General features: G+C 43.2%; 3 protein-coding genes across 9 annotated transcripts; 1 reads left to right on the plus strand and 2 right to left on the minus strand.

Moving 5' to 3' along the window:
* Window positions 1-24,028: 24,028 nt before the first annotated feature.
* Window positions 24,029-44,069, plus strand: DNASE1L3 (deoxyribonuclease 1 like 3). The gene is made up of 8 exons (XM_054034981.1): window positions 24,029-24,232; window positions 30,089-30,177; window positions 31,589-31,672; window positions 32,638-32,750; window positions 34,167-34,279; window positions 42,230-42,387; window positions 42,679-42,775; window positions 43,701-44,069. The coding sequence occupies exons 1-8, from the start codon at window positions 24,101-24,103 to the stop codon at window positions 43,827-43,829; spliced, it is 915 nt and encodes a 304-aa protein (XP_053890956.1). The 5' UTR covers window positions 24,029-24,100; the 3' UTR covers window positions 43,830-44,069.
* Window positions 44,070-53,130: 9,061 nt separating this feature from the next.
* Window positions 53,131-60,135, minus strand: LOC128840498 (protein ATP6V1FNB). 3 transcript variants are annotated; one of them, XR_008445658.1, is made up of 4 exons: window positions 59,380-60,135; window positions 55,367-58,155; window positions 54,600-54,689; window positions 53,131-53,386 (listed from the first exon to the last, which is right to left on the minus strand). XR_008445658.1 is itself a non-coding variant. In XM_054034559.1 (2 exons), exons 1-2 carry the CDS (start codon window positions 59,834-59,836, stop codon window positions 58,037-58,039), a joined length of 576 nt encoding a protein of 191 aa, XP_053890534.1. In that variant the 5' UTR covers window positions 59,837-60,135; the 3' UTR covers window positions 54,941-58,036. The 3 variants fall into 3 exon arrangements, 1 of the variants encoding a protein (XP_053890534.1); XR_008445657.1 differs by having other exon boundaries at window positions 53,131-54,689; XM_054034559.1 differs by lacking the exons at window positions 53,131-53,386; window positions 54,600-54,689 and having other exon boundaries at window positions 54,941-58,155.
* Window positions 60,136-72,723: 12,588 nt separating this feature from the next.
* Window positions 72,724-208,936, minus strand: FLNB (filamin B). Of its 5 annotated transcripts, none has more exons than XM_054034966.1 (48): window positions 208,802-208,936; window positions 179,160-179,721; window positions 143,379-143,627; window positions 142,068-142,165; window positions 140,430-140,577; window positions 136,457-136,575; window positions 135,037-135,114; window positions 132,481-132,643; window positions 130,400-130,597; window positions 128,095-128,232; window positions 126,521-126,647; window positions 125,849-125,985; window positions 125,245-125,438; window positions 124,664-124,777; window positions 123,945-124,088; window positions 123,452-123,575; window positions 122,976-123,136; window positions 122,264-122,354; window positions 121,812-121,981; window positions 117,979-118,096; window positions 115,749-116,011; window positions 114,480-115,077; window positions 114,035-114,208; window positions 113,489-113,651; window positions 112,861-113,021; window positions 109,663-109,830; window positions 107,998-108,090; window positions 106,980-107,103; window positions 106,272-106,428; window positions 103,083-103,272; window positions 100,821-101,068; window positions 98,554-98,628; window positions 97,693-97,795; window positions 96,571-96,711; window positions 95,847-95,975; window positions 94,988-95,161; window positions 94,001-94,159; window positions 93,345-93,548; window positions 92,165-92,317; window positions 91,039-91,161; window positions 88,426-88,692; window positions 87,426-87,563; window positions 87,214-87,329; window positions 84,990-85,122; window positions 83,359-83,535; window positions 78,755-78,973; window positions 76,806-77,009; window positions 72,724-74,526 (listed from the first exon to the last, which is right to left on the minus strand). In XM_054034966.1, the coding sequence occupies exons 2-48, from the start codon at window positions 179,608-179,610 to the stop codon at window positions 74,339-74,341; spliced, it is 8,064 nt and encodes a 2,687-aa protein (XP_053890941.1). In that variant the 5' UTR covers window positions 179,611-179,721; window positions 208,802-208,936; the 3' UTR covers window positions 72,724-74,338. The 5 variants fall into 5 exon arrangements, with proteins under 5 accessions (XP_053890941.1, XP_053890940.1, XP_053890942.1 ...); XM_054034965.1 differs by lacking the exon at window positions 208,802-208,936 and adding an exon at window positions 179,993-180,568; XM_054034967.1 differs by lacking the exons at window positions 98,554-98,628; window positions 208,802-208,936 and having other exon boundaries at window positions 179,160-180,568.
* Between the last annotated feature and the right edge of the window lie 31,326 nt (window positions 208,937-240,262).

Here is a 240,262-nt window from a genome sequence, read left to right on the forward strand (position 1 = left end):
ACATACCTAAATCTTTGTAGAAGTGGGGCCCAAGAGAATGAAAATTGGCTATTTGAGAGGGGAAGGGATTTTTAGCTTAACACTCTTTGGTTTTGGTAAGTGTAATTATTAACTTCCATAACTAATTAACATTTTGAAGGAAGTTTTTGTTAAAAAGATTCAACTCCTCCAGCCCTTCAGGTGCAGTGTGAGAGCTCGCAATGAATATCTCCTAGATCTTCCAGTGACCCTCCAATAAAACCAGGGAAGTCTCAATGTTAAATTCCTAATATTTCTAAAATAAACGACAAGCAGCAAAAAGAGGCATAAACCCAATGTTAAAAAAATCCTTTGTTAGCCACCTTTCCCCAGACCACTGTTTGAAGTTTGAAATGTAATTTGCCTTAAACTTGTTACTTAGAATAGGAAAAACTTTCCCCCCTTTATCTTATATTTGTTGTAAAAATGTTACTATTCCATCTGTGTTTAAAAAAAAACCCAAAACCTCTTTTTAAAAAATTGTCATTAAATAAATTGTTCCCTTTTATGACTTGGAAGAAACCAAATGAACTCTATTCCCAGTGTCACTGTAACATTAACTGATAGCATTTTGCATAAGATGTAATTTATGATGGTGTGAAACAGAAACAACCATATCAATTTCAGAGCCATGTGAAACACAAACAAATCAGCTTGCCACTTGGAGAAGCTCGAAACTGGCAAATAGAAAATGGCATTTTCAAGCTTAATGGGGTTTTCCATTTCAAAAAAGAATTCCCTCTTTGCTTTATTTACTTATTTATTCAGATTGAATGCACAGAGCTCATATGGGCTTTTTAGCACATCTCCAGCATTGGGGCTGTGCAATCACCCAACCTAGCAGAAGTATTGGGAGTCATGATGCTTTCAAGAGTATCCCAGCCCACATGCTGCAGCACCCATAAAGGAGATACAGCATATGTTCCTCAGGGCTGTCAGCAGGGCCGGCTCCAGGCACTAGCCGAGCAAGCTAATTCCCTAACTGTGGTGGGGCAATAGACGGAACCCATACCCCTATCTTGTCACCGGAGCACCAAGCCACCGAGTACATAAACTGAAAAGGGTACTTTTCAATGCTGCTGCAAGCCCTGGTGGATCATAAGGTGCTTGGGATGGCAGCTTGTAGGAGGCGGCATTCTGCCCAATCCTAGGGCGGCACGGCCGCTTTTTTGTTGTTGTTGTTCCACTCCGGCCGCCCTGTAGGGGGCAGCGGTGTGGAGAACAGGAGCGCCCTGCAGCAAGCCCGGCAGGGCAGCCCGCGTCCTTCCCTCCCAGCCGACCAGAGCGGTGCAGAGCCCTCCCGGCAGGGGGCACAGCGGGAGGAGCCGTGTGGCAGCGCCCCGCTGAAGCCCTGGCTGCCCCCCTTCTCTCTCTCCCCCCGCTCCCTCCTTCTCCCCGCACTAGCCAGGGCACATCTGCAGGGCAGGGAGTCCCCCTGCACCCGTGCTCCGGCCGCGCCGCAGTTTTTTTTTTTTTTGCTTTGCTTTGCTGTTCTGGCCACCGCGGGTTTTTTGTTTTGTTTTGTTTTGTTTTTTGCTTGGGGCAGCCAGAAAGCCAGAGCCGGCCCTGGCTGTCAGACAGCTCTTATTACATAAAGCAGAAGGAAACTTTTACATGCTAGTCTTGCGATTCCATTTCCACTTCACAACTACAAAATCTCCTTTGCTTCAGGCTTCGTAATTAATTCCCTTTAACATGCCTTCTCTTCCCTCTCAGGGGGTTTTAAATAATTTCTGGAAGTAAGTTACCTTAAAAACAAGAATTATTCCTCCTGATTGGAAAGTTGCTAATGTGCAGGGGTGAAAGTAACTTACAGGATTTACCAGTACTGCCAGAGTCCTGAGGGGGCGTGGCCTCAACCGGGGGAGGCGGGGCCTCTCAAGATTTAAAGGCCCTGGGGCACCGGCTGTGGCTGGGAGCCCCAGGGCCTTTAAATCAACCCGGGGCTCCCAGCTGCAGAGGTGGCTGAGAACCCCCGGGACTCAGGGGCAAATTAAAGGGCCCGGGGCTCCGGCTGCCGCGGAGCTCTGGACCCAGCCCGGCTGCCGGAGCTGCGGGGGGGGAATTTAAAGGGATTGGGGCTCCCTGCAGCCGCGGGAGCTCCAGGCCTTTTGAATCCCCGCCTGAGCTGGGCTGCCGGGTGGGGGCTGGGATTTAAAGGGCTCAGGGCTCCCACGGCTGTGGGGAGCCCAGAACCTTGCCAGGCTGGGGCCAGGATTTAAAGGGCCTGGAGCTCCTGCCGTTGCGGGGAGTCCCAAGCCCTTTAAATCCTGGCCCCAGCCCAGCCGCCGGAGCTGCGGGCGGGATTTAAAGGGCTCTGGGCTCCCCACAGTGGCAGGGAGCTCTGAGCCCTTTAAATTCCCGCCGCGGAAGCCGGTGTGGTCCGGCACGGCATACTGGCTCTTGCCAGTACGCCGGACCGGCTTACTTTCACCTCTGCTAATGTGGTACCTATTCTTTTAAAAAGGAGCTAATAGAGATCTTGGAAAGTGCAGACCAGGGAACCTGACCCCACTCTCCATGACTTCCATGACATTTTCTGCCCCAGGGCTGGAGCTCCGAGCCCTTGCCCTGGTGTGAGGACCCTGCAGCTGTCCAGATGCCGTGGGGAGCGATGGACCCCGCAGCTGTCCAGCCACAGTGAGCAGCTGGGGGATCCTGCAGCTCCCAGCTGCCCCAGGGGCAAGGAGACCCCACAGCAGCTCAGTCCTGCAGGTAAGGGGACCCCAGAGCTCCCACACACCGCAGTGGTAGAGAACCTGGGAGCCCCAGCCATATTTTAAAAATATAGTGCTATAGTTAAACCAGTGCACACCCCAGTGTGGACACTTATTTTCATTTTTGAGTGGTTCATTTTGGTTTGTCTTAAACAGATTCCTAATCAATGTAAGCTAAAATACACTGGGGGAGTGAGGCAGGGGGCTGAGAGGAGCGTGACATTGAAGGCAGCTGGCAGAGTGCTATTTGAGATGCACTAGGTGCTGGAGCCTTTAGGGCTTTATAGCTGCAGCACTTGATGGAGCATGGTGCACCTGGCACCACCAAAGACTCTTTCAGGACAAAGCCTAGTTCCACAGCACTCCAGAGACCACATGCAGAGGCAACACTTATATGAGGTGGAGGGAGGCTGAGGACCAGATGGGACATTACTATGGAAACTGAAATGGCTGTGATGCTAGGAAGAGCCAGAGTTGAGGTCAGAAGGGAATATGAATAGTGAAGGGGGAAGCCAGTTGAGCAACAGATGACAGTGATATGTATGGGGGAGATGAGATGGAGTATTGCTCAAAGGAAGAGGAAAAGGGGGATGAGGAAGGTCTCTGGGAGAGCCAGGCAGTGGAGAGAGTGGGAGATGAAGAAGAGTTCTGAGCATTCCAAAGTAAACAGGAGGAGGGGGAGGGTGGGGACAGGTATGAGGAGGAAGGACCCAGGGGTACCCTGGAGGAAGGACCCAGAGGTACCCTGGTGATGATGAGGAAAGGTGTGGGAGAAAAGGGTGAGGACTAAGGCAGGGCCAGGGTTGGGGCAGCCATCACCAGAAAGAAAGAGAAAGAGGAAGCAAAGGTGGGGCTTGGATTTGAGAGAGGGAAGAGCAACAGGAGAAGATAGAGCTGGTGGGAATACTAAAAGGGGGAAGAAAGAGAAGGTGTTGATAGTGGGAGAAGGAGAAAGAGGAGAAAAGGCAGAGAAGGGTAGTGGTTGGAGTCAAGAAGGAGCTATAGAAATGTCATTTATCTTCCCTTGCAGCTCAGTCCATGGGTGGAGAGGAAGTTTGGTTAACGCCACCCGCAGTTCTCCATCCCGGTGGGCTGTCCCTGGAGCCAACTCTTTGTATCAGAGGAGGGATAGCAAGATGGTGGCACATCTGCTGAGAGCAGCTACCTGGCAATCTCTGCATGTGACAGGGTAGATACAGCATATTCACCAGACACTGCCTTTGATCACCAGATCTTTCAGTCTGTCATTCTTCCTTGATCTGTCTCAATTCATTTTGCTCTTTCCCCATCTGCCCCCATATCCCCCAACCTCTTTATAACTCACCGCAAGTGACTTCTCATAACAGAGGAATGCTCTCATCTGGATTTTTTCCCACCCTCATACCTAGCTTGTTTGTGTTTTGTAGGATTTAAAGCTTTGGAAGTATCTTGATTGGGAGGCAGTTCCCGACCATATATCTATCTGAGGTACTGGATTGCCCCCCTTTACTATCCTATCTAAGCATCTCACAATCTTCACAATATTTCTCTTCACAACACCTCTCGGAGATAGGGCTGTGCTATTTACCCCCATTGTACCAGTGGGGAACCCAGGCACAGAGAAGCTAAGTGACTTGCTCAAGGTCTCCCCAGAAGCTGCAGCAGTGCAAGAAGCTGAACCAAGGTCTCCAGAATTGCAGGCTAGCATGCTATCACCTGGACCATCCTTTGCCTATAGATGGGGGGAGCAGTTTGGGCACTGAGAGTTTTAGTTGTTTCTATGGCCTTTGTGGACAGGGTTAACCCATCCACCAGTCTAAAGAAAAGAATATTCCTCTGTTATGTGAAGATATATTTCTGGTAAATTCAAATTGTCTGTTTGTATCCTAGCAACAATGAATCAGATCCAGTCCTGTATTAACTGTCTCATAGCTTCAGTTCAATTCCTGGCTGTGCCCTAAGATCAATTCAGAATATTTAAACAGAAGGAGAATCTTTCATCACAACCAGCCCAGGAAAACTTCTTGGACTGAGAGTAATTTTTAACCATATTTGCTAAGGAACATCAGGGATAAGCTGTCCTTATACTTAGGAGAGATCTACGAAGCCTGTTTATAACAGTAAAATGATGGCTACCATCTACAGTCCATACAATCTGGCAAACTAAAATTAAAGATCAGTCTGCAGTAGTCATCTGCTGGCGGGGATGAAAGTAAGTCCAGTGACTTACCGGTATGCTGGGACCAGCTCTGGCCCCCGGGAGAGGCGGGGCCTAGGGCGGAAGGGGCGTGGCAGAGGGAGTCAGAGCCAGTCCCAGCCCACCCGGTAAGGTAAGTGCCCCCTTCACTGGGGTAGCAGCAGCAGCCCGGGGCTCCAGGGGCTATTTAAAGGGCCCGTGGCTCCCCTGTTTCTACCGCCCCGGCCCTGTAAATAGCAGTGGGAGCCCTGGGGAAGTGTCAGGGCTCCAGTGGCTATTTAAAGGACCAGGGTGGCAGAGGCAGCTGGAGCCCCAGACTTTTTAAATAGCCCCCAAAGCCCTGCAGCCCTACCCCAGGGCTCCGGCAGCAGGGCTCTGGTGGCAATTTAAAGGGCCCAGTGCTCCAGCCCCTGCTGGGACTCCCAGACCCTTTAAAATTGCCCCCTGAGGAAGCTGGGCTGCTCTGGTACGGCAAACTGGCTCTTGCCGGTACGCTGTACCGGGGCATACCAGCTTACTTTCACCTCTGTCTGCTGGTGATTCTCTTGTAAATAGATGGATAAACAACTCCATTTGCCCCTTCATTGTATATATTACACCATTGTTCTTCACTATTACTCAGTATATGGAGCATCCACCTCTGTTGAAGACCAAGACTCTGACATCTTGTATTGTAAATTAATTTGTTCTGTAGGCAAACTGCCAACTAAAAGCTTCCTAAGCCACAATACTTTAGTGTCCGAATTTGTGCTGAATGTTAACTGCAACATAATACCCCCAACTCAGTGAACATGGAAGTCAATGATTTATTTATGATCCAATTTATTTACAATTCAACATGTTTTTTAATCAGAGTAACTACACAATTTAAGTATACAAAGTCAGAAATGGCTGTCCAGTATTTCCAGGAAATGAGCCAGTGAGCTTAATTCATATAAAACCTTCCTTGCAATATGAAAATGCTTTCTGAATATATTCAATGCTGCTTAGGTATGAAAGATTAAAGTTGTGCTTTCTCTCTGTTTAAGGACATTAGATCTTCACTAAATAAAAGCTTCTAGAGTATTTTGCAGTTATGGGACAGAAACCCTCTGAATGTGTAAGTTTCCATTTAAGATGAGACGAGAGATCACTGCCACGGCAGTAAGCGAATATGTTCCAATTTGGTAGACTGAATAAACTTCCTGGATGCTTTGTCTCCACCTATTGACCTCCCCGTTAGCTGAACTAACTTTGTTAGTGATGTTTAAGACTCGTCTTGAGTGCTTTTATTGTAGAGCAAGCTGTCATGTATGGTATGTAGATGTGTTGTAGCCAATTATACATAGAGCAATTCACTCAATCAGATTCTACCCTTTGCTTTGTAAATTGTTTAGCCATTAAAAAAAAAAAGAATTGAACTGCATTGGCTTTGCCATGGAAGGGGGTCTCTGTGGCATAGGGCACAAATCTGTCTTGTTTAGATTGCCACGTTTAGTATGGAATGGAAAATATCTCTGCTAGTTATATAGACCAATTTCAAATGTAATGATTCCATCATTTGTCAGCCCATTAGAGTTAATGCTTTATCTTCTCCCTCCATCAGGCAGCTAAAAAGCAGAGAGGAAAAACTTTCTGTAAGAGGGTGTGGAGAAAGCTCCACAATCCCAGTGTACGTTACTCCATATTCTCATTAAGATAGTGTGTAAGCACAATGTGGTTAAGCATTGTCGTCAGAATTCAGGCATGGTTTCCTCATCTAATGTAGATGCTGTAGCATGTTATAAGACTACTGCAGATGTCCAATATGATCAGGGAAGCGATTAGCAACCACCATGTTTGACCATTTGGGCTAGAATCCTACTAGTAACTTGTCAAATTTAGTGTTCACAGGGCTTTACCAATGACCCAGTGGACTGCTTTAGGGACCCTGACAAGTGACAGTAAGGCGTAAAAACAAAGGTTTGGCATTGAGAGTGTGGTTGCAATATAGCTCCACTAACAAAATGAATCTTCCTCACTGTTAGAATTGCTTATACCATAGAACCTCAGAGCTATGAACACCTTGCTCAGGATTGGAAGTTATTCCTAACTGTGAAAAGTTCATAACTCTAAACAAAACATTATGGTTCTTTCACAAGTTTACAATTGAACATTGACTGAACACAGCTTTGAAACTTTATTATGCAGAAGAAAAATGCTGCTTTTAACCATCTTAATTTAAATGAAACAAGCACAGAAAGTCTTCTTACCGTCAATTTTTTTTAAAACTTTCCCTTTTTTTTTTAGTAGTTTATGTTTAACACAGTACAGTACTTGCTTTTCTTTTGTCTCTGTTGCTGCCTGATTGAGTACTTCCGGTTCCAGGGGTGTGTGTGGTTGACTGATCACTTCGTAACTCTGGTGTTCATAACTCTGAGGTTCTACTGTAAATTCAAATCCAGCCTGCGATCTGCTCTCTGAGCATTGACTTTCTGGAGCAGACGTGAGAGCTACCCGCAAAGCTATACTCACAATCCAAGAACAGTTGTTCTTTTGCTCACATTTGCTTACGCTTTATAAGGGGCGAAGGTCTACTCTCTAGTATTTCTCCTGCTAACTTTCCACAGCAAGCAAAGGCGGAGATGGTATCAGTCTGTTTCTCCAGAATCAACTGTGTGACCTTTGTTAGCAGTGCAATCCCTTCACAAAGCCCGGCATAGCAGCATATCACTGCAGCTGAAAGGAAGTGATTCTGCCTGCTGAGAGGGAGGCAGCTCTGGAACGCCTGTCTCCCTAAACAATCAGCCAGTCTTCCACTTTCCCTATGGTTAGGGATTGGCCCAGGCAAAGTGTGGGCAGCCCTGAGAGTGAGGAGAGGGAGTGACTGTACAGGAGCCCCCTGGGATTAGCTGAGTCTTTTCACCAGGAAAGACTAACACCCTACCACCAGAACAAGCTCCAGCATCAGCTTGTGTTTGCTAGAGTCCCCTACCGCCAACTGGTGGAGGTTAGAGCCCCAGCGAGGCAGCCGTAGGGTATATCAACACTGCAAAGAAAAACCCACAGCAACAAGTCTCAGAGCCTGGGTCCATTACCTCATGCATGGGCTGCTGGGCTAAAAATAGCAGTGTAGACATTCCTGCTCGGGCTGGAGCCCAAGCTCCGAGACCCTCCCACATTGCCGGGTTTCAGAGCTCAGGCTTCAGTCCAAGCCCAAATGTCTACACTATTGTATTTATTTCTGCAGCCCGAGCCCCAAGAGCCCAAGTCAATTGACTCAGTCTCTGAGACCGGCGCCACAGGTTTTTCTTTGCAGCAGTGACGTACCTAAGTGTCCCCCTGTAGTGAGCTCTCGGAAAGCAGCTTGGGTGCCCAGCAGCCGCCACGCCCAAACCAATAAGCACTTTCTCAGGAGCAGGCTCTTCTCCACAATCTATTCACCTGCCTGGGACAGGTTCCCCAGCCCTGCTTAGGGACAGTCTTTCCCCAGCCTTCTCTGATTCAGCATCATCATTTCTGTTGCTTTCACCAGTGTTTGAAAGTCTATATTTGTGCCAAAGAAATATATTCCAGACCAAATTCATTGCCATATACAAGCTACGTCACAGTGAGAGGCTTGGGAAAACCAGAAATCCCTAATAAATAAGGCACTGCAATGTGGCACTAGTGAGTCCTAAAATCAGGTCAGGACATCATGTGTGGTATCAACAACATATGCTCTGAGCCCATGCATCTGTACTGTAAAAAAAGGGGCCAACAAACCAAAAAACAAAACCAAATAAAAAATGATGTGGTTGTTACGTCTTTGAGTTTTCCTCCCCTCTGGTAAGATTTATAGTCACCAATTACACTTGTAAGTTGTTGGTAAAAGATTATTGTCTACAGCAGTTTAATAGCAGTATTACACTTCCAACTTTACCTAGTTCAGAAGGTAACAGAGAAACTGAGAAGTTTACCCATAGTTTAAATAGTTAGAAATTGGTGGTACAGAGTGAGGAGGTGTGACAAAATTATCATTTACCATAAGACGCATGGAGGGGAAGGGGATGCAGGGTCATGTGGCCCCTCAGATTTCTGCCAGGGTTTATATGCCCTGCCCTGAACCCCACTACACACTACCAGATCCTTTTAATCAGAGGTTCTCAAACAGTGGTCCACAAGCTCCATCAGGTGGTCCACAGATAGTTCCCTTTAAGGTGCACGCCTGGGCTGCTGCACACAAGAGAATGAAGGGCCACCCACCTAATAAGTGGAGCTGCCCCGGCATGGCTTCACGAATTAGGTGCCTGGACCCTGGAGAAGATGCACATGTAAGGTGAGGTGCTGGCCTTGGGGGGGAATAGGGGGTAGGTGGGAGGGGGCAGTGAGGTGAGAAGAGGGGTGGGGGAAATTTGGGATGTGCAGGGCTGTGGTGGCCAGAAAAAAGAGGCGACTTTCCCCAGCTCCAGGGTTGCGGCTGCCGGGGAGAGACAGCCCTCCTTCCCAGCCTGAGCTCTGTGGCTGCTGTGGCGGGGGAGAGACACCCCCCCCTTCCCAGCCCCAGGTCGGGGGCTGCCACGGCAGGGGAGAGAGGGCACATCCATCACATTAGAAAGGTAAAACTACAGATATTAAAATATGAGTTGTGTGCTTTTATTTGTAGAACAAAATAACCTTAATTATTAAGTTTTTTTAATATAGCGCTTTATCCAAAGCACTTTACAATAGTTAGCTAATGGTACAAACAACATTTGGAAAGATCATTTAGTGGTCCGCCGAGACTCTGCAATTTTCAAGTGGTCCACGGGAAAAAAAGTTTGAGCACCACTGCTTTAAATTATGACCCCCATTATCAACAGTTATGTGTCATCTCTGCCTAAAGGAGGCCTGAAAAATGCAAACTGAAGAAAAATAATGAATTCTCAAAAAGTGGCAAAAGCAACCTCTTACAAAAGCAAGAGAAGACATTACAGAATTAAAGGTTTCTGTTTCTTTAAAGGTCAGCAACACATTACAGTTGCTGTTGTTCCTTGTTAGGACCAGCCATGTGTAAAGCCTCAATAAAGGATCCTCAGTAAGAACCATTACGTAAAGTTTGGATGGTGGATAATTCTCTCTCATTTACTGTGAACTTTTATCCAGATTTTTTTTTTTTTAAACAAGGGGCTCATTCTATTCTTTTACTTCTCAATGCCAGCTCAGCCATGTGAGGATGTGCTCTATGAACCTGAGAGAGAACTTGGCTCTGATGAATGGTCATGTTTCAGAACATTTCTTAAGGGGCTGTCTCAGGTGGACAAAGAAGGAAGCAGACATTTTCACCTGTCAGGTATTCTTGAGGCAGACACAATATTCACTCATCTAGCATCTTCTACTGTGCCTGTAGATGCAGCAAAACTGGGCCAAAGTGATTTGAAAAAAATTCAGATATCTCTACAGGCTGGGAGCCAAAACATGTCCTGCAGCAAAAACATGAGGACAGGGCCCAGAGGGCCTAGGAACTCCACAAGATTCACACTGTGCCATCCCCACTCCCGGAGTCCAATGCGGGGGCTGTGGCCAGACGCCCTGTGGTCTCTGGATATTCCCAGTTTCTATGAATGGCTCTTAGGGGCCATAGGCATCCAAGTATATGTTGAAGCAGCCCTGAGGCTACTCTAAGTTACCTCAGGGGTCAAACCATCCCCCAGATGACCTCAGAATCAAAGAGCTACAAACATGACTAAAGCCAACTTTGTTCTCTGCCCCTCAGGACCTGTGCTGAACACAGTTTGGTTGGACCAGATCATCAAGGGCATACATATAGTTGCCACCTATCCAGTATTTTCCAGGATCACCACTTTTATGAGTAGCTGTCCTAGGAAATGTGTAAGCATATTCAGTATACACTGCCAGCTGTCCAGTTTTGTGGGCTCAGGATCATCCAGGATGTTCGTTTTGTTCTGTTTTGTTTTACACTTCAGATGTGTTAACCTTAGGCCATAAGCCAGGGGAGTTTTTCCAATCTGTGGTTAGACGCTGTTTTTCACTTGCAGGTATATTCACCTGCTGGCACATCCACCTTTTTTTCAGCTCTCTGTTTCAGGGAGGGTATTTCCAGGAATAACAGTGGGTGATGTTTATGTGCCCTAGTGGGTTGGAGGCTTGGCATGTGGATTATTAATGCTGCTACCACTTGGAACAACTCATGAAGATTATCCCTCACCTTGAACTAAAGATTCAGAGCTGGAACAAATTCTTCAAAACTGATGCGCAAGTAATGTGGATTGTCTTATATGAACAGGATTGTTCCTTTGCTGCCTGGAATATTCTGAGAATCAAGTCTGATAAAGCAGTGATTCTAAACCAGGCTTGAGTAAAACATTTCACATACTACCTTGGCAACTCTCCCCTTGCTAATTCTCTACTCTCACACTTTTAAATTAATTTTTAATACATTTTGCTGCTAAAATACTAGGACATTTTCCTTGCACAGAAAGAGCACTAGAACGATGGCTAAAAACAGTGTATAGAGAAATATTGCATCACAATAATCTCCCTTTGCAGTCTGGCTTTTAATGAGCTAAATTTACCGAGTAACTAGAGCTGTGCTTTTGATTGTGCCCCCTTGCACCTGCCCCCACCAGGATAAAGTGAAAGCATTCGATATATCCAAACCTTTAAGTAACAAGCAAGTAGTCCATAGAAAGCCAACCAATATCAATGTGACAACAAATCACATTTGTTCTGTGTTATTGCTCTCAGAAAAAAATAACATCAAATTTTTGGGTGCCTCACTTTTTGGATACCCAAAGTGGGCCTGATTTTTCAGGGTGCTGAGTACCTGCACCTTCCATTGCCTTCAACAACTCTAAAAATCAAACCCAAGGTGTCTTAAGATGGACACTCAAGGACTGATGCTCTTCCAATATAAGTTACCACTGGTGAAAATGTTTGGTCTTAACCTCTACCTACATCTCTCAATTCCTAGTTACACTGTCTGTAAAGGGAGGTAATGCCATCACCACAAAGCTGTAAGAAGATTTAACTCATTGTAACCATGCTGTGACAATGCGGTTCTGGTGGAACCCAACTGAGAGTGCCAACTCAGGACAAATTGCTCAAACAGGGCAGTTACAGCCCAAGGCTGGGGTTTTTTCCACCTCTAAGGCAAACCAAACCAGCCAGACTAGGAGGACTTCGGTCTCACCCCCTGGCTAACCGCAAGTCTCACAAGCAATCTCCTTAGACACCCCAGTTTCCCAGTATTACCACCAGTGCCACTCGTTATGGGGACAAATGGTTATGAATACCAATACCCCAGTAAAAGAAAAAGGTTCTCCCGATCCCAAAGGACCAAGCCCCAGACCCAGGTCAATATACAAATCAGATCTTATCCACAAATCACGCTGTTGCCAATCCTTTAGAATCTAAAATCTAAAGGTTTATTCATAAAAGGAAAAGGATAGAGATGAGAGTTAGAATTGGTTAAATGGAATCAATTACATACAGTAATGGCAAAGTTCTTGGTTCAGGCTTGCAGCAGCGATGGAATAAACTGCAGGTTCAAATCAAGTCTCTGGAACATCCCCCGCTGGGATGGGTCCTCAGTCCTTTGTTCAAAGCTTCAGCTTGTAGCAAAGTCCCTCCAGAGGTAAGAAGCAGGATTGAAGACAAGATGGAGATGAGGCATCAGCCTTATATAGTCTTTTCCAGGTGTAAGAACACCTTTGTTCTTACTGTGGAAAATTACAGCAAGATGGAGTCTGGAGTCACATGGGCCAGTCCCTGCATACTTTGCTGAGGTACAAGGCGTATCTGCCTTCTCTCAATGGGTCCATTGTATAGCTGATGGTCCTTTAATGGGCCATCAAGCAGGCTAGGCAGAGCTAACACCATGTTGTCTGGGATGTCACCCAGCAGCATAGCCTAAGTTTGCCATACAGACAGTATAGAGCCAATATTCCTAACTTCAACTACAAAACTGATACATACATATAGACAGCATAATTATAACCAGTAAACCATAACCGTGTCTTAGACACCCCATTTGACCCCCTTTATACAAGATCTGGGTGCCACTACCAGACCTTGGTTGCAACAATGATCTATACGGTCCCAGATTATATCAATAACGTCACACCCCCAACGCAAAATTGATGCAGGAAGGGATGTCACAAACATCACTGACTGCATCCTAAGAGCTCTCCACTCTGGACAATGCATCAGCTACAATATTTTCTTTTCCCCTTATGTGGACTATATCCATTTCATACTCCTGAAGGGCTAAACTCCAACGCAGCAACCTGGAGTTGTTGCCCTTGGCCCTGTGCAGCCAGACCAGAGGGGCATGATCACTCAACACAGTGAATTTTTTATTGTACAAATAGGGCTTAAGTTGCTTGACAGCCCAGACAATGGCATAACATTCCTTTTCAATGGTAGCGTAATTTTGCTCAGTGGGGGACAATTTCTTACTTAGATATGCCACGGGATGTCTCTTCCCTCCTTCCCCCTCTTGCATCAGCACTGCCCCCAGCCCAATATTGGAAGCGTCTGTACATAATAAAAAGGGCTTTTCAAAATCTGGGCTGGCCAAAACAGGCTCCTTGGCCAAAGCGCTCTTTATGCTTTGAAAACCCTGCTCACAGGCCTCTGTCCACAGCACCCGGTCTGGTTTTTCCTTTTTCGTCAGGTCTGTGATGGGAGCAACAATGTCGCTGAATCCCTGCACAAATCTCCTGTAATAGTTGGCCAGACCAATGAAGGATTGGACCTGCTTTTTAGTTCTAGGGGTTGGCCAGTTTTTAATGGCCTCTACCTTTACAGGCTCTGGGCGCAGTTGCCCATTGCCCACCCTGTGCCCCAGGTAGGTCACCTCAGCAGCTCCCATTCTGCATTTAGAAACCTTAACCGTTAGATTGGCCTCCCTGAGCCGGTGCAGCACAATCCCTATGTGGTTCAGGTGATCTTGCCACGAACTGCTGAATACGGCCAGGTCGTCTATATAGGCCCTCGCAAAAGATTCTAATCCCCGTAGGACCTCATTTATAAGTCTCATGAACGTAGCCCCTGAATTTCGCATCCCAAAGGGCAGCACTTTGAACTCATATAGGCCCGATTCCACTATGAAAGCGGATTTTCCTTGTGCCTCGGCATCTAGGGGTATTTGCCAGTACCCCTTAGTCAGGTCCAGGGTGCTTATAAACCTTGCCCCTCCCAGCGTATCCAGTAGATCCTCTATTCTGGGTGTGGGGTAAGGGTCAGGCTGGGTGATAGCATTTAGCTTCCTGTAATCCACACAAAACCTCATGGTCTTATCCTTTTTTGGCACCATCACAATGGGAGAGACCCAGGGGCTCTGGGATCTGGTGATTATTCCCATTGTCAACATGCTCTCCACCTCTTCCTGGATCTGTCTTTGCATCTCTCCCTTGGCCCTGTAAGCTCTGCTAGGGGCTGGGCGGGGACCCACCGTCTGAATGGAGTGTGTCATCCTATCTGTGAGCCCTGGCCTATTGGAGAATGTTTGCTTGTGGTGTTTTAACAGCCTCAGCAGTTCCTTTCTTTGAGGGGGGGTTAAATCCTCCCCCATCTCAATGCTCTCAAGAGGCGTCTCCTCCTGGCTTTCAGCAACCATGTCAATTAAAGGGGCAGATCCTGCCTCTTCCTCAGCATAACAGATTGTGTTCACATTTACCTCCCTTGAATGGTAGGCCTTCATTCTGTTCACATGCACTGTCTGCACACTTCCCTGGACCTGGGGCTTCCTCACATCATAGGTAACCTCATTAATCCTTTCCACTACCTCCATGGGTCCAGACCAAACATCTTTCATTTTGTTCTTCCTGACAGGATCTAGCACCAACACCATGTCCCCTATTTCAAACGCTCTCTCTTTAGCATCTCTGTCATACCAGGCTTTCTGCGTATCCTGGCTCTCTTTCAGATTCTGCTCAACCAACTTCATCATCTCCTGCAAACTCTCCTTGAATTGAGCCACATACTCGGCCACCGGCTGCTCTGCCTCCTCCACATTACCTTCCCACGAGTCACGAACCAAATCTAGGGGCCCCCGGACCTGCCTCCCATAGAGCAGTTCAAAGGGAGCAAACCCTGTAGACTCTTGGGGCACACTCCTGTATGCATACAATAGATACGGCAGCATAACATCCCAGTCATTCTGGCGTCTATCCACATACATTTTCAACATAGACTTCAGGGTTCCATTGAACCTCTCCACTAGACCATTAGTCTGGGGGTGGTAGGGAGCGGCTTTCAGGTGCTTCACCCCACATAACTCCCACAACTGTTTGAAAACCACAGACATAAAGTTAGACCCACGGTCAGACAATATTTCCTTGGGAAAACCCACTCTGCTGAAAATAGAGAACAAGGCCACTGCCACTGTCTCTGCCTCGATATTAGCCAAGGATACAGCCTCCGGATATCTGGTAGCAAAATCTACCAACACCAGGATGTATTTCTTCCCATTTCTGGAAGGTTTAGGGAGTGGCCCCACAATATCCACAGCTACTCTGGCAAAAGCTTCCCCAATAATGGGCAGAGGCTGGAGGGGCACCTTGCTAGGCCCCCTTAACCCCTTACGCTTCTGGCACAGCTCACAGCTCCTGCAGTAATCTCTCACTGACCCCGAAAGGTGAGGCCAGTAGAAATTCTGCTCTAGCCTGTCACACGTTTTGCCTATACCCAGATGTCCTGCAAAGGGACTATCATGAGCCAACTTCAACAAATCATTGCGGTAACTCTCAGGTACCACAAGCTGTTTGCGAGCTGTTGCTTGGGAATTCTTCCTTCCCCTAGGTGGTTCCCTATACAACAGCCCATCCTGCATAAAAAACCTGCCTCTCTTTTCACAGGCTGGGACCTGACTCTGAGCATCATTCCTGGCCCTCTCTAGAGATACATCACTCTGCTGAGCCACAATGAATTTATTCTGGGTTTTGTTTGGATTCAGAATCATCTCTGATATTTCAGATAAACCCTCACTTGATCCATCTTGAGAGGCTCTCTCTGTCTGGTTGCTGCCCCCCTCACTGCCATTAGTCAGGGTATCTGCCCCAGCCCCAAATTCTTTCTGTGACCTGGTCACTACATTAACTTGGCCAGGCACCCCCAATATGTTATTTCCTACCAAGACATCAGCCGGAATCAAATCCCGGACGGCAGCCTTCACATCCCCTTTAAAGCCATCCCACTCCAGGTGGATTCTGGCCATCGGCAGGTTCACAGAATACTCGGATAACGCCACTACCGTCACATACTCCCCCGGCAGCATGTCCTCCGGCTTCACCAGATGTCCCTTGACTATAGTTACATCCGAGCCAGTGTCTCGCCATCCCGTGCATTCAACATCATTGACCTTTGCCTCCATGATAAACCTCTCACTCCCCTGCCATGCCTCAGTCCTGACATAACTGGTGAGCTTATCACCTCCTCCCATGCCACTGGAGACGATGGGGTTAACATTAGCTACTGCTGTGCTTGCACCTGAACTTAAGGTGGAGCTGTTGTGGCTTGGTTCAGCCTGACTGCTCAGGGTAATGGAGTTGGCATTTATCGTGGCATTTGGGGTTGCTGGCTTTGGGCTGCCCTTCAGGGTCGGGCAATCTGGTCTCATGTGGCCCAGCATACCACAGTGATAGCATGTAATCTGTTCCGTCCTGGGATGAGAGTTCCTACCCTCCGGGCCCCCTTGAACTCCTCTAGAAGAGTCAGGGACAGATTTACTTTTAAATCCCTCCCTCCTCTTGAACTGGGGAGAATGGTGATTAGTTTTCCCCGGGGTTTTACACCCTTCTCGAGCCCTGTTCTGGGTGTGGGCATCCGCAATCTCTGCTGCCCGTAGGACTGACTCAGGGTCCCTGTCACACACAGCTGCTCTCACATGGTCAGGCACAATGTCTAAGAACTGTTCCAAAGTTATCAAATCCAGCAGTTTTTCAAAACTCCCATGTGCCTTGGCCCCCACAACCCACTTTTTAACAAAACCCATCAGCTTATGAGCACATTCTACAAAAGTACAATCCTTAGACATTTTAAACTCTCTAAACTTAACTCTGTAAGATTCAGGAGTAACCTTGAATCGCCTTAACACAGAATCTTTAAACTGCCCATAATCCAAGGCTTCTTGTTCCCCCAAGTCATTAAATACCTCCCTGGCTTTTCCAGTCAGTCTGGTCAGCAGGACAGGCATTCGCTGACCCTCGGGGATCTGGTACAGATTGCAGAGGCGTTCAAAGGTAGACAAAAACTCCTCTATATCCTCAGTATCATTGTAAATGGGACACATCCTTTCCCAGTTTTTCTCATGGCGGGGGGGAGGTGGAGTACCAGGTGGGGATGACTTTCTCCGCTCTTCCAGTACTTGGAGCTGAAGTCTGGCCGTCTCCTGTTCAGCAGCGAGCAGCTCTAGACGTCCCTTACGAGCTCTCTCTTCTCTCTCATCAGCCTCCTTCTTTCTTTGATCGGCTTCTTTCTCTCTCTCAGCAGCCTCCTTCTCTCTCTCAGCAGCCTCCTTCTCTCTCTCTCTTTCTAATTCTGCTATTTTTTGCTTCTCCAGCAATCGAAGATCTGCTAGCTTCTGTTCATGCTCAAATTGCAGTTTACTTGTCACCCTTTGCATTCTAATTTTTTCTGCCTCTTCTGCAGCCTCAGGTAAGGGCTGTGCTCTTGCCCCCTGATCACTGGCTATTAACAGGTTTCTCAGTTCTTGATTTGTAGCTTTCTTTCTAAAGCTTATCCTCTTTTCTGAACACAAATTTTCCAGGGCTTTTTTGCCAAGTCCCTCATATGCTCTTTGCTCAGCCATTGCAGCAGTTCTTTAACCAACAAAACTCTCAATCCCAAAACTCAAATTTGGACAGCGTGGGGTTCTGACCCAAAGCTTAATTGACCTGGTTCTGTGGATCCAAGCACGACTACGCCACTGTGACAATGCGGTTCTGGTGGAACCCAACTGAGAGTGCCAACTCAGGACAAATTGCTCAAACAGGGCAGTTACAGCCCAAGGCTGGGGTTTTTTCCACCTCTAAGGCAAACCAAACCAGCCAGACTAGGAGGACTTCGGTCTCATCCCCTGGCTAACCGCAAGTCTCACAAGCAATCTCCTTAGACACCCCAGTTTCCCAGTATTACCACCAGTGCCACTCGTTATGGGGACAAATGGTTATGAATACCAATACCCCAGTAAAAGAAAAAGGTTCTCCCGATCCCAAAGGACCAAGCCCCAGACCCAGGTCAATATACAAATCAGATCTTATCCACAAATCACGCTGTTGCCAATCCTTTAGAATCTAAAATCTAAAGGTTTATTCATAAAAGGAAAAGGATAGAGATGAGAGTTAGAATTGGTTAAATGGAATCAATTACATACAGTAATGGCAAAGTTCTTGGTTCAGGCTTGCAGCAGCGATGGAATAAACTGCAGGTTCAAATCAAGTCTCTGGAACATCCCCCGCTGGGATGGGTCCTCAGTCCTTTGTTCAAAGCTTCAGCTTGTAGCAAAGTCCCTCCAGAGGTAAGAAGCAGGATTGAAGACAAGATGGAGATGAGGCATCAGCCTTATATAGTCTTTTCCAGGTGTAAGAACACCTTTGTTCTTACTGTGGAAAATTACAGCAAGATGGAGTCTGGAGTCACATGGGCCAGTCCCTGCATACTTTGCTGAGGTACAAGGCGTATCTGCCTTCTCTCAATGGGTCCATTGTATAGCTGATGGTCCTTTAATGGGCCATCAAGCAGGCTAGGCAGAGCTAACACCATGTTGTCTGGGATGTCACCCAGCAGCATAGCCTAAGTTTGCCATACAGACAGTATAGAGCCAATATTCCTAACTTCAACTACAAAACTGATACATACATATAGACAGCATAATTATAACCAGTAAACCATAACCGTGTCTTAGACACCCCATTTGACCCCCTTTATACAAGATCTGGGTGCCACTACCAGACCTTGGTTGCAACAATGATCTATACGGTCCCAGATTATATCAATAACGTCACACATGCTGAGATCTTCGGATGGTAGGCACAAGTGAAATGCAGAAGTGCCAGATTTAAAGTCCAATATCTCAACACTTTGGGGCTAGAAATGCAAGCTTTGTACCATCAGAAAGGGCAGATTTCTAGCTAAATGGGTATGCACACCTCTAGAAGTTCCCGAGATATCCAATTTTAATGGCATGACATTTTTATGTATAGAAAAGCTATTTGAGGTAATTTTTTTAGACTATTTAAAATTGTCCTTCAGAGGTCTGTTCATTCCCAGGATCAAGGATTTAAGACTGAATGCAAGGAATAAGCAAGGCTCAAGCCTAGATAAGGATACTTGCATATTCCATTTATGATGCATGTAGGATCATTGCACTTTTGCTGCATGGCAGAGGTTTTGCCACTTGTAAGCAATATCACAATCCCAAACTCATGCTGATTAAACATTATACCTCAGGATACTAGCAGGCATTCATTCATATTCTCTCTCTCTCTCTCTCCCTCTCTTTTTTATATTCTGGCATGAAAATGGCCACGCCATAGTCAAGATTGAAATTAGCTTCCTTCTGTAAAGCCAATTTTTAATCCCCACCCCTAATTTTCCACTAAGGAAAGCAATTCTTGACATTTCACATGCCACATCTCAGCCAAAGGTAGACATTTTTCTGAAAAAGTTGGAAAAACGAGTAGGGGTTTTAAACTTTTGGTATTTAAATGTTTTCCTTGACATTGACTTTTTAAAAAAAATGTCCTAACTGTTTTTGGCCCCTCATGTCTCCAAAACAGCCTCGCATGCTAACATGACATTTTTGTTGTGGACTGCTGAGAAGTGTCTTATTGTATTATTTTCTGAGGGAGAGGCTGCTGGGAGAAATCACAAAGGTATATAACGTTATGCTGGAAGATGCTAATGACTGCTAGTGGGGGAGTCTTGAATCCAAAGATAGCCACAGATTTCATTACAATCTGTGGGTTTGCCACACACTTTCAGGCTCTAAAGAAGGAGCAATCCTGCTCCTTTATGTAGTAAAAACAGCTTTGGGCTGTGAGACTACTGCCCAAGGCACTAGGCCTCAGGACAGGTCAGAGCTAATTCTCCTGACTGAGGGGCTTTCCTGGTTGCACACACAGGGGGTAGGATTAGGGTGACCAGATAGCAAGTGTGAAAAATCAGGACAGGGGGTGGGAGGTAATAGGTGCCTATATAAGAAAAAGCCCCAAATATCGGGACCGTTCCTAAAAAATCGGGACATCTGGTCACCCTAAGTAGGATATTGTTGCAGGCTGTGCGTGCTGGAGGCAGACAAGGCTAGGAAAAGTAGTAATGAGTGTTATCCTGAGAGGAAGCAGAAAGACAGAGCTTCTTTGGGCACAGAACACAATGGGAGTGGCCTAATTGGGGATGTCTGAACAAGGAAACTGCCCGCTGTTTGTTTTTATAGTGTCAGGACAACCGACCTTCGTGTACTTTTTTGTTTTAAAATATGTAAGATTACACCAAGAACATAGCTGACTCTTATCACCCATTTCTTATCCTAATAGGAACAACCTTGCCAGGCCCCATTTTTGGTTAACCACTTAGGCCAAAGGTCAACAATAATATCAGCACTTGTTGCAGGGTGTATAGAACACAGAGAATGACAAAAGGAAAGCAGAAGGAGCCAAGTAGCTCAGAGCCAGATCGCTTCACACTTCCGCACTGTTCTTTTGTAGATAATGTTGACCTAGTGCTTCCTCATTCCTCCTTCCCCTGACCATTCCTGTTAGCCCCTGGCCAATTCAGCTCTAACCCTCACCAGCTTCACTGAGAGAAGAGCTGGGAGCCCAAGAGTTGTAGCAAGGGGGTTTCCTCCCTCACACTAGTCAGCCAGCAGGCCTGTTCTGAAGACCACCACCCCAGAATGCAGTGCAGGGGAGGGGGTTTGCTGGCTGGCTGCAGTGCAGAATGTACCACATACACACTAGAGTTGAGACCTCTGTTCTCTTCTAGGGCAGCTGCCATGGTCATGGCAATTGTATGGGTGTACTCAGAGAGGGCTGAACAGTCTAAAAAGCACCTCCAGCCTTAGCCTTTTTGGGTGGGGTATGAAGCAATATTTTGCTCCCTTGTCCCCAGACTTTTGCTCGCAGTAACCAACTTCTGACCACAGTTATCTCCCTGCTATGCACAGGCCAAGCCTAAGGATTTTGGAAGGGGTTAGAGAGGTGATTTTTTGAGATACTTAGCAAACTAAACTGCCTTTTTTTCATGTATGTGTGTGGCAGGGAGCAACAGGGTGGATCTTGTACAGCTCTGTGACCAGGAGTGGTTAGTGATTTGAGTGCTCATCTGATTTTCAGAGAATGCTGAGTACCCAGCCTCTGAAAATCAGGCCCCTCTAAAGGTATTTCAAGTTTTACACCAGAAATAAAATCACTTTTGGAAATCATTACCTTTTGCCTTACAGGGCTGCACATCAACAAAAAACAACCCAACTACATAAGTTAAAAAATGCTTTTGCTTCTATTAATAAAAGGCAGGGTTACCTCAAGAACAGAATTTTCAGACAATAGTGGTTTCTTTCTTCCTATTAAAAATACTTTTGTTAATTAATACAACACTAGCAGGTAGCCTCTGCAGGGAGAGCATTGCTGCATATCTATTAGCAATCATTGTTGTAAATTAATTTATAGTGAAAGTTAATTTACAGAGAATGTTTCCTCTTCAACAGTATGTTGCACTTGGCATGGTGGGCAAAATCTGGATTCCCAGCTAATCCTTCAGCTCTTTCTTTCCTTCAGACATGTAACTTTTTTTGATCTAGTCAGGAGCACTCAACCACAAATGCTGCATTTTATGCTAGTTCCATCTGTACCTATTTAAAAAGATTTGAATCACCCACATAGACATTTTAGCTTAACATATTGTCCTCTCCTGAGACATTTGGTAATTTGTTTGTGAGAAGCTGAGAGTTGTCTTCATTCTTGGGCTAATTTTAGTTTGTTATTTATGTTTACAGTACTGACATTTTTGTTTGTGCAAGTCTTTCCAGTAGTTGACTTCGATTGTTAGTATTTTTGCTGGTTTCTTTGGCTGTTTTTGCCTGTAAAGGCCATTCTCTTGCCAAGATCATAGTGCATCCATCAGATAAGCACTAAGACATTTGCAGCCTTCATTCTGCAATTTGGCTGCTTACCTCCCTTTCCTCCTTCTGCTTTAAAATCAGGCAGATGGCATCCAGTCACATGAAGAGAACTGTTCACACCTGTTATATCAACTCCTACCCTTCCTGAAGCCACTGACCAGTTTGCTTCCTCTTTATTATCAGCAATGCACACGACAGCAGAATGGATTCTACGGCTTCAAAATGTTTTGGGCTGAGGTTTGTTGTTTTTTGAAAGAAGATGAAGAGGTGATTTGATCGTGGCCAAGTACTAAAGAGTTCTTTAACCCAATGGAGAAAGGCAGAACAAGAAACAAGAAAAATGCAAATTGGCAACAAAACACAAAGGTTTAACAGTGAGGGTGATTAACCATTGGAACAAATTATCAAGGGAAGTGGTGGATTCCCCATCTCCTGATGTTTTCACATAAAGACTGGATCAGGATGCCTTTCTGGAAGATATGTATAAGCCAAATACAAGTTATTGGGCTAAGTATAGTGTAACTAGGTGAAATCCTGTGGCCTGTGTTATACAGGAGGTCAGACTAAATGGTCTAATGATCCCTTCTGCCCTTAAAAATCTATTAATCAAAATTTCTCTGCTGTATATAATTCCAGCTGAATACAGCAGGAGTTAGTAATACACTGCATATCCGAGCACCAGAGGGAGCATATGGGAGATGAAAAGAAGTGCCGTTGTTATACCTGTAGCCCAATCCTTCTCCCAAACTAAGCAGTTCTTCTCCCTTCATGTTTACTCTTCAAAATCTCACTCTCATACCACTAATTCCAGTTAGTGATTGGGCCTGAGTCCTTAGAGGGTCTGCCAATGGTCATTTCTTAATGATCCTCAGGAGGTGCTCAGTGCTTAATAACTTTGGCAAAATGCTGACCCTGTGGAACAACCCTCCAAACAAGTTAGTCTTGTCTCCAAGCTTGCACTGTAGGCTGACGAATTTGAGCGCACAGAAAAAACACGTTTAATTCTCCCTGCAATTTACTCCAACTGTGCATCTTTCTTTCTCGAAGTGTAATCCTTGATTCTGTTTTTATTTAGGTGCAGGTGAAATATTTCTATTACTCTACTGCCATAATTATGATACTCAAGAATGAGATGGAGAGAGAAAAATACACTAATGGAATGGCATTTGGTCTTGCACAGAACCTCTCACAGTCAGAGTCATCCACTATTTCATCTAATTTATAATTCTTATCACCACCTTCAATGCCCTACAGAAATCTGCCCCTCTCTACTTGTTCTCCCTTGTAAGGCTGCACAGAATGTTGCCCCCCTCCACTGCACTTTGCCAATGCTCCCAGCCTTGCCCACCCATTTGCCAGCTTCTATCACAACCACCTCCATGCCCTTTTCCATGCAGACCCCTTTGCATGGTGTGACGCTGTGAGCTCATCAACAAGGCCCTACCTTTCCCACACAAAAGTCCCTCTTAAAGATCCATTTCTCCCATGCTGCCTACAAGCTGACGTCTATTGTTATTCCTGTTCCCTTTCCCTTGACTTCGATCTACTTTTCTGTCCTCAACTTGTGAACCCCCTGGGGCAGTGATTTTCCTTCTTCTGGGTTTGGAAAACACCTAACACACAGTGGATGCTACTTCAAATAAATTAATACACCTCTACCTCGATATAATGTACCTGATATAATACGAATTCGGATATAACGCGGTAAAGCAGTGCTCTGGGGGGGCGGGGCTGCGCACTCCGGTGGATCAAAGCAAGGTCGATATAACGCAGTTTCACCTATAACACAATAAGATTTTTTGGCTCCTGAGGACAGCGTTATATCGAGGTAGAGGTGTAATAATATTGGCAGTATTTAGTACACAGAAAAAGGATGCTGGGGCTCAAAAGTGAAAGACAAGGACCTTCACACTGTGAAAGTTGTTTCTAAACTACTGGAGATCCCCCTGAGGCAAAAGTTCAATTTATCAGTAGTTCCCTGTCACAATATAAAGAAGCAAAGGAAAAAGAAGGAAGCCAGTAGTTCCTGTTAAGTGGTTAGTGACTGCTACAGTTAACTTCATTTAAATTACGGTCTGAGCAATACACAGCACACTCCTCACCAGCGCTCTTTATCCAAGGACTTCAAAGATGTTCTGCATCTCTTTATTTTTGCTTTTCTTTTTCAATGCAACTCTGAGCATAAAAATCTGCTCCTTCAATGTGAGGTCTTTCGGAGAAGCAAAAAGGGCCAGACCTGAAGTCTTAGATGTCATTGTAAAGGTACGTTCATTCGGATTAAACAAACATTGAATTCTTTTGGACTTTTCAGCTAAATCATCCTGCAGGTTATTTTATCTTTACACACAAACATTTCAAGTTAATTAATGATTGAGCATTAGAAACCATTTTGTACTGCTAATGGTAAAAATTAATCTGTAGCCCAAAGTCACATGTTCAGCAAGTTTTATTTGTAGGGTAATGTAACAATAGAAACTGCAGATGCAATTTCCTTCATAAAGTTAGAGTTAGAGACATGCTGGGAGTCTTTGATGCACAAGAAAAATATCTTGTCTTTTGAATCTATGGAGCCTTATTATAGTTTGAAGTGTTATTTACCTTATTTATTTAATCATTACTCTGAAAGGCTCTCGTCTCACTAAGAAATGATCATCACAAGACATTCCCCTTAGCAGGACAATATAGAGTCATAGATCAGAAGGGACCGTTATGATCATTTAGTCTGCCCTCCCATATAAGCACAGGCCATAGAACTTCCCCAAAATAATCCCAAGTGTGTAGCTTCTAGAAAAACATCCAATCTTGCTTTAAAAATTGCCAGTGATAGAGAATCCACCATGACCCTTGGTAAATTGTTCCTATGTTTAATTACTCATGGTTAAAAATGTATGCCTTATTTCCAGTCTGAATTTGTCTAACTTCAACTTCCAGCCATTGGATTATGTTACACCTTTCTCTGCTAGATTGAAAATATTAAATATTTGTTCTCCAAGTAGAGACTTATAGATGGTAATCAAGTCACTCACTCAATCTATTGATCTTACCAAAGAGAAGGTTATCACTATAAAGCATGTTTTCTAATCCTTTAATCATATACACTGTGTTGTTTAAACTGCTTCATAAGCGGGTACTATTAGAGCAGTGTTTTAGCTCTAATAGTAGAACCTGACTTCTTTAATGTATTGCAAGAAAAACATCATCACATTTTCAGTGTGTTTCATGAATGAGGCCACTTAATGTTTTTAGAAGCGTACAGGTTCATTTGAAATGAAGCCATAAATACTGAAACCTTCAGATCCATGAAAATTATGGATTGTAACTTCAAAGCCTTGTTTAAAGATGTCATAATGATTGAATGTGTCATTCTAGCAGTGTGAGAGTATACACTTATTCCTAGCACTTAAAGGTGTAATTAAAATATATTAGAACTTTGATAAATAGAATTAGTCAGTTATTGCCTACAATTATTAATATGTCAAAGTGTATCCTGGGACCAACATGGCTACCACAGAAGTCAGTCCAATAAACGATATTACCTCACCCCCTTGTCTCACTAACGTGTCTTGGGTGATTAGTTCTCCTGTTCTAAAGTAAAATGCTCTTACTCCCCTGTTCTCAGATACTATATTGGATTCATTTTACCTGCTAAATGGTTACAGTAAGGATTGTTTAGCATTATGACTAGAGGCTTTACTCATGCAGGTATTCCTTACTCATAAGGGTAGTCCCATTGGAGTCAGTAGTGTAGCTGGGAGGGAGCGGGGGGGAGCGGCCACTCCCCCACTGAGTACAAGTGGCGCCTTTTTAATTTTACTCACCCAGGAGCCTGGGTTTCAACTCACACCTGTAAAAAAAAAAAAAAAAAAAAGGCACCACGCCCCATTGGTCTATCCAAACGCTCCCCTTCCCCACCCCCTGGGTAACCCTTTAAAGAACTTTACCGATGCCTCCCTCCTTGCATTGGGTTGTAACATGAAGCTGATTGGTCAGAAGACCCCCAAGTTATGATTTGATTGGCTGATACAGCACCGCCCTAGGACGGAATGGACTGCACCATGTGCTGGAGAGGGGGAAAGGAGTTAGCTGCACAGTATAGGATCCCTGGGGAATGGGCGCAGGGGACAGGGTTGGGACATCCCTACCCGGCGGTTGCTTGGGGGTGCTCTGCTGGATGCATTAGCCTACGTGGGGGCAGCTGGGTCCCCTCCCGGGAGCTGCAGCCCATCTCCCCCCCCAAAAAATGGTACAGCCCGGCTCAGGGGTCCCGTGCTCAGCATGCGCTGCACTGAGTCTGGCCCGTCGACTCCAAGTCCGCACTGCCCCCGCTGCGGAGAGCGCTGCTGGGCTGCCCCCTGCTGGGAGCCCTCCGCTGCTGGGATCCGGGGTCTGTCCAGCAGCACCCTCCCTCCACATGTTCCCCCCCCCAGGAGCCCCCCAGCATGCAGGGTCCCAGTGCCCTGGGAGCTCTAGCCCCCTTCCTTCCACGTGTGGCCCAGCCAGGCTTGATGTTCCGCTCCTTGACGCGGCGTGGGTTCTGAACTGGGTGCCACCTGCTGCGGTGCTTTTACTGACAGGGCAGAGCTCTGGGTCTTCGGTGGCAGGACCTTCACTCACTTCTGGTGTCTTCGGTGGCACTGAAGTTTCATCGCCGAAATGCCACCGAAGACCTGTGGAGCGAGCAAAGGTCGTGCCGCCAAAGACCCCGGAGCGCTGCCCTGTCAGTAAAAGCGCTGCCATGGGTGGCGCCTTTTTTTTTTCCGCTCCCCCTCTTCCCTCCACCTGGCTACGCCACTGATTGGAGTTGCTTATGTGAGTAAAGGTTTACAGGATTGGGCCTTTCATTTGTGTTTTTATCTCCTAAATTTCAACTAAGCTAGAGAAGATTCTGCTTCCACTGAAAAACATTTCCTCATTTGTCCCTTTCACATGATTACAAAACTAAACCAGAAGGGATTTGCACTAAATTTACTTTCTTTGTAGCAGTGCTTAGTCTCTCCTGAAATTAGATCATTTCCAATTATCCTGCCAAAACAATACTTTATACCTCATTCGAGTTTCCTATTTAGGGCAACAAATGCCTTTTATAAATAAAAAATATTAATATAGAATAGCCACTGAATATCTGGGCTGGATCCTGGCCTCTGGTATTCTGCAGCACAAAGTAGTATTTAATGCTGCTTTAACTGAACAGCTGGGGGTTTTCCAGTGTAGGGGAAATCCCTATCAGAGTTTGTTCTGTGCTACCCTTTTCCAGCTGCAGGGGGCATGCTGGCATGGAGAGGGGATGTAGTCATATATTCCAGTGATCCTGTCAGTGTAATGGCTTCTTAAGAGTCATTACAAGCTAGCATAGGTTAGAGCTGCCCTGTGCCTGTTCTAATTGTTTGGGGTCCTTATGTGTCAGCCACTGTGTAAAAAATAAAAAACTATTTAAATGATCTGTTCAAGTCCCTTGGGCGCATAGTTGTGCTGGGTTGTTCACAGATATTTGTGACTTGGTTCTTGGGTTCACCTTTTGTCCTACAATATTTACATTTAATCTTTCTGATAGTCACTGTGATGCTCTGTACCTCGTGGGAACACCCTACACTCCCATGTTCATCCTTATAAAATGATTGTGTGGTATCCCATGCAAAGTTTGTCATGTCAGGTGTCTTCAGAAGGCTCATGATGTACTGAACATTGTTGTTATAGTAATGTTATAGGTTGTAATTTCATCTATATAGTTATGAGGCTGAAAATATGTCCTCATGGCTTAAAGCAAGCCCAGGCAAAAACTCTTCAAGAGCAGAGGGGCAGTTCACACCTCATCAGGGAATGTATGGGACAAACCCAGCCCAGCCTCACAGGACCAAAGGACACTGGACTAGTCAGCAACAAAGGATCTGTTGGACTCTTGAGTGAGTCACCCCCCCTTCCTTTGGTCAGCTTGGGACTGCGATGAGGTAATGCTCACTTGAGGCTGAAGCGGGGAGACAAAGCCAAGAGGGGAAAAAAAGAACATGATAAAAGGGAGAAACATTTGCCAGGCTCTTCCTCTCCCTTCCACCTCCATCTACAGACATCACCACCAAGCGACTGAAGCACTGATCAAAGGGGAGAGCCTGGCTGAAGGGAAGCTAGACAGCCTGTGGTGAGAAGTATCTAAGTTTGTAAAGGCATTGAAAGTGTTATGGTCAGCTTAGAATGCGTTTTGCTTTTATTTAATTTGACCAAATCTGACTTCTTATGCTTTGACTTATAATCACTTAAAATCTATCTTCGTAGTTAATAAGTTTGTTTGTTATTCTACCTGAAGCAGTGCGTTTGGTTTAAAGCATGTCAGAAACTCCCCTTGGGATAACAAGCCTGTGTGCATATCAATTTCTTTGTTAAATTGATGAACTCATATAAGCTTGCAGCGGCCAGCGGGCATAACTGGTGTAAGAGAAAATCCAATGTTACCCAAAACCTTGCAGGCCCAGAACTTATGTCAAGCTGCCAAGGTCAGCCCAACAGGGAGGAAAGGGGAGCAGGGGAGGGGGGTTGAAGGGCATGAAGGAGATAGTGGAAAGTATCTAACAGTCCCTCAGCAGAAAACAAATTTGTAATATCCCCTACTGTCAACATCTAACCACAAAAGACAGACAGACAATAACAGAAAAGGCCTAATATGGAAAGAATTTGCTTTTGCTCCAATCAGCATTAACCTTGCAGAATTTTAGTAAGAAATAATAAGGAAATGATGTATGTAATGATATATGTAACTTACGTACTAAGTTTGTTGTTTTAAGCTTTATAAGCCAGTTTGTAATCAGCTTCGGGGAGGCCGTTTCAGTAACGGTTCTCCCCTGCGCGCATGTAATCAATAAATGGGCCTCAGGCTGATCTGATTGAAAACACAATGCATGGATCGATTTTTTCCACATCACTGGACACAGCAAGACGGAGGTTCCTAGGGTTGTGTCTGGGACGAGAGATATTGCCTAGTGACATTCGGTTGCACAAACCAAGGAGCAGCTTACATGCCAGAGGCTGTGCGTGAACGGCCCAGGAGTGGGGGTTCTCACAGCAGAGCAGGGTAAGGCTGGCTCCCAGAGTCAAGGATTGGAGTGACCTAGAAGGTCACCAGTCCAGATAACACCAGGAGAAAGTCAGTCAGTCACAGTCACATGTAAGGAAAGAACAAATTCTAGATTCCAAGTCATTAGAAAACCCCAGTGTTACATTCATGTCCCCTGCTGTAACTATATCTCCCTGATACACTGATATTAGTTCATCATTGTGTTATAGTAGCACCCATAATGTCCTATGTCCAAACATAGTTAGTTACAGTACCTGTCCCACAAAGCTGACATTCTACGAGTCTAATCCTACAAACACACGCATGAGTAAATTTTCTCACACAAATAGTCCCAGTTACTCAGGGAACCAATGCAACTGTCACTGAAGTCAATGGAAAGACTCCTATTGGTTTCAATGGAAATTGGGTCAGGCACCAAGTGAGTAAAGTTACTTGTGTACATAAGTGCTTGCAGGATTGGGCCGAAAGAGGAGACAAGCTACAAAAGATGGGGAAGAAAGATCAAATGTAACAGAGGTTGATGGGCAGACCCACCAGCTGGGGAAGATGAGCAAAGCTCTCTAAGGTTGCCAATGCTCCAGGATTATCATGGAGTCTCCAGGAATTACAGATTGTGTCCTCCGATGAAACCTCCAGGGAGACAGCCAACCAAAATTGGCAACCCTAGCTCTTGCCAGCAGCAGTTTGTCCATTTCCTCAGGGATTTTTTTTAATGGGTTCATAATCAAAGAATTTTTAACACAAACAAGCCACTCAGAGCAGTGGGTTCCAAACTACCAGCCACCTTGACAGCTTCCCAGCCAGCTGGGAGGAAAGGACACACCCTTCACCCATGGTAGCTGCCACCACAGTTACTTCCCATCTACCTTCTAAACCTACCCCCAATTACCCATGTGACAGGCAGGGCTCTGGGTTACCCCCATGCACTAGGGCTTGTGGAGGGGTAATTGTCCTTGTCACAATAATCAACAATTTTTCTCTTTGTTCTTTTTTAAAATTTTCTAACCCTTGAAAATATACTGAGCACAAACAGCCTTTGCTCTTTTCTGCTGCAGGTTATTTCTCGCTGTGACATCATGCTACTGATGGAAATAAAGGACAACAGCAACAAGATATGCCCCCTTTTAATAGAAAAACTCAATGGGTAAGGCAGACTACAAATGTGCATTCACTAACACAAGTACATGCAGAAAGGCAGAAGAGCTGGTAGAAAAACATAGGAATTGCCATATTGGACCATGGTCCATCTAGTCCAGTCTCCTGTCTCCAACAGAGGCCAACATGAGATGCTACAAATTAAGGTTCAAAAAACCCTGCAGTGGGCAGATAGGGGGTAATCTGGCCCTCACAGGTCTAAACCTAATTCCTAATAGTTAGAGATGGGTTCATATGCTTTTTGTTAGCATAGACTATTATAACTATGGATATTTCTGGTATCCATATAAAAATTCAAGCTTTCTTTGATTTTTGCTAAGTTCTGGCCCCCAAGAACACCCTGTGGTAATGAGTTCCACAGTCTAATTACGGAACATGTGACAACGTATTTCCTTTTATCTGTTTTGAATTTTTCCGTCTTTCAATTTAATTGAATGTCCCCCTTTTCTTGCATTGTGAGACAGGGAGAACAGACACTCCTGATCTACCTTCTCTAAAGCATGCATTATTTTATATATTTCTGTTGTGGACCTTCTTTTTTGTCTCCTTCCTAAGGTAAACAATATCGATCGTTTCAATCTATCTTCATATGACAGCTTTTCAAAGCCCCTAATCATTCACATCACCCTTGTCCAAACCCCTCTAGTTCTGCAATGTCCTTTTTTAAATGGGCTGACTGGTACTGCACACGATACTCTGAAATGGGGAGGAAAGGACAGATACAAAAGTCCACGTGATCTGCTAAGCACCACAGCACTCCCTTGAAGGATCAGGTCCTTAGATTGAAAGATCTCAGATTGAACTTCATGCATAAAAAAATACAGTAGAAGAGAACTAGGCTCTTTGATTGGCTTACTGAAGAAGACTAGCAACAAAGTCATTTACAGGCTAATTTTTAAAAAATGTGTCTGATTAGGGTAGAGTTCAGTAGGTCTAAAACTAATGCATCATGGGAAATAAGATGAAGAAAAAGAAAGAAAGACAGAAAGAAAGACTTGGCTGACAGCATACAAAGAAGGGGGGATTCACTTTTAGCTAGAAATAGAAATTGTCTTTGTTGGATAAAAATAATATGGAGATGAAAACTAGATCCCTGTAAGTTTCTGCTCTTGAAAATATAATACATATATGGATGGAAGTGAGGCATAGGAAAATAATAGGAAGTACAGTACAGAGCATAAAGCCTGAAGTTAAAAAACGCAGCATGAGAGGTGTAGGGGGGAAAAAGTGAATAATTATACAAGATAATACCAAAAGATAGTTTTAGATGACTTCTCTCTGTAACCCAGCACAAGAAGTCAGTGTTTCAGACCCTCTTACATGTGTTTACTAATACAAGATTAAATAGAAATCCAAACCCTTATAGAGAAAGAAATCTATTTAAAATATTCTCTTTCTAGTCAGTACCAAGAAGAATATGACTACGTGATCAGTACAAGGTTAGGAAGAAAGTCCTATAAGGAACAATATGCTTTTATCTATAGGTAAGTGAATTCCATACTTTATGTTTCTGTCTCTGTTTGCAAACTATTCTTATATAGTAAAAAGATTACAAACTAATGCAAAATGCAGCTGCCTGATGGCTTAGCAGTGTCAGTGCCAGAAAGCCTATCACTCTAGTTCTCACACAACTATACTAAATTCACATTCACTTCCAATTACAAGTCAAGATGTTGACTTAGCCCTATACGAGCAGGGTTCTGGCCCCACTAAAATCAGTGGCAAAACGCCCATAAACTTCAATGGGGCTAGGGTTTCCTCCTACATCTCTCCCTATGTCCTGCCATGGGAGCAATGATCCATACCTGCCAACATCTTTAGGCAAAAAGAATTGTCGATTTTTAATGTGCATAAATTGAGTTGGGCCTTGCCTAGCTTGTACCCTAGTTACAGCTATCAATGTAGCTGTACCAGTTCAACCTCAATGTAGACAAGCAAAGGTGCTATTCTGGCCAACCTTCAGTCTCTGGAAGCGAAGGAGGTGGAATGCAAAAAGAACAGGAGTACTTGTGGCACCTTAGAGACTAACAAATTTATTAGAGCTTAAGCTTTCGTGGACTACAGCCCACTTCTTTGGATGCATATAGAGTGAAACATATATTGAGGAGATATATATACACACATACAGAGAGCATGAACAGGTGGGAGTTGTCTTACCAACTCTGAGAGGCCAATTAAGTAAGAGAAAAAAACTTTTTAAGTGATAATCAAGATAGCCCAGTACAGACAGTTGAGGTGGAATGGTAACTCTGAGCTAGAAATCACGGTTGATGTTGAAATGTACGGTTATTCTACTGACATATTGAATAGGAATTTTATTAAGTCTTCACAACTGCAATGTAATGTAGCTTTTGCTACTAGCCAAGAAATTACTAAGTGAAGTGATATGACCAAACTATTAGTACATGTGATATCTAATATTCTATTGATGGGTTAAATTACTTTTCAGATCAAATGTGGTGTCAGTGAAGGGAACCTATCAGTATCCAGATATTCAGCCTGGAGATGTAGATGCTTTTTCTAGAGAACCCTTTGTTGTCTGGTTCAAGTCTCCAAAAACTGGTGAGAAGTTGCCAAGATCTTATTGTCCTCTCTCAAAGTTTTTATAAAATGAGAAAATAATGAATGAAGCCAAGTTTCACTGCACATACGGTATCTCGGGATTTGGGTAGCTTGCTGTAGGAGTCTGAGATAGCTAGGCTTATCCTCATATGAAGCTTGGATATTGGTATTTAGAACTTACTTTAATTGTAAGATTGTTGACAAGTTTGCAGACTTGGAAGGGAACTTCACTACACTACACTGAGCCATGTCATCCCTTCCACTGGGTGACATGAAGTGGGTAAAAAAAGCCCAATCTGAAGGCCTGATTATCTCTTAGTAGGATAGAGTTCACATTGCAGGGCATAATTCCATAAGATATGGAGCACGCTCCTGTCTCATGGACATCATCAGAGGCTTAACATATCTGAAGATCAGGCTCTAATTCCCCTAGCCATCAGAGGCAGAGAAGAAAAAGGTCATCAATGATTGACTTCCTCAGAAATACAAACTAGAGCTAGGTCTCCCACATATTTAGGTTTCTGTTGATATGTGATTTGTGCTGCTGATGCAACAATCAAAGTTAGTATTGTTGCTGACTGTCCATAGGGTTCTCATTTTCTTATAGGTCCAGTAACACAAAGTACATTGACATTGTATTCTAACGAGCAGAATAGATAGAAGTAGGGAATTAAGTGCAATTGTTCTATTAAAATTTGGCTAAAACCAGAAATAAGTACTTGGAGAAGAATATTGCAACCTTACGCTGTATCCTTTTCAACTGAAAGAAAAACACAGAAAAAATGGGTTTTCCATTATGTAAAACCCTAAAACATGCAATATATGTCAGGTTAGTGATCATGGTCATTTTGAACGAAAATCTAGCAGCTGGACTGTTAAGGTTCAGTTATACAAGGTGCCGAGCACTTGTCCTGATCCAGTAGAACACTTAAGCAAACACTTAATTTTATCCATGTGAGTGACTCTGTTGGAGTCAGTGGGATTATTCGGTGTGCATAAGAGTTCTGTTGGATCAGAGCCTGAGTGCTCAGCACCTTGCAGGAACCAGACTTAATAGCTCGCCTGCTAGAATTCCTATCACCGTGATCACGAACGCTGCACATAGCGCACATTTAAGAGACTTTTCCATAATGGAAAAACATTTCTGTACACTTTTGTTTCAGTTGAAAGGTCGGATACATTAGTTTGATAAGCACATTAGCACCTGGTGTCTAAGATAAGATGCTTAATTATACAGGCTATCATTCGTCCTCAGACTAACTACATTCCTCAGTATAAAAAGTTGTATGAATGAAGTATTTTTATTAAATAACACACATTTTCATTTCAAACTACTTTTTCTTATCTTGATGATTATTTTTATAAAGGTTAAAAGTCATTTAACCATTTTTCCTGGGAATTTGCTTTGTTTAAAAGTTGTTAAAGAATTCGTGATAATCCCTCAGCACACCACACCTGAAACAGCTGTGCGGGAAATTGATGAGCTCTATGATGTGTATTTAGATGTCAAACAGCGCTGGAAATCTAAGGTGAGTCATCATTAAGTTCACATATTTATACTGCTAAACATAGATTTGAGACGGAAAGGATTTAGTGACACTGAATCAGCCAACATTATGAGGCTCGTGATTTCAAAACTGTTGATGCAGTTGTTAAGAAACTCTGACACATTTTCATGTAGTTCTGTAAGTTCTGATCAGTAAACTGGATGTCTCTGTAGAAAGCATGCGTCTTAAAAGTGTCTTCTTCCTCACCCTTGTGTTTTGCTCCTGAGAAGGCACAACTGCAATCGGGTTCAAAGTCAGTCGAACCAGGCCAGCCTTACCACAGGTATGTAAATAGATGGAGTTTCAAAAGTGACAATTACCTGAAAATGGTGTTGCCATACCAGGAGTTTATTGACCAATATCTTACTTCAGAGACACAGAATATCCTCCAGGAAAAGCAAACATATCAATCTCGGCTCTATGTCTGTTCTTCTATCTCACCCACCCCTCTGGTACTGACATAGCAGAGAGTGATTTCCTGGCATCGCTAGAGATCCTGATTTGAATCTCTTTTTAAACTGGTGTAAATCAGGAATTACTTCATTGAAGTCCATAGATCTATACACCATTGTAAAACCAAAGAATGTGAGATCAGAATCAGTTTCACTATACTTGACACAGAAGTTTAGCTCATTGCCCAGTCTACTGTAGTATTCTGTCTCCAACAATGAGCAATATATGACGTTTCAGAGAAAGAAACAAATGCATAATGTACCTAAACCAATAGTCCAATGATATACACTGGGGGGGGAAATTCCTCCCTGATCCCTGGAGACAATGAATTGGAGTCCTCATTAGTCCTTATATAGCCACAAATGTTATTAATGGGCATTAAAAAAATCTGATCCTATTTTTAATATTCATCTTCATTACCTGATTATCCCCTGTGGCAGTGAATACTACAGCGTGAATAAAGTATGCTGTGGGATGGTGGCATTTGCTCTAAATTCACTGCCCTTTCATTGATGGCGCCCTTGTTCTGCTATTATGAGACAGGGTAAAGAGAAAAAACATTTTCCATTATATCCTTCATCATTCAGAACATCAATTAAGTCTCCTCTAATACTTTCTTTACCAACAGTAGCTTTGGCAATATCTCATACCTTTTTAGCCATTGTTGCATCTCTCTCTGATCTCCACTATGTTCTCTTTATGTGGGTGGACAGAGTACTCCATCATCCCAACTGTTTGTTTTTTACTGCACATTGAGCAAACATCTTTAATGAGCTCTCTGCACCAGCTCTCATGTCCCTCCCTGCCCTGCACCCTATCCATTCACTCGCCCAAGAATCCAGCAAGTTTAGAGCCCATCAAAAGCATATGAGAAGTCTGGAATGAGTCTCCCTCCATTCCCCATAAGGCGCATTACTGTATCTTACATTGTAACTATGGGTATGTCTACACTACGAAATCACGTTGAATTATAGAAGCCAGTTTTATAGAAATTGTTTTTATACAGTCGATTGTGTGTGTCCCCACATAAAATGCTCTAAGTGCATTAAGTCGGCGGACCGCGTCCACAGTAACGAGGCTAGCATTGACTTCCAGAGCATTGCACTGTGGGTAGCTATTCCAGAGTTCCCGCAGTCTCTGCCGCCCATTGGAATTCTGAGTTGAGATCCCAATGCCTGATGAGGCAAAAAACAGTGTCGCGGGGGGTTCTGGGTACATGTCGTCAGGCCCCCCCCCCTTCCGTGAGAGCAATAGCAGACAATTGTTTTGCGCCTTTTTTCCTGGGTTACCTGTGCAGACAACATACCACGGCAAGCATGGAGCCTGCTCAGCTCAGCTCACAGTCACCATATGTCATCTGGGTGCCGGCAGACGTGGTACTGCATTGCTACACAGCAGCAGCTAATTGCCTTTTGGCAGTAGACGGTGCAATATGACTGGTATCCATCATCGTCATACTCCTCAGTGAGTTCGGTCAGAGGCACCTGGGCAGACATGTTTTGTCTCCTGGAGACTCAGTCCTGCCGGCAGTCCTATTGCACCGTCTTGACGATGATGGCTGGCAGTCGTAATGCACCATTTTTTGCCAAGCACCCAGAAGATGCCGATGGCTATCAGTCATGCTGCACCATCTGCTGCCAGCCTAAGATGTAAAAGATAGATGGACCAGATTTGTTCTGTATTAATTTGCTTCCCCCTCCCTCCGTGAAATCAACGGCCTGATAAACCCAGGGTTTTGAGTTCAATCTTTGGGGGGGCCATTCTGTGTGACAGTTGTTTGTGTTTCTCCCTGATGCACAGCCACCTTTGTTGATTTTAATTCCCTGTAAGCCATGTCGTCACTCGCCCCTCCCTCCCTCCGTCAGACAATAGTTTCGCGCCTTTTTTCAGCCCAGACGCCATAGCACTGGGATCATGGAGCCCGCTCAGATCACCGTGACAATTATGAGCACTATGAACACCATGCGCATTGTCCTGGAGTATATGCAAAGCCAGAACATGCCAAAGCAAAAACAGGCGAGGAGGCGATTGCAGCTCAGCGATGAGAGTGATGATGAAATTGATATGGACATAGACCTCTCCCAAAGTACGGGCCCCAGCAATGTGCAAATCATGGTGTTACTGGGGCAGGTTCGTGCCATGGAATGCTGATTCTGGGCCCGGGAAACAAGCACAGACTGGTGGGACCACATCGTGTTGCAGGTGTGGGACGATTCCCAGTGACTGCGAAACTTTCGCATGCGTAAGGGCATTTCCATGGAACTTTGTGATTTGCTTTCCCCTGCCCTGAAGCGCCAGAATACCAGGATGAGAGCAGCCCTCACAGTTGAGAAGTGAGTGGCGATAGCCCTGTAGAAGCTTGCAATGCCAGACAGCTACCGGTCAGTGGGGAATCAATTTGGAGTGGGCAAATCTACTGTGGGGGCTGCTGTGATCCAAGTAGCCAACGCAATCAAAGACCTGCTGATATCAAGGGTAGTGACTCTGGGAAATGTGCAGGCTATAGTGGATGGTTTTGCTGCAATGGGATTCCCTAACTGTGGTGGGGCAATAGACGGAACCCATACCCCTATCTTGTCACCGGAGCACCAAGCCACCGAGTACATAAACTGAAAAGGGTACTTTTCAATGCTGCTGCAAGCCCTGGTGGATCATAAGGGATGTTTCACTAACATCAACATGGGATGGCCGGGAAAGGTACATGATGCTCGCGTCTTCAGGAACTCTGGTCTGTTTCAAAATCTGGAGGAAGGGACTTTCTTCCTGGATCAGAAAATAACCGTTTGGGATGTTGAAATGCCTATAGTTATCCTTGGGGACCCAGCCTATCCCTTACTGCCATGGCACATGACGCCATACACAGGCAGCCTGGACAGTAGTCAGGACCTGTTCAACTATAGGCTGAGCAAGTGCAGAATGGTGATAGAATGTGCATTTGGATATTTAAAAGCGCGCTGGCGCAGTTTACTGACTCGGATAGACCTCAGCGAAACCAATATCCCCATTGTTATTGCTGCTTGCTGTGCGCTCCACAATATCTGAGAGAGTAAGGGGGAGACATTTATGGCGGGGTGGGAGGTTGAGGCAAATCGCCTGGCCGCTGATTACGCGCAGCTAGAGACCAGGGCGGTTAGAAGAGTACAGCAGGGCACGGTGCGCATCAGAGAAGCTTTGAAAACCAGTTTTGTGACTGGCCAGGCTACAGTGCGAAACTTCTGTTTGTTTCTCCTTGATAACCCCTCCTCCCGGTTCATTCTATTTCCCTGTAAGCTAACCACCCTCCCCTCCCCCCTTCGAGCACCACTTGCAGAGGCAATAAAGTCATTGTTACTTCACATTCATGCATTCTTTATTAATTCATCACACAACTAGGGGGATAACTGCCAAGGTAGCTCAGGAGGGGTGGGGGAGGAGTGAAGGACAAGGACACACTGCAGTTTAAAACTTTAACTCTTATTGAAGGCCAGCCTTCTAATGCTTGGGCAATCATCTGGGGTGGAGTGGCTGGGTGGCCGGAGGCCCCCCCACCGCGTTCTTGGGCGTCTGGGTGAGGAGGCTATGGAACTTGGGGAGGAGGGCTGTTGGTTACACAGGGGCTGTAGCGGCGATCTCTGCTCCTGCTGCCTTTCCTGCAGCTCAACCATACGCTGGAGCATATCAGTTTGATGCTCCAGCAGCCGGAGCATCGACTCTCGCCTTCTGTCAGCAAGCTGACGCCACCTATCGTCTTCAGCCTGCCACTTGCTCTGTTCAGTCCGCGATTCAGCCCGCCACCTCTCCTCTCATTCATATTGTGCTTTTCTGCACTCTGACACTGACTACCTCCACGCATTCTACTGTGCTCGGTCAGCATGGGAGGACATCTGGAGCTCTGAGAACATATCATCCTGAGTCAGCCGTTTTCTCCTTCTAATCTTCACTAGCCTCTGCGAAGGAGAAACATTTGCAGCTGGTGGAGGAGAAGGGAGAGGTGGTTAAAAAAAAGACATTTTAGAGAACAATGGGTACACTCTTTCACGTTAAATTTTGCTGTTCACATTACACAGCACATGTGCTTTCATTACAAGGTCGCATTTTTCCTCTTATATTGAGGGCCTGCCGGTTTGGTGTGAGAGATCACTCACGCAGTGCCAGACAACAGAATTCGGCTTGCAGGCAGCCATGGTAAGCCACAGTCTTTTGGCTTTTTTAACCTTCATAACATGTGGGAATGGTTTCAAATAGCAGCACCCTCATTTCCCATACCAAGCACCCATTGGGTTGGCCATTTAAAATGGGTTTGCAATGTAAAAGGAGGGGCTGCAGTTTCCGGGTTAACATGCAGCACAAACCCAACTAACCCTCCTCCCTCCCCCCAACTGCGTGGCTAACAGCGGGGAATATTTCTGTTCAGCCAAGCAGGAACGGGCACCTCTGAATGTCCCCTTAATAAAATCACCCCATTTCAACCAGGTGACCGTGAATGATATCACTCTCCTGAGGATAACAAAGAGAGATAAGGAATGGATGTTGTCTGCATGCCAGCAAACACCAGGACCATATGCTGCCATGCTTTGTTATGCAATGATTCCAGACTACGTGCTACTGGCCTGGCGTGGTAAAGTGTTCTACCATGGCGGACGGGATAAGGCAGCCCTCCCCAGAAACCTTTTGCAAAGGCTTTTGGAGTACATCAAGGAGAGCTTTCTGGAGATGTCCCTGGAGGATTTCTGCTCCATCCCGATACACGTTAACAGACTTTTCCAGTACCTGTACTGGCCGCGATTGCCAGGGAAAATTAATCATTAAACACGCTTGCTTTTAAATCATGTGTAATATTTACAAAGCTACACTCACTAGAGGTCCCTTGTGCACCCTCAGTGTCTGGGAGCATGCCTTGGGTGAGTTCGGGGGTTACTGGTTCCAGGTCCAGGGTGATAAACATATCCTGGCTGTTGGGGAAACCGGTTTCTCTGCTTCCTTGCTGTGAGCTATCTTCCTCGTACCCCGAACCCACATCCCTGTTGCGTGATTCTCCATTGATGGAGTCAAAGCACAGGGTTGGGGTAGTGGTGGCTGCACCCCCTAGCATGGCATGCAAATCCGCGTAGAAGCGGCATGTCTGTGGCTCTGCCCCGGACCTTCTGTTTGCCTCTCTGGCTTTGTGGTAGGCTTGCATCAGCTCCTTAATTTTCACGCGGCACTGCTGTGCGTCCCTGTTATGGCCTCTGTCCTTCATGGCCTTTGAGACTTTCTAATATTTTGCCATTTCGTTTACTGCTACGGAGTTCAGCTAGCATTGATTTGTCTCCCCATATGGTGAGCAGATCCCGTACCTCCCGTTTGGTCCATGCTGGAGCTCTTTTGCGATCCTGGGACTCCATCATGGTTACCTGTGCTGATGAGCTCTGCGTGGTCACCTGTGCTCTCCACGCTGGGCAAACAGGAAATGAAATTTAAAAGTTCATGGGGCTTTTCCTGTCTACCTGGTAAGTGCATCTGAGTTGAGAGTGCTGTACAGAGCGGTCACAATGAAGCACTCTGGGATAGCTCCCGGAGGCTAATATTGTCGAATTCCACCCACACTACCCCAAATCCGACCCGGAAAGGCCGATTTCAGCGCTAATCCCCTTGTCGGAGGTGGAGTAAAGAAACCGGTTTAAAGGGCCCTTTAAGTCGAAAAAAAGGGCTTTGTCGTGTGGACGTGTCCAGGCTTAATTCAATTTAATGCTGCTAAATTCGACCTAAACTCGTAGTGTAAACCAGGCCTATGTCTAACAATCAAGTGAAACCCAGTTGCTGAAAGTGTCCTCCTAAGTTGTATACAAGTTCTGCATCTGCGCTGATACACATGCACAGGCAAACACTTACATATGTGCTTATCTTACATTTGTAAAGCTACGCACATGCATAAACATTTGCAGGACACAGGCCACTTTTCTTTATTGCTCTTTGAAATGTCAATTTTTGGGACACAATTTAAGTGGCATCTCACGAACTGAGCTCATCATGTGTACAATGCAAAAGATGAGGGTTCTTAAATATTATTTAATTATATTAAATATTATTTATTATTTGGGGTCAATTAAACAAAATATAGTTTGGCTCCAACACCAAATCTAAAGAAAATAAGCATTCTGAAAACCTTTCCCAGCTTGCTGTGCTCCTTTCATTTCCAGTCCTCTGCTCACCACTTTACTTACTTCTGGTCTGAGAGCTGGAATAGCTGCAAACAAAACTCCCAGAATAAAAATTACAACTGCTGTTCAGCAAGAAAAGTATATGTATATTTCAATCTCTGTATATCTTTGTACAGTGAAATATGGGCTCTGCAAATAGGATGGTGGATTTTTCTTTTTCTTTTAAACTATATACCAACATTGGCAAAAAAATCCCATTCCTCTCTCTCTCTCTCTCTCTCCCCCCCCCCCCCCCACACACACACTCTCTCACTCTTCGCACGTAATTACAAGCAGGTATTTAAAGATTATTTATATCTAATGAGATGTCAGGCCAAATCACACCTACAGATCTGAACCTCGTACCCATACAAATATTGGTTTGGAGCAGAGTTTGCAATTTCAGTCTTTCCATAATGGACCAGATCTGAGCAAGGAGTTTGGAAAAAGGTCTAGGTTGGACATTAGGAAAAAGTTCCTAACTGTCAGCGTGGTTAAACACTGGAATAAATTGCCTAGGGAGGTTGTGGAATCTCCATCTCTGGAGATATTTAAGAGTAGGTTAGATAAATGTCTATCAGGGATGGTCTAGACAGTATTTGGTCCTGCCATGCGGGCAGGGGACTGGACTCGATGACCTCTCGAGGTCCCTTCCAGTCCTAGAATCTATGAATTTGAATCTAGTGTCATCAGACACTACTGTAATAAATAAATAATAAAAATAGTAAATCAATGTTAAGATTACTACTAAGCCAAATACATCCTTTATGCAATCTGTGGACATCACTGGAGTTATAGCTGCGATGGCTATAGCTGGTCTGATTACTTCAGTGGAAGCAGGATCAGACCCTCTATCTTAATCGTATCTATTTCAGTGATACTCAGACTGAGGCTTACGAGCCGCAAGTGGCTCTTTAATGTGCCTCCTGTGGTTCTCTGCAGCACATGATATTAAAACAGTGTGATTTAAATTATTAACCAATTTAAGTTATTAACCAATCAGGCTGCTTTTACTATGTTATTAACCAATTGTAGCTGATAAAATAATAATACTTGGTCAGTCATTTTGCTGTGAGAATAGTTATATATTTCCCATCATACTGTTTAAATACGAATAGTACTATAGTAAATGAAACAATGAATTCACACGACTGTGGCTCTTTTGGGTAATCTTGATTGCTAGTTTAGCTCCCGAGGTCTGAGTATCGCTGATCTATATATTTTAAGCATCCATCCCTGTTTTTACTGCCATTTTTTAAATGGTGTCTTTGAGGATTTATTGCTGATAAGTTAACTTATCTCTTACAATCCTGCCTTTCAGAACTTCATCTTCATGGGGGACTTCAACGCTGGCTGTAGTTATGTTCCAAAGAAGCACTGGAAGAACATCAGGTTGAAAACTCACTCTGAGTTTGTGTGGCTAATTGGCGACAAAAATGACACAACAGTTAGGAACAGCACAAACTGTGCATACGACAGGTAACAATTCACTTGAGAAACATTCAGTGGGGATCCTCAAGGTAGAAAGCACTATGCCTGGTAAGGTATTTGCAGGATACTAGGTCACGTGAGATGGAGGGAGTACCACAGAGACATTGGGAATGGCCAGCATTGCACTAAAGAAGCCCTGGTGTTGGTTACTCCATTATCATGTCATTATTTTGCTAAATCACTCACCACACAACATAGTTACTTTTTTTTTTAATCTTCAAAATCAGATGCATGTCTAGGAGCATTAGACACCTCTGAATGACGCTTTGCTTCTTTTAGAATTGTGATCCATGGTGAAAAGCTCATCAACGCTGTTGTCCCAAACTCAGCTGATATCATTGATTTTCAAAGGGCCTTTGGAATGACTGAAGAGCAGGTATGGCTTCCTTTTTGGTTTTTCATTACAGGATCATATGCAGTGCTTAAATAATGAGTTTGCCAAATAAAGAATATTCTGATTTTGGATGGTGCATGCAGGGGCGGCTCCAGGGACCAGCGCACCAAGAGCGTGCCTGGGGCGGCAAGCCGTGGTGGTGGTGGGGGGGAATCCTGCCGGCCGCTGTGGGGGCGGCATTCAGGGAGCCTTCAGTGGCATGCCTGCAGGAGGTCCGCCGGTCCCACGGCTTCGGTGGCAGGTACGCCGAAGCCGCGGGACCGGCAGACCTCCCGCAGGCATGCCGCCGAATCTGTGTTACCTGCCGTGCTTGGGGCGGCAAAATACACAGAGCCGCCCCTGGGTGCATGTTGAATGAATTGCCTTCTAATCCACAGACGCAATGTGCTACATATCTGTAAACCAATCTAGCAGCTGGCTCCAAGAGAGGACTCTCAGCTTCTGTAGCTGTATCGTTAAATGAACCTGCTAAAAGCACAGTGGGTTAGCATATCACAGTAGAGTGCGAAAAGTCTTTTTGGAATGATGAGGCATAACGCCAGAGCTCCTGTAAGACAACATCCTGCCTAGTGGCACTCTGTCTTGAAGAGAAACAGTAATGTTTCAGTGTTCAGCAAACAGACACAATAAAGCAACCAACAATAAAAATATTGAATAATGGACCTCTTTATAAAACCAGTCTTAGCTTCATTTCCATGTATAAAGCTTTTACTTTCACAGGAATCACTTCACCTACCACTGAAATGCAGCCACCCCTAGAAATAGAATATGGCAGATAGCTAACAATGCATAGCAGGACTGCATAACAACACAGGGACAGGACAAGAAGGGAAGAATACTTGTATCCAACTAAAGCGGTGTTTTGTGCTACATTCTGTGAATATATATATATTTTTTAACTTCACAGGCTCTGGAAGTTAGTGATCACTTTCCAGTAGTGTTTGAGCTTAAAACTACCCGGGGTTTCCTCAATGGACCAAGATCACGCGCTGCAAAGGAAAGAAAAACAAGAACTCTGCACCATTTGTCATCCTAGGCACCTTGGATTCTCTTGCTATCATCCTTTGTGTGTACATTAAAATAGTAAACACACCCCCCAAACATTCACTTTAAAACAACAGATAATGTTTAGAACTTAGCCTAGTTGTACTCTCTCCTAATGCAATATTTAGTAGAAAAAAACAATACTTTGTTTAAATGTGAAATATTATCTAGGAAGATGAATGAAGTCTGTAGATCATTATAAGCTAACTAAAAATAAATCAGCTAAAATTAACATTGCTGAATTCTTGTCATGCTGAATACAAATGTAGGGAGATATTTTAATGTGAAATGCTTTCACACACTCTACTTCTAGGCCTGTTGGACTGAGAAGTTTGTTTATTCATAATTGTTCTAGAATTCTGGCATTCCTGTTTTGTGGCATACAGGTAAAAACTTTTAGTGTCAGGGGCTCAGAATAGCACTGCAAGGGTAGCACTACTTGCACTATACTCTTATTCTACTCTTCGGGACAGATCAATTAACTTTAACTGAACTATGGCAGTTTACACCAGCTAAGGATCTGGCCCGTTAACCCACCATGTTTCAGAATACAGTCACTCCTCACTTAAAGTCGTCCCGGTTAACGTTGTTTCGTTGCTGATCAATTAGGGAACATGCTTGTTTAAAGTTGCGCAATGCTCCCTTATAACGTCGTTTGGCAGCCACTTGCTTTGTCCACTGCTTGCAGGAGAGCAGCCCGTTGGAGCTAGCTGGTGGGGGCTTGGAACCAGGGTGGACCGGCAGCTCCCCATCAGCTCCCCATTCCCCTAAGTTCTCTGTGCTGCAGCTTCCCAGCAGACTATCGATTTCCAGCAGTTCAGCTGTCCCTCCTCCCACTGCCATATGTTGCTCCTGCCCTCTGCCTTGGAGCTGCTCCCCGGAGTCTCCCGCTTGCTGTGCTGGTGGGAAGAGGGCAGCTAATGTCAGGGTGTCCCCCTCCCCCCTGCTTCTGCACCCCGCTTACCCCATCTCCATAGAGTAGGGGACACACACTACAAGGCTCAGGACGGAGGGAGCTTGCCAGCAGCAGCTACTGTCTCAACTTGCTGATCTACTTTAAAAAGCCGTGTACTTAGAGTGCGGTCAGCATACTTAAAGGGGCAATGCACATCTCTCTCTCTCACACACACACACACACACACTGTGTGTCTGTCTGCCATGCTGTCTCCCCTCCATCCATTCATGTTGCCTTGTAGAGAGTGAGGCTACATTAACAACAATTGGTTAACCCTTGAGGGCTCAGTCGATTGCTAGTTCATCATTTAGCAGTAAGGCATTCCCTGGGAAAATATCCCACCCTCTGACTTCATCACCTCAACCAAGCTTCACAATCATCATCGCTGCTTACCAGTATTAAATTGTTTGTTTAAAACTTATACTGTGTGTGTGTATAAACAAATATAGTCTTTTGTCTGGTGAAAAAAATTTCCCTGGAACCTACCCCCCCCCCCGCCACTCCCCCCCATTTACATTAATTCTTATGGGGAAATGGGATTCGCTTAACATCGTTTCACTTAAAGTCACATTTTTCAGGAACATAACTACAATGTTAAGTGAGGAGTTACTGTATAGGTAAAAAAGGGCAGAATGAATCAAAGCAGTGAGCATATCATAGAAGATTAGGTTGAAAGGGACCTCAGAAGGTCATCTAGTCCAACCCCCTCCTCAAAGTAGGATCAACACCAACTAAATCATCCCAGTCAGGGCTTTGTCAAGCCAAGCCTTAAAAACCCCTAAGGATGGAGATTCCACCACCTCTCTAGGTAACCCATTCCAGTGCTTCACTACCCTCCTAGTGAAATAGTGTTTTCAACTATTGTTTCCAACCTAGGCCTCACCCACTTCAACCTGAGACCATTACTCCTTGTTCTGTCATCAGCTACCACTGAGAACAGCCAAGCTCCATCCTCTTTGGAACCCCCTTTCAGGTATTTGAAGGCTGCTGTCAAATCCCCCCTCACTCTTCTCTTCTGCAGACTAAACAAGCACAGTTCCCTCAGCCTCTCCTTGTAAGTCATGTGCCTCAGCCCCCTGATCATTTTCGTTTCCCTCCACTGGACTCTCCCCAATTTGTCCACATCCCTTCTGTAATGGGAGCCCCAAACCAGACGCAATACTCCAGATGTGGCCTCACCAGTGCCGAATAAAGGGGAATAATCACTTCCCTCGATCTCCTGGCAAGGCTCCTACTAATGCAGCCCAATATGCCATTAGCCTTCTTGGCAACAAGGGCACACTGCTGACTCATATCCAGCTTCTCATCCACAGTAATCCCCAGGTCCTTTTCTGCAGAACTGCTGCTTAGCCAGTCAGTCTCCAGCCTGTAGTGGTGCATGGGATTGTTCCGTCCTAAGTGTAGGACTCTGCACTTATCCTTGTTGAACCTCATCAGATTTCTTTTGGCCCAATCCTCCAATTTGTCTAGGTCGCTCTGGACCCTATCCCTACCCTCCAGCATATCTACCTCTCCCCTCAGTTTAGTGTCATCTGCGAACTTGCTGAGGGTGAAATCCCTCCCAATCATCCAGATCATAATAAAAATGTTGAACAAAACCGGCCCAAGACGACCTGTGGGGTACTCCGCTTGATACCGGCTGCCAACTAGACATCAAGCCATTGATCACTAACCATTGAGCCCGACAATCTAGCCAGCTTTCTGTCCACCTTAGAGTCCATTCATCCAATCCATACTTTTTTAACTTGCTGGCAAGAATACTGTGGGAGACCGTATCAAAAGCTTTGCTAAAGTCAAGATATATCATGTCCACTGCTTTCCCCATATCCACAGAGCCAGTTATCTCATCCTAGAGGGCAATCAGGTTGGTCAGGCATGACTTTCCCTTGGTGAATCCATGTTGACTGTTTCTGATCACCTTCCTTTCCTCCAAGTGCTTCAAAATGGTTTCCTTGAGGACCTGCTCCATGATTTTTCCAGGGACTGAGGTGAGGCTGACTGGTCTGTAGTTCCCCAGGTTCTCTTCCTTCCCTTTTTTAAAGATGGGCACTATATTTGCCTTTTTCCAATCGTCTGGGACCTCCCTTGATCGCCACTAGTTTTCAAAGATAATGGCCAATGGCTTTGCAATCCCATCAGCCAATTCCCTCAGCACACTCGGATGCATTAGATCTGGACCCATGGACTTGTGCATGTCCAGCTTTTCTAAATATCCTTAACCTGTTCTTTCACCACTGAGGGCTGCTCACCTCCTCCCCATACTGTGTTGCCCTGGACAGCAGTGTGGGAGCTGGCCTTGTCTGTGAAGACCAAGACAAAAAAAAGTATTGAGTACTTCAGCTTTTTCTACATCACCTGTCAATAGGTTGCCTCCCCGATTCATTAAGGGTCCCACACTTTCCCTGACCTTTTTCCTGTTGCTAACATATCTTAACATATCCTTCATTTTCCTTCCCCCAGCCCAACTTATTTTATTTAGACTGAGACTTATTTAGATTTAGACTTATTTGTTCTCCCATCCATGCATGTTGGACATATATATGGAACTCCAACTAGTGATGGTGCAAGTTATTCATATGAATCAAAGTGATCCTAGACCCCCACATTTTTAGGCAAGGGCAATTCTTTATAGGAAAGTTGCTTAGCTCCCTGAAAGATGGGCTCATTCTGGATACGCTAACAGAACCGTGCCAGAGGAACTATCATTAGTGCTGATTTATTAACAGAAATAATGAACATTATATTTTAGAGCCAGCAGTAAGACTAGGGTTAAAGTGAAATAAACCTGCTCATGACAATACAGTGATACGAACAATACAATTTTGCTAAGTCAATACACACAGTTTTACCAATTGTTCTCTTCATTCATGGCGTACTGTGCTAGAGACACAGAATCCATTTTCTCCTGCAGAATGATTGTTTTGATTCCAGAAATGACATCTTCTTAAAAAAAAATCCATTTCCCTTTCCTGCATGAAAGCAGCCAAGAAGTAACAATGCCCTGTTTGTTCTCACTCCATAGCCAGCCAGTCACTCCTCCTGCCGTTAACATTCATCCATTCTCACATACACCCCACAGGTGTAACTGCCACAGGAGAGGTTTCCTGTGGACTCCCTCAATAGAGCGAGGTTGTGATTTCAAGAACAATCTGATTATTTCAACACTGATTTCTTCTAGACTTACACAGAAATTAATTGCATTTCCCCCCAAAGCTTTCACAGCAGCAAACACTGCAGTATCATAGATTTAAAAACTGCAACGGATAATATTATTCAATGCTACAATGATCTTTTTCCTCAAACAAGCCCATATAGCTTTATGTAGATACCTCACCCTGTTGGGTGAAAGACTTGTGAAAGCTGTCAATTTAACTGGGCAGTTTGGGGAATTAATTAACACCCTTACTTCCCAAGTATTTTGTAGATTGGCAGAATGGTGGGGCAGGTAGGAAGGAAGGCAAACAAGATACTGTTTTTAAAAGGAAAAAAAGGATTGACCTATGTGGAAGCTTATTCCATGTGGAGAATGGATTTGAAGACAGAAGCTAAGAGTAGAATAGATCAAGTCAGTGTGAAAAAAACTAAACTTGCTGCAGGAATTAGTCCTAAGGGGAGGCAGTTCCATAATCTCCCTGATTATACTTAGGGCCCTACCAAATCCACAGCCCATTTTGGTCAATTTCATGGTCATAGGAATTTAAAAATCATAAATTTCATGATTTCAGCTATTTAAATCTGAAATTTCAGGGTGTTGTAATTGTAGGGGTCCTGACGCAAAAAGGAGTTGGGAGGGAGGGAGGGTGTGTTGTGGTACTGCTACCCTTACTTCTGCGCTGCCGCTGGAAGGGGCACTACCTTCAGAGCTGGGCAGCTGGAGAACGGTGGCTGCTGGCCAGGAGCCCATCTCTGAAGGCAGAGCCATTGCCAGCAGCAGTGAAGAATTAAGGATGGCATGGTATGGTATTGCCACCCTTACTTCTGTGCTGCTAATGGCAGGGAGCTGCCTTCAGAGCTCGGCGCCTGGCCAACAGCTGCCGCTCTCCAGCTGCCCAGCTCTGAAGGCAGCACAGACGTAAGGGCGGCAATACTATGACCTCCTAAAATAATCTTGCAACCCTTTTGGGTCAGGACCTCCTATTTGAGAAATGCTGGTCTCCCCCATGAAATCTGTATAGTATAAGGTAAAAGCACACAAAGGACCAGATTTCATGAGGGGAGAACAGATTTCATGGTCTGTGATGCATTTTTCATGGCCATGAATTTGGTAGTTATACTGCACTAAAGACAAAATAAAGCCAGATTTAGAACAATTATTTACATTTTAAGTTTTATTAAATGCCACTATCTGGTATGTTTTATTTAAAGGTTACTCTACAAAAACAATCATAACGTCCGGACCTCACGACTTATTGTGCATTATCTATTTCCTTTGTGGCTTTCAGAAAGAAGTAATGTACACAGAAATAAGTATCACTCAGAGATAACAAAAATGGCCATCTGCAATGACAAATGTACTCTCAAAAATATCATTGTATTTTACTGAGGTGTTTTATATGCTTTGTCTTCAGCTGTAAACATGAATATAATCCTTGATGCAAATATGGAGGGGGGGGGGAGGAGAAAGACAATACGAATTGCCATAAATATTCAGGTGTTAAACAGGGGCGGCTCCAGGCACAAGCGCGTGCCTGGGGCGACAAGCCGCGGGGGGCGGCATTCAAGCAGCCTTCGGCGGCATGCCTGCGGGAGGTCCGCAAGTCCCGCAGCTTCGGCAGCAATTCGGTGGCGGGCAAATCACCCGCAGAAACGTCGCTGAAGGCCGCCTGACTGCCATGCTTGGGGTGGCAAAAAAACATAGTGCCACCCCGGCATCAAACATGAAGACACGCGACTTCGCTTTTTAGATACAATTGTCTAGAGGAGCTTCTAGCAATTGTAGAGAAATGTTCATGTTCAAACAGTGCTCATGCAGATGGTTCATGATGGGCTGGGATGTAGTTTTGTTGCAGAGCTCCGAGAAGATATATTACCCAGATTCATAATAATCAGCTGGGGTTGGGGAGACAGCAAAGTAGGCATTCAAAGTTTGAGTGGTTTGTAATATTATGAGACCTTTCAATAGGTCTATAGAATAGAACATCAATCTTCCTGTGTTGTACTCTTTAAATTTAACAGAAAATGTATCTTAATATGCTTAACTTTTTGTGTACTACATCACTTTCCTCACCAGGGGGAGAAATAGCTATTTTTTCTCCCCGAAAAGCAGCTTTTAAAAATGTAAAAGCTTGCAGCATTCTTGATTTATTCTGTAGACAAAATACATTTCTCTTGGGCTTCATCAGCTTTTTAGCTGCATGAGGCCGCTTGCGCTTTGTTTATGAGCGAACACGATTTTTGCACTAGAAAATGAAACTTTCATAGCTTCAAAAACGGCCCCCCGAGGCTTGCTCCTCGGCAGGCCAGGACCAATATTATGCCTGAGCGAAAAACAAAGAGGCATTTCTGAAGCTAAAAATCTATGTTTTCACTGCAACAATCCTAACAGAGCAAGAACAAAGTGCAAATAAAATTTTATTAGAAAAAATTAAAAGCCCAGTGCTGCAATTGTGACTCCGGAAAAACTCCCATGGTCTGCAATGAGGTTATTTCCTAGTGTCTCCAATGAGACTACTGCCTGAGTTTGGATAGCATACATTATATTAACAGAGGAGTGATTCCTGCAGAGCTGCCTCATTCCAGGTGTGAGACTGGAGTGGTACAATATCCAGTCCCATCAAAACTATCTGCTTTCAGACTCGGGAAAGTATATCTTGACGCTTAAAATGAGCAAGCGTTTTCCCTCCATTCACCTTCCAGGGCCCCATCCCTTTCCCAGGAGCATGGTCTGTCCTCATTCCAGCATGGGCACTCAACACTTTATCTAGCTACGTGTCTGTTACCTTTTGTAAGGGCCCAGGCACATGAGAGGGTAAGGGCTCTCAACTCCTATTGGCTTGAATACAGTAAGAATACAGGGCTATATTGCCCCCTCCTGAGGGAATGCCCAGAGGATTTGGGGAGGAGGAAAGCTTTTCAAGGATTCCCTTGTGAACTTTCCCCCACATGATCCCATCAGTGAGAGGGACCTGCTTTTCACCTGGCCGAATGGATTGCAAGCCTGCCCCCAAGCTATGTAGATCCCAAAGTATGCTTAGGCATGGAAGCCTTGTCTCTCTGTACCAGCTCTAAAGCCTCCTCCTGCTCCCTGGAAATGCAGTTCCAATGAAACCACACCATCAGGACCTCCACTGTCCCCAGTTGCCTCTAGGAGACCCCTTGGGGGAAGCACGGAGAAGCCCCTCCAGAAAAGGTAACATCAGACTTGGGTGTTTTTCTAGAAGATATGTTCTAGCTCATATAGGAATTATTTCAGAGAAGTCCTATGGCCTGTGTTATGCAGAAGGTCAAACTAGCAGATCACAAAGGTGCCTTCTGGCCTCAGAATCTATGAAGACAAGGCAATATAACCCCAGGCTAATCTCTGCAGGGCCATTTGGGGGCAGAGCAGGTTTTCACAGCACCAACCAATGTGGGCAGCTTACTACCAGCCCCATGCCTTTCCACTCCCATCCACTGCCCCAAGCAGATCCTGGAAGAGATGCTGTTGCAGCAGCACCTGCCCTGACCTCTCCATGGGGGGAGGGGGGGAAAATCAGGTCCATATACAGAGTCTCCTTGGTGCACAGATCAGGAGGCAACAACCTGGATGTCAATTTATACAGTTTCCTGTTCTATATAAAGACTCTAGCATAGGAAAACAGAAGTTGGTCCAATAAAAGGTCTTAACTCAACCATCTTGTCTCTTTAATATCCAGGGACCAACACGGCTACAACAACACTGTATAAAATGGAGTACATCCTACCATATCAACACTTTCATCTCCTGATTGGGAGAGAGATTGTAAGAACCTCACCAGAAACAGGCCTTAGAGGTCTAATCCAAAGCCTATTGATGCCAATAAGAGTCTCTGCTGAATTTGAATGGCTTTTGGCTGATGCCTGCCGTCACTACCAGCAGGGCCGGCTTTATGCCAATTCCACCAATTCCCCCGAATCGGGCCCCGCGCTTAAGAGGGCCCCGCGCCCAGTGGCAGAGTCGCCCAGGGTGGGGGGCAAGTGGCAGAGAATCCCTTCCCTGGCTAGAGGCACCTTTTTAATTTTTGCTCACCCGGCGGCACTCCAGGTCTTTGGCAGCGGGTCCTTCACTCGCTCCGGGTCTTCGGCGGCACTGAAGGACCCGCCACCAAAGTGCCGCCAAAGACCCGGAGCGAGTGAAGGGCCCACCACCAAAGACTAGGAGCGCGGCCCGGGGAGTACAAGCCCCACATTTTTTTTTAACGTGTTTTTTTTTTTTTTAAGTCATCCCTGTCGGGGCCCCGTCGAAACTGTTCGAATCAGGCCCCGCACTTCCTAAAGCCGGCCCTGACTACCAGTTCAGTAAACAGCAGAACAAAGGTGCTCTTGTGATATTGCACAGCAGAGCCAATGACAATGAGAAAAATGTAGAAGCAGAAAATCACTGACAGTGTCTGCCCTGGTCTCCGTGTCTGTTTTAAAGAGGGGGCAGTTGATCTAGCCATGTCTACATTTCACCATTCCCTCTTCTCTATGAAGGTAATTGCAGAATGGTTTTACTGGTTTAGAATGTAACTAACAACAATTAAATCTGAATTTGATTGATCGCATTTATCAGCCTTGTAGAGCTCAGTCAACTCATAACGAGACTCGTATTTATGATATGCCTGGAGGCTCAATAGCACTACGGAACATGGCTCATGAGTTTGAGCTGGGCCACAGCTAAGGTACGTGCAAACTGCTTTTTCTGTGTTCCCAAATCGGCAAGACACTCAACCTTGTGCTGAGCTTTAAGTACACAAGCAAATTCATCCCTGTTCAACAAGGCACGCAAGCACTTACATTAACTTCATATGCTTGAAGTTAATAAACACATGCTTTGCTAAACAAATGAATGAGATTACTCACATGCTTAAAGTGAAGCACACGGATAACTGCTTTACAGAATCAGGGCTTCAGTGAGTAGGTCTGAAAATAGGAATTGATCTACCGCCCTTGATGGTCCATATTGCAGATTTCTCCTGTACAATGCTGATACCGTATTGAAACAGTAAAGTACATGCTGATGTGCAGAAGTTTATTTTGGTTTTCTCGTCATGCAGCATTTATTAGTACCTTCTACTCTTTCTCCATTCACCAAACTAATAAAAAATAAGAAGACAAAAGAGGAAGTCGCTAGTTATTTCCCTGGCTTTATTTACAAAGAATAATTTATATTTTTTTCCTCTACATAATCTGTATGCAGTTAGTGTTTTCATAATCTCTCTGTAAATAAACCACCTGTCCAGGATTTGCAAGTTTCTTCCTCAGGCATGTTTGTTTTACACACAACACACATATTTAGATTTGTGTAATATATATTACTAGGGCACCCCCTGGTGGCACTGTTGCAAATGTCTGTTTTGGAACTTCAGTAAATTTCTGTAACAGTTTTCAGCAGATTGGAGCTGTGGAGTCTCTTTGGCTAGAGCACACATTTCCTATAAAAAAAACAGCATGCAAACTGACCACACAAAAGGAAAACAAATTGTTGTTATTAATCTGAAATATCATTTTCAGGTGGTGTGCCATTATGGCACCAGATGCTTCTTTGTATGAACATCAGGAACGTTGTCTACATTTTACATAGATTATATGCAAGCAAGGAGGTTCAATACTTCAATAGGTCAGCTAATCCCCTGAAGCATCCCTAGCCCCACAATGGCTATAAATGAGTATTAGAACCAAAGATGGCACATTTTTTGCTCCTGCCCTATTTTCTTATTGCCATGGAGTGCTTAGCTAGGAAATAAAGCTGTGAATCAAAGGTTCTTAAGATGGCAACCCCCTCAGTGAGAGACAGGAAACAATTTGCAGAAATATACACTAGCCATGATGGCGTATAGCTGCTGAGTGTATTAAGATTAGAATCACTTTTAGCATGCTATATTGTTAGTTGAATCAAAATACCAGAGTCATTGCTTAATTTAGTTGATGAGCAATGGCAGAAATCCTCATTACCCGAAGAAAATAAATTCTGGGTAAGATCTGGGCCCCACTGGAGTGAATGGAAAATTCCCACTGATTTCCTGGGGGTCAGGCTTTCACCATCAGTAATAAACAACTCAAATAAAAACAGTAATCCAAACTTAACTAGAGAACAGTGCTGACTGTTAACACTGTCTATTTGGACAACAAATACATTAACCATGACCAATTATTAAAGGGTTTTGTTTAAAACAAAACAACAACCCTGTTAACTGAAATATTCTCAGCAGCATTTAAAGTCCCCCCTCCCCCCATTAAATGGTTTTGAGCACATTTCCCCTACAGTGTTGTGAACCCAAAATAGTGCATCATGCTAGTGCATTACCTGGGAAACGCAGCTCAATGCAGAGACACTCACACAAGCTACCACCTTAGGACTAGAAACCCTCTTTCTCCTAGACCCTCAGTGGGGCTGGAGAGCTCAGGAGCATATCCAGACTGAGCTTCAACTGTATTGGGACTTCCGGGAGCTGTGGAAGCCTCCTCAAGGGGATTCTGAGACAGGCAGAAGCCAGCACATGAAGCTCTATGCACATGTTTACACTGGAGCTATGCAGGGTGATGGCACAGGGCCTCAATTCAGATAGTCCCGACCTCCTTGTCGATACCTCAAGATCGGATTCTTCTAGAGTCAAATCCCCTGCTTCGACAAGCAGCATCACTCACCAGCAGAAAAATCCAGAGGAAGTTCTGGAAAGAGAACTTTGAGGTATTTCCTGACTTCTCCATGGGGTTTCCAGAGAGTTCCAGTCCGACCTTGGGAATTTTGTATTTAGAATGTAAACATTATGAAAGATGGATGTAATTATGCTACTGCACAAGTCCTAGCAAACCATCCCTACCTTCTGCCCCCCCCCCCACCCCCCAAAAAAAATTCTATATCCAACATCTCTTTAAACATGTGGGCTTTGATTTGGAGTTCTTACTGCTGAACACCAATGTCTTATTTAGCACATCCTATCAAGTTATGGCTTCTAAAGGGTTAATTAATACAACAACACTTTTGTTATTTATTATGCAGCTATGGATTTCCTTTCCAGGCACTAGCTTGCTTTTAATTTCCATGATGACAATAAAATCAACATTAAGGACCTTATACATAAAGTATAATTGTACAGATAGCGGTTACAGGTTCAATTTTAAATGTTTGCACTGTATTTTATAGGTCAGGCATGATACGGTTGTATTAAGAGGAATTTACATATCACCAATGGAGTCACAAACATGTATTTAATAGTGACATACTATATAAATATTGGCCTGTGAAACATCTCCTTTTGCCCATTCGATCATCTTACCAACCACAATTTTCAGTGAACCCATTCACAAAAGGTAATAATAATAGGTTATACTTTGTCAGATATAGCCCCTGATCCTATCAACTTATGCACATGCTTAACTTTAACGCCATTGAAATCAACGGGACTGCTCACCTGCTTCAAGCTCAGCACATGTAAGTATTTGCAGAACTACGGCCTTACAAAGGAGCAGCTACATGATGGCACAGAACTGCCAAACAAATTCTGACACTCTCAGACAGACACTTTTCCTTTTAATTAAAAAAAATCAGATACATTAGGCTCTTTGTTATGAAAAATATGAAGTTTAAATCCTAGCAAAATTAGAGTGAAATGAGTTTTAAATCCTTGTAGAAATAGATTTAGTGACAGTGCTAGCTTTTAAAAAATGGATACAGTTCAATACATACAAATATGAATGCACAATTTAGTTAAATAAATCAACAATACAAAGCTGACAAATTCCAAAATGAATTTAAAGGCGTGTTCCTAAAGGATCTTTGGGAAGCAACACAAAGTGGATGTCTGGCAAGAAACGGATTCTGTAATGCAACGGCACTATTTTAATAATCTTTTAAAATAAGAGTCCTATTGATTATTAATTGTTAGTGTGGACTTATGATGAAAAATTAGTTTGGCAAGTCATTCTACTTCCTCTTTGACTCTCAAGGAAGTACCAGTACTGAAACACTGGCATTTTAATGAACAACTGAAAGAATGCTGAGGTGGGTTTTTTCCCCTGTTAGTACCAGGAATGCATGTGCAATGCCAAGAAAACTTGGAAGAGTCATACTTTTTCCTTGGAACAGAAAACTTCACAGAACATATTAATGAATGCTTGTTAAAGGTGCCTTCGTATTTCCGAGTTACCATAATATAAGGGAAATTCTTAAAAAAAAAAATGAAGATTTATTAATAGGAATCAGGTAGTTGGACATTTCAAGGCTTTTGTACCAATGAATTTTTTCTAGAAACATGGACATATTTGGGTTAGTTGCTGAATTCCACATTCCACACGGGGGCTCCCAGGATAACAGCTGCTCTACGCTATTTCTTGTAGAATATTATTTGCTGTTCTCCTTTACCCAAGTTACCAGGCTCTCAGAGGTTCTTCAGCTACTTTGCAGTGTTAAATATAGTTTTCGACTTCAGGTTTTAGCCTCATCTTCCAAGGTTTAGTATGACTGGCAGATATGTTCTTAAAGAAAGCAGATGCAGAGATAGATGAAGACCCTGCAACAGCTGGGCCATACTAGCATGGCATAATGTGCCATGCCCCTCAGACTCTGTTCAGACACACAACATAGTGATCATCACTAAGTACATTGTAAAACAACATTCCATGCAGCCAGTAATACGGACTGAAATTTCTTGGGACTGGATTGTTCAATCTGCCTCCAGGAGAAGAAATGACCCAGCTCTAGTAAACCTGGCTAGGATGGGTACAGGAGGAATGTGAACATGTGTGGGGTTTGGGATACCAGCTTTATAGACTTATCCTTGCCTCTGAGAGCCCCTGGCGCTTGGTGAATTTGGGCAGTGGGGCCAGGTGTGGGAGGAGCTAGATATGGAGCAGGGGGTTAGAAGCCTTGTGCAACTTCCCTGGCTGATCTGAAGATTTCCGAGCACAAATCTAGTCGGGTTAACGCAACCAGAAGCAGCATTAATTATCACGGTGCCCCACTGCAGCTTCTACTGTGCAGCCCTCAAGTTCCCTGGCCCCTCTTGTGGTTTTCTCCCTGGGAGAGAAGGGAAGACCTGTAAACTAGTTGCTAAAGGTTAGCTTAGGGACTGAAACTGGAAACCAGGTGAAGGAGGTAAAATAAGTTAACTAAACTACAGAGAAAAACTGGGTAAAGAACAAAGGCCTATGAGACTGGATGATTCTGAAGACAAAAGATCATTAACTACTTTTCATTTTCCAAGTGCTTCTAAGAGCACTGATTAACATGCATCCCCCAACCCCCAATGTACGTAGGTAAAGAACTTCCCCCGTATCACTGGGAAGGAAGACTGAGGCAGAGAGGGTTCCATGACTTACCCAAAGTCAGAGACACGGTCAGTACTAGAGCAAAGAGTAGAACTTGTGTTCCTGGCTCCCATGTCTGTGCTTATACCACTAACGTACACAGTTGTCTAAAGGCGAAGTGCTGCTTTGTTTTAAGAACATGCTCATCATGAGGGATTCCACAATATTCGTTTCTCTAGTAATGTATAAGCCTGAAAACAATTAAAAGACTTCCTGCTACTATCAAATTTCAGTCAATGCTAAGGTTATTTGTGGGGATATTAGATGCTATATAAAATGACACAAAATATTTAAACGAATGATCTTTTAGACATTACTACCTAGAAATTTATTATCCCTTTCACTGAACAGATTTTATTTCACTTGGTTTCATGTTGTTTAGTTCTGCCCTAGTCACTGTGGAACTATGATTGTTCAGCTGTAGACAGGTTCTTTAAATTTTTTAATGTGATAACCTAGACAAGGAAACAAAGTGAAAACTCCAAGGTTTTCTACCTTATTACAGTAATAAAGTTACATGGTCTATGTTGCAGGTGCATTTAAACCCAGAAGACAGCCTGAAAATAAAACAAGATTAGTTTCAAATGAATACATTAGAAAGTTAAAACTATACAGAGAATAGAGCAAGTTCTGAATTCGAAACCTTAAACTTGTCTCCCACAGAAACAATTAAAGAGGGAAATAATGACAGAGGTTGCAGATCTGACATAAAACCAGTCATACTAGGCAACAGCATGGAGTTTTGCATTTCTAATGTATGTAACAAACACCAAAGCTCACGACAGCTTGTCACTTTTTGATGAATGATGGAAGACTCCATTTCTGATGTAGAAAGTATCCTTTACAATTCCAGACCTGGCATGAATTGGAGCCTTGATTTCAGTAATAACATCGCCTGAAAAATAAACGCATTTGATTAGCTTTTATGTCTTAAACAGTCTGACAATTACACTATTATATGCAGTGTTGTAGCAGTGTCAGTCATGGGATATTAGAGAGACAAGCAGGTGAGGTAATATCTTTTATTGGATCAACTTCTGTCAGTGAGAGAGACAAGCTTTTGAGCCACACAGAGCTCTTCTTCAGGTCTGGGAAATGTACTCTGAGTCGGAGCATTTGAACTACTTTCCCTAGACCTGAAGAAGAGCTCTGTGTAAGTTTGAAAGCTTGTCTCGTCCGCCAACAGAAGTTGGTCCAATAAAAGATATTATCTTGCCCACCTTGTTGCTCTGATAATTACACTGATATTATGAAAGGGCAGAGGTAAAGCTGAAAGTGACAGTTTGTTCAGCATATTGGGCCCAATCCTGCAAAGCACGGAGTACCCTCAACTCCAATGAAATCAACACTTCACAGGAAGTTTTCACAACATCCCACCCATAGTGTACTGGTTGCATTATGCCCTATTTGGATCCCCTGTAAGATCGCAACTCGGTATGTTAATAAGAGTGAGCCACTTGACTCTGAATGACCCACGCTTTGGTAAGCTTTCATCAGATACTTTTAAAATGTAACGTGCAAAATGCATCCATGCATTTGACAGAAAAAGACCAGTCTGTACTGAGGCCCTTGGCAGATTGCCCCCTGGGTTTGTTGCTGGCTGGGATTTTAGCCAGGAACAGAACAGGTCCAGACCAAACCCCCTCCTTTCCTGATAAGTTGCCTCCTTTTGTATCCTACTCTCTGCATAGAAGAATTGATGTTCTGCTACATTTTTCAGCACACCACACACTGAACAACCTGACTTAAAAAAAATAAATATACAAACCCCAGCTGGTTAGACACTGGGGTCAAGTGAAGAGGAGGTGTAGAAAATTATGTCCTGGCAGTAGAAACATGCTTAACTTTACTCTCATGAGCAGGCCCATTGACATCCATTGGATGACTCAGGTGAGTAAAGTTAAACACCTGTGTAGGCACTTGCCGAATCAGGGCCAGAGAGATCAGCTGGTAACTAGAGGGAAACATTTTGGATTAACTCTACTTTTGTGGTTTGTGTTCCTGCTGGATCCAAGAAGCAGGGAGTTGGGGTAGACAGAGAAGAAAGGGGTTGAAGAACATTAGCTAATGTTAGATTTCCATCCCAAACAATCATTCTTTCGGCAGCCTTCCGCCTTACCTAAGCGCCAGCCATACTCCCAGGATGACAGGACTGGATAGTGGAATTTCTCCTCAGGATTCTTCAGCTTTCTCTCCTGCAGGTACAGGTGCCTTCCTTGGCCTTCCTGGGAGATGCCCTGGTACAGCAGATGTTTGGTCTTGGGGGTGGCAGGTCTCATTTCTTTGAGAAGGGGTTCCTGATCCTTATCCTCCTGCTTTCTGGGGAGGCTTATCCCCTCCCCCTGCTTCTTAAAGCCAGTTCCCTCCTCCTGGATCCTACGGGGACTGAGCCTCTCCTCCTGCTCCTTGGGAGGGCAAATAGCAGGTAGAATACATTTCCTCCTGGGGCCACTGCAGGGCTCTAGCCTGGGGAACTTGTGCCCATACTTCACCTTCCAGCTGACCCTGCTGAAAGCCTCTTTCTCAATCAACTCCTTCCAGCAGTGCTGGTCTCTTGTGGTCAGCAGACCCCGCATAGCCTGGAGCAGGGGGCTAGCGGCTAGCTGCTGTGTGTTTGGTACAAGTTAGTCCCTGCAGCCGCTGGTGTCCAAGGAGACGGGGAGCCAGTGGAACAGGGTCTCAAGTTACAACCACCTCAGAGGAAGTGGAGGAGAAGTGGCACTGCACTCTCCCTTCATCTCAGCTTCTCTGGATATTGAACAGGATATTTTAAAAGGTGTCAGTGAGCCCTTTCATGCCCCTCAAGCTGAAAATCTGGATGAGCTGTAGGTTGGAGCCAGCCAACAGGTGTAACTAGTTACCCTCTCACCAGCTCTCTGTGGCTGCAGAGTTTGTGAATCTTGGCAACAGCAGCATAACAGGTCACGTCCACTCCCAGACATAAAATACCCCCCACAATAACCCAACCTTTGGTGCGGCTGAAATCTTGTGCAGATCTTATTAGCACCTTACACACAAAGGGCTAGATCCTTGTTCTACTGACATCAGCAGCAAAACTCCCTCTGACCTGAATAGGGCCAGCATTGCACCCAGAATGTGTGTGCATGCAAAGGATTTGTGAGAAACTTAAGTTCCATGGGTTTTATTTGTGTTGGGTTTAAACCAAACCAAAAACTCAAAGCAAAACTCAACAGAAACTACCAGTTTCACTGTGTTTGGGATCAGCTCCAAAGAGTTTCTGGGTTTCCCCTAACTTCCTGGTGGAACTAGACATTGGCCCTAGGTGGAACCTGTTCTCGGTGCCAGGTGCATAATGCAAACCAGAACAGGGCAAGTTTTGACTGATTCAGGGTTTGTTATAAAAGTTTCCAATAGCTAAAGTACCATATCTATGATGCCAGTTATAACAATTGCCACAGGCATGGATCAAGTCCCACTGGAAGACAGGTAAAGGAGATCTCTTTCCCTATTAACGGATATTTTCCTGATAAAGAGAGTACAATACACACACACTGGCTATATCTTCTATTTAAAAAAAAGTGCTTCAAACAAAATATTACATGTGTGGAATCCTCATGATCACAAAATTTGAGAATCCATATTACAGGGAGTATAAAAAGAAAAGAGGCCGTATGGAGAAATAAATCCATACAACTTTTTTCTTTTATCCTTTAATCAGAGTGAGTCAGCAACCACACCCATAACGAAGTGGAAATATTTAGGCCTTGGAATTTAGCCACTAATTAAGTTCCAAATTCCAAATCTCCTCCTGAATATCAAGAATTTCACAGTAAACTATAACTTAAAAAGGAGTGAAGTGTCTTAAATAACACTTTCATGAAACGCTGAATTGTCTCTTTTGAAATTGTTGTGCCTAAGAGCATAGCAGAGAACAAAATACAGCTTTTGTCTACAACAGAAAAAAAAAAAGACACCCACAACAAATAGGGGACATTTGACATCTATAAAAAACATTTAATAAGTTGCCTCCTACAACCAACATGAGACTTGTTTTCACAGCATCCATTATACCACATACAATGAAGCCAAACAAAAAAAAATGCCCATTTGTTTTGGTCAGGAAGGGGCAGAGGCTGGTGGTGCATATGTGGATTACTCCAGGAGAAATTGCCTGGTCACCCACCCCTGAAATCCCACTGATGAGGTGGGGTATTCCAGCAGCGATTACAGAAGCAGCATTGTTTTTGAAAGTAGGCTTCTGGCATTTTTTCAATTTTTTGTAAAAAAGGGTGTAACTGGAGCCAGGATAAACACAAAAGACACACAAACAACATGTGGAATGTCTTTTACAGTTATAAACTGAGACACCTGCTCTAGTAGGTGAGGGTTTTTTTTTGTTTGTTTGTTTTTAAACTTGTTTAAACACAGATGCTACCCACTTCAATCCATGTTAATTACAAAGAGCCCAGTGTTCGTTTTCAGTCAAATTCCTTAATTTTAATCACTTAACCATGTGAGACAGCAAGTTTTATTTGTGTAATGGTGTTATCACACAGCTCATAATTGTGCAAGTACCTACACCACCACTGGTCAGCGGCGGCTCCAGGCACCAGCGCTCCAAGCGCGTGCCTGGGGCGGCAAGCCATAGGGGGCGCCCTGCCGGTCCCTGTAAGGGCGGCAGTCAGGCTGCCTTCGGCGGCTTGCCTCCGGGAGGTCCTCCAGTCCCACGGATTTGGCGGCAGGTATGCTGAAGCCGCGGGACCGGCGGACCTCCCACAGGCAAGCCGCTGAAATCGCGGGACCAGGGTTCTCCCGCAGGCATGCCGCCGAAAGCTGCCTGCCTGCCGTGCTTGGGGTGGCAAAAAAGCTAGAGCCGCCCCTGCCACAGGTTATTTTTATATTACTTTGAAATGATTATATATTTTAGGCCCCCACATCTGCAACTGAGTGCTGTGCGTGGATGCAGTCTCATTGACTTCAGTGGGGCTCTGCATGGGAACAGGGACACTTCCATCGAGTCAACTGCAAGATCAGTGACTTAGTGATAGATGTAGCTTCCATTCATTAGAATATAAACATTCCTTTTCATTATGAGGGCACTTGGGTTTAGTTTGTACAGTAAATAAGACTACAGTATTAAATAAGCCTATTTGTAAGCCTTTGATGTTGCTATTACCATTGTCCAATGGAACTGTGGATAGAAAATAAACATTCCAAGTACTACTTCAAACTGTCAAGTATCAGGGTAACCGTGTTAGTCTGTGTCCACAAAAACAACAAGGAGTCCGGTGGTACCTTAAAGACTAACAGATTTATTTGGGCATAAGCTTTCGGGGGTAAAAACCTACTTCTTCAGATGCATCAAACTATGCTTCATTTTGATACACTTTCCCTGTCTGTTTTCCATTTTATAGGGGGAGATAAGTAGCTCATGAGTAAAATCTATAGCACCCAGTAGAAAACAAAAGACGTAAGCAATGCTTTTATTACTATTGTCATGTTTGTGTGTATACACAGATGAGAAATTTATTACCTGATATTTTTGTTAGCAGCTTTTCTACTCATTCATCACTAATGTGTAATGCCCCCCTCCCCCCTCTGGAATTCGGAGGTGGCCAATGTTTCTGGTGCCTCTAGAACGGAGGTGGGCAAACTACGGCAGCCTGCGGACCCTCCTGCCTGGCCCCTGAGCCCCTGGCCTCTCCCTCGCTGTTCCCCCTCCCCTGCAGCCTCAGCTCACTTCGCCACGGGCGCAATGCTCTGGGCAGCGAGCTCCTGGGGCAGCACAGCTGCAGAGCCTGGCTTGACCTGGTGCTCTGCTGCACGGTGTGTGGCTGGCTCCAGCTGGGCGGCACGGCTGCAGCACCACCAGCTACCAGTGCACCAAGCAGCACGGTAAGGAGGCGGGGGGTTGGATAAAGGACAGGGGAGTTTGGGGTGGTGGTCAGGAGGCGGGGGTGTGGATAGGGGTTGGGACAGTCAGAGGGTGGGGAACAGGGGTTGAATGGGGGCATGGGTCCCGGGGGAGGGGAAGGCAGGAAGGAGGGGAGTTGGATGGTGCGGTGGGCAGGCAGGGGTCCTGGGGGTGGTCAGGGAGAAGGGGTGGTTGGATGGGGCAGGGGTCCCCGAGGGCAGTCAGGAAGGAGTGGAGAAGTTGGATGGGGTGGCTCAGGGGAGTCAAGGACAAGGGTTCCGTGGGCGGTCAGGAGTCCCAGGGGGGCGGTCAGGGAACAGGAGGGTTTGGATGGGGCAGGGGTCCAGGAGGGCCATCAGGAGGCCAGGCCAGGCCACACACCCCTCCCCTAACCAGCCCTCCATACAATTTCCAAAACCCAATGGGGCCCTCAGGCCAAAAAGTTTGCCCACCCCTGCTCTAGACCTAAGCCCTGACCTACAAGTCAGGCCCCCAGAAGAGTTCTTGCAAAGCTTTAGAAATTCTCCAGCAACCATGTCACATGACCAGCAACCATTAGCATTAAGACAACAACCTGTTAGATTCATTAACTTTAAGACACTGATGCCATGCTTGCCCTTTTCAGAATGGGTGTTTGCAATAAACCCTCTAACCCTGCATTCCCTCACCATGGGTGCTTGGATTTTGTCACCAAGACAATAACAACAAGGAGTCTGGTGGCACCTTAAAGACTAACAGATTTATTTGGGCATAAGCTTTCGTGAGTAAAAACCTCACTTCTTCGGATGCATAGACTCTATGCATCCGAAGAAGTGAGGTTTTTACTCACGAAAGCTTATGCCCAAATAAATCTGTTAGTCTTTAAGGTGCCACCAGACTCCTTGTTGTTTTTGTAGATACAGACTAACATGGCTACCCCCTGATACTTGTCACCAAGACAATGATTTCTTACCAGTGGTGTATTGCAATGTACACAGTGATTCCTGTATGTATGTTTCACAGTAATATGTTGCTTTTGTCTCCCCAGACATGACTGTGGAAGACCCACCCTGCACTGTAGCAGACCATCTGCGAGGTATAGGAAAGTGGCCAAGATGCATTAAGGCAGGCATATTTCGTGAGGTGATTCTGCACTCCTAAGTGGAGCTACATGATAAAAATAAATGGAGAGAAACCATGACGAAGTGGAAAGAGGAAGAGAACCGAGACCGAAAAAGAGAACAATGCTTTCCATAGGGAAGCCACAGAGAGGCTAATCAACGTTCTGGAGCTTCAGACAGCTCTGTTGCATTCTCTCATTACACTGCAGAGTGACCTGATTCGTGCCCGCCCCCCCATTGCAGCAACTGCAGAATTCTTTCCCATGCACGCCCCAAACTCCCACTGCACATTCTTGTAGGCTGGCTGCAAATTTTCTATTTCTCAACAATACACACCCACAGATCAGCTGTCATTTGACAAGCTGAGTTATACACTGCTGTGAGGTGTACGGGCCCCCCGTCCTGTTCACCACCATCACTGAGGATGGCTTGTAACATTATCGGATTAGCATACGACCATATGGATCATTGTTGCAACCACTGTTCTATATTTGCAGCAAATATTGTACAAAGGTTGTTGAGTGAGATGTCTATGAAAAGGTTATGATTTGTTGGTTATGATTATGCTACCTGTATGCTTGGATCGTTTTTGTATTTAAAGTTAAGTATTGGCTCTATACCTGGATTTCAAATGTTTGCTCCTGGTGTAACGCCCACGAAGTAATTAGCCAGCACATTTTGGAGAGACTATTCAAATTGAATGGCCCATCGAAAGAAGATTTAACTGACAATGGACCATGGGAGACTCCATCTACACTTAATGAAATTTCCTGCTGTGACTAGGGGAAATGCATGGACATGTGACTTGCCCATGTAACTTCAAATTCCATCTTGTTGCTGTGATTTTCCACAATGGAAATGCCCTCCACATGGCAAAAGCTATAAAAGGCCATGAAACACCTCCACTTTGTCTTCCATCCTGCTTCTTACCTCTAGAGGAATTTTGCTACAAAGTGAAGCTCTAAACACTGGACTGAATGATCCATCCAAGCTGTGGATGTACTCTAGAGACTTGACTTAAGCCAGCCGTTTATTCCATCTCTGCTACAAGCCTGAAACAAGAACTTTGCCATTACTGTATGTAATTGATTCCGTTAACCAATTTTAACTCTCACCTTTCTTTCTTTTTATAAATAAACCTTTAGATACTAAAGGATTGGCATCAGCGTGATTTTTCGGGAAAGATTTTAGTTATATATTGACCTGGGTGGGTGGCTGGTCCTTTGGGATCAGAAGAACCTATTATCTGATGAGACTGGTTGTAAAGAACCACTCATCTCTGAATCCAGTGTTTTTGGTGGTGAGACAAGAACTGGAATGCCTGAGGAAACTGCTTTTGTTTTCTTGTTAGCCTGTGTGGTGAAACAGGAGTTTATTTTTGTGACTGGTTTAGTATATATCTTATAAAAGAATAGCCACCAGTTTTGGGTTGTTTGCCCTATTTCTCAGCAGCTCGTCCTGAATTTGGCATTCTTGTTATGACCCTCTAAGGTACGGTTACATGGCTGTGTGTGCATGTGGTGTTCTCTCTCTAAAATAAAAGAAAAATTTTCAAAAAGCAGCAAGCTTTGTGTGTTCACATTTCTTTACATATCATCACAGCTACAAGTCAACTAGCACTTCATCATCACTGAAGTTACAGACAGAACCACCACGTTAACAGCATGTGCAGTGCTACATTTCCTTTCCCAAGCACAGCAGCAAAGTTTGATGATTTTCATTTTCAAACATTTCCCTCAAGGCATCCGGATCCTAACCGCCACACGTTGTGCCCCTCTAATAGCCCTGGTATCTGGCTGCTGAAACTCAGCAGCCAGGCCTTCGGCCTCCACGCTCCACACAAGTAAGCCTTTCACCCCTCCCCTCACAAATGTTATGTGAAGTACAATAACCATGGGAATATTTTCTTCACTCATTTCCAGTCTACTGTACAAACATCTCCCGCACGCTTTCAAACGGCCAAATGCACATTCGACAGCCATTCTGCACCTACTCAGCCTGTTGTTGAAACGTTCCTTACCGACATCTAGGTTTCCAGTGTATGCCATGGCTCGCTCATGAAGCCATTAATAGCTAAGCTGGGTCTCCCAGGATCACAATGGCCATTTCCACTTCCTTGACGGTGAACTGCTAGTCTGGAAAGAAAGTCCCTGCTTACAGCTTTCTGTACAGGCCAGTGTTTCAAAAGATACGTGCGTCATCCCAGACATGCATAACATAGGGTTACCATATTTTGTGCCTCCAAATGGAGGACACTCCACAGGGCCCCGGCCCCGCCCCCGTCCCCGCCCCAACTCCGCCCCCTCCCCAAAGTCTCCGCCCCCTCCCCTGCTTCCCGCGAACATTTAATTCGCGGGAAGCCTGAAGCAGGTAATGGGGGTGTGGGGGGGAGGAGGCGCGGCCCAGGCTGGCCCCCGGCGGCTCCAGCCTGGGTCAGCTCGGGCCCGGCCCGCCCAGCACTGTTGGGACTGGCTCCGCGACCCCGCCGCCCGGCGCACCCCCCCCCCGCTACCCCGGACCGGCTCGCGGCCCCGGGCACCCCCGGCTCCCCGCCCAGCCCCGCGGCCCGGCGCACGCTACCCTGGACCGGCTCCCCGCCCGGCCCCGCAGCCCGGCACACCCCCCCACTACCCCGGACCGGCTCCCCACCGCCCGGCGCACCCCCCCCCCGCTACCCCGGACCGGCTCCCTGCCCGGCCCCGCGGCCCGGCGCACCCCCCCGCTACCCCAGACCGGCTCCCCACCGCCCGGCGCACCCCCCGCTACCCCGGACCGGCTCCCCACCGCCCGGCGCACCCCCCCCCCCGCTACCCCGGACCGGCTCCCTGCCCGGCCCCGCAGCCCGGCGCACGCTACCCCGGACCGGCTCCCTGCCCGGCCCCGCGGCCCGGCGCACCCCCCGCTATCCCGGCCCGGCACCGCGCCCCCGGCTCCCCGCCCGGCACCGCGCCCGGCCCTGCACCATGCCCCCGGCCCCGCGACCCCGGCCCGGCTCCGCACCGGCCCCGGCCAAAGAGGCCCCGGCCGAGCCCTCCATCCCTCCCTCCCGATTTTCCCGGACATGCCTGGCTTTTGGGGATTTCCCCCCGGACGGGGATTTGAACCCCCAAAAGCCGGACATGTCCGGGAAAATCCGGACGTATGGTAACCCTACATAACAATACGATCCCACCACTCTGAGCTAGTTTCCCTAGCCCAAAAACGTCGTTCCACAGTGCTCAGCTCCTCAGTTAATGCCAAAAGCAAGGGCAGCTCCAGGTACCAGCGCAGCAAGTGCGTGCCTGGGGTGGCAAGCCGCAGGGGGCGGCCTGACGGTCACTGTGAGGGCGGGAGGCAGGCGGCTTTTGGCAGCATGCCTGCGGGAGGTCCACTGGTCCTGCGGTGGGGACATCGATGGTGTGGCACTGGCGGATCTCCCGCAGGCATGCCACCAAATCCGCGTGACCGAGGACCGCCCGCAGGCGCGCCACTGAAAGCTGCCTGCCTGCTGTGCTTGGGGCTGCAAAAAACAGAGCTGCCCCTGGCCAAAAGCAATCAAATGTTACTTATTTCCATTTCAGACAGCTCAGTAGGCATCTGACTGCACTTCTCTGTGCAAGTGACAGCTATCAGAGTAGTGGACAGCAGTGCAGGATCCATTCCTGCTTGTGGATGTGGCGGGGAAAGCAGCCAGACAGCAAGAGGTGTTAAAAAATGCCACGAAAGAAACAAGCAAGTACTGGTGCTGCTGGGACATGAAGCAGTGCATCACAGGGTACTGAGAAGGGACCAAGAATGACTTGTGCTTACCTCCCCCCCTCCCGCCCTTTCCCACAAGACCTATCAAAATGGAGAGAGCTGCACCATGGGATAAGTACCCTAGAGCACTGCTCTCATTGGCGATGGAAGTACTGCAAATGTAAAAACACTCTGATGCCTGTGGAAATGAGTGAGTACACCAACCAGCGCTTTTCTTTCACTGGTGGAACTGACAGCGCAAGAAGTCTGCAAATGTAGACATTCCCTAAGGAACTATGCAGGAACCAAACTGGTAGCACCTTCCTGTCAAAGGATGCCTCTGTGGAGGAATAGAAATTAATTTCACAGATCTGAGTCAGATGAGACTCACCTTTCCCTCCCCCTCCCCCCCCCCCCCCACAATGCCCCTATGGACTTTCTGTGAATAGTTTCCCAGATGTCTTGCATACCAACCCATGCAGGATTTTAATAGCATACCTGCAACAACTTGAGACCCTAAGGCCTTGGCATTTTAGATGGAATGAGACAAACACGATACAACTGGCATGTGTATTCCATGTGCTTGAGATGCATCTTCAGAACACTAGAAATGTCCATTCATGCCATTCTGGAACAAAATAGAACTATTTCCCAGGAATTGTGGAAAGAGGGGCTTACCTTGAAAGAAGGATTACTTACCTTCCAGTGACTGTGGCTCTTCGAGATGGCGTGGTCACATTAGGGGAGCTTGCGCCCCATACACACAAGATGAGATTTTTGAATAGCATTGTCTTTGGGGGCAGCACATGGCTATCGTGCTCCTGCAAGAGGTAATAGAGGGTCCACTGAGCTGGACCGGGTTACTCTTCAAAGCCTGGGATCTAAGGAAATCTAAACCTCAGAGACCCTAGAAAAAGGGAAGGGCACTGAATGAGCTAAGAGACTGCCCAGCGTGTCAGTGAAAAGCTGAGAGGCAGGCACAGAGCAGGGGCAGACTGCTTTCTGCAACTCTGGGGGATTCCAGAGGTGTTATATTCAAGCGTGCGTTGCTACCATTTGCTCTAAATGCTTTATATCTTTGGGAAAAGTATAAATGATGCTTTGAATTGCTGGTTCTGTGTCACTGCAAACATATGCTGTTACACAAATTTCCCTTTGGGAACCTGTAAGTGCCCAAGCAGAGTTGGACCTGTCTGATTAATACATTCAGGAACCAGGGGTGGGGGGAGGAAAAAGAAGTTTATTAAATTTAGGAACCTGTCCCTTAAGGGGAAAACTTGAGGGAGACTCAAAGGGGTCTAAGATGCAGTTTGCCGGGTAACCATGACAGACCATAGAGATGAACAAAAGGCTGGCCTGTTTTAAGCATCTCTAAGGTCTGTCATGATGCAAGTAATCAAGGATTTCAGTACTGAGGTTTGGACTGGGTCCAGACTGTTGGGCCACCCATATTGAGAACCTCATCTGATGAGTACATCCATCTGGTAGATGTTTTTCGGCTCTGATTCAAGATTTCCTGGAGCTGTAGGAAGCAATCAACGATCTTGAAGAAGCTAATGTAGCTGAGATCACCAAAATAGTGTGATTATTGTATTTGGATTGCAGTAGCATCTGGAGGTCAGGGCCCCACTGGGCTGGGCACTGAACAAAGAGGCAGTACTGGCCCCCGAGATATTTATTTCCCCTTGCACCAGAAACTGAATTTGATCAGATCAATGGAGTTTCCTGGTTACATTCTGTCTGGACACCAAAATGCCTCAGAGGCTAATGGCGAATCCCTGAGCTATACCTCCTTCCACAGCCCAGGCTGTTAACTGTAGGTGTTCCAGGTCCATGATTCAAGAGGTTTAATCTTTTCTGCATGTGTAATGTGGTTTCCTTGGCTGTCAAACAAGCCCAAAGCATCTTCTAGGCAAGTGGAGGACTAGAGCTCTCCCCTTTCTGTATTTAAGTGAACTGACTTCCAAGGTAGCAACTTCTTCTCTGCCCAGGATGTTATTTTCATTGCCAAGGAGAAGATTTGACCTCTGGTTACTCCCTGCTTTTGGAAGGCATATAAACACTCAAGCCTCACTCATAAGACAACCCCTAAACAAAAAGGATATTATTTCTGCTGCAAGCATCATCGTTGCCCTCTGTGGTTTCTTGTTCCTTCTGGAGAAGTTGGTACTGGCCACTATCCTAGACAGGATACTTTACTTTCTGTGTAGACCATTTGGTAGATCTCAGATGGCCATGTTTGGGGTGCATGCCCCCAAACACCACTACAAACCACCAAAGTGAATTAAATGGAACTCCAATTAAGACATTTGTCTTCAAGTAGGTTCCCCGCCCTGTAATGCTTGTTTCCATAGTGAGTGTGCAAGGGCCTAGTACAAGGTTGGGCTGGCTTTCAGCATGTTGGTACTCACCTGCTCTCATATGATTGAGAACCAGACCTAGTTGTCTTACATCAGATGGGTAGTTCCATGTTTTTGTAGGTGCATTCTGAGAGAGACACTGGGGATGAAGCCATTGTTTTGGATTTCTAACAGAACAGCACCTGTCCAACATTCTAGGTGCTCACCAAAAAATACAGAAGATAATTAAGCCACTTACCCTCAGAGCCAAAAAGAGGGCAATTCCCCCACCCTGCCCCAGTTTCAATGAGAACTATTGAGGAGACTATCAGCAGTTGCTTCCCCCAGGAATGGCTCAGTTCAACATAAATTGCCCTCCCAAAACAGTCCCCCTCCCAATTTTGCCTCCCCCCTCCCAAACACATGCGCCCACACAATTTTGCCTTCCAAAGTCAACAGTATTGCAAGTGGTCATCTGCAAGTGAAGCCAGCCACCGTCTGTCAAGCTCACTAGTGGTCATCTGCTGAGCCAAAGTTAATACTCATTCAGCTGCTTCTGTTCCTTACTCCAAGTGGCTGGAAGAGTAAAAAGGTAAGGTACATGTGAGCATTATAAAAGCTGTCTTTTGAACTCCTGTTTTCACAGAAGGATGAAAGGACATGGCTCCCAGCTGATGCAAGTGTGCATTTGGATGCAAACTTCAAAGGGACAGCTAGCTTGGGGGGGGGCTTTCAAAAAACCTGGTATTTCAAATCTGAAAGGTCTCAGCTTCTTGGTCCTCACCCCTCCCCCAGTTCAGAAATAAATTGGGCACTATCCACCCAAAAATCCTTTGTGAAGTTAGCAAGTAGCCACATTTATGCATAACCTTTATTTGTAAAATTCTAGTGGTGGCCATATTCCAAGGTATGGATTGAGACCAGTTAAGAGAGGCTTGTGTGCAATCCCACTACTGTTACTGGAACTAGAGTGGGTAATGGGTTTGTATAGCAGAGATGTGAACCCTGAGTTAAATTATTCTAAAAGGTCTAAAATTCAAGCTTTATTGTTGTAATGCTGGAGTTTTGATTCCAATAGGGCGAATTTTGCTCCCAGAGAGGAGACAAAACCAGCCCGCATGACAAAAGTTGCATGAAACTTGAGGGTTATTTACGTTAAACCCACCATTCACTAGCAATACATTTAGCAAGTTCAATTTTGTGGATAAGTCACTTGGATTTTTATACTAAGTCACACCAGCCCTTGTATATTGTACACACAGGTAGAATAGTTTGCATTCTATAGCATACATAGCAACGTGGCACAGAACCAGTGTTTAGATTCTCGCATAAAAGTAACCTGGATGAAGGGCTGAGAAGACAACTCTTAGGTTCAGCTACAGGATAAGGCAGAGAAGGGTTAAATGGTAGCAGGCAAAAAGAAACTTCTGCCAGAGCACAGTATGCAACCCTTTGGTAGGGTGAGTTAGAGCACTAAAGGCACACCCATTTTCTCAACTGTTTGCTGCAACAGGTGGGATAGTTTCACCTTAATGAAAAGGTCAGCCTTTATCTGGCTTCATTAGCTTTGTGCTAGGTCAGTTGCAACTAGGAGAGACATAAATGCAATACAGGAGCCTCCTTGGCAGCAGTAACTCGCACAGAGTTTCTGGTTTCAGAGCTAGTATTTGGAGTGGGAGTGCTTGTTTATAGAAACATCTGCTAGTTTCTACAGCAACATATTGCTGTGTTAAACCTAAGGAGATAAGGGTGTAATAAGCAGGTGGAAGCCACCCACCTTTTCTGATTTAGTAAATGCAGATTCTGCCTTTCAGTTATCAAAGGAAAGCCCCTAGTCTGGAAGGGAGTTTTGGACCATCAAAACAAATCTTTGATTAGTTTCTAAGGAATTTAATGACTGACCAAATAAGTGCTGATGTATTAGCCATCCAAACTGAAGTACAACAGATTCAGCATGAACAATATCAGCTTTTAAAGACTCCGCTTCACTTGGAAGGGTGAGGACTGTTCAGTTGCCACATTCAAATCCTTGGCAGAGACTACCAGCAAGGTGCCGGGTCAGGACTGGACACTGGGAACTGGACTGAAGCCTTCAACTCCTTTAAAACAAAACTCACTGAACATCCAAATGTTCATTACTATAGACCCCCATGGATGGTACCCACAGCCTCCATATTTTACCCATCTGCAAGCCATTCAGTCCACCTACTGCCTTTGGAGTTGGTAAACTACTCATTTATCATCAAGTGCCTCATCTTTTGAGCCAAGCACAGTCAGATGTTTACTACACATCCTCCACACAGTTGGTGACTAGTTTTAGGGACAGTAGATGTACATGTGGCTGGAAGTTAGACATGCCGCACAAGAGTGATGTTACTGTATTAACCAAGCTAGAACTACTGTTTCTTCAAATAGGAGAAGACAATCGGAGGTGGTTTTTAACATGCACATTTTAATGAAGGCAACATTGTTTTAATAAGTTAAGATACAATTTTACAATCTTGCATTTTATTCCAGTTTTATTTGTTTTTACGCCCTAGTTTACAATGTAGTAAGCATTTCACATTAAGGCACAAAGCACAGTAAAAAAATTACTCAATTTCCCCAATAAACTGTGCTCAAAAGTAGTGCATCGACATACAACTCCTACAAAATAGCTATATGTGGGAACCTCTCACTAGGAGGGAAGCATCAACATATTTCCAACAAATCCTTCCTCATCATACAAAGTTAAAGCTATTTAGCCAAAAATTGTGCTCAGACCACAGCAGTTGGCAGTAAACTTCAGTTCAGCATTTGTTATGGAGGAAAACTTCACTATCATGAAAGTTAGAACTAAGTGTTCATTCCTTACTCATAAGGATGGATGAGCCCTTGTGCATTTTAGAAAGTTTGCAGCATGAAAGCGATTTCAGGAAATGAAGGTGCTTTACTGAAGTCTTTGGACTGCAGTTCTCATAAAAGGATTAGGATCTTGTGCCTACTATGGTTGCCTTGGGGATTCAGAGCACTGTTATTCATTGATAATTTCAGACATGCTACTGTGTAGAGCTAGTTTTCAAAGTTAAAGTTAAGTTTGGAGCAGATGAATACCCCAAATGTGATGCTAACCTTTTGATCTTTTCCTTTTATGAGAGGCTTCTGAGCTGTATGGAGTCACACCTGGCTTGGATAACTTGATTTAAAGGATTTAAACCAACTGACTGGAGTTTGTGGTTAGAAGCAAAGACTTTTGGGAAGTTGTGACCAAAGTAATGATTGATCACACACTGGCAATCTGTGGAGCAAGCTTCTATAGTAAGTTTCACTAGAAGCCCAAGCTAATTAAAGCCACCATTACAAGCATCATGGGAAAAAAAGCTAACAATATAGTTTTCAAGGCATTAAATGCAGAAGGGCTGAAAGCAGACTGAAAGTTGCTTCCTGGCAGCGTAAAGTTTGCTATAGCAAAATTAAGCAATTTCTCTTAAGTGTAAACAATCAGCAAAGCATTGGTAAAATATTCTCATGTTGAGTGGTAGTGCCACTTTAATAGCTTTTCATAATGTTAAGTATGCAAATTGGTCAAGTATACAAAGGCACATATTTAGTACCAGTTTTACCTCACTTCTTTACAGAAAAGAATTTGAACTGGGGACAGCCCAAGTCACATTCCACAACTAAATGTAAAGTCTCCAGTCAAAAAACAAATCAGTAGTTTAAGATACCCAATTACAAAATACAAATTCCAGTTTTCAATATCTCAAGTCTTTAACATCCACAAAGGAAATTAGTGTCTTAGTTATCCACAATTCTCAATGTTGATAGTTACCCACTGACAGTACTAAAGTTACAATTTTAAAAAGGATATTAAATAGATTTACATTACATAGTATTATATTTAGGTAAAAAGTTGCAACACTTCTAAAAACAGTTATAGAATTTACTTTTGGATGTATTGAAATGTGAGTTGCACGTATCTAGATACTACTGTATTTTACAACAGAACTGCAAACAGTATTTTTATAAAACTGAATTGCAGATGCAAAGATTAGATCCTAGAAGAACTTAAGGAACAGTGACATGGAATGGACTTCCAGGAATGTGCGCTTCGCCCCACTTCACTGCCAGAATATAGTCACCCTTCTCTTTGACCACATACGTTACATTGTATTGGTGGTTTCCCAAGTGTTTCACAGAAACTTCTTCGCATGGTGTTGTGGGTCCATGGACACCAACTAACAGCATATTTGAACCTATGGTACAATGAGAAACGGTTAGCTTTTACAATTATGGCTAGGTAATAACAGGTGGCTTACAGCAATGAACACTGCACCACCACAAAAATGGTCTCCCAACCCGAAGTGCTTACCATCTTGTTCTGTGTTTTGGGCCATTACTGTAGTGATTTGTTTATCTAGCAATAGTCTGAGGCTTGGTTAAGCCATTTTAGAACCTAGAAGGATTTTGTATTTACATCTTGGGAAGAAGCACCCTCATTAAGCTAATATTTCAGCTGCACGTATAGTGCCTGACCTGCATACCAGATGTTGCTACCATCATTGGCCTGGCTTGACGTGAGTAATTGGACATAGGTGGGGCCTTGTCTTGGGAGACAGGATTAGGGAGGTAAATAGATCAGCAGGCTGGAAACAATGTCTGTACTAGCTAAAAAGAGGAGGAATACCCAGGGAACCATTTACAGAGGACAAGATCATGGATAAGATTCCCTCCTACGTAATATTCCAGGGTTAAGAGTAAGTTGTGCATGGACAATACATGCTGTACAGGGACTGGTTCCTATAAAGGGACCAAGACAATCCCAAAACATGTGATGCACTGTATAGTAAATGCAATACTGTGTAAGTATGTAAAGGAAAAGTTCGCTGTATAATTTTGGATGTGTGGTACACCCTATATCCACCCCCTACACTTCCGTCTGATCAACTAGTGCAGCTTTGATGTAGGTCAAATAAAGAAACCTGAGTGATGAGAGAGTGGAGTTGAATGGGTTTTTGGGGAACCCCAACATAGTGGTGCGCCATGACTCAGATTCCATTCATCTGGAGCAGGTAACAGTATAGCTTATTATACTTGTAGCTTTATGGGCAAGGATCACAAGCAGTTTAGCAAATGGCATTTGGAAGGGCTTAAATCTGAGGAAGTTAGTACCACATTAGAGAAGTGGTGGACCCAAATATAATGAATTCCCCAGAGAATTAGAGGGAAACTGGAACTGGGTGCAAAAAGAAACTCCAGAGCAAGGTATTGGAGAAAAATGCTTGGCAAAGCACAGTGAAGGTCTGTTAAATGCCACTGAAATTTTCAAAGAATCGGACCCACTGGCAGCCATGGAAAGGACAATCTCTAGTTATCCTTAAGGTAAAGAAAGCCCACATCAAAGCAGCAGTATCACAAGGATTATTTTTGATGGCTAACACTAACAAAATGTGTCACCTTGAGGGAGGACTGTAAAAGTCGTAAAAGGCAAATTAAAATAGTAACAAGGCAACTTAAATGTGTCATCTGCTTGTAACTTGCAGTTTACAAAAGGAAAGCTTCAGGAGTGTAAAGCCATTTTAGGAAAAAGTTCAAAGGGCTTAGCTATGCCAAGCAAGTTTAAAATACTTATTTGGTCTGTCATAATACTGTTTACAACTTACCAAGGGGCTGTAAATTAAAAAAAACCACACACCTCTTAAAGAGTAGAACTTATCTGTTAAATAAAATTGCCTTTTAAAAAATTCCATCCATCCAAATCTTTAATTCAAGGTTGCAAAGCTGACAGACACTCTGGGCAGAGCCATCATCTGGCACTCTTAACTTTGCTAGTTAACCCTCAAGGTGTCAATGCTGAACTTACAAGACAGCATGCTGACACTCAGCACCCCAAAAACCCCACTCTCCCCTGACATACACACACCACACTGTCACACTCCACCCCATTCGGGAAGCACGTTGCAGTCATTTGCATGCTGGGATAGCGGCCCATAATGCCGCTGCAAGTGCTGCCAATGGGGCCACCCCAGTGCGCTTGAAGCGGTCAGTGTGGACAGACTGCAGCGCTTTCCCTACTGCGCTCTATGATGGCGGGTTTAACTCACAGCGCTCTACATCTGCAAGTGTAGATGCCCTAATTGTTCAGGCAGGGTCTGTTATCTATTCAATCATTAGTTTATTTGGCCCCATATGCATGGTACTTGGTGCTGTGCACAACCTTCCATTAGAGCTAGCATAACAGTTGAAATCCATGCTGTGGAAGGAGGGAGGTTTGTCTTGCAACACAACTGATTATTCCCCTTCTTCCTGCCATTAGGCTAGTTTATGCCTGATGAGTCAGGTGAGTGCCACTCACATTCAGTTCTGATTAATGGCCAAAAATAGGCAGCTCACAGCACAGTCATATTCCTAGGAGATAAATTCAGTTAGCTGGAAGTTTACCACCCTGGGATCCAAGAGCTAAAGTTTTTCATCCTCCATCAATTAAACAGTTACAGATACATATTGCTTTGAGATCAAATTCTTAAACCCATACCTGCTTTGCTGCAGTCCACAGTAAAGCTGCTTTTTTGACCCACATAAGCCTTTGAGAGTCCTGCACCTCTGGAAGTCACTCTGCTGGCATCAGATGTAGACTTGGGAATGGCACTGTAGCAAGTTTCTGTTGATGACCTAGTCACCGATTCCACCATGATTGAGCTAGTTTCATTTGCACTGCCTGGGCTAACCAGTCGCTGGCCTAGAAAAGGAAGACAGATTTGTAATAGGCAGGTTTCTCTGTACATTTAGAAGGAATTCTGGGAAGTCGAGAAAGTAGTTATGTCAATAGGCTGGATTAATATATTTTGATCTTAATCACCTCACTGCAGTAGCACCTGGAGGTTCTATCAGGAACAAGGATTCACTAGCAACACTACACAAACATGGCACATCTGTGCCCTAAACAGACTTCTTGTAATTCAGTTCTCTTCTGTTCACTGCCTACTCTAAGCTTGTGGTGAACCTGGTTTCAAATCAGGAAGAAAAGAACTCTCAGGCCTGTGATAGTATAAAGAGGTTGTTAAAGAACAGTATTAGCACTCTTCCACTCAAGAGTGATTTTTGCTTCAGCAGTACAGAGGCTAATACTAAGTATTCAGTTTGCATCTAGCATGGTAATATGCACACTGCAGACTTCACACAGCAAGTAATCAAGATTTTTCTATTCCTTGAACTCTTGCATTTTGATTTACAAACCAGGTGCTAGTTATGCTTGCAAACAGTTTAAGAGTAGTACATGAACCATGATTAAGTATTGGGCAATATTTAAAGATGGATTTGGTCATTATGCTTTTGCAGATTTGCACCTACGATAGATATTTGAATGAACATTTGATATTATTTCTGGAAGCAATAGCATCCCAGTGCTTTTAAACCAACACCAAGACACCTGCAGTGCTTGAAAGCCAACAGGGACTTCAGATTTCATGAAGTGAAAAACTGGCTGAGAGAAAGAAGTATTGTGCTTGAGTTGCTAAAGGCCAGTGAGACTTCATACACTTGAGTTGGCAGAACAGAGTGGGTGCAATTTTGTAGAAAACTTTGAAAATAGTCTGTTCAGGACTTTGCACATGAGTGTGGTGGCATTTTACAGATGCGACAGCTAAGACAAGTTGTGCAGTGTCCATTCCATGCTTTGAGCACAGTATTAGCAGACAAAGTCCACTGAGTTTTTCTGTATTTTCTTAAGAAAGCTGTTCAGAAGGTACCATTATCTGTAGATACTCAGGTCCTTGTCCTTAAAGAGGTTCCCTTCCTTTAAGGAAAAAAGTCAAAGATGAGATGGCATCCAGTAAATATGACTTTTATATCAGGGCAAGAGAAGTTTTGTAGTTGTCACTGGGAAAAAAGTGAGCTATGTTTCACCCCCAATGCAGTATGCTGGAGCTACTAATTTTTCAGTATGTTATAGGGAAGTTTGTTCAGCCACAGACAAGCTTTCAATAGCAAGCACCTTAGTGGTGCCTGTCAACTTGTTCTGAAATAGAATCTCATTATCTAGAACAGGGGTCAGCAACCTTTCAGAAGTGGTATGCCGAGTCTTCATTTAGTCATTCGGAGTTAAGGTTTCATGTGCCAGGAACACATTTTAACGTTTTTAAGAAGGTCTCTTTCTACAAGTCTATAATATATAAAAAACTGTTGTATGTAAAGTAAATAAGGTTTTTAAAATGTTTAGCAGCTTCATTTAAAATTAAATTAAAATGCAGAGCCCCCCAGACCAGTGGCCAGGACCCAGGCAGTGAGAGTGCCACTGAAAATCGGCTCGCGTGTCATAGGTTGCCTACCCCTGATCTAGAAGATCAGAGAGGTGGGGAATGCTCTGCCCTTGATAGTCTTCAACATTGCTGCCAATAAATCCCTTTGCAGTATTGCACTGAGATATGCTACAGAGAACTAAATTAGTAGTCTTTAGTTTATGCCATCACTGGTTAGTATTTTTACCTGTGACTTTCGCCTTGAAAGGGCTGCCCACTATATGGTTAGGTCCACCATATTTAATTCCAATTAGATAGTTTCCTGGAGCCATAGGTGTATACATGACATCATAACCCTCAGGAGTTTCCTGGCAGTCCATTTTCACCTTTGAGGGCCCTTCAATTGTAACAGAGAGCGTTCCTGGACCAGCTTTGGTTGTGTTTATGTGAAACTCAGATTGCAATCCTGGAAAGAGGTTTAGCATAAAGAATAAACACAAGGGTGCAGGAAAAGTGGTAATGCTTACCTATTTATGCAAACCACCAGCACATACTGTTACACAAGATCAATGTGCGATTCAGCTAGTAAAAGCAGGCAACAATATGGTACTGAAAAGCGTGGTCACCTTTAGTGTATGTAACAAAGACAGACATGAGTAGTCTAAATGATGTTGATGCTTTAAAACAGATTGTTAAATACAGTAGGTCAAGCTCTTTGGCCCAGTTCCACTCACTTATGCTGGCCTCACGCCAATGAAACTGGTGATTTCAGTGGGGTTACCTCAGCTCTACATTTATAGAGAAGCAGAATTTTGCCTCTGGTATGTATGTTTTCAGAAGTACTACTCCATGTTTTACTTATATGAAGCCATTATTGTCAATTCCTAATCAAATGCTTTTGCCCATTTCTTGGGCATCAGAAACATGGAGGAGAAAAGCCCCTCAAGAGTTTAACAGGAATTGGGGAGGATCTTTTATGATACACGAGAGGCTAATTTAAAGGGAACGAAACTCTTAAACTTTTCAGTCCCCTTTGCAGCCTATACGGACATAGCTCTGCTGCAGTCCTAAACCCAGATAAGATCCCCATCTCCCTGCATGATTATAGCCACCCATCACAGAAGACCCCCTTAAGAGTTGTCAGTAGATCAAAGATTTATCTTGGCCAAGTGTTGCTGGTGTGAATACATCACTTGCACAACAGTTATTCAGATTGCCTTGGGTAGCCCTGCAAGCATTCTGCTTGAGTAGAAACAAAGCTTTGGTTTAGTTATAGCATCAGTTCAATACAGTGGAGTATTAATTTGCATTAGGCAGTAACAGCACAATGCTATCAACATTACACAAAGCTTTCAGTCTCAGGCTACTGTCAGCCATTTGTAGCCTCAATAACTGCAATCTTGAAGCAGGTCAGCTGTGCACAGATGGTCCAAATACTACAATTAATCTTAAGATTCCCGTTCCAAGGTTTACTATTCCTAGTCTAGTTTAAGTCTTTAAATGGGGCAACAGATGGAACAGAAGTTGCTAATTCTGGTTTTCCCACCAGTGCAAAGCAGGACTGTTTAGCAGAATGCCTGCTACCATGGGGACTGGAGGAATAGATGTGCAATCCTGTATCAGACTATGGAGCCCACATAATATGGCACCTTCTCTGGCAATAGCCAATATTCTGTCCTTGGGAAGGAGAGTCTTACTCCAGTTCAGTGTGTATATTGGGAGAGCATTCTTTCCTTACCTCAATAAGTGATCAGTTTATGCCACGCAGCATGGGAATCTATTCCCTTTCTCTGCTTGTGCAGCTATGGGTATGACTACACAGGGACAAGAGACCTGTGGCACATCCTTGGCTGGCCCAGGATGCAGGGCTAAAAATTGCAGTGCAGACATTTGGGCTCTGAATGCAGCCTGAGCTCTGGGACCCTCACTCTTGTAGGAGCCCAGAGCTTGGGCTCCAACCTTAGCCCAAACATCCACACAGCAATTTTTCAGCCCCCAGAGCTGGAGCCCAAGCCTGAGCTAGCTGACCTGGGTCAGCCGTGGGTTTGTTTTTTAAAATCCATGTGTAGACATACTCAGTGTGTTAGTATTCAATTTGGACCTCCCATAGCGGTGAATTCCATCAGTGTTTGTTTATACTCAACTGCCCTTTTCTGCCGGTTTAAGGGACTAGGAGGGAAAGATGGTTTCAAGTGGTCCTAGCTAGTTGCTACCAAAACCTAGAGTCCTTCAGACTGGCCAGTTGTTTGCTGGAGGCAACATGGCAGGACTCCCAGTTTCCAGGTTAACATGAACTGTTAGTTCCATAAGGGACCACTGACCACATTCCTTGAGCTAATACTGGTGTCATTCACTGCAAAATGGAAAAAAAAAAAAAAAAAACACAAAACAACAAAAACACACACACCCCACCGAGTTACATGCTTATGGATTTAAAAAATTCCATCTGAAATGTGTCAGTGGGTAGTGTCAAGGGTGACTTGTTTCCATGGGGGTAAAAAGGGTGAGGATATTTTATATCCATCACTGCTCTTCTGCACCCCACTGGTTAGACTGCCAGGAACAGCTTTAAACAGGGATTGCCAGAGATCTACATTCTACCTTTGCAGAAAGGAAGTACTGCAGAGTCCACAGCAGGGAGAAAGGAAACAAAGGGGCGGGAGGAACCATGCTAGCTGTGGGTGACATCACTACACACATCAAAATGAAAAGGCTTAAGTTTTAGTTGGCTACAGTGTTTTGGCATAATTTAAACTGTCCATAATATGAGCACAAGAATGTCTTTGTACTTGATTACAAAGGGTAAAGTTAAGATACCTTCATTTGTTTGAATGTTTAAAGAAACTGGCAGACTATTTGCAGGCAGGAGAGCTGAAATGATGGAGATTCCAGACTTCCAACAAGAGCACTATTTAAGTAAGATTTTAAACAAACATTCTCTATAGTGTTCCTAATACACAATCGAGAGATGTGATTTCTCCTTAAACAGCAGCCAAAGCTTAAATTTAAAGACCCCCTTAAACTTTTAAAATTGCTAAGTGCAAACAGGAAGTAGACAGTCGACTAGATGCTTGTGTTATATAGCAATATAATTTGAGTTGGGAAATCTAGAGTTCCATTACATAGAGAAGATCTTCACCTTTACTTGCTGAGACCCCAATCCACAAAGGTACTTAGGAGCTTAAATCCCAGGTTTAAGCTCCACTGTGATCTACAGAATTCCTGGTGAACCCTGTAGGTGCCTAAACTCACATGGCACCTAAGTTCTGGCCCCTTGGGAGGGTGGGGATACATGTGTACACACACACCCCTCTCTAAGTGCCCAAACACTTATTTCCCAGCCAAGCCCCAGAGCAATTCACAAACTGGACAAGATAGACATTCGTTGACCTATCTAGTAGGTGTGCTCAGGTCACCTACCAGAGTGGGTCCATTAGAAAAATCTCGCCAGAGGTGCCACCCACGTTATAACTCTTAACCACTGGGTCACATCACTCACCTGGGATGTGGGAGACCCAAGTTCCATTTCCCCCCTCTCTGCCAGAGAGAAACTAGTATTGAACAAGCATCTCCTACTTCTTAGCGAAGTGTTCTATGCACTGGGTATGATATACTGTGATGTGGGGCTCCATCAATCTGTTGAAAATGATCCACTGTGGATAAATATTTAAGTCATTGGACCAGAGTGGAACTTACTGTAGTCCAGTAGTTAGGGCACCCACCTGCAAAGTGAGACCCAGACTCCAGTGTCCCTGCTCCAATCACTCATTTATCCACAACAGAACAGCTTCAATGAAGAGTCAGTGAGTATCTCAACAGAATACCCCACAGCTCAGTGGTCAGAGCACTCCCAAGAGGATTTGAACAGCAGTCTCCCACCTTTCTCCCCTTCTGCTAGAAGGGGGAAATCAAACCTCCATCTCTCATACCAGGCAAGTGCACCAACCACTGAGCTAAAAGTGGTTGTGTGAAGCAAGGCAGGCATCTAACTCACTCACAAGAAGATACGTAGGCACCTAAACCACCTGACTTCAGGAGACTGGTTCCTGTTTGTGGATCACTAAGCAGAGTGAGTGCTCTCTCTCAGGGAGGGATGGAGCCAAGGGACACACCCCTTCTTGTCAGCATCTCCTATTGGCCAGTTTAGGCAGCTCCCTGCCTACTGTCCTCACTTTTCTGAATTGCATTCCAAGACACTTATCTCCCCATTCATTGTATAGGAGTCTAAGCACCTCACTCAGCTTTTGTTGATTGTGATATTCTAGACACCTAAAAGTTAGTCCCCATGATGCTCAGGTGTTGCAACACCTAAGTCCCTTTGTGGATCTGGGCTTGAATAATTTTCATTCTGCACTATCAATTCTCTTCCAAAGTTCTTTGGACAAGGAGTTTAAAATGCCTTTATTTAAAAAAATACCTCCATCTTCTTCTGCATACCTCATGTGTTAGAGCTTCCCATGTGGGAATAAAGCCAAAGTATTTCCCAAACTCCAAGGGACCACCTAAGTTGAGTTGAGCTAACTGGCACAGATTTGCTTAGTCAAGTTGCTAACCAATACAACTGAAATCTTTGCTTCAACCACCAGAATTTGCAGTCTTTAATCCTGCAAATTGTTGGTTTTACAATCCTAGTAAGCTTTATAACAAGGCAGAATAAGAATGCGTATGAGAAAATAAAGGCGGAAGAACATACGCTTGTTAGTTTAGCTGCCTTGGCAAGGAGAAAGTAAACATTTACGGTTGTATAAAAATCAGTGCGAAAAATCAGCTTTTTGGAAGCATTAGAAAGGGGAATTTTCATTGGGCTAAACACTATATTCAGTCTGATTTCAGAATTACGAGGGAAGTTACCTGTGATACCACTCTCTAGGCCAGCTCCATATGCAGTAACAAGTGCTGGATTGCCTGCCTGTCCTGGTTCCCCGACTCTGACTTTAAATGGGCTGCCTACCACATGGCTTCCATTAAACTTCACATCAATGGAGTGAATACCATTTTCATGTGGGATGAAACGAACAGCATACTTATCTGTAAGACAAGCACAGTGAAATATTTCAGTAATATTGCCCGTGAGGATGTAAAAACAGACTCACTCCTTAACATCCAGTAAAATTTGAGGACTCTGAATAGCCAAGTTGGATTGCACAAGTTGTCCTGCTTTCAATCTGAAATAGGACTTTGGTCAATAATATGGTGCCATGAAGAGTTTGACAAACTCTTATCTTCCCCATCTTGTTTAGAAGTGAGTGATCTTAACTGTTAGCTGTACTGAAAACCAATATAACGTTAAATAGACTGGCTAGTAGAGCCATTTGCCTTATGCATCAGTTAAGATCACCAGGAGCATTTACTTTTGTGACCTAGAGAGTAAGTAAGCCCAAGGACAGCACAGCTTTCCTATTATTGCTTAAAGCACAATCTGTTGTCCATTGGGTATATGGATCAAGTCAAGCCAAATCCCCTCTCAAATAGAAATGGGAATATGCACCTCAGGGATAATTGCTAAGTTACTTGGGGTTCCACGTTTGAGAGTCACTTGACCATACTGCATTTTTGGCTTCACACATTAACCCAAGGAAAAAGGCTATTTGAGTCTTTGAGCAACTCCCACTGTCATTTGTAGGAAAGTCCCATTGACTTCAGAGTCTGAATTTCACTTAAGTTCTGTTTCGAGGCTTCGGAAACACTGTGCCAGAGGCAAACAGAATACCCAAACATTAACAGAACTGTGCTAACTGCTTTTGAAATTGAACAGCAAGTCTTTCCCATAGTCATTTAGACTTTTAAATGAACTGCTGTACCAAAGTCTGTAAAAGGAAAACCGTAACTGAAATAGGAAATCATTGACTATTCTTTACACAAGAATAAAACGCATTTATTGTTTTTTAATTATTTCTGTAGCAATCCATGTCAGCCAACCACCAATTGAAAATGTAGCTTTGAACAAAACCTTTAGGAAGAATCAGATTCTGTATGGATTGTTACAGAACAAAGTACTTTGCAGCACCCAGAACAAAAAGTTTCAGTAACAGCATTATGTGCAAATTTCACTACACCACCAGTGAATAGGGAGTACTTGGAATTTATACTGAGCAAGACAGGTAGCTACACAATTCTAGCCCCCTGAAGTAAGGTATTCTTCAAATAATCAAACATTTTCCCTTTAATTTTTACAAAGGGTTTACATTAGGTTGATTTGAGACTGGCAAGAAAATACACCTCAATCTGACGGGACAATTCTAGTTGGAATAGTTCCAAAAGGCAAGTTTCCAGACTAGTTACTAGTAACAAACCAGAAAAGTAAGCAAGTCAGAATGATTTTGAGTTGCCAGTTACGTTGGTGTTGCAAAGAGAATAGTCAGCTGGCGTGAACATGATATTCAACCACTGTACTTAGGAACTTATCAACTATTAATATTTAAGATATGGAAATCTGTGCCATGTTTAAAATACAGTAGACTTTCATTCATACAAGTTCTTACCAGGCTCCAGTTCAGAAACATGACATTCTTCCACAGCTCCAGAGGGGCTATGAACTTTAGCATCTATCTTGCCCTTAGCTCCATTAAGCCTTATAGCAAAAGATGCTGGCTGGTTAACTTTTAATCCAGATTCCTAAGAAAGCAATATATTTAGATTACCAAGTTTAGTTTTGTCAGTGGTTTGAGACAGACATTGTTAACAGAATATTTACAAGGACACTACGTTTAGTTACCAAAAAATTAGTGCTAGGAAACAAAGGCATAGTTGAGTATTTGAGAGTTAAGTTGTCTTGACTCTAAGCACTCTCTCGGCATTATCTTCATTGTTTGCCGTTTTAAAAATGGCAAACTTGTGTCCAGTAGATATTAACAGTGGACTTGTCAGTTAATGATTAACTGGGAACCATATTACACTTTCTACAGCTACCCAACAAGGCGTATTTACTTATGGCTAGGAATTTGACATTCCATCAATAGTTTCATACTCCTACTCTGTCATGACGCAATCACCAATAATGTTCAATATCGGTCACCCACTATCACTGGAGGTGGAGTCAGTTTTCAGATGTTTGAGACGTTAGTTACATATTAGCTATAGCTCTACTTCCAGTTGCTGATTCATTCCAACATTAATTCAGAAGTAAGACAAGTCTATCAATGCAGCTGTCAGAGGATCTAAATGCATTTTAAATTTCCTGCAACGTGATATTTAGTGTCATCAAAAATGACAAATGACAAACTAAAGATTAACTAACATGAAACCAGATGTTGCTATGCTATGTAAAGAGATCAATATTGTGTGTTTGACTTCAACAAGTAATCAGTCACAAGTGTACATCATAGTTATTCATGCAATTGATAGGGTCCTTATCACGGAGGAATGGTTGCATTTGGTTATGCTTTAGCCATGTTGACTATAATGTTTTGTAACAAGAACATACTTTACCTGATCCCATTTGCAGCTATATCCTGAAGAGGGAAATAAATGTAACTGAGTAGAATTTAAGTTAAATTAAAATGCACTCATGAAAAATTTAACTGATGGTGCAGGTTTTTGAACATGTCATACAGAATATTCAGCTTTATCTCCCTCTGCAGAGAAAGTAGTTAAGAGCAATCCTGTCAAAAGTCTTTAAATGAAACACAAGAAAATCATCAATACCACAGTGACTAATTAAGGTCCATGCAACTCCTTGTTTAGGCTCTCAGAAGAATTACTACCCCATGTTAAAGTGTCAACTTTAATTTTAAACTAAGAATCTTAATTCTTTTTCAATCTAGGTTTAATCAGGTTGTGTTAAAGACAAGGAAGAGAGTGATCTCACCAACCTAGAACAAGAACTCTAGTAAGAGCCACTTGAGCAGTTCAAGTGCAGCAAGATCTAGGTACAACATACTAACTTACACTGGGTTCTCAGTCTCACTTCCAAGTGTCTTGTTTTTAGGTTTAAACCACACCTTTAATGTTACTTGTATTCAAATACAAGAAGCAACTCATGTTTTTTTTGTGGTTAAGTATAACAGATGAGCCCAGAATGAGTACAAAGCTGGAATTCACTCACATTTGCTGCTGTTTATGCAGCTCAAATGGTTCAAGTCTGCGGTTTTAGGACATTGGCACATAAGTGAATTACTGCCTTGTATTCATCTATTTGCTCACATGGATTCTCAGAACAAGTCTAAAGTAAATGCTTGATTAAGTTAGTGTACACAGTTTTGTTTGGGTTTAAAGCTGTGGCTTATACATGTCCCCTTACAAGTCAACTCAGCATTACTTGAGTAAACACAGCGAGTGTTCACATTACATATTTCAGGGCTAAGGGGCTCTAGGCTATACTAGGTTCATTCAACTCATAGGCAACTCTGCCAGCTAGTTGGAGGAGCAATCCCATTTTACAGGACCACTGTTCCCCTTCTTACTTGAATTCCCAAATCTCCTAGTGTCTGCAACTGAAGCATGGCTAATGTTTTAAATACTGGTTGTTTAGAGGTTGACCTTTAAGAATCTCCTCTAGACTAGTTACATCTCCCTTGATTGCTAAAGGGCTTTCAGTTGCTTTAAGTTTTTTTTAAGCTACAAGTTTCATTTGGCTGTGGAAGTATCAATCTATTTAAAACTGATCACCTAATAAACTTAAGACAGAATTTTTACAGCCTCTTTGAGAACAAGGACAAAAATCAGTCAGCATGTGGTAAATTATGAAGATGCTTCCTTATGTCTCACCTGAAGGCTAGTAACAGTGAGTCTACGAGCATCATCTGAAGGTTCGATGACAGGAACTAGGTAGGGGCTTTCTGGAATATGCTCATCGTTGAACTTTATGGACACCTCATAGTTACCTGAAAGACAAGGAAGTAGTTTGTAAGAAAGCCCCCCAAAAAACTACAGAAATTTCCAGAGCAGTGATTTCAATAGTATTTGGTCTCACTACGTACCAGGATCCTGAGCAATGTAGGATACACCACAAGAGCCATCTTTATGGTCTTCGAAGGCAATTTCTGCTTTACTTGGGCCTTCAACTGCAATAGAAAGTCCTCCAGCTCCAGCTTCTCTTGTCCATATACTGAATTCAGCTGTTGACAAAGTATACAAGCAGAGACTAACTGCTAGTGAAGATTTTGAGTCCTTCTGGTCAAGAAGTATAATATTCCCTATGCAATGGTTTGAAAAATACTGATACCATGTGTAAGTAAGAGACAAAAAGACTAACAGTAGTACCATTTAGATTTAGAAAAATAGTAACAGTTAATTCATTCTCAGGTAGTGTTACTGACCACTGACAGGTCGAAGCTACAAGCACCTTCAACATATAATTCTGCCTCTATTCATTGAATCGGTCAGGTTTACTACAGTTGTCTGAGTCAAAGCCCAACCTGGTCAGAGTTCTCTATATAAAGTTACAATACACGTTAAAGTTACATTTTAGGCCCCATCTGTACTTTTTTGCACTGATTTAGCAACAGAGATGCAAATCCCTAGTGTAGATGTGCTGCACTGGCATTAGGCTAAGGTAGACCCAAGCAAGTAGCATCAGTGTTTTGTAGTGCCTACTAGGGGTTTGTGCCATTTAGCTAAAAGGTAAGACAGGTGTCAGTTCCTAGTCAAGACAACCTTGGCGTTACCACAGTCCTATCAATATATGGCATGTCACTGGACATGAATTTAAAAAGCTGAAGATGCCTATACAAGATGTTCTCCACCCATGCAATGCAGCTGTATTTGTTATTTTCCTTGGCCTGTATTTCAGCTGCACACTACACAGCTTGAAGTGATGCACTAATATTACAACTAAGCTCTAGTTGAGCCATCAAGCTATACAGTCCTGTTTACAGCAGTTGACTATAGTGTACTACCTGACTTGCTGCTCTAAAGCCAAACATGCAATATTGTATTCCAAGCTACAGGAGTTTGGTAGTGAAGTCAAGGAATTCTCACCTGGGATGCCGGCTTCTGCCCTCTCAAGTCCTGGACCTCCAGCTCTTACTTTATTAGCTCCCCCTTCACCAAGTGGCCCAACAGTGAATTGGAAAGGACTGCCTGGGACATGCTGTCCTCTGTATTTGACATTCACAGTATGGACCCCCATTTCTTGTGGCACAAAGCGGACACAATATGTGTTTTTTCCAACTTCATTTATTTCTGCATCGGCCGTTCTTCCAGAGGGGCTAGTTACCTGGGCTGTCATATCACCACTATCAATTTCTAGATAGAAAGAGGTTAGCAGTCACTAATGGAACAAAATAATTACGGTTGAGATTTGAGTCAGTGGGCTTTGCAGGGCCAACTCCTGTAGGTACTTGTAAAAATATTCCACCTAAACAATGTGAGCAAATCTATTATGGGCTAGATTCAATGAATTTTAGCTTTCACTTAATTTAATGAATCTGTGCATCCATGCTTGGTCCTGCCAAGGCTATCCCAGACCCAACTGCAAAGAATCCACACCTTTATCTGGCATGGTAACTTTCAGTCTCTGGGCTCGGAGTTTTACAGTCCATCAGAACTACTTCCAAGTCCAACAGGTGCCAATAGGGCAATCCAGAGCTCCCTGACACAAGGGCAGAATACACCATTTCTGTAGATCTACCCTCCTAGTACGGAAGACATTACCCTTGAGAACATGCATCTGTACTGCCTGGCATTGTTGAGCAAGCCCCATAAATGGTTTAATCTTTCTTGTTTTAAGTGACAAAATGTTACACAGATTTAGGATCATGCTTGCAGAGCACCATGGACATGTTTAATAGAAGATGGTCAAGAGCTAATATGCATGGATTTCCACGGTCTTCACAGTGGAGTCATTTACCCTAGCCCAGCAATATCCAGGTAGTTTCCTAGGAAGAGGTGAAATATCAGCCAGCCATTAAGGCATGAAAAACCTGCATAATTATTTGAGATATAAAGGAGCATACGGATGGTGACATTTATAAAAACCAGTCACCAATATCATGGAAATAATTTCAGAATATTGTGGTTTAACTCAGAAGCATTCTTGAAAATAAGGTATTTGTTCACCATGAGACGGTCATTCACCTAATCCAAAAAGTAGGAAATATGAATCAGAATATCAGGGTTGCAAGGGACCTCAGGAGGTCATCTAGTCCAAGCCCCTGCTCAAAGCAAGACCAATCCCCAGACAGATTTTTGACACCTGTCTTACCTGGTTCTTAAGTCTTACAGATTGGGTATATCACCACTTCAGGACAGTTAGGCCTCACCTCCACATTATGGAAGTAGCTAAAAGTCACTTTTCTGGTTGTTTTTAAGGGGGCGAATAGGAGATTTGCTTGCCTATTGAACTTCACTTAATTCTTTAAAATTCCCTCCCTTAACGCAGGACATTTCTGCCCACAGATATTCACTTTTAACACCATGTTCAGTAAGAATGGGATTTTATGCAAGTCAGGCTAGGTAATTAAATGTGAACACTCTGCCACTCAGATGCCATGCTCCCAGAGCTAAAAATGTACCCTCCATCCCTACAAAACCTCCACTGAGCACTCTGCATTGCTGTGGACCCAAAAGGCAGATTGACTGGAAAGTCTGGCTCCTGACAGTAGCTCCTCCAGCCATGAAAATATGACACTGAGGTGCTCTCAACTGAGTTGGGCCATTGTCTTTCAGCTCAGCAGACAGAAGTAATTCAAATGAGGGAGTTTCTACAGAGATACAGCTATTTAAAACTGAGTTACTAAGAGAAGGCAGTAAGGAAATGAAATAAAGGGAGGGGAAGACGCAAGAACAGCTGGGACAGTTATTGTAATAGAAGTTGAGAAATATTGTCAAAATACAGCTATAAAGTTCTTCCACTAGAAACAGTAAATAAGCAAGTGGCTCAGGTCTTATAGCTGTGGTTTACACAAGTTCTCACTTTAGAGAATATAGATAACTAATTTGTATTATGAACATCTAAATACCATTTGCTGAATGAAAAACCTTCACTGAAAATATTTCATAAGCATTTTGAAATAGTTACAACACACCAAGGAAGCAATAGTGGATTTAAAGGTTATATTGTTAAAAGCCTGTTTCCCTTAAGTTTGCCAAGTAAAAATACAAACAAGAGTTACACAGAAATTGTCTATAGGTTAAGTTACAACAATTATTGTACTATAGCTCTACTTTCCACTTCACTATATGTGGTTTGATTTTATGGGTTATATATCCTCTATATTTATTCCACTCTATATTGAGCCGAAGAAGTGGGCTGTAGCCCACGAAAGCTTATGCTCCAATAAATGTGTTAGTCTCTAAGGTGCCACAAGTACTCCTGTTCTTTTATTTAGTAAGTTATTCTTCCATTTGTTAAACATTGTTACAGCCTACTTCTTAAATGGCTTAACTAATTCATCTGAGAATTAAAATATAAATGCACTCTAAATAAGTTTCAGGTCTCATTAAGACATTTAACATTTTAGCTAGCAGCATGCTAAACAAGCAATCATTTGCAGGTTCAATGTTCCCACTATACTTTCTGTGGTAAGTGAGGCATGGATGTAAAACAAAGTTAAACCTTGCGCAGTAGAATAGCCAGTTGGGAAATGTTACCTGGAATTTTCAAGTTAAGGTCACACATGCTTCCAACTGTTGCAACAGAGGGAGTTCCTCTTGCACGTGTGATACTCTCCTTCACTCTTCCTTCACCACTTATTTTCACAGTAAATGGACTACCTGTAAGTAGCACAACAACATTTCAGCTTGGAAATATTTGAAAGAATGAAAAATCCTACACTTAAATTCATTAAGGATTGAAACAGTTTCTTTAGATTCTTCAGGTTAGTATAACAGATGAGAAATAAAAAAGATACTTAGTCAATGCATAGCCAAAGACAGAAAATAGATATTATCGCCACGGCTAAGAAATTTTGGACACTCACTCCTTGTGACGAATAGCGAAGAACCCAAAGGTTGAAGATTCTGATATTGATACCATTTGCTATCTAATCCTACGCAGCAACTGAAGAACTAGCAAGATTAATGGACCAGCTACTCTGAGTGAGTGCCTTTTTGATTCCTCTCCAATCAAGGCCACCACTACTACACATTTCTTCAGAGACAAGTTTGTGTGTGTGCGCAGACACTGAAGGGAGAAATCCACTCCTCCCATACCCAAGTTATGGTACTGAGGCTCCCCCTGCTCTGAACATGTTTGCAGGAGAGGATGACTAATCCTGGTGTCTGTGCACCTGCAGAAAGTATCACTTAGGTCAGGATTTGATATTCCTTTTCCCTCCTGCATTAGTATGCAGTGTGAATTCAGCAGCGGAGGAGGCTTGGTTCAGAAAGTACGGCCTTCTAGTCTTTCCTTTGCTTGAGGGGTGGTCCCATCAATATTCTTGGTCTTTTCCCTCTCTAAAGCAGTTACTCTGGGAGAGGTAAACCGGATCATTTAACCCGCTAAACACCCCCCTGCATTCTAAGCTACCATTTTGTCTTTTGAGCATCATTTAATATGGCTGATAGACTGGTATTCGAGATGCAGAACACATCTTCCCTTGATGTTACCTCAGTGATCCCTTAAGGCCCTGATGATTCAAAACATGCACATCCCAATGTCTGCATCAAACAGGTCACAGCCAAGGCAACAAATATAAAACAATGGAACCAGTACAGGAGCTAGGAGGTATTAAGTCCCTGACTCAGGTACAGCAAGCTGTAAGCCATTCCTTCTTACCTGGAACATGCTCATCTGCAAATTTAGTGGACACTATGTACACACCAGGTACAGTTGGAAAATAGGATACTTGACAGGTTCCATCTTCTAGGTCTTCTGTTTGAATATCCACCTTACTAGGTCCTTCAACCGCCAGTGAGATCCCACCATAACCTACAAGTTGCAACATGTTAGTTTAGCCTCACGTATCGTCAAAAAAATTCAAGTTATGAACAAATGATTTGAAGTCAAATATGGTTCAAATCCAAGCTTGGCAATTGATTTTGAAGCAAGTAAGCCAGCCAGTCATTTCAGTGTATGGATGAACTAGTCACATGAAGCCTTGAATAAAGGTAGTCTAATGCTATTTGTATTGCAGTATAACCAGAGAGACAAGGTAGGTGAGGTAATATCTTTTATTTGACCGACGTCTGTTGGTGAGAGACAAGCCTTTGAGCTTACGCAGCTCTGTAGTTTTTTTTTTTTTTTAAATATAAAACAAAAAACATACTACCCACCCAGTCAGGTATAACCTGTTTTTTAGTTCTTAGATTGTTATGTTGTCAGTACTCAGTCAATTAGTTTCAGACAGGGGAAGAAGTTTCAGGTACTATATACTTGGATTCCATATCAGAAACTGGTAGTTTTACGGCCATATTTTCCTGACTTTGTAAGTGCACCTTCCCCGGTTGCGAAAGAGGCCCATAAGGGGGGGCGGGGGAGGGAGAAGAGAAGAGGAGAAATCCTACTACATGGGGAAAAAAACAGAACAAAAAAAAAAAAAAAAAAAAAAAAAAAAATCAGGAAAGCTACTATATACAAAATATCAAATAATATCTGCTTCTTGAATCTATTAGAAGTAACACCTAAGACTAAGCTAACAGGCAGAGACCGTTGTAAACAAGAGAACTTGAATAGCATTAAAATTTAGTAGCACGAATACTTCTAAGAAGAATGTTTGGGGCCAGCAACTGATTCACACTTTGCATTAGACAACTTTGGGATTGTGCTTCAGGACTGACGGTTGGATGGACAACATGAATCTGGAAGAAAGGAGCAGCTGCATTGCTTGGATTAGTTTCGAATGGATAATCCAAACATCAGAAAGGCACCATCCTGAAGAGCCCATAACTCAGGTCTCCCTCAGAAGAAAAGTGTGCTGAAGCACTGTTCCAAAATGGACCTTTCACATAGCACTAACCTGCATCTCTTGTATCTACAATGAAATCACACATTTCAAACGTGCGTCCTTCTATCAAGCCGCGGCCTGAAACTTTTGCTCTGCTGGCATCGCCAATCTCTGACTGAACCACCATGATAGATACAGGGCTGTTTGGCACATGACTTCCATTTTTCTTAATGCTGACAAGGTGTTCGCCTACTTCTCGTGGAATGAATGAGATACCTACAAGGCAGACAATCACAGCAGAAATAAGACAGGCTGGTTTATAGGTTTGCATACATGCCACCTGATTAAAACCCTTGTCACATGAATCAAGAAGCACTGCACTGAGAAAGCAATTAAGTCTTTTAATTTTGCTGTGTAGCTGCAGTTCACATTTAAGGGGCCAATAGGGAATACCAGGCTCTAGAAGATTGTTAATCCAAATTGATTAGTCATGGGTAGCATCAGTGCACCTAGAAGTGTGCCTCAATCCCAGCATGGAGTATTACATAAAGGGTGAGCCAGGCATTCAGTCTCCATACCCATTCTGTTCCTGGCCAACACGCTTGCCAGGTGAGGATTGGAGGACACTGGAAAGAGATCAGCCCAGTCCACAAGCTAGTGAATGACCAGCTAGTAACAACTGCAAGACAGCATTTTAGTTTCCTTTCTCGAGAAGAGGCCGAGCTTACCAATGTGGTTATTGGGTAATCGTTTCAAAAGACAAGGCTCGTCACGACCAGACGGGGCTCTAATACTGGCTGTTAAGAGGCTGAGATCAGACTCGTTAATGTCCAGCAAGAAGTCAGCAGCAGAACCAAGCTTAACTTGGGATCTTCTTCTGCCATCATCTACAAAAATACAAGCAGATTCCAGTTAGATTTATATATGACTAGCTTTATAATGCAGGTTGAGCTGGGAGGCCCACATCCTGTTCCTGGCTCTGTCAGACCATCAGTCTGAGCCAACAGTGTACTCTGCCTTGTTTGCTTTATCATCTGATAAAAACACACTAGTGCTTTGAAATTACCACCTGATAACATATAGCTGATATCTGGTGTCTCCATTTATATGGGTCTAGTTAAGTAACTGGTCCAGAAGAGCTTCAGTTCTATTGGCTCCTATATCCTAGGATATTTATCATGTCCTACTATGGTGGTCTCATAACATCTGGAATTCTACTCCATGAAATGATAAATATGGAGCAAGATTATGTTAGGAAGACACTTTAGGATGATTCTTTCAGTCCAGCTTGGTAACCAACGTGAGCTGGTCAGTGTCACAAGGTTGTTGCGTCTGTTTTCACTTTGAACACCTGCAGACCTCACCTAAAGGCATTCTGAGCCAGTGTGAAGCTAGACGGATGATCTCCAGGTCCTCCTCTCATCCCATGCGCTTACTGTTACAGCAGTTTAATTCATTACTGTCATTCTTGTGCTAGCTAATATCATACATTACTAAATAGAGTATGTTACTAGCCTTACAGGTTAATTCACAAGGCTAATGTGTAGACGTCACTGACAAAATAAAATTGGCTACCTCACCCAGACTGCAGGCCAGAGAGTAGCTTCCCAATTTTGCAGTTATACACTGAAGAGGCAGTTGGATTACACTCTGGAATCTGATCATTTGTTGATTGGAACGGTTAATTACTGTGTCAAAACAGTGTTTTTTCATACCTGTGATCTTGGCAGTGAATGGGCTGCCTGGGATGTGTTTGTCATTGTACTTCACCAGTATGCTGTAATCTCCAGGTAGGGTTGGCAGGTAAGTGACTGTGCAAGTGCCATCTTTGTTATCAATGCAGCTAATTTCTGCTTTTGAAGGTCCTTCAATAGCCAAGTCCAGTCCACCTGTTATAGAAAGTAGTATTTTAATTGAGTAACCTTTAAATAAAAGGTTAAAAAGGCAAGGTAGCTGTAAAGAAGGCATCAGTTACTAATAAAATGTATTACATAGTATTCAGTTTGAGGTTTGCTGTTCAGTTTTATCCTTTCAGAAAAAGGACTTTTAGCAGAAGAGCCATTTGCTTCAGCCAGCTAGAAGTGTGCCAAGGCAGCCTTGACAGAGCATGATTCAATCTACTACATTCAATTCATGAAACACTGACTTTTCAGAGCCAATTTACTGGCTAATGAATTCCACTCCTCCCCCCTCCAAATTAAGCCAAGTTTATTATTCCAGGAAACAAAGTCTGAAAAACTACTGTGTACAGGAAATGATGTTACAGTTTTTACTCTGCTGTGTGCAAGTTACAATTCAGAAAAAAAAGGAGTCAAGGAGTCTGACCTAAACAAAGTCTACTCATGTCAGCATTTAACTTTGGTTTTCCCTTATAGAATCCCAGCTAACGAGTTAAACAGAGAAAAGTTATTCAAAGGTTATTTCGAGTAAGTTAGAACATCACTATTAGTTTATGACTTAAGTTCAATTATGCATACAGATTACATCTGCAATGTTTGAAATTGCTTTAGGCTTGTTTGTATAGAATTAAAGTTTGGTTAAAACAATATTTACCATCCCTCTTAAAGAACTCACCCTCTCCAGCATCTTCTGTGACAATGGTAAAAGTCGCTGGTTTGTTTGCTATACCATAAATGAGACCAGGTCCATAGGCAGACACGTTTCCACTGTTCGGATAGTTTACATAGAACTGTAGTGGGCTCTCTACAGAGGATTTAAGAGATAAACCAGACAATGAAAATATGCATAAAACCACATGTTGGGGGTTTAGAAGCATTGGATGTTTATTCAATGGTTTACAAGATCTTCGCTTTTCTAGTGTTAAGTTTGGCATACATAATTCCTTGGAACCTTCCTTTTACCATTACATAAAACATTGGAGATTCTTCTAAAAACCAAGGAATTGCAACAAACATGCCAGTCTTCTTCCCAGCTCCTAAACATATTGCTCAGCTCATTCTGGGCCAAGATTGTGACTTGCTAGCAAGTCACAAACACCACAAAACCTGGTTCCCAAAAACCAAATCCATTAAGTCTGTCTTGTGCACTGGAAGCTCCCCTGCCTCCACTTGCTCTTTCACTCTAGTTTCCCTGTCTATTGAAACAAGCAAAGCCATTTGAATAGTAAGTGCCTTTCAGGGAATTTCTACTTTGATAGTGAAGTGAATACATCTTAAACTGAGTTATGCAACCTGCCAGTTACAACTAAATTGCCAAAAGATATTTGGGAGCAAACTGAACATTCCCAGTTTTACACTGAATGTGTCCCAATGCAAAAAAGGTTCAGCTAGACACTCACCTGGAATATGGTTTCCAATGTATTTGATGTGCATTTCATGCAGCCCAACCTCAGTAGGAGAATATCCAACTGTTACTGTACCATCTTTGTTATCCACAATCTCTGGTGTAGCAGTTTTTCCCGAGGGCATATGAACTTCACCTATAGAAGGCAATTTAAGAGTTAAACTGGAATAGTGGTTCCCCCCCCCACACTCACTCCTTTGAACAGTCACGCAGACCATTTTAAACCAAAGCATTTCAGATGGTTAAGTTACTTGTCCACCAGTACAAATACAAGACTCATGAGAATACCAAATATTCCTACTTGTGCTTCTATATTTTATTTGTATAGCAGACATATGGTGAACGGCCTAGGGATGTAGCACAAGATTATATTGGCCAAATGAAAGTTTAGTAGGATGTATGATCATTCATTAAGTTACACTTCACTTCTGTAACGGGCTCCCCCACAATCTTTTACAAGGGATTATGAGCACCTTAAAGGAAACCACTTGGGCAACAGCCAAATACTGAGCTGAAGGACAAGTGTCATGTTCTTGAAGAAAACCAATTCTAATAAATGCAGACACCTGGCCTACAGTGTATTTGGGGTGGGGAACAGGAGATTGGGCACTTCATATTACTTTAGCCACCATCCCAGTAGAAAAATCCTTCATTTATGGCAGCCCCCTTAAGTTGTGCGTTTGAGGATTTGGCGTCACTTCTAGCAGCTAACAGAATGTCAGCTACTGAGGCTGTACAGAAGGCCTGGAAGAAGAGTCAGCAGCTGTGGACTATGATCATCTATGCTGGAGGAGTTCACTTGATAAATTACATTAGTTTCAGGAGCAATAAACAGCTGCTCGAGAAAGAATGGGATAGGTAACGTCTCAGGTTAGGACTAAGGGGATCAGTGGCAGTGCCAGGAGTTGCCTTGTTGAATTTAGAACATATTTCACACATGCATATTTTATTAAGTACATTGCTTATGCCTCTGTATACAAGTAACAAAAAGCCTCAAGTTACGGAGTACTTCATATGTCAATGCCATTTTCCACACCACATTTGCAGTTATAAATGCTTAAGTGTGCTGTCAAAAGCAAGGCAGCTCCATGCAGCTTGTATACTATGAAGTGGTTACCTGTTATTTCTCCCTTCCTTACAGCCCAAGGAATAACTAGATCAAAGGGCTTAAATCCCACACCATTCATGTCACCAACAGGAATGTATGGTTCTTCTGTGACCTAAAGAAACAAGGAGCTGTCATTTTATGGGGACAGAGTAAGTATAGAGCAGCTAGTGTTTGCTTACAGTACAAAGAGGAGACTGATCTATGTGCAGTGCACAAAATTTGCACTAAGTACTGTAGAGATGAATCAACTACAGAATTTTGCCCAACTAGACAGCTGCCCAGTTAAGCATCCCCTGATATCCATTAGCTTAATATTGGCCCACCTGCCAAATAGTCAAATAAAAGATTTTCAGCAAGTTGAAGATAAAAATTGCACATAAGTGAAGAAAATGAAAGACAAAATTTAGCACACACAAGACGCAAAATGGTTCCATCTGAGAGAAGAGTTTTAGTTGCTCAAGGCCTGGAACAAAAGTGTTTTTTTTTTTTTTTTTTAGAATGGTAGATTGATTGCAATGTAAGCAGCAGCAAATTTTTGCCTGAAGAAATACAAGTTTCACAATGCAGTTTTAGACAAGACACTGTTTGCCATTTTACTGGGAAAACGTTGCTTGAAGTTATACTGCAAGGTTGAATTTGTTAAGTTACACAGAAATAGAAGCAATAAATGGACACTGTTCCTCTTCATGTTTGAGAGTTTGGAGAGTCCCTTTAAGCAGCAAAGAAAACAGATCTGCATGAAGTCTGAATCCCAAAATACATTTGATCAGCTGGAAAGCGATGAACAAATGACCAGAAAGACCAAGCAGTCCCAAGCAGCAGGTTGTCATTTCTGAAATGGAATGTGAAGAAGAGTAAAAAATTGTGTACCCAGGGATGGAATCCAGGGGGACATGCGCTTACTGGCTCCTGCGACATGACTGCAACTTCATCTGCATCCGTAGCCTGGTTAGTGGCAAACGCAGGTTAATTGGATGTCAAGTGTGGAGGAATTAATACTTTGAGTACATAACACTTAAGGGGTTTCACTTTATAGACATTTCCCCATCCCAAAAGTTTCCTCCCAGTTCTCTAGTGGCACCTCACCAGGAGGGAGACATTCAACTGCAGGATCTGACTGAGCATCCTTGATTAAGGATAGCTACTTAGTTAATGGATTCTCCTGATGCATGTTCTGGGATGGTGACTTCAGTGGAAAAGAACCATATTGGGTGTCATTAAGTCTCCCTTCCACCACCACCCCCCCCCCCCACCACCACCCCCCACAGACAGGATGACTGGCAGACTCAAGTCATTCCTACTTAAAGCAACAACAGAAATCCAGAGTATCACATTAGGCCAGAACACTTCAGCTGGTGGTATGCCACTGCTCTTGCTTTGCCCATTTACTTCATTGCAGATCCCTTAAGTGAAGCAACGCACTGGGAATTTACACTAAAACGAAAAGGTCTATTTAGAGAGACAGCTATTGCTCATTGGTATTGAACACCAAAACCCACACATTAGACTTCCTAACGTACGGATGCATTTGTAAGTAGCAAATCTGACTGCCTCTGGAACATGCTCATTGACCTCAAGAGACGCTTCTGGCGGAATGTTTTGAGTGGCTGTGAAGAGTCACTTCAAGGAAGAGTCTTCAGGGGCTACAGTAGCTATCTGCTGAGAGTTAGGCCTAGTCTTCACTTACCGACTGGTCCGGCGGCACGCCATCGATGTTCTGGGATCGATTTATCGCGTCTGGTTAAGACGCGATAAATCGATCCCGGAAGTGCTCACAGTCGGCGCCGGTACTCCAGCTCGCCGAGAGGAGTACGCGGCATCGACGGGGGGGGAGACTTCCTGCCGCGTCTGGACCGCGGTAAGTTCGGACTAAGGTACTTCGAATTCAGCTACGTTATTAACGTAGCTGAATTTGCGTACCTTAGTCCGATTTGGGGACTTAGTGGGGACCAGGCCTTAGCTAGCATAAATCACCAAAGTGTACAGCTTTGAAGGGCAACACTGGTAAATCATGCTGTGAAGTCAAGACACGCAGTGATGCAACTGGATTAAAAATGGCTGGCTATAGGTACAATCACTATTGGCTGAGCTTTCTAAGCCTTTCAGCCCAATGCCACAGAGTGGTTTAGTGATGAGGGGAGTCTGACGCAACACCTGTTGCTATAACAAGACTTGTTTTTCATAATACTGGGAAGAAGTGTTGAGACATGTTCTGCTCTACAGTATAGGAACACCACCCACCAGTATTTAGGCACTGAAACAGTGTCGTTAGTAACCCATGAGTGGGATTTTTATCCCGTGAAAGCTTATGCCCAAATAAATCTGTTAGTCTTTAAGGTGCCACCGGACTCCTTGTTTTTGTGGATACAGACTAACACTGCTACCCCTCTGATACTTGTGTAGTCAAGAGCCTCCTTCACCTAACCTGGTCTTTAGATTTGTTATGCTCACATAAGATCATGCTGTGCTCAGAGCTGTTTTTTCAAGCCAAGCTTTGTACTCAGCTTTAAAAAAAGCCCACAACCCTATCTACTGCCAAGGGCTTCTTAGGTAATTTCAACTCAAGGCCTCTCAGCTATGTCTGAAACCTCCTTAAATAACAGGCAAAATAAGGCCTAGCATGCCCATATATATGGGCACATGCTAGAAAAAAAGAGAGAGATCTGACTTTAGATTAGAGAAGTCATTTAGCGGGCAGTTGTGGGGGGGTGGGGGAGAAAGTGTTTGGAAGAGTAAGCACAGTATGTTCTACTACAGGTTATTTAAAAGATCACTCTTATTTGGGATGAAGTTACAAATTATTACTAACTGACAAGTCAGACATGATGCACATGTAGCAAAATGTAAAGCTAAGGTAATGGGACTTTTAAACCAGAGACTACGGCCACTGACACGAATTCTTAAAGACATCTAAAGTAGAGATGAAAGCTCTGAAAGTGAAGATAAAAATCTTCTGTCCAAAAGACCATCCTTGTACCATGTCCATCACCATAGTATCACACACCCAATTGTACTGTGAAATGTAAATATTGGTATGTACACAAGTAATGCATGTTCAAATATCTTCTGCAAGACTATTTGAGAACTACCAAACAAAATGTGAAGTATGGCTGAGGGAAGTGGTTATAAAAACTTACCATTACAGTGAAGGGGCTGTTTGGAATATCCACTCCACCAAAGCGGACATAAATCACATAGGTTCCTGGTTTAGCAGCAGTGTAGAAGATGTCATAAGTCCCATCCTCATTTTCAATAACATCTGCCTCAGCTTCTGTACCCTCTGGTGTCAGGACTGTGCATGTCACTTTACCTTTCCCTGCAGATTTAGCATCTACTACAAACCCAACTTCCTCACCAGTCTTCACAGTGGATGCAATTCCAGGCCCTAGAAAGCAGTTTTGATTACAGAAAGTGTTAACAGTTTTACCAGTTTTTTCTAAGAAATAGGATGATTTGCTTCAATCAAACTAAACAGACATGCCCCCTGTGAAAACATTAAGGCCATAAGAGAAACCGTAACATGGTCACAGGACCAGTTTTATGGTGTGGTACAAGTGTATTTTTTGCTTACATATTCATGTGTTTCAGGAATTTTTCAGCTGCAAGAGCCAATTTTTAATCTTATTCAGCTCAGTCAGGTGGGCTGGGTGAGGATAAAATAAAATAAAGCTTGAGGGAGAAAGCTGATGGACACTTACATTTAAGAAAGCAACCTATCACTTTTAATCCTTTTTCAGGAGACTGTTTCATATATGGATCCAACTGGCATTTTGCCTCTTTGTACTACCTAACCTAGTCACTAAACTAAATGCCCTGAGTGAAATAAGACTCATTCCTTAGTACGGGCTAAGGCAAGATACTCTAGCAATGAAATGGATTAGCAATTACAACTGACATGTTTCTTTCTTCTCTGACTCTGCCAAGAAGTGCCTCTTAAGAGGTATCATATTGAAACCCTTTCTGTATTAGTTTCATTTGTTTTTGGGACACTCCCAGGAATACACAGCAATCAAGTATAACCCAGTTTTAAAGACATGATTTTTAAGTCAGTGATGAGAAATGTGAAGTGTAAGATTTACAGTACATTTAGGACATCTGCTTTGGAATGCAAACAATGGCATTCATCACTGAAGAAAGCAATTTGTTCACATTTAAGTACCAAAAGGCTCACAGCTTTGGTCATTTAATATAGATCAGCAGCATTTGAGTGTTTCTATGGATGCCACAGATAAGCATCAAATTTGTTTTAAGGACATTTATTTTGAGGACAGTGATTGAAGTGGACATCTGAGAAACTGTGGCAATTCAAGGCTTTAGCAGTTAGTGCTGCTCTCAGCAACGCTGAATAATTTTCACTAGATCAGAAAGTGGTATGAGGACATTAAGCTAAGTGTTCTCGCCCCCTGCCCCCGAATTTTGATTTGAGATCCCTGCAGTGCTATTTCTTCATTTGTGATAAGAATCTAGTTATTTTAGAAGCTTGAAATGTCTCAACTGTCAAAAATACTAACTTTAGGAAGTGACAGTTAAACTTTATAAAAACTTTGAGTTAGTGCCAGGTTAAGTCAAAACATTATCTAAAAATCCTTAGGGGTGTGTAGATGTAGATTAGATTTACATTAAATTCAGCAATGAAGTCAGTTTTTACTTACCAGCCAATATCCAAGTTCAAGATTCTATGCTTTTCCTGTAACTGTCATCAAAACCTGAAATAGAGCTCTGTGCGTGTTCACTACAGGAATTTAAGTCCTATAAACTGGCAGTTCGGAAGCCTCTGATCATTAAATTCAGTTTTACAGATTGAATTCAGAGAAAGGACTACTTCTCTGTCCAGGATCTAACACAATGGGCTTTGGGTGCTACTGTAATCCTGGGGGGGAGGGGTCATAGCTGTTACCTTATAGCACAAGCGCTCTTCTCACTTCGACTGAAGCTGGTTTCTGTACATTTGGCTCTGCTAGAATTTGCATGCTGAGCTAGCATGTGAAGTGAGGTCTTAAATCACACCCTCTTACCCTGCATAGATGTTTAAGTTCTGAGTGAGACTCATTTATGCCAATGCAAGTTTCAAACTTCACCTGACTATTCTACAGTCAAAGATCTGGCTTACCTCCGTGCAAGAGAGTTTCATCTTAATCCACAAAAAGGAATCATCCCTAAGAGATGATCTTAGGGAAGTCAATTCTGTCAGAATATAGTGTTCTATGAGAATCTATGTTGGGACCTGCAGGTAACTGTACCTACTATAAAGGCAGTTACTTCATTTTTACTTTTGCAGTCTTTTCAGACAAGGTCATTACAAAAGCTTTTTGTAGCTTGGCTAGAAATATTCATTTTTTTTTTAAAAAAGGGGTAAGAATATACCAAGTACTTCGGAACACAGCAGACTTGCCACATACCTGTGGCCAAACACTTGCTTGCATCCCCTGCTGGCGACGCACGGATTCGGTAAGGAGAAGATGGGATGTCATCCCCACCATATTTAACACCAATCATATAACGGCCTGTCTTGTCTGGGACATACGTTACAGCATAAGTGCCATCCTTGTTGTCATGAACATCAGCTCTCTTTGGTTTGCCTTCTTGGTCCTGAGGGGCACAAGTGAAATATTAAGGAAGTGTCCTCTCACGAGTTACACATTTAATGTAAGGCTTTCTTAAGTGTTCAGGCCACAATTTTTACATTTAGAACTACACCTGCATGTTCTTAAACTCTGGAAGAGTTAGCACCTAAACTGGTTTAGTATACAGATCAAACAAGGACTAGCACCAAAACATGACATTAAGTGGAAAATTAAACAGGTATCAGAAGCTATACTGCACAACTATCACGGTCTTTATTTGCAGACAAGTGTTCGCCAACACCTGTTAATAGCATCCAGCACTCCAATGCTTAATCCAACCCCACCCAAGACAGTTTCCAATACAACCCTTCAGGTCCTTTTTAGGATTTTTTCAGCATACCCCATAAGAATCCTACACATCACCCCCTACATAGAAGAGTCAATTCAAATGTTGCGAAAACTAGTTATGCAACATCTTATTTTCAGGATACTTGTACACTCAGCATATCACCTTGTGGTTACAAGACAAGGATATATTAATGCAAATTGCCATATAATTCAACTAGATACTTCAGGAAGCATCTCATTTCCAGCACCTGTCCGGACTATGGTTCATGTAGCCTGGCTTCTCATTATCCATTTCTCTAGGTCTGAAGTCTCAGAACGGATGGGTTCAAATAATTTTTACATACTTCGTGTTAAACAAGTTTTGCTAACAGCTGCCTACTGAAAGATTAGCAATGTCAGGCAAAAGCACTGAGCCTACTTAAGCTTTCATCTGAAGAGATTGGTCTTGTAAACTTCGCTGTTTGCCCCATGCCCAGGTCAAAAACATTACATTATTCTAGTCAACTACCATTACTACAATAGATATTCAAAAAGCATTACAAGAACTGAGGAGCTGCTTAGACTTGCTGGTCTGCATAGTAATGAAGCTGAGGCATGCACAAGTTTCACATCTAAAACCAAGGTCAATACTGCACAAGATTGCTTCTAACAAAGCTGTTCTGAAACTGTTCCAAACAGCTACAAAGCATGAAGTGAGCTTCCAGAAAACCCCACCTGGTTCCCCTCATACTAAAGTTGCAGATCGCATCTAAGTCTATGACCTAAATGGTTCATATTTTAACACCTTAAAGCACTTGGACATCTTGGGTACAAGGAGTTATGCCTTGCTCCTTTAGTCTATGGGCTTGTCTACACTACCAAGTTTTGACAAAACTTGGTCAACACCCAAAAGTCGACAAACAAATCACCAAAGGGTGTTCACACTTGCTCCCTCTGAGAGTTCATATCCATATTGGGGACACCATCATGGACAGGGTGAGCAATGCACAGTGGGTATGTATGTATCCCACAGTGCAGTGTTGTGGGAAGGAAAAGCTGGTTGCTGCACATCTTGGCAGTCTGAGTTCTCCCACAGCCCCCTAGAGCAGCATCACGAGTTGCTCTGTGAGCTCTCCGTGCTGAGGAATGGCAAAGCAGCACAGCTCCCCTTGCAGCTAGGGTGACCAGACGTCCTGATTTTATAGGGACAGTCCTGATTTTTGGGTCTCTTATATAGGCTCTTGTTACCCCCACCCCATCCCGATTTTTCACACTTGTGGTCTGGTCACCCTACCTGCAGCAGCAGGCAGACTGCTGCTATGTTCCTAGTGCAGGACAGAACAGGAGCATTCCAATGATTTGCTCTGTGTTTATTCCCCAAATGGAGCAGCACACAGATGCTTCCTGGACGGGGAGGGGTGCATGCCTGCAGGGCAGCAGAGATCAAAATATTGAGCAGAGCAATCAGGGCAGGCATTGTGGGATACTGGCGGAAGCCAGGTCTGTGACAAAAACCATCAGCAGTGTCTACACTGGCTCTTTGTCGACAAAGAAGGGAGGGGGAAAGTCTCTCAAACCTGGGCGTTTTTCACAACGAAAGTCCCATTGTCATGTGTACCCTCTTGCTGTTGTGTCGCCAAAACTGCCTTTTGCCAGTGTAGACAAGCCCTAGATCAGATGAGTGAATGGAAGTAGAACGCCCAAAAGTCATGACTGAGAGTGTACAAAGGATGTTTATGAGAAGAGTAACTGAGTACACAGCCACCTTCAATAAGACTAGCCTATGCAGTGCCAAGCACACTTAACTGTTACAGAATTTTATCTGGCAAGCTACTGCAAATTGGGAGGTTATGCATTTGCTACATGTTACGGATACTGTTAACAGCAGAATTACAAACCAAGCAACTTCATTATGTAGTATGACTTGGCTTCATGAACCCTGCAAAGACCATGAAATGGAAGATAGGATAGAGAATGCATAAGGGAGAAAGACTACCATATCTAAAACCATTTACTCCAGCCCTGGTCAGCAAACTTTACTAGCTCACTGCACAAAGAGCAATTTTGCCCAAGCCACAGTAGTCTTACCACAACCCCGCACCCCCCAAACACACACCTTATCAGATATTTGGGGGAACAAAGATGTCCTTGCAGCAATAGCAAAACTTGTCAGACATGCCAGTTACAGATGTATCAGTTTAAAGAGCTCGTAAGTTTAGCAGCCGGAATAGAGGATCATTTGATTAGTTTTATCATACAACGCAACTGCAACAAGCAGAGGTGCAAGACCGTGGCCTTGCTGGGTCAGGTAAGGAGGAAGGCATTTCCTTTTAAATTTAAAGTTATTAGAGTCTGCAACAGGAAACTTGATTTGTTTTCTTCCTTTTAGTATCAGCATGTTTGATCTTTGGAGAAAGATCAGAAAAACTAGACGTTTTTACTACAGCACAACTGGTCATTAAATGCTTGGCCAGCCTTAATTTTCAGTTGTTTGAAGTTTAGGGATTAACACCGTGAAGTACATTTCCCAAGCAATAGCTGAATTTGAGTGGATGTTTCAGCCAGAGCACACCCTTCAAGGACTCCAGGTATTTCAGGGTGTGGCAACTGATAAGATGTAAGGAGTAGACTTTAAACCAGCTTACTCCCACTCAGGAACAGAGTGTGTTTGGATAAAGAAGATTAACAATGATTTACCGTTATCTGGATGGACAGAAGCCCCTCTCCTGCATCTTTAGCATCAACAGCAAATTCCACAGGTAAACTGGCTGGAACTCCATAGGAGCTGAGACCTGGTCCACTTGCAGTCACTTTACTGGCATCATACGTAGGAAGCACTTTTACCTTGAAAGGACTTGTTACAGGGGAACAAATTTGTTTAAGTCATCATTTGTTAGGCTTTACAGTAGGTACTACCACTATTCACAACAACATTTAAGCATATATTTCCTGAATTGGGACCCAAGACTAATCTAGATACTAGTTTAAGGCAACAACATTAAATGGAGATGCTGTAGCTTAAGAGTTCACTTTTATACTGGCATGCACGCCACTGCATAATCCCTTCCTTTCCATTTCTCCCAAGTACTAGGAGACAATAAGAATCCAACAATACAAGATTAACCAGAGGCCACCTCAGAACCTTGAGGCGTTGTAGTCTGGGGAATATAGACATCACTTCTCAAGTCTAACACCAAGTTTAAAAATGCAGACTGGCTCTTGGGATCAACATCCAGAAAACCCCTCTTTTTAACTACACTGACTTACCGGTAGGAGCAAGCATAGGCATTTAAAGCAGTCAGTTAAAGTTACGAAGGCTAGGACTATTCAGAACATGAACTCTGCGGTGAAGTGCTATTTAGGTAGGTGGCTTGTTCTGGAAAAATGGATGCTTTGTTAGCTTACCTGCGAGGAATCTCTTCATCTCCATATTTGACTGAGATTGCGTATGGGCCCTCCTGCATAGGTGTGTATGTTACTGTGTGAGTGCCATCTCCGTTGTCAACTACATTAACAGGCTCCACCATTCCTAAAAACAGAAACAGGTCACTTGTTCAACAGCACTAGTCAAACCCATCTTATTGGAACAGCAGGATTGCATTAGCAGTTTTGTCGCTCCAAGCTTGAAGAAGTGCTGTTGATTTAAACCCTTACAACAGATCTTGCATATAAGCCTCTGAGAAGGACTGCACAGATCGTTTCCACCATTTTATGTTGATGAGCCATGGATCAGAGATAACCAGCATCCATCACCACCAGCCTTTTAGGCTTTTTGCTGACTAAACTGGCAATAGCCATCAGCAAAAGCCAATAGAACACTTCTAAATGCCCTTAACCTGCTTTTCAAGACCATTCTGGCTCTCTAGACCACATCACTCCTCAAGTGTATCTGAAGAGCTTTACAAAAAGGGAAGGTGATAGCGGTCTCAGCTGTCAGTCACTGATAAGATTACACACTGTCACTGGAATACACTGCAAGCAGAGTCCAGTTCTAAAGCATGTTAGTACAAGACAGTGATTTTAGTCTCATGCTCCCTCAGTGCATCTGGAAAAGAGTTTTACTGCCCAACAGAGAGATCATTTACACTAAAACACATGTTTAAGGAAAGTAGGTGGTCCAAAGCAGCTTCATTTTAAGATGCAGGAAATCCTAAAATGACTTGAAACCGTTGTTTCAAGTCTTCCACTGCAGTTGCAGCAAATTTCTTAGCATGCAGTTAATCAGTTCAAATCATACATTTCAAGATAAGCTATACTTAGAATTGCAGTAATGCTTTAATATAAATTTAGTAATTCAGCAGCTATTAGGGAAGTTTAGTTGCCATGCAAAGCCTTTAAAGCAAGTTATTTTTACAACTGATTTTTGCTTTTGGCAGAAGGATTTGTGCATACAGGCTGTCAGCAGTTAGTGAAAAATGCAAACCTGTCTCGTTAGCTTCCCCCTTTGGGTCACCTTTAAAGAACTCTGAAATCGCTTTCAATGGACTGCGCCATGACTGGGAATCCGTTTCATCAGCTAGAATTAGATAATGGTTATTTGAAGAGCACTCATGTTTACAGAGTTATGGCTCATCTTTCCTTATGAAACCAGAGATCAGAGGCTTGTGGTGTCAGCAGAAAGATCAGGCCAGAGGTGTCCCAAACAAGATAACCCCTCCTAAGGAAATTCTTCTAGCACCACGAATCCTATATATTGATACATTTGACTTAAGCTCTATGAGTTAGTAATAGCAGTGTCTGCTTTTCAGTAACATGTGGGTCATAGCTGTATCTAGTCAAGCTGTGCAGGCTTCTCACGAAGCTTCCTACTGAAAGAGCAATCTTCCATTTTAAAAAGGGGAGTTTGGTATGCCCAGCATGCTTGTCTTGCCTTTTTTGACCAAAGAGGAGCAATCCTAAAGGGTAGGGGAGAAATGAATTACCACCCCTTAGATTTAGCTACTGGTACTTGGGATTGCATAGTTCAAGACAAAGCCTTTACCTCTTCAGTTGAAGTGGCATGTGTGTTCTGTCTGTGGACTTATTTGGCAGACTGGACTTGTATAGTAGAGGCACCATGAACTAAAATGCAGTCCTAACGTTACACAGATCAGGGCACTGATTTAGTTTCTTTGCCTTAGGGAGTTTTGACGTTTGCCAAAAGCCATCTCACTTGACAGATATGATTGTTCATGAAGCTAACGTGCAGTACAACTCAGGTTGGGGCTTTATGGGACAAAGATGCATTTCTCACCCTCCCAAAGGCAGGGGAAGATTGATACATTGCTTTAATAGGCCTGAATCTCACCCCACCTTAATATTTACCTCCTGAAATGTCATCTCTTTTAGGAGGAAGCCCATTCATTGTAGCCCCTCAGTTTCTTCCAAAGTTTAAGACTGAAGATCTATTTAAAGCTAATGTACTGCTAAAGTTACCCAGGAGAGCACAATTCTAGTATTTATGGAACAAGTCTGTCAATAGGGCTAGTCATTAGTCCTCTCCACAAGAGAGTTTGAGAGAGTTAGGTACTCACAGGCCCAGATTAATCAATGTGCACTCTGCACTTTCACAGCACCCCCATCTCAAGCTCCCCCCCAGATTTCGGTGAGTGGTGCTGCAGCAGGCCAAATCTGTGTGGCACTGAAGTGCAGCAATGCTACTTGCTCAAACGTGGCCCATACCACACAAGAGCAGGGTGGGTGATAGGAGTGGTGAGCTAGGGACATTGGCAAGTAGCTAGGAAGGTCCTGGACAAGCAAGATGTCTCTCTTCCGCCCCCCCCCCCCATGCACATCCCAGCAGTGCTGTCAGGATAAATGGGGCTGGTGGAGGGTTGATTGAGTATACATGGGGTAGAAGTGCTTTGCTTAGCTGCTCCCATTTAAACTGCCTGGGGCTAGCAGCAGCAGCTAGAACATAGCTAGAACAGGGTCACAGCACTGCTCAGGTTTGGCCTGACTGTCCTAACAGCAGCCAGGCCAAGTTTGAGTGAAGGCACCGCCTCCCCCCACTCCACAGTGCACAAGGCCCCCTCAATTCTTTAATCCAGCACTGCCTGTAAGATACAGAGGTAGACGTATCAAAGTAGGAGAATGCTAAGGTCCTTACCTCTGGGTCCTGCCACCATAACTTCAAGAGGTGCTATTCCAGCCTTACTGGTGTCCACAGTAAAGGACTGTGGGATTTTGGCTCGAACTGCTGTTCCAAGACCTGTACCTGCAACCTTTACCTTGTATGGGTCAACAACATCTTTTACAGGAACTTTAAATGGACTGCCTGTAAAACAGAAGTGCAGACAATTGGCAGTTCTAAGGGTTTAAGAAGTAAATGCAAGCTCACTTTAGCCTCCTGCCACTATCTTTTGCACCCCCAGTATCCTACAGTATTTCCTTCCAACATTAAGGGTAGAGATTGCTTTTTATCTTCAGGTGTAGCAAAAAACCTAAATATGCACTTCAGTTTGACAAAGGCTTCGAAGGGCAGTTGTGGAATCCCCCATCATTGGAGGTTAAGAATAGGTTGGACAAATCTGTCAAGGATGGTCTAGGTTTACTTGGTCCTGCCTAAGCACAGGGGCTGGACTAAATGACCTTTCAACTTCCCTACACATCTGTGAATCTGACTATAAGAACGGAACACTATCTTCGAAACCAGTTCTGAATTTGAGGATAATCAGTTTTGGGGTGGAGCATTTTGAAGTTATGGTCACTTTTGATCAAGCAAAGTATTCAGGTCAAGTGCTCCAAAAAGTCTTTAAAAAAGGTGAGTAAGTCAGGTTTCAAGGCTCTATAATTGAGAGGTTGTTTCCAAGGCCATCGGCTACAGTTTCCACTTGAGAAACTTCGCTTATAGCCAAGGACACTTAACATCTCAAAAGAGAATTACAAGGCTAATATTTTTAAGGGGGACTAACTTAGCAAAATGTTGCTATCAGTGGAAACCAGTTCACTTTTGTACCTTTGTTTCTTTCAAAATCTGTATCAAGAAGAAAGTTTTTGAAGCAAAGTTATCTACTCCCCACCACAGAGGCAGAGAGTCTTCCAACATTGCCATCTACAGCAGTGGATAGCCTAGTTTAAGATTTAGGACAGACTTGTGCTTTTGCAGCGTTCAACATGGTTTAGTGGCTCCCACCTCCATCCAGATGGCAACCTATCCAAAAGTATATTGTGTTATGGACAGGGATAAATAAGCACTTGAAGTCACTAAAGCTTCTAGTCTGAAGTGTTTGGTTACCACCACAGGAAAGTTTTAGCCTTCATTATTTCATGTGTTCCTCATAATGCTGAAAACAAAGCTTTTTTCACACCACAGGTACAGTACAGGCTTCCCTGTGTTACCTTACTATTCCTCAATCTTGAAGGGGAGGGGCACTTTTAAAAGCCTAGTGAAGTTGGTCTCTATGCTCACTCAGGTTTTTTGTACTTCTGAGAGAGCCATTAGCTATCAAGTCTAATTGTTGTGCATATCTGAGACTCTGCTACTAGGTGGATAGTTCTAGTCACTTACCTAGCTTTCAGTCTGTGGCAAGAAAATTAGTTGTATCACCGTTCATTTTACCCCGCTAGTATCCTGCTCATTTATGGCAGCTGAAAGTGACAGCTTAATTGTTTATTTGCTCATAAATTAAGGGCTTCACACAGATCCAATTTTGTAGGCTATTACCCTTCTAGGCCTGCTGTGCAGTATCCAGACAGAACAAGTTAAATTACATGTCAGTATTGCCTTTGAATTTCCATGTTGTGTTTTCACAAGTTTGACCATGTGTTAGCAAAATGCTATCAAGCTGTGCAGAAGTAGTGAGTGATCCAAAAGCAGAGCTGTATTAGGCAGTAAATCAAGAGGGGGGTGCTACACTATGTAGATTTAACTGCAGGAAATAAAGTCTTGCTGCTTTAAAAAAAAGGGGGGGTGGGGGGGTGAATAAAGAACCAAAGAAACATTTGAAGGGCCTGCAGACAGCAACTGGAAATATCTGGGCTACATGCCATAACTGGCTGGACCCAGAGTGCTAGCTAAAAAACACAAGTTTCACTGTTGGAAGTGACCTGCCGGCACCCTGCTCCTGTAAGCTGGATGTTTAGCTGTGAACCATTTGCTTGTCACATTGAGGAAGGAACAGAGTACAGGCAGAGGACAAGCCAGAAGCCCAAATGAAGGCGCATGCAAGCATCCAGTTCCTTGGCGCTTTACCAGCTTACAGTACATTGAGAAATGGGATTGGCAGGGGTAGAGTCAGTTCCATGAAGTCCTAGAAAATGCACATTGTTCTACACACAGGAGTCAAGACTAAGTGCTCAGAACTATTTCAGCAGAAATAAACAGCCATTTAATCCTTGGTACAATGCAAAACCATCTTCGCTAAAAACGTAAGGTAGTTGCTGCCAAACACTTGGAACTCTGTTCATGTGTTACTACAATGTACAAGCTGGAGATCCAGTGCACCTTTGAGATAAGCAGGCACCTATTCATGGAAATGGTACCACTAAAATGCTTTTTCAGTGACAAAAGTTTGCAGTGCATGATATAATCCCAGAAGACTGCATCATCATTGCATCATTTTACAGCAAGCCATGGTCTTAACATTCACACCCTGGAAGGGCAGTCTTAGTCTGGCTCTGTCAAATGTCATTGCGTAATTCGTTTCAAAAGGTGTTTCCTAAATTGGCAGACTGCACTTCTAGAAAGCAAGTTCCCACACTAGTCTACTTGGTTTAGGTCATGTCACAATATTCTATTGGACTAGGTTTAGATAAGCTGCCAGTCACCTCATGATGCAAGAACAGACTGCACCAAGATGGATTGCGGTGTCTATTATTTTAGAGTCAGGAAAGACTGAAAACCATTCTTTCATATTCTCTGAAGTACCCAGAGTGAGTACAAAAAGGGCTTTACATTTTATTTCTGTTTGTATTGGACACCTATCCATTGCTCCCTACTACGGTCCAATAGCAGCTAAGGCTAATAGTTGTCTGGCTTCAGTTATTTTCAGATGTTTTTGCAAGTTGACGTTTAAACTGAGTTTATTTCTTAAAAAACTCATTTCAAAAGCCTGCCCAATGCTCCCAAATATTAGCTCAAGGAGCATGAGAGTCTACAAGTAGGGCACTGCAGGATTGTCAGCTCTTTCTGAGGAAGCTCTATGCAAATTTTTAAACAAGGATGATTGCATTCTTAGTGTCACCTCAGCCATTCTTTAGCTACAATACACAAGATTAATATCTGAAGACATGCTACTTGGATGCTAGAATGGATTTTACAATCCATTTTTAGTTTTAGGGCATCTTCTAATGGAAGAATTCTTACCAGGTATGTGTTCTCCCCCATATGTGATGTTGACATCATAATCTCCTGGAGTATAAGGGATATATTCAGCACTGCAACTGCCATCTTTGTTATCTTTACAGCTTATCTTTGATTCAGAAGGTCCTTCAACAGTTATTCCAAGTCCACCAATTCCTGCCCCTCTGGAAAAAAAAGCGTGCAGCACATTAGTATCCTTTCATATTGTTTGTTGCAGATTTACAATAATCTGATCTCCCACTTGCATTTTAGAGTTTGTGTAGTAATGCTAGCATGGACAGTGTAGCTTTGCTGCATTTTATCCCAGAGATGGCTACATTTCAGTTGTGAATCAAACAGTTCAGGAATAGTTTGTGAAAGTGCTTTGAGATGCCAGGTATGGATTGGGTGTTAACTTTTTTAGTTGCACAAGTGATTTGATACAAGACCACCAAGACAGGTTTGTGATAGCTACTTCTGGAGGAGCATTACCAAAGGCGCACTGAATTCGATGGAAGTAATGACCTGTGACTCAAGACAGATTAGACTACTGAAGTTCAACCCTTGTAGTATTATTGGATTTAGTGTCTTATGTCAAGTTGTCCTGAATTACTTGCTACCATGTCTTCCACTGATTGTGTGGCTTAGTTACCTTGTGACAACAGTAAATTCATTTGGTTTATTAGTGAATGCTTCCTTGAGTCCAGCTCCTTGGGCTTTTACACGTGATGGATGGCAGCCTTCAGTAACATCCACTTTAAAAGGACTGTTTGGAACAGGTACATCATCATAAGTCACTTCAACTGTGTGTGGACCTGTTAAGTGAAAAGCCATCACTAGGTTACATAAATGACTCCTTGAAGGCGATGGTTATTCATTCAAGATACTGGACACTGCCTGCAACAGTGTCTCATCTACTCAAAAATGGTGTTTAGCAGGGTCTCTGCAAATTATACTTTAATTCTAGGTTCTTTAAAATAGCATGTTCTGCTGAAGCTATACTAAAAGAAGTGATGAATGTATAGTACATATAAATCCTATACTATTTATCTCCTGCAGAAATTGCTCTTTAGTCAAAGACTATCTTGTACCTGGATGCCTATGTTTAAGTACTAGCATTAATATTGACAAGCCCATTAACAAGGTTCTCTTAGTTTGTCTTCCTCTTCCCACATAGGGTAGTCAGACAACAGGTTACCTTTTTCAAATGGTGTAAACTCTACTGCATATGTTCCATCAGCATTGTCTTTGATGAGGCAGTCTGTGGAAGCTCCTGAGGGATTTGTGATTTGTGCTTGGATATGGTCTCCTCCAGTCTTTGTTAGGGGCTGGGCATTTACAGTGAAATCTGTTGTAGCTTCACGGAAGACATCTGCAGAACACAATTTGAGAAGCCATTCTATTTAAATGAACTTAATATTTTAGTCTATGAAAAATCCTTGATTATTCTTAGACATTTATGGCAACTATGAATGACTGATAAAGGTGTAGAAGTATATTCTCTTGCAAAAAAAAAAAAAAAAAAAAAAAAAAAAATCACTAGTTGCAATCCTGTACCTAGATGTATCCACTATAGCCTTTCCACTCCTTAAAATATTCTGTGCACAAACAGGTAGAGAACTTACATGCTTAAGTCTTCTTACCTTTCCCTTCTATTCCTGGTCCAAACACTTTAATTTTGCTTGTGTCCACAGCTGGATCTACTTTGACACGGGCAGGAAATTTTGGCACTTGCTCTCCTCCATATTTCAACACAAGTGTATACATTCCAGCAGAGAGTGGCATATATGTAACTGCATAAGTTCCATCTTTGTTATTGTGAACTTTGACTTCAGCTTTAGAGCCAGAATCTGATACAGCTTCTACATCTAGATCCCCCGGTCCAGCTTCTGAACAGTCAACATTGAGCAATCCTGCTTCACCCACTTTACCATGTTCAAGACCTGGGCCAGTGGCAATCACTTTAGATACATCAAATGGCATTTCAATATCTGCTTTAAATGGAGAACCAGGAATGTGAACCTCTTCAAACAGAATATTTACAAAGTACTCTCCAGGTTTAGTAGGCAGATAAGAAACTGAGCACGTCCCATCACCATTGTCAGAGCATTCAATTTTAGCTTCACATGGGCCCTCTACTGTCAAACCTAAGCCTCCAGTTCCTGCTCCTTTGGTATCTATTGTAAATTCTGCTGGTCTTCCAACAAGACCTCCTTGAAGGCCTGGACCATGGGCTTTTACCTAGGATAAAAATATTCAGTTAGATGAGAATTTGTGTAAATGTAATTGCATCTGGCAGTTGCTTGGCAAAATAAAATAGAGCAATTTCATAAAGAACTTCAGACTAATTCAGTTGGTAAGTCTTGTTAAAGTCTGCTAAACTCTCAAATTACGTAGACACATTACAGCAAGGAATAGGCTTCTTTCATTTCATGGAAGAAAATCTTAATGTCAAGTTACATTAAAAACAATATGAAGTCTGCTGACATTTCCATGCTTACAGACTTAAGCTTGGCTGTCTTTGTACACCTATTAAACAAAAAGGTAGCAACATTAAGCGATGTTTATACTGAGTTATTAGCCAACTGTATTACAGCACACATTCTTTGAGGGTGAAACCAAGTGAGTCTCATTAGATTAATAGGGAGTCTCACTTAGTTTCATATTGCTTAAAATACCTAGAGTTTGTTTTCAGATTGAGCTTTTCAAAGTTACTGTTTGAAAAATAGAGTAATTAGTTATGATTTTGTGAAGCAAACAATTTAAGAGCTACTTAATGTACTTGCTCCATCATCATGACAGGTCAAACAAAATGTGAAAGTTTATGCTCTTATGTGATAGAGCATGATTCAGTTTGTGACTAGCAAATATTTCTTGTATGTCAACAGCTGAAGCATTTCCTATGCATTTACCTTGGTAGGATCTGGAGGGAGAGTGGCTTCCACAGTATAAGGACTTCCTGGAATTGGATTGCCATCGTAACTTACATCAACCACATAAAGTCCTTCTTCTCTTGGGATATACTTTGCAGTGCTGCACTCTTTGCCAAGAGCTGGCTCCACCACACATGGCACAGCTTTCCTTGTAGGGCTGGAAATACTAACATCCAGTTTACCCTGTCCACCAGCTCCTTGTGTGTCAATTATGAATTCCTGATCCTTCCCTACTTCCACTCCTTAAAGAGAAGGCCCGTATTAGTATTTCAGGATTAATGGTCTGGTTAGATTTCTTAAATCCTATAGTTTGACATTCAGAAATGCCTCATCCACTGAGCAGTTGCTCAATGTTTTACAAGGATTTTTATCAACTGATAAGAACATTTCTTTCTGCTTCTGCTAGTCATGACAAGCTTCTTCAGCTAGACAATGGGTTAATTGGAAACTGCAAAGGGTCAATGGCAAGCAAGATCGCTTTTAGACTTGTTTACACAGCCTCTCAACCCATCTGAAAGACAACGCTCATTCCGGAGTTTACCACTATGTAGCAGCCTTCTGTTTCCCGCCTCCCTGCCAATTTACAGGTAGCAGAAGGTAATGTGCAATTTAAGCCCTTTCAATACTTTTTGCATATTTGCTCAAGTTTTTCTGTTAGTAAATGGAGGCTTGCAGAACAGTACTCATTCAATAGGTTACTGCAGCTGAGCCTTGTGAAGAACCAGCAGCTCAGAAGCAGTGGGATGGAGAAGTGCCACCATCCTTCACTTTTGCTAGAAGCCAGTGTCCAGCAGGCACTTCATAGAAAAAAAAAAGAGATCCTTTGAGAGCTAGTTTATGGTATAAGTGTCAAAGTAAGGCATTTGGAGCTAATAAAGTGTCTGAGATCTAGATCTTTTAACATGAAGAGTTTTCTAGACCCACCCACATCACAGCAGTATGTCTGCAACATGGTATAGTTACAACTTTAAACTGAGTGTTCCATAGAACAGTCATGTGCTGGACATGACTGTTCAGGTTATTCTAGCAATTTGTTTTTAACTCCAGAGCCAGAGTTTTAAAGGTATTTAATGCAGTTAAGAGTCCAACTCCCATTGAAGTAAGTGGGAGCTAAGCACGTCAATCCCATTGAACACCTAAGTGCTTACCTGCTCCTTGAATTGCCCACTAGCCTATAGAAAGAGTCTGGGCCCCAGTTATTTCATTTCAGTCAGGCACTGCCCAGTCATTGGCTTAACACAGTTTCTAGAAGTCAGCCAATAAAGTGTCCACAGCTCTATCAGAGCGCAGTCTCAAAGGTCTGAAGGAGCATAAAAAGCCAGCAATTTTTCTATTGTGCTCCCACAAGAACAAGATTGTAAACAGACTGTAGAGGGAAGCTTGCATTGCCATAACTATATAGAAGACTAATCCCTGGGATTTAAAGTAGAACATAGAGGTTTAGAGGACAAAAACCTAGTTAATCCTTGCTTTTGGAAGCCTGTTGGGCACCCAGCTCAGGTTTAAAGCTGGGCACATTGATTCAATAATTAACTGGGTCTTATTCTCACTGGATTAGCATCCACTGACAAATATTGGAGACTGAAGTGGCAGAGTCATATCCATTTCCAGGTATTCGTGGTGCAATTTAGTCTTAAAATGATTCTTCCAGTGCAGCTTCTATGACATGTTATCTCCTAGCAATAAAATGTTACCAAACCTTTCAAGGTAGAGACCCCACAATATTTACTACAAGATCACAAAAACTTGAAGTTTATATCTAACTAAGGATTCAGAACCAACTATAATCTAACTGGAGCAGAGAATTTAAACTGCCTGTTCCTATGACCAGGAATAAGATTTTAATTTAAGGGGGAAAAAACCTCATTTTAAAGTTTGTTATCCTTCAGTATACTTTACAAGCTAGACAGACACCATAATCCTGTTGGTAGTAGTACTAGACATTGAGATGGCTGCACAGCCTTAAAAGAATTTTCAAATTGAAATAAACTTCCAAGAGTAGCAGCTTATATTGAACTGATGGTGTTACAAAATTACTGTTTGGGCTAGAATACCAAGTGACTGTAAAAATCAGCAGAACGAGAGTTTTTGTATTTGTTTTCACTCACCAACATTCTAGCCAAGTTACTCAGTGATAAGATCTTTTAAAAAAAAATGTCCACACTAAACTAGACTCTGCACTGCATAACTCATTTGCAAGTGTACTTACGGTTTTCAAGTCCATTGACTTTAATTTTGCTGAGATCCAGGGGAGCAGCAACCCCCACAGTGAAAGGGCTTTTGGGAACAGGATCACCACCATAGGTTACAGAAACTTTCATGGGACCCTGCCAAAAGGTTAATATTGTAGGTTAGGTTGTCAGCCATTTCAGGCTTGTGCTTTACTAGTTAGACACTATATAGTACTTTACGACTCAAGGAGTAATGGCAGACAGTGACCAGGCTCCAAGTGTCGTGTGAGCTCCCTGCCCCAACTTCCCACTCCAGCCTTTTGAGCATTGAACCCTTTTCATTTGACAGAGAGAAAGCTTGCTCTCCTGCCAACATTAGAGTACTATTTTGATTGCCTGGAAGAAATTCAGGCCCCAGGTTGATTCCCACCCTCCCAGAGCTCAGGCATGACAACTGAATGAATGATCCAACTTGCAACTAGGTATCCTATTCCACCATATAGACAGCATGCCAAGTCCAGGTCCACAAAGGGGTTATATTTTTTAATAGCATTTGAAATACCAAAGTTAAGATGTATAAATCAGAAACAGATTAATGCTCCTGTGTGCTTTGGCTGGAATGCCATAGTCATGGCCAGATTCAGCCCAAGATGTGTGCTCCTTTTATGCTCTCCTACCACAGTGAGTATAGCTGAAATATAGACTGTTTGCTTACTTTTCATTCTTGGCTGGCTCAGCTCCCAAGTGAAATATCCATGAATGTTTCACATAAGCCAACAAACAGCTATAGCAGCACTGGGTGAAATCAGGAAGGCTGTTTGTATGTTATTCAGTTGAAAATTACTCAACCTTATCTATAGCTGGTTAACAGTATTCTATCAAGATTTTTCTGTTGATGCTGTCCCTTAGGAATTTTACTGCCTAGTAAGCCCATCATCCCTATGAAGATTTTATATAGTCCACACTCCAATGAGCTCTGCATGGAGACAAGCTACTGCACATAGACCAAAATAATATGGACACTGCTTAAAAAAAATAAAAATCAGTGCCCAATAGCCACAATGTTTTCCCTTTTCTGCCAGGTTGGCAGTTTCCACTCCTGTTGAGCAGGTCCTGTTACTTCACAGCTGCCCCCACCCCCAAGTCATTCTCCCAGATGCAGCTTGAAACCTCATGATCCCACTGTCTGTACACCTATAATTTTCTCTGGCTTTTGTACAGCAGCTTACTTGGGTGCCATGAGCTGAATGTTTATTGCCAAGAAGCTACCATGCAGCTCTATGCTGAAGAATGGGTACAAGATTAATATTGCCAGCCTCTCTTGTTTCTTCTCTACAGAGCTTCTAGAAACCTCAGAAGCAGTAAAAGGATAGCATGGGATTGGATACTTTTCCCAAGTCATAATTAAAGATGCTAAATACTAGAAGTTCAGTTGGGGAGAGAATACAGTTGGTTTAATCCTTTGAATAGGTTTGAGAATGAAGTTGAATTTTTACAGGGCTGGGAAAATGTTTGATAAGTGGCATTAATCACTGCTATATTTACAGCTTTGTCACAATTTCTCCTGCAATGTTTGCTTACTTTTCTCCTGCGGAAGCTTTTAGACTGTCTTTTCATTCCCTCCTAGTCTTTGCTACTAGCCTGTTTTTCACAGGCTAACATATGCTGCACTGGTCAAACAGGGTATTATTTCTTAAGAGTTACGCCACCCGCCTTTTTTTTTTTAAATGTCTGACAAAGCTGGCTCAGTGCCATCTCCTTTACCCATACTGAATTATTCAGCTTCCTTTATCTAGCTGGAAGCCTTCAGGGTAAGGTATATTGATAGCCTATAAACAGTGTTTAGGCATCCCACTAGCATTAGCAACCACCCTATTATACATGCCTGGGAAAGCTTTGAACACTGGCCAGGTCTGCTTATAGTTACTAAAATCCAAAACCCGTTTATTGGGTAAATAATTTCTCCACCCTAATGACAACACTTGCTGCCAGGAAGGTTATGGGTTTGGCAGTAGCAGCGATTCTGAGGAAACCCCCCTTGCATCGGGTGTACCAAGTCTGGCAGACTGCTTTCTTAATTGAGATGTGGTGTTATCCAGTCTTTCAGAGAAGCCAAGAATCAGCGTTTGCTATTTTGAGGCAGCAATCTTCAGTTGGTTTTGCTGCCACTTTTACATGCAACAGCAAAGCCAGATTAGGAACCTTAGAGGCATGTTTTTAACAGTGCTAGAAAGAGGATGTACACATCAGAGATGTGTTCCTTACTGCTTAATACACACTCCAGGAAACAGATGATCCAGAACTAAAATCCAGTCTCATTGATGTATGAAGCAGCCAAGCTCTGATATCAGTAATACTCCAAATGTATTAGTTGAAGCTATGATGTTCTTTGGTCATGAACTTGCCGTGTCCCAAGTGCACACCAATTTTATGGTAGATCAAAATCAGACAAGTTAGATCTTATTAGGAAGTGAGAACTAAAGTCTGTCAGACAATTTCAGTTTGATAGTACTAAATTCCTTAAAAACGACAAGATTAGTCATTCTTGAATATGACAATATAAGCAAGCTTACTGGGAAGTCATCTTAAAAAAGAGACACACAAACTACTTGCTTTTACTTCTTCCATTACTGTTCTTGTCCGGTTACTCTATATAGTCTAGGCAACTTGGTACCCAAGTCATCTTAAGAGCTGCAGTAGTTTCATTACTTTGCCACAATATAGTCATAGAAATCTGGGGTATAATGCACATTTAGAAGTACACACAAAGCTACAAACAAAAGGGAAAATATGCTCTCTGTAAGTAACCATTTCCAGCTCTTTATTGTTGTAAACTAGGAAAGCTGCATCCACTGTCAACATGAAAGTTCCCTATCTGGGTTCCTTCCTCCTAGAGGCAAATGTTAAGTAACACCTAAGCCATTGTGCAAAACTGATCTCAACTGAAAATACTGTTCTATATCCTGCATAAATGGTGTGTTGAGTCCTAAATGCAAACAAGCTAACTGAAGAGTTACTCTGGAAATGCATTTCACCATGAAATGGAGTTGTGCGCTATTGTTTGAGCACTGCAAATCTGCAGATATCTGCAGATCATGTTTGTGGATACCAATTTTGTAGCAGGGCTCTAGCTATGTCTCCATTCCTGTTAATACTAGAGCTCATATTTGATGGAGAACAATTCAGTTTCACTACCTGCAACCCAGCCATAGAAAACTACAGCTTGCAAAAATCTGGGGTGATTTGGAAGTCCTAAACATCTGGACCAGATCAATTCAGATTAGCTAGTAAACTAACTGTTGCTAGTTTCAGATTATTACCCAGTGAGGGGTGCTGGAACAAGGTTGGGGGTGTCAGTGCATGGGTAGGGCCTCTGTTTAGGCACTGTGGGGTACCCCCCCTTTTGAGGGGCCTTCTGCCTACCTTTGTCAGTTGATAGACTGACAAAGTTACACTGTTGGTATAGGAGGATGATTCAGTTTGTTACTGTTTCATTGACTAGTTCTCATGCCACCACCAAAAATCAATACTCATCTTCCAGTCAGATTTTTTATGCATCATTGTTTAAGTTGCTCTCGGGACAGGCCATTCCAAACATGTAGCCTATGGCTTTATTTATACTAGTGATTGTTTCCTCCTCAGTACAATTAGACTCTATAGACACTCATGACCCCTTACTGTGGAATTTTTGGGAGCTCTTGGGAATATTAAGCATTCCAGTGCCAGAGTTTTTCCTTTGATTGAAAAGTTCAGTTAAAGACAAGACTTCAGGTTAATTCACTTGCAATACATATATTCTCAGTTTTATTTTTGCTGTGAGTTGTGATTTCAAGGAGGAAAACACCAATTTCTTCAGAAGAATCAGACCTACCTGCTGTACTGGAGTGTATTTAACAGTATGGGAATAGTCATAGTTGTCAATAATATCCAAGTCTTTCACAGCATCTCCTGGCACAGGTCCACTGAACTGCACATCCAGTGGTGCTTTCCCAGCACCCTTAGTGAATACAGTGAAGTGTGTTGGTTTGCCATTTTCCACACCTTAAAAAGTAACTTTGAAAGTTAGAATATGGTTGTGTTTCTTGTGCTATCTAGGCAGTATGTTTTAAGTTCATAGCCCATATGAAAGTTGAGCAATTTCAAATACAGAGAGACTACTTTTGATCTTGATGCCCGCAAATTTGACGTTTGGCATAGAGTAATCCCATTCCAAATCCCTAGTGGGAAAGTTGTGACATGGTTGTTAGCATAAACTCATGATGTAGGCAAACTACCCCATGCTCATGTCAATAGATTACTTGGCATAAACATAAGGAATCTCACCAGTTTTGCTTAGTCCAGGTCCTTCAGCTTTCACCTTGGTGGCATCATGTGATGGGTCCACTTTAACTCTGAAAGGGCTGGCAGGAATTTCCTTCAATATAAAACACGATACTTTAATAGGACAGTTACAACCAGTTGTAAGCTAGCTCAAGCTCTGCAGGTAAAGCATTGCCTTCCAGTGAAAGGACTACTGTTTAAGTTCGAAATAAGGCACTGTCTCAGATAATACAGTCACAGCTTTCCTGAAAGTTTTAGCCTGCCAAATACATTTATTCCAAATGCAGCCCATATGATTACTTCAGCTTTGCTCAGAAACAGCTAGCAATCTTCTGTATGTATTTTTGCCTTCCCTCTGAATTCCACTGCAACTACTAAAAAGGCATAGTCACATTAAAGTCCCACCCTGATTACTGTTTTAGAACATTTCAGTTTTGGCAACTTTATATTTTGCTGCTTGGACAAAGTGAAGCCAACTAGCCTTTGCGTTCTCAAGTACCAGCATAGCATTTGCCACACAGATACTTTTGGTGTTACAATGGAGAGGGAGACTGAAGAAATTAAGATTATGGAAACATCTTTCTTGGCGTTTGGCCCAAACTTTTACAAAAAAACTTATGTCCCCTTTTGAGTAATGCACATTGAAGAGTAATTTATATTAGGATTCGAAGTCTTCTGCATAGCTAATATTTCTAGTCAAATAAAAGATACAAACCTCTCCTGCAAAAAGCACTTTGATAGTGTAACGCCCAGCAGCAGGTGGTGCATATTTCACTGTAAATGTATCATTAGCATTGTGTATGATGTCAAAAGCTATGTCTTCCTCTTCCTCACTTATAACATGAGCATCACATTTAATGCCAACACTGACATCACCTAGGAGGAAACAGAGCAGTGTGCCACAAGACAGTCAGGAATTTGTTTAGTACCAAGTAGCTCTAGTACTGAGCAACTAAACAAGTCACATCTTGATTTTAAGTCCTTGGATAGATAGGATAGTTTGTCAAGTACTTGTATGAATCACTCCATGTAATCTGAGTAACAGGACTTTAGCTTCAGATTTCCCTTATGAAGCAAAAGGCTTGAATCAAGAGTTTACAAACGGAGATCAGATTCCTGTTCAAACAGGAAATGTTTATAGATTTAGTTTTGATACAAGACAGCAATACATTATCTACCGTCTGCTTTTACCTTCTCCTGCTTCTGTGCAGTCAACTGTGAAGTGAGTAGGCTCATTAGCTTTCAGACCAGCTCGCTCCACCCCAGGTCCAACTACTTTCACTTTCTGAGGATGACTGCCTTGTCCTATGAGAACCTAGATGGGTTCACAAGCATTCAGAGTTATCCCATACTTGGGTCACATGGATTTATTAAGTGTAGCACCTGACAAAAAGCCCTGACTTCTTAGCTATTGTTCTTGCTTAGTTACTAAAGAATAGAAAATAAAGTTCCTGACTTCCCTATGTTTATGCTGTGCTCACTGGTATCAGAGCCCTTTGACATGCTAGCCTACAGAACGGAACAGACAACTTTCAGCTAGACTGATGCAACAAGAGTTTACTCATGAGTAGCTATTGACTTGTACTCACTAGCATTGGCAAGGACAACTAGCTTAAGGCTTGCTTGTTTTAGAACATGTACCACCAGTCCCCGCAAAGTAATTTTGTAGGGTGTTTGTACTTACCCTATATGGACTATTGGGTACATTAACTCCTCCCCAGACAACAGCAATAGTATGTTTAATTGGTTTAACTGGCATATAAGAACAAGCACAGATTCCATCAGGATTGCTCTTCACATGGATATCAATAGGGCTTCCTTCTGCATCCTGAAAGCAAGTATTTAACTGAGAATTAGACGACTGACTAAATACAACTGTGTGCAGAGAGAAGGTACAAGTAGTTTTAAGATGTGGTGCTATCAAAAAGTTATGTGATCTCAAGAGCAGCAACAGCAGAGCTACCTGGAATTGAGAAGTTTTAACATTAATAATCTTACCACACATTTAAACTGCTCATCTCTCCTTGCCTGCACATACCAAACTGTAGAAGTCTAGTAGACTGACAATAGGACAATTTATGGGAGACCACTTCAAGAAGTCTCAATAGGTGCAAGACTAGTCACAGGCCTTAATAAAAGGGCTTTAAATCTGTACTGAAGTTAGGCTTGTATAATCCCAAACAGCTTTTAGATTAAAACGTTTACTATGCAGAAATGCAATTAAGGACCAAGATGCAGATCAAGTCACACAGCTGCAGACAGACTTAGAACAAGACTCTCAGAATCTACATGATTATACTTAAAGGAGTGGCTAACTAATTAGCCAGAATGTGTTCGGTACCTGTTTCAAAGAAGAGACATGACTATTGATAGGCGTTCCAGATAGTTAATGTGGGTTTTTACCTGTGCATATATTTTCAAAGGTGCATTCCCAGCTTCCTTGGTCTCAACTGTAAAATCAGCAGGGTTGTTTACAATGCAGCCAGTTCTCTCCAATCCTGGACCATAAGCCTTTACCTAACACACAAAAAGTGCACAAGTTTTACACTGATTCTACAGCAAAAGAAAGCAAAGCTCATGGCTAAGAGCTAGTATTTCTAAAAGGGGACGCGAAACCCTAGCACAGGCCTTTGTTTGTGGATTGAGGCTATTGTGTGTTAAAGACAAATTCACCAAGGCCAAGTCTAAAGAGGCTTGAGTTTAGAATTTTGGCCGCTGAGAAGTACCCTGCCATGTTAACTGAAAGGATACAAGAATGTGACTATAGTAACAGCTCTTGTGCTCAATCTAGTAGGGGCCAAGCAATAGCCTCATTTAGAGCATTTAAGAAAAGACCCATCATTGTGGTCACCAACCAATCCATGGCCACAGATTGTAGAACAGTGAAATTGAAAGATACAAATTAGTAAGAGTGCTACAAGTAGCTTTTAAAACTTAACAGCCATATCAAAGGCTATTGATAGCTGAATTCTTCTGTATCTTGCCTTATCTGGGTTGAAGTCTCCAGAAGCTGGTCGGATGAAAGCCATGTATGGACTGTCTTTTATGTCTTCATCATCACACATAATGTGAACAGCATATTCACCAGGTTCTTTGGGCCAATACTTCACATCACACGAGCCATCATTCTGATCATCACATTCTATTTTTGCTTGAGATGGGCCTTCAATGGCAAAGCCTAAAAGGAAACAAACATCTCATCTCCCAGAGAAGTGGGCTTTAAAGGCTTGCTCAAGCCTGCCTTCCCATTGCCAGACATTTTCCTTGTTCACTGCTCTATCATACCTTTCCTATATACGGCGTAGGTGCTATCTTTTTTAGATTAAGGCCAACCCACTAACCCCCAGAGGTACTCAATAGTGTTTCCCTCTCAGATGCAATATCTGGCTCTTTCCCAATGTATCCCACATTCTAGAAAACTAGAAAATCATTTCCTGTGCAAGTGTAGTCAGATTTATGTAAGCTTAATGTTTAGTTAGTGACTGGGTGAGTGTCATGGGATCACCATAATTGTCAGAAAGACTATTGCCATCAAGCAGTTCAACATTAAAGCTCCTGAAAATCCTAGCCAGGACATTACTGACTTACCAAGAGAGCCAACTTCTGTGCCAATGGATTCTACAACGAAGTCAGCAGATTTACCAGCAATCCCTTCATGAAGTCCTGGTCCCCAAGCTCTCACTTTCTGAGGACCTGCTTCAGGTCCTACTTGAACTTCAAAGGGGCTATTGAATGGGGAAAGAGGTCAAAATTCAGGATTAGGAGTGGCAGAAATAGCACCCACTCATTTCTGTCACTATTAATGACACTACATTATACAATGTGTGGCAAAGAGCCCAGCCCACCAGCCTATGGAGCCATCTTTCAGATTGATTTGTCATCTGGAGCCAGTGTTCTAGATGCGTCATGCCACTGAAACAAAGGAGTCAAATGACTAGACTTAGTGTCTGCTGGAGTCCTCCAGACTGACGTTCCATGGACCCTACTAAAAGCTCAATGAGAGTCTCCCCCATGGCCTATACAGTTTAATACAAGTTGTGGATCACAAGAGCCAGACTGGAGAACCTGGAAAGAGACCTATGCAAGCCTCCTTTTACCAACCTTCCAAGGCAAGCTATGCTGGCCCTGGAGCAGAAATGAAGATACAGGTTATTGCAACTAAAACAATTCTTGCCAGAGCTGCTTAGAATGCAAGTTTGGACCAGTGGATTTCTGTTAGCATTGATTCCTACCCACATGATCTACTGAATGACAACTCACCTCTTGGGGATATTGTGTCCGCCCCATGAAATAGTGACAATGTATTTTCCTGGGCTAACTGGGTAGTATTCAAATGCGTATACACCATCCACAGTGTCCTTTTGTTTCACAAGCTCATCCAAGCCCTCTGTTGGAAGATCAGGTCAGCATTACTCAACAGGTTCCAGCCAACATCTTAAGTTATTCAGGCAAGTTCACTTTTTCTAGTATTTACTTAGCTTCTTGAGAATAAAGTTTTCCACCAGAAAGTGGTTAGGAAACAAAGATTGTTCTAGTTGCCCTCTAAGACAGAGATGGCATAAATGAGAGAATGTTTGAAGTCAACAGACCTAACAGGTTCACTTATGTTTTGTCCTAAGGTTCTTTGTTTTAAGAGGACATGGATCTCTGCTGACTAACATTTGTCAGACCTGAACTACAAATATTTAAGGAATGCCTACTTTTAGTTTTCTGCAAGATAAAGGTCTTTCAAGAAAGGCTTAATATACTGATAAGTCTGTTGCTTTTCTCTCCATACCATGTTAAGCCACAGTGAGCTGGAATACCACTATCTCCCTAAACATTAAGGGTGTGCAGAATACTTTGAGGGTTTACTTCAAACTACGAACAGTTAAAGAACAAGAGAGCTGGCATCCCTGGTCAGCCCTGCCAAATTAGGGCAGGAGAAGACAAGCCAGTTGCTCCCAAGCACTTGTGTGGTTGAATAGGCTAGTTGCTTATCCAAGTCTTCACAATCTGAAGTTAAAGGAAAGAGGAGTTTAGAAGTGGGTGATAGGAGAAACAAATGAGTTTCAGGATGAAGACTCCTTCATTCACAGTTATGTAATCTAAACCACACCCAGGAACTTAAACTCTAGGATGCTCTACCAGTGCTTACTTCCTTTGAGTAGGATCACAGCATTTCTAATTTCATAGCTGTAGAGATTAGACATGAAAGCTTGCCCAATTTTGAATTTAACTGATTAAATTGGAAAGACTCCAACCTCTAGCGTTAAGTGTTCAACTGATACGTTACACACACACACACACACACACACACACAGTTAATCACACAGAAACTTGTTTTGGTATCTAGCCCAGTGGTTTCACAGACAATGGACATTCATGGTGGACACTGGGCATTGAACCCCTGGAGTCTTGCTGCTGGAGGCTCAATAACCAAGGCTACAATTAAAGTATTCTTGTCTAACATTCTTCAGTAGCTATGATGATCCTGTGTATTACTTAAGGCAAATAGTGTAGTGTCTGGCTATAAAACAGATGTGGATTGGAGTTCATGAAGTTTTCCAGCCCACTATAGTAGAAGTAGGACAGGCTATAAAAAAGTGACACCAAGTCATGATATGAAGCCACTGAAGAGTGGTTGGCTTCAGTGCTACATCTGTGAATATATGTTTGTTTTACGTATGAAAAAGTGAAGAGCCATCTTAATTATTTTTCCTCTCCCTGTCACAGTACTGAAGTCCCATACTGTGACTATCACTCAAAGCTACAATTCCTTGACTGGTCCACATCCGAGGCCTCTTTTCCCCACAATACAGTACAGCAGACAACTTCAAAGAATTAACACTTACTTGGTCCTTTTATGGACACATTGATATCCCCACTCCCAGCTGCTTTGGTGTCAACCTTGAAGTCTGCAGTTTCTCTGATCCGGACTCCTTTAGGTTGCAGGCCTCTACCACTGGCACGACAAGCACTTGGACTGCATGCTGCAAATGAATTTTAGACATCAGTACAGCCTTTGATTCTCAAGTAGATGTAACCTAGCCAAGACTGCTTACAGCTATCTTTTACTTCGAATGTTGACTCAGGGGAAAATATTTTAGCTTTTGAATGTGAAAAATCTGAATGACACTAGACTCAAAGGGATCTGTATGGAAACTAGCCATTCTACATATGGCCTTTAGGCTTTTAGACTGTAGCATTAAGTTATTTCCCAATGTTCTGAGTCATACTTTTACCTCAGCTGTTCTTAGAGACTAAGGGCTTGTCTACACTACTGCATAGGGTCGATCCAAGATCACGCAACTTCGGCTACGTAAATTGCGTAGCTGAAGTTGACGTACTTAGATCTACTTACCGCGGTGTCTTCACTGTGGTAAATTGACAGCTGATGCTCTCTCGTCGATTCCAGTACTCCAGAATGAGAAGCACAAGTGGAGTTGACTGGAGAGCGCCCAGCAGTCGATAGACACGATATCGACCCCTGCTGGATTGATCGCTGCCTGCTGATCTGGCAGGTAGTGTAGACAAGCCCTAACACTAAAATGCTTTTGACATTTAAACACTGAAGACCAATTGCTATGTAGAACTTTAATACCAAACATTAGGAGGATGAGAAGACTAAATAATAATCCCACCATTCCTAGCAAGCTTTGCTTTTCTAAATGCCATTCTTACATTTGAGCCAAACTGCATGCAATGTATAAAGTTTCACTGTAGGAATGCGCCTTAGTGATCTACTGGGCTAGGCCTTCAGGAGTAGAGCAGAGGTGGTAATATCTAAAGCCATCAGAACTGGCTTCACCAGACAACCAGTCCCTTGGAAGCCATGAAATGGAAACTCTTGCTTTGCTGCAGGTTCATATGAATAATGCAGGATATAGTCAGCATTGACACATGCAGAGACTGAACAATGCCACTTTGTGCACTTTTAGTCAGATCAGAGTAATAGGCTACAGAAGCAGAGTGGGTGGCAGATTCTTAAACTGGAGAGTTTACTAAGTGTAGCTGTCCACAGCAAAGCATTTTCCCAGCCATCGGCAAGTGTAAGTAGAAACTATTTCTACAAAATCAGCTACTGGGCAATTATGAATAACTGGCCTTAGCTGGAATTACATTTGTGTATCAGGTAGTCTTCAGTCCAGTAATATTCTAGAGACCTAGTAGATCACTCATGATTATAGGTTCCCAGTTCGGTCCCAGCATGCATTTTTATATTCTGCATGTGCAGTGTTTATAGTAGAAGTGTAGTGTACAGCATCTGTGGAAAGTGACAAGCAGTTCATTCTGCTTTTCATATACCAATAGCTTGCAGATAGTTGTTTCAATCATCTAGTAATTCCAACTCCTAATCCAGGCTGTATAAACAAGATCAAAGCTTTAATCACATGCTACCTGCTAGCTCTGGAGAGCACGCAGCAGCAAACCAGGTTCAAGCAGGAAAAATCCACATGCCCTTATGCAATTCAGTTAGGCAGTTAATTTGTGGTTAAGTAGTTTCACCAACTTGATTTATTGCAAGACAAATCTCGTTGCCCTAATTGATAAGTGTTTAGTATTCTGCTTGCACCTTTTGTTCTGCCAAAGAAGCAAGGGGAAAGCTGTTAATAAACAAGCTAGAAGCTGAAAGACAGCAAGCCATGAAGAAAGTGTCACCCTGCACCTCTTACCGACATAGCTCGCTCAACTAGGAAGCCATTAGCAGTGAAGTCCAAAATTCCACAAGTGGAGGGTAGCTCAAGAGAAGTGAACAGAGGTTGAGAGCGTAGAGGCAGGTGAGGATGGAACAGAAAGTCAAGCTTCAGTTAAGGAGGAAAAACTGAGAAAGTAAATATAGTAGACTGAGTCAGAGCTAGAGAAAAAAAGTTAGACACTGAAATGGAATTTAAGACAGCCTCTTCAAAAGAAAGGCCAGGCTCAAGTTAAAGCCCACTGATAAGAGACTAGCACCTAGAGCCATATTACTAATATTGAATTAAGCAGATATGCAAGATCACATATTAAAGCAAATGAATTGTTTAAAAGCAAAAGACTATCGTACGCAAGGTAAGGAGAGAGATATTTTATATATCCTGTAATCAAATCCACCGATACAGATGAAAGCAGTCCATGTTTACAGAAATATGATGGCTGCACCAAAGTCCTAATACATACCTTCTCCAACAGGAACAATGCAAGGACTTTTTGGAATAGTCTCTCCAGCAAATGTCACTTTGACAGTATGAGGCCCAGCTTGAGTAGGTTTGTAGGTGCAACGGTAGACTTGGCTCCCTTTGTCTTCTATCATAAGCTCCACTATATTCTTTCCTTGAGGATCCTCCACTTCCACATTAACGTCACCCACACCAGCACCTACCCACATGAAAACAAGTTTAGCTCAGCCTTTGAACTTAGACATTCCAAGTGTCCACTTCCCTGGAAGCAAGACCCTTCCAAGTCGGACTCTGCTAAGATCCAAGATTAAGGCATGGTTTTGGATTGGCAGCCTGTGTGAGAAAGGATCAGCCCATGAGGAAGCCAGCTTTGGAATATTTTGTTATGGCCCAGCCACACTACTGTAAGGATGTAAGTGACACACTAAGGTGGTCTGGTATACTGATAGCAGCCTCTACTCAAAGAGTTAGACCCATTTGACTTAGGTGCCTTCTGAACAGAAGTAGTATGAGTAGCAGAATAATTAAATCCTACCAGTGTTTACTTTTACCTTCTTGCCTCCCCTCCCGGTTTACAGTCTTATGGCAAAAAACTAGCAAACAGGATCTGGCCCTAAGTGAAGGCTGGCAGCTCCCTAAGGTGATGGAGCAGCAGTTGCAGGGAATCAGTCACTGCCTCCAGAATGGTTTAACGAGGATTATTCATTACTCTTGGCATTACATAGGCAGCTCTTTAGACAAACTATATTTGGCTTTTCTGCCCCACATAACCCTTTCACAATTCAGTCTGTTTGCATGCAATAGGCTGTGGAGCAGGGCGGCCACCCAACCCAACCACTTTTTGGCTACACCAAGCTTGTGTTGGCTACAACCCCATGTGCTAGGTTGCAATGCCATCAACTTGTGACAGAGGAACAACTGGGTCAAATCAGAGAGGGTCATTGTGTCCTGACTTGCAGGGTTGCTACAACATTCAAGTTTGGCCCAGCTGCCCCCTGATCATGCAGGGGAAGGTGGGCCAAATTTAAGTGAGGTGTTCCAACCTGGTACACAAGCTGAAATGCCACTCGAATTTTCAGGGGGTTGGTAGAGGACAAACCTGTGCTCTGCACCTGCTCCCCCCTGCCACACACACTTTAAATAGCACTCCACAGCCCCCGGCAGAAGATAATCCAATTATCTCAAACTTTCGAGAAGGGCAAGTTGCCAATACAAAGTAAGGAGTTCCCGGACATTAACCAGGACTTAAGTGATTCCAAAAGGGTAAATTGGAATAACTCAGAGGAAAATTAATCTAAACTAGTTCTAAAGAATAGAATAAAATTAGAGCTTTTAAGCCAACATCCTACTCTAGACAAGGGTGTCTAAGTTTGTTCCTTTTCCTTCACCACCACTGAAGACACCTGTTATTCAACCATCTTGTATTGCTGAACAAGCAACCGAGGTGCTTTTTCAACATCCATGACTTACTTGAGACATGTCTCTACATGAAACAGATTACTACCTCTCCCAATTAAATGTTTTGCCAGAGTAGCGTGGCACTTCCCCTAGATCAGACAGCTGCAGCCAAGATTTTTAGGAGCCTCGGGCAGAAAGCAGTTTAATATATTAAACACTAGGTTAAAGTGTTTAAATACTTGAAGTAATTGCCCCATTTTGTTCTACAGTGAAGTTCTGCATCACCATTTGCAATACCTTAAACACACACATTCCTGTGGAATATAGTATTATGGCCACAAAATGCTGTGAAGTAAATGGTCTATGAAGAAATGGTAACTTACAAGCTCACTAGTCATTTTATTAGACCATTCATTACTTAAGACTGAACTCAAATAGTAACTGGATGGATTCTTTTGCTGAAGTTAGATACCGAATATGGTAAACATTTGGAGTGTTTATATTTACCGTTAATCTTCAGTTGTTCTAGGAGGCAGATATAGCATAGCCCCATTTTAGCAAGTAGTGGAGGGAAGACTGGTTAGTACTGCCTGAAAACAAGTCAAGCTGCAAGAGCTACTGTAGGATATATAATTGTGTAACTGCTATACTAGAGATCTGTAGCACCCATTTAAGCATGCTTACCTGCTGTGTAAATTTCAAAATAGGTAGGTTTATTGGCAATGTTTCCGGTTGCCTCCAAGCCTGGTCCTTTTGCTGTTACTTTGCTAGCATCGCCCTGGGCTTTGTCAACATTTACATCAAATGGACTCTTGGAAATATGCTGTCCAGCAAATAAAACTGTAACCTTAAAAAAAACCCACACAGACATTAGCACTGTGGTAGTAGAATTAGAATTAAGAGGCCACCTTGCAATTATGTTAGGGGCTTGGCAGAAATTACTACTTGAATCACAAGATCAAGTGCTTGAACTCTTAAGGGTTAAGAGGTCCTGTGAGAAAACTTTAATGTTAACTCCCTCACTTTCTGTGCCAACTGGAGGTACCCTAGCTGCTTACTGCACTCCTAGAAAGACATGGGAAATACTGGCCCTCAGTTAGGTTTAAGTCTTAATGTCCCCATAAGATAGCAGTATTCCACTGCTGGAGGCCCAACTGCTACTTGCAATGATCATGTTTATTATGCGAGTGCACAAGGACAGGATGGGGCCCCATTGTATTTGGCTCTGTACAGACAGTTCTGTCCTGAGAGTTTACAATCTCAAAAGATAAGACTGACGGTGAGGGGGAGGGGGAGGGGGAAAGGGAGGGAAGGGTATAAAGAGTGAACTAGGTCATTATTTCCAAGATTTGGAGGGAAGGAGGTTTGGTCAGCTAAACTGAAAGCATGCCCATTGTGAAGTTCTGTGCTCCATCATTTAGACTCATTAGGCCAGAATGTGGCACCCTTTGGAGAAGCCATTTGGCAGTGAGCATGCACCACCATTTTCCTAGTTTCTGCTTATTTCTTGCACTACAGAAATGCATCTTGGTCTTCCCTGGACCAGAATTAATGGACTCAAGCTAGCAATCCATTTGTCCATCAAGGACAATAGCTAGTTATGAGGATTAAGTACACATCTTGGACCACTGAGCTGAATACAGGTCTAAAGACAAAATCCAAGGGCCACTTCATCTAGTGTGCCTGGAAAATACACCTAAAGTGCCATGTCTGCCTGATGAATCTAAGCTACACAAAGTTCATGACTTCTTCTGCCATGGATACTCCTAGTTAGAATGAAGTGTTATAGGAGACTAGTGATCCCCTGCTATCTGTGTTGATAGCAACATGACTCAAGGCAACTAAGGTACAGGTGTTTGCTTCTCACCACCCCTCCTACATGCTTCCCTCCCAGTATATCCAGAGAAAAATGATAGTTTGAAGACTGAACTTTTATCATTGGCTTTGGAACTAGCCCTAGTTGGTTACCAGTCAGAATGGTGACTAGAACAAGATTTGACATAGGGCAGGGTTACAGGGTCTGGAACAAAGTTTAGAACTATCTGAGAGATTTTCCAGGTCTAGATCCTTCTGAAGAACTTGCAGGCACCTGTGTAATCCAGGCACTCCAGATAGTAAATAGGATGAGGACTTGCTGAAGATCAAAAGGAGAGCCAGCTGAGGGTGCAGACTGCAGAGCTGGAGCAACTAAAGATAAATACAGAGACCTTCTGCAGGGTCAGCTTTCATACCTTGCCTGGTAGAACCATTAAGCTAGTAATCTACAATATAGGAGGCTAAAGTGTACACAGCTGTACAGCTAGGGGAGTTTTGAAAGGAAGTTTTCCAAGCTTGGGGCAGGTGTGAAGAAGACCAGAGTGATCCAAAGGTTTGGCTTCATCAATGTTTCCCCACCAGGTCTAACTGGGACAGGACAAATGACTGGCCTAACAACTCTACTGCATTTACTTTGCCCCCCCCAAAAAAGTTATCTGCATAAATAAAGATTCCAGGAGCCCAGGACCAGCATTTTAGAACTACAACCCTAGAAGGCTGCTAGTTTTTTCTAATGCTTGAGCTTGGGAAGTAGAGGATACTGGAGAATGCTATGTATTGTAATGAAGCCCTTTCAACCAGGTGGCTTAGAGTGGAACAAAACTTGAGATAACTGCAGCACTGAGGAGGCAGGAGGAGCTGAATGGAGCCCACCCCTCCAATTCATTCTTGTCAGCCTCTTCCTGGGAGTGGTCAATGGTCCCACTGTAGTTACCATCCTGGTGGGCCCCAAGTCAGGGTGAGTCACAGGCCCTACTCCTGGTACTAAAAGCTCATGGAGACCAAAAGGCTCTGCTCATGCTCTGGAGAAGTCTTTGCTGACAACAGTGTGGAGAAAACAGCTGAGGATGAGCCCAGTGGCATAGAGTGAGTACTTTCGCCATCCGAGATCACAGACTATCCTTTTGATCATCAGCAGCAGGTCCTGTTATCCTTGCACACCACATTAAATAGGAGTACTGACCACAAGACCATATTCTCACACAAGTTGGAGAAAAAGGTGGGTGGGTTCATCTATTAGGGGAAGGGAGAGAAGAGTCCATTAGCCCCAGACTGTGGAGACTAACAGAAAATGGAAACAGATTATTTACACCAGGGTTTCTGGTAGATGTCACCAGTAATCAAAGTTTAAGATGCCCATTTACAGTGCAATATTAACTTAAGCATATTGAGCATCCTGAACACCCAAAATCTTCACTCGCTCACCTTGTGAGGTCCAGTAACTTTTGGCACATACTGTACAGAGTAGGTTTTGTTCTTCTCATTGTCAGGTGTCACTTTTGCCTAGAAAGGAAGAAAAAGCTTTTGTCCCAGAAACAGTCTACACTTGACTATCTACTAAATTAGAATTTTCACACATGACATTAAATCTTTAGTTGGTAGAATTTGATGCTGAAGCTAGTCAAATAGAAAAATGCCATGGGTCCTAAAGAGATAATCAATGTTAGATACAGTTGCCATGGCAGCAAGTACACTTGCTAGCTAGCTGTTCCCCAATATTTGTGCAAAAGCCACTGACATTTCTAGAAATACATGAACCAAGTTAAAATAAACCTGGTGACCTATTCTGTTCCTTTGCTACCAACTAAACTGGAGGCTGACCAACATTGTTAACTATATCAACTGCAGTGTATAATTGTACTTGTCTGGAATGTCTTAATTTAAATGCTCGCTTGATTAAACTAACCAACCTTTATCACATTATAGGAGTTTCCACTAACTGAACCAGCATTTGTTGTACTCACAAGATTGTTCTAATGTATCAAGTACTAAGTAATTAGCAGCAGATATTCTACAACTTTAGCCATTGCTCTTGCAGAATGAGCAGGGCAATCATGATTTAGTTCCATTTGGTAACTGAATGTACTGTCATTTGATTTTTTTCCAATGATGGTCAAGTACAGTTCACTGAAAGAATTTACTTCTAGTGATTCAACATTTGAACTGTGATTGTTCCCCAGTTGGAAGAGTGATTTATAATTAGGAGAAGGGCTTGAAGACAGTAGGACTTTGAGTCTGGTAGGTACAATGATCAGGAGACCATTTTAAGGTGTTTTCTTCACTACTAAGATATTGCTTAGGGAAAACAGGCTATGGAAAGATTTCAGAGTTGCTTCCAGTCACATTGCACATAGTAATTGTGCCACTGGATCCTAGCTAAGGAACACATTTTGCTAGCTGGCTTGTTCATGATTTGTGTGAGAGCCCAGCAAGTGTTCCTGGAAAGCTTATCTCCCTGGTAATGTCAGGGTCTTGACTAGCACTTCAGTCCAGCATGTGAATATAGTTTTCAATATTCATGCTAAAAAGCAAAACTGCTTAATAGACAGAGGAACTGAAGGACAACTTGACAAATATAAAACATGCTCGTGTCCCACCTGATCAGTTGTAATGGAAGGATAACTTTTCTATTACTTTTAAGAACCATGTACACTAATTCTTAGCAAACTGTAGTCAGTTGTCATTTTGACTTAACTTATTCATATATTCTATTTAAGATCAGAGAAACACCTTAAGTATTGTGCATTAAATACAGTTTACTACACTGAGATACAGTAGGCAGTAATCATTTAAACTAGAGATTTTCCCTACCAATTTTCATGCTAAACATGTTTAGCATACAGACCTCTTCTCTGTTCCCCGCTGGATCTTCTATGAAGACCATTACATCTCCCTGCCCAGCACTGATAGTATCTACTGTAAAGATGGCAGGTTGCTTCACCATGTTTCCATGAGGCTCAACTCCTGTTAAGGGGGATAGAACACAAAAGGGCACATTTAGTTGGTTGTTTCAAAACTAAATAAGAGGTTGTTTATGACAATCACACAAGCCACCTAATACAAGTTCTGATACAGCCCAAGTAGTGAGACATTAAGTTCCCCAACAGTTTTCCAGGCCTGCTTGTTTACCAAAAGACCAGTGGCATTAGACAACTGGCGTCACAGCTCAGGGTAGCTACACCGGTCTTTCCCCTTATTGCTCCAGCAAGGGTACTCACTGAGGCCTCCAGCTCCTCAGCTGTTGCCTCTTGGATGAAGACCTGCATCTCTCCCCTTCTGACCAGGGTATTCCCCGACTGCACAGTTCCCAGCCGTTACACCAGCACAGACAGGGTGCCCAAGGGACCTACTTGCAGTCTCTGAAGAGACTGCTAATAGTGATTGTCCGGTAATTGCCACAGGTCTAGACAAGCCCATCTTATTCTTAGAAGGTACAAAGCATTAGAGAAACATTTAACAATGAAAATCTACATCTCATGCATGTCAATAAGCTTATCAAGAAACCCAATCCTAATATGGATTCTAGCAGAGAAAGTCCATTCACCCAACCCCCCCACCCACCCACGGGGGATTCCTTGAGGTTACCTGTTAATCACAATTTCAGCTCAGAACAAGCACACTACCTTATGGGACCTCAGTAGGCCAAATCCTTCTGCTGCTATTGTAAGGATTTGGGCCCTACATGTACCAAGGGTCCCGTCCATTTGCTGGATGAGGAAGAAGGCCCAGAGTCAGTTTAAAAAAAACACAAACACTCAGGGTTTTTAATAGAGAAGTCTTCCCTTGGTCTCTGGAAAAATCCAATTTGAACTAGTCTATGAATTTCTCTCCTAGGGGGTGGCTTCAAAGGTTGATGACATAAGTCCATTATCATCCCCTCCCTACTAGAAAAGGCACATACAATGTACCCAACTGGTATTGAATTTGGGTTACTAATGTTGAACTTTATTGAATTAAGCTTACCTTAATTCCGTAAATTCTGTTCAGGATATTATTAGTGTCACAACCTGCACTTCCTACAATACAGGCACCTTTAGGAGTTTTAATGATTAACACAAGGTCACAGTAGGCTTATCCCAGAATGAAGTCTGAATGCCACTTGGCTTTAAGTCTCATAATGGGCTGCCATATTCTCCAAGATGGAGTTAAGACTGTTCAGAAGAGCCACCAAAAGTTAGAAGCCATGTCCCATGACCCAGCTTTCATAGGGTAGCAAGGATTGTTTCATTCTAGTTACAAGAATGATGCTGTTGGTGTCACTCACTGACTGTTCAAAGTATTACAGAGAAGCCACAAGCAATATTTAACATTTTAGCAGTTGGAGGAGTGGCAGAGAAGTTCTGAACAGAATTTGATAAGCTATTTGTAAACAGCTTAACCTAGTCAGTATTCGTTATTGTAGCCAAAAGTTTAGTTTGTAGTTTTAATAGGAATTCTACTTTCACTACATGTAACTGACACTGTTGTGGTTTATGTGCTTGTGAACATCCACATCCCTATGTAATTTCTCCCATGCAAGTCATTCAAAACATCTTGCCAAAACTAAGCTTACACAGCTAATATACACTAGCAATGGATTAAGCCGGGGTGGCCAACCTGAGCCTGAGAAGGAGCTAGAATTCACCAGCGTACATTGCCAAGGAACCACAGTAATACAGCAGCCCCTTCCCCCCATTAAGCTCCCCCCCCACTCCCAGCACCTCCCACCCACCCTGGCAGCCCTACCAATCAGCACCTCCCCTTCCCTCCCAATCAGCTGTTTTGTGGCATTGGGGAGGCTCTGTGGGGGAAGGAGGAGGAGTGAGGGCATGGCAGGCTCAGGGGAGTGGGAGGGGAGAGGTGGAGTGGGGGCAGGACCTGTGACAGAGCCAGGGGTTGAGCAGTGAGCACCCCCCAGCACATTGGAAAGCTGATACCTGTAGCTCTGACCCTGGAGTCAGTGCCTAGACAAGGAGTCGCATATTAACTTCTGAAGAGCCACATGTGGCCCCCAAAGCCACAGGTTGGCCACCTCTGGCTTAAGCTAAGGTCTGTGCCCTACAAGACTCCGTGGACTTTTATTTAAAGTTAGGCTACGTTTTCCCCCAAATGAAAAGGCTCTGTACTCATCTTTGCACAAGACTTGTCACAGCATGCATTTACTGCAACTTAGTTACTTGATCTTTTTTACGCTTCGCCTTGAGCTATTACACCTGTCATGCAGTTGACTGAGTGGGTGGAGGAGTTCCCAAAGTTGCTAGCTCTTTGCTAGTCCAAGCATATACATCATATCACGTCCAAGAAATTGCTTCTCATGAGACCATGCCTCTAGTTTTAAGAAGTGTTTCTCCACAGCCATTTGTACAGTTAGTAGAAAATGCAGCGTCTGGTAGCTTTACCCAAAAAGTAGCTGTGAACAGTAGAATTTCCAAATCTATTTATCTCCAGAGAAATGCAACAGTAATACGAGGATATATTCCTGTTCACACATTAGGTGTTAAGAAACGCATCAGTCATCTAGACCAATGCAAGTTTTGCACATGAGCCATTAGTGTTCAGGCACTGTACAAGCATTGAGGGGCACCTCAGAAGGTGGTTTCCCCTTCCCATGGGCAGAGAAAGCAAGGCAATGAGATAAAGCTACTTTCTTGAAGACAGAGCTGAAGTCAGAACTTACCACTTCTCAATCCTGTTAGCCCTCCAGATCATGCTGCCCCTAAAGGGCCTTTTTTGCCCATGATAAAAGGTTACTATAAAAACACTCTTTAGGGAGTCAGTACAGTTCTATACAAAACTGTAACCACGTCCTCATGGCAATTGAGAACATAGTTGTCCTTGCAGTAAAGAAAGGTTTGTTAGCTTGGAATACAATATGGTAACATCTCATAGCATAGCATACATGGAAAGCTGGAACAGCTGTATATGTACATATTTGCCATGAATGGACATGCCAGCAAGAGATTTTCCTAGTATTCAACATTAGGTAAACAGTCAGCCTCCTGTTGGACTGGTTTGCAAAGCCACATCTCCTAGGAGGACGTTTAAGATTTGGACCAAAATGGTTACCAGCCAGTTACCCTCATCCAATAGAGCGCATCATCTTTGCCAGAAACCCCTTACGGCTTGTCTCACCACTTAGCACTGTCCATGCTTGCACTAAACTAAAACAAGACAGTGCATGGGCTGCAATGGAAACCTTGCATTGTTGATTCCTGGTGAATAGTTTTGCCATTCTGGGGGGCAACTGTGAACCTAATATTACTGAGATTCCAAGTTATTCCTCTTCAATAAGTTTCACTAGGACTGTTCTAGTGTCATATGTATTGACTTCCCCCCCCTCCGCCCAAAAGGCAGCTAGTCTTCTAGGGCAGGAAGCTCTGCATACATTCATTAATCTTTTACTTACTTCTCAGCCACATTTCGGTTTCTGGGCTTTTTAAGAGTGCATGCTATACGATGATATGCAAACCAGGTGGTGGACACTTATGTCTGAGTATTGTTTCAGACATTGGTCCTGTAAGTTTTGTTAAAAGGTTTCCTTGTCAGTCATCCCACTTTTTCCAGTGGTGAGTTGTTAAACAAGTGCAAGGTGTCAAACATGCTCAGGTTTTGTTGGGTTGTGGGGGTTTTTTGGGAGGGGAGGGATTTGCATTTTAGAAGTAGGAGTGCTTTTTGGGCTGTGTCCACATATTTCTCAGCCTAAGCACCACATGAGAAGTACATGAATCCAGCTTGGACTCCAGGCCAACTGTGGACAGTACAATCAAGCAGCAACTTGTTTTTCGAAAAGTCAACCTAAGTCAAGTAAATACCCTGCATTGGCAAGTGTTATTCCTTACCTCTGCCATAGGCTCTTGCTTTCTTTGGATTCAGCTTGGGTTTCAGAGGAGCTCCTGGCTTAAGCTTGGCTTTGGGAAACTGTGACAGGTAAGTCATTACCGAGTGTTCATCCACACTAGGGTGAATAATTTCTTCAGGAGTAATCACCTGGAAGATATGCAGGTTACAGTTTTTGATACATTTAATCAACATTAGACTCCCAAGAGCAGTACAATTCAGGTACATGGGAATTCTATGCATTCCAATAGCTCCCCTTACATAGCATTTTCCTAGAGTTAACTGGAAGGATTTACAAAACAAAATTCAGTTTGAAAGTATTTAATGCAGTATAATGGGTTGAGTTAGTAGCAAAGAAGTCTGCATTAGAGGAAGTTTGTAAAGCTATAGAGTCTATGATGTAGTTTTAGGGAAACAAAGATGGAGACCACCACTATCTGTTAGTGTCAATAACTAAAGAAATCAAAAGAAGTGCATTACTTTCAAACCAGAGACCATTAGAGTTACCCTCCTGGGAAAGCAACCTGGGGCTATTCCTTCAGTGAAGGAGATGGTAGAGGAATAGCTGACAAAGTCAAACAGATTCACACTGACAGCGATGATGCTGTCATGTCCATCAGTTTGTTCTAATGCCATGAGCACAGTCACTGCTCAGAGAGCTTTAGAGATTTAACATATTTTGCTTGTTATACTATTAGCATGAAAATCTGGTTTGAAGATCCATGGGCTCCTGTTCAAGTGAGATCATTGCAAAAGAAAGCTACTTTCTTATAAAAGCACTTAAGACTTCAGGTGGCAGATTGAACAGGTTAACCTCAAGGACCCAGTTCAAGCAAGTACACTTAGTAAAGAAGAATGAAGCAAGTTCCCCCCTCACCCAAAAAAAACGATGTGTTCCAGTACCCAGCCATATCTTTAGAACAAAAGTTAGTTCTAGGTGTGCACTGCTGTTGAAGTCAAGTCTACTTTAAGTCAGAGCAATTGATTGCTCTGAGCGATTTTAAGGGCCCAAGTCACTTCAACTGTTCTCGCATCCAACAGAAAAGCTGAAAGTGGGTGAATAACCAGAAATACAAATAAATCTCAAGGTTAGAGCAGGAAAGTCATCCTGGCCTTGAAGCATTTATTTCCCCTTGAATGCCATTAGCTGGTGCACCATGAGTTTCCTCTCCTCCATAGCGCTAGCATGTAGGCCCTGGTCTACAGTACAAACTCATGTCACACACACACACACACACACACACACACACACCCCTGCAGTTATCAGCTGAACCCCCCAGCATAGACTGCATGATGTTGACAGGAGGGCTTCTGGGAAGTGGAGTCCATATGACAACAAGAGAAGCACTCCCATTAGCATCGGTAGCTTCTGCACTAAGCGCTACAGCTGCGCCATGCAGCTGCCTTAAGTGTAGACAAGCCCTTAGTCAAAACAGGGATTCAGAGTCTGAAGACATACTGCAGATGTCTAGCTCTACACCCTAAAGACTTCTGGAGGGCTACTATTGAAGAGAAGTTCACAAATTTAACAGGACTTGGCTGTCAGAACTGAGTTACTCATAACAGCACTCAGTTCATGCTTTTAGTATTCAGACAGTGTCCTCTCTGTTCCAGGCATTTTTGCTTTCAGTCTGCCTTACCTGTGGCACACCCAGCCAGTCATCAGCTTGCTGCATGGCTTCACGAGCATTGTCAACTGGTTTCTTAGGGTCCCAGGTCTCCCAGTCAGGGCAGAGACCTAAGAATAAGCAAGTTACGCATTCAGAACTTTCATGTTGATAGTTTATTTGCTAGAGAAGGTTTTATTAAAATGGAGACAGTTGCATGCAACACTGCTTATTTTGGGTAATAAACTTTCCCAAATCTATGCATATGACAGCTTTTAGTCCAGAAAGCAACTGGCTCTCACGGAAGGAGATCTAAATAGGAAGTCTCACCATAGTGAGTGTTTTGCTTTCAGATTAGAAGGCTGGCTTCCTCACAGTTCTAGAACTACACTTTTATTGGTTGCAGCCACCATACTTCCAAGGAAGGTGGCATGAAGTAGGATGTGTGTCACTTACTTACTGACTGCCAAGTGTGTGCACTGCAGGATATAGTGCAGTTTTCAGTGACACCATGTACTTCCAAACTAGCCTACGAACCAAGAGGCCAGTCAGGAAAGACTCTCCCACTCAGCTCACCAAGATGCAAGTTTAGATTACTTAGAGAGCCATCTGATTGGGAGGTTTTAGATTTAGCTTAAGGAATGAGGTATCTTATTGTGCTTTAAGTTCAAAAGTTATTTAACGACACTAGTCCTGATGCTCAGTGGAATCTTGTGCAGTGCTGACAATCTATACTGTGAAGATACTTTCTCCTAATAGTGCATAGCCAGAATTGCACTAGATTAGCTCAAGTAATTATGCTTGCAACACCATTTCACAGCAAAAAGGTACTTGTGCTGCTCCCCCCCCCATCCCCCAGTCATGTTACTCTTGCTCTAGTAAAGAAATAGACAAAGGTGAAAATTTATAGTTTTGCAGGTGTACAGCTTCCTCAACTCCTACATTCTGCTCCCAGTATAAAAGTGTTTTAAAAGCCTTAATACAAAACCTCCTGCTATAATCTGAAGCTGAAAGATGTTCCCATGTTTGGCCAAAACCACAAGTTCTTTTCAGTTTGGGAGCCAGTGTTTGCTCCTTCATCCCTGGTGTTGATCTAGTAGATTAGAACAGACAACTGTAGTGAACCAAGCTATATTTTCATCTTTATGCTGACCTTGACCCAAGTCATTTACAGCTTGCTTCCACAAATACTGTTTTGTAGCACTTTTATAAAACAGCCTGTTAGTCTCATCTAGAAGGGCATTAGATGTCTAATCTTACTACTAAATTTAGACTATTAGCTCAATGCTGCCACAAGGAATAAAAGAGGGAGGAAAGACCCTGATCTACAAGGAGAACACTTACCTGGCGCACAGCTATCAACTAGGGCACCCAATGCTTTGCCATCCTGCCAGTTTTGATTGAAGTTTGTGATTGGCAAGTAAGGAATTTTGTTCTGAATCCATCCCAAAAGTCTCTGCTTAGGGGTCTGTTTCTTGGCATCATCATCTCCTTCATCCTCCCATACTGGCATGGAGATAGAATAATGGAGGATAAGGGTCCATACTAGGCCAAGGATCAGTTTTAAGTTCCCATCAACAATTGCTTTGCTATCTGCAAGACAAAAGAAAGCTGATTAAGCCTTATTAAATTGATAAAGGAAAGAGCTGACCACATACACTATTTTAATCACTATCAAGCAAGCACAGGAATTACACAACACTGCAGTAGTAACCTGACACCAATGTAAAGAGATTTAATTTTGGCTCCTTTTAGCCTATTACCAAAATATAGTTAAAAATGACAGCCAAGTTTAAAAGATTATAGCTCAGTGTATGCAATTACAATACAAGAATGTTAGCTGTAAATTAATGTACAGCAGAGGTATATAAATACTTAGTTTCACAACAGTACATTCTGTACAGAACTGAATTATAATAGCCCAATTTACCTACCACTCACATCCTAGGAGGCTAGTTTTGTCAGACTGTTTTTGGAAGCCAGGTTCAACCTGTATAACATTTAGATACTTGTAGAAGATGTGTCTACTTTGGTCTGAAGTACCAGTTAATAAAACCAGACTGCAGGCTGTTTAAGCTCCCACAGAAGATTAGAAGTTCCAAGAGAAAGTTCACACAACACAAGTGGTTTTGTAGTCTAGCACCAGTTAAACAGCCAGTCCTTTATACGGATCATATATTCAGCCAAGTTCTTTACCCTAGTTTCACTTAAGTAGGAAATATTCAAGAGAGGGAGGACTTGTAGCCTACCAGAGAACACCTGCCCCAAAGTAGGATTTGCTATGACCCCAAGTGTCGTACTTATGGCTTCAAGGAAATGCCGGCTAGGAAGCTCATATCGAAGACTGGAAGCTAGAATGTACTGAGTTTAGGAAATGGGCAGAGTATCTTTGCAATATAACCATCTGCTTCCTATTTTGTAAACCCCTATTCTATCAGGCTTCCTCATTTTGTATTTTGCACTGCTGCTCTTTATTACCCATATATGGAGCATTCACAGATCAGATCAAGGTCCTACCATTTCAGGGTGTGAATTAATTTGGGATAACTGGGAACCTAGCTATAACATCACTAAGCCAAAAGTTTCAATGCTTCAGTGTCAGAATTTGTACTAGCTATTGGCATTTTAGTGTTACCCTTGATTCATGAACAGGCAAAGCAATGACTTATGTTCTAGTTAGGACGACAAAAAAAAAAAGTATAGCAATGATTTATGTTTGAGTCAGAAATACCCATCCAGCATTACCAGGCAGGTGAACCAGTCAGATCAATTCACACTAATCAAGTTGCTATATGTATGAAATACTGCTCAGTTATGACAAGGTGTGGTTTCACCAAGTTGAAGCACATGACTAAAAAGCTTTTATTTTGCAGTTATGGCACAACTGAAAAATCTACACAGAGTTTAAGAGGGATCACTGACTGAAGCAAGCAACAATATAGTTTAGTGGCCTGAATCAGCTTCCTGTAGTGCTTGATCCTCACCATTTCCTTGGGTGTGCCTCAGCAACAGTCCCTGACAAAAACAAAAGGCAATTTAAAAAATGCAGTTTCTGAACTCTTGTTTTGGGGCCAACCGCTGTCTTAGATATATAGATAAGAGATAAGACAACTGAGGAGAATTCAAGAGACACTGATCTGGAAAAAATGGTCTGATATGAACAGGACTAATCTCCCTCTTGCAATTTGGACCAGATTAAAGAGGATATCCTCTATCAACTCCATTTGCTCATTTGACCGCTTCTATGCAGTGGTAACTTATTGTTCTAGAAGAAAGCAGTCTACTACAGAGTCCCCTAACCCAAGCAAAGCCACATAACATTCAGATGCTATGAACGGCATGAAAACTACATTAGCAGGTCATCAGGTGGGGGCATATCTGGCACAAGTACTAGATCCTGTCAATTTGACCGTCATATCTACTTTTAAAGTACTGTTAAGGCTATGATCTGTCATGAATATTCTTAGTAAGACGTTAGACAGGTCACTGGCAATAAAGAAAGTCACGGAAGCATGTGAATTGTCCGACTTACTAAAAATATTTGGAACAAAAATGAGGAGCTCAGCCACAGGATCCCCACATTGAACCCAGCAGCTATGCAACTTGGGGGGGGGGGGGAGGGGGGGGTCTGCCACCATGGGCAGAAGTCACAGATTCCATGACTTCCGCAACCTCCATGAAAGAATTGTAGCCTTAACTGTTGTTGCATCAAGGTGACTTTGGAGATCAGGGTTTTGGAGCGGAGCAATTCAAACATTTGATTGCTCCAAATCCCTGTTGGAGGGGACAGTTTCCAATTTTACTTGGGCATTTGACAGTTGGCCCCATTTGTGGGTCTTTTACAGGAAGGCGGTAAGAAATAAAATAGGAAAACATGGCTGTTAAAGCTTGACAGGGCATCAGTGAGAGGTTTCATTCCAAGAGCCACTTTTTGTGCCAGTTTCTATCCCTTTAACATTCACCAATCATCTCCATTTTGGTTTCCAACATGGTTGATTGGTCTTTAAGCTAATCAGTATGGCTTAATATAAGCTGGATAATTCTGTATATTTAATCTTCTGTTGGTGAATGAGGAAGAGTTTAATAGAACTGATCAAACGGCAAGTTCCAGAAACCATGCAAATTAGTTTTTAAACTCTCCATCCAACTGTAGTGGAAGTGTCCAGCACAGGTTTTGAAAAACTTACCGTTACTTTTTAACATCATGACAGTTTAGCTCATGTCTATTTTGCCACCTTGACCAGTTCCAATCTCAATTGCTTGTAATACAAATACCAACAAGATGAGCAAGTATCCTTTTGTAATCACTGCATAATGATCAGAGTCTGATTATGTACCATTTTATGATAATTAACCCAAAGAGTTAAACTTGAATGTCCAGGCCCTTAAGGCTATTCCCAGGCCAAGATGTCCCAAAAAACACTAGTCAGACTTCAAAAACTGAGATGACACAATGCTTAAGTTATATGTCCTCTTGCTTGGGAGGAAATTATACATGTTGCAAAGTGTGTGTTACCACAGCTAGAACCAAGCAAGCACCAGAGCTTGACACAATTAGAGTTCCCATCTAGGAAGAATGGGTATGTTCCTTTTGCCTTACCTACTATCCAGGACATGTGGTCGGATATCTGGGGATATGCAGAATTGTGTTCCATTGATGAAACCTTCTAAGCCAAGTCTTTCTAGATCTTCGTCAGTTTAAGATTTCTATACAGTCGTCACTTGTGGCCCGTGGGTTGTAGTTTGCCCACTCCTGATCTCATCTGGCTCACAAGCTGTTTTAATCTGGCCCTTGAGCTCTGCTAGAGAGTGGGGTCTGGGGCTTGCACTGCTCTGGCACTCCAGCCAGGGAGCAGGGTCAGGGGGCTGCTCCACGCGGTTATTGGAAGTAGCGGCATGGTCCCACTCCGGTTCCTATACATAGGAGCAGCCAGAGGGCTCTGCTCTGCATGCTACCCCTGCAGCTCCCATTGGCCAGGAACCACAGCCAATGGGAGCTGCTGGGGCAGTGCCTGCAGACAGGGCAGCATGCAGAGCTGCCTGGCTGCGCCTCTGCATAGGAGGCAGAGAAAGGACATTCTGCTTCTGGGAGCTGCTTGAGGTAAACACTGCTCAGAGCCTGCACTCTGGAGCCTCTCCCCACGCCCCAACCCCCTGCCCCAACCCTGATCCCCCTCAGTCCCAGCCCAGAGCACCTTCCTACACCCCAAACTCCTTATCCCCACCACAGAGCCCGCATCACTCTCCTGCCCAGAGCCCCCTCCTGCCCTGATTTCTGTTTCTGGCCCCACCCTGGAGCCCACACCCCCAACCAGAACCCTCACCCCCTCCTCCACCCCAACCCCAAATTTTGTGAGTATTCATGGCCCGCCATACAATTTCTATTTCCAGATGTGGCCCATGGGTCAAAGTTTGCTCACCCCTGCTTTAGATGTTACTTCAAGATGATCATGCAATTGTACTGTAATGCTTTAATATGCATTTCTATTAGCAGTCAACAACATGATGCTTTTTGTTCAACTTGTTGACAGCTTATTCTGGGATATGCCAACACGAGTGGCTCACTTAGTTCTGCGCAGAAGTTCAAGCAGCACCACAGAAGACACTTGCACAAGTTTCAGAAAGGATTAAACTGCTGTTTGTAACTAGGAATATGCCTAATGATGCTTTATTATTTTCCCTTTATGTTTCAATGCTGGAGACCCAGACCGTCTAATCCATCGTTAGGGGCTGTGACAAATTGAAGTTCACCATACTCAGCCAGCTGGCCAAGCACAAGACATGGAAGCCTAGTTAAAGTACTTTTCAAGCTTTCAGCATCCTTACTCATTTCCCACACAGTTATTTGAATAAGTTACCATGGGCCCCGAAATAAGAGCAAGAGGAATTGTCAGCTTAACTTTTGGCTCCTGCAATAGGAGCAACATAGATCCAGCAAGAGCCTGAAGGGAATGTTGCAGGGAAGGATAAACAAGATGGCTTTGAACAACAGCAATAAACATTCCAGCAGCCAGAAGGGAATGAGCAGTGTATGTTTGACAAACCCAGGCCACAGATAGAGAGAAGCCCCCAGAGGGGTAGCACTCTAGCCCTAGGCCTGATGTCTGCCCACCCTAGCTTGGAAGATATTTGTATCCCATTAGCCGTTTCCCCACACTGGTATATTCATCTCTTGAATGAGAACTTGCAAGCTCCCTAGTCCCAGGGTCAAGGGCTAACACATTTGTCCTTGTTTGCAAGCCGAGAGAGATGTGTCAAGAAATAAGTGACAATAAGAGCCTGAAGGTTGTTTGGCCCTATTAGCCCAGGCAGCTTGAATGTGACTTTCTGTATCATTGAATCTCAGTTTGGTATTGTTCACTTTTAAAATCAACATGTGCCCTCATACATTTAAATCACTGCACGAGTTAGCAGCTCCAAATGTCACTAGTTGCCAAGAGATGCTCCTTTATCAAATCAAAACTCAGAAATACACTTATCACAGTTCAGGACAACTGCATCTGTATCTGCTCTCCAATGGTCCAGCAAGGGCACTATGTCTAGGCTCCTATCTCCCCCACTCCTGATCAAGGTATTATTTCCAGGCTGCACAGTTCCCTGTCTACCCTGAGTTCCCCACAAGTTTCACCCCCTAGCCAGCCTACTTTGTATAGTCATCTGGAGAGAAAGTGCTGTGATTGCCCACAGTTATTAGTCAGCACACAGCACTGTCAGCAAGCCTCTAAACTGCAACTACTTCAGCTAAGAGAAGACCACAAAAAGAACCTCCATAGATGCTAGTCAGTTTACCAGAGATCACCTCAAAATGAAACAAGGGCTCTGGCAGATCGGTCCTTTCCCAAATGATTTTTTCCTGTGGTCACAATAGCTGTTTGCTCAGAACAAGCACATGCATCAATGAGTCACTGCTTTATACTGTTTTGGCCTTTGAGCTCATCTCCATGTAACAAGTGATCAAACAGAAGGTCCCCCATCCTCAGGGTGAAGCTACAAAATGCCTCTCTCCAGTTAAGCAAAAAACTTCCCATTTGCATACACCTCCCTCTAGAGTTTTCATGAGAAACCCACAACTTGGTTTGTCCCAGAAGTTAATTCTTGTCTGGCATACCAGTTCAAATAGTCTTCGAAATCCATGACACTTCCCTGGATTTAGATTAGTCAGATCTCCCCACTAGAGATGTTACATGCAAATGTTTGTACTGTGGGGTTGTGTTTTTAATACAGACTCTAAGACTCTACTTAAACTTAATCCAATAGGTTCCATGTGGATATTGCAGGAAACTGCCACATCTGTCACTTTACCATTCTCCCCCATCCCCACCCCCAAGAATTGTACCAATTAGGAATACTTTCTCAGGAAGAGTCAGCTTTGTAGGTAAGCAGATGACTGGGAAATTGCCCAGTGACTGATGCTTCCAGGTGGGGCATTTTACTGGAGTGGACCAGTGACCCAAGAGCTCTTGGTCAAAGTGCTACTTAGTAGAACGCTGATTCTCTACTGCCAGCCCTCCTCTTAGCCAGTTACTGAGCTGCCAGAGGCTGAACGCAGGATGTCCCAACAAGAACCGCAATCTACATGCTGCACTGTAATTGCTACATTTGGACCTTAGGTAACTTCTAGTTCATGCTCAGAAGACTATGTTAATTCAAATTAGTTACCTTTTAGTCTATGCTTACAGGGTCACATTCCTGTAGCCTGAACTGCAGGACATGTAGACAAGCCCATAGCAGCAGACTAGGTTTTATCTGTGACTAGAGTTTGCCATTTTGCATTTACAAGAATAAGTTTTCTGGCCCTACTCATCCTGTCAATTGCATATCCTATGGACTTCAGTGGGATTTGCATGCAATTAGTCAGGTAGCTCTGGCCCCTTGGTGACCTCAGTCTAATACAGTGGTTCCCAAACTGGGGTTCACGAAATGTTACAGGCGGTTCTTGGGGAAAAAATTACTAATGGCGGACAGAGCTGTCCCTAGGGACCCTGGCACAGGGCCCCTGGACTTTCAAGAGCTAAGCAGATCAAAGCAAGCATTGCTATCACGCTGAGGAGATTTAAACTTCAAGACTCCTTATAAGAAATGGAAAGGGAGGTGGATATTTTTTGCTTTTTTTAAAATTAAACAGACAGCTAGTATGGTCTTTAAAATTATGAAGAACAAGTTTAAGCTTTGTTGTAACGTGCATTGTTTGCCTGGACTGCTCAAGACCTGAATACTTATGTAGGAGGAACTCTGAGTTGGCTTCTTAAATATCTTCATGCTGTTTCACATCTGATACTCCTTGATGAAACATATGAGCCTTGTCTTATAACAGGCTTATTCAAAGTGATACAAGCTATGAAAGTGAGATCTTGGAAGAGTGTTGCCGTTTTCCTAATGTAATAAAAATACTGTAATGATACATAGTGTGTAATAAGCATGTCATAAAAACAAATTTTATATTTCCAAGATCACTGCTTTTATAATTTATACTCAGGTGAAGGAAAAAATCCCTGGAAATATTCATTTTTAGGAGGGGATTCGCAAGACTTGACATTTTAGTGAAAGGGGTTCACAGGCTGTAGAAGTTTGGGAACCACTGGTCTAATACAATGGTACTCAATCTTTCCAGACTACTGAACCCCTTTCAGGAGTCTGATTTATCTTGTGTATCCCAGGTTCCACCTGATAAACTACTTGCTTACCAAAAAATCAGACAAATACAGCAGTGCCACAGCAGACCATGACTGAAAAAATAAGTATTTTTTCATTTTGCATGTATGAAATTTTACTTTGTATTGGCTTCTGTTAGTGCTTTTTATTTAATCTGTTGTAAAGCTAAGTAAATATCAATATTAGTTGATGTACCCCCTAGAATACCTCTGAACCCCCAGGGGTACATGTATCCCTAGTTGAGAACCACTGGTCTAATACACAAACTGACCATTAGCCCCATGTGGTAGGAGTCACAGCTAGAGAGAACATCCAAGACCAGCAAGGAGTGGAATTTAAGTACATACAAGTTGTGAAGTTTAGGATTTCTATTAGCAACCTTTGCTCCTCAACTATCATTGTTTAGTCCAGGGGTCAGCAACCTTTCAGATGTGGTGCGCCGAGTCTTCCTTTATTCACTCTAATTTAAGGTTTTGCATGCCCATAATACATTAACATTTTTAGAAGGTCTCTTTCTAGAAATCTAAAATATATAACTATTGTTGTATGTAAAGTAATTACGGTTTTTAAAACTTTAAAGATTTAATTAAAACGCAGAGCCCCCTGGACCAGTGGCCAGGACCTGGGCAGTGTGAGAGTCACTGAAAAATCAGCCATAGGTTGCCTACCCCTGGTTTAGTCTGTACTTCAGTTACATATAGAGGAAGACATGCAAGGCAGCTTCAATATAAGCAGTGGTAGGATAGGTGTTATGAAGTTTACTTAGCGGCAACCTATGTAAGTAGTGCCCTACAAAATTCGTGGTCCATTTTGGTCAATTGCACGGTCATAGGATTTGAAAAACTAAATTTCATGATTTCAGATCTTTAAATCTGAAATTTCATTGTGTTGTAACTGTGGGGGTCCTGACCCAAAGGGGGTTGCAAAATTATTGTAGGGGGTTCATGATATTGTCACCCATACTTTTGTGCTGCCTTCAGAGCTAAGTGGACAGAGTGGTGGCTGCTGGCCAGGAGCCCAGCTCTGAAGGCAGTGCCACTGCGAGCAACAGCACAGAAGTAAGGGTGGCAATATCCACAACCCCTTTAATAACCTTGCGACCTCTCCCCCCACCCAAAAAAAACCTCTTGGGTCAGGAACCCTATTTGAGAAATGCTGGCCTCCCCCATCAAATCTACATAATATAGGGTAAAAGCACACAAGACCAGATTCCACAGTCCGTGATGCATTTTTCATGGCTGTGAATTTGGCAGGGCCCTATACATAAGCCAGAGAGCAGACCCATTGAGTAGTCTCTCTACAAGCAAGAGCCATGTTGGCATAGTATTAGTGTAATGGGAGCCAAGAGTCTTTAGCTTGACTTAGGCCTTGTCTACACTAAAGGGAAAAGTTGATCTAAGCTACACAATTTGAGTTATGTGAATAGCACAACTTTTGCATTGGTGACCCCTTTCATATAGCAAACCTCAGTGCAACCCCCCTTAAATGTAAAGAACAAACTTTTATAGGTAACTATTATAAATGTTGGAGGAGAAGCAGGGCTTGGGGGTGGAGGCTGATGGCTTACCAACCCCCTCCCACATGTAGTAACCTTGCGATCCCCCTCAGGGTCACGACCCCCAGTTAGAGAAATCCTGACTTAGGCCATGTATTCAGGCTTTCCTGCAGGCACAAAAGTTTCTAGCCTTCAATTAAAGCCAATTCATAGTCATGGGACTCCAGAAACTGGGGGTTTAAGTCATTCCTAATGGATTATTTTAGCAGGAGTCAACCACTACCTAGATAGTGACAGCTGAACTTTTATTCACTTGGCTTTTGGTTTACATGCCTAGCACAATCGTGGCTGAAGCTGTTTTTATTTAAAAAGGAAAGACTAGTTTTACTCTACAGAGCAAAAAGTTTTGCTAAGATTAGGAATCCCACAGCAACCTAAGGATGTTGTTCATAGAAACTAAGTTATTATCATCTTTTGTTCATGCTAGTTTAAGTTATTCTTCAGACAGAGAAGCAGCACAGGGAAAGAACAAGTGTTAGACAAATTGCATCAAATACTTCTTGAACTTTGCTCTGCAGTAGAGCTGCAAGTCTTTGTTGGACAATTTGTGGAAGCATGAGGAGATATTGCAGCAGACATTGAGTCAACTTCATTGCTAAACAGCAATTTTACTGTTAAGTCCTGTGAAACAACTGAAGGACTGGGGACAGGATCATAAGTACAGAAGATTTTTGGAGCACATGCACATTAGAGGCTCCAGAAGGTTTGTGCAAACTGAATTTCCAATCTTGGGTGTTGGAAGTGCTCCTAAGAACCTAGATCAGATTCAGACTACTTCACCCCCCTCCTTCAATTCTGTCCTAAATAGTGTAGTAACACTGCTCTTTAATAATTCAATGTACGAGAGCCAAGTATTCCTTCCAATTAAGAAGCCCACAAGTTCCTCTTGTACTGCAGTGTTCAGCTGTTTTTACAAAGTTTGCTTCCCAGTACAAACTGTATTGTTCATTTATAGCATTATCAGTTGCTTGCATTGCTTCACTTCACCCACAGAGAGTTCTTGATGTAATACTGCTTTGACCAACTCCATTTTATTAATGCCAGCTAACCTGTAAAGTCCAGTTGTGGTCTAGACCTTTGAGTTGTAGAGAGACCAATAACTCAAATTATTCACTTTTGGAAAAAACGAAACATTAACGTATCTGCTCTTTTCAGACTGTCAACTAACTGAAACTTGCCATGAAGATTTAGTCTGCCATTGACAGATTATCGAGAGTTACCCTTCGTTTGGTTCAGCACACAACACTCCATAGGTAGAAGTGCTGCTGTAAACCAGACAAGATTTACTTTGGGCACCCAACCCTTTAAGGCCAATGGTTAGATTTTCAGTTCTCCCACTTATGTTCATACTTCAAGATCCATTTTCCTATATCTTAAACTAGTGTCAGTCACCCTAAATTTGCAAAGCCTCAAATCATGAGGGGGGGGGGAAGGTTCTCCTCTCCCCCCCCCCCCATAGCACGGCTATAGAAAGATTTTTGCCCACTAAAATACAGTATCAATACTATGAAAAAAGGCAGCAAGACCAACTGTCCCCAGCAGTTCAATCTCAGATTTAAGTCCTATAAAATGAGAATTTTGCACATGTGAGCATGCAGATGAGACTCACTAAATTGAGTGAATTGAGAAAGGAAATTCTTTGCTTAAGTGCACAGTATACATTCATTCCATAAGCTTATTGTGCCTGTTAAAGCCATTAGCAACATCCTCTATGGGGATAATGTGTCTAAATCAATTACACAGGTTCCTGTGTGCCTTGAGAACATACTTCCACTATTTCCTTCAATAGCTCTTTTGTCTAGACCCACCTAGCAACTTTTCTGGGCCTGGAAGAAACAGCTTGTTGTCTGCTTCTACAGTGACCCCATAAATTGGCCATTATCTTAGATTCCTAGGCATAGGATACCAGCAAGCTCCACAGGTTTATTGTGCCTAACTAGTCTGTTCCAGCTTCAGTGCTATTTATAGTTTGTTCAGAAACTTTATCTTGTGATCAATTTGTCCAAATGTCTAATTAAGCAGAATTTCTTTATGGGTCAAAAAGTGTTACACAAAAAAGAGTGACCATTACACTAATCCCTAGTAGCTTAAACAAGTGAATGCAGAGGGTTCACCATATTTTGATAAGGGACGTAAATTGATGTTTATTCTAACACATGTGGTTCCCTGCAAAGGTGTGATTTTTGTAAAAAGTGGCCGATTTGAAGAGAGGCTGGCTAAGCTGTCAGACTAGAAACTTGGGATAGCATTCAAGTGAGTGATGCCAGGAATGAGGGAGTTCTGCTTGCTTTTTTGGCCTGCCAATCTACAGAAGCCGTTTTATTTGAGTGCTGATGTGCATTTGGCATTATCTGTGCCCATTACTTTTTCATTCAGCGGCTGAATGAAACTTTCAGGTAAAAAGACTGCAACAAAACAGCATGTTGAGTCAAAAAATGGAAGTTGTCTCAAACATAATGAAATTGATTTTGGAATTTGAAACAGTTCAGTAAATTCAACCCGAATTCACTAAATGGTTCAGTCATTCTGAATCTGCTTTCTTTGGCAAGAAGTTTTGGCCAAAAAAAGATTTCAGCCAGCTGTACATACAGTGCACACTGGGGAGGGTACCTTTTAGGACGAGATTTCTACTGTGCGAGAAGTCACTCATTTTGCAGCTTTCATGCTAGTTTTCTTGCCGATATTAAGGCTTTATTACAGTCTTTCCCTGTCTGGTAAGAACCTGCTGGTTAGATTCAGGGCCACCCAGGGGAGCAAGAGGGATCATTACCCTGCCCCCCCCCCCAATCAAGCAGAGTTGCAATCTGGCACACTAGGTTGCAGCCCTAGTCAAGTTTGGCATGGCAGCCCCATCCTCATGGAGGCCAAACCTGAGTAGCACTGCAGCTTGGTGTACCAGGTTGTGACACCTGGACCAGGGCCCAGTCCCCATGGGACAGAAGCCACCACTACAGGATAAGTGCAGGACAGGTTTGCTCTCCAACACTGCCCCCAGCTTCCCCTCAGTGGTAAGCTTTTGAGATGGCCGGGTGGGACCTCCGTTTCAGATTTTTGCCCTTGGTCCTAAAAAGGATTTGAGAGGCCCTGAGTAGTGGGGGGGCAGAGGGGAGAACCACCCACACTTAACTGAAAGATAAGTCTGAAAGGATTCAGATTTCAGTAGTGCTTTTAATGACACCACCACACCCATACACCAAGTTCTTGTGGCACAGGCCATGGACCTCAGACAGGAATCCCTATCCCTCACCTGAGCAAGACAGGCAGCAGGAAGAAATTTCTTCCCCTCAACATGTGGTGAGATGCTAGAGTACCACATTTTCTGTGATGGGAATTCAACTAAGGTTTACTACAGAAGTGGGTTAAAAATAACCCATTGAACCACAAATTGCTTCCATAAGGATGGATAGGTGAACAAGAGCAGGGGTCCAGATAATTGCAAAATGAGGTAGTTTATATATAAGCCTGGTAGGGAAAGTACTAGAACAAAAAACCACCACCTTTAAATGATGGCATAATATCCCATCATCATTTTGGTAGAGCACTTAGATTAGAAAAGCCATGCACCATGTAGATGCTCCTTGGTATTGAAGAGCTCTAGAAGTACCAGGAGGGCATCAAGAAGCCCTTTCAGAAGGCCAGATAGTTTAAGACTACTTATCCAGTTTCATCAGCAGTCACAGAAAGCAATGCAATGTTTCACTGAACCTAAATGATGGCCTCCATATAAGTTAACCATTTAAAAGTCATCCATCTGGCAGCAAACAAGTCTTCCTGCAGCTGTACTGCTAGGAGACAGATACCCAGCCACCAATTAGGTTAGTCACATGTATATCCATGATCCTTCTTTAAAGGAAGTTTGAATGTTCAATCTTTATACACCAGTAAGCTTTCATAAGTGCTGCTTTGTTAGTGATACTTTGTCCCTTGCCAGTTTTGCAGGGCGGTCTGCCAATATGAGTAAGTTAGCCACCACAACATTTTGAACTAGAAACCTCTGGTTGTTAAACTGTAAGCTAGTCTGGCAGTTGTGCCTGAAACTGGAGGCACACAGTAATGCTTCCTGTTCTAATAAATTCTTCCACACCCCACCTGTGAAACTCTACATTTGTTTAGTACTAATCAAGAAACTAACTTTCAGACCCCTTCTTGTGTCCTTGAGGCCTGCTGCAGCATGCTTTGGTAAATGACATCATTGACAAACTGCTTATTCTGACAATAGGCCTCATGAGCACAGGCCCCTCATACTTAAAGCACATTCCTGGTTAGTGAAGTCACCTTTGCTCCTATGTTAAGAGCCCCCAGAAGTGGATGATGAGAGCACAATTTTTTCCTGCATGGGACAGGCCCTGACTGAAACACTGCTTCGGATACACTTCATGCATGGACACTGCAAGCCTTTTCTTGGCAACCTGACCATTATACACTAATGCACAAGGTAGCTTTTTCATAATATCCATTCATTCTGTATCCAATTTCCTCATCATGCCTGAAGATGAATGTTTACTCCAATGCCTTTTTACATGGACTAATTTCTGTACTAGGTGGTAAAAAATGCTTCTTGCTTGTGACATTAAGTCCTACTTGCAGTCTGAATGCAAGGTGATATGCAGAAGCGGGACTGGGCTTGTGCCCTTCTGTGCTTACTACAGAAAGCTTTTGCCAAAAAAGCTCCTCTAGATTTAAAATGGAGGTGCTGTCTAACCTGGAACACCAGTGAAATTGAGAAGAGTTGATGTGGAAAGCTGTAAACTAGATTAGGGGAGAAGGGATGGCGACTAAAGCTTCAGATTTGTGACAAGGTCCAATTGACCAGTTTTAATTTGAGACTGACCTCTTGTTAAAGGTGCAGGAGTTAACATCTGAATTCCAGTAGAGCTCCACTGTTTTTTTTTTTTTTTTTGGCAGTACAACAAGCTTTTATCAAGGTGGCACAAAACCAGGGTGTTTATACTTAAAAAACAAATGACTTTAAAAGGTCCCTTAAGGACCTCAATATCTGACACCTCAAAAGCTTGTCTCTCAACAGAAGTTGGTCCAATAAGATGTTTTTCCTCACCCACCTTGTCTCTCTAAATGCTCAATCTGCTTGTGCTCCTTATTGGCTGGGGGGGTGGGGGCGGGGAGAAAAAATCAGTTCACACTTGTAACTCAAGTTTACATTGGAAGCATTCTCCAATAGAGATGCTATGCAATGAGAGTCCAAAAGGAAGCTCAACTAAAGAAAAATTGGAGCATCCACCTGTCACTGACTCCCCCTCCCCCCCATTTGCTTCCACTCAAAGCCCAGGCCATCTTAGAATCACTCAGAGGGACAGCAGTGAAACAGGACTGGAAAGTGGGTGGCAAGAAAACCTCCCAGAAAGTATCTATGGCAGAGTTCCACTCCTCTGGGTCTCCTAACACTGAAATTGTGGCATGTGTGCATGAGGTAATGCATACCCTATGCCTGACCTGCTGTAGCAGGGCAGAATGTTTGTAGTGGAAAAATCTTCTAGATTTTGAGGTTGTTGGATTGGGCTGGGAATAGCCTGAGTCAGCAACATTTCAATCTAGTTCATCTAGCTGTAGCAAGTTCTATTTTAAGAATGAACAATAAAACCTTAGCTTAAAGACAGCTATATATATTGGACAAGTTTAGTGAGCTACTGGTGGTCCTAGAAGCCTGAGACTCAGATGAAATTGAGGCAAAAGTGATCCTAGTACTAATTAAAAAGTATGCTGCTTTATAATTTATACCTCATTGATTTAGAGGAAGTGATAAGAGCCTCATTAGCAAGATATTCCACCGTGCTCAGGTTTTGCTTTGTGTAGGTTTAAAAATTACAAAAGCTTCTAGTTTACGGTGGATAGCGCATGCTTAATGTGCCAACAGCAATTTAAGAATCTCTTTACAGGAAGATAGTATAGATCCAGAAGACATGGGAGACTTCAAGATTAGTTAGGGTTGCCTCCAGAAATACATCCAACCAAAATTGGCTTCATCACAAGGCATAATCTTTAATTTAAAATTATGCTTTAATTCCTGGCTACTCCAGGACAATCCTGAAGGGTTGGCAACCACAGGATTAGTGCTAGTTGTCAGGTATTTGGATTCTTATTCCAGTGGAATGTTAGGAGCATTGTGAGATGAGAAACTCAATTTGTGTTTCTTCCCCTAGTTCTAAATAAGGTATCACCTTTAACTGAAGTGTCCAAGTTGGGAGAGGAGTCTATTCCCACATTAGCTCAGAGTGAAATCAGTTTGAGATTTGTCCTCCCACACCCTTTTCTGCCTTTTTGGTGCTGTAAAACTAAAAGGATTAAAGATTCTGGCTTGCTGACTGGGGAGCCCTCCAAGGAGGTAGGAAATTGTAATCCAATTCCTAAATATATAACCTGAGATTGAATAAGTCATGTGATGTAGTATTTTAGTTTTATTGCAATTTTGCCTTAAGGTTCAAAAAAAGACAGGATCCCCTAAAAACTAAAGTAGAGATAGTAAAGTCAGTATCCCTTCACTAAGAGTATGCCTGACTGCATGTGTTCTCCCCCTCCCAGAAGAGGGGGCTAGATACCTTGGGCAAAAGAGGCTTTAAAGTACACCTAGGGAACACAGGAGGCTTCAATTGAGTGGGCTATTAACTGAAGCAGTCCCCAGCACTTCAGTGTAGCCTCTTCCCTACAGAGCTACAATAGACCAGCACAGGAAATAGCTGTTTTATGGCTTCCTTGGAAAAGTTTGAACACAGTAAGTTACATCCCTGTTTTACAGTTTTCCCCACTTTAAAGTTCAAGAGTAACTTAGTGACTGGTTGTTTCCCCTCAGAACTTCACTCTTACAGCAGGATACCTCAGCTAAGAATTAGGAACGCCAAATGGCAACAAATAAGCTAAAAGGTTCCCAGATGCCAGAGTGACCTCTACATTGCTTAATAAGTGTTTACTCACACTGTGTGTAGGTCAAGATAGTTATGAGGCAGCAAGTAGACGAATGCTGAGATAAATGAGCCTATTCAGATATGGTTCAGTCTGATGTCTTCTCTGCAGCAGATGCCAAGTACTAAAGCCAGAGTAGATGGAATTTTTGAAGCCAAAACCAACACATTGGAAATAATCAGTGATTGCTGTTTGGGGAAATCCTTGGCTACAATGTTCACTTTGATTCAGTTTTTCCATTTGGAGTCACTGTACTAACAGGACTGGCAGGAAGAAATCCCCATTCATGCAGCCCTGCACAGTTAAACCAAGCTCTGCTATGTACTGAAATAGGTTTTAAAGCAAGACAAGTTTGAGATAAAAAGTTTGTTGGTGTTCATAATCTGGCATGATCAAATCTTCAGGTTACCAATTAACTTTTTTAAAGACTTCAGCATGCCACAGATTGTTCACATGCACTTGAAAAGGATCAAAGATCTTGACGTTTTATTTTAAGATTATGCACTGATTCCTAAGCAAATTTCTACTGTGGTCTTGATTTATAATTTGTATAGTTTTGTGGCAATATGTTGTCCAGTATGTTAGTATGACACCACGTGGCAAGATTTAACGGATGAAGACATCACATTACACAAAAATGTGTGTGTATAGGAAGTGGTCATATCAATATCCTACAGGGTTGTTTTTTTTAAGTGGAAATTCAGCTATCCTGATCTCATTTCCTTGGGCAGAGGGACAGGAGGCAAGCAGACAGTAGGTTTTATACTGCAAGTAAACATTCAAGTTTTATTTCTTTAGTGCTACTCATTTGAGCAACTTGACCAATGGAGTAGACAATCCCCCTGCTAACCTTTAGATATGGCAGGATCCTACTCAGCTTTGGGCATGCATTGAGTTGCTCTCGTCAGGCAAAGTGGACAAGTGCTAATAGTGGTGCTGGTTTATTTGATCCTGTAATAGCAGTTGAACTCCCTATTTCAGTGTAATCTACTATAATTCTGGGTTTCTGATCTGGGTAGGCACTGCATGTGTCTAGAAGATAGTACTGCAGTAGAGTTAAGTAGAAGCTAGTCAGTTACACCCTGGCTGCATCCACTCTAGTCATGGAGATGTGCCCAATTTGCATAAACCAAGCCTCTTTTCCTGACAACACTCCCTCCTCCAAATAAGATTCAGACCACCTGCACAGCAATTTCAACAGCATCCAAGCGAGTTTGATCTGTTAGACATAGAAGGTGTTCATTCTGCCTGCATTCAAGTAGTCATACTGCTGACCACATGGCTGGTGAATCAAGCCCACAAAGTCTTTGCACTTTAAATGTAAAGTGAGAAATAGAAAGGAAGACAAACCTTTGTAAATCTTAGGGTCTATACTTACCGCTGGTTCGGCAGCAAGCAATCGATCTTCTGGGATCGATTTATTGTGTCTTGTCTAGATGCGATAAATCGATCCCAGAAGTGCTCGCCGTCGACACCGGTAATCTTGCTCTGCAAGAGGAGTAGGCGGAGTCGACGGGGGAGCCTGCCTGACGCGTGTGGACCCGTGGTAAGTACCTTTAAGTTCAAACTAAGATACTTCGATTTCAGCTATGTTATTCATGTAGCTGAAGTTGCGTATCTTAGTTCAAACTGGGGGCTTAGTGTGGACCAGCCCTTAGAAAGCTGCTTTGTATTTCTACTATGACTTTTTGGTACTTCCGGTGTTTGAGCCAACTAGTATTCAGTTTAGCGAGTTTCCCCCAGAATAACACTGATAATCCCAACTGTCACTATGACTAAACAGCTTCTAGTATCACATGCTTAAGAAGGTTGAGCCTTAACAAGGCAGAAAACTCAAGTGTTCACCAGCTCTTTAGGTACAAAGTGATTCCCCCTCCCCCTCCAGACTTGAAGTCATTTGAAGCATAGTTCTGTACATTTGACACTATAACCAGAGCAAACAGACCACCACAGGAAGCAGCAGTACTTCCATTGGCCCACCAAGTTAAATACAGGTATTCCCATTTCTCCATTGCACAGTTGAGATTTAAGATCTGTATATTTAGCATACTGCATATGACACTTATGTTTATGTAATTTCAACTAGAAGTTGCTAACATAAGGAATAAGAATGTTGGCTTAAAGCCCAGATAACTTGTCTGATCATGGTGGCCACTGTCAGACAATCCCCTTTTGAGAAGCTTCCAAAAACAAGGATAGCAGTGATGAATCTGTATGGAATACATTCTGCATGGGTGGTCTCCAAGCACCTTAAGAAGGGCCATATGGGATTATTATAGCTCTGGGCACATTAACCACAGCTGTTTAATGCTTATATGTGCAGGATAAATGGCCACAGAATATACTGTAGTTTAGACATGAGTTTCTATTACATATAGGATTTTATATTGCCAGAGAAAAATCTCTTATCAAGTACATGGTGAGCTTTTTAAGCTAGTTCTTAAAAAAGGGCAGGGAAGGGAGAACTGGTTCAAAGGTGACTTTTTGGTAAAAATTTGATACTTGGTTGAAAAACTCTAGATGCTAGTGAGCAACTCCATTTGTTAATATTTTTAGACAGAACTACATTAGGTTAGTTTTTGGCCATGCAGTAGGTAGTCCTTTTTATTTTGAATAGCAGTTTTTTCTGCATTTATTAGTCTAGCCAAACTTCCACTTGTCCTTCAGAGCATTTTGTCTAGTGTTCAGAAGCCATTCCTCTGCCAGTTTGTATTCAGCCAATTACTTAATTTGTGGTAATAAGGCAAAAGAGCCTCTTAATGGTGACTGTTTGGTGACAGTGAGGTCAGGGAAGTGCCCTGCTCCAGAGTGGAACAAGATTCAACTGCTAAACATTTAGAATTAATCCAGAGGCAATGCCACCTTCACCCTCCAGCACAATGATAGGATCTAAGATCCTCTATTCTTCCAGCGCTAAAGGCTGCACTATTACATTTGTGCTGTACTTTGAATTTGAGCAAGTTACCATATCCAAGCTCTATGAAGGGCTAATATTACTGCATTTATTTGCCAATTAGGATACAATTCATTATAGCCAATAATTCTCTAGACATTGTAGAGAGCCTGATCTCAGCTGCAGACAAGCAGACTGTTTGCTTTTACACACAAAGCATGTATTTTATAGTTATGTATTCCTGGGCTCATTTTGGCACCTTAAAATGAGGTGCAAGTAGCCTATATTGTGGTTCACAACCTTTGAGGGCCCCCTGCCCCAACAGGTTATAAAAACTCCATAGCCCACATGCCACAATAACTAGTTTTCTGTATATAAAAGAGAGAGAGAGTCAGTGTTAGGGGGTAACAAGCAGGGCAATTGCTTGCCCCCCCCCCCCCCATGGCACAGGGGCTCCTGTGAAGCTACATTGCTCAGGCTTTGGCTTCAGCCCTGGGTGACTGGACTCAGGGCCCCCGGCTTCAGCTTTCTGCCCTGGGCCCCAGCAAATCTAATGCTGACCATGCTTGGAGGACCCTCTGAAACTTGGCTCACAGCCCCCCAGGGGGCCCTGGACCCCTTATTGAAAGCAACTGGCCTGTATGCCAGTTTTGTAGATTTCATTTGCTATTGGATTCAAATGAGGAGGAGAACTCATCACCAAGGCTGCAGTAACTCAAGGAGCCATTGTTTAGTTTGGAAGCTAGCTAAGTTGGTACAATGCTTTGTTGCCTAGACATAGGCTACTAGTGCAAGTTTTAAGATGCTATCTTCAGGAAAGTCAAGGTCCTAACATGACTTGTGATCCAGCTCTGCATCAGCAAGTTTCATCATGAATGGGAAGGAAGGTGGTTCAGAACTTCAAAGATGGGGTGTACACACACGTGTATGAGGAGTGTTCCTAGACTAAACCAAGTCTGAATTTCAAGGATGGCAATGCATATTTATAATGCATTCAATTCAGCTGTTTCACTCAGACAAATGTAAATTCTAGAGATTAGGTTTAAGGATCCATGTTAGTTAACTACTGCATCAATGCAGATTTGGTTGAAGGGTCTGAATGTTCTCCCAGGAGACGTTATTTTACATAATCCCGTAAACATGAACAAGGCTAGTGCTGGCCTGCACAGGCCAGTCTACTTCGTTGGAGTCCACAAATTTCAGCTTTGACTGTACATCTCATGCTGGAAGAGACTTTCAAAGTTCATCTCAGTTAAGTGGAGATAAGTTACTCCACTTTGACAAAGAATTTAGGGACACTTTTGAAAGCATAAAAAAACCCAAACACACAAACACTGTTGCCTGCATATGCCAGGCAGATTTAGTTAGGTGGAGACACCATCCACATATGGTGCAAATATCCTTTAGCTGATGAACAGGGTGGTCTGTTTTAGCCTTAGGTGTATGTTTCAGTCTGAATACTTTCTTTGTCCAATTGTAAGTTTCAGAAGCTTGCGATTTCTCTGTAGCTCCAGTATAAAAAAAAAGACCATAGCTTGTTAACGCCTATATTTGTGTAATAAACTGGTTAATTAAAAATTAAATATTTAGGCTTCCTCCCCACTCCAGAGAATGTATTTTCAGCCAATAGTGTGGACATTTAAATTGAATAGTTTCCCTACACCCCCCACACTTAAAACATGTTTTCCTAGTGTAATTCAGGCTCAATTCCGAGTTGTGGTGCAGAAAGTTGTAAAGTGTTCCTCCTATTTTAAGATGTTGAGCTCCCAGCTTGCCAGTACTATGGTAGAGCAATGTTAGGCAAAGCCATTACAATCTTTGCCTAATTAACATCTCATGCCACACTATTTAGTGAGACTGCTATAAGAAGTCTGCAGATGCATGTATGTGCTAGCAGCTCAGTGAAGACTGAAAGCAATGCTAAGATAACAAAGAAATCCATTGCTTCCAACTCAGATCTGCTGCTTGATTCATGTCTGCCAACTTAAAGTTTAAACTCACTGTGGGATCCATAATGGCAAAAGCAAGCTGGCTCTTATTCCCTCTTAGATCCCAAATTGTTTATGTTCCAAGGTTAATTACCCTGTTCAGCCTCTGTTAAGCTAGTAGGGTTGCCAGGTATCACCAAGGGGATAGTTTATCCTAGCCTCCAAGAATCTTTGGCATGCAAGAAGAGAATGTGACTTGCAACTCTGAGTAGACTTTGCAGGGCTGGCAGCTGGACAATTTTTTCTGCTCTATTAACTGAATAAATCAGGAACATTGAACCCCCATAATGTTTCTGAAGAGTAACTCCTGTTCTTCAAGCTCATTGGAAAAACCTAACACTAGTCCAGAAGTGCATAATGAATGGACTAGCATTAAAAATTACAGGGCAAGTTAAATCCCACATTAGTTGGTTCTGTTGTAGAGCTAGCTATCAGGTGCTTACCAACACCAGAAAATAGCAGCTGCCAACTTCCCTTCAGCAGGATAGAAGGGTAACTCAGCACGTGTCAGAGCACATGCAATGCAGACAATTTCTAAAGCCAGCTTCAGCATAGATTACTTACTGGCAGCTACAGTTTGCACATCAGCTACAGACCATGATTAGGAAGCAATCAAGAGGTATATCACAGAAAGCAGATTCTAGAGTCAGTGCATTCTAGAGTTTGGGGGGGAGAAGGGATAGCTCAGTGGTTTGAGCATCACAACCCAGGGTTGTGAGTTCAATCCTTGAGGGGGCCACTTGGGGATCTGGGGCAAAAATCAGTACTTTGTCCTGCTAGTGAAGGCAGGGGGCTGGACTATGACATTTCAAGGTCCCTTCCAGTTCTAGGGGATGGGATATCTCCATAAATTTCTATTTCATTGATTTGATCAGCGTGGCCTGAGCCATCTTCTCTAGAGGTAGAAGAGCCATAGGAGTAGTCTAGAGACATCCCATCCAATATCCTGAGCCATCATTCCATTTTAGGAGCACCTACCCACACTGCTAGACAGGAGTCTCCCCTTTTAAAAGTCCTCCATTTTATTCCATATCTGGTAAAGTGTGATGGCAGCAGGGCCTCCTGGCAGCTCACTACTAGCATCTGTTGATTCCTTATTCAGGAATAATCTTAAAGGTTTGTTGGCCTGCATTTATTGTACTTAAGATCTTAGCTAAGGTACAGTCCAGACAATTTAAACTGGGTAAGGTGGATGGTTTGTATTCATTCACACTCTCCTAAAGCTCTGAAGGAGCCATGTGTCCAGCCTCTTGAAGCATTAAGTGCTTTGTCTAACCTAATCTGTAGCAACTGAGTAGTTTATTCTACTGATTAGTTGTTCAGAGCCAGAGAGGGAAGTGTGCTTAAAAAACCCACACCACCATCCTCTGACTAGGTGTATGAAAGGGAAACTTATGTATGAGCTTCCCAAATTGGGGTGTTCACTTCAAAGCCTAGGCATTTGTTTGATGTGCTAAACCACTGTCTGTACCAGTAGCTTTTAAGCACCTTTGGACCCTGCTCAGTAGTCTTAACAGCATCTCCCTCAGCTAGCATATTGTGCGCTCTGGCACACTAAGTGAATAAAAAGTGGTAGCAGAGTTCGTGTAAATGTTCATGAGAAATTTCTTAGTTCAGGAGGCACACGTGCTCCTGTCTGCGGAATGGTAGATGTCTGCAAGTCATTAGCTTGTTTAGTAATGCCCGTGTAACACTAATAATCTAGTTAAGACAGCACCAAGGTCAGGGTTGTCTACCACTATACACTAAAGCTTGGGGGAAGTGAAGAGAAATAGGGGATTTAAATTAGTATCTTCCCCTGTGCAAATAGCAAAATAGGCTACTATAAAAGCATTTGGAGGGCAGGTTTACTGCAGGTGCCGGCCTTCAAATAGCAGAGAGGCAATATCTTTACTTAAAAGCTAAAGTGGACATGGTCCACACCCAGATTTGTATATTGCAACAGAGGCCCTGAAGCTTTGCTGTAAAGTAAGGTGTACAAGATATTCCAGTTTTAGAGATAAGTGTCTTCAGGCCATAAAGTAATGGCTTGTGCTGGCACTCCCTTGTTTGCTTTCAAGCCATCAGGTTATGATGTTTTAAGTTACTGTTCATTAAGATTTCATCAGCATAGAGCCACTAGCTGTGATTTCACCATTTCATCAACTTAACAGGCTGTTTGACCTGCACCCAGTTATGATGCTGGGTTGACAGAAGAGAAGCTGGCTGGACCATCAATTATCAGATTATGTACAACTATGGAGTTGTCCTAGTTCTTTGGGCCCTGTGCCAGCCTTAAGGCTACTAGTACCAGCCATATGGTATTCCATTTTAGATATATCTAAGTTCAGTCAAAGGGCAAGATGTGATGTTTATGAAGATTTGTAATTGCCACTGCCTCTCCCAGGAAGAGGTTTAGTCTATAGCTAGCAGAGTTTTTGTAATTTAACTGGCATTTGGCTTTAGGATCAGGCATGGAAGGGAGATAAGGACCAAGTACAGTAGTGCTGTGGTGACTGGAGTTTTAATCACTTCAACTGCTTCTCAAATGGCAGCACAACTCAATGAACTCCCTGGCTTTCACTAGCTCGGAGTGCAATACAAAACCAAGTTCTCCTGTGTGCTAGGTGCTACTTTCCCACAAGCCTAATTCTCCCAGAAAAGTTAAAGTAACTCAAGTTATTGATTTTTATCCTGAAGATAAGTGGTTGGTTTGATTTTGTACCAGTTTCCATCACTGCTTCCAGACTAGCTTGAGCCAGGTTTGTAGCATAATAGTGCTCTTTAAAAATAGCCTTAGAAACACTAATATTAGGTGTCCCCTTATGAGTAGGCTACAAAGGGAGAGCAGCTGACAGAGGAGTGTTCTGGATAATCTGAAGTGGTCTGACCAGGGCTCTTAAGGTGGGTGCTAGAGTACAGACAGCAAGGCTTAAGATGCTATACCCTGAGCCACTCAAGGTATAGCTACAGTGCAATTAAAAACTAGCGCTAGCCCACTTGGGCTTCGGCTAAAGGAATGTTTGGGCTCAGGCTCCAGCCTGAGTTCTGGGACAGTCCCATAATCCAGGCTCTAGCCCAAGTGTCTACATGTCAATTAAATAGCCCCTTAGCCTGAGTTGGCAGGCACAGGCCAGCCACAGGGGTCTAACTGCAGTGTAGACATATCCCTCAGTGTATCCTGTCCCAGCTTCACTGGCAGTATGTCATCCTCTACCTTAGCTTAAATTTGGAAGCCTTAAAGTTAAACTGCTCATGTCAGTGCTTGTGCCATGCATACATGGCACAAGAGGTCACTTTTAAGATGGATGGATATTTGAACCTCAATAAATCACTGCTGAGACAGGTAATTAACTGAACCTGTATCTACCTAAATCAGTATATATAAAAATGGGGTGTAAACGTGTTAGTCACACATTAGCAAAGAGGGTGGCTTCATAGTCAGCTACGGAAATAGCATATCAAAAGCCCGTAAGTTAAATTGTAAAGTGTCCCCAACTCCACCCAGGTTCAACTGAGCAGCTTGGGTTTTTAACTGCAATGTGAAAGCTGGAAGCTGTTCTGACAGCCTGTGGTGAAGACACAAAACCCCCCACCCCATACACATGCAGTCCATACTTAGTATGCCACTGATCTGGTGTAACTGTTGCAAGTTAGGGCTGTAACTTCCTTGAGCTATATTCAGTAGCAGCTTCTAGACCAATTTGTTCTATTTGTTCACAGGAGGTGTATGCTGGAATGCAGCTTATCAGTGCATTCTTGGTGCAACCAAGTCAGTTTATTCAATGACAAAGGGCGTGACAGGAAGTGGTTTTTAGAAGTAATCCCACCCATGGCAACAGGAGCTCTACTTGTCTGTTTTTCCAGTACACAGCAGACAAGGCAGCAGAGGTCTAGAAACAGCTAGAGCTGTTCATTCCTACAGATGAAGTCTAAATGGCACACTCTTCTAATCAGCATGCACCTGAAAGGCAGTTGGTACATCCTCAGCGCAACAAAAACCACCACTGTTAGAGGTCAGAGCTGACCGCTTGTTCACTTAAAGCAAAGGTCCCCACAAGCCTAGAGCTAAGCCAGCTGCTTTTGCTTCCTAGTTCTACTTCTAAAGGAAAGTGGCAAAACTGGGAAAGCTAATTACCTGGGATAGCCAGCCTGCCCCCTGCCTTCAGTGACAGGCTTTCAGTACAGAATTTGATTTACACTGCTTCCCTCAGAAGCTCCATGGTTCAGAGAGCCATAACTGCAGTGAGACCTTAATAGCCCATATGTGCACCAAGATATCAATTGTCAAGAGTTCCTGAAGGACTGCCACTCTAGCTGGTTAAATAATGTATGTAAAAAAATAAACTTTTATAGTATTTAAAATTAAGTTTGGAATTGACAACCTGTATTAAGGCCTGAACTATAATCTATTAAAATTGTTTAAATTAAAATACTCAAGCAGTATATATGAAACCTCAGCAGCAAAGTCCAACTACTGAGCTAATGTAAGTCAGTGTTAAGCACTAAGCCAGCCTTTGACAGCACTAGCATAGGTATGTCATTTCTGATGAATTATTCAAGTTTAATGGCCTCTTCATTCAAAGTAGAGAAACCAATTTTCCACTGCCAATCAAGGATTAGAAACTACATGTCAAAATGAGAACTACTGGTTCTCAAATCTTGAAGGAGACAGTGACCACAAACAGTTCTGTTCACTAGCTATAGTTAAGCATTAAATGCAAGATATATTTCACAAGTTTAGAATCCAGCATATTTAAGCTAAAAAACTTGAAGTCCTCTTGCTTGTAAGAAGCCAGGAAGAGTGGAGAAGTGTCCTAATTTTTGCTTGTGAAACAGCAAAGTTTAGACATTATAAAAGTCCCCATATTAAATCCTAGCAATACAAGCAAGGCTTAAGAGACTTACTCTAGCACAGCTGCTCATCTTGATTCAGAATACTAATCCTAGAGTTGCAGTTTTAAATGAGACAAGTTCTTAGTTGATGGTAGCCATTAGATTTCATAAGAGACTGAGCTGAAGCAAGACTTGCATGCTGACCTAGTCTAAGCACTGTTACAAGGTGGTTGAAGTGAAAATTCACTAATATCACAGGCAAAGCACTATATTTTGCAACAATCAATTGCACAAATACAAAATGGGAAATGACTGCCTAACTAGGAAGAAAAGGTACAGCAGAAAAGGCCCTGAGGATTATAGTGGACCACACTAAATGAGTCAGTGCAATAGCATTGCAAAAAAGCAAACATTCTGGGATGTATTACCAGGAGCATTGAAAGCAAGATGTAAGTAATTCTTCCACTGTATTTATCAGGCCTCAAAACTGGAGTACTGTGTCCAGCTCTGGGCACCACACTTTGGTAAAGAGGGACATATTGGAGAGCAACAAAAGAATGTGAGGTCTAGAAAACATGACCTATGAGAAGATTGAAAGAATAGGATTTTTTAGTCTGAAGAAGAGAAGACCAAGGTGGGACATAAGTCTTCAAGTACATTAAAAGGTTGTTACAATGAGACAGGTGACAAGTTGTTCTTGTGCTTAGCTACCCTTACAGCTAGGAAGTTTTTCCTAATGTCTAACCTAAGTCTCCCTTGCTGCAATTTAAGCCCATTACTATGTATCCTATCTTCACTAGTTAAGGAGAACACGTTACCTAGGGAAGTTGGGGAATGTCACTGGAGGTTTAAGAACAGGTTAGACAAGCCTGTCAGAGGATGTCTAGGTAATATTCAGTCCTGCTTCAGTGCAGTGAACTGGACTAGATCTATCAAGGTCCTTTCCAGTCCTGCATTTCTATGACTAAATAGCCATTTGTTTTTAATAGGTAGCCTTGTTCAGTTGGTGACAAGCAATAGGTGCTTGACTAGCTACTCAATGCTACTAGATTTTCTATTATTGCAAGAGGTTTCCTTTAAATTTTATGTACATGGAAACTCTTTTCAATGTCTTGATTCACTTCAGATTTGCAGGCTTAAAGTAATGGGGCCCTAAACGTGAACTCTCCTTGAAGAGAGGGTCTTGTCACAGCTTTCAGCCTGAGACACTGCTCCCAGGAAAGCACTCCAGATCCCCATGGTCACAAGCAGAGGGGAAAGAGGCACTCACCTCCTTCTATACTGGAGAACAGCAGTCCTCCAAGTCAGTAAGTGAAGCTCAGCTAGACAACTTTTTTCTGTAAGATTTGAAACATCTTATAGCAGAATGTAACAAGATCCCACATTTGGCTTTGCACCAACAGATATTCTGTCCTGAAGTCCAACCACTTGTGTTTATAGGAAGAGGATCTGAAGTAGCAGGGACTCGTCCCCACTTTTACCTACTGCATGGCTAGCTATGGCTATGCTTGAAGACAAAAGGAATATAAGCCGTTTTGTCTGCTGTCCCAGTTTTCCCCCTTTGTGGTAGCCCATCCCTAGGAAATGAGACTGACACCATTCAGGAGACAAGCTGAAAAGTCTTCTTACTCTTCTTGTGCCCAGGAGGGGTCTTTAAAATCAGTTTCATTTTCTGGTTAGCCTACCAGGAGTCATGGGTACAGTGAGTTTAACCCTGTAGATGCAATAGCCACTGACATTTATTCTAGGTCTACTGGCACTGAACTCTAGCTACTAGCTCATATGTATGTTATCTGGTCTCTTCTGTCTGGAGTTCAATTATACAAGTCTGATTGTTCTGTTCAAGTATCTTAAAAGCAACTCAGATTTGAGGGGCCCCTGTTGTCATGCCATCGATGGCATTTCTGTAAACCCACCATCTCACAAACTGAGAAGTCACAGGTAACCACACAGTGGGAAACATTCACAAGCATGTGATAAATATGTCCTCCAACACAATTGCATGGCTATTTAGTTACAGCTAACAAGACTCCATAATGCTACAAATACACAAGCTAAATCAAATACCCAAGTGTTCACTGTGTCTGCTTCATTATTTGTGGGCCAAGTAGCAGAGATTCTCCCTCCTACTGTTTGAGTTCCTTAGATCCCAAGCTAGCATTGCACTTCAGAGTAGTTTCCATAGGGTGTGGAACCAGCTATGGCATACCTTTGTGCAGTCCATTTTGGATGGGAAAATAGTTTTCAGAGACAAGCAATAGAATGTAAAACATACAAGTTTTGATTAACAGCTGAGGATGAGTGCATCAACACCAGGTGGACACACAAGACTGAGCAAATAGAGGTTGTCATTGACTGTCAGTTTATGGTGAGGGGAGAAGGGCCACTGTGCAATCCTTTTCCTCATAGAAAACGATCTTTCACAAGGACCCTGGTTAGTCAAGGGAGAGGATGACATGGACAGACTAAGCCAGAGTTTCTCAACCCATGGGACGTGATCCAAAATTGGGTCAAAGTGTTTCAAAGGGTCCTGCCCTCACTAATCCTGCAGTAGTAGCTCCTGCAGTTCTGGTCCCATGGGGCTGGTTGGGCTCAGCTCCCTGCTCCAGGCACTGCACCCTGGTGCACAGGGTCACAGCGCTACTTGTGTTTGGTCCAGCTACCTTTTGTCATGATGGGGAGCCAGCCAAGCCTAGTTTGAGTGAGTGGTAATTGTGACTCCATGCAGCTCAACATGGGAAGCAGGGAGCTGATCCCAGCCAGTCCTGTGGGACAGGAACCACCACTATGGCACACGGGTGCTTGTTTAGTGTGTATATTATATGTGGGGGGTAAGAAATATTTATGAAGCTCGTTTGGGGGGAGGGGAGGTTTGCACCAAGACTATTTACTGGTTTTAATAGGCCATCAAGGTTCACAAATGCCTCTAACTTTAATGGCCCTTTCAGGTTAGGGTTGAAGTCTGGTGACAAGGAGATATGGGAAGCTTTAGCTACAGAAAGCTTACAGCAGTAGCTGTAGAGTACTTCAGTGTTAAAAAACAAATTGTATCTGCTTAGTTTCACCAGGCCTGTGTCTTCACTGTAAAAAACCCTCTTCAGTAAAGAAGTCACTGTAAAGTCTTGGAGGCCACCTCCTTGTAGTTTACACTGAGGCAACTATGCCTCTCAGCTAAGCTACAGTATCTTGTCTCCAATAAGATTTCATACTGGGCTGGTGAATACATGTTATTTATCCTGTGATCGAGATTCCTTTTTAAGCAGCAAGACAAAGCCCAAGTTTCAGTGGTCTTGTTACCATCACTAATCCTGGCAACTTGATGCCAAGTTGTGTCAGTTTTAGTGTAAACTGTTAAGTGGAGTTAAATTTGATTACTGGAACTCACTAAGACTGGGTCTACACTACCCGCCTGAATCGGCGGGTAGAAATTGACCTCTCGGGGATCGATTTATCGCGTCCTGACAGGATGCGACAATCGATCCCCGAATTGACGCTCTTACTCCACCAGCGGAGGTGGAGTAAGCGCCGTCGACGGGAAGCCGCAGAGGTAGATTTTGCCGCCATCCCTACAGTGGGGTAAGTCGGCTGCGATACGCAAATTCAGCTATGCGAATAGCGTAGCTGAATTCGATGTATCTTAAATTGACCCCACCCCGTAGTGTAGATGTAGCCTTAGAGTCTTCCCCTCTCCTAAATTTGACCTGTCAGCATCTATTGCTGTGCTGTTAAAGCTTCCTATAGTCATTACTGACAAACCCAGTCTCAGCAGACTGCCCCACAAGACACTTTTGCTCAAGCTTTTGTTTTAATGCAGTTCTGGTTCCCATGGATGAAGAAATCTAACCAGTCTCATCAAGGCTTGGAGTTAAACCCCTCACTCTTTGTCCCTGCTATGCAGCATTTTGTAATTGGCACCCAGCACAATTGCATGCATCTGCATAGCACACATTGCCCAAAATATTAACTGCCACTAAATGTAGCAGATCGTATCCTCCTGCAACCTTAGGATAAACTCTTCATCACTTTATCCATACCAGTCAACACACCCTCTACCGCTCCCTCCAACAGGCTTTAATTTCTACCTCCAATACATACCAGAATGCACCCAAAACTTCAAACTGACACTCTAAGCAAAACAAATGACCTCATGCATTTGCGAAGGCAACACAGCCATAGTGTTGCTGAGGTACAATGAATATTGAATCAGCACATCATAAGCAACACAATAGCTGACATTCTAGGAGTTATCTGGAAGACAAATGTCATACTCCTCCCCCAATAAATGTTTAGTCAGAAAGATTTGGTGAAGTATCTTCAGGCAGAGATCAGCTTGTAGCAGCTATCACAGTAGTTTTCCTGAGTAGCTCAACCCAATTTCTGCAAGCTCTGTGCTTTAGAGCCTAGCATTAGATTTATTTAGGAAGTCTATTTGCATAGATCTGGGCTTGCACCTTAAGGCCAATGTTTGCCCCAGTGCTGGTTTCACTTTAGTGCAGGAATGCAACTAGTAGGCTGTCTGAAGTTTGACACTTGAGGTAAAAAACTGATTTCAGTTAATAGGTATTAGTTTGTTGGCTACCATTTGTCTAGAAGAGACAACATTATGCTTCTGTCAGCTCAGTTGCTTTAGACCTCAATGTCTGCTTGGAGTGTCCTCTTTAGGAGAGATACAATCAAAGTTGCTAAGTTTAGCTAGGGTAAAATGTTCAGCAGCACTTCGATACAAGCAAGATCTGGCTTGAAGACTACTTAAAGGAGATGGACCATGAAGTTCAGGTAAAGGGATTGAGGGTCCATAGCCCAGATTCATTTTCTGAACTCAATGCATATGCTTCCTTGTCTCATCTATTAAGAACATTAAGCTGTAGAACAGTTTGACAGGTCTGGGGATTTTAAGGTCTTTATGTATCCTGCATATGATGCTCTACATCGGGGTGGCCAACCTGAGCCTGAGCAGGAGCCAGAATTTACTAATGTACATGGCCAAAGAGCCATAGTACGATGTCAGCAGACCCCACATCAGCTCGCAGTGCCTCCCTCGCCTCCCGATTAGCTGTCTCATGGCATGCAGGAGGCTGGGGGGCGTGGAGTGGGGGCAGGGCCTGTGGCAGAGCCTGGGGTTGAGCAGTGAGCGCGCCCCCCCCCCCCACCCAGCACATTGGAAAGTTGGCACCTGTAGCTCCAGCCCCAGAGTCTGTGCCTAGGGAAGGAGCCACATATTAACTTCTGAAGAGCCAGATGTTCTGGTGCCATAGGCTGGCCACCCCTGCTCTACATGGTAGAACTTTGCAGTGTGAATTGTGTTGCTGCAGCACAGTGCAACATCAGTAAGGAGACATGAAAATTGAGCCTGAACAGACTAGTCAGTTCACTGGAGCACTGCTGCTCCAAGCTAGCATGTTTCTCAAGGGAGCTCCTGTGGACAAAAACATAGGTATAATATTGATAGGGCAGGGAATACATTTACAAAACAGAAGGGAAGCAGCTTGCTTAGTTTTAGAGGAGGCTGGTTGCCAAAATAAACTCAGTTTGCAATAAGGTTTCTTAACCCTCAGCCACTGGAAAGTAGGATGGAAAGATGATATCTCAGCAAGTGAAGTTCAAGCATCAGTTATTTTTGCACAATTACCAGAAATTAATGAGTGAATAATTAATGGCTTCTTTAACCATTTCCCCTACCTAGTAGGCTATGTAGGTCTGCAAAGCACTAAAGCTATGGTGCCAAATAAAAATCTTATGTTTCCAATTAAAAATGCAACCAGGCATAAAAGACTTAATATTTTGCTATAATGATGATATGATGTTTAGAATAAGGGCACCATACAGCCCAGTTTTAACACTCATTTTTAGTTTATGGACTTTCCATGTTAGAACAGTGAGTAACATTGAGTCCTAACTCTAAATAAGCGCAAGAGTTTGATATTTAGAAGTCAAGTCCCTTCTATACTGAAGTTAGATTTCCTCACTCCTTTAAGAGAGGGAATGTATAGATGCATCATTTACCTTGTGCAAGATGCCTTATTCATCCTACTTCACCCACAGTTCACTGAAGCTAGAGCAGGGTGGGGGATTTTTAGATTAATCCATCTTCAGCAGGATCATTATAGGCATATGAATACATTCACATCTGGAAACCAGTAGTTGTGACTAAGCCTGAACTGTTATCCATTTGGAAGTCACTCTTATGAAATGGCTATTACACTCTTGCTTGAAAGGTTATGTTTTAGTTGCATGCCAACAAATTGAGATCCTATGCAGATTTCATCAGTATAATCTACATATTAGACCATATAGTCACTCAAGCATGATGCTAATTAAAGCAAGCTGTAGAATTTTAGAGTCACCAAATGTGTATGTTAACTCCCAAGTAATTAATCTTGTTCTTTCCTTTGTCTTATCATTGTGTTCCTTGTTATGGAGTTCATTACACTCATGAGTCTTATTGAAAAGGTTTCCTATAAAAACCATACACAACTATGAAGCCTTTTAAATAAAACAGCATATTCGACTAAACTTTTGGAACCAGAAAAGTGAAGTTTTCCCAATGTTCATTTACTAAAGATAGTGAAGTATCACTACCACACAATAGGCAATTGAGACTTCAAAGTTTGTTCAGTTGAGGAATTTATGTTGGTCATAAAGTGTCAGCCTGATATTTTAGATTATCTGGTTTGATCACTTTTGAGGCAACATTGTCCCTTTAGTGAGCTTGAGAACTGACAGATTTGAGACCTTGTCTTCACTACAGGAAAAAAGTCAAGTTAAAATCCTAGAGAAGACCAGGGCAGTTTGTTGCTTTCATGTGACAAAGCCATAAACTCAACCTAACTCATCTGAAAGCAAATGGTTATCTTCTTTAGGATTTTAAATTCATTAGAACTTGCATTTTAGGGCTGGTCCACACTAAGCCCCCAGTTCGACCTAAGATCTAAGAACTAAGTCGAAGTATCTGAGTTCGAATTTAAGGTACTTACCGCGGGTTTACACACGGCAGGCAGGCTCCCCCATAGACTCTGCCTACTCCTCTCACGGAGCAGGATTACCAGTGTTGACGGCGAGCACTTCCGGGATCGATTTAGCACATCTAGACAAGACGTGATAAATTGATCCCAGAAGATCGATTGCTTGGCGCCGAGCCAGCGGCTAAGTATAGACGTACCCAAAGTCACCTTTGTTCCTAGTGAAGGTGAACTCCCAGCATTGCTGGCTAACTCTACAGCAGTTTGTTAAACACTAAGTGTAGCTCATAAGTAAGAGGTTTAAGAAAAATGTGCTTTAGGCCACATTTCAAAGAGACTAGCTATGCCCCAGAAAGAATTACTGAGTATTTCAGAAGATTAAGCTCTATAATGGAGGGGAAGGAGTGGTCAACCACCAACAACTTTCACCTATTTCTCCTTCACAATAAGCTTCACTGAGAGGCGTTTCCTAGAATAGGCTCAATGGGTTCCCTCCCTCACCCCTGCCCACTCAGTCCCTTCTCTTTCTCAAACTCTTCCCTGTCCCCCTTCAGGCAGACCATCACCAAAAGACAGGAGTCCTCTACTCATAGCTCACAAGGGTAAGACAGACCTCTATCTTTCAAGAGCTGAACAGTTCATAAAACTTAACCTTATGATCACTGGTTGGTCAATTCTATTGAATACAGAATTAAGTTTGAACTCCCGCCCCTCTAGTCTCTAGAGGTGATCCTGGCAGTTACAGGCCAGTAAGTTTAATTTCAGAACCAGGCAAACTGATAGAAACCATAAAGAACAGAATTATCAGACAGAGCTGAGCATCATTTGTTGGGGAAGCATCACAGCTTTTGTAAAGAGAAATCATGCCTTGCCAATCTACCAGAATTCTTTGAGAGTCAACACACACAGCCAACACACTATCAGTAGATAGTGTCAAAGGCTTTTCAGAAAGTCTAAGGTCAAGGGCCCTCACTGAAGGCTCTTAAGCCAGGTAAGCAGACATAGGATAAGAGGAAAGGTCCTTTCATGGATCAGTAACTGGTTGAAAGTCACAAAACAAAGGGTAGGAATAAATGGTCATTTTTCAGACTTGGAAGAGGTAAATAGCAGGGTTCCCCAGATATCTGTACTGGATCAGTGCTGTTGATTATATAAGAGATTTGGGGAAAGGGATAAACAGTGAGGTGAGTAATTTTGTAAGTCCAAAGCAGACTGCAAAGAGTTACAAGGGATCTCAAAACTGGGTGTCTGGACAATAAAATAGCTGATAAAATTCAATGTTGATAAATGCAAAACAATCCCAACTACACATACAAAATGATTGGATCTAAGTTACCTGTTACCACCCAGGAAAGATCTTTGAGTCATTGTGGATAATGAAAATGTTTGCTCAATGTGCAGTCAAAAAGAAAAGCTAACAATGTTCGGAACAATTAGGAAAGGAACAGAGAAAAAAATACCACTACATAAATCCATGTTGTATTCAGGATGTGAACATTACATCTCATGTTCCGGTCACCCCATCTCAAAAAAGATTAGAATTGGAAGAGGTAAAGAGAAGGGCAACAAAATTTAGGGTATGGAAACAGCTTCCCTATCAGGAAAAATTTTTAAAAATTGGACTTGTCAGTTTGGAGATAAGAGGGTATATGATAGAAGTGTATAAAACCATGAATGGTGTAGAGAACATGAATAGGGCAGTGTTATTTATGCCTTCACATAAGAACCAGGAGTCACCCAATTAAAATAGGCAGAAAGTTCAACACATAAGTACTTCTCCACACTGTCAACTTTTGGAACTCATTACCAGGGGATGTAGTGAAGGCCAAAACTATAACAGTTCAAAATAAATTAGATAACTTCATGGAGAATAGGTCCATTAGTGGCTATTAGCCAAGATGGTCAGGGATGCAACCCCATGGTCTGGGAGTCCTTAGCCTCAGATTGCCAGAAGCTAGTAGTGGATGACTGGGGAGGGATCACTTGATGGCTTTTTTTTATTCCTTCTGAAACACCTGGTATTGGCGACTGTCAGAAGACAGGACACTGGGCTAGATGGACCATTGGTCTAACCCTATATGGCCATTCTGGTGTTGAACTGCAAGGAAACCATTAGGCACTTCATGCCTACAACCATGTCATCTGGAGAGTGACCACAAGCTAAGGCCTAATCAACTTTGGCATCAGGAACATCTATCAAGCCCTTGAGAGGAGAAGGGAGCATGTCAGAGGCTGTTCCATATGGCACCTTAGTGTTAACATGGCACATAACCCCAAGTCTTGAGCAACACTGCCTATGCAGGCACCCTTCAGTATAGAGGTGAGTGTACCAGCCAAGCTATAGTCACAACTCAAGAACAGCTGTTCCTTTGCTTTCACGTCATAAGGGCCAAAGGTCTGCTCTGTAGTATTTCTCCAGTTAATACTCTATCACAAGCAAATGAAAGATCAGTGATGGCCTTAGCTTGTTTGCAGTAGAATCAGCAGTGGGACTTTTGTTACCAGCATAACCCCTGCAAAGCACTCCAATCACAGCAGCTGAGAGAGAGGGGCTCTACCTGCCAGGACAGAAGCAGCACAGCAAATCCTGTCTTCCTGAACAAGGCAGACAGTCTTCGCTTTCCCAATGGATAGGAATAGGCTTAGCCAACCTCTGGGCAGGCCAGAGCCCTGAGGGTAGACAAAGTTGGGGTTTAAGTCTCATGTCTCACGGAGTCATGTAAGGCAGTACAAGTGTGCCAGAGCACCCTGGGATTTAGCCAGAACTCCCCCACACCGAGAGCCACACCACAGATTTGTTAGAGACCCTGGTAAAGGTCCCCTGCCTTGGTAGCTGTCTCTAGTCAGCACTAGGGAAAGGCAGCCAGATGAGCTGGTTTGGCAACCACCGCCCTCAGAGCCAAACACACCTGCCTTGGGAGTGTCAGCTGGGCTCCTCCTTAGGGCCCCACCCAGCCACCGGGGACAGGCTCCGCCACACCCCAGCTCAGCCTCCCACCCAGAAGGAGCCCTTCCCCTGCCCAGGGTCAGCTCCAGTCCCGGAAGGAGGGCGCTCCCAGCCCCAGGTGGTCTCGGGTCAGCGGCCGGAGGCCTGTGGCAGCCCGTAAGTCTGGCGGTGAACGCCACGGCTCTAGCCCGCAGCAGGAGCTAACGAGCGGCCCAAGAGCAGCGCCAGCCGCCGCAGAGACAAGGGCCGCCCGGCTAGAGCGAGCGACACACCCCACGCCCGGGGTGGGCGAGCCCCTGACCGACCCGCCAGCCCAGCCCGCGGTAGCCAGAGGCCGGCTTGTCCCCTGGCCACGCTAGGGCGCGCGCCTGTCCCGGGGCAGGGCTCCCGCCCGGACTCACCGATGGAGACCAGCTTGATGCTCTCCCGCTCCAGGAACTCGAGCGCCACCGAGACGTTCTCCAGCTGCATCTGGCGGAAGGTGGGGCGCTGGTGGTACTTGCGGTACATGCGCTTCTGGCTCAGCACCTCCAGCAGCGCGATGAGCCGCAGCCCGTCGCTCAGGTCGCTCTGCAGGTTGCCGATGCGCTTGTTCACGCAGCGGAGGTGCTCGTTGCACCAGCGGGTGAACGTGTTCTGCTGGATCCGCTTCCAGGGCGCGTCCTCCGCCAAGTCCTTCTCGGTCACCGGCATGTCTGCCTGCTGCTCCGCCTCGCCGCGGCCCGCGGGCTGCTGCTGCTGCTCTAGCCGCCGAAACTGGAGAGTCTGGCTCCGCGGGCTGCTGCCGCCACCGCTACTGCTGCTCCAGCCTCTGCTGCGAGCCCCCTGGCCCCGCGCCTGCGTGCTGCTCATGCTGGGGCGGCCGCCCCGCCTTCTCCGCGGGATGAGCGAGCTGACTCCGCCCGGGCGCGCTCCCTCCTCCTAGGCGACGGCGAGCTCAGTGCCAAGTGCACGCGAACAAACCTGCGGGCAAAGGAGCAGCGGCGTTAGCAGCCTCACCCAGGCAGGGTCCGGGCTCATCTCCCTCCGCTGCAACTAGGACTCACCTGTGTGTACTCCCACCCAGCCTAGGCGCCTGCCTCCTCCCCGGGCTTTAAATACCGTCCGGGGCACGGGGCTTGGGCCCCGGAGGCGGCCAGAGGTGAGCACAGCTGTGCCGAGGTCAGAGAACCCAGACTGTGATTGCAGCCCCTTATCATATCATTAGGAATCAGGGATGGAAAACGCCTCCTACCTCGCTCTAGCCCCAGCAGGGTCTTTGTCCCCTTCAGCGGCGTGAAGAACTTCTGCTGCTTCCTTACCATCTAGTAGTGAGATGAGAGACCTGCTGTGCTGCTAGTGCCAAGTCTCTTAACTAGCTAGGAGGGAAACGCCCGCACTTTGCATTATTACTTTACTGCATTGTTCTATAAACTCAGCCCCTCCAGGGGTGGTGCAGGATTTTGTGATCTAAAGAGGCGTGGGAAAAGGTTGGGCTTGTAGCTAGCGTAGCAGGGATAGCCTGCAAACACTTTGAGGCAGGGACTATACAATGCCAAGGTCAGTGTGGGGGCCCCTGGGGAGTTACTTATTCTATTCCTCAGTTTCCCCATGTATTAAACGAGGATAACAGTGCTGTACACCACAGGAGTTGTTGGCCCTCATTTGTTAGGGCTGGGTTTTTGTACCAGTTTATATAATTTTTCAGTGTAACCGTCTAATTGTGTGGATGCGCTTATACTGATGTACATCAAATACAGACAGTTACATTGGTACAAGCACAGTGTGTAAACGAACCCTTAATGTTAGTAAAGCGCTTGGCGATCTTTGCATGAGAAGCAGTAAATAAAAACAAAGTAGCATATAGCTGCAAGTGTTGATGACTTGTTTTATATTCTTAAAAAACGGTAAAATTCTTTGTTATAAAACATGGTAAAATAACCTAGCCATTAAAAGCCAGTAGATGTAATATAAGGAGTATAACACCTTTGTGTACATCCCAGTTACTGTTTCATTATTTTTAAGGGAGTATCAGTGCTCATAACAATGACAATAGCTTATAGAACTGATCCTGCAATGAGCTCCATGCATGTGGGTGCACATGTCCAGCTGCACCGAACAAGCTGCAGGATGAGGATTCCAAATCATGCATAGTGAGGATTTTGCCACAATTTCAGCCATTGGTGGCCATCCCTCATATAGCTGTGCCTTTGCAAAACCCCTAGTGTAGACAGGTTTAAGTGCTGCAAACCATAATTTGCAACATTGCAGTTTACTCCAGTTTCAAGCTTGGGTAAGCGCCACAGGTCAAAATAGAGGCTTTAGCTGTCCACAATAGTGTTTTGTACCCGTGCAGCCATACTGGGGCTGGCCACCAGTGGTGGTCATCCAGGCAAATCCTCAATGCAGACGAGGCCTCTGACTGTAAACTCTTTGGAACTGGGATTTGTTTTCTTATATGTCTATGAAATGCTATGTTCCCCAATGGTGCTATTTAAAGAATAGGAGTTATAACTTGGGGCAGGGACCGGCCCCTTTATTATGTTTTTACACCGTGTAGCACAATGGGGTCCTGATCTCAGCTGGGGCCTCCCAGAGCTACTGTAATAAAAATAATTAATAAATAACTTTACTCCTCCAGTGTCAGTAGGACTCAGTACACTCAGAAATAATGGTTGAAACCTTAATTTGTGAAATCCCTATAACTAATCCTGAGTCAGATCATGAATTCTTTCCCCAATAGGCAAATTTCAAACCCTCATAAACAAACTCTGAACCTTAATATAAATATTCAAACTGGATAAAAAAAACTGGAAAAAATCTAATCCCCATAAAGAAAAAAATGTGTGAATACAATAAATTTGTAACTGGCATATTAAAAGTCTGGCAGACAGGGCAGATGATCTTGTGGTTAATACACCAGGGTGGGGCTCAAAAAACCAACATTCAATTCCTGCATCTGCCACAGACTTCCTGTGTGATCATGGACGAGTCATGTAGGCCCTAATCTCGCAAACACTTATGCACTGGTGTTTATGTCGGTGAGACCGTTCATGTAGTTAAAGCTAAGCAGGCTCAGGGCCTTAATGTCAATGTCACAAGGGGTATGTCTACACAGCAATTAAACACCCGTGGCTGCCTTGTCAGCTGACTCAGACTCAGGGGACTCAGGCTACAGGGCTATAAACCTGCAGTGTCGAGGTCTGGGTCTGTTGACCTTGGATGTCTACACTGCAGTTTTATAACCCCACAGCCCAAGCCCAAGATAGCTGACATGGGCCAGTCACAGGTGTTCAACTGCAGTGTAGACATACCCTTGTATCTCAGTTTCTCCATATGTAAAATGGAGATGGTGATGATTGATGATACTTTCTTCCTCCCTAGCCTCTTGGTCTATCATCTTATCTATTTGGACTGTAAACTCTTTAGAAGAGGGACTGTGTCCTACTATGTGATTTTACAGTGCTTAGCACAATGGAGGCCTGATCTTCATTTGTTATTTCTAGATGCTATCAGACTACTACTAATAAGAATTGTTAAAAGGACATCTAAGATAAGACGGTGTTTTTAGGGATACCAAATAAGGCTTGAGCTTTCACCCATTTTATCTGACTAATTTATTGGCGTACCACTCCCTTCCACTAACTTACAACTTGCTACTGACTCATTTGATGACAATGAAGAATCAATAGGACTACCTTATTTGGAGTTGTCACATCAGAATTTCCCCCAGTTTAGTGGTATTTTTCACTGTAAATATGTGTCATTAAAGGGTATAGTCAGCTGTCTATATATGCCTTCTCCCCTAATTAAAAACCCTTATCTACCAAGTATAGTAGTTTGATAACAACAGCCCTGATCCTGCAAATATATACACATGTACTCAACTTTACTAACAGGAGTAGTTCCACTGATTTCAAGTTGAGTACATCTGTACGCGTTTGCAGCATTGGGCCCATTGTTAATGTGTTTTATAAATATATCAACACACTATTTTTTTTAAAACACAAACTCATACCTGCTACATGACTCTGACTTTGAAGATGCTAGAAGGTGTCAGAGGGAACAAATCTATTAAAACATCATAAATATAATTTTATAAAACTGTCCTGCCTCCTGTACAATAAAATTAAATACCAATTCCCAATTATTTCTTTAAAAAAATTTTTTAATGACAACACCTTTATTATAATGAAGTGCAAGGTTATTCTGGATGATCTATAGATAAAGCTAAAGGGTTTTTTTTTTCAAACAATATTGTTTCTATGATGTAAACATATCTGCTAGGAAGTAGAATTAGACCACCCAAAGCAAAGATAAAAGTGTTATTAACTCAAACACTGACTAAGCACTGAGTAAGAATGTCCAGATCTAGCCTAATATTTACTTAGGCCCAGCTCCTCTGAGCTATTTAGGTGCCTAATTCCCACTGAAATCAATGGGAGTTAAGCACCTAAATACCTTTGAGGCTCTTGGCCTTAGTGTTTTAAGTGAAAACTAGACAATGGGAGAGCTATGCCAAACGGTAGTTTGCATGCCCATAGTTCCCATGTACCATGGGCACAAGCTGGCACAGCACAGAACTACATATGATAGAAGCTCTGAGGTGGGCTTGTTTCAAAGGCTACTCTGCATGTCACCCTATAATTTGTATTCCTAATTGTGTATCGACCTTGGCACAGGTTGGGAGGAGGTTTTCCCTTTTCTATATAGCAACCCTTTCAACAGCAGGATTTATCAATTGTTTATAATATTTTGTACTTACGCTATTTTTGCTGAAGTCCTGCTCAAAAAAGTATGGGGTAAAAAGTGGAAAAAAATGTTATATCTTTTTCATTCTTCTGTAACTTAAAAATTGTGAAAGGGATTTTTGCTCAAACTTTCCAAAAGAGTTCACCTTTAGCACAGATCCAGCACAGAAAATTTCAACCCAAAAGATGAGTGTTTCATAACATTTTGAGCATGTGCAAACAGGGGGGTTTAATTACAACTGTTTTGCATTTTATACATCTTGCCCTTACTTCCCTGTCCTCTCCCCACAAAAAGCCAGTATAAAATGTGGGGAAAGCGTGCAGATAGTTACAAAACCAAGTCCAATCAGCCTTGCCACGTGGCTTAAATGGCCACTCAGAATCCCTTCAGTCCCATAAATGTGCATTAGATGATATAGGTAAGCTAGTGGAGTGAATGCTGGACTATGAGGCTGGAGACAGCTGTTTGATGCTTGGCTCTGACCTGCTGTGTGATCTTTGGTAAATGTCTGTGCCTCTATGTCTGTCTTGCCTAGTTAGAGTGTCAGTCCTTTCAAGTAGGACTGTCTCTTACTTGTTTTTTGTAAGTGGCTAGCACAATAGGATCCCAGCCTTGATTCTGTTGTGATATACATAATAGTAATAATAAAGCCCTAATGGGTGGGGGTGGAAGGAGCATTGTTAGGGCTAGTCTACACTGGCAACACTAAAGCACTGCCCCAGCAGCACTTTAACATGCCTTGGGTGGTCGCGGCAGAGCGACCAGCTCCATGAGAGGCGTAGCTACCAGCGCTGGGAGCACGGTTCCCAGCACTGGTGGACTGTTTACACTGGGGCTTTACAGCGCTGAAACTTGCTGCGCTCAGGGGGTGTTTTTTCACATCCCTGAGCGAGAAAGTTGCAGCGCTGTAAATTGCCAGTGTAGACAAGCCTTAGGCTCCAAGCAGGCATGCATCAAGAGCCCAATCCAATTCTCACTGGGGAGCAGGAGCAGACCCCAGGCAGATAATGGTGTCTTTAGCAGCAAGCAGAAGTTGCTCCCATGACCAGTGACTAACGGCTATCATCTGAAAGGAATAGCAAAAATAGCTCCATAGAAGTCAGAGCTGGGCTGCCATAGGAAAGGCTACCCGGGGTCTGCAGGATTCTTGTAAACTAGACACACTGGCCAGAGACCCAGCTTCCCCTTGCTGCTCTGGTTGCACAGTGCTTAGGCAGATTTGGCCTCTGTGTTTACTCTCAGTAAAGATGAATGAGAAACAAAGACGGCTTTATAGCATCAATTAAAAAAAATAGCCATGTCCTAAGGGGATCCTGTCCCACCCACCCTATCCACAGAAAACCCTGCCTGCAGGGGAACTGATGTTCCACTGTACAAGTTTGTGGGGCAAATTCTGGGATCCCAGGCAGCCCCTCTATATCTGTGCTCCCTATCCCCAACAAACAATTCTGATAGTCCCTTGACCACTCAGATCCACAGGCCACAGAGAAGTGGTGCAGGGACTGCAGGAGTGGCTACAACCCTGAAGCTGCAGTTGCAACCACAGAGTGGTTCCATAGCTGCTCTGCAGCCTTGGGTAACAGATTCCTTCCTCTCAAGCACTGCTTTACCGTGTTATATCCAAATTCGTATTATATCGGGTAGCGTTATATCAAGGTAGAGGTGTATTATTACAAGTATACTAATGTATGCATTGAAGAAATACCTTACCTATATATTTGTACTAGTAAATGTGTGTTTATGTGACTATATACATACTGTATACACACAGATACTTCAACACTATATTCAAGAGTAGATCCTGTTTCTTTTATTTGTTCTACTTGGCAATTATTGAGTTAGGATGTTTCCTCACCAGCCCTTCTATTGCACAATTAGACATTATGTAGAGAGGAGAGCTTCATCACTATTGTTTTCTCCTTCAGTAGTTTTTTCCCATAATTTTTTATCACTGTTTGTTTATAACAGTTCAATGAAAGCCTCAAACTGAAATGTGCTCCTTTAATTAAAAAAACAGTGTTCTTCCATTGCCGTACACACATTGGTTTGTTATTATAGGGCTGCTCAGAGTATTTGGGATCCAAGGTGCTATAACAACACATGAAATGTAATGTACTGTATTGTAATTCTGGGCTGCTGACATTTATTTAATTTATGTGTACAAAAGACAACACTGAATTATGTTTTGAAATAAAATGTGACATACCAGTATTCAGACTGACATGGAATTACTTTGCAACTAGGAATTACAAAACCAAACAGGTATATGAAACTTTGGGTCTGCCAGCCTTGACAATGGGTCTGACCCCTCTTACCTTTGTGGGAGTTTTGCCTAAAGTTCCATTGATGGAAAATAACCTCATCACAAATTATGTATGATATACATAGCATGGTGCTAAACATGTCACAAAAACCATGTGTCCTTAAATGTTAATATTGAACTGAACTGGCTAATACCTATGCCACTGCCATCTGGTTGATGGAATCAGGAGTGCTGAAATGTGTGTCACAGAACCTGTACTGCTATTCATTAACTGAAAATTTCTCTTAGCTCCTTTGGAAGAGGATGGATTCTTGGAGCAAGAGGATCTGAGTTCTGTCTCTACTACTTGAGCTCTGTGTATATGTAGAGGAAAGTAACAGTTGCCTGCTATTATTTGTATATCACATCACAGGCAGAAAATGCAAAAGATCTCTCTAGTATTAACGCATATACGGAGCGATTAACTAGTCTCAGTAGGAGTACATGTAGTATGTCTAGGTATATACACCCTATTGTAAGCATGTATCTCCTCTCAGTAGCAATATGCTGTGAAAAGCCGACGATATTCTACTTTATCCTTTAGAAAACCCTCTTTCAAACCCAAATCAGACAAAATGAAAAGTACGCTTCACACCCAGAACTACAGGAATAGAACTTGCTTCTGAATCCCTAGTTCTCACTCATGACAAAAGCATTAAGCAACTAAAATGAAGTGCTACTTAAGAGTTCTAGCTGAAAATTACAACTTGGAGATGTGTGTTGATTAGTATTGGGGTATCATGCAAAGATTGCTATATATAGTCTTCCCTTCCCCCCCTCAAACCCCTTAAATTACGGCCAGTCTTATTTACAACTTGGAGATGTGTGTTGATTAGTATTGGGGTATCATGCAAAGATTGCTATATATAGTCTTCCCTTCCCCCCCTCAAACCCCTTAAATTACGGCCAAATTACAAGGCATATGCCTTCTAGAAACAATTGTCCAGCTAGAACTCAGCAAAAGGACTTCATGTTACATACTTGTGCTTGTTTTTTTCTGAAGACTCATGTTAGGGATAGGGAATAGCCACTCTGAACTCTCATTGTTTCTTTAAGGAGTGGTCTTTTTAAACTTCATTTCCATCAGAGGGAGGGAGTGGAAAAGACACTGTTGCTAACATTCATTGATATTATTAAACTGAGAGCACATGATTGTGGGTGACTAATGCAGTCCAAGTTTTGCTTCATAATAACCAACTTTATCATAGTTTCATGTGATTGTGTTCTTGGATCACTCAGAATCATATATTGCTTATGAAACAGATCCCAGACATCTAGGATACAATGCATACTTTCATTAAAAAACTTTTTTTGTATTCTACAGTAACTGCTTGCCTTGATTTTAGGAGAGGAAAGAATGAAAATATCAAATGTTAATCAATCACATGCAGAGTTTGGGAAAGTGGGTGCTGCGTATACCTAAATATAGTGGACTTAGTTTCAGTTGGTGGAAAGATTGCTCTCTGGTTTTTTGACACGGTTGCAGTACCACTTGCCTGCTATTCTTTGTATATCACATCACAGGCAGAAAATGTAAATGTAAAAAATATCTCTAGTATTAACTCATATAGAGAGTGATTAACTAGTCTCATAGGCCTTGGCTACACTCGCTGCCGCGGCAGCGCTGTGAAGCGCGAGCGTAGTCGCGCTGCCAGCGCTGCGAGAGCTCTCTCGCAGCGCTGCAAGTACTCCACCTCTCCGAGGGGAATAGCGTGCAGTGCTGCGAGCGAGCGTGCAGCGCTGCAAGTACTCCACCTCTCCGAGGGGAATAGCGTGCAGTGCTGCGAGCGAGCGTTCAGCGCTGCAAGTACTCCACCTCTCCGAGGGGAATAGCGTGCAGTGCTGCGAGCGAGCGTTCAGCGCTGCAAGTACTCCACCTCTCCGAGGGGAATAGCGTGCAGTGCTGCGAGCGAGCGTTCAGCGCTGCAGGCGCTGATTACACTGGCACTTTACAGCGCTGCACTCGCTGCGCTCGGGGGGGTGTTTTTTCACACCCCTGAGTGCAGCAAGTGCAGCGCTGTGAATTGCCAGTGTAGCCAAGGCCATAGGAGTACATGTGGTATGGCTAGGTACCTACATTCTTAAACTCGGGTGTATCTCCTCTCAGTAGCAATTCGCTGTGAAAAGCCAACCATATTCTACTTTATCCTTTAGAAAACCCTCTTTCAAACACAACATACCATGAGGGTTTCATACCTCCGTGATGTAGAGCAGTGGATCTCAACCCTTCCAGACTAGTGTACCCCTTTGTCTTGCGTACCCCAAGTCTCACCTCACTTAAAAATTACTTGCTTACAAAATCAGACATAACAATACAAAAGTGCCACAGCACAGTTACTGAGAAATTACTGACGTTCTCATTTTGTCTGTAAGAAATGTTAGTTTGTACTGACTTCACTAGTGCTTTTTATGTAACCTGTTATAAAACAAGGCCAATATCTTGATGAGTTTATGTACTCCCTGGAAGATGTCTGCATACCCCCGGGGTACATATACACCTGGTTAAGAACCACTATTGTGGAGGCTTCGGAATTGCCAGGGCAAAGACTCTGAAACAAAGAGCAAAGGGACAAGGATTGTGGCACCCAGCTCTCTTTGGAAAATTAGCAGTGGACTTAAAATATTTATAAGACTTTAGCATGTACTAGGCTTATACAAACACAGTACTGTGTTGTATGATACAACCAAAACTCGTGTACAACAAATGCCACAAAATAAAATTTAGTATTTAACACATTCAAAGCACTACACGAACTGTGATGAAGTGGCCCTTAAGCATCCTCTTCCACAACTTTGCACTCACAGGTCACTATGATTCACCCGTGCCTGGCACCAACTGAAGCAAAAGGAAAGGCAGCTAATTGGCATGAATCTGATTGATTGCATCATAAAGAATTTTTGAGCTCTTATGCAGTGGCTAGACAGGAGGCAAAGAGGTTCTTTGCCTCTACAATAGGAGCTGCAAAACTTTGAGCAGATTTGTTTTGAGTTGCGGACAGTCTGGTTAATCCAGCTTCTTTGCCTTCTGTGACCTTTACCCAGTGTCAGGTTGAGACAGCAGCATGGGTGGGAGTGAGCTGGTTGAGAGGGGCAATCCAGATAAGATGGAGGCGATGTCTGTAGTTTGGAAGAAACAACCAGAAGCTATTGTGGAGCTTGTAGTGGCCGTTTGTACTTACATTCATAATTTGGGAGCAGCCCAGTTAGACCAACATCTGCTTTAAGATGGTCAAGTAGCAGCTGTGGCCAGTGTGGTTTTTTTCATCTATTCTTGGTCAGAAGAGTACAGCCTTTTCTTTCATATGCAGAAGTCTTGTTCTCTCTTCACTTCAAGATTAGCCTACTGCAATGTGATCTACATCTTACATGTATCCAGAAGCTGAAATTTGCAAAGAATGTAGCTGCCCATTTGCAGAGCAGAATGTTTTGCAGTGAACCTGTGTTGCTGTTATTGCTCTGGTATCTGCACTGGTTCCAGATTGGCTTTCAGGTGGAATTTAAGGGGTTTGTTTACCTGAAAAGTGTAAATGGCATGGGAGGGACCTGCCCACTTGTGAGACAACTCCCTCCGTCTGCCATCCTACCATAGTTGTGATCAGTGGAGGAACTAGCATTGTGATAGGAGCTGCTGGCAGGACATTCACCATGAGATCCTCTCAATTTTAGAATTCACTCCACTTCTTGATCCAAAATAGCATGAATTTGTTGCTGTTCAGAACATGCTGCAAGACCCATCTGTTTTCCTGGGCTTTTGGGGAGGAGGGCAGCAAAGAGGGAATTGGGGAGGGTCTCAAGAGGAATGGAGTTTACTGGGGTACAGCTGATCGGGGTGTGCTTTTAAGGGATGGCAGAGGACTCATAACTTAACGTAGATACCTTTTTGTTTCAGAAATCAAAATAAATAAATGCTCTTGTCCATGCATAGAGGGTATCTGGTAGTTCAGACATACAGGCCATGAGCCTGCAGTCTGTTCTCAGGCAAAACCCCCATTGAGAACTGACTCAACAACTGCCACTGTGGGTATGGCCATGGGGGTTTATATGAAATGTAATTTCATAAAATAAAAATTTAAAAATATTAATTTAAATATAATTAGAGTAAATACATTGATTGTAAGAAGTTAATTCAGGGTCTGACATCAAGATCTGAGAAGCCAGGGCCATGCAGAAAAGCAGCACGTTGTACACCTATTCATGACTGCACATTCAAATCAGTTATTTGTGTGCGTCGTTTTCATTAGACATCGCAGCAGCTAGTTGCATGCGCACCACCAGCTTGCATGTGCAGTCCCAATAACTGCTGGTAGTTTAGGAATACAATGGCTCATCCATTTTTGCCTGTGACCTTGGGCTTCTCTAGGTTTTGAAATTCAGCCCCTCAGAAGTGTCTGTCTGTGTTTAAATGACATTTTCAGAACAAAATATATTACTTCTGCTGGGCCATGTGGATCTCTGGGACAAAAATGAATAGTGTTAGAGTACAAAGGGCTGGCCAAGCTCCGCCTCTGGAGAGCTGGATGAACCTTACAAGAGAATGTCTTCCAGTGGAACAGATCATACATTTTTAAAACAAAAACCAGAGGACGTCTATGTGAAATAAACAAAAGCGCTGACATGTCGGCAACAAGAGGGAAAGAATATTAGGCTATCTTGGCAGCTCATGCTTTAGCATGCAGATTTCTGTTTTGAGGAGAATGCAGATGGATGGAATGATTGAATGTAAGAGTATTCATGCTAGTTAGTAAGAAAGGCATGACACAGCTGACGGTTCATAACTATCACTTCCATTGTATTGCTCTCATGGTGGTTGAATAAATAAAAATGATCATTTGAAATGCATTTGCCATCTTGTAACGCAAAAGAGCCAAATCTCTTATGTTTTAGCTTTCTCACAAAACAAATTTTTCCCAGATGGAAAACTTGCAAGAGAAGTCAAAGTCTCATAGCTCATTTTAAAAAACATTGTATGGACCTCCGGGACTGCTGATAAACCTTGGCTGGAGCATCAAAAACACAATTCTAAAATACGGTTCTAGGGCTCAGTCCTGAAATGTGCTGAGCCCTCTGCTCTTGACTCCACCAGCCACTTAAAAATATGCACCTTTAGGTACACAAGTAGTTGGGCCAGCTTGGGAGGTCTTACGCTCAATTTGGTGGCATTTCTTTGTTTGGTATTACTGGTTGATGATAGCCATTAACACATTCCAGCATAACGCCCCTCTCCTCCCCCCTGCCCCATTCTTCCTCCCCACATAGCTTAAAAATGCTGACATCATGAGAAAGAAAGAAAACAGAGATGGGAGAATAGGGATTCACACACACAGCCCCTGACAGAAGGGGAGAGAATGGGGGACGATCATATGTGGGGAATGGGGGGGAAAGAGGGGACCCTGGTTTAGAATGGAAGAGGGAAATGGGGAAGGGGATCTTGGATTGCATACAGCCCCTGGAATGAGGTGGTGAGAATAGATGACCATGGGATGGGACAAAAGTGGAAAGAGAGAATACACAAAGCCGCTGGCATGGGGGAGAAGGGGATAATAGAGGAGCACATGGAGTACTTGACATAGGGGAAAAGGGGATAATGGGGTGAGGGACACAAAGTCCCTGACATGAGGGGGGGAGTTGGAGGGAATGCCTAAAATAGAGGGGCATGGAAGAGTGGCACACATGGAGCTGGTGGGTGGGGGGACTGAAGAATGCAAGGAGTTCCCAGTATGTGCAATCTGTTCGGCCTACAGAAGCAATGACATGTGCGACCCTCCAGTCCCACTGAAGTCAATGGGACTACTCAATGCTTACAGTTAAGCACATGCTTAAGTGCTTTGCTGGACTGGGTCCAGAGTGCTCAGCACCTTGTAGTATCAAACACTCAGGGTCCAAAACACACATACACATAGTCTGCTAAGGGCAGTTGTGACCAACAGAATGAATGCAGGTGATGGCATCGCTTAGCAAAGTTCCCAAATCTGTCTCAGGCCTATGAATCCATGAATCTCTGGAGTGGCCCTGTGGGTGGCACCAGGTAGGGTCAGGGCATGAACTCCTTTGCACGTTGAGAGCGTGGCATGCTGTGTCGTTCTGTCCATCCTGATGACGTGGGCAAAGAGCAGTAACGATGCTTTCGGTTATGATGAGCAACTGAAGGGAAGCCAGATCTTTGCGAGATTGTGACATTTTGCACAAAATCAAATCATTTTATACTCAGGATTTGGTCCTGACAGTGCACATGGGTGGAATACCTCTCTAGCTGCTCCAGGTCTGCCTGTGGGAAGGTCCAGGTTCTGACCCATATAACAATACAGGTAGTACACAGGTTTGATAGATTCTGAAGTTAGTCTCAGCACAACATTTTTGCATCCATAAGCGAGACGTGGACTTCACGCAGGAAGTAGCAAAACCTATTTGCTGAAGAACATCCAGTTTGGTACGATCATTTGAACTCTGCAGCCTAGGTAGATGAACTTGTCAAAGCTCTCCACGGTACTCGATTCCACCTGCATCGGGGTTCTGGTGACCCAGCTCCGCAGTTCTGGACCTTGGTCTTCTGCCATGAGATAGTCAGCTCCATAGTGCCGGCCGCATCTTGGATACCTTGGAGGGCGGGGCTGGAATTCTCTGACTTCTCTACAAGCAAGTGGGTGTCATTGCTCTGGATGACAATGGCTGTTAAGGAGCAGCTGCATCCTACCAAGCAGAATGTGAATGAAGACCTTCCAGGGACTGATAACAATAAGATTGGTCAATAGTTGCCACAGTCAGTGTGAGGTCCCTTGCCTTTGTTCGGGGACAATATGATACTATCTTTCCATTCTGCTAGTACTTTGCCACACTTTTAAGAAGAATTGATGCAGGCCGATGCTCACTGGTTTCAAAGCACCTTTGAGCATCTCAGGTGGAATACTATCCGGTCCAGCAGCTTGTCCATTCCATAACTTTTGGATGCCCTTTTGTGCTTCCTCGAGTGATGGAGGATCAATGTTCATCCCAGTCCTACAGTCTGTCTGAAGTCAATGAGATTTGGTTGCACATGGACTGCTGGGTAGGCCTGTCATAGGGTGTGCCTGCCCTGTAGGGCAGGTAGTTAGTATGGCTCAGTATGTACTCCCTGCCTCAGTTTCCCTTCCCAAGAAGCCAGTAACTTCACTTCAGGCACTCTTGATGCTTGACTTAGTAATACCCTCCTGGGGGCTTGTTTCTCCTTACCACAAATCCCCAACTCGCCTTCTAGAGCTGGGTTGTAATTTATTTACTTCAGCTGGCCCTAATTAGTCCTCAAGGTGGTCAGAGGGTTTGTCAGCCTTCTCCTAATGGTGTCTGCCCCCTGCTAACTCAGGGGCCTACAGACACCTTATTACTTCCTTCAGCATCTACAGGCATCTGCCCTGCAATGCTGAGGGAAGAGGAAGCAGCATTTATGCTGATCCCCTTCTCCCAGCTCATCCCCAGTTGGTTGGTGAGAGGGGAGCCTTGCCCTTCTCTCTTTGGAAGGCTCCTGACCGCAGGCCCTTAAGAAACAGTAACAGGGTTTCCTCTCCAAACAATTCTACTCCAGGGACTGGTTCCTCTCTCCCAATATCATCCAGGTCCTAGTATTTATAATGGGACTTTTCAATTCTGACAGAGCTATGACAGGTGGTGAGGTGGCTGACCAGTAAGGGGCAGGCTACCCTGTCACAAAACCCTAAAGGGATTAATTTTCCTCTCTGTGTGTTTCCCAGAGAGAGGGCACACATAATAAGAGAGGAGTTATGCAGGTCTAGTGAATTAGGCACCAGACTGGGAATCAGGAGACCTTGGTTCTGTTCTTGGCTTACCATGTCAGCCATGTCTTACAATGTGACACTGGGAAAGTGACTCAACCTCCTTGTCCCTCTGTTTACCAATCTATGAAATAGGGATAATAATGCTTACCTACCTTTGTGAGGTTCTATGGATCTATATAAGGTATACTATCAGGCAATAAAGAAATCAACACAGGTGTTATTTTCAAGGTGAGATGGGAAGCAGATGCTAGATTTGTCTATTTCAATGTGTGCCTCCCATAGAGCTGAAACAATGTAGGATAATCCAGAGAATAACCCATGACATATGTTGTCTGATTTACACAGGCAAAAAATAAAAAATAGTCCTTTTTCAATTGGATCCAAAGTGAATTCAACTCAGCAGTGCAGATTAATTGACAGAGAGTTTCACATTCACCATCTGGTACCTTGCTCCCCATTAGGAACACTGTCTTCATAAATAATATGTACTATATATTTCCTGCGGGTAAAAACACTGACAGGAGTCATGCTGGGAAGAGAAGAAAAATGCCCCCAGTAGGATGCACCTCTTATAATTTAGAGTCATTAAGAGCAAAATTCAACTCCTGCATAAAGTCTGTCCATCACTTAATACCCTATTTTGAGGGCTTCAGTAAGACTTAAGTCTTGGGCTGGCCCTTTGTACAGGGGTGAATGAAGTTCACTCTGAATGCACAGCCAGAAGTACAAACTAGGAATACAGGGAATGCTTATAATGTGTATATATCTTTAAAGGTGATGGATGGCAATCATGTGGTCAGCCTTAAAGGTGTGCACTCAGGGTTGTCCTCTCCCTGTGCCTCGCCTTCCACAAACAGGCCAGGACTAGTGTGTGACTTGGCACACCTGACTAGACTGATTGGGCTTGATTCGGATCTCTTTTGCTGTGGCCAAATTTTCAAAAGAGCTCAGCACCCAGCAGTTGCCATTCAGAACAATAGAGAATTCCCCTGTGATGAACTGGGAGCGATCTGTATTATTGTGATGAATGTAAGGGGGACTCAATTTCCCTGTTTAATTTTGTACTGCTGCCTGCCTCGGGGCATAGAATTGAATCAAAGGAGGCTGTAAAGGGGTTGTTAAAGAACAAAGCAGGAAAGGTAAGACACTGATACAGATAAGACAGTCTCGGGTGCACAACTTGAAAGCAGCTAAAATAACAATGGCTGGGCTAACAAGGGGGAAAGAAACTACGTGTATGGCTCCACCCAGGCTAGAATGGGTTTCTCCTCCCAAAGCTAAGCCTGAGATTAGAGAAGTCCAAAAACCACAAAGACCCTAGAAAAGGGAGGTGGGTTGGGTGAGCCAGGAGAGGCTACCAAGGGTGTGTCAGTGTGAAAAGCTGACAGTCTGATTTAGAATTGCCAGGGGTCCAATTTTTGACTGGAATGCCTGGTTGAAAAGGAACCTGGCGGCTCTAATCAGCACCACTGTTTGGGTCACTAAAAGTCTGGTAAGTGGGGCTGAGGCAGGCTTCCTGCCTGCCCTGGCTCTACGCAGCTCCCAGAAGCAGCTGACATGTCTGGCTCCTATGTGCAGGGGCGGCTAAGGGGACTCTGCACACTGCCCCTGCCCCGAGTGCCAGCTCTGCAGCTCCCATTGGCCATGAGGGGGCAGCACCTGCGGGTGTGCAGCACGCAGAGCCCCCTGGCCCCTCCACCTAAGAGCTGAACATGCCAGCCCCTTCCAGGAGCCGCCTGAAGTAAGCACTGCCCAGTGTGAGCCCTCACCCTCTGCCCCAGGTCAGAACCCCCTCCCACACCCTAACTGCCTCCCAGAGCTCACACACCTCACCCCCTCCCAGACCCCAACCCTCTGCCCCAGCTCTGAGCCCCTTCTTGAACCCCAAACCCCTCATCCCTGGCCCCATCCCAGAGCCTGCACCCCCAGCTGGATCCCTCACCCCCTCCCAACCCACTGCCCCAGCCTGGAGCCCCCTCCTGCACCCCGAAGCCCTGGAGTCCACACACCCCAGCCAGAGCCCTCACCCACTCCTGCACCCCAACCCCGTGCCCCAGCCCAGTGAAAGTGAGTGAGCGTAGGGGAGAGCGAGCGACGGAGGGAGGGGGATGGAGTGAGTGGGGGTGGAGATTTGGAGAAGGGATGGGATCTCGGGGGGGGGGGAAGGGCAGGGCAATTGTGCGATTAGAAAGTTGGCAGCCCTAGTAGGCCTTTTACTGGTATGCTTTGTACATTTGAGGAAAGAATAAATGATGCTTTGTTTTGAAGAACCTGGCTCTGTAGCACTGCAAATGTCTGCTGTCACCAGCTCCCAAAGGGAAACTCCTGCAGGGTCCAAACCACAACTGGAGCTGCTGAAGTAGTCATGGCTGATGCCTGGCATTGTAACCAGGTCTGGTCTGAGCATGGGGGAATTGCAGAATTCCACCCCAGCTACAATTTGATAAGCACTAACGAGGGTCAGGTACATAGACAAAGGACTACATTTAGCCCTATATTTCACCAAGTATGTCCTGTGACCCAGGTATGTACAAGAAAGGGGGAAATGGTCAATCTTTTAGAACAGGAACAAAAACCAGCCCCAACCAGAAGTGTCAAGTCTAAAGACAAGGCCCTCCAGCTGTAGTTAATCATCAGGAGTGAACAGAATACAAACAGGGCAAGTCTCAGGAGCAGCTGCCCTAACCACAGAAATATATATATCCCTGGAGGAAGTTGGGCAAACAGGTTTAAGACTACAGCTGGCTGGTGGGACAATGGGCATCTGTGGAAAAAGGGAAGCCTCATTTTGTGAATGCGAGTCTCTGTCCAGGTCTCCCTGAAGGATGGGAAGGACTAGATAATTCTCATTCTCCTTCTCTTACTCCCATCTCCAGAGAGCCCAGCTGAGGCAATATTTCTGTGGAGTCGCTTGCTTTTTACTTTTAAGTAAGAGTGTTTTCCCAACATCACTTGGGGATGGGTCCTTTGTGGCCGCAACTCTGGCTAGTTGGCCCACTACTGACATGACACCAAGGCACAGAGAGCCTGGCTACAAGAGGATTACCCAGAGGTGATTGTAGCCTATTCTCCTAGGAGTCTGCAGCTGGCCAACTCAGCCCCAAAAGAGTGGGGTGCTGGCTGGGAAAAGATGTGTCCTGGGCCAGGACGTACTGACCCAGTGCATTTCCTGGGCAATCTCTACTATTGGGACACTCAGTGCAGCAGCTTAAAGCTGCCCTCCTCTGGCAGAATCCTCAAGCTAATTACTTTGCAGTGGCAAGTTTCCAGCAGCAGAATGTGGCATATAGGTGTCTACAAACTGCTGAAATGCAACTGTGAAATGCATCAAATTCCATCATTGGTGCTCTAAATTAAAGGTTTCAGGGCAGGTGGAGCAGTGTTTGAAGTAGCTCCCACCTGCCCCAGAGGCACATTCCTTGCCATCTGCCAACTCCTAGAAACAACAGTTTGTATACAAATATGTTAGTTACTAGCTTAGAGAATAAAGGGATATTCAAAGTAAGCACTTCCACTTGATCGAGTGCACAGTTTGCATCTTTACAGTTCATATAGGGCATACACTGCCAATTAGAATGGCTAAAAGCAATAACAAAATATCTGTAGGGACTAAATATAATGGGATTTCTTTGCTATTAGTTACTGTTCTAGTAGGGCTGATGGTTATCAGGAAGCACCAAGCCTCTACCACCAAACTTCAAAAGAAAAAAAGAAAACGTGCGCACTCCTACTTGGGTAAACAAACAAGAAAACTGACTGCACAGACAGCCCTGATTCTATTTCCACTATTCTGCCACTGACTTAAAGGGAAAGAGGAGCAGGCTCTTAAATTGTATATAAGAACTATATTGAATTTATACTAACAAATATCTATATTAATCCAAGATAAGAAGCTAAAGGCAGAGGTGCAAGTATTTTACAATACTGCCACCTACTGCAAACAAATAAGACCAACAAGGGCACCGTTAGATTGTAAAATCCTGAGATTAAACTCCTAGCCTGCTTCTCCAGTGCTTTGTGCCTATGTACTCATTTGCCCCTGTACAGAGTGTGCATACTATTAATTTGCTCTTACTCAGTTTGCAGAGGTTTGCAAGGGTGAATCGGTGCCTTTTTCTCTACCCACTTCGTCTGATTAAAATTCTGCATATACGGGGAGGGTTTAGCAATACAGAATGCAAAAATTGTGAATTTGGGTGTCTTCATGCTAGTTTAAAAATAGTCAGCCCCTGGCAAACTCAGCACCTGATTCTGATCATGCTCACCTTTGTGTCAATAGGAGTCACTCCACTGAAGGTAATGGAATTACCATAATGTAAAATCCGCTGAAGTGTAACTAGGCACAAGTCCTCACACACCAACAGCAATTTCAGAAAAATAAAACATCTCTTAAAACTGCTGCAAGAAAGAGCTTACTTCCTCGCTTTATTAGTTGAAAGTTTAGTGCTGATCAACATAATCTGCTTTAATCTAAGGTACGAAGGCAGGAAAGTGAATGTGGTGGCTGCTGCAGATTGGGGGAATATTTTCTAATGCTATAGGAATGCAGTTGTGTCATGGTAAGTAACCCACACGCCCTGTAATTGCCTCATTGCTATTCTGAGATGAGAAAGCACAACAATGTTCTCCATAAATAGTGGGAAGTATTGTTACAGCTGAAATTAAGGCACAAAATACTGCTGATAGGACTCATTACCAGGAAAATCTGCAAACCATAACAATAGGCTATTGAGACTAAAGTTGTTATGACATTTCACATGACAGAATGAAGGGCATGGGAACCTGTTTCACTGGTAGGAGCTGTTGTCAAGTTTAGGGTAAAGTTTTAAAAAGTCCAACTTTAGTACTTGAGCTCAGTCAGGAAACAGGCCAAATACTGTCAGGTCTACATGCACAGTTGCCATTGACTTTGCTGGGAGTCGTGCACCTGTATGCAAAGGTAAAAACTGCCCTGACTCCATAACAACCCATCACACTGGTTTTTTTTATCACACCATTATAAACTCTTGCTTCCCACCATTTTTCTTTCTCTTACCAAGAGGGGAGTTTTGTTATCAGCAGAAAGAAGATGAAGCACCTTTTACTAGTGCTACTTCTCCTCTTATGGATTTTTTGAAAATGTTGCTTTCCTGTCTCAGACTAGAAGAATGCTGCATTCATTATAGTTCATAGAAAGTATTACATGTTACTGAGATCCATATGTACTCTTGAAAAGAGAGAAATGAGGCCAAGTTACTCTTGACAGGGCTGAGTAAACATTTCTCTTTAACACCCCATATCTTGTGTATAACAGTGCATACCGTACATGGGCACAACTATAGAATAGAAGGGAACCAGCACAAAGCCAGAAAAACCCAGCTATAAACCTGATTTTAAAAACAAATAACTAACCATTTCCATGCGTTTCATTTAGAGCTTTAAAATACGCATTTTTCATCCGATAGTCTAAAATATGTCATGCATTAAGAGTTAGATTCCAACCCAATGAATGAGTCATCACCCAGTGGATGAAATCCCATCTCTTCATGGTCACTCATAAATAAGACAAACTAAACTTTATAGTAAACCATAAGTAAACAATAAAATATATTAAAATTGGAAAATCAGAATCAGCTGTGGCCAGCCATGTTTAAGAACAATGGCATTGCACTCATGCAAGAATGAAAAGCGAATGTGATACCATCACTACTCAGCCTTTAGCTAATGAATTTTGGATTGCAATTCTACTGAGGTTTCTTATAACACTGGGCAGGGTTAATGGTCATACATGAGAAGCCACTGCAGATGTCTATTTGTAATGAACAAAATATTACCCTAACCCCACAACCTCTTTAATTAGTCCAATTCATCTACTGGTCCCCTTTTCTGAGACAGCCGTTTGGAAGCAGTTCTCATCTCTTGTCTTCCTACTACAGACCAATAGCTCCAGCTGTTGACAATGCTACAGGGGTATCATTTGATCTCATGGCCTGTTACTGGGTCTCAAAGTTAACTGCTGTCTTTAACGTTAATAAGCAGTTAGAGTACCCAGATAAAGCAGCATTTTGGGAGTGTCATTCCTTTACTCTCCAGCAGTACTTACAAAAGTATTTGGGGGTCTGGTAGTTCATATAATTACTACTACAAATACCCAGGATCGGTGTTGCACAGTATTTTAATAACCATTTCAAATAGTACTATCATCAAAAAATCTTGACAGTAATGAGTTGTAGAAGGCATTAATCACCATCAGCATCACTACTCTTGACTATGAAGGCAATGGCAGTTAAAGCTACTCAGCCCCTTGCAGGTTCACACCCAATATCAGCTTATGATTCTGAAATATACCTGACTGGTGTATACAAGAAAGAAATATACAAAAGGCAGCCTTTTGCAAACTCATTATGACAAATTCCATGGAGACTCCATGCAGGGCAATAGGACCTCATGCCATGTTGGACAGGGCAAGGGAGTGGCCAGTGAGGTTCCTTGGAGCCCTTTCTGAAAGTTTAAAGCTCTTGTCCTCTGGCACTAGGTAGCACTAATAATACCACTGTCAGTCCTTCTCGGGTACAAGTCCCTCCTCCTGTACACGTAGATGTACCTTTGCCCACATGGGTGTTTCAAGCCCACTGTATTTAAAGAAGCTAGGAAGTCAGGTTTCCAAGGGGATTTACTCAGATAAAACAACTCTGCTTCTGAAGAAGAAAATTATTTTGCCACTTGTAAAAATCTTTAGGAAATGGGAATTCCCCCAGCGACCTCTTATCCTGCCCATTTATTGGTTAATTATGCAGGCTAGACATTTATCTTTAGACCATCAGAGGAAGTGGATTCTTTCATACAGGCAAAAAACAGGATACACTTCAGCAGGAATGGATTCATGTCCTGGGGAGGAGGAAGTGGCAGATTGATTTTTTTTTTTTTAAACTTGCTGCTGCGACTATTGTTTCCAATTGATGGTGTTTTACATGTTCAAATGCTGTACAACCTTTACCCCAACTCGTATATTAGTCCTTAGGATGGGTTGTACTAACTTAAATGTCCTAGCATTGCACAGAAAATCATAATCATACAGGCATCCCTAGTTGCCAGCGCTTTAAAATACATTCCTGGGACTATTTTGTGAAATAGCCGTAGCTCAGGCACCTGCTGTGGATGGAAATGGTCTGGGGTAGTTGGGGGAAGGGCTCTTTTAGGTTTGGAGGGCTAAATGGGGTTTGGTGGGATTGGTTTGAGGTGGGGTGGGAATTGCTGATTCTGCTCTGTAGCAGCAACCCTCTGTTCTTCAGTGTAACAACTAGCGACCCAAGCTATGCTCCTCCTCACTGCCATTGAAACAACGAATGGCTCCCCTGTGTGGGCCAGGTCGCTGAGCTTTTGTTCGGAAAGAGAAGGAGATCCAGAGGCATCGTTTCTCAGGGAACGGGAAGTTTCCAGACCAGCCAGCAGTCCCAGGATGCCAGCTCCCTTGGGACTGTCCTAGCAAAACGTTGGCAAATATGAGTGTCCGCCTTATGGGGATGTTTATTTATTAAATATAGAAAAATTCCTCTCAGTAAAAGGAAGAAGAATCAAAACGCACACACATACAAAAGCCGGAGTTGCCAGAAAACTTGCCAGCACCAGAGTGAATTCACACCCTGCCTGACTGAGAAATCTGACTGCAGAGACCTCACTGGGGTTGGGGGACCAGACCCCATTCTCCCAAACTCGGGGAAGGCAGGCTGTGGGGTTATAGTGCGGCCCCCGCCAGAGCCACTATAGTACTTCTGCGTCCCTATACAGTTCGACATAACTAGAGTCACATAAGCATGGATCATATGGCCTCTCTTCTTGTCCATCCACTTAGCCTCCTTGATACCATTTGTAGTGCTCATGGAGATTCCTGCGACAGCATGCATAGGCAGGGCTGGATTAAGGCAATCTGGGACCCTGGGATACATAAGGGGTATCCATGGCTCCACTCAATATCCCTCCCTGCCATTTGCAGTGGTAGTAGCAGGGGACCACCCCCTCGCCTCCCTTCTCTCCCAGAAAGGCAGGGTAACATAATGAGGCCACCTTCTCCTTCTAGGTGTGGATTAGACCTGCTGCACTATTCTCCTCCTGCCACACACAGAGAGCTTTGCTGAGGTAGCAATGGCAGGGCCCTCCAGAGCAGTGGGTCTTGGAATTAACACCCATTGTAATGCCTGGGGCAGTTCACTGCTCTTAGCTATTGTTTCAGACCTCTGCAGACTCAGGAAGACTGTCATCCATCAGTTACACTCAGGTCACATTTTCAGGATTTTCTTCACAACCATGAGACAAGAGAGTTACTGTTTTTAAAATGAAAACTGAGGGTCTGCTGTAATTCCATGACTCCAGAAGCTGGGGCCCTAGGCATGGATAGGTATAGAGCAGGGTTCTCAAACTTCATAGCACCATAACCCTGCTCTGACAACAAAAATTACTACAAGACCCCAGGAGGGGGAATCGAAGCCTGGGCCTGTCCGAGCCCCGCTGGTGCCCTGGCGGGGGGACCAAAGCTGAACCTCAACAGCTTCAGCCCGGGGGGTGGAGGGGCTGTAATCTGAGCCCCACCGCCCAGGGCTGAAGCTGAAGCCTGATCCCTGCCACATGGTGCTGAAGCCGTTGGGTTTCGGTCCCGGGCAATGGGGCTCAGTCTTCGGCCCTGAACCCCAGCAAGTCTCGCCAGCCCTGGCGACCCCATTAAAACAGGGTCCCAACCCATCGTTCAAGAACCGCTGGATAGAGACACTTCTATATAATGAGCCACTCCACCTGCCTTGGTGCAAGCCCAGCACTAAAAGGAGGCACTGCCTCCCCCGGATCTAGCTCTGTGAGGGGGAGGGGAGTGCTGGCTGAACAACCTAGGCTCACTGAGACAGATTACTGGATTGCCCATCCTGCTCCCATAGGGCAAAGAGAGCCCCAGGGAACATGATAGGCTAGTCTATAGACTAGCTGAGCCTCTGGAAGGGGACACCCCAGGTCAGAAGGGCTCCCCTCTCAATTACATAGACACCCAAGCAATGAGGGGACAGGAGTCATCCAGGGAGCTGGGATAAGTGGGGATGTTGCTTCATGGAGCAGCAGCCCAGAGTACAGTGGAAGGGGATCGCCTGCTCTGTGTGGAAAAAAATCCCAGCCCTATCGACCCAACATCAACCCACCTATTTTGAAAACATTGCTTTTGTGTCTAACGAGGGGGGGACAGCTGCTCCTTTGGAGCCCAGGGTTTTGGTGCCCGTTTGTCAGTATTTAATTGGCCATTTGTTTTTGAATCCCAGATAACAGCAGTTTGGGTCCACACTCACCCCTCAACATTTGTTTTTGTTTTTGTCTAAAATGCCAGAAAGCGCAGGACGCCTCTTAGACCCCACTTCAATTTTTAAGCCTCCTGACAGCCTTCCTACTTTTGTTTGCCTAGCTATGGGCTGCTTCCCTCACTGGGCACAGTCACAACTGGCGAGGAAGGGATTGTGCAGCCCTCAGTGTCTGCCGGAATTCCTCACACACGGCATAGTTTGCACTAGGGAACAAACTTTGTACTTTAAACCCTTATCTATTTGAAACAGGGGAGCACCAGGCCAGACATTTTGCACTTTTGATATAACTCAGCACGGTACTGCTCTGCTTATAACTCCGAGTTTGTGCTGACCGCTTTGCCGGATCAGATCCTGTGTATCAATTACCTCCAGAAAACAATAACAGAATCCATTTTAATTTAACACCAGTAAACCACCTTGACTTGTTAACAAAAGTCCGAAACCCAGTGGATAAAATCTCTGCAAAAGTACAGAGTTTAAAACCTGTAGAAAGGCTATATTAGTTTCCTTAGAACATTCTTTCTGCCTTATTCTCTCCAAATCAAATGAAGCACTACATTTTCCAATATGTAATTATTTTTATCATCCCAAAACAGCACATTTAATAAAAAACATCAAATTTCTTCTGTTAAAGAAGCAAAATATTATGCCGCATTACACACATTTTTCCTGAAATTCCATATGCAAAGTTGATTCCCTAGTTCAACATGTTTCAGAATTTAGTTGCAAAAGTTTAAATCACCCTTTATTGATTGATCTGTTTGTTGCCAGATTCCAATACCCAGAACATGTTTGCTTAGAACAGTTGGGTCTCTTGACTAAGGACAAGTACAACTGCGCTATAACATACATTTGATTTGTTTGTATATGTTACAGGGAAATAATCAATACTGTTCTTATAAAGTGTCACCAATCATACTCATGAGTGTAAGGCTATATCATCGGAGTTAATATAAACTAGGGAATATACTTTGTTTAGCTTTCTTATGAATAGAGCTGTGCAAGGGATGGACATTCCATTTCACAGGGGATTTTGTGATTTCAAAATTTGGCTTTGTTCCAAATCAGAGCAAACAATTGAAAGTTTTAAAGCTCTCAAAGAGAATTTCAAAACATTTTTTGTTTTGAGTAGTTTGAAACATTTCATATTGATTTTGACTTTTTAAATTTAACATATGGTACAAAATAAAAAAATTCAAAGCGAAGTAGTTTAAAAAAAACCATCAAAAGCTTTGTTTTGAAAATGTCAGAAATTCTGTGCTGACATTGTCAGAACATTTTCTATTTTCTTCAAAATGAAATTCCAGTGAAATATACCCAATTTTGCAAAGCATTTTGCTTTCGATGGAACCGCATATTCTGATGGAATATTGTTCCACTGAAGTTTCTCTGAACAGCTGTACTTATTAATCATGGTTAGGCACATAATAGTTCTACTGTGCGTTAAAAGTGTGTTTTGTAGACATGTAAATACAGAGAAATGGATTAAGTCATTACTCAAGAAGACAGGGACAAAATTTGGCTGCTTAACAGAGATGGTCTTTTATGAAAGTTTTTGCTCATTTGGGGAGATTTGGAAGTGGTTTCTCTTAAGAGAAGTTTTCTAAAGAGGATGGATTTTTGTACGCATTCTACTATAAGTTTCTTTTATTAACAGAAGAATATGGAGCCTTCCAGTGGCAAACATAATTTCGTTATGTGTAAATATGTGATCAAAGACTTGTCACTGGAGAGACTGCTACTGGAATACTGTGTCCTACTCTGGTGTCCACAATTCAAAAAGGATGTTCAAAAATTGAACAGGGCTCAGAAAAGAGCCACATGTATGATTAAACGATTTGAATACATGCCTTATAATGAAAGACTTAAGGAGCTCAATCTGTTTAGTTTACCAACGAGAAAGTTCAAGAGTGGCTTGATTACTGTCTGTAAGTACCTAAATGGGGAACAGAAATTAGATAATAGAGGGCTCTTCAATCTAGCAAACAGGTATAACAAGATCCAGTGGCTGGAAGCTGAAGCTAGACAAATTCAGATGTGACATAAGGTGCACATTTTTAACAGCGAGGGTAATTACCCTGTGGAACAACTTATCCAGGGGTGTGGTGGATTCTTCATCACTGGAACTGTTAAAATCAAGGTTGGATGTTTTTCTAAATGATCTGCTCTACTTCCAACAGGAATTTATTCAAGGAAATTCTATGGTCTGTGTTATCCAGGAGTTCAAACTAGATAAGCACAGTGGTCCTTTCTGGACTGATAATCTATGAATCATAATGGATAATATATCTGTCCTACCTATTGCAGTGGTTGTGAATTTTACCCCTTTTAGGAATCCTTATTTTGTTACCTCGTCTATTTTTTTCATCACTGCAATTAGAGTAATTCTTTTCATTTTCCTAAATCAAAAATGTATATCTGTTCTAAAATGTTTTAGAGGTAAAAATAGCCTAGTTAGAGAGAGAACCATTCAGCCCTACAAAAAGGGAAGCTTTTTTACTACAGTATAAGAATTGTTTCAGACTGAGGTGATGACTAAGGACGGTTGCACAATCCCCCAGCTGCAGCTCTTGGGTTTCTCTGTAGTGTGAAGTTGGCTCTCCTTTCATTACTGATAACAGATTTACAGCATAGGCATATGCTCTTTTATCAATGATGTTTTCAGACTTCACTGTATGTAGAGGCTTTCAACTACAAACTAAATGACTGAAATCAGGAAGGCAAATGACCTTTGTGCATGTTCTCGCATGTTTTTATGGTTTAATTTATTTTCCTAATTAATTTATTAGCTATTCCCTTTCCTTAACTTTTTTTTTTTTTTTTGGTAGCTCCTTTTTGACTGTAGTTTTAAAAAAATCTTCCAGGAAGCAGACAAAATTTTCCAATTGTTTTCCAGCATGTTTGTTTTCACTACTACTTCTAAAAGGAAAAGATCTTTACAAAAACAGGAAACAGCAGAGTGCTCTGAACTGTAATACCACACACACACACACACACACACACACACACACACACACACACTGTATGTGTGCATGTTTTAAACTTTTATGAAAAGTCAGGAAAAGCAGCATGTACCATAAAGACCATTAGGGCTTGCTTCTGCTCCCATTCAACTCAATAGAAAAATTCCCACTGAGTTGAGTGGTATAGGATCAAACTCTTAATGAACAAAACCCACCATCTCATCCTAGTTCTGCTCCAATCTGACTAATAATATACCCGCCAAAAACTTTCCATGTCAATTCAGTTAGAGACCAGATTTGTTGTTTCCTACATTGGTATGCCATGCTGCTGTGTGCTGTGAAGTAGTCATTCTGTTTCACCTCAGAGGTAGATGCATTTCTGTACTTAATGAACATATTTACAAATGTATTGATAATGTTTCCAAGTTACAGTGGGACTCTGTCAAATTAAAGGTGTTTTATAAATGGATTGATCTCTGGGATTTTTCCAAGCAGTCTAGGGGGGTTAATTTGAATGGAGGATGTGTCTAAATCCCCTAGATTGCTTGGAAATCTCAGCCATTGTCCTTAGCTTCCCAGTATGTGTTATCACTATAGGACCTCCATGTAGCTGAAAAGACAAAAGCTGCGGCCCAGTACCTTCTTACAGAGCATTGTTAGTGCTCAGAACTTTCATTGTGTATTGCAAGGCTGGCCTGATGTACGGGCAGAAGGTTCTGCTGCACAGGGCCCTCGCTGTGGAGGACCCTATGTTTGAGAAGCATGTACCTAGGTCCGCTGATCTGAATACACACTGAAATACTCTCCAGAGATGCTGTCCTTAGGGAATACATGGAGAAGGAGGGAACTATTTGGTTCCAGGTGGGGACCTCTACAGGAGAAAGATCTGTCCTTACCACTGAACCTCCTGGAGGAAGATAGTTAAACCTCTTCACAAAAAGAATTAGGGGCTGGGAACAGGACCAGAAAGGATACAAAGAGAAGATGTAGATGGTGCCCTATGTTGAGTCCCATCACCACAAGGTGCTGTAAAAACACCTCAGCACTTCATCAGGACCCTTCCATGACAGCTACCACAACTGTGGAGTTCCCCTTCTTATCTACTTCAAATCACTGGCCTCCACTGATCTGGAGAAGGCTGGGAGCTCTACAGGCTCATTGCCTGTGGAATGTATGGGTGTTTCCCTGGATTCCTGCGCATGTGACTTTGCACAGAAACCCTAGGACTGTCCCTGGTGTATCGCTGGAAATAGAACACTTCGGTGCTGTTCTATTTCAACAATTTTTCAGAGCTTCTTTTTAATGTATTCAGCAGTCACCACTTTTTTCCCATAGACAGTCACCCTGATTATTTCTTTTTCTTGTTTTATTCTGCATGCTTTTCATTACTTAGGACACATGATATGGCAACAGCCTAAATGAAAAGCCATTGACTTCAGTCACAAGAAATTACTGTCTGTTTTTATTGTGATGTACATTTTCTAGGGATAATCAGAGAATACTAAAGATTTCAATATTATTGCTCTCCACACCTTACAATTGTGAACGTTCACACTTTCCAAGAACAACTCTGTTTCCCTGTTACATACAAGAACAAATCAAACATACCTTGCAGGGGGATTGTCCTTTTTGGTATTCAAGAGACTCAACTGTGGTTGGTAAACAGAATCTGGTAATTTTATTCTAGCAACACAAAGATCAATAAAGAGCAATTTATGTTTTTCTGACTAAATTCTGAAACACATTGATTGCAGTCCCATTCACACTTGTCAGAAGCTACTATTTAACAGAGTTCAGTGCTGACTACCTTCCTTCTCACAGATCACTAAATTATTATGATAAATTACACAAACCAATTAAATCACAGCAGTAGGAAAAAATTGAAATAGTCTGAGGCTGTTCCCTCATTGTAACTAGATAATAGAGGAAAAACAACAAATCCCATACGTTTTTTGGGGGGATTCATATTACATCATGGATGAGATGTGAATAACAAAGATAATTGGATTGTGCTTTGGTTTGTTTTCTGTTCAATTAAATTTAATGCATATTTTTTCTCTTTAAAAGGTCATGTCTCTCCATTCAGTCTTGAGTATTTTAATATAATTTTGTTAATATGATAAATGGTAAAAAACATAATAAATGCTAAGATCATTAACTTCTGCAAAATATGCAGGCGTTCTATGCTAAGGAAATAGTGTCTCTGAATCACTGAGGTATATGAGAGCTTTACATTTTACAATTTTTATTTTTTATTCAGCAACCAGTATAACAAGGAAGACAACATAGGCTTGACAAAATTGGATAACATTTGATATGACACAGAATGAGACCATGATGTTTTCAATGTGGAAATTTGCAACATGGGTAGTTTACAATCATATGGAGAGGATCTTCTGTTGTTTAAAAATGGTAAACAAACATTCCACGCTGTTTGCATTTAAGTTTTAAAGAGCTTCCCGTCGGACTAGGAAAAGATTACATAAATTTGTCCTTAATTTCTTCCTTACAGGAAAATGTTTAAACCCATAGCATCTTTCATTACTGCATGCAAGGAATTATCTTACTAAACCGTGCTGTTATAAAGCCCTCACAGTGCCTCAACTGCAGTTACCTAAAAAGTTCTACATTTTGCTGGTCTGGTAAATCTTTAGGTCCACAGACTTTATTAACACTGGGGAGAAATTGTCAACAATTTAGATATATTAACTGATGAGCCATTTGCTCTCCCTCAATGGAACACAGATCAGTCTATTAGAATAAACTTGATCTGAATGTCAGACTGTCACTCCCGCCTTCTGCTTTATAAAGGTGAGCGTGCCGTCTAGTTAAAAAGGTGGCTGTGTAAACCCTACAGCATGATAAAACTATATAAGAGGGGAAGTTTTATAGAAGGGGGGGAGGTCATAGCAGAAGAGTAAACGTATGTGCATGATCCCAGTTCCAAGATCTTCCCCCTCTACCTACCAGGCTAAGAGACAAAGGGAAATGGCCAGGAGCCTTTGCTGAATCCCAGGGCAGTCTTTCCTCTGACTTTTCTGCGCCTCCAAGTTCAGTCACTCTGTTACAGATTCCCCATTTTTGTGCCGTCCAGTCTTGTGTGTTCCTGGAAATGGATCTGATGAAAATGCTGATCTTTGGCTGCTGAATTACTGTTGTCTTAGCAGCAGGAGGTCACCAGGCTGCTAGTTTTATCTTTAATTCATTTTCCAGCTGAAAAAAGTTTAACTCTTTCATGTCCTTAAAAACCAAACCTCTGAGAACACAAGGTTTTAGCTAAACCCATTTCCTGCTTCTTACTGTACAGGGTATGGTAACAATCACCTCTTTACCATAATAAAGCCTAACAGAACAGCGAAGAACATACCTAGTGAAAGTCAGAACACTATTTTTAGACCTGGGACCAAATTTTGCTCTGTTTGTTGGGTTTACATCTGGAAACACTGCACTGAAGTCAAGTGCCAGATTTTGGTATCAATAATTAATCCTTCATCATAATCAAGACAAATCCTGAAGTCCTTATGCAGCTTGTACACACCTTATGCCAGCAAATACCCAGTGAAGGCAGTAAGCCAAAGTGTGACCTCCCATGGGAAAGCTTGAAGGAGTAGTCCGGGGAAGATGAAACCTCTGAAGCTTCCCTCTGAATTTCATCCAATGGGGAGCAGAAATAGTGGTGAAGATGGGATTTGCTTCCAGTGGAAGAATCTTAGGAACCGCCCCGCAAATCCTTGGGTGTCTGCTGAAGCTATGGATTTACACACAGCCTCTGTGCCTCCACACCAACTTCCACTGCTCCTCCGCTGGAGTCATGCAGCCAGAGGTGCTCCAGCCTGGCATCCCCTAAGCCTGCACGGTAGGATGAGGTCACCCCAGCCATCCCCCAGGTTTCCAACTCTCTTCATGTTCAGATCAGAGGGGCATCTATAGGGATAATGGGGGATAGTGCCGCAAAGGCTGTTGACCCCACCTTCTATATGCACACATGCAGATATGCAAGTGGCCAGTGCATTTTATATATAGACCGTGTATGTGTGATGCAGCTCAGTAAGCTCTTGTTTGAATGAAAGACGAGTGAAAAGGACCCTGCTGTTTGGCCCATATGGAGGAAGGCTAATCTCTACTTTGTGAGTTCTTCCTGGCGGAGATTGAGTCTTCCTATCTGTCTGTCGAGAGCCTTGCACATTGTGAGAGCTACTGTGATATAGTTATTACCGTGGTACAGGCACAGGACTGGGTGCCAGGAGATGAGAGTCCTGTTCCCAGCAAGAAGGTGGCTCTCTGTAATGCCACCACCACCTCTTTGCACTTACCTAGAGCCACACTAGCTCTTAATTGCTGTGCCTCAGTTTTGCCCTCTGTAAAACAGGGAAAACTGCCTCACCCGGGTGCTGGGAGGCTAAATTCACTGTTTGTAACGGGCTTGGCGCTAAAGAATTTCAGCAGTTCATGGAAATAAAAAGCGATATTGTAGCTGTGACTATCCTGGCTTCAGCTTTGCCATTGAGTAGCAAATTCAAAGGGGTTTTCTTTTCCTGGCAACCTCTTGCCCCTGTAAGTGCTTCATCTTGCTGCTGTCAGTGCATTCTGCTAGGTGCTGCTTTTCTGGTCAGATGGGCCTCCCTCTACATTTGCTTTGCTTTTACTGAAGATATCTCCCATGGACCCTGTTTGGAAGTCAGGCAAGGAACATTTGTTGTCTCATACATGCAAGACAAAGGCTCTGCAGGAGCTATGAACGCTCAGACAGTGTGATGTTATTAGCAGCCAAAGGCATTGGGTTTTCATGTGAGAATATCTATGATCTAGTGTTGGCATGATATCATCCCCTGGCACCCTATCATCCAACTACACCTTAAAGCAATTGGTTAGGGCCTTCATCGTTCCCTTCATCTCTGCAGAAAATCCTACAGGAGGGGGCCAGAAAGCTCTGGCAGCTTCAACTTAGGAAGCATTCAGCTGATTGTTCCATTGGAGGGATATGAGGGAAGAAGTTGCTTGGCATTCGGTCCTGAGGAGCTGCAGGTCACTGGGAATCTGCCAGAGGTGAGGGCCATCATATGCAGCATCCTTGTACCTCCCCTCTGGCTCTGGGGTCTCTCTGCTCCCCAGCCAACTCCGTGGGATGCTGCCACTCACCATTGCCAAAGGACCATTCCTCAGAACCAATGCGGGGCTGCACTGAAGTATTAGTCTGATTTTCAGAAGTGCTGAGCACTTGCTTCCACTAACTTCAAAGAAAGTTATGGTGCTGAGACTTGCAGAAGAATTAGGCCCGTAGTGTAGAAGCAGATTCCCCCAGGAGGTGATGGGGAGAATGATGAATGCAGTGCATCTGGTCCACAGATTCGCCAAGGATGCTCAAATAAATTTGTTAGTCTCTAAGGTGCCACAAGTACTCTTGTTCTTTTTTCAAGTCTGCAGAGGCTCTCATCTACCCCCAGCTATCGCCTAGAACCTAGAGAATGGTGCTGCAGAACTGGGTCCCATGAACGGGTGGAGCCCGCACTGTCCCGGTACCCAAACATAAAAGGAGATGCTTTATGACTGACACGAGTCTCTATTCAGTGATACGCTGTAGATGGTCTTGAAAGCAAGTTATTCCCATGCACCACTGGCATTCACACCTGTTCATCACATTCATTTTTAACTCCAGTGTTTCATTCATTTTCCCCACCACTCTCATGCTAACGGATGAAGACCGGTGCGGTGGGAGGAGGAAAGAAATGGTGCCTTCGCAGAGTTCTTTTCTTCAACATGTCTTTAGCCTAGATTTGAGACTTGCAGACAGGCTAAAATCAGTCTCAAATCAGCCCCTCTATCCACCGTGCACTAGGATACGAAATCAGTGTCCAATACCTATGCCCAGCTCCCAAGACTTGACCTTCATAAACCAGATATTTACTTGCTCAGCTGCGTTAGTCAGAGGGCATGCACTGAGGCTAAAAGCTGCTGGCTCTCTTTATAGAATTCACCATGACAGTAGGCACTTTGTGAGACATTTCTTGAATGTTCATGCTTTGGTGATGGGGAGAGGAAAGGAGGTATAGGCAAGTTTCAGAGAGAGATGCTAGAAGGCAGCAGAATAAAACTTTGATTCAGATTTGCTCTCTGAGGATGGGGGTGGGGGGAAGTACTTTTCTTCATCAGACATGAGTTCAGAATTTAGTCCATCTATAGGGCCTATGAATCCTAGATTCTATCAAAGAAGAGTGAACAAAACAGATGATATAAAAAAATTGTGGCATTAACCAGACATACACTAATTTCATGGCTCAGACACTTGCTGTTGCATCCCGTCCATGCATCCTTCATCTATATATCTGGTTAGCTAGTAAGCTCCTCGGGGCAGAGAACATGCCTGACTTTGATGTGCCTAGTATACTTTAGGTCCTATAAAAATAATATAATCATAACAAAAACTCCTCCTGTATGGCCTTGAGATGGGGTATATCTTACTACTCCAAAAGGGAGAATACTGAGAACTTCAGTGCTCAGGTTAGACACAGCGAGGCATAACTCCAAAAGGTCAGTCTAGACTCCATGGCATGCAGATTATACTGTCTTTCAATCCCCTACAATACCTAAGCACAGTGGGTTACATTAAAGGCAGAATTTTGCCTTCACTATGGGAGCCCCCTAGGAGAGAGGTGCAAAGTGGAACTGTCTGTGGTAGTGGGGAATGCAAAATGGATATACCATATGGTTTCTTCAAAAGAGGAACAATGTGCACCCCTGGCAGCACACAGCAGCCCATGTGCTAACCAGCTGGAGGCTTGACCATGCCCTCACGGCACTGACAGGCAAGGTAACCTGGACCCCTTCCTTCCTAGTATTCTCCTGAGTATGAGTATTCTCATCCTGCCACTGTGTGATGTGCTACGGGGGGAAGTCTATGCCTTCTTGGTCAGTGCTTTCAAGGGGAAGAGGAATACTAGCAAAGGAATACTCCTCACATCCTGCTGGCCAACGCAGTACTCCCAGGACCTGGTGGGAAGTGTGCAATTGGGGACTCTTCGCTGGTCCGTCATAAAGGAGCAACGCGCAGCACTAGGCTACAGCCTGCTGGAGAGCTGCCCATTTCTCCAGCCAGAAGATCACACCCAGCTGTGGCCATAGTGCACACATTGATGAGAGTATCTGGACATCATTTCTTGTGCTCACTTGAGTACCAGAATGAGATCCGTTCCAGCGGCTTGCATGGGGGAAAAGAAGAAAGAGTCCACTTCATGCCCTCTTCCCTATAGGAGACTTGCACTGTGGAATGCAGGAGTCTCTAGCCCAAATCTTTAATTCTATGCACATGGCATTTCCTGTGATTTCACCACTGAAAGAGTGAGAACATTCTGAAGCAAAATCCCACTGTACAGATACCCTATTTATGGGCTAGCTCAGCTTTTGATCTGATGTTTGAGATCAGCTGCACTCTCTAATTTGATTTAAATACCAGTGTTTAAAATAATTTTTCAAACCTAGTTCTGATGGGCTAGCTACTGGGTTTGCTATTTCAAATGTGAAAAATGTAATTAGAGATGATTGTGATTCTCGCCAGAGCTGGAATGTGAGAATCCCCTCACTTCTCAGATTCAAAACCTCTCTGCCTTTCATAGCTCTTGCTTATGTGCTAAAATACAAGAGGGTTTCTGCTTTCATTACAGAACATATTTGTATTGCACTCTGAAAGGGCTTCTCATTTGGGAGCTCCCTCGTGGCCAGCCGTCTTTCCTGAGTCTGGTGTTACTTAGCCAGCAATTTTTAAAAAAATGTAATGCCTGGGGGCAAAAATACAACCAAAAGACAAAAATATGTGTTAAAATTGTTTAGAGAACAAAACTGTTAGAATGTTTTGCTAGAGTCCAGGGAAATTACTTTTAAAATACATACACACTATATTAGAAACAGTAATACACTTTTAAAAGCACACTAGTAAAAGGTAATTATATTTAAAAAACTGAGCCAGTTTTTTAAACCCAGTTGTATTGGGAGCCCATCAGACACATGACTTATATTTTCAGCACAAGCAAAGTGAAAGAAATGATACTCTTATAGTTGGCTACATATGGATCTTTTAGTTGCATGTGTATTAGAAACTTAGAAAATTCTATGGATATCAGTTTTTTTCCTTCAGCAAAAACAAGCTGTCAGCCTTGAAATATGGTGACAAAGACATGGTGAATTGCCTTCATTTCATTTGTTGTTAATGGATTCCTACACTCTAGCCACCTAAACAATTATTATAAGCCAAAACATTGCGCTAGCCAACACTTAGTGCATTCTGGGACTTGGCAAACCTTTCAACCGACCTACTCACAAAAATATTATTTTTCATTTTTAGCTTGGTTCTTATTGCTTTATCTACTCTTAAGGCTTTATCTACTCTTGTTATTAAATAATAGACCTTTTTGTGCTATAATAATTCTTAGTAATCGTAAAAATTGGAGATTTTTGGGGTGGGGGATGACAAAATCTTGCACAATATTTTTGCAAATTCATTTCACATGGTTTCAAGTCCTCAAATTTTTGTTTTCTGTGATAGGTTAAACATCTAAATATTCCCTCAATTTATTTATTTGTTTATTTATTATGCAGTTCAGCATTCAAAATTTTATTCGGGCTTGAAGTTTTGGGCATTTAAAATTTTACACAAAATTAATGTGGCCTTCTCCTTTGGTCAGTGGAGAAAAAAGGGTGGGACCTATAATGTCACCCCTGCATTTAAATTGTATAGACCAACACTCACACAGATAGGCTCAGGCTATGTCCAGTGGGAATGACCAAGCATATATGCACTCAGATTTCATGTCCATAAGTGGCATGGGTAGCTGTGCTGGTTCCTGCACATGCCAGTCAGGAAGGTGTGTGTCTTTAAATGTGAATTTGAGCAGCTGGAGGAAGAATATGAATCTGAGCCTGAGGGCACAGTGGTTATTGTTCTTGGTTATTTATGGTGTCATCTGAGACAAAGGCAGCTCGTTTCCCACCAAGACCCCGCAGTGTACCCAAAGCCTGATTGATTCTTATAGTGTGTACATTATAACTCCAAGAGGAGTAAGCTAAAAATATGCCAACTCCAGCACCAACGTTGACTATAAGAATGGCCACACTGTGTCAGATCAATGGTCCATCTAGCCCAGTATCTGTACTTTAATTTTTTTTTTTTTTTGCTGTTAGTTTTTGTCTTTAGCTAGCTGCTCTTCAAATTCTTTCTTGACTTGCCCTATTATACTTTTACACTTGACTTGCTAGAGTTTATGCTTTTTTCCATTTTCCTCACTAGGATTTGACTTCCAATTTTTAAAGGATGCCTTTTTGCCACTATCTGCCTCTTTTACTCCACTGTTTAACCATGGTGGCATTGTTTTGGTCCTCCTACAGTTTTGTTTTATTTGGGGAATATATTTAGTGTCAGGGTTCCCTCCCCACTCTGAACTATGGGGTACAAATGTGAGGACTCACATGAAAGACCCCCTAAGCTTATTTCTACCAGCTTAGGTTAAAAACTTCCCCAAGACACAAATCCTTCCTTGTACTTGGATGAGTACTGCTGCCACCACCAAGTGAGTTAGACAAAGATTCAAGGAAAAGAACCACTTGGAGTTCCTGTTCCCCCAAATTCCCCCCAGCTCCTTCACCCCCTTTCCTGGGGAGGCTTGAGAATAATATACCAACCAAATAGGTTAACAAAGTGGGTACCAACCAGCCCTTGGGTTTTTAGGACACTAAAAACCAATCAGGTTCTTAAAAGCAGAACTTTATTATAAAGAAAAAAGTAAAAGAAGCACCTCTGTAAAATCATGATGGAAGGTAATTTTACAGGGTAATAAGATTTATAACACAGAGGATTCCCCTCTAGGCAAAACTTTAAAGTTACAAAAAAACAGGAATAAACCTCCTCTTAACATAGGGAAAATTCACAAGCTACAACAAAAGATAATCTAACGCATTTCCTTCCTATTACTTACAATTTGTAATCTTAGATGCTTAGTTCAGATATGGCTTTGGGGGATGTATTTTCCCTGCCCTGATTTCTCCCTGACCCAGAGAGAACACCACAAAGAGAGACAAAACAAAAACCTTCCCCCACAGATTTGAAAGTATCTTCTCCCCTCATTGGTCCTTTTGGTCAGGTGCCAACCAGGTTATTTGATCTTCTTAACCCTTTACAGTTAAAGGAAGGATTTTATGCTACCCTTAGCTGTATGTTTATGACACTCTATTATGGTGTTTTTAAATAATCTCCATGCAGTTTGCAGGCACTTCACCCTCGTGATTGTTCCTTTTAATTGCATGAAAAATCATGCAGTAACCTGGCCTCAGTATCACCCAGCTCTACAGCAATCTAATGATGAGGACCCCAAATGGTTCAGAGCTTATTTCCATTATAAACTATTCCACCCTCCCACGCCCAAGTCACATGGCCCTCTGGCCCCCAAACCACCCCTCTTCAAATCTTCCTGATATTGGTTCTTGTGGGGAAGGAGTAATGACTTGCTATCCCTTCAGGTGTCTTTGGTCATTTGACAGCTGGTCACAGCCAATCCCTGATGCAGTTGCTGTGCCATCTTTTTTTTTTTTTTTTTTTTTTCCATCCCTCTACAGCACCCAGGAGTATGCTAGAAGAGAGCCCAGTTACATGGCTGCCTGCACACACATCTCCAAGGAGGTATGGCTTGCGGGTTAAGGGGTATGTCCACCCCTCACTTCTCCCATGTTGGCGATGGTACATATGTTGCCACTAAGTACCGGAAACAGAGTTCTGTGCCTCTCTCAGCGGTATTGTGCACCAGCTGATAAAATGTTTGTGGCAGAGGACGCAGTTGGCTGTGGCTCTGCTCTTGTTCACGGAGTTCGTTAGGTCAGGAAAAGGCCCTAAGCCTGTTTTAGCATTTGCTGAAGAAAATGAAATTATGTTACATTAAGTATCGCCTACATTTCAATTAGAAGTGAACAGCCCCAAAAGTAGCTGGTAGCAAGGTAACCCTTTGCACCAACTATCTCTAGTGAACAGAAATAGGGTTTCCTCTTTCTTGCCTAGGAGGATGAAGATTTGATGATCTCTGGAGAGTGCACTGGAAGCTTCTCAAGGTGGGCGTGACCTACTTTGTTTTGCACCAGATCATGATCCAGTGTAAACTGGCTCCACACAACACTTTTGCCTACCCAACTTTCAGATGGCATTAGCTTCCACTGGCAGGATTTTCCATGGCGGCACGTGGAGACCTAGAGTATGATTCTTGGTGTCATGTACTGAGCTAATATCTTATCATGGCACCCAGGTGTGCACTGTGCTGTTGGAATACAATGCGGACCTACTATCGGCTACTTTATAAGTGTTGGGAGATTTCCACAATTTTTTTTAAATGGGCCACAATAAAACCACGGAATTTCCACTAGAATGAGCAAATGCCACATCATTGATATTTTTCCTGATTATCTTTGAGGCACTCATATTTTTAGAATTAAAGATAAAAAAAACCCCGCATTATCCAAATTTGAGGTAACATTTCCTAGTTATTCAAAACTACACAGACTATCTCAGCCTGTTTTAAATGTTTCACTATTAACAAAAATGATTATCAGAAGCCTTGGCTTTTTTCGGTTAAAAATCTACTTTTCCTATAAAAATAATGTTTCTGTATTCTTACTGTAAATCAGGACAAAATGCTGAGCTTGTTTTTCTGTTTTCAATGTCAGAATGAGCATGTTTTCTAATCCTTGTTACATCCACCACCTCATGCTCAAAGGATATGGAGAAATGAAATATTTCTCTCTATTTATTTTCAGAAGAGAACTTGGTCCAAGTGTTAAAAAGCTGTGGAAAATAAACCCAGCAGAGAGAGTAGCATGAAGCTATGTCCTCTGAATGCCTCCAACTCTCTTTCATCTTGGTCTGAAAACCTCATTGTTAATCAAAGTAATTGCATGAGAACCACTCAGGAAATTCTTAAACATTCAAAATGAAAACTTGTCACTACAAATTCACCAGTATGGCTAAAATACAGATTATCTCCATCAAACGCTGTGGGAAAGTTTGCTTTGCAGCAGTGAGGGCAGAATAAAATATTCTCCCAATCTGCCTTGTTTATCTTAAAAACATATATACGTAGACAGCGCTTCAATTAAACACTATTTTCTTTTCCCTCATGTGCATATCATTTAAACTTCCCATTTGAAGCTCATTTAAAACATCTCTCCCTCGAATTAGGCTGATGGCGTGTTGCCAGCAAGTCAGTCATATGATTAAGCCACCATGGGGCAGGTTGGACTGCTTTGAATTTTAAGCATCACTTCTTTGGTCTCACCTCTGATCCCAGTGAAATCCAAGTGAGCCCTCCACTATAATGTAGACAGATCTAAAGCCGATGTGCAGACTCCCACTGAAAACATATTAGGGAATGTGTGCTATTTTTGACCATAAATATATCACATATATTCATGGTCTCAGCTGGAGTGTGCATACATAACACAGCCAAGACAATCTGAACATTTTCCAAATGACTGTGTTTAAACTGTTTCGTAGCCATCTATTTTCTAAGAGTGCACTTTATGAAAACAGAGGTGCAGTATTAGCTGAAATAAATGGAACAATTTAACCCCCAGCTCACAAAGGATGAATAGGCATTTTTTTAGGGCTCTTTACTTAAGGGACTGGAAATAAGCATATTCATATGTGCATCTCATCAGGATCACTACCTCCCAATTACTCATTCTATTGAAGTCAGTGTGAAAACTCCCTCCAATTTCAATGGGCTTTGGATTAGGCTCCTACACACATGGTTAACTTTTGAAACCATTGATACTACTCACAGTAGTAAAGATAAACACATGTATAAGTGTTTGCAAGACCAGGGCCTTAATGAGTACCAGATTGTATTTTCCCTCACTGTCACCCCCAGCAGGCTAACAATCTTTTTATACTCATTTGTATTACTGTCATGCCTAGGAGCTCTAGTCATGGACCATTGTGCCGATACAGTACTGCCTGCCTATCTTATCACTGCTTCTGTCCCCATCTCCTTATTCTCTTCCACTGCCAAATCGTCCTAACCCCAGGTATGATCCCCTGATATGGCCTGCCTACCTGCTGCTGGCTCCTGGCCTAATGGGAGGGTTGGAAGTGAAGGAAGAAGACTAAGTGAGTCAGGCTTGGCTTCTTCTGGGTGGGGATGGAGAGATATACCGTTCTCAGAATTCATGGATTTTCTGCACCCAAGGATTTCATTTATCCCAGGTCATGTGACATTGCACAGTGCAATGCTGGCTTGTTGCGCCTAAGACAAGCAAATATTCAGAAGTACAGCAGAAAATTACAGAGGAAGAAGTTGGACTGGCATGAGGCTCAGAAAAACAATCTGTCTCCAGGTTACTCAGGAACATCATGTTAAAACAACTAGGTTAAAACACAGCTGTTTGCTAGCAGTACTGGGGACATGTAGCCTTAGTGTCATGTGAAAATGAATGATTTAATATACCAAGAAACATCTCTTTAAGACTAAGTGCTGCTTTGGGGATTCTACTTCTCTTAAAAAGAAGGTTTTGTTTGTTTACCCATGAAAGCTTATGCCCAAATAAATCTGTTAGTCTTTAAGGTGCCACCGGACTCCTTGTTGTTTTTGTGGATACAAACTAACACAGCTACCCCCTGATACTTCTCTTAAAAAGACACTCAAAATAGGTAACACCACCTTTTGATCACATTGGAGTCTTTCTGTAACGTCTGTTTGCAAAGTTAGTGAAATACTTTATAAGTGGAGACTTTATTTTCAAAATACACAGAATTTAAAAAAGCCTGTTTTTAAAAAAATCAACCCAAGCATTCCTTTACTTCTGAGTCGCCCCTCCAATAACAACCTGATGTGTGAAGGAAGAAATGAAAGTGAAAAAGTGAATTTGAGCTTCACGTTTCAAAGCACCTGTTTTAAGCAAGAGTAAGGGAAAATTAATTAAAACATTACAAACAATATATTGACCATGCCCTTGAAACTGCTGTTCAAATGCAACTCCTGGTGCTATTGTGTTAGCTGAATAGAGAACACTATTCTTTCCAAATAAGCTTGCCAAAGTCTCTTCATTATATTCTGGGACACTGCAAGGACATTTGTTGATTTCAATGACATAACAGTAAAGTGGAACAATTCTTTGTGAGGTACAAAGGCTGTTTTTAAATTTGTTCTTGCCTGGGACCCTTCGCAGTGGAACAAAATAAAAGTGCTACTTACTTTGCCCAGATTACCAAATCTTGGCAGCTGTTCATCGTGGGAGATTGAGGGCCTGATGCTACTCTCACTGAAATCACTGTGAATTTGTGCTGTTGCAAAAAAAGCAAACATGATTCTGGGATGTATTAACAGGTGTGTTGTGAGCAAGACACGAGAAGTCATTCTTCCGCTCTACTCTGCTCTGGTTAGGCCTCAGCTGGAGTATTGTGTCCAGTTCTGGGCGCCGCATTTTAAAAAAGATGTGGAGAAATTGGAGAGGGTCCAGAGAAGAGCAACAAGAATGATTAAAGGTCTGGAGAACATGACCTATGAAGGAAGGCTGAAAGAATTGGGTTTGTTTAGTTTGGAAAAGAGAAGACAGAGAGGGGACATGATAGCAGTTTTCAGGTATCTAAAAGGGTGTCATAAGGAGGAGGGAGAAAACTTGTTCACCTTAGCCTCTAAGGATAGAACAAGAAGCAATGGGCTTAAACTGCAGCAAAGGAGGTCTAGGTTGGACATTAGGAAAAAGTTCCTGTCAGGGTGGTTAAACACTGGAATAAATTGCCTAGGGAGGTTGTGGAATCTCCATCTCTGGAGATATTTAAGAGTAGGTTAGATAAATGTCTACCAGGGATGGTCTAGACAGTATTTGGTCCTGCCATGCGGGCAGGGGACTGGACTCAATGACCCCTCGAGGTCCCTTGCAGTCCTAGAATCTATGAATGTTGCCATTACTCCAGAGGGGAACCACATCAGATCCTAGACCTAGATGCTTATCTACTTAGCTGACACCATTTAATTCTCTCTAGCCTATCCTAACCCTACATTTACCAGAGACTAGGGCATTATTACAACAGAAACTAGACTTAGATACAAAGGAAGACTGTTTGTTTGTTTTTGTTACCATTTAAATGACCTCTCCCTCAATATAACAAATCAGGTGACAATGTTTAGCTTTGAGTGGACAGGGTGCCTATGACTTCAAGTGCAATTATAATTAGTCATGTAGTTGGCGTCCAATCTCTTCCACAATAGGATCCTTTTTAGTCACACAAAAAATTCCTCCAAAAAAATCTATTTAATTTGTTCAGCAATTAGGGTGACCAGATGTCCCAATTTTATAGGGACAGTCCCGATTTTTGGGTCTTTTTCTTATATAGGTTCCTATTACCTCCCTCCCCCATCCTGATTTTTCACACTTTGCTGTCTGGTCACCCTATCAGCAATTCATCTAGCCATCTCGAAACCTCACAGTTGTCTCTGAGCTGCATGCTATGGCCACGGGCATCTCCTTGTTACAGTTGAGATAGTATTCAGCTCCCTCCTGCTCTAAAAGCAAAGGGCCCTGTTATTTGAGCAAAAGGAGAACTACTGTTGGCAGCGTGAAGCCTGCTCAACACAAAATTCAGCAGTTCTGCTGCTGTCCAATAGCACTAGTACACATACCTGCTAGCCAGCTCCGTGCAGTATATTGGCATGCAATGCACTTAGTAAGGGTCCTTCAGACAAGGCCTTAACAACTGAGCTCATACTCACGGGTTTTTAGTCTCTAGCTATGGCCTCAAAACCATTTGCACAACAGACTAGGCTGCTAATTTTTAAAATTGAGGATTATCGATTAATAAAATATGTGCAATCTGGATCATTCATTAATTATAATTGCACTTATTAAAACAAAGAAAACACACCATATTGCTTTGTTCAAGTTAAAATTCATGGTTCAGAGCAACACAGTGGCCCAGTGGCTGTGTATATTGTGATCTTGGGGATGAAATAAGACACATTGATATAGGGGACACCTGTTTCTAGAGTGGCTTTGGGACTCGAGTGCCTCCTCTGGTGAGCTGAGCTGTGGAGCATTGTTATGAACTGACTTTAAGACGCTAGGATTGGAAAGGTGCTGCTAGGATTCTTTTTAAAACCAAGTTGGGTTACTGGGTCTGATATTATCTTGGCCTAAAAGTTTGGACATGATACACACACATTCAGCTAGTAGATGCAGTCCCAGATATTAGAATAGCAGAGGATTTCTGTAATGAAATACAGGGTGGCTGACAAAAAATGTTGACCACCCAAAGGGTGTTATGACTAGATGCACTGTTAGTTTATTCTCGTTGTGATTAAAGAACCAAAACCTTTACCCAGAATGTAATTTGTAGAGACTATTTTAGAGTGTCCATTTTCTTAGCACATCAGAGAATCGTAAAGCAGCAGCACATGGGAAAGGGGGGAGTAGTTGATATTTTTTTTAATCAAAGTTAAGGTATTTCTTAGAACCAACTGCTCAGACAGAACCCGTTTCTTGAACTATGGCAAGGAGATTATATCTGCCAATAGAACCAAGCAAAGGACCATTGTACTAATGTGCGAGAGACTATCTTTGGAAAATCTCAGCTGTAAAGTTTCCATATTGGTGGCACAACTGGAATGTTGAGGTATTTGTGTGAGCATTTTCTTGGACTATCCTCCAAGTCTACTGTGGCAAAGGAAAAGCTTTGCAGACTTGGCAGAAATAAGAAGATTGGCATTAGTGCTCTTCTATCCTGCCAGGCTAAATGTGAATTTCAGGGCCATATGTATACCTTCAGACCAGTGATTAGGTCACAGCTTTCATCACTTCTCAGAAGAGTTTTTAATATGTTATTTTCTTTAATTTTCCCCTAACCAGAGGCAGAATGAGAACACGTCTCTGTCTATTGGTCTGGAAGCTTTTTGATGATGGGACTACTTTATGTTTGGCTTTCTACAAACATAAAGATAGCAAGCTTTGTGAGGCAGGGAGTAAGGGTCCCACCCTGCAAAGAAATGCAGACACAGAGACCCCTGCCCTCCACTGGAAGGACATTGACTTTAAATGAGACCACCACCAAAGCATTCATAACTCGGTGGCCTTTCTCCCCCTACACTGGCAGTCCCAAGTGGTGTAGAGGGCATTCAGCAGACCCTCTGCATCTGGGTGAATTCCATCAATATCAAACCCTGTCTACAGGGCCGGCTCCAGGGTTTTGGCCGCCCCAAGCAGCCAAAAAAAAAAAAAAAAAGCTGCAATTGTGATTGCGATCTGCGGCGGCAATTCGGCGGAAGGTCTTTCGCTCACAGCCGGAGTGAGGGACCGTCCGCCGAATTGCCGCCAAATAGTTGGACGTGCCGCCCCTCTCTGGAGTGGCCTCCCCAAGCACCTGCTTGACAAGCTGATGCCTGGAGCCGGCCCTGCCTGTCTAGTCTCCTCTTTGTACTCTTATATATGTATAACATTATGGTCTAATAATTCAAAGGGAGTTCCCACTTTAGACACATCACCTATTCAGAATTTCTGATGTTGATGGAACTCTACAGAAGGAAGAGTCTCCTCTGACTGCTTTCTATGCTATGCAGGTCCTATGTATCTGCTGCCTCCCAAGAACAATGGAGAAAGTCACTTCTAGCTAATTTCACACTGGCAAGTTATCTTGACTTAAAAACAAAACCTAAATTTTTTCATGACGTCATTATCTTAATCACCCTCAATATTTCATGAAAATTCTGCTGAAGTAAATACATTTTGCACCCTAAAGTATAGTTTCCTGAAATTTCACATGCACCAAGCTCTTAATATTAAAAAGAGAATGCACTCTGCTGGAATTCTATTGCCTTTAATATTCATTTTTTATTAATCATTTTTAGTCAATATTGTTATTTAGCATTAGTGTGCTTTGTGCACATATCAATAGAGGGAAGCATATAAAGTGATAGTTCAAGGGAGGTACCAAAAATTGGCTGCATAACAGGGTTCATCTTTAATGAAAGTGAAACAAAACTGCTCAGTACATTTGGGAAGATTTTGAGAATCTCTTAAGGATAGATTCTTGTGCAGATTCCACTGTATTCTTCTCTTTTGTTAAAAGAAAAATATAGAAACCCTGCAGTACCAAAAACAATACATTTGAAATTCAATATCTGCTTCCTGTGTATCCTAGTGGATAATGTATTTGTCTTATATCACAAGTCATGTTTTCCCTCTCTGAAGAATGCATATTTTATTACTACTTCTATTAATTCATTCCACCACTGCAATTAGGAGTAACTCTTTCCACCTTTCTAAAGCAAAAATATACACCTGTTGCAAAATAATTCAGAGTTAAAATTAACGTAGTTAGAAATAGAATAATGCAGCCATATAAGAGTGACATTTTTCCTACAATAAAAGAATTACTTCATGTTGAACTGATGGCTGAACAATTCCCCAGCAGTTGCTGTTGGTTTTGTTGTTGTTTGTTTGTTTGTTTTTGGTCAAGCTGGCCCTTCTTTCATTACTGCTAACAGATGTATGGCACGTAAGGTCTTTTAGCAATGCGGCGTTAACTTCACTAATTTACAAAGACTTTTAAATTAGGACAAAAGAGAACACTTATGCATGTGTTTGCATGATGTCATTTCATTACCTAGTTAGGGATTTGGGTTTTTTGTTTGTTTGATTGATTTTGTTTTGTTTTCTATTTTTTAAAGCCATAGTAAGTTCTCATTACATCATAACATATTTCTTGGTATCAGAGTACATTACATACCATCCCCTAAGGCAAGCAACACATGGCAAGTATTAGGGGTACAACACATATCTAAGGCAATTTACAGCAAACTGCTGTAGAGAGTGCATGGAAAGCCAACAAATTAATTGGAGGAACTGTGTGTACAATTGGATGGTTTTCTACAGAAGTTTACAAGTGTGAATCAATGAGAAAACATGCAATTGATGCAACCCATTATGTTGGCGTATTGATATTATTAATCACTGCTCTCAAGCAAATGGGCATTAGATTTGAAAGTGAGAGGTGATTAGGAGGGGTGACAAGCATCACAGAGTCCACATCCAAACACCAACCACATGGAGAGCTATGAGAAGATGATGGCACAAACATAAACCATCTTTCGATTTAACTGAGAAGACCTCATGCTTCCCTGAACATCTCGGAATCAGTTCCTTAGTGGAACCTCAGGGAATGATTCTTAACTAAATGAATTGATGGGCAATGAACTTTGCTTCTCTCTCCTGGCACCAACAAAAAAGGGTAATTTTAGACTTTGGTATAAACCATTTCTACTGCTTCCCCAATACAGCTTGACTAAATTTCGGTTACCAAACAATTATTGTTCTTTGCTTTCATCATTCCCCATTTCATTTATTCTGGTTTAAGCATCTGTTTGGGTTTTATTAAATAATCACTAGATAACTTGCTGAGAAGTGTGATATTTTGTGAGAAAGTGTAAATGCATGGCAATTTAAAATATATACATAAATATCAGTGCCATAACAAGGGCCAGGCGAGTGAGGCACTTGCCTTGGGCACGCAAAGCTGAGGGGCACAGAAAAAGATGTCAGTGCATTTGTCTGAAGACACAACAACCGTCATTCGAGTAATTGAGTTCTAGTATTCCCAGTGAGCACACGCTTATTATATACTAGGACTTCTCAGATCCGCTTAAGACCCACCAAACGGTGAGTGGCTTTGTTTATCATTCCTTATTTCTTATGGAGATCACAGATTGGGAATCTGCGATCTCTATAATATATTAATTTTGTTTAATGTTTAGAGGAATTTAATACATTTATTTATGTATTTTTAATTTTTATTCCAGTCCATTGAACAAGACCCTGCATTATGAATAGTACGAATTCTAAATGTCCGAGTGGGGCAGAGTACCGTAAACAACGAAACCACGCTACAGTAGAAAATGAAAACATGTCAATGACAATGGGGAAATGACTAGTGAAAATGCATCAAACTATGGGAATACGCCAATAGCTGACGTCTCTGACGTCATAAGTTCGGCACCGCTAACTAATAGTAACAATGAGAATGATACAACTTCAGAAATTATTGTTGCTATCGACCAGCAATTGGATCGTGAGGTTACAACTTCACCTTCAGTATCGATTACTGACAATGATGAGACACTCGACACCTTCGATATCATGACTAAAACTAATGTGAACGGCCGCGATCAGCAACATAATTCCTCTGCAAGGCAAATCATTGAAATCAGTTTTAATGATCCACCATCTTGGCCCTGTATAAACGATAAAATAAGATGCCACCTTATTGAACATGGACCTGACCAGGGAAAATCTGCAGATTTCCGTGAATCAACATTGGAAGATGGAAGAACATTTTCAGGACTGGTTTTTTAAAAAGCTTTTTAATGGTGAAACCATAGAGCATAATTGGCTTATTTACTCAGAAACTAGTAAGTCCATTTTTTATTTTCCATGAATGTTATCTGATCAGCACTTTACCAAACCTAATATTGCAAATCAGAAAATAGGATTTAATGATTGGAAAAATTTAAACCATGTTGTGGAACATGAAAATTCAACCAATCACCGTGAAAATTTCTGTAAATGGAAATCCTTACAAAAGAGATTACTAAACAGAGAATTTGTTGATGATGCACTACAAAAAGCTATTGAAACTGATAAACAAAAATGGAGAAATTCTAAAAATAATTCTTGATGCCGTGATGTTTTGCGCCAAAAACAATTTACCACTTAGAGGATCATGTAGCAGTATAGAAAACCCTAATTCGGGAATATTTCTTAATCTATTGGAATTTATAAGTCATTATGATGTTCAACTAAACCAGCATATTGTAACTCACAAAAAAGGTTCAGTGAGTTATTTTTCACTGGCTATACAAAATGAATTTATTGGCTTACTAGCAAACCAAGTTCATAATGAAATTATATCTAAAATAAAAAAGCTAAATATTATTCTATCCTTCTGGACTGCACATCAGACATATCTCATCGAGAGCAAATGTCCCAGATTGTGAGATACGTGAGAATCGATAACGGAATTGTATCTATAGAAGAAAGTTTCATAGACTTTATTGAAACCAAAGAAAAAATGGGAAGTGGATTAGCGGAAAAAATAATAAAGAAGCTCAAAAATGATGGACTTGATCTTCAAAACGTGAGAGGCCAAGGCTATGATAATGGCGTAAATATGTCAGGTGTGTACAAAGACATCAAAGCTGTCATTTTGCAAAAAAAATAGATTAGCGAATTTTGTACCGTGTTCAGCCCACTGTCTAAATTTAGTCGGAGTATGTGTGGCTTCCATAAATTCTACTATGGTTTCATTCTTTGCCACTGTACAAAAGTTATACACATTTTTTTCTCATTCAACCAGTCACTGGGATATTTTAATGGGTATGTTAAAAGTATCACTAAAAGGTCATGCTGATACTAGATGCTCATCAAGATCTAATGCAATTGAAGCCTTAAATTCACAGATTACAGAAGTGACCAAGGCTCTAAAAAATGTCGCTGTTGCATCAAAATGTCCAGAAGCAGTATCAACAGCTAATAGCCTTCTTAAAAAAATTAATTATGAATTTTTGTGCACGTTATCCATATGGAGCAATATCCTAACTCATATTGACAGAGTGAATAAAGCCCTACAAGCAAAAGGCATCACTGTTTCTCAGGCTTGTAAAATGATCAACGGATTACAAAATATTTTACAAGAGATGCGTGAAAGCGATAACGATATGGTCAACATTTTTACAGATTGTAAAAAAATGGCTGAAAATATAGAAATACCAGCAGAATTTATTGAATCCAGAAAGCAAAAAGTAAAAAGGCAGCAACTTTATGAGTGTGCAGACGTATCTTCTAATTTATCAGCTGAACAATCTTTCAAAGTACAAATAAAAACTATATTTGACACCATAATAGTTGAGTTAAATTGGAGATATGAAACTTTAAATGAGATATCTTCTGATTTCTATTTTCTTTCGGGTTGTTAAAATGGACACTACCAATCTTCAAAAAGCAGCAGTGGATTTAAGTCTCAAATATGACAGCGATTTGAATGCCTCAGAAATTTCATCAGAGATTCAGAGTTTTAAACATCAGGCGTTAGTGTTGTTTCCAAACGTTTCATGTGCAACTAGTTTGGACCTTCTCCAGTTAATTCATGCATATAATTTGGCCAAATCTTATCCAAATTTAGAAATTGCATTAAGAATATTTCTCTGCTTGCCCAGTAATTGTGGCTTCTTGTGAAAGAAGCTTCAGTAAGCTCAAATTAATTAAAAACTACCTTCGAGCAACCACAGGTCAGGAGAGATTAACAAATATGTCCATCTTGTCAATAGAACATGAAATAGCAAATAATATTAATTTTGATGCAATTATCGATGAATTTGCCTCACTAAAAGCACGAAAAGTACAATTTTGAAAAATAATCGTTAATCGTATCTGATATGGTTCTACAGCTAAATTTTATTTGTGATTATTTAAATAGTATGTTACATGCATTATGATGCACACCTTATATGTATTAGTTGATTTTGTATGTGGAACTTATAATTAAAATAAATTAACGTTCTATTATTTATGTATTCTATTATTATATGTGTTCTATTATTATTTATAAATAACGTTCTTGTTATTTATGGTTTTTGTTTGTTTTTTACAAAATAACTACTATGAAATTATATGGAGGGGGGAGGGCGCAATTTTATATTCTTGCCTCGGGCACAAAAATAGCTAGTTATGGCTCTGATAAATATATTAGAAATTTTAAAGCTTTTCCCCTACCTGCTGCTTCTAACATGAGCTTTGAAACTGAGGGCTTGCCTACACTTGTGAGTTAGAGCACATTAAAGCATCCCCGGGCGCCCTAGCTCACTACCCGTCCACACTGGCAAAGCACGTAGAGTTCTCTGACTCCAGGGCTGGAGTGCTCCTGGTACTCCACCTTGGCGAGAAGATTAACGCTTGGTGTGCATTGGCTGAAATGCCTGGGTGTCAGTGTGAATGAGGTGTTGCATTAGTGTGCTCAATCAGCCTCTGGAAACGTCCCATAATCCCCTTAAATCAAGTGGCCACTCTTGTCATTGTTTTGTAATCGCTACAGGAATGCGGATATGCCCTTTGAAAGCTCCGTTTCTGACAGCTGGCATGCTTATCTGCTCCGAGACAAAGCAACCATTACTGTGGAATGTTGTGTGTGAGAGAGAGAGGCAGAGAGGGGGAAAAGGGGATCTGCTGCTGTCTGAACTTACAAGACAGCATGCTGACATGCTCTCAGCCCCCCAAAAACTCACTCTCTCCCCCCCACACATACACACAGCACACTCCCTGTCACACTCCACCCCACCCCCCATTTGAAAAGCACGTTGCAGCCACTTGCATGCTGGGATAGTTACCACAATGCACTGCTCTCTGTAGCCATTGCAAGCACTGCTAATGTGGCCATGCCAGTGCTCTCGCAGCTGTCAGTGTGGATGGATTGCAGCACTTTCCCTACTGCGCTCTGTGAAGGCTGGTTTAACTCAAAGCGCTCTACATCTGCAAGTGTAGCCATGCCCTTATATTAATTTCCTTACTAACATTTGTTGGTAAATAGACCGAAGATGTGGGAATTAGAGGCAATGTCTCTAACAATAGCCTCATGTGGCCACTTTGTTTCCATGTAGAAAGAGCTTGTACCAGCAGGGACGGGATGTGCGAGCTATTGCAACACTTCCAGAAGGCAGTTACTATAGTCCATAAGCCAGTAACTACTGAAATTTAAAAGAAGCTAGTTTATAATGGACATAAGTCCTATATTCAATGATATCCTAAAAAGGGCCTTATATGGCAGGGCATTTCCATGTACCATTGGCATTTACCCCTGTTCATTCATTACATGCATTTTTAACACCAATGTCTCATTTATTTCTCCCCCTCCCCCGCACTCACCTCATATTGATCCAAAACTGCCCACTTCTCCACCAGGTCTGGGTGTTCTGACTCTGCTATAGGGCTGATTGGTTGCTATTCTCTATTAGTTCTCTAGCAATAGGTGAAAATAAACTCCACCCTACATGCATTCTGAGCTGAATTCCTCCCAGTTTCATCTCTGTACATTCTTTGATGTAGTCTCTATGCCTGGATCCCCCACCAGACTCAGGCTGCCATGCCTCCACCCACCCTATCAATGTCATCCATCGATGAGGACCCTATGGACCCTCGTTTCACACTAAGGTGTTTGTCCCTCTCGACACTGGTTCCCTCTTAGATGGATCGCCCTTCCTCCTCTTCATCTCTGCAACTCCCAACTGAATCCATCAGAGAAGGGACAAGAGAGAGAGATACTGCAGGCAGAGGACATGCTTCCTGGTAAGGAGAGACAGACAGACACGGAGGGACTGTGGTGGAGTCAGCATAGGCTTGGAAGGATTCAAATTTTAGTAAAATAATGTCAGTAATAAATGTCAAATAAATGTCAGTAAACGTCGATTTCACCATACACACAGACTGAAGAATTTTTTTTCCAATCAATAATAATTGAAATGTATAGGAGGACAAACTAACTTATCAGAGTTTGATTTAAGGATATTTACTTTGTATATTTTGACATGTGATGTTGACAATTTGTGTTTTAATGTTTATAAAGCTTTTAACTTTTTGAATCTCATCTACGGTCATTAAATAATTATTGTCTGACACCCCCCCCACACACAATTTCCCACTATTGTGGGAACTTAAATCAATAACATTAAAATACACCTCTACTCCGATATAACGCGACCCGATATAACACAAATTCGGATAGAACGCGGTAAAGCAGTGCTCCGTGGGAGGCGGGGCTGCGCTCTCCGGCAGATCAAAGCAAGTTTGATATAACACAGTTTCACCTATAATGCGGTAAGATTTTTTGGCCCTTGAGGGCAGCATTATATCGGGGTAGTGGTGTAAAATGCTTAAAACCCATAATTTTGCACAATTGTGTAAAATTAAAATAAATAAAAATGGAAAAATTGCTTAAAAATAAACATCAATATTATCCAGCATCATTATATTAAAACAATTGAATTGGGTCAAGTCTACCTCTCAGTCCCTGGGCTCTTAGCCTCCATGGTTCTTAGTAGATGGTGCTATAGCGCAGACTAGGACAAAGAAGCTCCAACAACAGATACCCAACCCTTTCCTATTTCCCTTTTACACTTTTGTTTCCCTTTCTTCTCCCCCTTATTTTGAGGCCTCCACTTTTATTTCCTGTTTGACCCTACATTAACTATACATCTTAGCCTTTTTCTCCCATCTCCCTTCCTTGTTTTCGTTTCCCAGAATCACTGTCTGGTCTGTGGCAGCAGGGCCTGGAGTAAATGGCCTCAACCAGACTGGAAAGCCCTGTCTTGTCCTGGCAAGACTCCAGCTAGTAGCAGAGGAGTGGGTGTGTGGCTGTGTAGTGGGGTGGCAAAGAAGAGGGATGACGGGTTAGGACGATTGCATCCTCCCTGGAAGGCCATTTAGGAGCAAGTCATCTCTCATCCAGACGTAAAGGAAATATAGCTATTAGCAACTCATCCGGCATAGAGTTAGCTGTTTGCTGAATGTATTCCAAGTCTAATGACTTTGTCTGTATAGCAGAGGCTCACTACAGGCACCAATCTCAGGCATGCATTGGTGCATCATTACTTTTACAGCACTGACAAGAAGACTATGGCTTTCCTATTTGTGGTATTAAACGGCCAGACAGCCTCAACATGGTGATCTTTACTAGTACACATTAATAGCCCTTCTCCCGGAGACATACAAACATTTCATCAGTTCACTGAACACCAACAACAGTCTCAGGCCCAGATCCACAAAAGTAATGGAGGTGTTTGACCCTGAGCATTGCAACACCTCACTTTTAGGTACCTAGAAAACCATAGAAAAACTGTGATCCATAGAGCCCGAGTTAGGTGCCTAGGTTCCTATACAGTGAACGGGGACAGCCTTAGAATGCAATCCACACTGCAGGGAGTCATCTAAGGTAGCCAATGGGAGATGCTAACAAGAGGGGTGGGTCTTAAACCCCACTCCAGAGATAAACACCTAAATCCACTCCACAGGAGGCATCTGTCTGTGTTAGCAATCCAGGAACAAGGGGAAGATAAGTGCTCCTCAGCCTAAGTTACTTAACTACTTAGCTATGGGATATTCTGATGTGGGTGTCCTTCAAGCTCTCCTGTTGAAATTGTTCCACTTTAATTAAATAGTAATCAGACCAGACAAGGAGCAAGACTCCCTCTATAGTCCAGTGAATAAGGGCACTCACCTGAGAGGTGGCAATTCCTTGTTCAGATCCTCTCTCCTCATCAGGCAGAGAGGTGGGACTTGAACTAATGGTCTCCCACATCATAGGTGTGTGCTTTAGCCACTGAGCTAAAGGCTTATGGGAGGTTGTCCTCCCCCTTTCTCCAGCTGTTTTTGTGTGGAGTTAAGTGGCCTCCGAGTACACCTACTGGAGTATGCCTCACATGGAACTTTAGCAGAGGAGTGTATATCTTCCCCTGGTTCATGGATTGCTTTGGAGCTGAGGCAGAAGGCAGGGCACCCCAGTGACTTTAGGCACCTACAGCTCTAGACAGCAGCTGAGCAGGAGTTTTGTGGATCACAGTGGCACCTAAAATGAGATTTAGGCACCTAACTCTGGGGGTTAGGTACCTAAATACCTTTGTGGATGGGGTTTGCAGTGATGAATACAGTGAATCACTGTGATAAGACAGTAGTTACTGTTGTGTTTTATGCATGAATGATTTACAGAAGGATTCTACAGCTTGAGGAAAGAGCTAACACCTGCATTCCTGGTATCATGGTCTTCTGAGGATTGCCTGTATGAATTTACCTTGATTTTTTTAATTTATAATTTTCTGATGACAAATTATAATTTAATCTCAACCGGAGAAATTAAATCAGATTCAGAATAATAATTCAACAGAAACCAAATCATATTTGTTAAACAATTATGCTTCAAAGGGGATCATATATTTCCCTGGGGCATAATTCCTAAAATGTGCTCTCTCTCTCTCAGCTCCTTTTGTAGATTCAATTCTGCCATTACACCATGATGGTTTCATTCTATTTGTTCATAAGTGTTGCCACGTGGCTTATTTTGGGGGCATTGATGCTCATCTTCTTTTTCTTGGGCAACATCTTAATTTTCTTACCAGGTAGATAGAAGTGTGAGAAAGGCAAATAGGAGCAGAGAAAGAAGAAAAACTGATCCCAAAAATGCATGCTTAAAATATTCTCTTCATTCACAGGAAATTGGCTATACAAGTTAAAAGCAATATAATTTTCCTGGCACACACACTCAAAGAACTTTATGTACTGGAGTGATATTTTGACATGAGAGATATTTAATGAAAAATATCAACATTCTGTTAAGCACAGATATGGTTCCAAACCCCATCCCCATCATTAAGAATGCAGGTGGCCTGCATTTTTGCAAACACAGTATATGAAGATAACAGACTAACAGAAAAAGCTGTCCTTTCATTCAGGATGTTTAAATTGGAAACTCCTTGAAACATGAGTAATATCTTCTATTGCCCAGCACTGAAAACACAGATGGCACTTTAAATAATAATGCATGATTTTGTCTCTTGCATGGTTACTCAACTATAGTGATCCGGTAGCAGGCCTTGTTCCTATCATGTTTGCAGGTGTTCTGTTACAGACTCCAGTGACATAGAGCAACTACTAGTGTTTATTTCTGCCTTCCAGGAGCAGTTCTGTTAGGAGGGAATAGAGAAGGATTACTTTTACCTTACGAACTGAAGTTCCAAGGTGTGACCTTACTTCAGTCTCCTGGCCATGTACATTGACAGCAAGAACTGAAATCATCAGCACGCACATTGCACTGAAATATGGAGTTGTCTCCTCTTGGATGTTGTACACAATCCTTGAGGCTCTTAACATGAAATTAATAAAAGCTCAAAGGTGCAGTCATTGGGCTACACACTGTTTAAACGACCACTGTATTTAGGCCAAAGAGAGGCTGTGTAAAGTCTTAAATGTCTACTGCAGTTGGCCTTTCTTGCTCCTCATAACGTAAGAGGCCATCACACTATTTTGATTTTACTTTTATTAAACATTAAATGTTTGTTCTCTGAATCTTCAGAGCTGTTGGAGGCATTTCACCAGCATTTTCTACTTGCCTTTGTTATTGAAAATGCACAAACTACTCAAGTAACCGTCTATTTCTGTTTTCATACACACGCACATATATATGAATGAATGTGTGTGAGAAAAAGAGGGCAGAGTAACAAGATTCCTTTTCAGTTTCATAGGAATCCTTGTCCATCTTTTTAATAATAGGAAAACATTTAGCCAGGCTCTATGGATGAAGTAATGAACAATGAAGTAAATATGATAAAAAGTCTCTCAGCTATCATGTACAATGGTTTAGCCTGAGTGATACAACCTTGAATTAAGACAACGTAAGGAGATGCTGACATCAACAATTTTTTTTCTATGCTAGAAAAAGTCTTATTGGCAAAACTCCCCTTCAGTTGGCACAGGTGCCACATGCATCCACACTTAATTAATTAATTGTGTCCCCTACTGACAAAACCCTCCCCTTTTGCTGGCATAGTTATTCCCCTTTCCAAGAGATATTAGTCCTCCACCAGTATAGGTCTCTTGGTACAAATGCCCGTGTGAACACACATACCTGTACTACTATAAGCAGACCTCCAGCAACATTCCTTTCACCAATGACCTTTCTGATAAAAGTTTTGACCTCAGCTGCCCGGGGGTCACAGTGACCATAACTATGCCTCCTATTTAATATGCCCAGCACATAGTTTGCAGCTGCATCTGTTCCTGTTACCCACTATCTTTCTCCATGCTACAAGCACAGCTCCAGCTTCTCTTTTGGCAGCTGCACAGACCAGGGGAGATTTTGATTTTCTCAGACTGTGAGGGAAGCAGTGTACAAGCACAGAGAGGGCACTCGTTTCAAAAGAAATGGGGAATCCTGGGGCACGCGGCCAGGCAACAGGAAAGGAACTGAGGCAGGCTTACCAAAACATTAAGGAGCAGAATATGACATCTGGAGTTGCCCCCAAGACCTGTCTCTTATGCAGAGCTCGATTCTGTATTGAGCACAGGGCTGGCTCTAGGTTTTTTGCCACCCCAAGCAAAACAATTTTTGGCTGCCCCCCACCCCAGCCCTGGGCTCTCACCCCCCCCACCAGTGCCCTCCCGCCTCCCCCACCCGCACCCCCTGCCATCCCAGGCCTAGTCTCTCTCTCCCCCCACAGCCACACCCCTGCCTCCCCAGCCCTGGGGTCTCTCCCCCCACACCCGCTACTGCCCCAATGCTGGGCTCTCCCTCCTATCCCACCCCACCCGCACCCCCTGTTGCCCAAGCCCTGGGCTCCCCCCCACCAGTGCTGACTCCGCCCGCTCCCCCCTTGCCTCCAGTCGGTCCGGCGCTGGCAGGGTCGGGGTAAGCAACAGGCCACGCCTCAGCCCAGGGTCCCTCCAGCCAGGGTTCCCACCTCCAGGACCAGCCAGACCCAGGAGGGCAGAGCCGGGGGACTGCCCTGGCAGGGGGATGAGGAGCTGGGGCAGGGTAGCCCAGAGAGAGCGGAGCCACAGAGAGCGGGACGGGGCCCCCACACGGCAGCACTCTGCCCTCTATGGCTCCGCTGCTGCTGCTGCTTCTGGCCGTCCTGCCGCAGTCCCTGGGCAGCTCGGGCCGCTTTGCCCAGCCCCGGCTGTGGTGCTGGGGAGTGGCCGCCCTGCAGCACCTGCAGGCAGCTCCCTGTGCCCCACAGGGCGGCCCCCAGCTCGAGTGTCCCCTTCTCAGAGCCTGTCCGGCCCAGCCCACAAGGTACGGTCGCTGCTCCCCCGTGGCGTGAACCGCAGCAGCCCCAGGGCGCCCTACGCGCACCACACGCTGCTGCTACCAGGGCCGGCTCTAGGCTTTTGCCGCCCGAAGCAGCAGCAACAACAACAAAAAAAGACTGGCTGGAATGCCGCCCCTGAAAATGTGCCACCCCAAGCACGTGCTTGGTTTGCTGGTGCCTAGAGCCGGTCCTGATTGAGCAGGGATCCTGTCACCAGCAGGGCCGCTGAGAGCAGGTTTGGGCCCCAGTGAAAAAAATTTTTCGGGCCCCCCAGCAAGGGCGGACCGGCTAAACAGGGTCGACGGGGGACGGGGGGGGGGGGAAGGAGCCAGGTCCCGGGCCCCTTTCCGGACTGCCGGGCCTCAGTAAGGCGATGAGTAGGGGGGAAAGCCAGGCCCTGGGCCCCCTTCTGGACCACCGTGCCCTGGTAATTTGTACCGGTTTCCCCGCCTTCTCGTCGGCCCTGGTCACCAGCCCAAGGATGACGCCAGATATTTTAATTTCTCCAGAGGAGGTCCTGTGGGACAAGGAGGAAGTATTTGTTATTGCTCAGGAGGCGGATGATGAGGCAGATTACAAGCGAGTTGGGTTGAAAGCTAGGAGGTCTCCAATACATAGCTGTAAACCCAGACCCTTGGTGTAAATGCCTCTTGGTGATGTCCGCCCTCCTAGAAGGAGAGGGACTTTGGTAGGAGCAATTTATCATTGCTGCCTTGTAAAATAAGCCATATTCTAGATAAACAGTTGCAAGCCTGTATATTTATATTGGCCAGGGAGGTAGTGTCCAGTCATATATACTTGCCCCACCCCTACAGCTGTGAACTCAATCTGCCATTACTGCACCCACCTTCTCTCCTCCTGCTACTACACTGACACACTCTGGCAACTGCTCTCACTTTTCAAATGCATCCCAGTTAATCAGTCTAACATTGTGCCATAGTCAAATACAAATAAAGCTGAGATGATGTTGATTAAGTATTTCTGTCAATCTAGATGATGTCATTTCATGGTACTTGTTAGTCTACTTAGAGAGAAACCGTAGTTAGGGGACTAGCCTAGGACTGAGTTCCTTCTCCATCACAAATTTCCTGTGTTACATGGGGCAAATCATTTAGCCACTCTCATCATCCATAAAATGGGTATAATGGCCCTTCCCTACTTTCACAGGGGTGCTGTGAGGATAAATACATAAGAGATTGTGAGGTGCTCAGACACTGCAGTAGTACCTAAGACAAATAGGCTACTTCAGCAATGATGTAGAAAAAAAACATCCTCCATGTAAAAAGGCTGAACATGCAGCATTTTTCACTGTGAACTACATGCCAAAATTAAGTTTTTGCAGTTTTTAAGCTGGCCTGTAGTAGCATCCCGTTGCTTTAAAAAAAAAAAGGACGACAGCATTTGAGACATAATCAGGAAAACATGAGAACAGAAGGTAAGCAACTGAAAAAATAGCCATTCCTGCTCAACACCAGTTTAAAAGAAATAAGGAGGCAACCAGTGAATCGAATTGTTAAATCTTTCCTTCCCATTGGAAAGGCATTTGTTTACTCAGAAGACATCTTGCCAGCCGGGGTATAGCAGTGCTGGATGAGGAGCAGCTGCCCTATTCCCATCTCCTTTATAGTATTCTAGCTCAGCAGAGACTGCAGATTACTGTCCCAGATGCCAGCTAGCTCCCAAACTGAATATTGAAAACTTGAATAGTTTCAGATTTTATGAGAGCTCTAAAAATTTTAATGATATTTATTACTTCATTCTGCCAGTGTAGAATGGGCGTATTCCTAAACTAGCCATGATTTCCCTATAACTCTGTGTAAAAGGTACCTGCACCTGTCTATTAGTGCGATAGCATTGAACTGATTGCAAAACAACTTCTCTAGAAAGCACAGTTTATTCATACATTCAGTCTGGGTAACTGAACATATATCATTTGAGTAAAAATATATTTGTAAGCTATGTACCCACAGTTAACATAGAGTCAGAGCTCAGATTAGAATAGAAGTAGCAATGGAACTCTCCTGCACACAAACCGAACTCCAGCACTTGAGATTGCCAAAATGAGACACTACTCTCGGCAGATTGTGCAGTTTCTCAGAATGTGATCACATGGGTCCTGCTAGGTTCCTGATGTTTGACTTCCTCTCAGCGGGGCAAAGATACACCCATTGGCAGGCCAGGTTATGACCTACCACATTAACCACATGCCTAAAGCCCAAGATGCCACTTTTATGATGGCATCAGAATCTTAAGTCTTCATTAAAAAATATTTCTAGCCTCATGATTGCAAAGGAAAGTTTGCAAATGTGAACTGAGTAATTGATGGCATGACATGGCCTGAGTCTGCAGACAGCCTCCAGCAGGTCAAGTAGCAACAAACAGAGCTGAGAAAGAAGCTTCCTGGCCCCACAGCCACCATCAGAATAGACCTTAACCCTGGCTGCTTTCAAGCGAGGTAGGTTTGGCTGGTTGTAAGACTTGGAGGGGCTTTATGGAATTGACTCAACCTTGGTAGGGTTTAGATACACACCAGGGGTCCTCCTCTTTTTTTTGACCCCATTGTCCAGGCTAAAGTGTCTCCCTAGCGACATCCTCTCATGGTACCAGAATGAGATGCCACTCACAGTAGATTCATAATATGATCCCCCCCTCTACATTTTTAACATGCTTTGACAGCAGCAAAATAGTTTATTATCATTAGGCAGCTAAATTAAATCTCATTGAGATGAATGGGGCAGTTCACATCTCTCAGAGCTTGTGTCTCAGGCTCGGCAAGATGCAGGCAGTAATCTGTTAATTGGTTTGTATTTAACGTTTTCATGTTTTCCATCAACAGGACTAAACAGTTTCTATCTTTACTCAAATGTAGGGTGACCATATTTCCCTATGCTGAATACGGGACACCTGGTAAAATTACTCATATTCAAGCGAGTTCAATGACAATCAATCAGAACTATGCAGTACAAACATTTAAACTAACATCAAGTTGACTGAGCCCCTGTTAAAAAGAAAAACTGCGTAGTTGGATTCTTTTTCTTTATCTTCTTATCTTTAAGGCTTTAGGGGTTCACACAGGGAGAGGTGACACACACACACTCCCAGTGATGAGCTTCCAAAATCCTAAGAACCGGTTCCCTACCGGGTCCTCAGCAGCACTTCGGTGGTGGGGGGGGGTCTTCACTCGCTCCAGGTTTTCGGCGGCAGTTACTTAACCTGGAGTGAGTGAAGCCCCCCCTCCCCCACCGCCGAAGTGCCGCGGAAGACCTGGTAGGGAACCGCGCGGTGAGTACAAGCCCCACATGCCAGTCTCCCCCCCATACACCTGACCCCAACACACGTTCTGCCCCCGACTGCCCCCCTCAGAACCCGCAACCCATCAACCCCCCCCCGGCTCCTTGTCCCCTGACCACCCCCTCCCGAGACCCCCCACCCTAACTGCCCCCCAGGACCCCACCCCCTACCCAACTCGCCCTGCTCCCTGTCCCCTGACTGCCCCGACCCCATCCACCACCACTCCGACAGACCCTCGGAACTCCCATGCCTACCCAACTCCCCCCCCCCCCCCGTTCCCCATCTCCTGACCACCCGCTCCCCAGAGCCTCTGCCCCCTCCAACCGCTCCCTGCCCCTTATCCAACCTCTCCTCCCAGCCCCGGCCCAGCCCCCTTACCATGCTGCTGTGTAAGGATGCCGCGCAGCCACTGGAGCTCGCAGCCCCACCCCCTTACCATGTCGCTCAAAGCAGCGGCACCAGCAGCGCAGCACGCTGGGGCTCTGTGAGGGGGAGGAAAGCGGGGGAGGGGCCAGGGGAGCCTCCCGAGCTGGGAGCTCAGGCGTGCCGGGCAGGACAGTCCCGCGGACCAGATGTGGCCAGCAGACAAGAGTTTGCCCACCCGCCCACCCCTTTAGGAACCAGTTCTACACCGGCTTCTAAATTTAACAACCAGTTATCGTGAACCGGTGCGAACTGGCTCCAGCTCACCACTGCACACTCCCATACACCTCTCTCACATGGGGTAGGCAGGGAGTGACTGACCGAACCTCCCCTCCCTGCCAGGCGCTCTCCATGCTCCATGCCTGGCTGGGCCCCTGAGATGGACCCGCCCCTCCTAGTACCTGGCGCCCAGGGCTGGCTCCAGGCACCAGCCTACCAAGCATGTGCTTGGGGCGGCGTCTGGAGGGGGGCAGCGCAGCGGGGCGCTCCGGCCCGAGAGCAGGGCTGCGACTGGGCTCGCCGCCCTCCCCGCGGTGCTCTGGCCGCCAGGGAGAGCAGAGCCGCAGCGGGCTCGCCACCCTCCCCCCGGCGCTCCGGCTGGTCGGGGAGAGCGGAGAGCCGCGGCGGGCTCGCCACCCTCACCCCAGCGCTCCGGCCAGTTGGGGATTGTGGGCCCACGGCCGGGCTCGGCGCCCTCCCCTGCCGCGCTGGGGGGAGAGGGGCGGCGGGTGGCTTTTTTGCTTAGGGCGGCAAAAAAGCCAGAGCCGGCCCTGCTGGCACCGCGTCTTCCCGAGGCAACATTGGGGGGGGGGCATGCAGGGTCACATGCCTCCCCTCCCCAGATTTCTGTCAGGGT

This window comes from Malaclemys terrapin, chromosome 7, assembly GCF_027887155.1.
Source record: "Malaclemys terrapin pileata isolate rMalTer1 chromosome 7, rMalTer1.hap1, whole genome shotgun sequence".
Taxonomy (NCBI): Eukaryota; Metazoa; Chordata; order Testudines; family Emydidae; genus Malaclemys; species Malaclemys terrapin.

Bases quoted from the DNA above. Each gene is read 5' to 3' on its own strand.
- LOC128840498 (XM_054034559.1), bottom strand. From the start codon at position 59,836: ATGCGGGGTCTGCTGACCACAAGAGACCAGCACTGCTGGAAGGAGTTG. The intron at 58,156-59,379 runs GTAAGGCGGAAG...TTTATTTTTCAG, and splicing joins GGAGTATGGCTGGCGCTTAG to GCGATGTTATTACTGAAATC.
- DNASE1L3 (XM_054034981.1), top strand. From the start codon at position 24,101: ATGTTCTGCATCTCTTTATTTTTGCTTTTCTTTTTCAATGCAACTCTG. The intron at 32,751-34,166 runs GTGAGAAGTTGC...TTTGTTTAAAAG, and splicing joins GTTCAAGTCTCCAAAAACTG to TTGTTAAAGAATTCGTGATA. The intron at 42,388-42,678 runs GTAACAATTCAC...TGCTTCTTTTAG, and splicing joins ACAAACTGTGCATACGACAG to AATTGTGATCCATGGTGAAA.
- FLNB (XM_054034966.1), bottom strand. From the start codon at position 179,610: ATGAGCAGCACGCAGGCGCGGGGCCAGGGGGCTCGCAGCAGAGGCTGG. The intron at 124,778-125,244 runs GCAAGATACAGA...TTTGTGTGTTAG, and splicing joins GAGACTTCAACCCAGATAAG to GTAAAGGCTTATGGTCCAGG. The intron at 113,652-114,034 runs GTAACCTGTTGT...TTCACTTAACAG, and splicing joins GTTTACACCATTTGAAAAAG to GTCCACACACAGTTGAAGTG.